The sequence below is a fragment of the Cavia porcellus genome, unplaced genomic scaffold (assembly GCF_034190915.1).
Source record: "Cavia porcellus strain 051 isolate PalLab524CR breed Dunkin Hartley unplaced genomic scaffold, mCavPor4.1 scaffold_13, whole genome shotgun sequence".
Lineage (NCBI taxonomy): Eukaryota > Metazoa > Chordata > Mammalia > Rodentia > Caviidae > Cavia > Cavia porcellus.
Window position 1 is genome coordinate 42,250,244 of NW_026947496.1, and position 245,534 is coordinate 42,495,777.

Below are 245,534 nucleotides of genomic sequence, written 5' to 3' on the forward strand. Positions count from 1 at the left end.
CATCTAAATTTCTAGCCTCTTTTCTCACTATCCTAATAATGGTTAGGTTCACATGTAAATTTGATCAGGATGTGGGATGACCATATTTTTTAAAATTTATTTTTATTTTTTGGGCTTTTTGAGACAGGGTTTCACTATGCAGTTCAGGATGGTGTTCAACTCACTGTGTAGCCCAGGCTGACCTCAAACTCACAGCAATCCTCGTGCCTTAGTCTCCTGAGTGCTGGGGTTCCAGGTGCTCACCACTACACCTAGCTGGGATGACCAGACATTTAGTCCAACACGCCATGAGGAATGCCTGTTCTCTCTATAACAATTTCTTTGATTCTGTTTCTCCATAGAAACCTAACTAATACAATCCCTTGCTGCTCTGATTTTCCCAGCAGTACAGGCCTTTTAGTTCCGTGTAGTCACTGAAGCTCTCTTGGGACCACTGCCCCTCCTTTCTGCCCAACTAAATCATCCCTCTGCCTCCAAGGTTCAGCTGGAGCACCATGTTTTTTAAGAAAATCTGACCCTACAGCCGGGCATGGTGGCTCACACCTGTAATCCCAGCACTCGGGAGGCTGAGGTGAGGGATCATTGATTGTTCGAGACCAGTCTGGGCTACAAAGTGAGCTCAAGGCTAGCCTGAACTGCATAGCGAGACTCTGTCTCAAAAAGACAAAAAAAAAAAAAAAAAAAAAAAGAAAGAAAGAAAGAAAGAAAATCTGACCCTACTGCACCACCATGCCCATGGCTCAGGCAAGTCCCTCTGAACTTTTTTCCTACACTTTCCAAAACTGGCCTTAAAAGGCTCATTTGTGAGATTACTCAGTCAGTGCCCACATCCCTCCCCAGACTCTGAGCTGTCTGAGCACACAGACCCCTCTCGCCTTGTTCACTTTGGTAGAGTCAGGACATGGCCGGAGGTGGTGATGGACAGATGTCTGAGTGAATGGGTGCCTGTGCTGTGGCTGCTTACATGACTGGACAATGTTCTGTAGAAAAACAGCAAAGTTGTTACCTGCCTGCCTCCTTCTCTGTCAAGAAATGCAAAGCCTGAAGAAAAAAAGCAGGGTTTTTTTTTTTCTTTCTTTTTCCAGTTAGAAAAGTCACTATTGCTCTCACATGGCCAAGATAAAATTTGATCCAATTAAGGCGACAAAGTGTTTCTGGTTAGGTAGTTTTGCTTGTCATGGTTTTTAAATTGTGTGCATAGCTGGATGATAATAAATGAGTGTAAGAATCAGGGCAGATGAAGTCCTAGTTTTTATTTCTCCACTTTTGTCTCGTGCTTCTCACAATGACTTCCATATGGTGATAAACATGATTTATGGCTGATGTTTTTAACTTAAAAGGTACAAATTGTGGTGCTCATCTATGTTTCATTATTTTCACATTGGAATGACTTCATGTTACACAGATTGCCTTGAACGTTCAGGGTCCCTGAGCAGTGGGCACTCAGCTGGACATTGTGGCTGGATTTCCCGTGGGTTCACTTCAGCATTGGTTCTGAGGGCCTTGCTGTGACCCCTTCCTTCCCTTCTGCCTCTTACCATCTGCCCTTCCGTCCCCCATATATACACCTGGCTGGTTTCCCTTAGAGGTTTTGAATGGGAATCACTTTTATTCCCCTCTAGTGCACTAAGTTCTGTTTACAATTCTCCAGAGGATACATTGTGAAGTGAAGGCTTTGCTCACGTAGACCACCAATTAGTTAACAAATGTGTCTTTTGTTTTTTTATTTGTGATGCTGAGATGGAGCCTCAGGTCTTACCCATACTAAGTATGTGTCCTAACACCAGGACCCAACAAATGTCTGGAGACTCACCCTTGAGATCTTCAGTACAGTAGTTGCTAGAGGGGTATGAAAGTACAGCCTTGCCTATTTGTTCCCTAGGTACTGGATACTTACTTACTCTGTGTGATAAAGGAGAGCGTTTTGTAAGCTGGCAAGCTAGGTCCATGGAAATGAGGAGTTTTAGGAAGAAAGGAAGGGAGAAGCCAGTTAGGACCCTTCCTGTCCTTTGCTAGGAGGCAGAAAGGGTCCACACTGAGATAGGCATCCGAGGGGAATGCGATAGCCTCCTGAGGCTCATTCCTGAGCAGCAGGTCCTTCTTTGTGGCTGCCTGGAATGTGGCTCTCCTGCATATCTTCATGGACAACTCCCTTCCCTTCTTCAAGGCTTTCTGGATGTCACCTGTGCAACAGTGCCCGCCTGAATGTGCTGTTTAAAACTGGAATCACCACCATGTGGAACAGGCCCGCCTTGCACTTTGAATGTTTTAACTTTTCTGTTTCTTCTTTTTGGAGATCTGTCATTTTCCAATATACAATATAATACATGTATTGACATATATGCGTATGAGTTGTATTTGCCATTGTTCTCCCCAAATAGGCAAATATGAATTCTATAAAATACATCTGTTTTATGCATTGATTCTTCCTAAGTACCTACGATAATGCCTGGCATATGGTAGATGCTCAATAAATATGAGTGGAATAGGTATGTAACATGGTCACATATCTGTTGTGAATTTAACTTTGCATACCTTCAGAAGTATTATCTTTTTGAAATTGATAAATAACTTGTCAACAGTAATGTGTTGGTGGTTGTTCCTTCTTTTTTCTTTTATTTTGGTTTTCTTCTTTTTCTCAGTACTGGGATTGAGTTCAGGGACTTTGCACTGAGCTACTCCCTCATCCCTTTTTTAACTGAAATATTTGTTTTGCAACAGAGTGTTGTTAAGTCCCTAAATTGTCCAGGCTGGCTAGGAAGTATAATCCTTTTGCCTCAGGCTCGAGAGTGCTGGGATTGTAGGTATATGTCACTTTCCTGGATTTGCCTGGTTCTTAAGTAGTTGAGAGAGAAACACTGAGGTGTGTTCATTGTTGTTTTGTTGTATTATTCCTGTTTACTAAGTAGATAATCTGTTTGTACCCAAGTAGCAGGAGGATACAATTGATTGTGGTTAGACTTCAGACATAAAGGACAAAAAATGAACGACAGAAGCAAGATTTAGTGTGTGCCTTGAATAGGCCCAGTTTAAACAACTGAAGGCCACAGAGAACACTCCTGGTCAGTTTCCCAGTGCAGAGGTGCAGAAGAGAAAACAAAATGTTGAGGAGAAGGCCAGCCCACCAGTCAATGGAGAACCAAGATGAAACAGGAGCGATGGGCTGGATTCTAAGAACAAGGGAAGCTGGACAGAGAGTCTGACTTTCCGTGAGGAAACATGACAAGGTATGGCAGGGGAGAGGGATAATGGGAACTTGACTGTAGAAGAGTCCAATGGCTCCTCTAGAGCCTGGGCTTCCCAGGGGAGTCAGGGAGCCTGCCGGGAATTGTCAGTCACAGCCAGTGAAGCTGAGCAAGAAGATAGTAGAGGATGCTCTGAAAGATTTTGAAGGAAGCATTTTCCTCAACATTTACTGTGAAAAATTTCAAACATACAGAAATATGTAATTATGTATGAGAGAGACAGAGAGAGAGAGAGAGAGAGAGAGAGAGAGAGAGAGAGAGAGAATTTTAATTGGGTTTTATCTAATCTACCAAGAACCTATAAATAGTAGGTCATAGTAGTTACATTACATATACAGAAACAAATTTCCTACTTGTGATGAGCCCTGGGATTCAACATCTGATCATATATGTTCTCATTATGGTTTCCTGAGAGCCAACACGATAATGCCACTTTCAGTGTACTTGGTGCTTGCGTATGATCCTCTGTATGCAGTCTCCATCCATCATCAAGTTAATGATGAAGAGAATGTGATGCCTGGTCCTGTGCATCTGCGGTGGTAACTTTTGCCAGCAAAATATTTTTAAAATGCTCATGTTAGCTGAATTGAGATGAAAAAATGTTTTGTTCCTCTCAAAAGAAAATAAAAGCTTCTGTGGTTAATATTTTATGTCAGACGTTCTCTGAGGATGAGGGCTCATTCATACTTCCCCCATTTAACTCCTCATCTGGAAAAACAAAAGGAGAAACAGTGAGCAGAGTGAATTTTCTGAGGAAATGACACTCAGCCTGATGTGTAATCCTTTCTTATTTCCAGATCACTTCCCCACTCATCTACTTTGCTTTTCTTTGTTCAACTTGACTCAGTGTTACTTTGTATCAGTTTTTAAGCCCTAGTGATGCTATGGTCTCATTATCCATGTTACTTACAAATTCTCTTTGACAATTTTTTTTAAAATGCTAATTCAGTAAATTCAAACTAGTCCAGGATCTCTATTTTGAAACTATAGATGCCATAGACTCAGGAATGTTAAACTATATAAAAATGAAGTGTTTTATGCTCTCAGTATAATCAAATCTCCCTAGAGCAAAACCAAGATCAATGATCTGACACTGAGTTGTTGACTACAGATGATCATGTTCCGCTGAGGTTCGTAGCTGCTCAGCTCCCAGAATAATTGTCCCTAGGCTTGTTACATTCCACATTCTGAGAGGGTAGCCATAGAGCTAGCGGGATACCACACTGTTTTGGACTAGATCTGGAGCCACACAGCTAACAGAAATGTATGGACCTAAGTGCCAAAAAATTCTTTTCACGCATGGAGTACATGAGGGAGAGTACTGTGCTCATTTTCCCTCCCAACACATAATTCTTCAATCAGTTCTATTGATTTATCTGTCTGTCTTGGGAAGACAAATATTCTTATTCATTTTTCCCATTCTTTTAAAATTCATTTTTAGTTGCATAAGTAACACATGGATACATTCTCATTATAAAAAATTCTGTACGAAGACAAAAATCCCTTTGATCCTTGCAATAGGCTGAATGTTTCTCCCAAAAATTACATGGTAAAACTTAGTCACCAGTGGAATAACATTAAGAGAAGGAGCCTGCTAGAGACGTTTGAATTACCAGGACAGGGCCTTATGGATAGGATTGGGATTCGTGTAAAGGGCTTGAGGGAATGGGTTTGTTGTCTTCTCCAAACTTTCTGCCATGTCACATACATTTTGGAGGACTTGGCATTCAAGGTGCCATCTTAAAGCAGAGAATCCCAGAGAGCCCCATCCCAGACACTGTACCTGTGAATAGCTCCATCTTGGCCTTCCCAGCCTCCAAAATGATGAGAAGTCATTTTCTGCAGTTTATAAATGACCCAGACTGTTTCAGCAGCACAAATAGATTAGGACACTCTTCTGATCATCACCTTCTTCCTTTTCCTGAGGCTTTGCTATTATCAGTTAGGTGTAAACTGTCCAGGTTTTCTTATTTGCATGATATCACTTAAGCAGAGAAATGTGAAGTTTTGTGTGTGCATTTATGACGCCTTTTTGTAGTGTTCTGCAGTGTTCTGAAACTTGTGGCTTTTAGTAACAATGTCTTTGAGGTCTTTCCATAAGAATATTCATATGGTTTTTCCCCTATAAATCTTTGTTGTTTTTTTTATTGCTACATTGGGGTCCACAGAAGTCATAGAATTTAACCAGGGTCCTTATGGCCATGTAAGTTGTTTCCATTGTTTTCTATTTTAAATTTTGTTGTGATAAAAATTCTTTGCTATTTTGTGTATACACATGAATAATTGGCTAAGACAGATGAAACAGGGACAGATATTTGGTAGTAAACTGCTGGCCAAAAGACATGGACTTTAGTACCATCAAATTGCCATCCAAACAACATCCAGAAAAGTGATTTCAGTGTATCCCTAATATATCACCTTGGAAAAGGACAATCTGTTTTGCAATAGCATAATATATCTTGTTATTATAATTTATAGTCCATGGGAATTTGCGGAGTTGAGCAACTATTTTCTGGTTCTGTGAATTATCTGTTAAAAAATCTTGTTTAAAATGTTGATCTTCAAAACTTTACCCCTGTCCTTTTAATTATTACTATGATTGCCTTAGATGTGATAAAAAACAAATACATATCCAACTGCGTCATATCTATTAATGAGACCTTCAAAGTCACTCATCATTTTTTTATAATGTTTTTGATTTCTAGCATTGTTTTAGATTTTTTCTTAGAATGTTCATTTTATGTTCTACTTGCTCATACATATTCTTGTTTACTTTTCCATTAGAGCCCTGAGCACATTAATCACAGTTGTTTTAAATTCTTTGTCAGATATTTCCTTCATTCTTGCCATATCTGACTCTAGTTCTGATGCTTGTCTGGTCTCTGTAAACTGTGTGTGTGTGTGTGTGTGTGTGTGTGTATACCTTCTAGTCCAGTCTGCTATACTGTTTTTCATTGAAAAATGAACATTAATTCTAAGAAGGTATTTGGTAAAATAAAATGTGTGGAGAGGGGAAGGATTCTATATTTCTATGTTTAGGTCTGCATCTTTTGGAAAGTCTGTGCCTCTGACCTTAGAGACAGGATGGGACAGCTGCAGTTGCTGGTCTTAATTATTTCCCTTCCTCCGGTTAGATTTGGCTGGACAAAACCTGAAAGGGAAAAAAAAAAAACCAACCCTGAGAGAGGTAGCTATGGTTATATAGTTTCTCCTGAGGGCATTCCTTCTTAAGAACAGGATGCTCAGGTGTATTTTTAAATGGTTCCTTTAGCTGTCCTCCTGCCAGAACACAAGCACAAGGGATTTTTCACTGACATTTATTTTTAAAACATTGTCAAGCACCAGGAAGTAAAAGATAGAAAAGCCTAGGGGATCCTGTGATTGGGTTCCCTGGAGATTTTCACTCTTAGCCTTGTGTACACTGAGCCCTCAGAAAGCATCAATCACAGCTTAGGTTTTCCAGCTTCTGTCAGTGGGTTTCCACATGAGTAAACTGTGATTCTCTCTATATGTGCCTGAATCTTCCAAATTCGGGACAGTGGTAAGCTCTGTGACCCGACTTCTCTTATAGATCTAAGAAGGGTGACTGCTTTTGTGATCCTTCCCAATAACAGAATTCTCTTTGACCGTGGAGGCTGGATGATAGTGTGTCAAATCTCTTTAGAGGCCTGATTAGAAAGGAAAAGCAGTGGACAGCTGGAGGTTCAGAGCCCGTGGATGCCCTCCAGTGAGGTTTCCATCACTCAGCAGAGTACCACATGCTCTATTGCAGGTTCTCCTCCAGTGCAGATCTAAGCACATGTTCTGTGTCCCCGTGGCCTCTTGCTGTCTGCCCTCACCACTTGTCTTGTGTTCCTTTGTTTCTAGATCCTGTTTCTCCACTGCCACCAACCACTCACCTTCCATATCTTCTAGGTCTCTGAGCAATGCAGAATGCTTGAGAGAGCCCTTGGAGCTGCCAGCCATAGCTGTACTCTGTCCTGGTCTCCTTTCAGAAGGGTCACCTCTGTTCTCTGTTAGCCATGCTTTGGCCACTTTCTCCCATCTCCTTCACTCCAGCCCAGCTTTACCCCCAAACCCTCACCCTTTCACCTGCCACCGAATCCCAGGTAGTCTTATGGTCTTCCCTGATTACCAGGAGATTGGCTTGGTATCTTCTGAGAGAGTAGGGAGTCTCTGTAATGAAGTCCAAGTGTCTTTGGGAAACCCAACAGCTACTCCTACCAAATATGCTCTCCCTGGCTACCCCACCCCGAGGACGCACTGACACTGACTTGGTGAACGTTTCAGTGTCTAATCAATGGGATGTATGAAGTTCCCATGCTCTTTATGTGTTCTGAACCTGTTTGTCCAGGTGAGTGATGTCTACCTTACATGGTAAGTTCATGAAAGGGAGGCTCAGACTAGTTCTATGCAATTCTCTTTGTGCAGTGATTAGCCCAGAGACCGCAAACTGATCCCTAATAAGTGCTCTCTGATGGTTTGTGTCTTGATGTCCTCCCAAAGCCTCATGTGGTCATAGGGTGTTTTCAGAGGTGGCTGAATCTAGACCATGTGATTGATTTGTAGTGCAATGCTGGAATTAAGGGTGTTGGGATTAAGAGTGGGTGATTGCTGGATCAGTCCACTGGATGGATTGGCATCACCCTAATCCCAGTACACTGGGTACATATAAGGGACAGAAAGGATTTTCTCTCTCTCTCCTATTCCTTTTGCTGTCTTCTGCTACCATGAACTGTTGCCCCTCTACCATGTGCCACCTGATCATGGACTGAAACTTCTACAAACTGTTAGCTAAATAAACCTTTGCCATTTAACTTTGGGTATTGGGTATTTTGTCTCAGCAATGAGAACAGTAAATACAGATGGTTTAATGCTAGGGGAGATTATTCCCTTAATTATGTGTTTCTTGTACTTATCTCTTGAACTTGGGTGGAGAGTAAGTGAGTAGGAGATGGGTGATGGTAATTGTTTTTTGAAACTTTTTTTAAGAGTTGAATTTCTAATTTCTGTGTGCCCAGTTCCTTAGATGGTCTGACTTGATGCAAAGTTCTGAAAATGCAAATTTTGCTTACTGAGCCAGGCTGCTGTTACTCCTCAGATGGGTTGCCTCACAGGTATCTAAGCCAGTATGAGTGAAGTCACTCCATTCTTCGCATTGAGTCACCACAGTACAGTTTGTGTAGCTTGTCATCCTACACCAAAGAAATGCTAAGAGAGCTGGAAAGGGTCCTCCCAGGTGAAGGCTTTATATGACAAAGGCATGTTGTTTCCTACCAAGTTTTTCCTTTTAAAGAGAAAATTTACATGATTTAAAGTATACCACCCACCTCATACTGGGGACTGAACCTAGGGCCTTTGCACTATGTCCCATATATATATATATATATATATATATATATATATATATATATATATATCTGTGTGTGTGTGTTTGGTTTTTTATTTTTTAAAGACAGTATCACTAAGTTACTCAGGCTGTTCTCAAATTTATGATCCTCCTGCTTCAGCCTCCACGACTGCTGAGATTAAAGGCATGTGCCATCATACATGATTTAAAGTTCTCTTTAAAAAAAAGCCTAAGTAGACAAATATATTACCTCTTGTACCCTTATGTTTTGCCTCATAGCCTGTTATAAGGTACTATCAGGGTCACTTGGACAGTTACCCTAGGTCTATTTGATGAAAGCTGCTTTGGGGAAGGAGACTTAAACCCTAAACCTGGGCTGACTCTGTGATTAACTCTGTGATTTGAAGACCTTGGAAAGAAAGACATATTTTGTAGTCTTTTGGGTTTCAGAGTTGTAAGATGGAAATCACAACAGTGTCAGTGACCCTAGGCAACCCAGAAGAAAAAGTTGCTGCATGAATGCAGAATAGGAAGTTGGTTTAAAGATATGCCCCAGGCCACATGTTGTAGCTAAAAAATAGCACTCAGACTTCCTGCCTCATGGTCGAGGGCCCTGACCACATACATGGCAGGGAGGAAGTCGAAGGAGCCGGATCCAGCACACTGCCTGCTCTGCATGCTGCTGAGTGGCCTACAAAATCGACTTTCCCCAGCAGCTTTGTACAGGTGGTTTCTTCCTGTTGCATCCATAAATCACCCTTGTCCAGCTTCTGTTGAGAACATGTACAGGCACAGACCCCCAGGAGCTGGTTGCTGGTGGAAGCTCCTGGGGCCATTGTTCATCTCCTGTGTGTGTTCCTGGGGCTGAACACCGAGAGCTGCTCATCTGTGCAGTACAGGCTCACCAGGAAGAAGGCTTGGTGGGTGGAAGGGCCACGACTTACACAGGGCTAGAATGGGGACTGGGGTGGGGGGGTAGGAAGAGAAGAGAGGAAAGGAAAGGGAAGGAATGGGCAGGAGGGGTGTGTGGTATGCAGCAAAAGAGAGGAGGCCAGAAGAAAGAAAGTGGGCTTCCTTTAGTTTTTATTTCAAAATATTTTCCTCTGGCTTTGTCCCTGCAGGCGACTCCACTTAGCTTCCTGGTGCTCTGACTGTTCACGTCAGTGTATTTGATCCCGTGGTTAGCTTTGCCCTTTGACAGTTTTCCACTTTTGCCGCATTGATCCAGCCTTTTTTTGTCCCTCCTGTTGGTTTCAGCAGTTTCCAGAACATATTTGAGACTGCGCTCTTCTTAGGAATTGGGTAATAAGCTCTATTTTTACAAAAGCATTTCTCCCCTTCTCTTAAAAAAGTCTCTTTCTCTGATTTCTCTAAATTTTATTATTTCCTCTTACCACCAACTTCTTTTTCCCCATTGCACCTTGCCCAAAGTTAGGATGTGTGTGTCTGCGTATGACAGAGAAAGAGAGCGCTTTATTGAAATATAAGTTATGCACCATGTAACTCATCCAACTAAAGTATGGAAGTCAGTGACTTTTACTATCTACCACATTGCATAACTATCACCATAATCAGTTTTGGAACATTTCATCATCCTCCAAAACATCCTGTGAGTACCAGCGATCACTTTCCAATCCTGCCTTCCCTACCAGCCCCTGGAAATGATTAATCCGTTTTCTTTCCCTATGGATCTGCTGATTGTGGACATTTCAAATAAATGGACTCATAAAATTTAGTCATTTGTTTCTGTTTTTATTTACTTAGACTGTTTTCAAGTTCTTCCTTGTTATGGCATGTATTAGTAATTCTTTCCTTTTTGTCACTGACACCAGAGATTTTTGTCATTTAGTGGCACAGATAAAGGTCAAGCCAAAAGCTGGATGGAATGCACATCACGTGGAAAAAAAGAATGAGAAGTACTAGATTATTGAAATGTAACATGGAACTTTTGACAAAAATAGTGCTGAAATCATGTTGAAGAACATTAGAGGAAATCTTAAGAATTCAGGAGCAACCTGGTCTAGAAAATTCCATGCAATCCCCAATGTCCTCTCCCACGTCCCTTTCTCCCTTCTTTACTCTAGTATTTTTTCTAAAGGAAAGATTGGCTTTTCCTGCATGGAAATCTATCCTTAGACACACAGACCATTAAGTCATTTCCAAGTTGGGGTGTTTTGCTTTGAGTCTTGGATAAGGAAGAGGTAAGAAAGATGGAAATGATTTTATTATTGGAAACTTGAATGAGACCAAATGAGGAAATAAGAGGAAAAAGTTAGACTGACTTGACTTTTAAAAATAAAAACAAAGTTATCAAGCAAGTAGATGAAAAAGGCCTGAGACACTGATAGGAGAGAAATTTTGAGACTAATTGATGTTGAATTCTGGTGTCTTAACAAGAAAAATAGAAAAGAAGCTAGGAATCAGTTTAGGATCTGTCATGAGAGAATCAAAGAAATGATACTGTGGACTGCTTCCATTATCCAGACAGTGGCCAGAAAACTTCCTGAGCACCTACTGTGCGGTGTTCATTTTGTAACCAAATTATGATCTTGGAGGAGAAAGAGCTGGCCGGGTTTAAGGTCAGGAACTATAAGCCACTGGCGTTGATATGAAGCATGAGCTAAGAACCAAGTATGTGAGCAGAATGGGAAAACTTTCCTCTTGTAAAAATATCTCAGGAAATATATTAATAGTTGAAAAATCCATTAAAATTAAATGCAGGTAATTTGATTAATGTAGCTCTAAAACATTAACATAGAAAAAGAGAGAAAGAGCATCTTAAAATTTGACGATGTCTGACTTTAGGATTAGAGAGGAGGATTGGAAGGACGGAAGAAAAATGAGAATATGGTTGACCCTGCTCCCTGACTGAGGAATTGTTGCTATGAATTCTGAAATCCTGAGATTCCAAAGCTCATGCTGACTAGCTCACATCTCCCCATTCCATTCTCTACATATTGTAAAGTGGTGTTGCTTGTGTCCCTGGAGTTTTAAGGAGCTCACACCAGTTATTTAATTTGGGTGTTCTGTAACCCTAATAGCTAGATATGCTTCCATGGGACTGGACAAAAATAGATTAAGCTGCCAAATACCATGCTATACTCAGAATTCATTTATTCATTCAAATATTGAGTGAGAATATATGCCTGTCAGGTGACTGAGCTGGGACAAAGTGATAAATCCAATAGTCACGGTTTTGCACTTGGCAGAAACAAGCATGTATGTATTGAAATTACCTAAGAGCTGTGGCAATGTCAAGGTGTTTGGATGTGAATTACCTGAGACCCTGTGTGAATGGAAGGTGGATCCCAGGTCAGGTTTATGGTGCCCAAATCTTTCTTTGCAATGAATTCTCAATCTTCTTTTTCATAAACTTCCTTCAGGCCACTCCACCTTTTCTCCAGATCTGCCTGGCTATATCCCATCACAGGATCTAATCATAGTCTCTACTCGAGCTAAGATCCTATGATGGTATGACACAGTTTCAATAGTCTTTCCTGTTTTCCTTTTTATTCTGGTAAAATATACTTAACATAAAATTTTGCCTCACTTTTTATTAAGTGTACAATTCAGTGGTACTAAGCACATACATATTGCTATGTGGTCAACACCACTGTTCATTTCCAAAGCTTTTTCATCTGAAAAACTGAAAATGTATCCATTAAATTAAACTCCATGTCCACCCCACTCCCAACTCCCTTCCATCCTGGGTAACTGCCATTCTTCTGTCTTGATGAATTTACTCTAGGTGTCTTCTGTACGTGGAATCATACAATGTTTGTCTTTTTGTGACTGGCCTATCACTTAGCATGATGTCCTCAAGAGTCATCCTTTTGAACCATATGTCAGAAGTGTTTTAAACAGTTGAAGTGTTTCCAAGGCTCCTGCTTCACACTGTTGTTAGAGACCCTACAGGAAATGTGTGGTCCTCTCTACGTAGACTTTGAGCAGAATTTAATGAAGGAGTGGACTATTTTCAAGTGCATGAAGTTTAAGGAAATCGTGTCTAAGGGCTTCAAAGCCCCAAGAGCTAGCAACAGTAGATAAATGTTGCTTTTTTAAAATCTCAGGGGCCAAAGGAGATGTCATGACTACTAGCACCTAAAGATAGGGCCTCCAGACAGAGATAAAGATTTCTGGGAGGGCACTATGGCCCAGCACAGGTAGGAAGTGTTGATGCCTCATCCTCTGCCAATCCCCAGGCTTTTGCCTAAACTTTGTACTGTTCAACCCAAGCAAGCACAGAGCGCAAGGCTAGCCCTCCACAGCATGGTGCTGGTGGGAGAAGCTGGAGATGAGGTCTGGAGGAGCAGAACAGGGCCTTCCCCTGCACACACTCCTTCTGTAGGGAGTTAAGTGTGGTGTGCATATGGATGCAAAGCTGAAGCTGAGAACAAGGGTTGGCGACTTGACATTTTCTGTGAGGAAAGCGGAGAAGAAACCTCAGGTAGATGTCTGAAGGGAATCCACTGCCTGGAGAAACAATGTTCCTTTTTCAATGTCCCCAAAGACCTTTATTAAAGATATACTGTAGCACTGAGTATAGTGGTACATCCTTGTAATCCTAGCACTGTGGGAGGCTGAGGCAGGAGAATTACAAGATTGAGACAAGCCTTGCAACTTGTGACTGAGTGATACCCTATCTCAAAATGTGTGTGTGTGTGTGTTCTAGCTATACTTTTGAACATACACTATGTTGCACATGGTCAGGAGTAATAAAGCCCAGTATTGACTGATGTGGTAGGCAAAATAATAGTTCTGTAAAGATGCCACATCCTAACCCTAGAATCTGTGATATTAGGTATCAGTGAGAATCAAGTTTGTAGACAGAATTAGAGTTGACAGTCATCTTGTTGAAATAAGATTATCCAGGGTTACCTATACCAGCCCTATGTCATCACAAGGATCTTAGAAGAGAGAGGCAGGAGACTCAGAGTCAGAGGGCTGTGGCGTGGAATTTGGCCCTGACCTGGAATATGGGCAAGAGCTGGGGAAGGCAGCAGTCTCTGGAAGCTGGAACAGGAGTATAATCTTTCCACCATCTTGATGTTAGCCCAGAGATGTTACCCTTAAGAGATTGATCGGATCAGTTGTATAACAGACAAGGAAGGAGTTCTCTAGTGGTTAACACGGGAGGAATTCCCATACCGTTAAGTGAAAAAAGCAAGTTGACAAAATGTAAAACATGCTATCACTGAGAGAAAGAGAGAGAGACAGAGAGGCAGAGAGACAGAGTGAGACAGAGAAGCTTCTTAGGAAGCACATGAAAAATAAACCAGGAAAATAAATGACTACCTGTTGGAGTTTGGTGTGAAAGAGTGGAAATAACGGGGGTGTTAGCAATGGGGAAACTTCTCTGAGTATGTTTTATACAGGTTTGATTTTTGAGTTGTTAAATATTTTATATATATATATATATATGAAATAAATGTTATATATATTTAAAATTAAATTAAATTTTAAAAGTTTGGGATTGAATCTAGTCCTTTTTTAGGACTCTAGTCCTTTTAAACAATTTTTATTTTGAGACAAAGTCTCCTTAAGTTGCTAATTGCCTGGGCTTTTGTCAAACTTGTGATCCTTCTGTCTTAGCCTCCCAGAGTACCAAGATTACAGGTGTGCAGTGCTCTGGCTGGTTTTTTCAAAGAGAGTTTTTAAAAAAATCCCATAAAGTGGAATGCAAATCTACTCTACCTACTAAAAGTGCCTGGAAGCAATGCTACTCCAGCAGCAATGGTCACATCTTGTACTTGGATCTTGGTTTCTAAGTACCATTTTCCTTGGAAAGGAACATATCTTCTTGGATTGATTGGCTACTTCCAAATCAAATGCAATGGAAATATTCTACAATGTATTAGGAGCAACTTGTGCCAGAAAGCAAGCAAGTACTTAAACACCAGTGGTTAGGCTGGGCGTGGTGGTGCACACCTATAATTACAGCACTTTGGGAGGCCAAAACAGGACTACTTGAGCAATATAGCAATTTAGGAAAGCTCTGTCTCAAAAAACAAAAAAACTGGAGATGTAGTTCAGCACGAAGGCATTAGGTACAAGCTCCACAACACACACGTGTACACACACACATACCCAAAACAGTGGGCAGGCTCAGCAATATAATTTACAGAGTCCAGTATAAAGTGAAATTGCAGGGTTCCTGTTGAAAAATGATGGAGAATATCAAGCTGATCTCAGCAGAGCACTAAGCTAAGCAGGAAGCTTTTATAAGCACAAGGTCTTGTGCATCTACATGAGTCTCTTGCCTACGAAGGTGGTCCTGATAAGGGAGAAGTGTTAAAGGTTCAGAGTAGCAACTGAAGGGGATAATTTAGGGATGATTTCAACACTAGAAAAGAATAATAAAGACAAAAGACTGTAAAAGAATTAGTAAAAAGGATCCATGAATGTACAGTGATACTGTATATGGTGATACTCTACCACTATAGACACTATAGAGTAATATTGTATAAAGATTTATAATGATAGGAGGGAAAATGTCTTTATAAATAACTCCTGCTAATAAATATAGATAGAATGATAGAATTAGAAAAATGACTATTATTGTAGTCACTTAGTAATAAAAGATGATAAAAACTATTGAGTCAGAGATTACTGGGGAACAGAAATTCACGTGATTTATAAAGTGATGATTTATTAATTACAAATAGGATGCTGGAGATAGAGCTCAGCAGTGCAATGCCAGCCTGGCAAGCATGAGGTCCTGAGTTCAATTCCTGGTACCAAAGAAAAAATTACAAATGTGTAAAGATTATAAGAGCAAGATCTGGCAGAAACCATCTTAAGCAAGCCTTGAACTTGGCGTGACCAATGACACAGTATGTCATCTTGTTCTACTTATTGTCACAAAATGGAAAGTACACTATGTAGGCATTTTGCCCACTTAATTCTACTTATTCAGAAATAATCAGACAATTATGCATTCTATATGGAAGGCAGGCATTCTGTAAAGCAATTGATCTAAACTTCGAAACTATCTGAAAGAAAACAAGAAAAACATTGATTCTTTTAGGTAAAAGAGTCTCATGAGACTTGAGAGCCACGTGAATTGTGTGACTCTTGTTTGGCCTTAGATTGTACAACAGCTCACTTCAGTAGCATTAACTCTCTGACCCTGACTATGGGCATAGCACAGCTGACAGCACGATGTGAGATTGGCTCCTGTCTCTGGTAAGGCCTAACAGGAAAGACTGAGGCCAGTGCTCATGGCTCATACAGACAGGAATGCAGATTTCTTCTTCCTGGAAGAAATCTCAGGCAGTTCAGCACTGGACAGGTTCTTTAGGTTTTATTTGAAAACAGGAAGATATACCCACTCTATTTATGCAACAGAGTAAAAACAAAATAATACAGGAGTTACTGGAGTTACTGTTTTAGGGTAAAATATCTTATGTCAAGCTTTGGGCCAAAACATTGTTATTTAACATGTGTATCTTATTTTATAGATTATCTTATATTTTATTTTATAGGTTAGTATTCTGAAAATTCAGGTAGTTTTTTTGTTGTTTTTTGTTTAGAGATAAACTGTTACTGATGCACTTGCTTCTTGTGATTATGCTACAGTTTGTGTCTGATAAACGTAGAATTCAAGATGATTCTGTTTCTCATGATTGTGAAAGAGAAAGAAAATAAAGAAGGAAAGGAAGGAAGGGAGGGAGGGAGGAAGGAAGAAAAGAAAAAGAAAGAAAGAAAGAAAGAAAGAAAGAAGAAAGAAAGAAAGAAAGAAAGAAAGAAAGAAAGAAAGAGAGAAGCAAAGTAGTGTAGCTGAAATGGCCTCTGCTACATTCTTGAGTGTTCCTAACAGAAGAAAGCTTCTCCTCCAGGGTTTCAGTGAGAACTGAATCATACCTCAAACTTGTTTTACTTCCCTCACTGCGTCCTCGCAGCTCTGGGTGAGCGGGACATGTTCTGGTCATGACACGCTTCCTGCAACTTAGTGTCACAGAGCAGGTGCATCAGCCCAGTGGGCAGCAGGGATATTTCTAGAAGTCAATCCTATACCAGGGTGGCTAGCAATCGCTAAACACAGCACTGACTGCAAACCACAGATACATCCCACCAAACCCAGTAAGATGCAACCCTCACTCAGGGTCCCCTTAGAGCACGTGCGAGAGAGAGAGAGAGAGAGAGAGAGAGAGAGAGAGAGACAGAGAGACAGAGAGACAGAGAGAGAAAGAGAGACAGAGACAGAGAGAGACAGAGACAGAGAGAGAGAGAGAAAGAGAGAGAGACAGAGAGAGAGACAGAGACAGAGAGAGAGAGAGAAAAAGAGAGAGAGCGAGAGACAGAGAGAGAGGAACAGACAGACAGACAGACGGACAGACAGGACAGATCCATAAACACAAAGCCAAGTTCCCTCTCAGGACTTTGTCAATGTCCGGTTTGGATGGGAAGGGGGATTCTGTCAGCATCAAGTGAAGTCTACCTCTGGCCACATGTTAAACGAGAAGGTGGAGATAATGATCAGCCAATCGGAAATGGGTTTTAGAGAATGGTGGTGTAGAGATTAGCGAGTCATTTCACAAGAATCATAGCGTGTAAATGAATGAAGTCTCCCAATGCTCAAAGGAAAAAGAGGTGTGAGGACAGGATCTTGAGTAATGCCTATATTTAGTTGTGAGGTATAGATTTAAAAAATGGCTGCAAAGTTTTGGGTCAAGAAACTGATTAGAGAGCCATCTGTGGTGGTGGATGTCTGTAATCCCCCTCAGCACTGGGGAGGCTGAGGTAGGAGAATTGCTGTGATTTCAAGGTCAGCCTGGGCTGCATAGTGAGTCCGAGGCTAGTCTCGACTAAGCAAGACTCTGTCTCAAAACAAAAAACAACAAAACAAAACAATGAAAAAAACAATAAAGCAACAAACAAAGCAAATAAACCTGATTAAAGCCAGAATAAGAGGGATGTAAAGGATGGAAATGATCAGTTTGGTTTTGGTTTTTGTCACTTAAAACTGAAAACTTTCTGATAATGCCTACATTTACATATTCAAATCCAATTATAAATTTATTCTTGTAGCTCTTATATAATTATAGAATCAAAACATATTAGGCATTAGCAAAATCTCAAAATTCATGAAGTTAGCATTCAGTGTGACAGATGGTATTGTTTTGCTAAAATTAAATCACTGCTTATTGATGTTAATAGAAAAAGCTATCTGATCTATGTGGTTAAGATTTCACTTGTTAATTTGGTTATTTTCATTTGAGGCATAATGTACATCATCATGCCCATTGTTGTTATGTTTTTCTTTTTGAACAAAGTTGATTTTATATTCTTTTGTGTTTAGGGCACACTAATAGATGCCCCAAATATACCTTTTAAAAATATCTTTTAAAAACTTTATTCATTGACTGTTAACTGTGTCACAATGATCAGCTGTAAACTGGTGTGTGATTCCACCATGGGACCCATATACTACATCTGTTCATGGTGTAAATATGAGATTGAATTCTGGGACAGGGCTTTCTGAGTTTTATATCCTTTTACCACCTTGTATATTTTATGATTCAGTTCTCTCACCATTTTTCTCCAAACTACTGCAAGTCTTTCATCTCTGTAGTAAGTTTTCTGTCTCTTTCTTTCTTTCTTTTCTTTCTTTCTTTCTTTCTTCCTTTCTTTTTCTTTTGTTTTAAATTGGGAATTGACCTCACCACCTCACAGTAAGTTTTCAAATAACCCACAAATTCTTTTTTTTTTTTTTTTTTTTTTTGTCTTTTTGAGACAGGGTTTCTCTATGCAGTTCAGGCTGGCCTTGAGCTCACTTTGTAGCCCAGGCTGGTCTCGAACGCACAAGGATCTTCCTGTCTCAGCCTCCTGAGTGCTGGGATTACAAGCATGAGCCACCATGCCCGGCTTGATCTGCAAATTCTTAAAGGATAATGGAAAGAATTAAAAATATATAAACAACTACAATTTGTGGTAGAGACTAAGAAGGGAGGAGAGGAGAGAAAAGAGAGATATATTAATTTGCTATTGCTCAAAATACGCTAATCTTGTTGTCTTAAAAATGAACTTTCTGGACTTTGTACAACTAACCCTGTTATAGGAGACAGGATGCTGTGGTACAAAGAACACGGGTTTTGAATTTAGATAGCTTGGAATTTGACTGATGCTCTTTCTTACTGCCTTTGACATTGGAGTGTAATTTGTTCACTTAGTTTCCTTGTCTATAGAGAAGTGTTAAAATGATGAAGTGAGGTCATGTAGTTAAAATGCCCAAAACTGCCAGAGGTGGCACATACCTAAAATCCCAGAACTTGGGAGGCTGAGACAGGAGGATAGCCTTGAGTTCTTCGATAATCTGGACTCCATAGTGAGACCCTACCTCAAAAAACCAACCAACCAACCAACCAACCAACCAACCAACCAACAAACAAACAAACAGCCCCCCCAAAAGCCTCCAACTGTGATTGGTAAACAATTAATGATCATCAGTAATAGTTATTGTCAGTTTTAGAAATTTAGGACTAACATAAATGTGGACACAAAATCCTGATAGAATAGGTGAGTAAGGCCTAACCATGTCAAGGTTAGGAGCAGAGGCTGAGTTCAGATGGATCTGGCTTTTGTCCTGGCTCTGTCACTTAACTATTACCTGTTCTGTCTTAGCACTTCCAGGTTTCCTCACCTGGAAGCTAAGGAATAATGATGTCCCACCTCCCTGGCTTGTCAGGGGGATTAAATAAAATAGTGACTATAAAGCCCTGAGACCATCATTATAGGAGAAGGTGAGTATTCTTTGTTCTAAGGGCTTAGAAATAAAAAGTATTTTAGATTTTTTTTTTTTACTTTGAGATAGTTGCATGAGTAAAATAAAAATATCTTAGGAATGGGCCCAAGTCTCAACTCAAAATTCATGTTTCATACATAGGTTATATATGAAGCCTAATGCTAGTTTTATACATATTTTTAATAATTTTATGCAGGAAACAAAATATCATGATGTAGGATCACTTGAAATGTCATGTCAACATTTAGGATTTGGGGACTTTTTGATTTTGGATTAAGGATTCTCAAACTCTATCAACAAAATTATTAGTATTTTTAACATCTTCCCAATTCCTCCCACCTCATATTAAGTAGACTTGTCTGAGATTAGCAGGTCTTTGGCATACAACAAATTAAGTAATTTTTAAAAAGTTAAATAAATGTTTGGAAAATATTAAAAGTTTAGCACTAGGCTGAGTCTTAAATATATTCATGAAAATTAGAGAAGAATTTTAAATTGTAGGCTTACTTTATTTAGTATGAGAAAATACTGACATTCTTAGACATGAACCAAAAAACCACCTACGGTTAATAGAGGAATTTTTGTCACTTCTTTTTTCCCAAAGAGCACAGATAAAGCACAAATGACTTCCTGAAGTTTGTTACTAGTGCATTCATGGCGGCAGCATGGCTTAGGAGTGCTGCTGTTAGGGACAGGTTTAACCTAAGCCTCTCTCTGCAATTCCATTCTCTTGCTCTAAGGCGGTTCATACTTGAGGAAGAGAGGGTCACTGGAAGGATGTGTAGGGTACTGTTGTCGCACAAATGTTGTGAGCGGATGGAAGCCAGCTTACAGGGTGACCCTAAGTGAGCCTCATCTGCAGATAGTTACATTTGTGCAGCTCCTCCCAGATATCTATGTGGTCAGTAAAATGCAGCAGAAATAAAAGTATAACCACTTCTGAGATGAGGTCCTAGCCAGCATCTCAGCTTCTGTCCTGGTCTCTTGGTCACTTATGTTGCTCGCTTGCTCTGTAGAAAGCCTTGTCACAAGTGAACCTTGAGAGGTCCATGTGGTGAAGAACTGCAGTTTCCCTTAAACCAGTAAATCAAGCGAGTGATCTGGGAAGCAGATCCTCTGAACCCAGTTAAGTCTCAGATGGCTGCAGGCCCTGTGGATACTTTGGGTGCATGCTTGTGAGTAACTCTGAACCTCACCCGGAACCCTAAGCTGCTCCCAGCTTCCTGAACACAGAAATTCTCAGATAATACATATTTCTTACTTAAGATGTTGAGTCTGGAATGATTTGTTATGCAGCAATAGATGACTAAAACAGGGTTGTGCTTGGTTTTAATAAGCAGAGTCCAAGATGTCAAATACTTTGCATCTCAGTGAAGATTTTGTTACTTCTTCAAGGATAAAAGACTCTCCTAACATTGTCATAAAACCTCCCAGTTTGAAATCTTTATGATTTTCTTCTGTGTCTTCAAATCAAAAGACAAAAAAGAAAAGGCAATCATTAATCAAAGTAAGTATATGTAGAAAATTTTGCAGCTCTTTAAAAAAATGAAGTAAATCTAATATGACACAAAATGAGCTCTGACATATACTATAAAATGAAAATCTAAATAATTAGTAATATGAATGGTGTTATAGTTTGAATCAAACTGTTCCACAAAGGCTCATGTGTACCAAGAGGGGGCTTTAGGAGGGTGCACAGACACGGAACACTAACCTCATCAGTGGATTAGTCCATGGGTTATAATGTTAAGGGGTAGGACCTGGTTGGAAGTAGGTCCCAGAGAATGGAGCCTGGAAGGATGCATTCTTCTCCCTGGCCCCTTCTACTTTCTCTGGCTCTTTTTGCACTGCCTGCTTCCTGATTTCCATAAGGTGAGTGGCTTTCCCTGCCACACAACTCTGCCATGATGTTTCTGTCTTGTAGTCGGTTGACCATATACTCAAACCTCTGGAACTGGGAATCAAAATAAACCTTTTCCTCTGTAAAGTTGGGATTGGTCAGGTATTTTGGTCATAGTAATGACAGCTTCCTAATGTGAATGGCAAACCAGATGAGTTTTTAAAAAGAATATATAAATGTACAGAAGTAGATATGGAATGACTCATCTCAAACTCTTACCAAGGGATTAAGTGGAAAGAAGCTGTACATAGCAGAATTTTGGCTTTTCATTCTCTGTATCATTGTCTGAATTTTATTTTTCCAATAAGCATTACTTTTATGATTACAAAGTATTCTAAGTAATTACATTTAAAGATATTGATAATGTTCTATGTCTTATTGGTATATTGAACTTTCTTTGATCTTACTTAACATGCAAAGGTGGGAATAAGTGGCACATGATTTCCATTTGTGGTTTGAGTAAAATAGGATTAAGTGAAGCCGGGACACTGTGTTGGTAAAGAACATGGCAGAAATGGGGAAATTAGTATGACTATGGATATGCCTAACTCTTAGGGTCTCAGGTCTGAATACACCTGAATCTTTGCTCCTTGGCCCAGTGAGCTCAGGTGTCAAAAACACCCACCAGCAACTGATCTGGTGCATACACAATTAGCTCCAACTTCAGAGAGGGAATCGGGGGCACCTGAGCCTACAAAGTCCTGGAGATGCTCAATTTACCTTTGGTTTTGTAAAATTGGATTTGTGCTTCTGTGTGCTGCACATCATCACTCTCAGCTTAAAAGTAGAGCCCAAGATTTCAAGAATAAAATTGATTTAACTGGAATACATCTATTCCCTACTCAGGACATAGCTTCCCGTACTTATGTGCTGCATTTTTACCTGAGGTCTTATCAGATAAAGCAAGAAAAGAGGCTTCATTCATTATTGACCAACAAAAGCTTGGAGTTAAGTATCCAAGCTCTAAAAACATACCAACAGTGGAGATGAAATTGAGAATAATAAATGTAACTAAGGAAAATTAAAGTTTCGATTTATGTGTGAAGGCATGCATTAAACAGTGTAGGCATCTTGGCAAACAATAAATAAGACCAAAGGTGGGTGGGAGGAGAGAATATTTTAAAGACTTAGTTGATTACTTGTTTGTCATATTTGTAAAAAATAAAATTTTATATATTTTGAGTATATAAAAACTCAAAGTATGCCCAGGATGCCTTTTTACTTTGCATTTGTACAAACAATACTTAAGATTATTAGAACTTAACACATTGCTTTCTCCTCTCGACCCACAAATATCTGATTTAGGACAGGAAATGTACATTCAGTGAGCATGTAGAACATACAATGCATAAAAGAATGGGAAAAAATCTTACTATTTTTCTTCTGTGCAGAATTAAATTACTAGAAGGAAGTCAAGGAAGTTATACATCTAAACTTGTTTCTGGCTAAACAATTCTTAAATCCTTGGTGGTTGTTGATGGAATTATTTTGGATCTTAAAGTCTATGGATTTACTTATTTCTCAGTCGATTAACTTTTAATGCTTTCAAATTCTGTCTTAGTTATTTTTCTCTTGCTTCTTAGACAAATATCCAACCTCCAGTGTTAAAAGAGGATAAGGCTTTTTTTTTAGCTCAGTTTGTAGAGGTTTCTGTCCATAATTGGCCGGTTCCTAGGCAGACTCGTATATGGCAGGAGAGCAACAGTTCATGGCAGCAGAAGACAGCAGAAGCAATAAGAGAGAGAGAGAAAGAGGGGCTGGGAAGCCTCTTTCTGCCCCTTTGATATTGTCCAGACTGCTGGGATTAGAGCAGTGCCAATCCAAGCAGTGGACTGATCCAGAAATCACCCAGCCTTAATCCCAGCATCATTAATCCCACCTTTGCACATTCTAGATTCAGCCACCTCCAAAAGCCCTCCCCACCAATGATTACATGAGGCTTTGGGGGGACATCTAGACACAAACTGTCATATATTTCTATGAAAAAATAGTATATAGTACCTTTATATAGATTTAAAATTTATCCTACATTTTCTTTTTGAGAAAAGATAGGGCATACTTCGTAGATTTGCATGTCATCCTTGCACAAGGGCTGTGCTGATCTTCTCTGTACCATTCCAATTTTAGTACATGTGCTGCCAAATGAGCACTATCCTACTGTTTATTAAAATTAGTGAAAAAATATGCTTTGTATCATCTATTTGAAACTTTGGCTCTATTAGGTACAGGTTTTAAAATTTTTATTTAGGAAATTTCTATCCAACTAAGTGAAGGCAGAGAATCAATCTTTTGTTTCTCTTATGTTTTTGACACGTCACTGAAATTTTACTTTACCTCAGTGAATTTTGCTTAGCTTTCTCATTTTAAAATAAAATAATTTACTACAGGAGTCACTTATGTACTATAAATATATTATTCTATACATACAGGTATGTCACTCTGTATATAAAGTGATAGAAAAGTACTAGCTGCTTTCCTAAGTCAGTTTATGAGGCTGAATTTTTTCATAAAAATGGAATGGGATTAGGTTTTACATATAATGACAGGAATCACAAAAGTGAGTATGTCAAACAACTCGTTGGATATATGCTTCTCAGACAATGAGTAGAGATGAGATACAAGGAATTTGGGAGTTATCAGCTTGTCCATGAGCTGTGAAACCAAAAATGTGGACTAAGTCACATTAGAACAGCATAGAAAACTAAATGGAAGAACACAACCTGGAACTCAACTCAAGGTAATTCTAACTAAGCAGAAAAAAAGTGGGGTAAAGTGCCCTGAGGGTGTTTGAAGACTCTCCACAGGATACACGAGTGTGGATGTTTTAAGCGAATCTATTTCCAGATCCTCTGCTTCTGCTTCAATTTTCCCTTCAGTTGCTCTGCCTGAGTACATGCCTGTGATGGACTAGGAACAGGAAATAGTATCTTTTCTTATCTTGTTCCAATTACTTCTCCTACAGCTTCCAAAAGAAGGGCACTCCCTTCACAGTGCGGTGTTGCTTTACCCCAGAGGGGGAACACCCTCTGGTATTTCAGAGGAGCAACTGCAACTACTGTCTGTTCGGAGACAGCCACTGACTCCGGGACTAGGTAACAGACCCTCTGCCAGCCAACTGGCCTTCATCCCTGTGGCCATCCAAATCAGCATAGGACCTCACTGGACCATCGGAAGTCTGTGGTTAAACAGTACTTTGTGATTTTTTGGCATAATTCAAAAAGAGTTCAAATAATTGAGAAACACTGCCATAAAAATAAAACAAGACAAAATAAGCAAAACAGCTTCTTTTCTCTTTCAACTATTTGTGTGAGTTTATAAGGTTTCTCCGAATTTATGTGTGTAAAAATGAAAAATTGGGATAGGGCTAATGCTCCATCCTGTCACATTCCAACAAGAAATAATTATCAACAGATAACTAAACTAGTGAGAAACGGTAAATATGGATAGGCATACAGATCTAATTACATTTGTATGTACCTCTAGCCATATAAATTAAAAGACACATTTCCAAAATGAGAGTCTTGCTAAATTCAGGCTGACCTTGAACTCCATGATCCTCCTGCTTCAGCCTCCTAAGTGCTACAATTAAAGGTATATCCCACCAGGCCTGGAAAAATGTTTTTCTTAATGGCACAATTGTAGTGACAGAAACAAATCAGTACTCCTCTGAGACTAGGTCTGTGGGCTGCCTGCAAAGAGGCAAGAGAAAACTTTTGGGGCCAAGGAAATGTTTTGTGTTGATCTTGAGTTGGTGTTGTTTGTATATAATGGCACACAATTATCCAAATGCACCAAAATGCACACTTAAAAATGGTTAAACTTTAGCATATAAAGTATAATAAAGTTGATGTAAAGCTTTGCTGTTCTATTTAACAAACATGTATCAAATTTAGAATTATAAATATATTTTATAAACTGCATACTAATAATTATTATAATAAAAATACAAACCTAAAGAAATCTTTAACATTTAGAGTCTTATAACTATGGGAAGCCAAGTAAATTTTAGTGACTTTTCCCAAAGAAGGTGGTGATTAATAAAAAACTGAAAACTACCAAACAAATACATAACAGTTAAATTCTGTGGGAAAGAAAATATATCAAAGGGGAAAATGAGCCTGATGAGATAACAACTGTCACAAAAAAGAGCTTGTTGAAATATTTTTAAGTACAGATATTAGTAGGATATAACAAACCACCATGTGTTTTTTAAAGATTCCATTAGATCTGTTTAAAAGAATGGTATAATGGTAATATTTTAAAATACTGATACTTTGAATATACTATAAAACCTACTTAAAATAAACTACTTAAAATAAAAAATTAGATATCCTCTTAAGCATATACAAAGAGAGTATATAGTTTTTCAAAATATTTCTAGGACTAAGGAGGAAAAGCATACCACTGATTGAGGGACAGGGAAAACAAAGAGAACGGAGCAATAACCAAGGGAATGAAAGGAAACTAATGCAGAATATTCATCAAATTCATCAAGGAGAGACTTGCAAGAAGGGGATATTGTAAGCCTCAGAAAGATACATGAAGATTATTTTTAAAAAGGGCCACATGCTCTCTGGTGAGGCTTTTATTTCTGGATAAATGTATTGGTGAGAGACGTTTTAACCTTTTCCCAGTTCAAGCACATATTTTGAATTTAGAGATCAAGGATGTTTAATTCCCTAGGGAGTGAAGAACTGAGTTTTTTGAGAGCAGAGGAAGAGCTTCAGGGGGACTACAAAACTGGGAGTGCAAGGAGAGAGCCCTAAAGGGCAGGGAAATAAGCTGAGCCTGGTGTATTATTCCTTTAACCCACAGCTAGGTGACAAGTGTGATATCTATCCAGCAAAGAAATCTAGCACAACAGTGTCAGGCTTAAAATGGAATCAGGGAAACTTGTAGCCTCCAAAGGATACATATGATGGACAAAAACACGTCATTACAGACTTTCGTAGACACTACCCCAGTGTTCTGTGCTGTTCTGTTCTGTTCTGTTCTGTGCTGTGCTGTCTAAAACCTTGAACTTTGTGAGACCAAGGACACCTTGAACTTTGTGAGACCAAGGACATGAGAAATGAACCCCAATAATGGTTGAATTAGACTTCTAACATGAGAAATGAACCCCAATAATGGTTGAATTTAGACTTCTATTTCTGCTAGGAAAGAGAACACAGAAACAGATGAGTTTGTGGAGAAAACTAAAAATGTAACATTTCTTAAAATGTATACTGTTGTATATTAAAAGCTGCTCCATAAGGACTGAAAAGTGTTTGGTTGGACTTGACAGCTGCAAGGTCATAGCTGGTTCTGGCAGAGTGTGAGAGTGTCTGAGATTGCACAGAAAGAAGAATGCCTTGCACAGGAGGTACTGCAGAAAATACATGTAAACTTCTATCTCAACACACTTGGCCGTGAATAGAAGGTGAACTGGATAGAGAAGGAAACATTCAGATGGGCCAACATACAGCAGCTGGCAGCACATGCCCTTAACGATGACTGCTTTCTGGTCTGATGTTTCTGAGCATCTCTGTAGTTTCCCCATAATTTAGAAGAGTAATTGTAAGGTAAAACAAGCTGCCACTGTAGATAAACCCTAAATCACTGTTACTTTACACCAAAGGCAAAAGCATTTTTCTCAGATGTAAAATTCCTAGGTATTCCTACTCAGTGGTCATGTTCCCCAGCAGAGATGCACAGACCCCAGATCCTTCTATCCATGCCATCTTCCAGGCTCAGCTTCCAAAGTTGTTCTGCAGAGTCAAAGAGAAGTGTTTTTGGGAGGTTGGTTTGGGCAAGGGCTGGAAATGGTGTGCATCACTTCTCATTTGGAGCCAACTCAGTCACGTGGCTACATACAACTGCAGAGGCTAGAAATGTAATGCAAATCTGTGCCCAAGGGAGACGGGAAATGCACTGATGAATGCATAGTGAGTTTCTAAAATTATTCTACCTACTCATTACTGTGACCCAATATGTGTCTTATATCTTAGTGCCTCAGTTTGCACTAGTATCTTGACTGTTTTACTACTCATTTCCCTATTCTTACCTATTTACTGCCTGATGCATTTCTTGTAGACTATAGAGAATCATTTCTGCTTAAAAAGTAAGTCATATGCCCCCTAAATTCTTAGCTATGGAGGCATCACAGTGAGGAGGGGGTCAGGGGCATGGCAGGCAGCATGACGAGTCTACCGTGAAATGATTTCCCTTGAGATTCTCCACTATGATGACCGTGGCTCTCAAGGCTTTCTCTGTTAGGAGTCTACACTCCATTAAACAAAACTCCTCTTCACATAGCCCAGAAAAAGTGGAATTTCCAAAGGACTTTCCTAAACTTTAAAGAAAGACGAATGGAAATTAACAGAGGTATTTTGTGTAAACCAGAGGCTACAGGATTATTCCCTGTTCACTGTCTGCTTTTCAAGTGTTGTTCTTTGTGACCAGCATGTGGACTATTAGGTTTGGCCTGACTTGAGACAGTCTCTGGACTTTGATATCTGACTCTCATCCTCAGTGCTGAATCAGTGTGGCTTACTGCTGAACTATCCTGTGGCTTTTGTGCTCTGAGTTCTGGAATGCACTTGGTGTGTTTCTGGGTGCATGTAGGGTTATAATGGTTTCAATCTGGACCACTAAGTCTGCAAAATAGCTGGGCTTCCCAGGTGCCTCAGTCTTCCTTGTCCTACTCCAGATCATTTGTCTGATGCATAACTAAAATACCACAGCACAAACTAAGCCCCAGTGCCCTCGCCTGTACTTTCCGTTGCTAACAGACCTAGTTCTTCTTTGGGTGATTAGTAGACCAGTGACTGACCTCAACCTTTAAATGAGCTTAGTCCTTCCGTAACATGAGTGTGGAATTATGAAACATTATTTGGCACACAAAATTTTTGCTTACCCTAGGATTTAGTAACCCCACAAGAGACCCAGAAAAGTCCAAGAAAAACTATCTTAATAAAAGCTTTCTTAATACATGGGTGTTCAAGAACAATGGTGATTATGGATGAATGTGTGTGTTTCTCTCCAGATTCATTTGTTAGGGCTGTAGCCCCAAGGTGATGTATTAGCAGACAAGGACTTCAGGAGGTCATTATATCATGAGGTACCCTCATGAGTGGAATTAATATCCTAATGAAAAGGACCCCAGAGAGTTCTTTCTGATTTAAAAAATTTTTTTTTGCATTGTGAAGACACGTCAAGAAATGCCTCTGTCTGCAACCTGGGAGAGGTCCTTCCCCAGAACCCAAGATGGCGCCCTGATCTTGCTCATAGTGTCCAATTTGTGAGAAATAAATCCCTCCTGTTCATATCATCCGGTCTGTGGTGATACAGTGGCCCAAACTGATGAAAACAGTCAGGGTGATTCTGAATGTAGATGAACAGTTGTTGGTCAAACTGCCTCTGGTTCAGTTCTCATGGATTCTTAATTGGGCCCTAGAAAAAGAGACTCTAACTTTAAAAACATCAGTAAAAGAAAGATTTTTACAAAATCCTAATGGCCCTTGAGAGTCCAGGTGATATTCCAGGGTCAGACATGACTATAGGGAGTTAGTTCAGGCGTGGGACCCCAGGAGGAAGATGGTGGCTGTCAGGCTATAGTTCAGAAGGAAGGGTGGGTATGAATCCGAGAAAGGATGGAATTTCTACAATGCTGAGAGATGCAGTTTGTGGAAATAAAGTTTGCACAAGTACTAGTACACAGCACACTTGCCATACATGCACATGGGAATTCTGTTTTTGAGAAATGAAGCAGCAGAACGCTATTCTAGATTTTTTTTCTCAGCATTACCCAAACCATAACAGAATTCTGATGCATCATCAGATTTTATCTTAGTTTAAACAAGATGACAATATTAAAAGTAACCAGATAACCAGAAACTTGAATTAGATTATAATCAAGGTGTGTAATTTTCTTGCAGAAAATACTTTTCTATTGTTTACAAACATTTAATAAGTAACCTAAATGCATATAGGCCTTGACTTGCGACAGGGAGGCAGGGGAGAGGGGAAAAGAGAGAGAGAGGGGAGAGAGAGAGAGAGAGAGAGAGAGAGAGAGAGAGAGAGAGAGAGAAGAGAGACAGACAGACAGAGAGAGAGAGAGAGAGAGAGAGAGAGGACAGAGACAGAGAGAGAGATTCATTAGTTGCCTGAGGTTGAGTGCTTGGTTAATGTGTGCAAGGCACTCAGTTCAGTCATCAGCACCCTAAAAAGGAAAATCTCCCAAGAAATATGAAAAAAATCAGATAATACCTGTATATATTTTCAAAAAATCATCTTCTTTGTAAGAACTCATAATGAAAAGCAAGTTTTCTGATCCTTTTCTCCTCTCCTGGCTTTTGTTCTCTGAAGATAAGCATCTTTGACTATTCCGATGTTTTTTTTCCCCTCTAACTCTAAATGGCTATTTCCTGGCTGATGAACTTTGAACTCGAGGCATTAACTTCCTTCTATAATTACCAAGCTAAGAGTAACATACTCTTTCATTCATCTTTCTAATACAAAGTTCTCAGTTTTCCCTTTAGTTTCCATTTCTAACTGAAAATGTATACTAAAAACTCCTTTTCATAGAAAGGATCTTTCAGTCTCACTGTGGCAGATGAAAATGTTGCCTCTTGTCTTTTTTCTTTTCTTTCTTTTTTTTGGAAGGGTTACCAGGAATCTAACTCATGACCTTGCACTTGTCAGGCAGGTGCTGGTGCCACTGAGCTGTATCCCGGCCCCTTTGTCCTTTTTCTAATCACTAACCCTATCTTCTTCCACTGTATATCAGCTGCATCTTTTTTTTTTTTTCCCATTTTGAATACTAATTTTTAAATTCTGGCAAAGTTAAATTTTTAATGATTTCTCTTCAGATTGTAAAAGTTGATAATATGCAGTTCATTTTTTGCTGCACAGAATTTGAAACTTTTTCTTATGTTATGACATTTTCCACCTAAATCCGAGCTTTTCTACTATTACTGAAAATGGAAAATGCAAATCCTTATCCTCCTAGTTTCCCTTTGCTAATATTGGGTAGGTATTTAATTTAGGACCTACTTAAGAGTGTTTCAAAATGGAAACAGCAAATGAAAAAGATAAAGGATAATGAGAATTTCTGGGGCACTTGTGGTAGTTGTAACAACTACCCCAGTTTAGGAACAGGAGCTCGTCGTGCCAGTAGCAGCTGCCAGTACCCAATGTCTGTGACTGAATAACACAAAGGACGTCATCCACTGCATAAAAATGGTAGCAACTGTAGTGTCCTCTTGGACAACCTCACTGTGGTTGTGATCCCCACTGGCTAAATTATGAACCTTCAGAAGTTCTTAAGTCACCCACATTTTTAAATAAATGCGTTTTCTGCTCAAACCAGTGAGGACTGATTTTTGTTATTTAAATTAAGAGTCTTGATCAATATATAATTAAGAATTATATGATTGTGTATATGATGCTCATTGTCATGTCATATTCTTGTCTTTGTGGATTTAATGTCATATAACTATGTCATTTTGCAAAATAAAGCTCTAAACACCAAATTCAAGTACATTTTTTTCTTGTCTAGAAATTATCTTTAAGATATATTCAAGTTTACCTATTTGTCCCACTATGTCCTCAATAATGTTTTATTTTGTTTTGTTTTGTTTTGTTTTGTACCAGGAAATAAACTCATGACCTCTCACTTGCCAGGCAGGTGCTTGTGCGGCTGAGCTAAGTCCCTACTCCTATCTTCGCTATTGTTAAGGACTCTTCCTCTGTGAACTCACTCTTTCCCTACTCAATTATGAGCTGTTTGCTTTCTGAGTCTTCTAAACATCTCCTATCCTACACATTCCTTTCATTGCTCTCCTGACTTGGATTCACTATTTCTAGCCCTTACATTTTTCTTTTTCTTCATATTTTTAAATTTTGCCTTCAATTAGCTTCCTAAGAAAAGGTGTATGGGAAAAAGTCTTTATTGTCAACCTATGTTTGATTGATAGTTTATGTATAGAAATCTAGAATAGGGTAGCTATTCACAAATCCATTTGCTTTTCTTCTTGAGCTTACAGTTAAAATATATTTCCCAATCTCCTGGACAGTGAAGGGTGGATCTCTGAGCGAACTTTTGCCAGTGAAATGTAGGAAGATCCATTTCTAGGCCTGGTCTACAGGTACTTCCCAGAAACAACTGTCTTTCTTTTCTTTATTGCAGTCAGGCTTGATTCAAAAGAGTATGGTAACTTTGGATTCTGAAGAGAACAGAGGAGCCACCAATGGATGCATCTATGTATTTTTCCAGCAGCCAATCAGTTTTCACTCTTAGATTCTGTTTACACAAGAAAAAAATCCAACATTTTTGAAGCAGGCAGTATTGTGTACTCACAGGTCATTTCAATCTATTGAGAAAAATAATGATTTCAGAGAATTTAAAAGTTGTTATGCTACTAACCAAGGGCTAATAAACTTTCTAGCCATGATTGAATGGAACTAGAACTTAATAACAGAGGGCAAGCTGGAAAATCCATGACTATGTGAAAATTAAACCATATACTCCTGAACAACCAGTGGGTAAAAGAAGAAATAAAAGAAATGAAAAAATATCTTGAGACAAATGAATAAGAAAATAACACAATAAAATTTAAGGGATGAGGTAAAAAGGTACTAAGAAGGAAATTTATATATGTGAATGCCTACATTAAAAAATAAGAAAGATCTCAGATCAACAACTTGACTTTATACCTTTAGAAACTAGAAAAGAAGAACAAACTAAGCTCAAGGCTAGCAGAAGAATGGAAATAATAAAGAGTAAAGTGGAGGTAATACAGAATAAAAATAATAGAGAATATCAACAAAACCATGAGTTGGTTCTTTGGTTTTTTTGTTTTTGTTTTTTGTTTATTTTTCACAATTTTGAATAATCTATTTTTTGTGAGGTGGGTGTTAACACATTTATGTAAGCTCAGGATCCCAACTAAAAGTGTTTCATTTGAAAGCCTTTGCAGCTTAGTTGTATGTCATGTAGCTGGGAGCAGCGCTGAATTTAGCATAAAACTTAATGACCTTATTTACAGCTTCCAAGAAACCCTTCTCAGTGGCGCACTTTCACCGTGCCCAGATTGCAAACATACCAGCTTCTGTGCAGACACTTCTAATTTTGGCACCAGTGTTATTTGGACACAGTCGTGCTAACAATTCAAATCGGATGTCTCTTTCAACACTCATTGAATGGGCATGAATCTTAAAGATGTGAATCTAAATCAGGCAAGCTGAATTCAAGCTTTCTATCCCATCTCCCCAGCCTCATCAGCACTGGATCCAAAGTTTCAGTATGTGGCTGTCAGCCCCTTCATGTTCTCACAAGGGTCAAAACCATCCATTTGATTGATCTCTTCCAACACTGTTCTCTGTACTCTGTTACCTCCAGCACCATCATCAAACCAGGAACCTCCAACGGCATCAATTTCATCAAAGAAAGTAAGGCAGCCTTTTTCTGTTCTGGTCATTTCAGAGAGCTCACGAACGATTCAAGTCCCTTCACCGACCTAGTTCTGTACAAGGTCCCATCCAATAACTCGGACAAAGCAAACATCTGTCCTGCTGGAGACTGCCCTGGCACAGAGGGGTTTGCCAGTTCCTGGGAGACTGAACAGCAGCATGCCCTTGGGAGGTTCAGTGGGATGAAGTACTGGGGTTTCTACCACTTTTCACAGTTTCTCAATCTGCTCCTAACACCCACCATCATCACTGTATGTGATGTCAGGTTTTTTTCTCGACCTGCATCTTGTCAATCTTCGGAGCAGGGGAATGTGTCCACATCAACTCTCATCCTTTCTTCAGTATCCCTTCACAATCAGCCACCTAATTGCTGAGGTCCACCACAAACTTGATAAACTAGATAATATATTTTGGGTCCTCCAAATCAGCATTGATTATCTTTGTATACCTTGCAACCTGCAAAGTCTGCCCACTCTGTGATTTGTAGCCAAGTCCCAGAGCACCTGAGCTAGGATGCCAAGCTAGTGTCAGACTCTTTTTTTGTTTGTTTGTTTGTTTTTGTTTTGGTACCAGGGATTGATTCATGACCTGGGGCTTGCCAGGCTGGTGCTTACACCACTGAGCTAAATGCCCAGTGTCAGTCTCTTTAATGCCAGTAAGTTCATTAGTTTCCTTGAGAAGTTGTTGAATGTTGTCTTCAACTTGCTTGATCTGCCCGGAGTACATGCTCTGACCATAAGTCTTCAACAAGGCAATACCCTTCTCATCCCAAGCAGATGGCCTCTTCATCTTTCTCATCTTCTGTGGTTTTCAGCTGCTCAGTGCAGAGGTAACCTGGCATTTTAGGAGGTAGACGCGCCTCAGCTCTTTGGTGATTACACAGCACCTTCCTTGCTTCCAGGGGTGCCTTCCAAGTTCATTCTTTGAACAGGCCAATATGTGATGTCCTGGTCCATCATGCCCAGGACTGCCCATCCTGCCTGGGCAGGATAGACTGTCCACAGGTCATCTATCCATTAATCATTTTGTAGCCATCTTGTTATCAGGTCAACTGTTAAGGAATTGTGGTGCTGGTACTCAAGTAAACCTGAGAAGGTGGCTATAGCTATGCTTTGTATCATTTATCTCATCACATGGGTATTGTATTATCTCATATCATCACAAGAAGTGTACTGTAAAATATTTCAAGAAAGACCACCTCCATATACCTTACATTACTGTCTATTGTTATAATTTTTCTCTTTTATTACCAGGTATTATTGTGATTTGTTTCTAATTTATAAATTAATATTATTTATGTACATATATAAAAAAATAACGTGTTTGGCTTGATACTATTTGTGGTTTCAAGCATCCACTGGGTTTTTACATTCCCTATGAAGAAGAGGGGAACTACTGTAACCAACAGAGGCTGAATCAGTAACCTAAACCCTCCTAATTAAGAAAAGCTCAGGACTGAATGGCTTTACTTGTGGATTCAACCAAAAGGTTAAAAAAAGAATGAAACCAATTTTTTTCAAATTCTTTGAAAAAATATTGAAGAAGTGGGAAACACTCTAGAATGATTTGATGAAAGCAGAATTACACTAATAACAAAAGCAGACAAAGATATTATTTAAAAAATACATATACAAACCAATATCATTGATAAATATTGATGCAAGGGTTCTAAGCAAAATACTAGTAAATGCAATTCAGCAATATGCTACAAAATGTTACTACTACCAAATGAAATCTTTTTGTTGGAATGCAAAGATAGTTCAACATATGAAAATTAATCAATATAATAATAATGGCAGAATAAAGAGAAAAAATAATATAATCATCCAAATTGACATTTAAAACATCATTTGACCTAACTGAAAACTGTCATGAAAAAATCTTAGCAAACTGGAACAGAACGACGATATCTCAGCATAATAAAGACCATGTATGGAAAGCCCACAGGCAAGGTCATACTCAATGGTGAAAAACTGAAATGTTTTTCTCTAAACTTAGTGCAAGAAAAGAATGCCTACTGCTATGGATGGAATTGTGACCTTGCAAATTCATATATTAAAACTCTAATCCAGATTTTGGCAAAAATGGTGGATAGGTAACAGGAGGCTACAGAGGCTCCCTGAGATAGTCAACTTAGAATTCAACATAATACAATGTGGGGAGTCCTGAACAGAGGGAGATGAATTCTCGCATCCCAAGAAGAAACTAAGGTGAGAAGAACCAATAAAACATACATTCACTGTGCTACTATTGGAACAGCTAAAGGTTCAGTGCTCCCACTGTAGTGCCTGAACTGGTGCGGCGGTGACTTACCGAGCAGTCCAAAATCCCACTGCTTCGACTCACTGGAAATGCAGTCACACTGAGGTCGGGGGTCTGTGAGCCGAATATAGAGCTGAGCTAGCGGGGAACCTGCATCTACCTGTGGTGAGTGACGGAAATAAAACCATTCCACAGAGAAAGGGGCTCCAACAGATGACATTCTAGGACTGGGCAGGACTGGCAAGAACAAGGGGCAGTAGTGACTTCAGTCCGTTGTTTCCTCCCCGAATGGGATTGGTCGAGTGAGCTTGGCCTGGATCGTGTGACCTGGGTGAGACCCAATAGGTTATCTGAAATCAATTCCCTATGGCGATGGCACACACTAATGCAGTGAAGGCCTCAGCAGGTTGACTGATCCAGAGCTGAGGTGGTATACACTAATAGAGTGAAGACCTCAGCAGGTTGACTGATCCGGAAGAGAGGGGCCAGCATATGTGGCCACTGTTTGCAACTCACTAGCACACTGCAGTGGGAAGGGTTACCTAGCCAGCATGCTTCAGAAGAATTGTAAGCAACAAAGAAAGAAACTGGTTCTCCTGGAAGAAACAAAAAAGATGAGAAGAGGAAGCAACAACAAAAAGTCCCCAGGTCACAACCCTGAGAACACTGACCCAGGACAGGTAAATACAAAAGAGAATGGGACCAGCAAACATGCAATATCCGACACAGTGTCAGTGGACATAAATAGATGTATTTGGGACCTCATAGACAAGTTCAAAAGTGAAATATTTAACCAAGTAAAGCAAGATATAAGAATATTAATAAAAAAGATGCTAAGCACCCCTCAAGAAGACAGAGATGGAAGAATGGAGGAACTCAAACAAAGGAGAGAAGCCTTTGTTGAAGAATATAAAGAAAATATAGAATACATGAAACAGATTCAAAGAGATTACAAGGAAATTAAAAGCTCCATGGAAAGATGGCAAAACTGCTTGAAAGAAACTAGGCATAGATTATCCAAACTGGAGGACAGGTTTGCAATGTAGGATTATGAAATAAAAACCTTTTTAAAAATAACAAGGAAACAAGCAGTAACAATACAAAGGCTAGAAGATGACAAGAGTATCTACAACTCGAGAATAAAGAATGTGAATGAAGAAGCTGGGTTACAAACAGGTACTACAAAGGCTATTCACAGAAATAATTAAGGAAAACTTCCCAAACATAGGAAAAGGAAATGATATTCAGATGTATGAGGTATACAGAACTCCAGCCACGTACAATGAAAAACAGAGCTACACCCAGGCATATAATAATAAAGATCCCAAAAATTCAATATAAAAACAGAATATTAAAAGCTGTTAGAGACAAGAAACAGATAAACTATCAACAAAGCCTCAACAGAATAATGGCAGACTTCTTGACAAACTATCAAGTCAAGAAGAGCCTGGAGTGAAATATTCCAAGCCTGAAAGAAAATAACCTCCAGCCCAGATTGATATACCCTGATAAACTGTCTCTACAAATTAATGGAGAAACAAGATGCTTCCAAGACAGAGAGGAACTTGGGAAATTCACAACCACCAATCCAACTCTACAGAGAATACTGCAAGGCATTCTAGAGAGAGAGAGAAAAGTACTAGGATTCCAGGAACAGTGGCAGAGAGGCCTCACTGAATGGAGCACAAAACAGAATGAAGAAGATAAGCAGACAACTGCTGACCAAAAAAAAGAGCATAATAGAAATTAGGTAGAGAAAGTTGGTTATAATCTCTAATATAGATTACCTTGATACACTAAATTAAAAAAAAGAACCATAGAGTAGATCAGGAGGTAGGGTCCACCAAGATGCTATTTATAGGAAATATAATTAACATGGAAAAGAGTACATGGACTGAAAATCAAATATGAGAAAACAATGCTCTATGTGACAGAGATCAGAGAATAGACTAGTATTTGTAGATAGGTTGGAAATACAGGCTTTAATAGGTAAAGGAATACAATTAGAGATCAAGTCCAGGAGAGAGAAAGTTTGGAGCCACTTAGGTAAATAGCAGGTTGCCCCCACCAATTTAAAACCAAGGGTCTTAATGAGAGCCAAAAATGCACAGTGTACCCTGGGGAAGTGAAAGGAGAGGGAGAGTGTTAAAAAAGATGGCAGAAGATATTGTTAATAGTGTATCAGGATTTAAAACCCACATTACTCGCACCACTCTGCTTAGATAGATTCTATTCTGTCCCAGTTTGTCTACTTGCATTAGATTTGAGGGCACAGACAGCTATCCCCAAAATATTAGGATATAGCACAGTAATCATCTTTAATTTCCTATTAACTTAATCTGGAGCCCTGTATGACTTATACTGGTTTATCATGACTTATCTTAGTTAAATATGGTTTGTTTGATTGTTGTTTGGTATCAACAGATTTTATTCCAAACTGATATGATTGATAGTATCAAGTCTGAGACTATAGGCAACTACACTGAAGACGACAAGACTCTATGATACACATTCTGGTTTGATTACTGCCTGTTTTTGAAGTTTTATACTATATACAAAGTTATGTTTTTATTAATACTGTTATGTACTGATATATTCAATTATACTATGTCCGATGATATAGCCAGTTCTATTGAAGATTACAAGAGACAACACAGGAACTATGGTAGAACTCCTTGTAAAATGGTCTTATATGTCTTTTTCATTTCATGTGTTTATAGGAATATTTTTTGTTTTGTTTTGCTTTGTTTTGTTTCTCCCTCTAATATAGAAAGGATAGAAATACATGTTAAGACTCAGGCATGTGTAGAACCTATAAACAGTTTATGAGAACTGATCTTATGACACATGATGAAATGAACAAATACTTTGAAGAAAAAGAGACACTAAAGTACCCAGTGCTGATCGTGGGGTGTCATAATGTAACACCCAGCAATACTATTACTCTTTGTTCAGAGTGATATTAGCCTGCTTGGGTTTGTTCAACCTAAACATAATTGAAAATATGGGTAAGTGCATGTATGTTCAAGTGGATAGGATTGATAATCATATTACTAAGTTTTTGTTGGATAGTTGAACAGAACTGGTGCAGTCTCACTGTTTGAATCCCCACTTTATATGCTCCACTTTAGTATCTTGAATAACTATTTGTAAGAGGACAATCTGTAATCATCAACTAGTTATTTCTTACAGTTTATTTTTTCTTTGAAAGTATGTATTATTTCTACCCATTTTCTGTTTTGTTTAGTGTTTCTTTAAATAAAATTTTTAAAAAAGACACTACAGTACCTGATGCTGATCCTGGAGTGTCATGATATGAAATCCAGCAATACTATTATTCTTTGTTCAGAATGATTTTAACCTGCTTTAGTTTGTTTAATCTAAACATAAATGAAGATTTGGATAACTGCATGCATGTTTAAGTGTATAGGATTGACAACCATGTTACTAAATTTTTGTTGGACAGTTGAAAAGAACGGTTTGCAGTCTCACTGTTTGAATTTCCACTTTACATGTTCCATTTTTGTATCTTGAACAACTATTTGTAAAATGACAATATGTAAACATCAACTAGTGATTTCTTACTGTTTATTTTTTTCTCTGAATGTATGTATTATTTCTACCTATTTTCTATTTTATTTAGTCTTTCTTTAAATAAAATTATTAAAAATGTGATGACTATGCATATTAGGGAAAAAGTATGTTTCTCACATCCTTGAATATAAATGAAGATATGGATAACTGTATGTATGTTTAAGAGTATAGGATTGACAACCATATTACTAAATTTTTGTTGGACAGTTGAACAGATCTGTTTGCAGTCTCGCTGTATGATTTCCCACTTTATATGTTCCACTTGTATATCTTGAACAACTATTTGTAAGAGAGCAGTATGTAAACATCAACTAATGATTTCTTACTGTTTGTTTTTTCTTTGAACCTATGTATTATTTCTATACATTTTCTGTTTTGTTTAGTCTTTCTTTAAATAAAATTTTAAAAAACCTCTAATCCACCATGTGACTGTATTTGGTTACATAGTACAAATAGAGATATTTTATGGAGGCACTTAAACCTAGAGGAAATCAAAATGGTGGGGACCTAAGGTGATAGGAATAGTGTCCATATAAAATGAGATGCCAGAGTATGCTGTCTCTCTTTCTACTCATGCAAGAAGAAAAGCCAAAAAAGAAGAGGAGGTGGAGGAGGAAGGTGAGGAGGACAAGGAGAAGGAGGAGAAAGAAAAAGAAGAAGATGGAGAAGGAGAAGGAGAAGGAGAAGAAGAAGAAGAAGAAGAAGAAGAAGAAGAAGAAGAAGAAGAAGAAGAAGAAGAAGAAGAAGAAGGCTAAGAAAAAGAAGAAGAAGAAGAAGAAGGATAAGAAGAAGAAGAAGAAGAAGAAGAAGAAGAAGAAGAAGAAGAAGAGGAAGAAGAAGAAAGATTTGTGAGAATACTGCAAGTAGTTTGGCTGTATTCTAGCCAGAAAGAGAGTCCCCAGCATATACTAACGTGCTGGCACTTTGATCTTGGATTACCACCTGCTTTCATGGCAATAAAAAAGTATCTGTTGATTAAGTCACCCAGTCTATGGTATCATGTTATGGCAGCTTGAACACCTGCTTTTGCCACTTCTGTTTACACACACACACACACACACACACACACACACACACACACACAGAGTCATAAACTGTTAGGAGTGACAAATTCAACACAGTACTGGATACAAAATCTATACACAAAATTCAGTTGTATTTCTATACACTAACATAGAAATTATGTTAGTGAAAAATAAATTAATTTGTAACTGAACCAAAGGGAATAAAATATTTGAGGATAAATTTATTCTAAGAGATAAAAGATGTATATACTAAAACTATAAAATATTGCTAACAGAAATTACAGAAGACCCAGATAAAAAGAAAGTCATCCTTGATCATTTTTTATGCCTGGATCTTATAACCTGAAGAACTGCTTCTAAGATAACAATATGCAATATATTAATTAGTGTTAATTTCTTACTATCTTTTTGAAATTCTGTATTGTGTCTATCTTTTTTTCTGTTTTGTTTTTTAAAATTTTAAAAAAAGAAACTCACCTTTTATTCAGGATTGGAAGAGCTAATGGCAGTAAGATGTTACTACTACAAAGTATCCACAGGTTCTGAAACAGTGTAGTACTAGTATAAGGACAGACACATAGACCAGTAGAATTGAATGAAAAGCTCAGAAATAAATCCTTACATTTATGGTGAATTAATTTTTGATAAAGGTGCCAAAACCATTCAACAGGAAAAAGACAATCTTTTTGACAAATAGTGCTAGGAAAACTGGATATCCATATGCAAAAAAGTGAAGTAGTATCATTATTTTTACTATAATTTAAAAATTATCTCAAAAGGGATCAGTGACCTACATGTAAGAATTAATATCATAAAACACAGAAGAGAAAACATCAGAAGAAATCTTTATATCATTAGGTTTAACAGTGATTTCTTGGGTATGACCCAACATCACATCTAATAAAATAAAAATTAGGTACATGAGTTACATTAAAATGAAAAACAACTTCTGTGCATCAAATTATAGCCAACAGTGAAAAGGTAATCCATAGAATAGGAAAAAAATTTACAAATTACATACTTCTTAAGCAATTAACATTTGGATTTATTTAAAAATATATACAAACCATTATCACTAAGAACTTCTACAACTCAAGCCAACAATTAAAGAACAAATAACATGATTTCCAGTTGAGCAAAGAACTTGAACAGACATTTCTCAAAAGAAGATATGCAAGTAGTTATCAAGCATATGAGAAGATACTCAGTACCAAAATTATTGCAGAAGCACACATCAAAACCACAAAGAGATATGACCTCAGATCCATCAACAGCACAGTAAGTGAGTTGGATGTCGAGAAACTGTGCATTGTGGGTACAAATGGAAAGTGGCACTGCTACTATAGAAAACAATATGGCAGTTCCTCATGAAATTAAAAATAGAATTACCATTAAATCTAGAAATACTATTTCTTGGTATATATTAAAAATATTTTAAATCAAACTCTTAAGGTAGATGCAAACCAAATATCCACGGGCAAATAAATAGATAAAGCATACACATAATGGAGTATTATTCAGTGTTCAAAAGGAAGGAAATTATTATTCATACTGCAATGGTGTGTCAACTTGAAGACATTATGCCAGGCGAAATAATTAAGAAAAATATATATTATGAGTTTATTTACATGAGGGTATCAAGAGAAGTAAAATTTATGGAAACAGTAAGTAAAATGATGGTTTCCAGGGACTAGGTGAGGAGAAATGAGAAATATAATCCTGGGTCCAGTGAACTGATCCCTTCCTTTTCTACTGTAAATTTGTACCTTAGCATGAGTGTAGCCAGCTGTGCATCTCAGTAACCTTTCCTCAGTAACCTTTCGTGAGGGATACAGGAAACAATCTATGTGTTTACCTACTTGGTATGACCAATAAACAATATGTGTGCAAGTGTACAAAAACAGGAAAGTGGGATTTCCCTCCAACTATTCTCTGGCTAACTGGTTTTGTGTATGTTTATCCAAGTATTGCAGAGGTTTCAATAGACCCACAGCACTCCAGGATTTGTAAAAAAAAAGAAAAGAAAAGAAAGAAAGAAAGAAAGATTTTTGGGGGGATTTTTTTCTGGGAGAAGTAGCCTGTCAATTCCATGGCTCATGAAAAACCAGATATGCAAGTTTTGGAGGAAGTCAAAAGTGAATCATCAGATTTCTCATGCATGGATGATGAAGATGACCCATTACAGTCAAATGATTGCTTTCATAAAAGAAGAGTAGTGTGTGTGTGTATGGTGACAATGATGACTTTGACAATGGCTATGTGAGCCACAGTTCCTGGTGACAGTGAAATGGAGCAAGAATTTACTGATATAGATACAAGGAATGCAGCCCTCCTTGATTCAGATGGTGAAGAAAACAGCAATGTGATTACATATTTGACCATTTAAAATATTTCAAAATGGCAACCAAATCTAAGGATTCCAATGTTAGAATTAGATCTGAAAATATAATGAGGGTCTCAATAGGAATGAAAGGTATTGGGCAGAAAGCCAGCATTGCCATTCAGTGTTGGAAACTGTAACAGATGAAATGCTGCAAGATTCTGTGAAATACACAGAGACTTAAATGCAAGTAAACTATTCTGTATGCACCAATAGCCATTGTAAAAAATGTGTTTATTATGACATCTCTCTAGCTGCACCAGAGCTGTACTTAGCACAGATTTCTCATTGTAATCATAGGAATGCAAATGACTTACAGGGATGTGATGGGTTAAAATATGGCATAAAAATTTATGCCCTTGTGAATTGCACAACAATATGGGTATCCCTAACACTCCCAAATTGTATACTTAAAAATGGTTATGTTGGTAAATTATGTTATATGTATTTTATTACATCTAAGAATTAGAGAAAAGAAAACAGGGCATACTTCTGTTAAAAACATATGTTCAATATATTTTACTGTCTAAATTCAAGATTTCATCTCTTAAAAGGCAAAAATTGTACAGTTTTTAAATGGTTGTTCTCCGGGAAAAGTCAAAGGACCATCCTCAGCTAGCATGTACTATTGCACAGGTATTTGCGCAGAGATATTGAATGATTTATATATTGTATTTTGAACCTTTACTAGTAGGTCTTGATTGTTACTGAAATGTTAATCATACATTAAAATGTAAAAGTCTATGTCAAAATACTAACAAATTAAGTTTAAATAACTATTTGAATAGAGGAATAAATTCTGAAGATACTTTTAAGCAAAATGCATGTACATAGTGATCAATTATTGAGTTAATTAATATTAACATCTACCCCTAGACTTATTATCTAAGAACGATGTGATCTTTTAATTTAAGATACTGTTAATGGGATAGTTTAAAGCTTTAGAAAGCCAAAACCTCTCGACTGATATAGAGCCAACTCATCTAATTAAATTCTTCTTGGGTATTGGAATCTAGTTTATAAACAACTTTTAAAATGACATATGACAGACTGAGGGTTGGTGAGTAGAAAATGGATCAATGAGGGAATACTGTATAGTGATAATGCAGTTCTATTAATTTAAAACACAATATAAAAATTTTAATTCTTTAAACTTTTGTTTTCTATTTAGAACACAGTTTTTGGTAAGCATTTACCTCAGAAGCCTAAAAGTAACCAGAAATTGTTTGGTGAAGAGAGTTTAAGAGTTTCTAGGCATGGTCTATTCAGGCTGTAATAGAATTCAGAGTATCATCTCTGTATAGTCAGGGATTGTAAGGAAAATAATTATGTATAGGAAACATAATTTATAGTATTGTTTATAATGGTCACCCAGGGAATCAAATATAAATAAAGTACAGGAAATCTGTTCACATACTAAAGGCCTAGAGAATCCAGCCAAGAGCCTGGACCCCATGGCAATAACTGCATGAGTCCAGCTGAAGACCATTGTTATGGGACAATGACTCCCATGAGTCTAACTGGAGGCCTGGAACCCACAACAATGACTCATGTAAGTCTATTTCATGAATCTGTGCTGGGAAGGCCCAAAGGTCAGCAGTAGAAGTTAGAAAGTCTTTGCCAGCAAGACAAAGGATCTATGCCAATAGGCTGAAGGATCTGCACTGGAGCCAGGAAGCGATGCTTAAAGTAGGACCAAAGCTCCCCCAACGTGAACTGCAGCCATTCTCAGTGACAATGTCCTGAGCTCCGTGGATGACAACAGCTGAGTTCTTATCAGGGAAGCCAGCCTGACAAGCTCCTCCAGGAGAACCAACAGCACCAAACACCACCACCACTTAGGAGAACTCTCAATGCTACACACTTCCTCTCCAGATATCTTTTTATGCTGGCAACAGTTCTCAGGTGTACCCTCTACACTCAACATCATGCTGATTCAGTTCAGCTAGTGTTTAAGTTGACCATCAGTTTTCAATCCACTTTAATCTTTATAGGATTATGTCACAGATCCTTTTCTTTAGATATATTCATGTCTCCCAGGTACAAGATGAGTTTTTAGGTTCATCAGCCTTGTAGCATGTACTCATACACCATTTCATTTTATTTCCTCTATATAGATGTATTACATTCTGTTTCTTGATCCACCATTTGATAGACATTTGGGTTGTTTCTAACTTTTAGCTATAATAAATAAAACTCATTCATGTACAAGTTCTTTTTCTTTATGGTCCATTTGGATCATAATTTCTAGCTTCATAACATATTTTAAAACTTTTAAAAAACTAGACACTTTGAGTAATTGATGTGGCATTTTGAAAATCATATTACCTTCTTAACCAGGATTTATTTGTGCTGCTTGTTGCTGTTGTTATTGTTAATCTGTTTGGTGAGTTTTCTATAAAGCCTGTGTTTTTTGTTGTGTATGGCCACTGAGGTCACCACTCAGTTAGCTTGGTAGTTAGATAATAATTGGAGATTTTCTTAAGTGCTTTAAAAATTTTTTTTAAAAATTTTATTTAAAGAGAAAAAAAAGCCAAACAGAAAAAAGGGTAGAAGTAATACAGAATTTCAAAAAAATAAACACTAAGAAATCACTAGTTGATAGATTACATATTGTCATCTTAGAAATAGTTGTTCAAGTTACAAAATTAAAGCATACAAAGTGGACATTCAAACAGTGAGACTGCAAACAGTTCTATTCAATGATCCAACAAAAACTTAGTAGTATTGTTAGCTAACTTATACACTTCAATATACATGAAGTTATATCCTTTAGAGCACTTTCTTTTCCTCTCTTTTTTACAATACCAATTACATATTTTGAGTTTTATTATTCCTACAGTTCTTATTACTTTTTTTTGAAGAGGGTAAAATCAAATGTGATGAAACAAAATAGAGTCAGTCAAAATGAAAGGATGGACATAGAATATGGCATAAAACAAAATATAAGGTGATCAACAATGGTTACCATAATGCCTCTTGCTATCTTCAGAAGAATTACCCATATCATCAGGTATAATAAAATTGAACAAAACAGTACAGAACAAAACCAATAAAAATGAAACACTGGAGACATTATAGGACTTCAAAAGAAGATAATAGTCAAACCAGAATGGGCATCATAGTGAATCTTATTGTCTTCAAAGTAGTTTCCTATACCCTCAGACTTGATACTATCAAACAAAACAGAATAGAGTAAAATCAGTCAAAACAAAACAATGCAAGCAATATAGGGCCTCAAATCAAATTAATAGGAAATCAAAAGTGGTTACCATAATATAGCCTGCTATCTTTGGAATAGCTGTCCTTGCCATCAAATCTAATACAAGAAGACAAACTGCAACAGAATAAAACCAAACTAAACAGAATGATGAAAACAATATGGGTTTCAAATCATGATAAAAGATTAACAATGGCCACTGCCTTCCCTATTTAGACAATTCCTCCCCTTTCACTTTCACAGGGTGCATTGTACATTTTGCATCCCACTAACTCCTTTAGTTTTTAGATTAGGGAGGCAGCCCATTACTCACCTAAGTGATTCTGAATCTTTTTACCCTTGAGCATGGTCTCAAGTTGTATCTGTTTACCTACAAGAGCCTCATGGTTTTCTTTCTTTATAGCTGAGTAGTTTTCCATTGTATAAAAGTGTTATGACTTTCTAGCTAATCTGCAGCTGATGGACAAGCTACCCCCACTTTTTTCTGGTTCCCTGTCACATAGAGCATTGTTTTCTCATTTTTGACTTTCAGTCTATAAATTCTCTTTCAGGTTAATTGTATTTCTTATATAGAGCATATTGATAGACCCTATCTTCTGATCCACTCTGCTTGTGTTTCTTTTTATTGGTGTATGGAGACCATCTATATTACTGATTATAGCCACCCTTCTCTGCCTCATCTCTGCCATGTTATTTTTCTACTGTTGGTTGTCTACTTTTCCCCTTCATTTGACTGTCTGCCCTGTTCAGTGAGCCCCACCCTGCCACTGTTCCTGAAACCATGATCTTTTTTCTCTCTCTAGAATGTCCTTCAGTATTTTTGTAGGGTTGGATTGGTGGTCATAAACTCCCCCAGTTCCTCTTTGTCATGGAATTATCTTGTTTCTCCATTAATTTTGAGAGATAGTTTTACAGGATACATCAATCTGGGTTGGAGGTTATTTTCTTTCAGGACTTGGAATACTTCACTCCAAGCTCTTCTTGATTTGATGGTTTGTGTCAAGAAGTCTGCCATGATTCTGATGGGTTTTCTTTTATAGGTAATCTGTTCTTTTCTCTGACAGCTTTTAATATTCTGTTCTTGTGGTGAATTTCTGGCATCTTGATTATTATATGTCTGGGTGTAGATCTATTTTGGTTATAGCTGGCTGGATGCCTCATATATCTGAATATCATTTCCTTTTTCTATGCTTGGAAAGTTCTCTTTAATTACTTCTGTAAATAGCCTTTGTATTTCATTTGTGTTTACCCTGCTTCTTTACTCATGTTTTTTATTCTTAAGTTATAGATCCTCTTGTCATTTTCTAGCCTTTGTATTGTTACTTCCTGGTTCCTTGTTATTTTTAAGAGATCTTTCCTGTTATGATCACAAGCTGCAAACCTGCCTTCAAGGTTTGATAATCTGTCTCGAGTTTCTTTCAAGCAGTTTTGCCAGCTTTCAATGGAGTTTTTAATTTCCTTGTAATGTCTTTGAATCTGTTTCATGTGTTCTAAATTTTTTTTATATTCTTCATTGAAGGTTTCCCTCCTTTTTCTATGCTCCTCTATTGTTTCATCCATGTCTTCTTTAGAGGTTCTTAGCAATTCTTTTATTATGTTTCTCATAGCTTCTTTGACCTGTAATAGTATTTCTGTTTTAAGTTCTTTTATACCTTCATGGAGTTGTTTCTTTATTTCAGTTGCTGTTGCTTCAAAAACTGCAGGTGTACAACTTCAGATCTCTTCTGTGTTTACATTTCCTGGACTAGTACTGCTTGGGTTGGAGGCCAGAGACTGCCTTTTGCTCCTTCCTCTTGCCATGTTGCTGATTTCTTCTGGACAAGTGGGTAGTGTGGTTCCCCAGACTTCCTGTATTGGTTATAATTACTCTGAAGTGTGTTGGATAGGGATTGCTGCTGTTTGCTGCTTTCCCCAGTGTGCTGGTGGCTACTGCCATGTAAGCAGGGGCAGGGCAGGCTGGCCCCTCCCTTTTGAGTTGGTTAACCACAGGGAGTCTTCACCACATTTAGTGTGCGCTGGACTGGTGGGATTGGTTAGGGATAGCTTTAGGGAAACCTTGCCAATAGCTATTGGACTGTGCAGAGGGGCAGGACTCAGTCCAAACAATTTCCAACAGTCTGCTCTGAGCTAGGAGTTGCTGAACAAAACCGACTGCAGTTCTATCTCCAGGCTTCTCCTGTCCAACCCCAAAATAGCACCCAGCCAATCTCCCACTCCCACAATGAGTCCCACACACTCACCGCCAGCCAGTGCAGTTCTCTGGTCTGCTGCTCCCCTCTACCACCATGTCTCCCCACCAAGGCCTTTGGGCTTGCTAGCCATCAGCTTCACTGTGCCCACGTGTCCCCGGGTTCCAGCAGCGCTTCTGGCACAGTGGCTCTGGCTCCAGTGAAAGCACTGCCAGCTACTACCTTTTTCTGTTTAAGTTTTTCTTTTTTTCTTTTTTTTTTTTAATTCTCTCAGTGGGCTTCAATTATCACTTTAGTTTCTTCCTGAGTTGAGGGGACCTACTTCTTTCTTCTTGTTTTCTCCAGAATGCTATATTCCAGCATCTGGACTGTTTCTCTCAGAGAAACTATTTACTTTGCTGCTTACTGTTCTGCCATCTTCCCAGCTCCAAAGTTAAGTGCTTTCTTAAGTGCATCTACCAGTCCTTGCCAAGAAGTACTGCTTGCTTATTAAGGCAGGTGGTCAAGTGGTTGATCAATGTCTATGGTATTCACGTTCTTCTGTATTAAGCCTCTAATTCAGCTAGAGGTGATTGCTTTGGAGCTTCCCAAGTCTTTCTTGAGCACACATGCAGCTGAATGTGTGACTATGAACTCCTGGTTTCCCAAGAATACATTGGAGCTTTTCAAGCTCCTGTGGACATCATTCCCTACCTTTTTCTTTTAAGCTTTTGGGTTATCCTGTTGTTTCTCTCTGACTTTGTCCTCAACCACAGACAGCAGTGAAGTTAAATAATTTTCTCTAAATTATTTTGACAAATGGCTTTCAGAGAAAAGGCTTTTCTCACTGGGTGATCTGGAATCAGGTCAAATAAAGACAGCTTTGCAAAAGGGATCTCCCAGGGAAACGACAGGTCAAATAACAATGATGCTGTTATGAGACTTTGAAAGAGGTTTATCCCGTTCCTTCCAGTGACTTTTAGGCTGCTGGTTTTCACTGTGGTTGGAGATTATTGGTTTTTAAAATGACCATGAAGCTTAAAAAAATTAAAACACTGCAAGACTATCTCTTCTTATCAAAATTCACCATTTTTTCTTTAATAAAAACTCCTAAGTCCAATATAAACCTTTTTTGTTGTTGTTTTTTCAGACAGTCTTGCTTTGTAGTGTAGAGTGACTTTAAATTTATTGCATTGCCCAGGTTGGCCTTGAACTTGCAGAGAACTTCCTGCCTCAGCCTCCTGAGTGTTGGGATTACAGGTGTGCACCACCACACCTGGCTTGATATAAACCTTGAACTTTCAGAGTTCTGAAAATTTTTATTCTGCCAGTTTTGGGCTGTTCCTCCTGGGGTTTTTAGAAAGGGAGAGTTTTCATTGGTCTTTATCATTTTTGCTATTAACCCGTATTTATTTTTATTTGATCCACTATCCTGAAATTAGCTGCTAACATTACTTAGAAAGCACTTATATAACACATAAGAATATCAATTTATTCATGTACTTACTTATCAATTAACAAAATGTTATCAGGTCCTGACACTGGTTCAGACTTTGCATTATTAGAGTTACACCAGTGAACAAGGCAACCACTAACTCTTCTCAATGGATTTTACATCCCAAAAGAGGCAAAAATGGGGTACAGCTATGATGGGGAGGGGGTGAGAAACATATAACAGAAAATAAGAATTCAGTATGCTATAACAAGAAAGTACACATGGTTCAAGACTTTTATTGGTTTGACTTATGGTTTATGATGCTGCCAAAGTTATTTACATCCAGTGGAAACTGTACTTTGAATTTAGACATTTTCCTAGATAGTAATACATGGGTATGATGCTATCTCATAATCCTGGGCAATGGTAGAGAGCTGTAACTTGCAGTTGGCCACACAGACATGAGAGTAAATAATGGATCCTGTATTCTACAGTGTAGTATATTCAATAATGTATCTGTGATATATAATACTTTCTTGTCAAGTAGGCTTTGCATTGGGTGATGTTCCCCAATTGTAGGCTAATATGTGTCTATGTATGTTTAAGGCTAAACCATGATATGTGGTAAGCTAGGTATATTAAATGCATTAGGCTTTATAATTTCAGCGTGTAATGGGTTTACCAGGACACAACCCCATCATAAGTTGAGGCATAACCGTAGTGGCTTTGTAGGGCACACAGGAAGGGAACCCAGTTTGAACTTGTCAGAAGAATCTGAGGAAGTAGAAGAGAGTCTTCATTTAAAAAATACTAAGCTCAAGAATAAGCTCAGTTTCGTCATGGGAAGGGGTAGATGTAGGGTGAGACTGTAAGGAGTATGGGAATTGAATTCCTACAGTTGTTTGATGTGGCTAAGATACCATGTGGGCAGGATGTAATTAGGATCTGGAGATATAACCAGATGCCAGTCACAGTAGGCCCTCACAACATAATCTGAAGACAGTGGAAATATCTCCTGGGAATATCACTGTGTTTTTCTGTCTAGTGCTCCTCCCTTCTTCATATAATAGCACCCTTCCTTTTGGGGAGCTGTTATCCTGCACTCTAACCTTGTGACCTAGTGAGGCTTCAAACCAACAGAACCTAAAATCTGACCCCAGATGTGAGAATGTAATGATGACCATATCTGATCACAGCAAATGACTGGAATTCTTTCAGAGGTTTTTAATTTTATTTTAATTAGAGCAATAGAAAAAAAGAGGTATTTTTCTTAGGTTGGATATTTGGGAAGAAAATATTTGGACTTAAGGATATGGTTCAATAGAGAAAGCTAATCTGAAAGAATTAAACCAACATATCAGGAAATGTAAAGAGAAAAAGAGTGAGAAAGACAAAAGAAAGGGGAATTAAAGGGAGAAGAGTGAGGGAATGAAAGAGGTTAAAAAGGGAAGAAAGAATTTTGAGGGAAGAAAGCGAATGGAGGAAGAGGGCCACCTGTGAAGGCCCTGCTGCATTCAGGTCCCCAGAGCTGCCATTCTCAGTATCTAGGATGCAGTCCTGAGAAACACAGCATTTTAAAATGTGGGTAGAGGATCTATAGGCTACCACAAAGATGGAGGGGAGGCTGAAGTAGAAAAATCAGGAAAATAATATATAGTTATCTTTAATAAGCCAATTTTTAAACTTTTTAATCATGGAAAACACAATATAAAACTTTGCTCTTGCCTAGTTCTAAGTGTACAGGGTTTTTTTTAGTATTAAAGGAATAAAACAAAAAGTAAAAAAGAAACAGAACAGTGATAGTATGGTGGGAAATCTGCAATTGTTACTATTTGCATATTGTTATCTTCTAAATAGTTGCCCAGACTATGAGCCCCACGCCTACAAAGTCAATCAAACAACATAAACGTCAGGTTACTTCCCTGCTTCAGTTACTCTCGTCTCAGTCTGTGTATGTCTGGATGCCAACAGGTGGGGAGGATGGGAGGCGGAGGTGGCCTCCTTGCTGGTTCTCCCCGGCTGACAGGGCCTCCACCATCCCCCAGGAGGCTGCATGGCTTCCTTGCTGCCTTTTCCCAGTTATTAGGTCTCTGCTGGTCCACTATGGGCGAAGGCTGCCTCGCTTTCTTGCTGTTTCTCACATTCAACAGGGCCATCGACCCTGGTTTTCTTATTTTCGCTGAGTTCTAAGCTCTCTCCATGAGTTTCAAGTCTCAGGTCTGAACCTTCCTGTGTCCACAGTACCCACCTCTGTCCTCCTTTCCTTCCTCATGTTGCCATATTCCAGGGTCTGAACACCAAAACTTGGAGAGGCTCTTTCTCTGCTGCTCTCCCTTCCGCCATTTTCCCAGACGCCCTCGGTATATATTATGTTAAATCTACTCGTGCTTTTCTTTTTACTAATTTTCATTTTTCATTAGTATGTTTGCAGTACATAATAATGTCGTTCCTCATGGGGAGTTGGCACATGTTCGTAACATATCTTGATTTCTTTTTATCCTCTTCTTCTCTCCTCCCTCTGCCCTCCCTCCATCTCTTGGTCTCCTCATTTGCAAAAATCTGTCTACTTCTTATTATCTATGCTTTATTTTGATCTTTATTTCTAATTTGGGTTTCTAGTATAAGAGAAATCATGTGATATTTGAATTAGTGAGTCTGATTTATTTCACTTAACATTATAGTTTCAGGGCACATCCATCTTCTTAAAAATGACTCGTTTACTCCTCTTTATGGCAAGGAAGTACTCTATTGTGTGTAAATACCACATTCTTTTTTTGTTCATCTGTTTTGGGATATATAGACCATTTCCAAGATTCAGTTATTATCAGTTGTGCTGCAGTAAATATGCATGTGTCACTGTAATGTGATGCCTTTAACTTTTTAGGGATATGCTTAGAGGGGAAATACGGGGTTGAGGTGAACTTTGTAGTTTTAGTTTTCTGAGGAATCTGCACACTGCTTTCCACGGTGTTTGTATCAAATTTACATTCCCACCAACAATGTAGAAGGATTTCTTTTTCCCATTAGCCTCACTAGATTTGTTGTTACCTGATTTCTTGAAAACTATTCTCTCCAGAGTCAGATAGAACCTCAGCATTTAATTTGCATTTCTCTAATAGACACAGATGTTAAACCCTTTTTCCCTGTGTTTATTGTACTTTTTCTGAGAAATATTTATTCATTTCACTTGCTCATATTTTGATATGGTGTTTTATTTTGAGATGTATAATTGTTTTGAGTTCTTTATGGTGATTTTTTTTTTCTTTTTTGGTACCAGAAATCAAACTCAGGTCAGGCACTGTGCTAGAGTTATATTCCCGGCCTTTTGTATTCTTTGTGTATTCTAGATGTTAGTTGTACTGCCTGTGGAATAGCTGTAAAATTTTTTGCTCATTCTGTATGTTGTTTGTTCACTCTGTTGATTATTTCTTTTGCTGTACAGAAGCTTTTTAATTTGATATGATTCTATTTGTTGATTCTTGGTACTATTTCTTGTGCCACTGAGATTCTATTCAGAAAGTCTTATCTGTGCATATATCTTCAATTGTTTTACCTATTTTGTCTACCAGCAGATTGTTTCTGTTTTAACACTTAGATCTTTCATCTATTTTTATTTTAGATTAGTACATGATGAGATACGAGTCTAAATTTAATCTGCATATGGATGGCTACTTTTCCCAGCATCATTTACTAGAAAGATTAGCTTTCCTCCAATGTACGTTTTTGGCCTCTTTGTCAAAGGACAGAGATCTGAATGTGCCTAGAGTTGTTTCTTTATCCTCTATTCTATTCCAATGATCCACATGTATATTTTTGTGCCAGTATCATGCTGTTTTTACACTGTAGCTTTGTAGTATAACTTGAAATCTAGGCTTGTGATATCTCCTGCTTTACTCTTGGGCCCAGGATTGCTTTTGCTATTCTGGTTCTCTTTTTGGTTCCATATGAATTTTAGGATTGTTTTTGCTGGTTCTATAAGGAATGATGTTGGATTTTGAATTGGTATTGTATTAAATCTGTGTGTCAGTTTTGGAAGTATAGCTATTTTGACTATGTTGATTCTGCCTATCCAGAAACAAGGGTCATCTTACCATTTTCTAATGATGTCTTTTGATCTCCTTTTTCAGATTTCTGTAGTTTTTGTTATAGAGGCCTTTCACTTCCTTGGTTAGGTTAATTCCTAAATGTTCAATTTTTCCTGATGTCATTATGAATGGTATTATTTTCCAAAATTTTTTCTGTAGGAATTCACTATTGGTGTACAGAAACACCATTGATTTTTGTGTGTTGATTTTACATCCTGCTATGCTGCTGAGTTGGGTTATGAATTCAGGGTTTCTTTTGGTAGGATTAGTCAGTAGTTCTTTTTTGGTTGGATCTCTTTCTAGTTTTGGAATACAGATGTGCTAGTTTTTAGGAATGACTTTGGGAGTTTTCCTTCTCTTTCAACTTCATCGAAGAGTTTAAATATGTTCATATTATGCAATCAATCTTTAGAACTTTTTCATGTTGCAAACTGCAACTCTGTACCAAGTAAACAAATTTTTTCTTTTCCTGCCCACCCCAAGTCTTTGGAAACCAGGATCCTATTTCCTATCAATTTGGAACTAGTAATCTAGTGAATACAAGTGGAATCACCTAATACTTGTCTTTTAATTGGTTTAGTTCTCTTAGCATACTGCCCTTACATTTCATCCATGATATAGGATGTATATTGTTTACATAATCAGGAAAATCAACAAATATTTTCAGTAATAAACAATTGTTTTTTAAAAAATTTTGGGAGTCTGTGAAAAACTTAAATCACTGAGGAAAAATATTTGTAGAAAGTAATTCTAATTATCATACAATAAAGCAACCAAACTATGTAGAGGATTAACATTACTCTTTTATTCTATTTTAAAGAGAATAAAATCAGACAAAAGAAAGCAGAATAATGCTAATCGGAACAGAACAATGAAGGTGATACAGGACTTCAAACGAAGATAATAGGAAATAAAAAATGGCTACCATAATGTCTCTTGTTTTCTTCAAAATGGCTATTCACCATCAGACATAATAAAATAAAAAAATTAAAACAAAATAAAATCAATCAAAACAATAGAATAAAAGTGTATTTTAAAGAGAATAAAGCCAAAAAAATAGAATAAAGTTTATCAAAACCAAACAGTGATAGTGATACAGGATTTCAAAACTGGATAATAGGAAATCAACAATGGCTACCATAAGACCTCTTGTTATCTGAAAAATTGCTCCCCCTACTATCAGACATAGTAAAATCAAACAAAACAGAACAGAATAAAACCAATTAAAACAGGACACTGAATAAAACAAAATAAAATGGAACAAAACAAACAGTGAGAACAATATTGAGTTTCAAAAATAAGACAAAGGAAATCCCCCATATTTGCTATATTGCATATTGTTATCCCCTTAATAGATGCTCAGTCGCCTTAGGCCCGCAAAGTCAATCAAACATTACAAGCATTAAGTTGTTTTTGTACCTCAGTTGCTATCAACACAGCCTATCCTCCACATCATCTGTTTGCTTGGGGGTGAGAGGCAGTGTTATCCTCCAGCCAGGGCACCGTCTGGCTTGGCTTATGGGAAGGGCAAATGGGCTTCTTGTCACTCTTCTCAGGCCCAGCATGGCTTCCACCAACTCACAGTTGGCTTGTTTCTCCTCTGGGCTCTGCATGGCTTGTGGTGGGTCACAGGAAGGGCAAACTGGCTTCTTGCTACGTCTCCCAGGCTCAGCATGGCTTTCCTTAAAATGCATTTTGATGACCTTAATTTCCTTCACATTTGGTTGGTTCCAAAATATGTTATTCCCTAGATGGCAAATATGACATAAACATTCAAATTCATGACAAACATGCATCAAACTGCTATACTCAGCAATTCTATTAGCTAATCTTAGGTTAGAAATCCAGTAACACTGGTTTAAGTAGGGCAAAATGTTATTTTCCCTGAAATATCACAGAGACAAAAGATAAGCAGTCCAGGTAAAGTGTAGTCCTGCATCATTTTAAATGTCCTACCATCTGCTCTTACATCCTGAGGGCTCCTTCTGCACTAAAAATGGTTTCTTTCGAGCTTATATTAATATCTCCCCTTCTGGTTCAAAGAAAGGCGAGACAAGTGCTTTCTGTTTGTGTGCCATTGACTCCTCTTGCAAGAAAGTTGGAGAATATATTGTTTTAACATGACATGGTGTTACCCACTGTAGAAAGGAAGAGGGGAAAATAAACAGAATGCAGACAACTCAGTCTTTGACACACATCAACAAGTTCTCAGCTAATGTCCGATAAAAACTTAATATGTTTTACCTATTTGAACAGTTGTTTGATGTTTCTCAGGTTAACGTGAAAAGAGTAGACTTCATCAATCAGTTTGGAGGTGAAATAGTATTCATAATACCTGGGAGGACATATGCACACTTACACATTTTAAAGCTTCTTAATTTTGATCATCCAGCTCTACAAAAAAAGCAATGATATCTTCCTATATATAATGATATCTTCCTGATATCTTCAACAAAAGCTGATTGAGTGCCTCATTAGGAACTTCTCTTTCCTTTGGAGCTAGGGGTTGTCATAAGAAACTGTCTTCTCAGTGCATAGACTGTGTGACTGCAAGTGTGTGGCCACATATGGTTCCCCTGGGACAGGATAGTCTAGGGAAAGAGCTCATCCTTGTGGGACTATTTGTGGGTCTTATCTCAAGAAGGAGAATGTCTCTCAGGCCTGCAAGCATTAAACCTCAGTCTTCAGTGAGCTATAGAGGTGGAATGTAGTTCTCAATTTTGCCACAAGAGTTGAAGTTGTTTAAACAGGAGTTCCTAGACAATGAAGAGTAATAAATGTGACCTTTTATGTGGAGTTAGATCAGGAGGCAGGAAGGAAGGAACTTGGTGCAGCCAGGAAGTCCCTTGGAGTGAGAGTTCAGACACTCTAAGAAAGGGAGTGAGAGAGTCTGGGAGTAGCTGCTTAGGAAATGATCAGAGCACTGTACTTAGGAAACCACCTTGTTTGACGCTAAGATTTTGTTCATGTATTCTTTGCCATATAAGTCTAACCATTATAGGACATCAAACAAATTTAAACTGAGGGACTTTCTACAAAATACCAAGCCTGCAGTCTTCTAAAAGTGTCAGTCATAAAAGAAAAGGAAAGACTAAGGAAATATTCCAGGTTAAAAAGACTAAGGAGGCATAACCAATTAATGCATTATGTGATCATGGATTGAAACCCAAGTCAGAAAGTTTTGCTATAAAGTGCATTATTGGGATAATTGACAACATTCAGATATGAACAGCCTGTTCAACTGCATGTTAAGTTTCTTGATTTTAACAATTGCTCCAAACTGATGTTCATATACGCAGATACATTTATGTATCTGAAAGTGAAGAGAGCGTGACGTTCACAGACTACTCTCAAAATGGTTCGGCAGAGATGGAGACAGGGAAAGCTGATGTGGCAAAATGTTAATAACAGTGAATTTGGCTAAAGTGTCTCTAGTCTTTGTACTTTTCTCTGCCAATTTTCTGTAAGCGGGAAATTATATCAAAATAAAATGTTAAAAGCCATCTTTAGAGAGGACTGACTTCTTCTGTGCCAGACATTTCTCTAAGCACTTGAGATAACACTAATGTCACAAATGCTGGTTGGAGGGGGGGGGTTCAGAATGAGCTAAGTAAAATATATCGCATGTTATATGATGGTGAATAGAATGGAAGGAAAAAGACATGGTAGGAGAATGAGAAATTTTCCGACTGAGGTACTTGAAGTTTTAAATAGGTGGTGGATCTGGTTTTTTGGAAGGATTTTTTTGTTGTTGTTTAACCACTTTAGATCTTTGTGGCTTCACCAGTCTCTTCTCCCAGACATAGGTAAGGAGAACGGTTTTGTGATATTCTTACTAGCTTGATGTAGGAGATATGACTGCCAGCCTCTTGTCTCCCATCTCAGGCTTCACTGTGGGTAACAAGTTGCAGGCCACACCCCGTTGTGCCCAGGCACTAACCTTTGACCAGTGTGGGACAGAAGCCGATGGGAACGTGCTTCCTCTTTTATATCCCCTCCCCCGTAAATGGAGAAATGTTTTTGAAAGACTTTAAGTTGGTCCTGTCGTTCTGTGTGACCAGTCACCCCACTTCATGTTTCATCCCTCACACACGCATTGGCTCCATGTTCCCTGTTTTCCTCCTTCTCCTCTTCTCTTAAGGGTCTCAGTAAAGTTCTCACACATCACATTTGTTTCAGTTCTGGGGAACTGAAGCTAAGAGAGTGAGCAAGTAAGGGCTCATGAAAATATATCTTTTTTCTTCTTTTAAATATGATAAAACAAAACAAAACAACAAAATGAAACAAAAAATAAGGGAATGTATTGGATTTCAAAACAAGACAGTCATAGTTACTGTAACGCACATTGTTATCCTCTAAATAGATGCTCAGAGCACCAGATGCAGGTATGCAAAGTCAATCAAACAGCACAAGCACTAAGTTGTCTCTACGTCAGTTGCTATCATTTCAGAAATATCAGGTGTGTGACTTCTAATTTATGTCTACGTCTTCTGTACTTGGGTTTGTTGTTGTGCTTTTTTGTTTGTTTGGTGTGTGTGAGTGTGTGTGTGTGTGTGTGTGTGTGTGTGTGTGTGTGTGTGTGTGTTTGAGACAAGGTCTTGCTCTGCAATTTAGGATGGCCTTGAGCTAACTTTGTAACCCAGGCTGGTCTTGAATTTGCAACAATCCTCTTGTCTCAGCCTCCCAAGTGCTGGGATTACAGGTGTATACCACCATGCCGGCTTGACTTGTGTACTTATTGCAGGAGCACTTTGCTCTTTGTCCTGACAATTTCCTGTTCCTCCAAATCAGCCAGTTGCCGAGTCCCAGGTGTTTCCTGTATTGGCTGCCCATCTTGCAGTGCAGTGCACTGGGCTAGGTACCTGGGTTCCTCTGACCTGAGGTTACCAGGGTGGCAGAGAGGTACAGGGTGGTTGCTCACTGATGTTCCCCCAAAGGTGGTAGAATCCCAGGGCCATAGCTTCCTTTCCTCCAGGCTGTGGCAGGGAAGAGTCTGAGGGAAGAGTCTTCTTCTCCTCCAGACCCACGGCAGTAGGCTTACTGGGGTGGGGGAGGGTGAGTTGTTTTTTCTAATTAATTGACTGTTTCATTTCTACAGTTCTGAAACAGCCAACAGACCATAGAAAGACAGAACTTCAGGCTCCTGCCTGAAACCACCAGCTTCAAAAAACTGTGGCCTTGATTCAGGGCTCTAGAAAATACATTTTATTCAAATGAGATGGTCTATTCTTATCATCCTTCTTTTAATTTTTGAGGAAATTGAGTCATGAGGAGATGATGGAATTGTCTACCTTCACTCTGAAGTAGCCAGGTGGTCTGACTCCTTGAGCCTTCTTCTCTGATTTTTCTCTCTCGGTGCATTTATTAATGTCATTTTAAAAAAATTCCAGTGTCTACCAGCTGTTTCAATAGGAACTGAACAGAGTCTTTTGGTCGGTGTTGGAATCTCAGTGTTAGCAAAGATAAATGATGAGGATTGTGGTGTTTGAGATAGTAAGAAGCTTACTATATCAGGTCGGAGAGGCCAGATTTTGCGGCATCCATAAACAACATCATGATTTCAGTGACTGAGAGAAGACTTAGTCCTTACTTATATTACATTTCAGGACATGTCATGCAGAGCAACAAGGAATTTCAGTTCTGCCATGTTTTATGATCAGAGCCAAAGGAGCGGCCACCATCTACTACGTGACTGGCTGCTGTGGCAGAGAAAAAGAAAGAGTACTCTGGAGAGTCTCACAGCACTGAGTCAGTGCTCTACGCGGAAGGTACAAAAGCCACATTCTGTTCACAACAGAACAGCCAGGTAGACCCCACCCAACTAGTTAGCCAATAACTAGTCTCACCATAAATCCAGAAGCAGAACACTCAAGTTGTTTGTTGACAAGCACTGATGACTATCACAAGTGAGAAAACCCAAAGGAGAAGTGAAACTCAGGTGTCAGATATGACTTCTCCATGGCCAGTACTTTGTCCTCATTTGGAACATCTCTTAGTAATGGAGGTGGTTAACCCTTAGGTTTGTGACTGTACACACAAATAGGACACAATTTTAATTTAATATCTGCTTATTTAAAAATTGTGGTCCAAGTGTTTTGATTAAAATATCTTTTCAGATTGTTTTAGGAAGAGTAGGAATAACTCTAATATTAAAAACACAGGCTTCTACCCCATTGAAACAAAATATTTACATCATTTTAAAACTCAATAGAGTTGTCTTACTAAAATCTTTTTTGTATAAAATTGAAAGATGCAATTTATAAATTATCTAAGTAAGAACATGATGTAAAGAAATATCATTAGCCTTTATAATGTTAAGGATAAAATATGTCCCACAGGGCCAATATTTTAGACCTTCAATATAAACAGAACTGAAAAGAGGGTTTTTGTACTGATACGCTTCTTTGTTCTAAATTTTATAGCATTGGAAAAGGTGGCTCTTAAACTTTGTGTGAAAGAGTATCTTAGCTATTCTTTGTGCAATGGCTTGATGCTGGTATCACATATATATCTGAAATTAGCTGCTTTTCAACAGGAGAGCATCTTCCCAGCTTATGGGTGGTAAGGTCACAATTGGGATCTTTGTTGAAAGAGTTGATTATTTTGATTGTTATTGATTTCTTCTTGTCAGCATAGCCTGCCACTTTCTCATAGAAGAAAATTAAATTGCTCTTGCATGACTTGCACAACACTGTATTAGTTGATGTTTGGTATTTTGTTTTTCTCCTCTTGTGATTTGGAAATAAATTGTTTCATAATGTATCTTCATAGCTCCCATATACCAAAGCTAAATAGGTGACATGTGATTACCACAGCTGTCTTTTTATTTTTCTTATTTAAAAAAAAATGTTTCTTCCCAGTCTTAGCCATTGAGTCTTCTATAAGTTTTACAAAATAATATCAGTAAGTGTAGAATACATACCAGTGGTTCTCTTGAATCTTGTCTTGCCAGACAGTGAAAAATATGAACATGTAATGTGTCACAAAATTTCAAGAACAGCACTAGTGGGCAAAAGATAACTGTTTTGAATCTTTGCTGGGGACCAACAGAGATTAGGTTGTTGTAATTAAGGATTATTAGCTCAAGTTATCCCAGAATAAGAATGAACCAGCAGTCTTGATCTATGTTTAACTGTTCATTTAGTTGGTCAGCCAATCATTTATTGTGTACTTAACATGAATTTTGTTTTGAAGGTCCAAATAGGCAGGTCTCATTTGAATGGAAAATCATGCTATTAACAGGAAAAAGTCCATCAGTGTATGACAGAACAAGGAACAGGCTGGAGAGAGGGGAAAGATTTGTAATAGTCCTAAAGCAAATCAATGAGAGAGAGAATCAAAAACAGTGGTGTAAGAAGGATGAAAAGGGATTCAAGAGTTATCTGGAGGGTGAACTAATGCATGCTGACTTGTTGTATATGGGGAGACACAAGGGAGAGACAGGAGAGAATGCCTGGGTAGTTAGCATGGGCAACCAGGTGGATGGCGGTGACATTACTGATAGAGTTAATACCTAAGAAAAAGTGTGTGTGTGTGTGTGTGTGTGTTAGGCATTAAGTTAGTATCAGAGATATTACTGAATGGGATACAATGAGTTAATGGTTTGAATCTGGAGATCAGTCAAAGCTTTCATTTATTTATCACATTTTGTTATTTCTGGGCTCTAGCTTTAAGTATGGCATTTGATGAATTCTCCACAAGTAGTCATGAAAACCACGGTGGGAGGAGATCAAATCAGGACCATGGGTGGTGTGAAAAGAGTTCCCTACACTTTGAGACTCTCTCTGGCCATTGGATGCTTCTATCAGCAGGGAAATCTGTTGTTTCCCATTTTGACAAGCCTTGCCCACCCCTGCCACCTTTCCCTACTCAGTCCTCTGCGACTTGGCTTGGCTTCTGCATCGATGGCTCTCACTAATGGACCAGTGTGTTCGTGTTGACATGAGTCAAGAACATTTCTGTTCTCTACCCTTGAGGGGCCAGAATGGGCAGAATTCCCCTAACTCCTCCTTTCTGCTGCTCTGACTTAAGAAGAACTCCTCTTTGCCCCTCTCTGTGTCACATGCAAAGCCCTCTCAAGGCACTGAGATAATGTTGCTTATGTCCCCCTCTGAGTTTCATTGTGTCCCCCAAGAAAATGTCTCTTTCGTATTTGTTTGCAGCCTACCTTGCCATTAGGTCCACAAACCCCCTCCCCCCATGAGCTATGCAAACTGCTTTATACACTGCTCCTCCACTACAAATTCTCATGCATGTCAGCATCACAGGTTGCCATGTTTATTGCTAAGAAGAGTTGTAAAGGGAAGTAGCATTTAAAATCATACTTAGCTTGGTGTGGTGCTATATATCTGTAATCTCAACACTCTGGGAGGCTGAGAGGCAGGAGATCTCAAGTTGAAGCCTAACCTGGGCAACTTAGAGAGAGCCTATCTCAAAATAAAAATTTAGAAAAGAGCTGGGGATATAGTTCAATGTAAAGGCTTTGGCTTCAATAACAAGTATTGCCAAAAAAAATGTAATGCACAATTACTATGTAAATTTTACGAATCATTTAGGAAATGTAAAAATTTTATATAGACAATAAAATGTCCAGCAATAATTACTCAGAGATTGTCACTGTTAACATTCTCAATAACTTTCTACTTTAGTCTATGAATCATACATATTTTATTTTAAAAAACATGATTATACATAGACATAGTTTTTAAAGTAAGTTATATTTCCATTGTTAATAAATATATGGTCTTTTTTTTGTGAAGCTAGGAATTAAATCTAGGATTTCGTGCACATGAAGCTCACTCTATACCCCTGAGCTACACCTCCAGCCCCAACATTGGCAAAATTTTTAATGGAAAAACCTCTCATTAGACAAATTAATCAATTCTTTTTAACAGTCAGGTTGCTTCCAGTTGTTTATATTGTAAACAAAGCTAAGACAAATAGATTTACCTATAGATCATTATGCTTTTTTCATATTATCTCTTTCAGAAATACTCCTAGAAATTAAACTGCTGAGTCCAATCACTTACATTATAAAATCTAATACAGATCCCTCCACCCCCACACAGCAGAGCTGGCTGGAAGATAGTGAGCTTGGACTTTGCGCCTCACCATTCCACCGGATGCGGAGGGGAGCTAGAGGACCGCAAGTTCTCTCTTCTGGCGTCTTCCGTTACCCTCCCAACAGGAGGGTCAGCTGGAAGAGTTTAAAAACCTATGGGAACTCCCTAGAAACAGGACAACAGCCTGGTGCACAGACACACACACACACACACACACACACACACACACACACACACACACGTTTGGAGGGCAAAGTAATCAGTGAGGCCAGGAATGTGGAAGTGCCTGAGGCAGCAGGGAGGAGATAGGAGTTGGATTCTGGAGAACTCCACCAACAGAACACCCAGAACACCGGTCCCAGCCTCCACATCTACAGGCCAAGACTGACTGCATGCTCAGCACATCTCTGGGATGGAATATGGACATTTTCACAGAACTGTAAACATCAGGAGAAGGTAGGTTCTTGGGATAGCTATAAAGAACCAAGTACATCTGGGGGACAACCTTGAGGAAAAGACATCTCCTTTCTTCCTTGATAGAGATCTCAATGCTAGTAGTAGAGCTATATGTCATAAGAGGTTGGCAGGCAACAACACAGAAGACAAAAGAAAAGCGAAAAGGTGGAGAATGGCAAGACGCAGAGGCAGGGTATGGCCTTCAAACTCCCAGCCCACCCAGGACAGGCCCGGAACTCGATGAAATGGATGAAGTTGGAAGTCAAACCCTGGAACTTTCTGAAATGATAACAACAGAAGTGAAAAAAGAAGTGGAAAAGATTATAGAGAAAATGATCTCTGAGGTACAAAAATCAAAGATATTAGAGAAGACACAAATGAAAGAATAGATGACCTTAGAAAAAGATGAAAACAAAAGTGCCAACATAGGAGACAAATGAAATCCATGAAACAGATACAAACAGAGATCCAGGAGATTAAAATCTTCATTGAAAATATATAAAACAGTCTGAATGAAGTGAAGGATAGAACTGGAGATCTTGAAGACAATTGCAGCAAGTGGTCATAAAAGAAAGGTATTTTAAAACAAGAGACAACATTGATAACCATTGTTAATAACCGTGTACTCTGTTCTACATCATGTGCTATGTCTATCCTTGGTTTTGACTGACAGCTTTGTTCTGCCATATTTGACTCTATTCTCCCCCCCCCCAAAAAGTAGTAAGAACTAAGGAGTAATAAAATCCAAAATGTGTAAATTTTGTTGTAAAAAGAGAGGAAGGGAAAAAAAAAAGAGCTCTAACGGATATAACAGCAAGTGTGTATAGGGGTGTTGAATAGCTGACTATATTAATGTTTTTGGATCATTGAACACAGCTGTTTGCAGTCTCTCTGTTTGAATGTCTACTTTGTATTCTTTGATACTGTGATTTGAGCTGTGATTTTGATACTGTGATTTCCAAGATGATAATATGTAATCTATTAACAGGTGATTTCTTACTGTTATGTTTTTTTTTTGTAGTTCTGTATTATATGTAACCTTACACCGCTTTGTTTTGTTTTGTGTTTTTCTCTTTTTCCTCTTAAATAAAAAAAAAGGTATTTTAAAAATAGTAAGAGACCATGAGAAATTGATCCAACAGCTATAAAATGAAGAAAAGAAAAATAACACAAAATTGATTGGGGTCAATGAGAAAGCTGGAGATAACACAAATGCCCTAACAATCATAAATATATGTGTATCTAATACAGGAGCACCCAACTATATAACACAGTTATATAGTTAGAAAATCAAATAAGCAATAACACAATTGTGAAAAGACACCTTAGTACCCCATTGTCATAAAGAGACAGATCAACTAGACTGATAATCAACAAAGAAATATCAGAGCTGAACCAAACCTGTGAACAAATGGATTTAACAGGCAGAAGCCAAGCCCCAAGGCCCACTGCCATCAGGGAAGCATGGATGAACCACTCCAGGAATTCTGGATTAGAGGAACCCAGGTACCTACTCCAATCCACAACACCAAGGGACTGGCAGCCAAAGTAGGAAGCACCTGGGAGGCAACAATGGGCAGATTCAGAAAAACACAGGAAAACGTCAAGGTGAAGGAACAAAATATAATCTCAGACTTCCAACCCCATACAGAACAAGTCCAGAAGACACAGGCGTAGCAGAAATTAGAAGTTGTATGCCTGAAACTTCTGAAAAGATAATGACTGAGATAAAGAAGCAACTTAGTTCTTGTATTATTTGGTTAATTTTACATGCCTACATCTAATGGTTTGGACAGCTATTTTGAAGATAACAACGGGCATTATGGTAGCCATTGTTACTTTCCTATTATCTTGTCTTGAAGTCCTGTATCATTTTCATTGTTTTGCTTGGTTTAGTTTTATTCTGTTTTGTTTTGTTTGACTTTATTATATCTGATAGTATGGACAGCTATTTTGATAATAAGAATATATATTATGGTAGCCATTTTTTATTTCCTATTATCTAGTTTTGAAGTTCTGTATCACTTTCATTGTTTTGTTTTGATTGGCTTTATTCTGTTTTATTTCATTTGATTGTATTCTCCTTAAAGTAAACAAATAAAGTAAAATCTAATACATAGTGCCAAAGTGCTCTTCAGTTCAACTCTACCAGTTTACTCTCCTGCCTGCAACACTTGGGAGTGTCTACATCATCATATTTTCAACACACTTGGTTAATTTTTTGTTAAAAAATAACTAATGGCCTTTGCTTTATTTTACTCATTTAGTTTTGTAATTTTATTGTGATAAGAACTTTAAACACAAGAGCTATCTTCTTAACAGATCTTTCAGTGCACCATATGTTGTTACCTACAGGCACAGTGGTTACCTGATTTTAGAAGCCTTTGAGAATATAAAAAGTGATTAAGTACATACTAGTGGCCTCAAAGTTTAGATTTATTCATGACTTATGAATCTGAATGGATGTTTGTGGAGGATCATTTATGTTGCTTTTTGTGTGTTTATAGGTGAACTTCCTCATCATGGATTTGTGGATTTGCTCAGTTTTCTTTTATACCATTTGTAACCATACTTAATATATTTAGACAGGATAACAATAATTACTACTGTCATTAGTTGGAAGAAATTGATCACTGAATGTCTGATTATCATACCTCCTGCATTAGTACCATCAGGATGCTTGACAAAATGTAGCATGAGAGACCTCCCGAGGTCTGTTAACTTAGAGTTTACACATTAAAGCAAGTAATATATTCTTTCAAGGCAGGACCCGTGAACTTGTTTATGACCAGTACTACAGTATGTACACATTAGAATCAATAAATTTTGGCTGAAATACGTAGGTCTTCCTCCTTTTATTGGTTTCTAGAAGTTCTGCCTAAGTGTTTAACTCCCCCCCTTATTGCCAGTTTAAACTGGGTGGTTTAGTGACTTAACCAATTCAAAGCTACATTTTCTGGGTTGAAGAAGAGAACTGTTTTAATTTAAAGTCTTTTGAACTCAAGTTACATAGGAAAGAAAGTAGTGACAGCTAACCAGAGTTGTCTGTAGATGTCCCACTGAAATCCTGTGTCTTGTATGTTGGAAAGTAGCTTGTTTAGAGTCACAGAGGGAAGGCAGAAGAAAAAAAAGAAGGAAACCTTAAGGTATATTATGGGTAACTTAATTTAGTGACCCATTATTTGCTTTCCTTTCATATGACAGTATTTTTTGTGTCTAAAACTGAGGTAAAGCAAAAACCATCCATTTGTATTTTTTTATTTTAAAGAGAAAAAATAAAATGAAATTTCAAAACTAGACAATTATAGGGTTACAATAGTTAACGCATTGTGTATTGTTATCTTTAACTAAATACTCAAAACTCAATACTCAGTACTCAATACTAAAAACTCAATACAAGATATCTGCATTTAACTGTCCAAACAGTATGAACACAAACCTCTCTTTTCAATGAAGGCATCCAATTTGAAAGTGACTGTGTGGAGCTTGGGGCAAATAAAACCTTTGGAGTAGCTCACTGAGTAGAATGCCTCTTCTGCGGAAGGTAAACATCACATGAACTCAGAACACTCAGAGTAGGAATGGAGTTCACACGACTCAGAGATTTTGAAGTTCTTGGTCTGTAAGGTGCCAGAGATCAGGTTTGTGGATGGTGGTATGATGAATGCTTTCCTAGCTGGCTTTCGACTGTGAGCAACTCAGCAGATGTACTGTCTTCCAGCCTGGAATTTTCAAAAGCATAAGAGACATCAGAATCTGATTAATATATTACAGCTCTTCACTGGTCTATAATATCTGTGAGGGTGACAACCTCACTGTCATCTTCACCACTGAGTCACTGGCTACTGCCCTGCATGTTGGGTACTCAGTAAATATTACTTGATTGAACCGATGAATGAATTTCTTCTTTTAAAAATATATTAACTTATGCATCATCATTTTTATGCCCTCCCTTCCCTCCTTTTTCCCCAGATCCCTTCCCATCTCTACAATGTCTATCCCCCTGTTTTCTACTATGTCTCTTTTATTTTGTTCTTAAATTTTTATTTTGTTCTTAAAATGATTTATATTTTGGATTTCTCATATGAGAGAAACCATGTGATATTATGTTAACAAAATTATATGACACTTAGGCTAACACCCAGCATGAAGTAAAATTTTAAAAAACTCATTGGTTTTCGAGAATTTTTTTTCTATGAGTAAAGTTGTGTTCTTTTTCTGTTTGCTGATAGAGAATTAAGTCTAAACTCCTTAGTCAGGCATAATATGCTCTCAAGTTACCCTCACAGAACTACTAATTTTTCACGTGACACTCGTGGTCTAGCTAATGTGGATGATTACTCCCTGTTTTTATAAAATAGACCTTTGCATTCTTCTGCTATTTGATTCTTTCTGACTAGGCCCTGTGGTGGTGAACCTTTTAGAGCTTTCAATGATAATAAACAGCTAGCTGCAGCATGTGTGTCATAGGTTTGTCACCACCAGACTAGGTCATCGGATTTCCTCTGTTAAGAGTTTTCTGAGATTACTTTAGTAAGCATTATCATGGCCCCCTCCTTCTTTGTCACTTCCTCAATTTTCCATTTGACAATCATTTCTCTCCTTTGAGGAAAGAAGGTCAACACCGTTACTGGCACTAAATGAGGAACAGGGCAATTAACCTAAACCTACCTATGGGCTATAAATATTGACTGGGGACAGGTATATGATTCAATTCATACCACAAATGGAGACAGAAGGTTGCCCATTTTCTCTGAGTGGGGTGGGAAGCACGTAGCCCTAGAAACTGTTGACAGCCATCATGGGTGGAGGGAGCCAGTGCAATGGGAAGCAGAGAAAGAAGCTGGTGTTCAGCAACATCAGAGTCCCACAAAGCTCTTCCTCAGCTAAGTGATGTTCACCAACAAATCCTCTCTTATTCTGACCAGTTTGAGGGCATTTCATTGTTATTTGCAAGGATCTGCCCCTCATCTCATAAACTGGCAGTTCATTTTCTATCTGCAGCATCTTCTTATAGCACTTACTGTATACTTCCTATTAGTACCTAGAAATAATATATGATACAATCTATAAATTGCTGTAGGATTTAGTGTGGTGATTTTTCTATAGTTTTGATTAAACACATTTATTAAAGAATCAAATCAGTCTTTCAAGAATAGGTAGATTTCAGCGATTAGAGTTAATTTGGGTCAGAGGTTATTTCTGTGGCAATTTTATAATGTAATTTAAAAACTTTATATAAAGGTAAGAATTAAAACATAAAACTTAGAAGAAAACATAGGGACAAATATTCATGGTCTTAGAAGTCAGACATGTTGGAACACACCTGGATCCCACACTCAGAAAGATGATCAACATTATTAGTTATTATGGAGCTGCAAATCAAAACCAAAAGATAATACTTTGTATTTAAAATGGCCATTATTTAAAAAAAAAAAAAACAGAAAGGAAAAATGCAAACCAGGGATGTGGAGAAACTGGAACCTTTATGCACTGTTTATGGGAATGGAAAATTATTCATCCACTGTGAAAACAGGTTGGAGCTTCCTTAAAAAGCCAAATACACAATTATCATATAACCCAGAAATTCCACTCCTAAGTATATATCTTAAATAACTGAAAAACAGGTAAGTACATGTGCATACATGTTCATAGTAGTATATACTATGCTCTGTAGCCCAAAGGCAGATAGACACAAACACTTATTAACACACAGATGGATAAATAAGTTGTGCTATATAAATAAATGAGTATTATTTAGCTATAAAAGGAATGAAGTACTGTTGTATTCTATAGTGTGTATGTACATTAGAAACATTGTGCTTGGTGAAAGACAGCAAACAAAAAATCAGAGATTAAGTGACTCCATGTATAAGAAATATTCAGGGTAAATCCATAGAGACAGCAGATTAGTGCTTGCCAGAGGCTGGGTGGGGAATGGGAAATGAGTAACTGCTTAAGTAGGTTGGTATGTGGTTTCCCTTCAAGGTGATGAAAATGTTTTGGAATGAGACAGAAAGGATGTTTGTACTAAATGCTACTGAATTGTTCACTTGAAAATGGTCCATTTTGTGTTATGTGAATTTCACCCCAGGGATAGCAATGAAACCTTATATGCATGAGTCAAAAGGAGCAAAACATACTGACATACATTTGATGTTCAGCTACTGAGTGGGTTTCAAAATCAACTTAATGAATACTCTAGTTCTTTGCTAAGCTTTCCAAATTTAAAAGGCAGAAAGCAGTGTTACCAACATATTGCATGTGCTTTGATAATGGTAGGGAAAATGGGCAAGGCTTTAATCATATTGTCTCACAGAGTGAGAAGTTTGATTTTGCAGAGATTTTAATCTCCTATTAGTCCTGGGGACTATGCCAGTGAGAGAGTTTCAGTTTAGCGCTTGAATGTTTGTGGTTGATATAAACAACATTTCTAACACATGGTAATCTCCCTTCTTAATACAAAGAGAGCAGGCTTCAAGTTTAAAGCCTTCGTTAACTGGTTTCAATATAGTTTTGTTTTCAGTGTGTTCATTTTTATTTTTATCTTCCATTTATGTTACATGACACCTGTGTTCTGCTTTTGCAATTTGCATTACACTTTGGGTAGCAATGCAAAATTTCCTCTTTAAATTTATTTACATAGGAATGTGAGTCAACATAAAGAGAAACTATAAATAAATGATAATATAAATAGAATAAGGATATTGGGGGCGGCGAATGAAACTCAGAATAGGACACATTGGCATAAAGAAACACAGTCCAGGTTTGGAAGATAAAGTCCTGAGCCTCCTGTTACCTACGTAAGGACACTAACAAGTTTCTCTGAACTGCAGGCCCTGCCTTCTTCACTGACCTTTTCCAAAGGGTCTGTACTAATGTGCATTATTCAAACACTACATGTGTTGGCTGCTGTATCACAGAGGCTTGGGGCCCTGGAGCTCTGTTTCTCTGAGTCTCTGAGCAGCACAATTCTAATAAAATTCGGGGTGGTGCCGGGAGGTGTGTTCACGGGTCAGGAGCGCACAGGAACATGTCATCCTTCCTGCAGCAGCGGTGGCTGACAAGTGGGGCTGGATGGACATAGATTTTTGCAGTGAAGCTAGAATGGCCCTGGTAGTCAGCAGCTGCTGAGCTGCAGGATGGCTGTGACAAGGACAGTGATTAACGTCCCTTACTGCAATTTCTGATCTCTGTGCACAACAGCTTCCCGACACTGAATCCTCAGCTGAAAGTGGTAGCGATCTCCTTTCAACCTTCACCCAGCCACATCTTGTAAAGACTTTATATGCACCTGATTCACTGTACTGACTTTCTTTCTGCTGGTAATAACTTCAACAGTTTTTTTTTTTTTTTGACTGAATCCTCACTGAAATATTATTGGCTTCCTTGAACTTAGAGAAGACTGGTATTTTAATAATAATAATAATATAATAGTTATTAAGGTTTGTTCAGTGTTTACTAGTTACTAGCCATTGGGCTAAGCACTGTATATGTATAATCTATTTTAGTTTCCTCCCACCTCTGGCTCTATATTGAGATCAAACCCAGGGGCATTCTACTACTGAGATAACTCACCTTTTAATATTTTTTTGGAGTCAGAGCATAATTAAATTGTCCTGGCTGGCTTCAAAGTTATGATTGCCTTGCCTCAGCCTCCTGAGTAGCTGCAATTACTACAAATATGTGAAACTGTGGTTGGCTCTATGTTGGCTCTTATAAAAAATTTATTAGAAACATCATTTTGCAGAAGAATAAACTGAGGCAGAAAGCTACAAATAATCTAAGTCCCAGAGCAAAGAAGTAGCAAATCTAGGATGTGAACTCAGATATTCTGACTCTAGAGCTACTTTTCCCCCCAAAATTTATGTCATTTGTGATAAAATCTGCTTTTGTTCTGAAAGCAGAATTCAAAAAGTGTTGATTTTTAGAAGGACAATGTAGAGAGTATACTGTGTATCATTACAGGCCCATATATGTGGGATGTGGGACAATATATTGTAGTTAAACACACTGAGAGCTCTGCAGCAAAACTGAGTCCTCATATTAAATAAGATAAAGACCATAAATAGGAAAGGAAAGACCATAAAGGAAAGTAAAATTGCCACCAAAGGAGTTTAGGTGCCACACTTACTTTAAAAATCTCTTAGTTTTCAAAGTTTTATGGATTTTTAAAAATGCTTATTAAGGCCTGTGGGCCTATAATTTTCATAAAGTATAACCAAATAGAAAAAAGCTGATAGATTAAAATATATATTTTATCTATTGTTTCATTGAGTCTTTAATCTGGCTGCCAGAGACCCTTACTTCTCTCCCTTTTTAGTCAAAATGTGTGGGAAGGACTTACTTCACATCTAGGTCAAATGTAATTACAAGCACTGTGTTTTCGATTGAGGTCATTATGTCTTTTCACAAAGCTTTATTTGTGAAAGGAAAGAACCAGACAAAATTAGAAACTAGGAAGTAAAATAAAAACACTCTTGAATATCTTAGGGTCTGCTACAGTTTACCTTGACCTTTGTACACAGCACTTCTGTTAATTTAGATGACATTATTTATTTATAATCATTTTGGCTAAAATATAGCTAAATATAGCTTAGCAGTTTATTTTCAATCAGCTTATCCAGTTATCTCAGGTGGGTTAACAAATGAGAAACTCATTGGCTTAAAACAACAATTTATTATTGCTGTCAAGGGCTCTTGGGTTGACTGGGCTCACCTGAGATGTTTACTAGGTTAAATAGTAGTCACCAGGAGGCCTGACTGCTTGTCCTTCTGGATGACTTGCCCACATGGCTAGGAGTCAATGGTGGCCCTTAGCTGGGGATCCGCTGAGGTTCTCCATCTATATACAGCCTCTGCATGTTGCGTGGTCTTCTTTCAGGATAGTGTTTAAATTCAGAGAGGTAGTACGCTAACAATTTCAGAGATCCAGATGAAAGCTTGCAAAGCTTATGTTGTAGCCTTTGAAATCATTCAGCAATATTTCCATCATAGTCTTTTTTGGATCAAAAATGAGTCACAGGGCCAGCCAGGATTTAAGAAGAGGATGACATAAAAGGGAGTGAGTAGTGGAAGGCTCAGTTCATTGGCAGGCCATCTGTGAAAACTAGCTACCACAGAACTTATGTAGGTTTATGTGCAAAGGATTGAAAGTTCAAAAAATCATTTATATGGAAGCAAATATTTTATCACTCTAGAATGGAAACAAAAATAGCACCTCAACTTTTCAATGTCTTACAATACTTTCTAAATACATCTCTGCTTAATGAGACAAAAAGGCATTAATCTCAGAGTAGCCAAAGGGATAGTTGAAGTACGGCAATGATAAGTTGAGCATGCAGAAGAAATTCTGTAAAACTGTAGATATCTCTGACATTGGAAACATTTCTCAAATGATACATGGCATCATTATAGATTTCTGGCAAACCATGATAACCATTTTGGTATATAATTGGGAACAGGGTGGCTTGTGAGCAAATAGCAGAGGAGATAATGAGAGGTAGTATTTGTAGTTGAAAACCAGCCATTCTTGATTTTTTTTTTCAGTCCTAGACACCTTTGAGCATACAAAAAAAGTTAGAAACTGATTTCCAGAAAAAAAAATGGTTATTTGTTCATCTCTGCATTTTTTTCTTTCTTTCAACCATTTCCCCATGGTCTTTTTCTTTCTTTTTTTCTTTTTAATCAGTATTGGGGATCAAACTCACAACTGTGTGCTTGTAAGGCAAGCACTTATGCTGCTGAGTTAAATCCCCATAAATATATCCTTTCACTGTTCCTCCTCCTTTTTTTCTTTTCATTCCTTCAATAATTATTTATTTAGAATAGATTCTGTCTGCCTAGAAGCCCATCTGGACTCAAGCATACAGTAAGAAAGGAGACAGACAAGTTTCCCAAATCTTATGGCATGTATATTCTTAAGATAGGCAGATAGAAAAAAATCTGAGAACACCAATAAATAAGACAACCTCACAACATTGTAAGTAACAAACTGTGTACATAAAACCTTACATGCAATTATATGGAGTTCACTTTTGGATTCTCCTTTCCTGTTCTACAATCACAATTTCACTTTGCAGTCAAAGACTTATACTCTAAAAAAATATGAGCTATGTGGATACGAGTCTTGATTATTCATTGCTTGGTCACCTATGCTGGGTACACATATGTTGAATGACATGGGTTTATTTTTTCCTTCACCCAAGAAGAAAAATTATATGCGCTGCTATTGGAACTGAGTTTCTTTTTTTTTTTTTTTTTTTTGTCTTTTTCCTTTTTATCGGTACCAGGGATCGAACTCACGACTGCCTGCTTCCAAGGCAGGCGCTTACGCCTCTGAGCTAAATCCCCAGCCCCCTAGAACTGAGTTTCTAATCAATAGAAGAATATTGGGTTCTTAGGAAATGTCAGAAATTACTGTGGCTGGTGAGTATGAATATGTTCACTGCAAGGCTTTCTGGACTTCTTTTTTGAAAAATTCCCCTTTTGGGGGGTCTATCTGGTTAACCCTGTTAAAAATTTAAAATGATTATATAGCTATGGATTCATATTGCAAAGTATCAACTTATAGGAGTCTTTCAAGAATTGATCCTTTTATCCAACTTTGAACATGATAGTCATGGATGGATAATTTGCTTTGGAAATTTTTTTTCTCTGTGTCTGTGTTTCTGTATTCTTACCACAAATTGTACTTTTCCCTTAGTTATTATGGTATCTTGTGGGGGGACATAAATATATCCTTTCACTGTTGGTAACATTTTAAGTATTTCCATTAACATAACATACTGTAGCTTTCACAAAAATGAAATGCAAGTGTTTCTCTTATTGCACTATGAGGTATGACAGGTAGTCCTAAACTTCTGGTATTTGTAAAATATTTAATTGGCAACACAAACCATTAATTCATATCTCTTTTTAGTTTTTATTATTTTGGTAAGTGACTATCCTTTCCTCAACTGAAGGGCTTTGTAGTGTATCGCATGTCATTTTCAAGTGAGTAAAACCATGGATTAAATTTAATTCAAGTATCAATATTACAGTGGGTGTTGATAAACTACCACTCCAAGTCCACCTATTTCTATACCTCTCCAGGGGATCCTAGTATATGGTCAGCTTTCCGCATTTTCTGATACAAACTAACACCTGCAAAAGAAAGGCGGGTAGATGAACTTTGGCTCATAGTTTCAGAGGTTTCAGTTCAAGGTTGTCTGGTTCGGAGGCAGAACCAACACGGCAGAAGGTCATTGTGGAGGAAAGTTGCCCATCTCATAGTAGCCAGAAAGCAGTGAACAGGGAAGAGCCAGAGAAAACAGGGCTAGGAACCAGATATAGTCCCCAAGATGGCAGCCTATGTCCCACCTACACATACTTAAGAAGTGTGCTTTACTAGTCTCCTAGGGATTTCTCATGCCAATTGAGCTGACAATCAAGATTGCCCATACCCCTTCATTGTGTAAATTGTATCTGCTTGTATTATCTTTCCTCTTTAAGAAAAAGTTTTTTAAATCATAGAGGAAAATGATTACATTTTTCTTTAATACTTATTGACACAGATTCTGTACTTCCTATGTTCCATAGAAAATATATTACAGCAACATATTACCAGTTTTAACCATATGGCTTAAGCATATTGGGTGCCAACCATGTGTTAATTACTATGCTTAGGTATAATAGTAAATAAGATTGGCAAAAATTGATGTTTATTCAATACCTTTAAGATGTTTAATAATAAAAATTATGGCAAGGCTCAAGTTATAAAACTACAAATTTTATAATGAGGTGACTGGCTGTTGACTTTCTTGACTTGGGGAGAAATGTCTGAATTTTAAAGATGATAAAATACTAGGATAAAATTGAGGCAATGATGGTCATAATTAAGTACAAAATAACATATTTTTAGAAATACTCATGTAACTTACAGCAAACTATCTGAAATTTCTATTTTATTTTGCCAAATAAGCATGTGGTATTGTTCATTTGAAATTCCATTAACTCATTAACTAGTAACTCAGGGTTCTTGTTTATAGTGATGCTCCTCCAGTGACATCTCATAAGCATCTCTGGGATTCCCAGCGTGTCCTCAAGTGACGGAATCTCAAACACAGGGCAGCAATTTAATTCAGTAAATCTTTTATTTCAGTGTATGAAACAATCTGCTGGGTCCAGTGGGGACCACAAAGGTGTATAAGTCTTGTCAGTCACAAATTGTGAATATTTCAGTCTGAAAAATTGTTAACCTAAGAATTCTATAACTTCTGGAGAAATACTAAATGTTGAAAAGATTTTCTTATCTTTTCTTTCTGGCCTGTTTTTCCACCAATTCATGTATCACTCACATACTAGTTAAAAATCAAGGTGGAAAGAAAAACCACAAAAAACCTAACAAGTCTTTGCAAATTTGGTTTAAATTAACACCCTACGGGAAGCGCAAACTTGTATTTTTTTATAAAGTGTGCAAGGTGGATAATGTAGCTCAGTAGAACAGTGTGCTTGAGTGCTTAGCATGCTCGAGGCCCTAGGTTCGCTCTCTGCCTTCTAATTTTAAGACCCAATCATATAGTTTTGAAAGTTTGTAAGTTAGGGAGGAGACTGACCCTGTGTCCACCTTCCCTCCCCACTGTGCATAACACCCAGTTTCTTGGTCAGTTTTGACCCTTGGCAAGAGACAGCACAACACAGAATTGCCTGTTTTAATAATTCCACTTTCTTGAAACAAGGATAGGAAGTCCTTTAGTCTATTTGCACACCCTAATTTTTGTAGTTTCTACTGAATAAGTCACTTAACTGTCATCTAATCACAGTGGTGGAAAGTTTACATCATTCATCTTTTTACGGCAGCCCTTAATGGAAGATTGTAGAGGTTAAAACTCTTGACAATTTCCATGATATAAAAAAGGAAAGCTGACCTAGAGAAAGATGGGACAAAGATGAACATCTGATAAGTTATTAGCAGCAATAGGATTGCACACAGCAGCCTACTTAAAGTGGTTGCTGATTTGAACCCTTGGCACGTTTCCGAATGACAGAAATGTGACTTGTGTCAAAAGCAGTGCCATTCTATTGACAGATGCTTATTTTGCACTTACTACTGGTCCCTTATTCGGCCTAACAACCGGGCGAAGCAAGTACTATAATCATTTCACTTTACAGATGCAGAATAAGAGGCAAAGAGTAAGTTAGGGTCCAAGGTCTAACACCTGAAAAGCAGCTGGTCTGGGTATGAACAATAAGCCAGCGTGGCTCTGCGTACCAAGTTGAGCTTCCTACCCTATGGACTGCCCCCAGATCCCCGCCATCCTCTTGATTAGTCTGTGGGATACACTATCGTCTGTCCTTTTCGAGCAGTGACTCGAAGCCTTGCTCTAGATCCCCACCCACCCACACTGCCTTCCTGCTAGGGGGCTTCCACCTGCAGCCATGGGTGCGCGGCCCCGTGGTTAGCAGGAGCGCGCGGCGCGCACGTGCCGCCGGGAATGGGCTGCCCGCGCCGCGCCAAGATGGCGGCGGCCGCGGCCGCAGCGGCAACGGTTGGCAGCAGCCGGTGAAGCGGGCGGGGCCGGCGGCGCGGAGGCGGGGTCCCGGGCAAGCCGCCCTGGGAGGCGGGGGCCGTTTCCATAGCGGCGGCAGGAGGTGTCGCGCCGGGGAACTTCCTGGTTCCCGGGCTCGGCTTCGCCGGGATCCTCTTGGAAGAGAAACAATGGGGCGGAGGGCACTGCAGTAGCCGCCGCCGCCGCGCCGGACCTGCTCGGCCGCCTGGGACTGCCCGCCCTGCCTGCTGCCCGCAGCCTCCGCCGACGGGACCGTCCTGAGGTAACTTCCTTCCCTGCTCCGCCGCCGCGAGGGGCCGGCAGCTTCGGGCTCCTGGGGTGCGCTCCCGGACCCTGGACTCGGAGTTGGCCCTGGGGAGCCGGACGCCGCCATTCCCGGACCCGGGAGGAGGGGACGCGGCCGTGGCGCCCGGCTCAGCCCTGGAGGGGCCGGCTCGGGGGCGCGCGCGGGTGCCCGCCTGCTGGTGGGGGGTCTGCGGCGTGATTGGCAGGTTGGCGGGCGCGAGCGGGGGGCGCACCGGGAGAGAGCCCGGGGAAACGGCCCAGGGCAGCGCAGCCCCGGGAGGCGGAACCCGCTGCACGCCTCCCCCTGGTGCAAGTTTCGGTCCCGGGGGAGACGTCTCCCTAGCAAGTTTCAGTTGCGTGCTCCAGAGTCTAAGTGGGCAGGACCAAGGAAAAGTTCGTTCTTTTAAAATTATTGCCTTGATGCGGAGGAACTTTGTTTCGACGGGCGACGGGGAGGATGGGCTGAGTGAGGGATTTGGAAAGCCTGGGAACGTGTGCGCCTTTGCAAAGTTTGCAAAACAGTTTGTAGCTCTCAACAGTGGAATGGTGCGACATTTCTAATGCGTGAGAACGAGTTACTCGCAGGTGTTTTAGTACTAGAAAAGGAGAGATGTCTGTAACTCGATGGGTGGACGTTTCTGTAATTTGAAGGTCGAGGCGTCCCCCTCTTATCTTTTCTTCCTTTAATTCGACGATGCTTTTCAGGTGGAAGGCTTTTGCGCGGACCGGAGGCTCAGTGAATTGGGGCAATTCCCAGTCTTGGGAAATAAGACGTAATGGGGCGCGCGGGGGGGAGGGGGCGTGGGACAATGTCTTAAATATTTTACTTGTTGGAAGAAAATGATTTGAATTCTTTATCGATCCTTTTATAAAAATAATACAATCTTTGGGATATTTAGTACTTCATAGATGAGAAAAGTTGCACAGGACTTTCAAGATCACCCTACTCAACGGCCTCCTTCCTATACATACTGAATCTGAGGGATGCTCTGTCAAGAAGTCAGGGTGCTTTTGTACTTTCTTGATGTCATCTTAATAAGAGAAATAATAAGGCAGTATCAAATGATCACTGGTTAATTTGCTTTTATTTTTTTCCGACCTAAAATTAACAAAAGTATTTTCAAGTGTGCCATTCTTTTGTAATAGAAGTTGTAAACATGGTGCAGTTCATCATTTAAGATTAGGACCAGGGTTAGAGCCACAAGAGAAAAACAAAATTGAACTAATAAAAGTATAAATCAACTTTTAAAGGAAAAAGACCCTGATTGCAAAGATTCTCAGTTAACAGAAATTCCTTTGCTGATTGTGTGTTTAAAGAATTAATGAGTTGTCACAAAGGCATTCAAAGAGCCATTTTTTTTTTTTTTTTTTTTGCCAAACATTGAGAATTTGGGCCCTGAGCCTTAGTATCAAGCCTACTGACTGTTTTTAGCTAGAGACTGTCAAACCTTGTTGTACCTGTTTCTGGTAAGGATAGTTCAGCACTAGCTTTATGCTTTGTGATGCAAATATCTTCCTATTGAGGACGACTGGCTTGGTTAAACAAGCCAGTGAGTAGAAATGTCAAACTTGGCACTGCGTATTGACAGATCATCTTTTAAGTATTATTGGGAACCAAGAGAGCTACCAGCCACAGCAAATCTAATCTGGGTCTACTGTGCTAACCAGAATTTGCATTGTTCTGGGTTTGCCATCTGTGTCAAATTACTGTTACATTTGTAACCAGTAAAGATGGGTGAAAAAAAGGCCAGTAGGTTCAAACTGAGAACAAACAAAAGTACTTTGTTTAAAAACTGAGGAATGTTCTGGCAGTTTGAAGCTGACAAGAATACAGAGGTTTTGAGAATTGCTACTTCAGGTAGAGACAGGTGATTACATTTTGGGGGGTTTATGTTTGCAGATTCACTTGAAATCATTTTTGTTTTGTAATTGCAATTCAGACCACTAATTACTAGAAAGTTACAGTTTGTCCTTTCAATGTGATATTTGGAAAGTAGATTTCAATTTCAGATGTGATTTAATTATATTCACCCCCTTTCTTTATAGTAGAAGTCAATACAAAAATAATAACTTGAAGTCTGACTTTTTAACACATTTCCTTGTGGCATGCCAGTGCAGGAGATTAGGATATGTGAATTAGAATCATAGACATGTCACTGCCAGGCTATATCATTTCATGTGAATTTCTGTACTTAAATTTTGGAAGCTTGTTTCTTTGTAAAATTGGAGGAAATTATAAGCTCAATTTTGTTTATTCATTGAATATTTGAGTGCTTTCTGTGTACTCCCAGAATTTGTGTTGGTTACCTTGTTTTCAACAAGTGGTTTGGCCTTTTGAAGTGAAGTACAGGGAACTATGCAAATAACCCAGGGATCATAACTTGATTTTGGAGGAATCAGGGCAAGTTTCCCTGAGGAAGTAGTTAAGGTCTTAAGAATGAGGGGAGACAGGAGGTGAAAAAGGAGTGTTGGGAGAAATGAGAAGTCTTGAAAGTGAGAAAATACCATATATTCAGTAGCAGAGCTAAGAAAATTATTTTAGGGGTTATATAAGAATGTGTATTAGTTCCCTGTGTTGCATACAAGCAGTCATTTTTTTGAGAGGCCATCTATTGGGGGTTGAACCCAGGGCTTTCACAGTGAGCTGGATCCCCCAAGTCTCTTTATTCTGAGTCTAAGTTGCTGTGTTGCCATCTTGCTCAGGCTGGGCTTGAGCTTGCACTCCTCCTGCCCCAGCCTCTCAGAGTGTGGGAATTACAGAATTGGACTTCATGCTTGGCTGTTGTCCATTATTCAGAGAGGGATGCCAGCACCATTTTCTAGTCACCTGAGTGAAGTGGCTTGCTTTTGTTCCATAGTAATTACAGAAAGGGAGTCATCTTGCTGGACCCTAATCACACTTAAACTGGAAATGACTGGAACACTTCGGTGTCTGCTTTTATACATGTTTATGTGTTAATTTATATGTTCTAAAACTGGGGTTAAATATTATGCATTTAATAATTAGAGACTTTAATTTCTTTACAAAGATTATGTCTGAATAGTATTTTGATTGCATTCTCTGTGGAATTTAGACTGCCTTATTTAAAATGCATATTCTTTGTAAAACTGCAAAACAAAAACATTTAGTAAGTGTGCAGCTATTTTCATTTACAATGGAAAGGTCAAGATTGGTTCTAGAGTTTATGTCTTGTTTTATTGTTTTTATTCTAAAAAGACTTTAGTTATTTTCTGATAAAGCTACACATTGTACCTGTTTTTTGCTGACATTAATAGTTTAGAAAAAGTTAAAATTTTATCCTGGAATTTCCTTTCACTGAATCAACAAGTGAACTAAAAACATTACAGTACTGTTTTCATGAAATAAGTGAAAGAATATCATTTTAAAACTTCTAAATATGTTAACTTTGCCGTTAGTAATGTTATATAACTCCATGATGGCAAATTAATATTGTGAAATTAATGGAGTAAAATAAGTCAGTTGGCTCTCTAACCTTTTCATTCTTATTTAATCTTGTTTGGATTTTGGACATTTTAATGCACAGTAGTGTATTCATAGTAAGATAATAAATAAAATTTTAAAAAGTCAATCACAGGGAAAAATCAAATAGCAGTGGAGGTTAAAATTTATAAAGATGAGATTGTGGTTAACTAGAATTGGCTACCCAATTATTTATTGCTATATAATTATGTTGGCACAAATGATTAAAAATTAGAAATCTGTCTTACCTCTTTTCTTTTTTAGTTTTGTACTGATTTTTAAAAATAATCATTTTCTCCTTTTTTTTTTTTGGATTGTTGTTTTTCCTTAAGACAAGTTCAGGTTTAGGTTGGGTTTGAATGCATTGTTTAGTCCATACTGGCCACAATTTTGTGATTCTGCTGCTTCAGCCCATAAGAGCTGGAATCACAGGCATGCATCACCATGCCTGGCTTCTTCTTTTCTTTCTTTTTTAAAAATTGGTTTTTATTTTTTATTAGTTTATTATATATTCTCTTACTATTCCTATAGTGTTCACATAAGAAATTTTAATATATACTTTGACTCATCAAAGTGTATTGTTAATTGAGACTTTACCCATTTGCTAGACAACTGACCTTTAAAAACATTGAGTTTTAGTTCAGCCAGGTATGGTGGTGCATACCTGTAAGACCAGCACTTGAGAGACTGAAGCAGGAGGATTGCCATGAGTTTGAGCCTAGCTTGAACCACACAGTGAAACTGTATTTTAAAAATAACAAAAATATACATTTAGTTCAATTTTCAGTCTTCCTTAATGACTAGTATGTTTTAAAATGCATATATTAAAAAAACTCTACAGACATACAGTATTTCTGTTTTTACTTACTGTCTTTTCTTTTCTTCTTTCCTGCCTGTGTTACTAATCTTCCTTCTACAATAATTTCTTTCTGCCTGAAGAACACTGTTTAGTATTTAGAGCAGATCTAATATTGACAGATTTTTTTTTTTTTTTTTTTGTTTTTGGTGGTATGGGGTGGAGGAGGATACTAGGAATCGAACTCACGACTTTGTGTTTGCTAGGCAGGCGCTGTATCCCCGGCCCCTCACCTATGTTCTTGAGCTATATTTTACTGTGTATAGAATATCAGCTTGGAGATCAATCCGTATATATCTAAGCTCCATATATGTTCTCTCTATATATGTTTTTTTGTTTTTTTTTTGTCTTTTTCGTTTTTATCGGTACTAGGGATCGAACTCACGACTGCCTGCTTACAAGGCAGGCGCTTATGCCGCTGAGCTAAATCCCCAGCCCCTCTATATATGTTTTTTGTATTCTGTGTTTCTATTAGATGTCATCTGCATTTTATTGCTTCTTTGTTGGTAATTTGTGCCTTTTTCAGGTATTTTTAAGACTTTTCTTTTGCTTTTGGATTTTAGATGGTTCTCTCCTTCTCCCTCTTTTTTCCCCTTTTTTCCTTTCCCTCCCTTTTTTCTCTTTCTGCATCCTTGCTTTCCTCTTATTCTGTTCTTGCTTAAGGTCTACATTTTGACACTGTAACTTGATGTCTTTCATCAGTTTTAGGAAGTTCTCAGCCATCATTATTTAAAATGCTGGATTTCCCTGTTGCTTATTAACTTTTCTTGGAGCTCAGTTATACAATGCTAGATCTTTTTACTGTGCTTCACCTCTTTTATTTTCTTCATCTTTATGTTCCTTTTTGTTCTGAATATTTTCTTCTGGCCTGTCTTCTAGCTTATTAAATTAACATCCAGCTTTATTGAATAAACTTTTAAAATATATTTCCTGGGATTTTAAATTTTAGTAATTATATTTTTCACTTTTAGAATTTTATTTTGGTTCTTTTTCAAGTACACTATGCTGCTTTTTAGTACTATCTGCTTCCATATCAAAAATTTTCAGCTTTGTACGTTTCTCCTTGGACAGAACAAGCATGGTAGCTCTACTCTGGATTAATACTCTTATTTATCAACAAGTTTCATGGTTTTAGAAATGTATGTTTAGGTAAGGAAATCAGGATTTTTCCTTTGCTTTGCCAGGCAGTTGGGATCCCTTTTATCAAAATTGAGATTTTTTTCTTTTGGAAGTCTATGCAAGAGTAGGCTTTATCTTCAGGTTTCCCCCACTCTTCATCTTCTTTTGGGATTCTTTTTTTTTTTTTTTGAGGTCTTCTGCCAAAGCCGAAGATGGCTTCCTTGATGGATTCTTTTATTCTGACATTTTATACTGCTAGCCTTCAAGGCTTCCCACATACAATTTAGTCTCAGGTGCCTGTTTTGATTAGATAAATGTTTCCTAGAATAAAGAAGCCCCGGGGTGCTATGCTTTCCATGGTAGATTCTTGTTCTCTCTTGGAGTTGTTATGGTTGGATATTCCTCATTGTTGGGTTAGTTCTTTGATACTGTTACCATATCCTCTCTCCTTTTTAAAAAAAAAATTATAATGTACATGCAATAATATGCATTAATCTTAAATGTACATCCTGAGAATCTTTGACTATGTAATCATACTCAAACATACAAAACAGTTTTGGAACCTCAGAAGGCTCTGTCATACTCTTTCTCAGTTGTTTCCATCTTCCTTTCTTGCTTCTGGTCACAGTGTCTTTCCAATCATTATAGAGTAGTTTTGCAGTTTCTAATTTTTCATAAAAAGTATATTTTTTATATACTCTTTTTTTTTTTTTTTTTGTATATGACATCTTTCAGTGTTGTAGCTTGTTGAATTTCAGGTAGTTGTGCACGTTTCTTTTATTGCCCGGTACTAGTTAGTATGGCTGTACAAAAATTGCCTCAGAACTCAAGTGACTTAAAACACTGACTTAGTTCACAAATCTACAATTTGCTCAGTGCTTGTCTCTGCTTCATTTAGTTTCAGCTAGGGTGATGAAAGGCTGCGCCTAGAGCTGTCTGTCTGAAGGCTTTCTCCTGGGTCTGGTGTTTGATGATGAGACATATGCATGTGGCCTTGAAGTAAGTATGGCCTGAGCTTGTACAGCGTAAGTCTTGTGGCTGATTCCAGGGAAAAAGGGAGAGGATTAATGAAGGAATCAGGGACAGAATGTGAGCCAGAAGTTGTGTTGGTTTTTATTACTTAGCTTCTGAGTTTATGTGTTATTATTTCCATTGCATATTCTTCTTTAAGGCAGTAGTGTAAGCCTACTCTTTAAAAGAGGAGATGGATTCTGCTTTTTGTCTGTTCGTTTTTTGGTTTTTTTGAGACAGGGTCCCACTAGGTAGTTCAGGCTGGTCTTGAACTCACTATGTAGCCCAGGTTGGCCTTGAACTCTTGGCAATCCTTCTGCCTCAGCCTCCCCAGTGCTGGGATTACGGGCTTGCGCCTCCAAGCCTGACTGGATTCTGCTTCTTGATTGGGAGAGACAAGATTCTTTTGGAAGAGTACGTAGGACCAGAGATATTGTAGTGACCATTACTGGAAAGTACTCTTTCACCTTTGTTGAAAATGCAGGTTCAGCACTTATGTAGCTTTCATTTTTTTTTTTTACTTGATGCTTAGTTATTAGAAAATAGTCTGATTTTAAAGCAGCATTTTAAGATATGTATTTAAATTAGTATTCCGTCTGTTGTAGTGGTAACCTACTAAATGAATATATCACAATTTATTTATTCATTCTACTTCTAATAAACTTTTGGGCTCTCAGTTTTCGGCTCCTGTGAGAAAGCTACTGTGAACCTTCTTACATATCTGTCGGAATAAAACTGTTGAAAATTAGACATGTGTTTAGCTTTAGTAGTTACTCAGCAAAACGTTTCCAAAATATTGGTGATATCTTTGATGTTTTTTAAATCATTTAAAACTATACTTAATGTGTGTCTTTTGCCCAACTCTTTGTCATCAAGCAAGAGTGTTGATCCATAACAGTTGGTTTACCTTTGTTGAAAATGCAGCTTGAGCACTTATGCAGCTTTCATTTTTTTTTTACTTCATGCTTAGTTATTAGAAAATAGTCTGAGTTTTTAAAGCATCATTTTAAGATATATATTTAAATTAGTATTCAGACTACATGCTAATTGCCGAAGAGAAATTTCTATAATTTTTTTTTTACAAATTATCTTTTGGAAACACTAAGTCCTACTTCTTATCAATTTATATCGCATTCTGTTTCCATGGCTTATCATCAGTTTGATTTCTAAGTTCATTTGGGAACTATTTGGGAAATATTTTTCTGACTATAACAAAAAAATTTCCTCTAGCATAATGATTGTCCTCACCACGGATTACCTGAAGAATGCCATCAAACACCTGATTACCTTTGACTACTTCTCTATTAGCCGTCACTTCGACTTTATGTTGTGTTCAATCTGCCCTCCCTCTTTAAAAAATACTTTACATCAGTTTTAGCTCATACTTGGTTTATTGTAATAATTTACTGGTTGATCTAGTTATGCCCAGTTAATTAAGTTAACTCATAAATAATACAGTGGAGAAGAGAACTATAAAATTGTTTTAACTCCTTTATTTTATGAAACCAAAAATGGATCATTACTAAAATGTGTATTAACTATATGAGATATTTAGTTTGCAAAACCATTTTTTTAAAGTGCATAGTCCATGAAAATTCCCGTGGTAGGCAGTTTGGGAATTTTAACTGACTTTAAAGTAAAACCTGAGTCTCGGAAATGAAATGACTGCTCTAAAAGGTTCGCCGTCACTGGTCTACCACTGGTCTTTCCAGTTCTCTTCAACTGTGTATTTATGTCCTTCATTTATAACTTTACCTCCATTCATGTAGGCTCTTTGAGCTGAAAGGTCCTAAACTGGCTTGACTTCAACTTGGTTCCAGTTTCCATTTGTCCTGAATATGTTTTATTATAGGATGGCTGGGACCAAGTTTGTCCTGATTATTTTATTGTAAACCATTTGAGTAATTTTTGCATCTTGTAGAACTGAATATTTATTAAATTGACAAATACGTTCTGGAGTTTAGAATCTAGATATACATTTTTTGAAGATGGGCCTTGGAATTGTTTGCTTTTTAAATAAATTCCCTTCTGTATCTACTACAGTTTTCATTGTTGTAATTGACAATCCTAAGTTTTTAACTAACTCTGTAAATGATGTTAAGGTCTTGAAAACTAGAGATACTGTATTCACTATTTTAACTCTTATCTGTAGAGGCATTCTTTACAGTCATGATATGATTTATCAAGTGCATAAGGCAAATATTAAAAGCTCTTTTTTGTTGTTAATGTTATTGTTCTGGGCCCATGGCTTTTACACTGGGCTACTTTCCGGATATTCATTCATTCTTTCGAGTATTTATTTTATTCAGGGTCTTGCATTGTAAGCCATTTTAAAGAAGCAGTGTCTATAACTGATGCAAACAAGAAAGACTTGGAAAGAACATTTGCTTTTCTAAGAACCGTACCTGCAAGTTGGCAGGTGGACCAGGGTAAAGCTATTTGAACTTGTTAAGTCCTTCTGGAAACCTAACTTAAATTCTACCTGTGTAAAGAGAAATTGGACCTCATTCTTATCTCATGCTTCATTAACATACATGTGTAAACAAAGCGCTGAAACTAAAGGACTTCTCATTTTGCTCTTCAGTCCATCTCATTCTTTGACCTTGTTATCAGGAAGTATTTTGTTGATTTAATGAATAGGATAAACAAATCTCCTTTCACTCTAGCAGTAACAGGTCTGCTGAACATCTCTTATGCTTGAAAATTCTTCAAGCTGTGGGGATTTAGTATTTTTTAGGGAGTATAAATTTTAGGAAGAGCATTGTGTAAAAAAAGCTAAGAATTGTGAAACTACAGTGGTAAGACCTTCTGTGTCAATTAATAGTGACTAATACTGGCTGTAGTTGTTTCTTTAGAATGAGAAGAGATCTGGGAATCTGACATACATAGGTGGATCTGAATTAAGTAAAGAAGGTACTACAGTTACTATAAATTCCCATAAGGTAGTGTCTTGTTCATTCATGGCTATGTCTGCTGTGCCTAGAATATTATTTGATCTGTGAGAGCTACCCAGTAAACGTTTGTTGAATTTACTCTAAGTTTGTATATTATTTGTCTGTTTTAAATTTAAAATCTGGACTATAACCATTTAAATATTGGTTTGTAAGCCTTCAGGGAAATAAATTTAACTTAGATGAGGAACTACTTCTGACACTTTCTTGATGACTCTGTGGTAACATTATGTAAAATGCATTGTAGAATTATCTTTATTAAATTTGTTTGCGATATTTTAAGTTGACACTGAAGAGTCCATTACATGTAAATGAACAATTCACTCAGTTTCTTATTATCAGAAATTGAATTTTCTTTTCTTGCTGCTGGGGATTAAACCCAGGGCCTTTGCACTGAGTTATATCCCTAGTGTACTCTACCCCCTTTCAGCACCTAACGATCACATTCCCTGTGGGGAATTGGTACAGGTACACAACACATCTCAATTTCCTTTTCACCCCTTGGCTTTTATCCTCTTCTTCTTATCCCTTCCTCTATCTCTTGGTCCCCTTCCAATTTGCAAAACTACTCCTATTTCCTACTATCTGTCTTTTATTTCTTCTTTTTTTTTTTTATATTTTGGGCTTCTCATCTGAGAGAAACCATATGATATTTAAGCCTGTTTATGTCTGGTTTTTTTTTTCATTTGATGTTATGGTCTCAAGGTGCATCGTTCCTATAAATAATTCAAGTGTATCCTTCTTTGTAGCAGAGTAGGACGCCCTTGTGTATACTATCACATTTTTTAAATTCACCTGTTAATGGACATACAGGCAGCTTCCAGGATTTAGCTATTGTGAGTTGTGTTGCTATAAACATGGGTACGCATGTGTCACTGTAATATGATGGCTTTAACTCTTTCAGGAAGATGCCTAGAAGGGGAAGAGCTGACATTACTCCTTTTAGTTTTTGAGGCATCTGCATACTGATTTCCATAGTGGTGATACTAGTTTATGTTCTCAGCAGCCATATAGAAGGGTTTCTCCACTCCCAGCCTCACCAGCATTCGTTATTATTTGATTTCTTTCTTTTTGGAGTAAGATGGAATCCCAGTGTTGTCTTAATTTGCATTTCTTTAGTGCCTAGCACTTCAAATTTTTTATTTTTATTTTTATTTTTATTTTTATTTTTATTTAGAGACGGACTCCCTGAGTTACTGAGTTGCCTAGACTAGGCTTAACTTGAATCCTCCTGCCTTTGCCTGCAAGTGCTGCGATTACAACCACCCATCACTATACTCAGCTCTGTAATTTTTTGCTTCTGTCTGTCTGTCTGTCTTCCCCTGCTTTCTCCCTTTAACTCTTCCCCATTTCCCACTCTCCTCCCTCCCCTCCGTCTCTCTCATCCTTTTTCCCTTGGCTTCCATTTTGGGGATAGGGTAGGGGAATGGCAGTTGAACAAATAGCAGTTTAGGAAAACAGGTTGTGGTACTTTATACTAGAAAATGAGCTAGGATTATAGAGCTGTAAAGATGAGATCAGAAGCCTCAGTGGTCAGACAGCTGAGATCAGACAGCACAAATGATACAGTTCTTAGAGTTGCTTCTAGGCACAGATAATGTTTAATCATAAATCGTTTCACATAAAAACTACCTTGCAATTTGTGCTAGATCTGGCCTATCACTTGTAATTGTCCTTTATTTTTAAGGAATAAATGAGTCACTACAACTGTTTCTGCTTCTTTAAGTATGGCTTAAAGATTGTAACTGCTTTTTTTTTGGTACTGGGGATTGAGGATCCTCATACTTGCCAGGCAGGTGCTTATGCTGCTGAGTTAAATCCCGTCATTTTTTGTTTTTTAGAGACGGGATCTTACTATGTCAGACTAGCCTTGAGCTCACTTTGTAGCCCAGGATAGTCTCAAACTTGCAAAGATCTTCTTGTCTCAGCCTCCCAAGTACAGTGATTACAGGTGTGCGCCACCACACTGGGCTAAAGGTTGTACCTGCATTTAACTCCTTTATACATGCAGTTGCGTACATTTATGTTACTTTTATTTATAACAATTTACTTGCTGCATTTTCTGGGAAAAATGTTTGCTTTCTCAGATACTATAAAATATAACATACAAAAAATTTTGTGTCATATATTTACATAAAGACTAACATAATAATGTCCATTCCATCCTCCCTATTAGCCTAAGTAATAGAACATTATTCTTCCCCTCTCAGATAACTCTCCCTACCCTTGTTCTACTGCTGGTTTGAGGAAACTATTAGCCTTAAGGTGTGGCCTAAGATTCCCTTGCTTCTTTGTAGAGTTCATTACTTATGTGGCTATCTCTGAACAATGCATTGTGTACTTTATTTTGTAATATTATATGAGGGATACCATTGCATCATTGGTATTGTGTCATTGAATATATGTATAAGTATAGTACATGTAGCTGTCAATGTTTGAAATTTATTTGTTGACATGCACACTTTTGGTTCATTTCACTGATTCATTATACTTGATCCTAATTATTTACTTTTCTGATGGAAATTTCAGTTTTTTGCTATTGCACACAGCATTGCTATGGACATTTTGAGTATATATCGTAGCACATGTGAATTTCTATTGCCACATCTCTTCCTTTTGGTATTCACCTAATACAAATTTTTAATGCTTTTATTCCCAGTCTCTGTGTATTCTACTGATTTAGATATGTTTGTGAATAGTATATAGCTAGACTTTTAAATACAGTCTTTTTATCTTGAAAATTTATTTTTATTCTCGTATTGATCATATGTGGCAGTAACAGTGCATGTAACAACTGCAGAATTGCAGTGGCATACCACAGATACTTGTTTTTAACTCATAGATCTTTAGTCTGCTGCGTTTGGTGAAGTTTGGTTATAAGTTGTGAATTGGTATATTTGTTATCTTTTTGTCATAGTGACAAAATACCTGACATAAGCAGTTTAAGGAAGAAAAGTTTTATTTTGGCTTACAGTTTGAGAAATTTCAGTCGATCGCTGGCCAACTACATTACTATTTAGATCTATGGCAAGGCAGAAACCTCATGATAGAAAAAACTGCTTCCATTCAGGGATGGGATACATCCTTTAAAGGCACACCTCTAATGACCCATTTCCTTTAACTCTGTCTCATCTAACAGCTCATCTGGTTATGAACTGTCAGTGGATTAATCTATTGATGGGTTAGTGCCCTCACAATCCAACTGTCCATCCAGGTACCTCTTAATTAATTCAAGTAAATTGAGAATCAGGATTAACCCTTATAGTTGGTTAGCAGCGGCCTGGGTTGTGCATTTGGCTTGGTGCAGTGCAGGAGAATGCAGGTCAACTTTGTGGTCTTAACAGTCTCTAGTTGGAATTAATGCAATCAGCCCACATTCCTATAAGGCATGTGGCCACACCTCCATTGCCGGTGTCTGAAAAATGAGGTCAGATTTTTTAGAAATATCCAGAACTGTATAACTCATCTGTGAAATTGTGGATTTAGCACCCATTTCATTTTCTCTCGAATGGGGTGCAAAAAAGAAAGTTTTTTTCCTTCTTTTGTCTAGTGGGAAAGGGTAGCATTTAGGGGAGGAGACAGGGCATTTGAACACAGTTTTTTTTTTTTTTAATATATATTTTACTTATGTACTACTGGAATGCCTTTTTGCTTAAATGAATTGGTAGACTACTTGAAAGTAGGTAGTGGAAATTTTTTTTTTTGGTACCGGGGATCGAACTCATGACAGCACTTGCGACAAGCGCTTATGCTGTTGAGCTAAATCCGCGGCCCTATAGTGGAAATTGTATTTTGAATCTGTGGTTAGCATAAAGAATCTTAAGTGACTTCACTTGTAAGTCATTTATAAATGCTTCTAAGAACCCCTGTTTTACATTAATTCTAACACGTTACGTATTTGTAAACTGTAAAACCCTGGTGCATTTGTTTAAAATCTGTGATGGCAGGATTATAAATCTTGTGTTTTTAAGTTTTATTATTCAGGTATTTTTGAAGGAAGTATTTTTAGTTTGAGAAAACTGTTTTTGTGGTACGAGAACTCAAAACTCAAGGGAGTTGTACCACTGAGTCGCCCCCCCCCCCCCAGTTCCCTTCCCCTTATTATACAGGCTCTCTCTAAGTTGCTTGGGCTAGTCTTGAACTTGTGATCTTAGTACCTCAGTTTCCTGAATTGCTGAGTTTACAGGTGTGCACCACCTCACCCACAGCAGTGCTGAGAAAACTCTTGATGTGTTAATATAAGTCATTTAATATTTATTCTGCTACTTATGGTTGTGGGGAGAAAGAGGGCATTGCATTCTACTTTGATGTTACCATTTGGGAATTTTATATTTAGAATAAAAAATGTTGATATGAATATGAACCAGGAGGAAAGTCCCTCAGCAAAGAAACTAGACTGAAAGTATAAATGTAAGTGGACCCCTGGGTCATCTGTAAACTTAATCTCCTTTTTATACTGGTAACAAGTACTGCCATTCTTCCTCAGCAAGTTCCACCTCAGAGATCCTCAGGAGGGGAAAGAAGCAAAGGTAATGGACTCAATCAGACTCCTCCAAAAAAGTTTATCATAAGATTCTTCCATTGTGTATTCTGAAACTAACGTGTGGATTATATCTTCTTTTAGATTTTCCATACAACTTCTAATTTGGAATAACTGGGTTTTCTGGAAATGGAAATCATATATGATAGGCCAGATAAAGATGAAAATACATGGGTTGGGTGATTACGTGGCAGAACCATGAATATATGTCACTGCTAATTACAGTGCTAATTATAGACCATACTGCGCATACAAGTACTAATGCAAGCTCTTCATTTTGTAAATGTGTACTTCTTAACGTACATTATGTGAAATGAGTGAAGTGTATAGATGAAGCTAGCGTTATTTCTTCAAGAACTGTTACCCTGTGATTCAAAAACAGCAAGCTTTAATATTGTTAATTTCTTAATGATGTAGAAAATAATGGTTACCATTTGTGATTGCAAGAAGTAGGTTTTAAAAATTTCTGTAAATAGTAGCTTATTGATTTATGAAGGATGCTTTACACAAAGTAGCACAAGTATAAATTTTATATCAAGTCTGATCTTTTTTGTGGAATTTAATACATTAGATTTAGGTAGGCATTCATGAATCTATTGTTTAAATATAGCAGTAGTACCGAATACCTCATTTAAAAACATGGTAATTGAGAGAGAAAGACATAAATCTTAGCAATAAGATTAATATTACTATTAAGTTTGTGTTAATAGTAATACAAGATGATGCTTTGTACTCTTAAATGAAAAGAACTAAACACAAAAATTTTAGTGTAGTATTTATCAAGTGTATTTTAGAAATAGAAAAAATTTCTTGAAAGGAAACATGCTTCACATGATTGGGTAAATGTAGGACTATTGAATTGTAGAGAATTTTTTCTTTGTAGTTTGTTATTTTTCTTGGTTTTCTTGTTTATTTTACAATGGACCAGTATTGTATTTATAATGAGGAAAATGTCCATAATTGGAGAATATCTGTAGAAATTACTTTTATGATTTACTTTATGTGTAGCTTATACAAATCATTTAGATTTAGCAGATGTGATGTGCTACATTACTGTAGAATGGAGTGCTTTCTCTCATTTACTTAGGAATTGGGAAGGAATAAGTTTTTAGTGCTGATTACAAAGCATACCCCTTAATACATTTCTTTTTTTTTTTTTTTTTTTTCCGGTCTTTTTCCTTTGTATCGGTACCAGGGATCGAACTCATGACTGCCTGCTTGCAAGGCAGGCGCTTATGCCGCTGAGCTAAATCCCCAGCCCCAATACATTTCTGAATAATTTTTAATACTGTTTGCTTTTGGGGCAACTTGTTTGAGAAAAAGGGAAATGTGAATTAAATTATGTTCTAGAGATTAATAATCTTTTATATTTAATTGATAATGATTGTGGGGGTTCTGAAAACAGAAAAATTTTTGAAATAAAAGTTTCTTTTAGAAAACTTTATTTTTAGTATAGATCTTTAGAAAATACTATTTCTTTCTTTTTTGTTTCCAGAAATAGGACATGTATTCCTCTGAGAAACCTTGGACAGCAGATTTTGGTTTAATAGCTGGTTGGAACAACATACAGAGACATTTCCAGTCATGAGTAAGTCTGTATCTTTTGTTTGAGTTATCTCAAGAGCATTTTCAATGTTGTACTTAAAAAAAAGAGCAAATGTGCTACTGGACAAATTGGAGTTATGTCACTTTTTCTAGAGATTGCATAATCTGATTCTTTCCAACACTGCATGCTTGTTTCTATTTAAACAAAGAGATGCTTTTTGACATTTGATTAATTCTAAGAAGTTACATGTGATAAAGAAATATGAATCACTAGTTTCTTGGCTGATTTAATTCTGTCATCTGAAAGTTTTTTATTAGCTAGCCATTGGAGAGTGACTCTTTAAAAATACAAAAGGTAATATTGAAGTTGACCATAATTAGGAAAAATTTTATTGTGTGAAATGTAATCATTGGGTAGCATGTATTAATATATTTAAGCAAAACAAAAATTTCCCTGGTAATTTCTTTCATGGAATAAGAAACCAATACCTTCTTGGATTTAACCAGATTTGGTACAGATTTTATATTCTCCAGTGTAAGCAGATAGTATATGTAACATCATCTGTCCATTTCGTTCACTTCAACTTGTAGATTTTACTATTTGTGTTGTTTACTTTTAGAGGGTAAGGAAAAAATAAGATTTTACCCTAACTGGAATCTTCTGGAAATTTTAAGTGCAGATTTTCTGATTACAGAAACTTAGGAACAGAATATTTTCTTGTTGGAATATAATTTTAGGGAATTTAAAGTTTTAGCACTTATTTATATTGGTTTTATGTAAATAATATGAATATATGAATATGAATATGAATAATATGAATTTTCTCATTAGTAAAATGAGGCACTTGGTAAATGAAAATGAAACTTGCTATTGTGAAATCTTGGAATCTTAGTAAAAATATTGTGAGACATGGATTTGACTTTGAAGACTTTCTAGTGATATGCTTTCTCAGTTGGTATATGTCAAATAAAGAAGTGCAGCTGCGGATTAGGAAAGAAGCATCTTTGTTATTTCAGTTCATTTATGAAACTTTATGAGACTGCCTGTCTAATAAAAGTGCCAACTCAATTGAAGATGGTGGAGTTCATGAAGATTATAATAGGAATGGAAAGAATTTTAACTTTAAAATGCATTTTTAGAATGTGAAAATTTGCTTTTGCTTTCTAAGGTTTTTTTTTTTTTTTAAAACTTAGATTGTATTTCATTTGCTGTATTTTTAATTGCTTCTTTTTTATGTCTACTAGTTCTTTTTCATGGCTGCTTATTTTGACACTTTTTGGTTCTATCATTCCTTTATCTCTTTTTGGATTTTTTTAATGTGTTAAGAGTTTTTTCAGATTATTGGATTATTTTGAAATGTTGTATGCAGTGAATTTATGTTGTGATTGTTGATATTGATGGTTTTATCGTGTTGTGTAATTTTTTAGGCACATTCTATTTGAAGATTTTATTTTTTCCTTTGTTGTGTGTCACCTTTTCTTTTTCTTTTTTTTTTTTTTTTTTGTGATTCCCTCTGCTAATGCAGCAGATGTAGTTGTCTCTGCCTTCCTTTGGAGTTCCCAGATCAGAATTCTGTGTGTGTTAGTTAGATTCTTGACTCCAATGGTGATGTTGGGGGCATCACAGATTAGTAAGTCAGCTAGCTGGCATTAGGTCAGTAACTTTCTGTAAACTGTACCCTCAGCACAGTTAGCAGAAGCCTTTTTCACTCCATTTCGTACTGGAGAAAGACTGCTATCTCAGTGCCTGGTTTTTAGCAAAGAGCCTGGCTATTGAGCCTGCTTAATAGGGAACACTATTATTTACAGTTATTCTAAGGGTGAAATGTCCTGCTGTGTTGCACATTTCACCCTTGAATAACTGTACATAATAGTGTTGGGGGTCCAAAGTGGTTTCAGCTTCACTTCATGTTCCTATTACATTTCTGATCCATAGAGATGTTTAACATATTTGAGGGCATAGATATGTCATTTTAGTGATTTGTTTTTAGATTTTAACTATAAAAGTATGTTTAATTCTGTGTGTTTGTTGTGAACAATGGGGTTACAGAGAATGAATAGTGCCATTGGAATCTAACTACTAGTATTATAATAAAGCCCAAACTCCTTATCTGATGTTTAAGATTTTTCTTTGTAAGTGAGCTTCTAGTTAGTTCCTACTTCTTTGGAAACCACCTCCCTTATCCTATATTCCTGTACCACTTCCCTTGTTAGGTGAGCTCTTTGGACTTCACTGTAGCATTCTGCTTGTATCAGTCTAGTATCTGCATTCAGTATTAATATCATCTGTTATTTGCACTTACTTCTCTCTAGTCTGTATGCTTCTTGAAGAAAAATACTGTTTTATTCCTACTGCTAAAGACCTAGTCCATGCAGTCAGGTGCTAAGTAAATATTGTACATCTTTGGGTGTTCTGAGTAATGTCCCTAGTATGTGGCAGCTATTATGTGCATTAATATTTTTAGATGAAATTTGAGCTGTTTTTATGAGAAGAGTAAGTGTAGAGAGTAGCACAGGATAAAATAAAGAATTCTGGGTAGATGAAGTCATATGAGAGAGGCATTTCTAAGTAGTTGATCATTCTCAATTATAGAGATGAAAAGGGAGATTGTAAAAGAGGAAATCAGGCTTCTAGTGATTTACAGTTTAGGGAGTTTGGGTTTCATCTTATAGGGCTTGTGACATTGTTAAAGGATTTCAGTTACATAAATGACTTAAGATTTCATTTTGAAAAAATTACTCTAAAAAGTCAATGTTTTTGTGAGCCATAAATTAAGAAGTCTGGGTTACATAGGCAGTATTTGCTGTCCTAATTTTGTTCTTAGATTTTAGTTCTTTTTAGACTCCCTTTTTAGACATTCTAATTACATTTATTTCTCTTGCCAATTTGATGATTTTCTATAGAAAGAGACACTACTTGAGTAGACTTCTGTAATGATAAATCACAGAGGTCTATTTTATGACACATTTCCTAGGTGGTTGTAAATATCTTAGAAAGTGGGAATCAAATCAAATATACTAGAAATCTTGTTTTTGGAAAAAAATTTGGGAGATTGATAAAGATTTTAAAAAAAAGAAGAATATATGCTGTTAAATTTAGGTAGAAATTCCAAACCTAGATTTGAGTAAGAATGATGGGTTAAGTATAACATGTTTTTTCTTCAGTATTTCCCTAGAGATAATTGTATATGCAGGTGAATTTGTCTGCGCAGGATCTCTCAACTCTTTGTCAGTCATAAAACATGTAGACCACAGTCATTGTTGTATAGGCATGAAATAAACACATGAAATGTGGAGACAACTGGGTCTGACATCTCAGGGCAGGCTGCTATGTATACTTAACTATCTTGAGAGCAGGGGAGATCACTTTCTTGACCTACCTGACAATCTTGGGACAGTAGTTAAGTGCCCCAACTGAAAGTGTAGAGAATTTGTTAAATGCTTTCTAGTGTTTTTTAGCTTCGTGCTAGCTGACGTATATTCTGTCAAATTCTGAGCCTAAATGTATTACGTGATAGTATTATGATATTGTAAGTTTCATTGTGGATTGTTAACTGTATTATAACCCAGAAAATGTCCTTTGATTTTCAGTGCTTATATTATTTTTTGATACTTGCATATTTTACAGCGTTTAACATTTATTTGATTTGTCCACTTTATCAAATGATACCAAAGATAAAACAAAGTTATTATCCTCAAAGTATGGCTATAATTTGAAATGGATATTTTAGATCTTTATGGATGCAATAACAAGGAAAATTCTGTAAAAAGCAGTGTCGTAACTTTATTTTAGTGGAAATGTACAAACTTACTCAAAGGGATTAGGGGAGCATAGTTTTATTTTTAAAGTTTTAAGTTGAACAAAACTTTATTTGCTCAATTAGATTTTAATCTTCATTTCTGTATTTCACTTTTTCCAGGGAAGTTTTACTCCATAATTAGTGACATATGTCCAAAGAGTCTTTTTGGATGTCATCTCTCTTCTGACTCCCAATCCAGGAAGGAATCTATTACTTTGGAGTGTTTGATTCTGCCCTTTGGCCTGTATATTGGAGTGAGTTTCTTTGGAGGTCACTATTATATAGGAAACATCTCTCATTCAGTTGAGGAAGAGGAATGACTGCAAATAATTTTTGTGTAGTATACAGTATTTATGGTTCTGTAATAGAAGTAAACATCCCCATCGACTGGGGCAGTGCACTAATTCATGTTGAAGTATGAAGAACAGTTTACTATTTATTAGAACAATTAATATTATAGGTAATTGAATAGACTGCTAAACCTTTCTCTGATAGCTTAAAGATTCTTTTAGTCTTGGTCAGTAGAAAAATTATCCTGCAAGTCATAGACTTTCCTAAGTAGCCTAATGGATATTGTTTTATGGAGTTGCTTTGTACTTCAGAAAAGTGTAGAGCTGCGTGTAGTGGCACACATCTATAATCACAGCACTTGGGAAGCCGAGGCAGGAGTATGAGTTTGAGGTTAGCGTGGACTACACAGAGAGTTCAGGACCAGCCTGAGCTACAAAGCAAGACCCTGACTCACCCCCACCCCCCATGTGAAGTCAGAAGTTAGGTAGAAATAAAAGAAAAGAAAATTTAAGTTGGATTGGATTTTAAATGCTTCTGTGACTGTCACTTAACAAAAGTTTGAAAGAAATCCCCTTGTAAGGTATAACAAGTATCTTTTTTGTATTAAGACTTACAATTAAGACTGAATTTGAGAAACTTAGAGCATGAAACATTTGGAACACGAAATTTTAGATCTTAAACATTCTCAAATTGAATGAGTAATCAATGAATTTTAATGGAGGAGAGAGGATTTTGGAAATGTTTGGAGACTTTGTGGTTGACAGTTTCCAGGGGAACCTACAGTTACTTACTGAGCAAAGCATAGAGTATACAACAGTACCTGTAGAAAAACTGTGAATAACCTATCTTAATATGTATGTAATCAGTTTCTTCACACAATGTAGTTATACTGTTAATAGTTTAAAGTGGAATATACTTTGCTTTTAGGTAATATTTTTTATTTTTAGCTAATTTAGCTATGGTTTGCCTGCTGTAGGAAAATACTTAGTTTGATACTGTATGAAACTGTGAATTTAAAGTGGTATTTGTATTTGATTACAGTACTTTAAAAAATTTTAAATGGTTTACAGTTTTGTGTCTTCTGATATTTTTCAAGCTTACAACAAGAAAAGTTTTAAAAATAGTGCCCTAAATGTCTATCTCTTTTGTCCAAATTTACTAATTACATTTTCTCTCTTTCTCCCCTTCCTTTCTTCCCTCTCCCTGTCACATGCAAGAGAACTGATTTGTAATTAACATGTTTTCTGTGAAAATTTCATCTTTTATTAAAAATAATTTAGATTTTAGCATAAATACAAATTATTGTAATAGTATAAGCTTGGTAGACGTCTAAAATTACTTTTTGTAGTTAAATCTTAAAATTTCACATTATTGATCCATCTTTGATTATAATATTATTGCTTGAAAGCTGTAATATACACCTGTTTTTCTGGCCTTATTAAAATTTTTCTTCTAGATCTACTTTATATAGCACAAACCATTGTGTATCAAGTGACTTCCTTATAACATTTTTAAGACATTCTGTCCTTAAGGGAATTTTTAAAATTCTGTCTGACATAAGTGAGTTTTCCAGTGCAGAGTCCCAAAGACCTGGGTTAGAATCCTGGCATTGCTGCTAGCTAGCCACACTGTGCAAGGGCAGATGACCTGGCATCTTCAACACCCCCGCCCCACAGCTTTACTCATGTACTGGTGTGAAAACTGGACTAAGATCATTTGGAAGCCTTCTAGCTCTAAAATTTGTGGTGAAATCAGTGAGAAAACTTTCAGTTTTGATTTTGCCTTAGAGGAACACATCTGTTAGATGAAACAAGCTATATCCTTTATAAGCTAAAGAAAACAATTTTCAGGTTTTAAGCCCTACTTGGGTTGCTCTGAGTTTGAATTTGTGCCCTTGGTCACTTTCAGGAGTACAGTTGTTCCAAATGCAGGTACATATTTGCCGGTTCCTTCTCTTGGCAACCAGAGATTAGAGGGAGTATATATTTCAAATTAATATTCTTAAATAGTCATCTCATTGTCTTGTTTCAATTAATTTGATAAAATATATTTCTTTTACAGCTCTTTCCTTCAATCTATGGTATTGAACTGATGTACTGGTTGGAAAAAACTGTTACTCCTTTACATTAACTTCTCTATAACTCAATTTTGATATGTAACCATTAGGCATATGACTTATCCTTTCTCATTTATCAAAAGACAGTCAAAGGCACAGCTTAGTAAGTGATAATTGTTACATGGCCTATAATAAATATATACTTAAAATCTAAGGTTTTAAAAAGTAATGTGAATAGTTTCATCTTACCACCTTTTTAATTAAACACAAAGAGACATTTTCTAAGAGAATCAGAATGTCATTGTATATGATGAATATTATTGTATATGTTTTCTCATTTTTCAGAAATACAAAGTTGATATTAAAATTTTTCAACTTCCTCCAAATGATCTAAAATGAGTATCTTGATGCAGATGTGTGTGTGCATGCATGCACACACACACGCACACGCACAGTGAACGTAATTCTCTCTAGTCTTTAAAGTTTAGATTGTAAAGTGTCAGGAATAATAGAGGAAACATGTTCCTAGTTCTCCCTTCACCTAATCTCTCACTTCCCACATTAAATATTAAGCTATACTTTTTTTAAAAAATGGAAGTGCAATTATATTTGTATCATTATGGTAGTACAGAAGGTAGGAGTTCATGTGGACATGAAAACTTTTGGTTATCTCTTATTCATGTTTAAGGATAGTAGTAGTGGAAGGCTGTCTTTCGCCCCTGAATTTGGAAACTGACTTCTGCTGGCATTACCTAGGTACCCTGGAGTTGCACCAGCTTAATTTCCTTTTCTCATGTTTGAAGCATTGAATTATTAAAACCTAAGCAGTGGATATAAAAGATAGACACATACTCATTAATATTTATATTAAGCTGTGGGTCATATGAAGTCACAATGTCTTTTTAAAACATCACCTCTTTGAGGTTTTAGAAAAATGAAATTTAAGTGGAATTGATAGTATGCATTAATTTGTATTTATGCAGTGAAGCAGTGGGTTTGAGTTCTTCAGTGATTAATCTTGTTATATTCTAGTAAATGCAAGAGGAAGGACTATTTGCTTAATTACAACTTGAAAAACATTTGTAAATCAAGTATGTATATATGTACTAAGTGATAGAACTGTGTGGGACTGACCGCGGCTGAAAAGGTAAGACGTATGATATATAAATGACCTTTATTTTGAGAATGCGGGGAGAGACACCCCCGATCCTCTGGGGCGCAGCATCTCCACCCAGGGTCAGCAATCTCCCCGTGGAACACGTGGAATGAGGTATATAAGTAGCCTCGGTTTGGGGTGGAACCTAAGGGGGCATTAGGGATGCACAGGTAGCCCATTGGTCTTTGTTTGGCGCCATAGGTAAATTCCTAGGGGTAGGGGAGATAGGAGCTCCTTGGCTTTATGGGCTATGGTGTCCTGCCTGGGCCAAAACCCTTTCACTGAGTTTTTGTGTAAATTTTAAATACTTATCTTGTCTATTTTCCTTAGATAATTTTTGTTGTTTTTCTGTGATGTGCATATATGTAGATGATATGGGAGGTATTCAGTATTAGGAAAGGAGGAACTAACTAGGTGTTACCAATATTGGAAGAACATTGCAAACTTCCCACAATTATCGTACAGCAGGGTCTGAGTTGAATTCTCAAACTTGTTTGAATTTGTGGTCTTTGACATTCTTTTTTTATGAGAAATACTGTATTTGGTGTGGAGGTACCCCAGAACCTAAATAAAAGAGGATTTCCTTACTGGTAAGGGAAAGTTTTCTTTCTTGTTACTAGAGTCTTTTCTTGGGATAAAAAAAAGTGCTTCTTTATTGCTGCACTGTAGGGCCAGAGTGCTTTTTTTTTTTTCTAAATCAACGTTAGACTTTTAATGGGAGCTTTGTACACATATATACTCTACTTAAGTGTTTAGGGAATTTTGGATAGGATAGGAAAATCTCCCATACCTCCTGGGTACCCAAACTGACTTTATTATAAGGAATTTAGTTCCCAAGTAATTCATGGTAGAAAACAGCAGAAGCTACTTAATAATGTGTCATTTGTATTACAAAAATGGAGTTCTCATTCTGTTTTCTCTTAAAATGTGATGTAAAAGTTGGTTAGCCATTAGAAAATAGTATTCTGACTGACAAGGTGTACTTTTTCAGCCCAGTGCTGAGACACATTCTGGAAAATTGTGTACTAACTTCTAAAGCCACAAAATTTGATGTTTTATTATTTTTCTTTCGTTAGTGTAGATTTGTTGTCAGCAAGTGAAATTCTACTATCTGCCTCTTTGCCAACTGGCCCAGTTTTATTTTTTGTTAGGCTCAAATTTGTTTATTTTAAAATTTTATTTCTTAAGAATGTATATCACTTTATTTTTGAACCATTTCAGAGTGTAGGTTACATATATCATGTTTCTTTATCCCATTTGTACTTTGATGTATACATTTTCTTGTATAACCACAGTAAAGTAATCACGTATGTAAAATTTATTGGACATATATTTTTATTTTAGTGTTGATAGTTTTCCAAATAATGTTTTTTACAGTCTTTTCCTCTTCAAGTATAGGATCTGGCCCAGGGTTATTTATAGTTGTCAAGTTTCTTCTCATCTGGAACATTATCTCATAATAATATTGAAGAGTAGAGATCGTTTCTTTCATAGACTATCCCCCAGATGAGTATTGCCTAACGGTTCCTCTGTGACAGGTTTGGGGGCATTCTGACAGCCTTGGAGAGGAACAAAAACTGCTTGGTGATCTCTAGATTTCCTTTTTGTTTAGCTCTTCAATAGAAAAAAATTTTCTTCCTTAATGGAAGTAAGGTTTAAATGTTGTGCATATCACTTGCAGAATTTTTGTTTTGCTTTACCATTTGTTTTTATTACAAAGATTTGAGAAAAATGGCAACAAAGTATTTCTGGAATATGAGATACCTTGAAAGGAAACATTTGGCTTTTATCGAGAGATTACTTTGGCAAAATTTCTATTGTGGGTTATATTGTCAAAAATCTTAGCATGCTGTTGAACAAATAATATGAAGCTAAAAAATATAGCAGTGTTGAATATAATTGTTTATAATGATAAAAATTGCAACTATTACTATATGAATGGAGATCGCCTCATTAAAGATTAGCCTTTCTCATAATCTACTGCTTTTTTTTGTCCTGGTAAGTTTTCTTCAACCAAAAATAGAAAAAATGAAGATATCAAGACTCCAATTCTCATTAGATTTTAGAAATTTATGGGTCATACTATAGTTTAATGTAAAATACCTGAATATCTACCATCTGTAGTCATGACTTAAAGGCTCAATAATTGTAAGGTATAATAAAAGCTAGAAAATTTACTTGGAAAATTGTGAAAGATAAATTCAAATTCAGTTAGGAAATTTTGAGACATGTAATTCTGTACTATAATTTTTATAATATCTTGAGGCATGATATTTGAATCTTTGAGTCTGGAACATTTTAAAGTAAAGAATTACGATTTTGAATAAATAACAGTCACGGTTGTTATATGTTAGCATAAATAGATATTTGAAGAGCCCCCTGCAGGTGTACTGCTGCAATAGTGGTCTTTGAGGATACGACTGAGAAGACAGATATACCCATAGCCTTGTAGAGCACCAGCTTAACAGAGAAGACAGATACTTGGTAACTAGCATGATATTATTAACACAAAAAGGAAAATTCACTAGTTTCCAGGAGCAAGGAAACCTACCTGTTTGGAGGCCAGGAAGACCAGTGGATCAGATCTTATTCTACCTGAGAACTGACCACATGCAGATAAGGACAGTGCTCTAAATAGAGGGAACCTTGAAGAACTGGTGTTTGGAATTTGAGATTAAGATTAGGAGATAAGGGAAAAGTTAATATTGGTAGGAGCAGGTGGATTGGAGCTTATGCTTCTAAATTTAGATAAATAAGTACTCTACTTACGCCTCCATTTGTACTTTGTGTATTTTGTTTTCTTCATCTTTCTCCATACCCTTTTGTTGTTTTAAGAAGTGTAAGCATAACTTTAAGACAAATACATTTGAAAAATGGAGAAAAAGGTCATTGACTCCTGTAATGTACTGGAGTTACCATTTTATTATTTCTGTTTGATCTTTCTTGGGGGGTAGGGGTTTAATGGGGGTCAAATTCATGATCTTGTGCTTGCCAGGCAGATTCCATGCCATTGAGCTATATTCTGGGCCCTGGATCTTTTGATATTGCCCGATAATATATATTTTTATATAATCACATAATGGATTCTTGTATTTGGATTTCTTACATTAATTGTATTTAATTATATTTCTGTAATTGTTTTTATAATTAGAATGTATAATTATCACATTATTTAAAGGTGTCATTAATGCATAATGTATTTAAAGTATTTCCTTATGTTCTGCTCATTTAGAATGATTCATTTAAAAATATTTATAGAATGAATTATCACTAATGAATTCATGGTTTTACCTTTAAATTGAAATTAATTCCTTATTTATGATTTATGCATTGACTCTTTTCACCTTTTGCCTTTTTCAAAAATGTTGCCACAGTTTATCATTATTCTGGTAATTAACATACAAGAATATCAGTTTCACCATGACTAGCCTATTAGGCTCAAAATGGCATTACACAGTTGCTTTCATTTGTTTTTTTTTTAGTCTTTTTGAGATAGGTCTCCCTATGCAGATCAGGCTGGTCTTAACTTACTTTGTAGCCCAGGCTGGTCTAGAATTTGCAATGATCCTCCTGCCTCAGTCTCCCCAGTTGCTGGAATTACAGGTGTGCGCCATCATGCCTGACTGAATTAATGATTTTTAGACAGGATAAATTTTTAAAATTTTGGTAAAATGTACATAGCATCCTCTTAACTATTCTTAAGTGTATGGTTTGCTAATATTAAGTATATATTAAGAGACAAAATACTTGATGCCTACAAGTTAAAAGAGGAGTGGTTTATTTTGGCTGATGGTTTGTAGAGGTTTCAGTCAATGCTTGACTGGGTTCCAAGGCAGGCAGGAAACAGAAAGGGATCAAGGGTATAGGAAGGATATATACTTCTAGGTCATGCCTCCGTGACCCATCTTATTCACTTTTCCTTTTATATATTTTATTTCTACCTCCCAACATCAGATGCAGCTTTTATAAACCCATCAGTGGGCTAATCCACTGATGAGTATCACACACTCATGATTCAGTCACCTAAAAGCCCCACTTATGAGTGCATGAGGCTTTGGGAGGACATTTAGATTTAAACCATTGCAAGTGGACAAGTATGTTATTGAGACTCTGCTTTCAATTCCTTGTGTCTGTTCCCAGAAGTAGAATCTGTGGATCATATGGTAGTTCAATTTTAAATTTTGTGAAGAATTGCCAGAAATTTTTTATAGTGGCAGCAACAATTTGCATTATATAATGGTTCCATTTTCTCCACATCCTTGCCAACACTTTTTCATTGTTATTAGCCATTTTAGTGAGGTGGCATCTCTTTGTTAAACAATATAACTCACTATTGCTCACTATTTATGTTTTCTTTTATAACACGTAGGTTTATGTTTTCTTTATAACACTTCTAGAGTGTGTTTCCTTCTAACGTTATTGAAAAATCAAAATTTAACTTTGGGTGCTGCTTTTATGTCTTCAAACTGTGTTATGAAGCATATATTTTATATATTTATTGAGAGTTTGTGTTTCTTTTGAGACCATGGGTGTTTGGTAATGATCAGAGGAGAGGTGATGGACTGTTCATGGAAAAGGCTGAGGTAGTAAAAGATTTTCAGAAGGCAAGGGGACAAGTGGAGACTTTACCAGATTAATTTTGCCTAGTGTACTGTTCTGTCAGGGACACTGTTGGAGGTCTGCTTTCCCTAGGGGAATTAATGTGTTAAGGTGATTACAGATTTCATACTGGATGAATTGCATGGATCTCTTTGAATGTTATAAGGATTTTTGTGTTTATATACACAAGCATTTTTATTGAAGTTTTCAGTATTACCTTTGTCTTTATAGTTACATGTTTATATGTATGTGTTTGTGAACATTTGACCTTAAGCTCTGTTTTAAAATCAATTATTATTCCAATTATCACAAATCAATTAGGTCTAAAACATAGACCTAAATGATTTTTGATATTTTTATAGTCATGAATTTTAAAAGGAATACTAATATTGATAGCTTTGTTTGAATTTAGTATGGGCTCAGATTGCCATGGATACTGTTTGGAGTTCTCGATTTAAAAAATACAGTCTTATTTAAAATTCCTTTTATTTTTTTTTTTTTTGTCTTTTTCCTTTTGATCAATACTGGGGATCGAACTCATGACTGCCTGCTTGCAAAGCAGGTGCTTATGCTGCTGAGCTAAATCCCCAGCCCCTTAAAATTCCTTATTACCAGAAAATTCACTTCTTTTTATATTTATGTGTTTATTTGCATGTGCCTTTGAGAAATCAAAAGAAAGGTCAGTTTTACATAAAGGGAAACTTCATTTAAAAATACAAAATGTATTAACTTGTAAATTAGAAGATACTCAGTTATAGTGTACTGTGTAGGGCCTGATTTAATTCATGCTATTTTTCCAATGCAGGATACATGCCGTGGCTATTTTGTGCACTTAAGTAGCTATCACAAGTGTAATTGAATAACTAATTTTGTATTTATTTAGTTAATGTTAATTTCTTTTGTAGAATAGCAGGTTGGTGACCCCTGTAATACAACAGTGGAATGGAATCTCTTACATACTAGGTGCTCAGGAAATCTTATGAACAAGATTTTATTTTGTTTAAAATGCACTTATGATATATAACTAGTACATTAGAAAATTTTTAATGTTATGAAGGTAAATTGGGATATTTTTATTTTCCATATTTGTAAGACTTATTCACATATTTATGACTATACTGATCTATAAAGTTGATGGAAAGTTTTTTCTCTGCTCTTTTTGTAAGCAAAGTGAGCTGCCCTTTGATATTACTTTTAAACACTAGTTTTAATTTTTTTTATTTTAAAGAGAATAAAAGAAAACAAAACAAATCACAACACAACAATTCAAGCAATACAGGACTTAAAACAACAGGATATCAATAGAGGCTATCATAATGTCTTTTGTTTTCTTTGAAATAGTTGACTAAAGACTAGTTTTCAAAGAACTACTATTTACGTTAATATAATTACTTTTGTTCATAAGCAACCACTGTCATCTAATCTGAGATTATGTGAGAGACATTTTGTCATTTATAAACACATTTTGTGGCTCTTTCCACATCCAGTAATTTCTGGATGTTTTACTGTCATATCTTTGTTTTATTTTACTTTTTTTTATGGGAAAAAAACCTATTTAATGAAAGAAAAATGTATGTTAATTGATTACCTTTTGACAGTAGTAGTTTTTAAATGAATTGCTACACTTGGCTATAAAAACATAATTGGTGTAAAAGTACCTCAACACTTTGGACAGAAAACATTATAGAAAAAAAGTCCACAAATTCTGTGTTTTACAGTCAGCATGATATATTTTACATTGTGTTTGTGGAGGTTTATTTTAGAAATTTTAGAACAAAATGATTATATCTTATCTCTGAGATTTTAGCGAAATAGCAGAGAAGTGAAAAATATTAATTGATTTATTAACTTGAAGGGAGAGACCAGTTAGAAATGGGTTTATAATTTAATGTTGACTAATCTTTTTCTGTTTGCTGGTCACTTGTTATATTGAATATTTACAGATTATTTTTGTCATAAAAATGTTGTATCTCATATTTTTATTTATCTACATTTTCTGCCAAAAAAGTAACAGTACTTTAATTCTAGGATGTATTTCCAGAAAAGCTAAAAAAGTTTTCTGAAAAGTAAGTTTAAAAAAATCTGAATTATTGCCAAGAATGAGAAGTTTGTTACTCAGGTGAGCAAAAAAATTTATAGATATAGCACAGTGCAAATATCTTTGCCTGTTTTCATTGCATAAAAAGATATCGATAAAATTTTTGGATTTATCCTTACAATATTTCCAATAAAGTGAAGTTATGGGTTTTGACAAATACACAGTGTTGTTTATCTACTATTACAGTATCGTACAGAATAGTTTCATTGCCCCCCAAAGTCTTCTGTGGTCATCTTATTCATCTCATTCCCTCTTCCTAAAACACTGGCAGCCTCTGATTGTCTTACTATCCCTCAAGATTTGACTTTTGTAAAATGTCATATAGTTGGATTTAAACACTCTGTACCCTTTTCTGATTTATTTCATTTCATAATATACATTTAAGACTCCGCCAAGGTTTTTGTGCCTTGAAAGCTAGCCCATATCCTTTTTATTGCTGAATAATACTCTTATTAAGTGACGTCTTTGGTTGCTTCTTCCATAGCTTTTGGAAATTTTAAATCTTCTGAATATTCATGTTCAGGTATTTTTATGGATATGTTTTCAGTTCATATGGGTGAATAACAAGGAGACTGCTGGATCAAATGGCAAGAGTATGATTAGTTTCATAAGAAATTGCCAAACTGCCTTCCAAAGTTGCTGTATCATTTTGCATTCTTATTAGCGAGAAATAAGTTTCTGATACTCCATATCCTTACTAGCATTTGGTATTATCATGATTTGGTTTTGATTATTTTAATAGTTATACAAAAACGTCTCATTGTTGTTTTAGTTTGCATTTTCCTGTTGGCATGTGATATAGAGTATCTTTTCATAATCTTATTTGCCATGCTTTTATATGCTTTTTAGTGAGGTAATACAGATTTTTAAAACAAGATAATTTGCTATTTTAAGGAATAATAGTAGAACAGCAAATAGTGTTTTGTGAAAAAAACATACTGAGAAGAATATGGTAAATATTGCTATGTAATTCCACTATTTGAAGGAAAAATCACTCCTGACATTTTACTATATTTCCTGTGTGCTTCTCCCATCCTAACCCATGTGTGTGGGGGGGAGGAGGCAATAGAGGAATCATAGCATTTTGTTTCTTTCCAGTTTGCTTATCCATAGATAATTTTTCCTATATAATCTTTCTTGAACATTGATTTTTTTTTTAATTTTAAAAAGAATAAAACCAAACAATAAAACTGAATAAAGCCAATCAAAACAAAACAATGAATGTGATACAGGACTTCAAAACCAGCTAGTACAAAATCAACAATGGCCACAATAATGTCTCTTGTTATCTTCAAAATAGCCGTGTTGATTTCCTATTGTTTTGTTTTGAAGTCCTGTGTTTTGCCTATACCATCAGGCATAATAAAATCAAACAAAACAACAGACTAAAACCAAACAAAACACAACAGACTAAAACCAATCAAAGCAAAACAATGGAAATGATACAGGGCTTCAAAATAAGATAATAGGCAATTGGCAATGACTACCATAACATATCTTGTTATCTTTCTCTCTGTAAATAGCTGCCCATGCCATCAGATATAATAAAACAAAACAAAATAAAGCAGAATAAGACCAAACCAAACAAAACAATGAAAACAATACAGCACATTAAAACAAGATAATGGGGAATTAACAATGGCTACCACCTTCAGAGGGAAATCCCCCATAGTTGCTATACTGCATATTGTTATGCTTCAAATGAATGCCCAGATCAGTTGCCTTAGGCCTGCAAAGTCAATTAAATACTAAACACTACAAACATTAGATTGTTTTTTTCTACCTCAGTAGCTGTCATCCCAGCAATGTTTCTCTAGATCAGCTAATTGCTTGCAGGAGGAGGGTGGTGGCAGGTGGAGAATCAGCTCTTATTTCCCAGCCCATGTGCCAGCTAGCTCAGAGGAAGGGGTTTGCTTCTTGTTCCTCCTCCCCATGGCGTGCAACTGCTGCTGACTCACTGGAAGGGCTGAAAGTTGATTCTTACATTGGCCAAAGGTTAGGATCATTTAGGGGTGCTTATACTATTTGGGATATGTCAATTCTGCACCCTAGGACAATGAATTCAGAATCCCTGTAGTAGTCCTATACATTTGTACTTTTTGACACTCTCCAGGTGATTTGGTTTCTTTCTTTTTTTGTCTTTTTTGGCACAGTCTTACTATGCAGCTCAGGCTGGCCTCGGGCTCACTTTGTAGCCCAGGCTGGTCTCAAACTTGCAATGATCCTCTTGCCTCAGCCTCCAGAGTACTGGGATTACAGGAGTGTACCACCATGCCCAGCTTTCCCCAGGTGATTCAATGTGCACTGATGGTCTAGAATAGAATGCTTTTAGTGGCATCTAGTATTCCATTATATTTGCTCACTGAAATTTTATTAACAAAACTTGTATTGTTGGATACTTAATTTATTTCTGCCATACTAGAGATACTTTTGATTTTTCCTGTTGGCAAGTTTAAAAATTCTATTGTTTAATTATTGATACACTAAATCATTTTTCATTAACAACTAATGAGCTAAGAGCTGCAAATGTTACTCAGGATAAGGTCATGTTTGAGAGGGACATGGTCTGTGGCAGAATTTCTTAGTTCAGCACAGTTGATTTTGAGTCAGATAATTTTTGTTGGGGCTAGGATGGCTGTACTGTGTGGAATGTAAGATGTTTAGCATTCTTCATTCTTACTAGGTATGTTTATAAATACTGACTTCGAAGTGAAACTGTTATAACACTCTTCTAAATTAGAAATAGAAAGAAATTTCCCTAACTCGATAAAATATCTATAAAAGACTTAGCAAATATAATCTTTGGATGATGTTGAAAGAAGCTATTAAAGATTAGAACATTATTCCTCTTAAAACATATTTAAACTTGTGTTGATGGTCCTTGTCAATAATAAAACAGACAGATTAGAGGCATAAGAATTAGAAAGAGGAAGTTAATTGTTCCTTAATTACTGATTATATAATCCTCTACATGTAGAGACAACAAAAATAATTTCTCAACACATTATTAGAAATAACCATGTAGTTACATATAAAACTAACATATAGAAGTCATTTGCATATTTATTTAGCTGAATGTGAAATCAGGTAAGGAGACTTTATTTTGAATTGTATCAAAAAATAGAAATCTAATGAGAAGTATTTAGAAATTCTGAAGAAACATAAAATTTTGAAGAGAAATATAAGGAAAACCTAAAAGTGAAGAAATATGTCAAGTTTTTAGAAAGAAAGAAAATATTGTATCATAAAAATATTTTCCCATGGTTGACTTACACAGTGAAGTTCAAATCATAATATCAGCAAGGCTTACCATGGAATTTATTGGATGATTCTAAATCTTATCAGGAGGATGGAAAGACAGAGGGCCAAAAATAGCTAGAACACTTCTGAATAGTATCAGAGAGGGAGAATTTTTTATATTAACTATTAGTGCTCAGATGTAGCCAAATTTTTCAAGAGGATGTAATATATATATATATAGTATTACAAAATACAAATTTAATGGAACTAGTCTTAAAATATTTATCTCATTCTTTAAGATTACCATTTTTGTATGATGCATGCATCAGTACTTCTATATATATATTCTTTGTAAATAAATCTGTAAGGAATCAGAATGTACTACTTGTTTTTGTATGTGGTGGGGTTGAGGCAGAGTCTCTGTAGCCCAGGCTCATTTTGAACTTACTATGTAGTAGCCTAGACTGAATTTGAATTTGCAGCAATTCTCCTGCCTCAGCCTCCTGAGTGCTGGGATTATAGGCCTGTGCCACCATTTCTTACCATGCCCTGCTCAAAATTTTAACTTTTAATTTTTAAATAATTTCAGACATAGGAAAATATTCCATGAATGGCATAGACACTTCTCATATACTGTTAAACCCAGATTAGCCACATAGTTACATTATTCCAAATTTTAATGGTTTTTCTCTTCTGACCATTTAGCGAGTAAATTGAAATATATACACCTAAACACTTTATGTATCCTAAAATTGAGAAAGTTTTATTACATAACTTTAGCACAATGGTGATAGGAAACTAACACTGATAATCTATATTGTAGTCACTTTTTACCAATTGTCCTCCAACCTCCTGTGTTTTCCCTTATTCCTTTCTCATCTACTAACTAATCTGGGGTTCTATGTTGCACATTATTGCATCCTGACCTGTCTCCCAAGTGAGTGTATGGCAAAAGCTTAAATAAATGAAACAAGTGGTATGATTTATGCCCAAGGAGGATTAAAACCCTTTTGCCAAGTTCAAGACTCTGAGGGCTAAGACAAAGAGCTCTGGGCCACCCATATTTATTCCATCCCCAAACAAAGAGCGGGTATATTGAAAAAGGCGCGGGAAATGAGCGGGACCTTGGGAGTCACTTAAAAGACTTCTCTAAGTAGTAAATTATGCCAATTTAGGAGAACTGTCTTACTTCCATGATGACATTTATGGTAGGAGTGAGACTGCAGGAGTGAGATGCCTGCAGCTGCAGTCTCTATCTACTTAATTGGGGTTAGAGACAGGTGTCCTCAGATGTGGCCTTATCTTGCCTTTTGGCATCACGGGCCACTACAGGCCTCAGCTAGGACCAGTGGTTCATAGAGGTTCACTTAGTATGAATCAGCTCCCATCGCCAGACAAGGGGCCTAGGGCTAGGACTCATAAACATAGAAAGCCAATTAGCTAATTTTAAGTCCTACTCAGAGCCGCTTCTTAAGTGGTCTCCAGTAGCATATAGTTTTCCCGACTCTTCGTTGTCCTGTAATCTGTGGCATTCCTTCAGTCTCTTTGCCTTTAATGGTCCTGACATTTTGAATAATAGTGTTTAAGCCATGCTTGGAGGCAAGCGGATGCAAGTTTTGAGTCCACTCTGGATACTTAATGACTTAGGGAGATCCTGTCTGAAAATTTAAAAGAGAAGGAAGGGAAAAGAAGAGAAAGAAGTGCCGAAAATGTAAATCCGTGTGAAGGCCCCGTGTTCAGTCCCTCCCCTCTCTCTCTCTGTGTACATGCATTTGTAGCTTACTTTGTGCAGTTTAGTTGTATGTGGCAAAATATTTTTAGTAATGCATTGTATAATAGAAAAATGCAAAGATATTGAGACAAACAAGAATAGGCTATAGTTGCTTACTAGAAACTAAGGTTTGATAGCAGTGAAGTAGTGTGTTTAGAGTGATTGCTGTGTCATTTTGCTTTCCAACGCCAATATTAATACCATGAGACAAGGATGATAGAGTATAACTGAAGTTTACAGAGATATGAATTTAGATATTAGATATTTCTTCTTCTCTGACCAGATGTAGTGGATAGGTTTGATTGAAGGATTATGTCCTGCATATTCATTTGTTTGCATGGAAAGAGAACAGAGAACACTGGTAGAAAACAAAGCTAACAGACAGTCACCTTTCAGGGTAGAGGTGTAGGTTAGAGGTAGGTAGAGTCCTTGATTAGGAAGCCCAAGGCCGTGGGTTTGCGTCTCACTCTCCTAGCTCCCCAAAGAAAGTTACCTTTCAAAAACAGTACTTCTTAAACATATTTTCCAGAAGAGAAGTAATTTTCCAGGAGCTGGAAAAATGACTAGAAGATAAAGGGCAATAGGTATTTAACACCTATTACAAATTCTAGAGCTGGGTGTGGTGGTACACATTTGTAATCCCAGGACTCAGGAGGCTGGGATCTCTGTGAGTTAGAGGCCAGCCTGGACTAACTACCAAGGGAGTATAGAGCTAGTCTGGCCTACAAAGTAAGCCCCCGTCTCAAAAAAGCAAAAACCGACAAGTTCTGAATTGCTTTAGTAAATGGGGTGAAGGCTGAAAAGATTGGGCAAACTTGGAATTGAGGCATTTGGTGTGTTCATCTATATCCAGTCTTCAGAGGCATTTGTTAAAGATCACAGCTTTGATTTGAGGTTTAAAATTTGGTCTTTGACCTATTTGAACTCTTAATTTCAAGTATAAAGCTGTTCGTTAAAGATAATAAGTGGTTGGTCTCTTGGCCAGATTTGTCCTTCTTTTACAAATATTTTCTTGACATCGTGAGTTTGTAGCACTGATCTCTTAAATTAACACCCATATGGTGAATACATTATGAGAGGATATATATGTTCATGTAGCACCTCTTCTCTGAAGAGCTGAAAACTTTACCCTGAATTTTAAAACTATATTTTTATAGAGGCATCTTGGTGACAGAGAAAACAGAGAAAACAGAACTTGGCTGATTTACTGTACATGAGCTGTCTTATTGAGAAATGGAAAACAACAAATAAGATTTGTCTGACGACAAAGGAATTGCCTTTAAATTGTTCTGGGGTTCATTATGTTTTGATATTTTAAAAATATAAACATAATAAGTGGGAATGAAAGAAGAATAGGGAAGTTGGTGACTCTGTAAAGGGGAATAAATCGTTGATGGAGAATGACTTGGGTAAAAAGAACATTTAACTTTGTTAACCTGAATATCACTTTCTCTAGTTAAGTGTAGGTTTTCTTTGATATGTGATATATAGAACATATATCAAAAATATTAAATATTTATTATTTGTTGTAATTCTACTGTGAAAATCATATGAAAAGCAATGGTTATAGTTGTTTTAAAATTTACCAGTTCACTACTTTGGCTTTAAGAACAATAGTTTTACAAACTCTTTTTGAAATTTCTGGTGAGCCTGTGGGCTTGAGATGTCAAGGGGTGCGTGTGAGGAGGACACGGAGTTCATAGGCTGTGTTTGAGGCACTATATCTTGACAATTTGTGTGTGTGTGTTTGTGTGGTACTGGATATTAAACTTGGGCTACGTGCATGCTAGGCAAGCGCTCTACCACTGAGCTACATCCCCACCCCCAAGGCACCATATCTTTATGCAAATTTGAGAGCTTGGAGTTAGCAAGATAGATTTTTATTTTTACCCACGTTTTCTGTTTCAAATATGAGGTTTTTGAGAATTAAGAAAAAAGTATTAAGGCTTTTGACAGTGCAGGGTATTTTGGTTTCTATTTAAAAATTTGCACATAGCATCTGTGATCCCCTATATGAGAATTTATAGCACAGCGCTTCATTTTTTCTGTTCTGTTGTAGCTTTTGTGAGACAGTGTTTTTACTGTGCTCAATAATTTACAGAAGATTACTCATATTCTGTTTTGTTTATTAGTAGTTAATGTTTTGTAAAGTAATACATTTTGTGCTTTGAGGATCAGGTTTTCAAATGTGCTGAAATCACTTTGAATCCATCATTTCAAGAAGATAGAGCCTATCGTTTCGTTGCCTCTTGTTAACTGCCTCTGAGCCTTCATGGATAGCTAAGCAAAGCATTTATTTCTCTGAAGTTGAACTGTGTTCGTGCTTGAGCTTTTAGAAAGCCAAAATGCAATAAGCGTTGATGATGAAACCTGTTGGATTTCTGGTGGAAGCAGCTGGAGTCTTTGGCTTGTTAACTAGCAATGATTCAAGTCTTTCAGATTGTAAAGGAGCTGGTGACACCATCAAGGCAAAAAGCCACAGCAAAGGAAGGTAGGGACATCAGCAGAATGAACAATTGAAATACGTGAAGGCACTAGGGATTTTGATAATTATTGATGTAAAGAACAGCCTTTTAAAAAAGCAATTTTGAGTTTTCATATATGCTTTTACATTTCTGATATATCTGAAAAAAATCAGGTAATAGCATAATTATTATCATGGCTCATTATTCTTGTTTTTAAACCAAAAATTAGAAGCATACTATTTTATTAAAAGGTACAGAGAGTAAGGGGAGGTTGTGGCATTGCTGCTGCAACAGTACTTTTTATATATTGTAAAAATTGTCTTATGTTGTGTATTTTGGTGGTAATGGAGTGATTTCTATCATTGTTTTTTTTTTTTTAATTTTAAGGTACAAATAATCATGACAGGAGTAAGAAAGGCACAAGCCAGGATTCTGCTTGTAGTAGGATATAAAAACTAAATGGTCATTATTTGTGTGTCTGTTAAAATAATAGTAATAAATAAAGAAATTTAGCCAATGAGTACTAGACTTTTTTTTGCCACTTTTTTTGGTGAATACTTTCTTCTGCTTACAGTTGTATGCCTAATCAATGCTGCTTGTATTAAGACATTTCTGTATTGGTGGTATGTATATAGGATATGCTAAAACATTTTAATTTTTTAAAAATTGTGTATCTAACATACTGATTGCAAAATGAGCTATTACTGATGGGTCTTGGAAGGGATGCTGTCATATTTTGCTTTTTAAACATTTGAAAGAGTAAAACTCTAAAGTGATCATTGGAAATTGCTATTGAAGAAATACAGGCTATCAGCTGAAGTGATAATTTCACTGATTTATTAATCTGTGATTTAAAATCAGTCTGTTGATAAATTTAGCAACCTTTTTATTTGTAAATACATAATCTTTCATATGCAAACATTCTGCATTAAAGCAGTCTGTCTTGAGAGACTATGAATAGTGAAAGTATACCTCAGATTTAAAATGTAATTTAAATTTTTAACATGACTTGATCAGTATTTTAAAGTGAAGCTTATGAAACTCCTTACAACATATATAAAGTGTTTTAGGGTGATGATTTGAAATAATAAGTGTAGTTGATCATAAATAGAATATTAGAACTGAAAGAAACCCTGCTTATTATTTTTGTTTTGTGTAGAACATGGTATTCAATTGATTGAACAAAAATACATCTCAAAAAGCAGAGAAACTATCATTTATCTTTGAAAATGTGATTTTGCAGGATGTTTTACAGTTACTAACCTCCTGTTTTTTATTTTATTTCTCCTACTCTTTTTTCTCATGCAGACTACATTCCTAATTCTGAACAGTACAATTGTAATAATTAGACACTTTTTAAAAGTTTACTACTTTTATTATTTCAGGAGAATTGAAATTAGTTACTGTATCCAAAACTGTCTGAAATTGTCATATTTGGACAGTTTGACCTATAAAGAGTCTTGAGTATTTTTATGAGAATGTCTCTTTTGGGTCTTACATTTTCAATCACAAACCGGTTATTTGGACTGTGCTCAGGGAAAAGAATAATATTTTTATTGTCTTAAAGTGTGTCTGTGTCTAATATGTATCTCATGTGACAGAAAACACTGTGGGAAAATACTGCCAAAGTAAGATGTATATTAAAGTAGCTTTTTATCTCAGATTTTTTTCCTAATTTATTCAGAGTTTTCTGTGACTGGAAAACAGAAGAAATCTGTACAAACATTTTTTTCTTAATATTTCTTTCAAATCTTTTTTAGTAATATTCTTAATCATTTGGTTAACATATTTATATTATCCTTTTGCAAAATATTGTTATATTTTACCAATTTTAATAAACATATCCTTATAAAAGCAAGAACATACAAATCTAAAAATATTGATCTGTAGTAAAAGAGTTAAATTTAGTTCTTTGCAGATAGTATGGATTTGGATGGATGCAGAGAATATATAGCATTTTCAAATATTGTGTTAATATTGGTAATACTGCGGCGGTATACCAATGGCACACATGTGCAACTGCAGTTTTTTTTCTTTTTTTAAATCATTGAAAGCTCTAAAAATTTGCCATTTCTGGAAAAATTGATTTTTGAAGAAGTTATCCTCGAATATCAAAGTTGGGAATGAAATAATTATAATAAACGATTTGAGTTGTTTTCATCAGTTAGTGTTCTTTGGCAAAAGATGCTGAACAAACTTATTTAAACCTAGGTGCACACACAAACCTGTCTCTTTTCTACAGTAAATTTGTACTTTAGCCATATAGAAGCCTGCTGTGTATCTCAGTACCTTTGCTTGAGGGATGCAAGAAGTAATCTGTGTGTTTATCCACTTTCTATGATGAAAGGCAAGGAGTGTGCACCTGTGTAAAAGTGTCAAAATGGGATTTGGGCCCAACTTTATGCTCCATGGAACACTTTTTGCATATGTTTACCCAAGCATCACAGAGGGTCCCATAGACCTACAGCACTTCAGGATTTGTTAGGAAAAAAAAAAAAAGATTTCTTTTGATTTTTCTAGTAGAAGTAGCCCAGTTCAGTACAATGCCAAATGAAAAGAAAAAAATCAGATTTGCAAGTTTTGGAGGAGGTCAAAAGTGAATCATCAGATTTCTCATGCTTGGATGATGAGAATGATCCATTGTGGTCAAGTACACGCTTTCATGAAAGAGAAGTGGTGTGTGTGGGTGATGATGATGATTACAATGACAACGATGGTGACTTTGATATTGGCCATGTGAACCACAGTTCCTATGACAGTGAAATGGAGCAAGAATCTACTGATACACAGGGAATGCAGACCTTCTTGATTTATATGACAAAGAAAACAGCAGTGCAAGTACATTTTTGACTAATCAATGTGTTGCAAAATTATTACTCAACCAAGTGGAATGATCCAGTGTTAGAACTGGGTTGGAAAATATAGTGAGGGTCTTTGCAAGGTTGGAAGGTATTAGACAGAATACCAGCACTGCCATTCAGTATTGGAAATTGTAAGAAGAAATATACAAGATGCTGTAACATACACAAAGGCTGAAATGCAAATAAAATGTTCTAATATGCACCAATAGTGACATTTAAAAATGTATTTATTATGATACATCACTGGCTGAACTGAAAGCACTCTTAGGCCTGCTTGTACTTAGCAAAGATTTCTCATGGTGATCGCAGGAATGTAAAAGACTTTTGGAAAAGCTATGGGTCAAAATATGGATAAAATGTATGCCCTTGTAGATGCAGAGACTTATGCTTTCAATTTAGACATTTATCCTGGAATTCATCCATCGGATCCATATTCATCTGGTAATAAACCAAATAATGTTCTTGATGATTTGTTGCTCCCATCTCCCAAACTAATCAGAATGTGACATTCGACAGTTGGTTTGCTGGTTTCCAATTGATGTTACTTTTGCTAACAGAGCACAAGTTGACCAGCACAGGAACTGTACATAGAAACAGCAGAAATTCCAAATGAAATATCGCCACTTCAAAACAGAATGGTATTGTATAGTGTTTGGATTTTAGAAAGATAAAACATTCGTCTCTTAAATGGCAATGAAAAATAAACTGGTACTGCTAATGTCAGTATTTTACCATGATGGAAACGTTGATAGGAAATCTTTGACAAAATAGAAGTTGAGATGGAAACTTTATATAACAAAACTAAAGGTGGGGTAGGTGTTGTTGATGAGTTATGCAGTAACTGCCATGTCACTTCAAACACAAAGCACTGGTCAGTGGTAGTGTTTACTCGACCCTAAATATGTGTGGCATAGTTTGATAGTTTACAAAGAAAATAAGGAATGCAGAATGTCAAGGAGAAATTTTCTTGGAGGATTAAGACTGGAGCTCATAAGGGATTACTTACAGCAGAGGAAAAATGAAACATTTCTGCCTAGGGAACTAGACCAGACATTGTGGAGCACACTAGTGAGCTGACAGATGAACAGATAGGTGCAGCATTGCAAAGACCTACTATGGCAATGGGAAAACAAAAAAGATGGCAATAGTACCTTATAAGAACGTACTGGAAAACAAAGCATATGTACTGTCAGCGTAAGTGATACTTGCATATGGAACATGCAGTTGTCATGTGTGAAGACTGCCTTGGGTGTGACAGTTGAAGCAAAGCTTATTTCTGTGGTAGAGTTCTTTAGTCTTTTCATTGCACTTCATTGTAGTTCATACAGGAATTTCTTTCTTTCTTTCTTTCTTTTTTTTTGTCTTTTTCATTTTTACTGGTACCAGGGATCGAACTCACGACCGCCTGCTTACAAGGCAGGTGCTTATGCCGCTGAGCTAAATCCCCAGCCCCCAGGAATTTATTTCTGATGTTATCTTTTAGGCTTTGTAAACAAGCACACAGCTGATGTGAAAATGTTGATGTAGAAATGTTGTGTTCTAAGCACTCTGTGTATTTGGTATTTTATTACATTGACATTTTATTTCCTTGCTAAGAGCATGTTGTACAGTATAGTAAGCTCCTGAAAAAACAGGAAGAGAGGAGATAAGACTGCCACATAAGAAAAGAAAGATAAGCACACGTGCTGTCAGTGTAAATGAGACATATGCATGGACCATGCTGCTGTCATGTGTGAAGAATGCCTCAGGTGTGACTTTTGAGCAGAGTTTATTTTTGTTGTATAGTTCTATATGCATTTTCATTTTAGTTCATACAGGAATTTATTTTGATGTTATCTTTTGGGTTTACAAGCAAGTGAACAACTCGTGAATATGTTATCTAAACGTATAATACATATTAACATTTAATACTTTATTTTATTGCTATTTTATGTTTCTGTTAACTACATACTGTATAATATAAGAAGATGGCCCTGAAAAAAACAGCAAAACCACTGAGATGTTAAATATGTTCTATAAAAAGGCCAGGAAAGCAAAGATGTGCTTAGTGTAAGTGATATGAGTGTATGGAACATGCTGTTGTCATGTGTGCAGACTGCATTAGGTATAAAATTAAAGTTCATTTTTAAAAAAGTGCTGTTGGTATTTTATTGTAGTTCATATGAGAATTTATTTTCAATGTTCTTTTCTTAGATTTTGTACAGCAAAGTTCAGTGTATGTTGAAAATATTGATGCTTTTTTTAAACACAAATATTAAAAAGTTAATGTTTTTGTGATTTTCCTATTACTCATCGTTTAATAAAATTCAAAATTAAAGTTAATTCATCAATAGAAATATTCTAAAGAATAAATGTGGATCTGGAAGTCCCATGTTTCTGCATCTTGATGATAAAATTTGCCTTATGCTCTGGGGGGACCCAAAGGTATTGCTTATAATTATCTTGGATCAGGAGGAAACTGTGGAATTAACAAATGAATGAATGAATTCATGCACGTGACATGTTTTTTTCTGACAGGTGCTTGTGTAGGTTGAACAGAAGAGTCTATTGCCTTTTTGTGTTTTAATATGATGCCATCATGGCAGAAAAAAAACAATTTAGCATTATAGACCAGGAAAAGGGGTGAGATGAGTGATAATATGGAAAATGGAAAAGAAAGTCTCACAGTTTTTCTGTTTGATGTCCATGTTAGCCTGGTCTCTGGGGCCAAGGTAGACTAGATTGGGAAGGTAGAATATTTACAGTGGAACAGTCTGAGAAGGAAAATCACTTAATCTCTTCCAGTGTACATGAGGCAACAATAACTTTGTTTCTAATGAGCCTCATGTTTACTTAGATACAAATATTTTGAAAATACTGCGTTTCTCTAGTTTGTCAAACAGAAGTATGGCAAGTATGATTGAATCTTAATGATTTCAGGTTATTTTGTATTCTTGATAATTTGGGAAACCTGATGATTAGATTTATTCGTCTTCCTAAATAAGACTTGATTTTGAATATGGCTCTGAAGGTCTCTCCTATTGGTAGAAAATGTAAACTTTGGTGTCTGTCCTGACTTTTTCATTCCTACTTTTATTCCTTTAAATTACTGTCTTTTTCATTTTATTTAATAAACATGTATTGGACATGTCACACATTGTTAGATGCAAGAGTTCAGAGGAAGGTCTTTAAGGAACTCAGGCAAGTGCAGACAAAAGTCAGTAGTTAGAATAATGTAGTAGTTTTATTAGACAGGGCTGTCTGGGAATGTCAAGGGGCATAGCTCTTAAATGACCTCAGTTTGATAATGAGGAACATGAAGGAATCAAACTCTTTTAATGAGTAGTGCTCTTACTTGAACTGATTTTGAAACAATGCATATAGTTTAGCTGGCACAGAAATTGAAAGGGTGTGGGGAGGATGAGAATCAGAATGGAGGAGGAGAAGATAGAGGAGATGGTGATGGTCAGCATCCCAAGCAAAACCAGTAGCCTATGTTTATAGTCATAAAGTTAAAGAGGGCAAAATGGGTTGGAAAAGTTAAGGATGGTAAGAAAGTACATGAAAACTGGGGAAATAGTGGTGGAGATGGAATTGGAGGACAATTCAAGTGCACATACATGAAGAGACCATGTAAAGAAGCCTGGAAATATTCCTGAGGTGATAATAGGAAGAGATAGAACAAGATTGGTCATTTGACCCAGTCCTGATCCTTCCATTGCTTCCTGAAATATTTTCTGAATCAATTTGCCATAAAACCTAGAATCTGGATATAACCTGTAGTTCTAGCTATAACTCTACATATCTCCTTGTACTTTTTACCAGCCACCTCAGAATGCTTGCTGTTCCCAGACTTGCTACCCCATCTGTATGGCAATTCTCTTTTTCCTTCTGTACTAGTTAGTATTATTTATCAGATCAACCTTTAAGGCTCCAATACCACTCCACCAAAAGGCTTACTGCCTGACTTTTTCTCCTGTTATGGTTCTAGGGCAGAATTAATCCTTCCTTTTGCTGTTGTATGTACATGACGAATATACTTACTAAATTGACCGATTTAATACATGCTAAATACATATTTTGTGTTTAATACATGCTAAATACATATTTTGCTTACTGAACATTTTTATTTCTATTTTATTTTTTAGCTATACTTCAGGTAGTTAAGGTTGTCATAACAGGATCTTAGATAAAGGAAATCTTATAGCTAATAACATGAACAGAAAGACAGTTACCCCTTTGGCAATCTTGTAATAGCCAAGTAGACAGTAATTTTCAGTTTGTTTAAACTGTATTCCTATTTTGCTTCACACATTTACTATTTAAACTTGAGAAACTGAAATCAGATTAGATGTTAATCTAATAGTCTTTAGGTAGGTATAGATTTATATTTCTTTATTACTTATAAAGAATTTTTTCTTGGTCAAGATACCATAATATTTAATGAGAATTTGAGGAATGGCTGGGTGTGGCAGACCCTATTCATTGTTCATGAAGCATCCATTATCTTTTAAATCTTTACAATAACAGAACTTGGATTTTATTTGGAGTGATCTTGTGCTCAATTAAAAAACATACCAGCAAACTGTACTTTATCAGCAAAGACTTGGGGGACTTGGGGGAAAGTTCAGCCTTCTGAGTTAGTTTCCATCTTTTCTTCCTTGTTAAACCCTTCTGTCTCTCGTGATGTGGGTAGATTTCCTGGAGTATACCAACAGTAATATGACTATGCTAACAAGCAATGCATTGTAGGAAAAATACAGAAAATCCGGTTTGCTGTGACACTGATACTATTAAAGAACATGTGTACCAACTCTGACTTCTAGACTTTTAGAGTTATCTGCACTCAAAGCTATCCTGAGTAGTATGGTAAGAATAAGACTAGAAATAAATAATTTAAATATAGTCTTTTCTTGTATAACATAATTACAAAGTACTTTATTCCATGCTGTGATTGGGCAGTGTTTAGACTGGGTTGTCAACCACTGAGTTACATCACCAGGCCTTTTTGAATTTTGAGACAAGTCTTGCTAAATTGCCTAGTGTGGTCTTTTAATTTGCCATTCTTACTGCCTCAGCTTCTAGATTAGCTGGAATTATAGGAAAATGTTGCCACACCTGATTTGGGCAGTTTTATTGAGGAATAGCACATATCCTAAAGTGATATGCAAATAGGAAGGACCATTAAAATATGGTGGTATGGATATTGATGATTTGGGAGGCAGAGAGCTTCTTACCTGCTTTTACCACCGGATGAGTGTTTCTGTGTCATGGTGTTTTCCATCTATTATAGGATTAGTTGTTCTCTAATCTTGTATGGCACTCACAGGCATACCCTTTGTTTCTTAAAGTCATACTTGCTTTTTAAAAAAAATTTTTTTTTAATTTTTAAAGAGAAAACAGAACAAAGCAGATCAGAACAAAACAAAGCAAGAAACCCAAGATTTCAAAACAAGACAACAGAAAATCAACAGTGCTTACCATAGTGCCTCTTGTTTTCTTTGAAATAGTTGTCCATATTTTCCATACAATGAATTCAAACAAGACAAAATAGTATGAAACATTCAAAACAAAAGAATGAAAGCATTACAGGCCTTCAAAACCAGACCGTAGGAAAATCATAATCTCTCTTGTTCTCTGCAAAATAGATGTCCATATCTTCAGACATACTGAAATTAATACAAAACAGACTAAAACCAATCAAAACAAAGAATAAAAGCATTAGTGGACCTCACAACAAGATAATAGGACATCAGCAATAGCTACCATAATGTCTCATTTTCTTCAAAATAGGTGTTCATACCATCACACGTAATAAAGATCAGTTCATGTAAACTCTTTAGGAAAAGTTCTAGACATGGATAAGCCTGTACATGTATATCCACCCTTTCTGTATTAGAGGGAAAAGCAACAAAAAATTACAAGAAAAACAAGAAACAAAAGAGACAAAATAAATAACAATAACAAAGAGCACCAACAATGACACAATACAGGCTTTCAAACAGGTGGTAGGAATATAACTAAGGTTGTTATTTTGCATAGTTAGCTTCAAGAGTTACTCAGATTACCAGATACAAACATGCAAAATTGATCTAGTTCTATCAATGTTAGCTGTTTTGTTCTAAGAAGTAATAGAATTAGTAGTACAATCATCTTAGCTATCTTAAGTGTATATACACAAATTTGTATCTATTTTCTTTTCCCTTCCTTATTTTTTGCCCTTTTAGCAGTTTCTTACACTTTCACAATATTTATTGAACATTTTGTACCTTTTTCAGTTTCTTACATGAGGGAGACAATATGGTATTTACACATGTGAGTTTGATTTGTTTCACTTAATGAGTATACTCTCAAGTCACAGCCATTTATGTTATAAAAACCTCAGTGTGATCCTTCTTTATAGCTGAGTAGTACTCCATTGTATAAAAATACCACATCTTTTTTTATTCCTTTCTCAGTTGATGGGATTTAGGATGTTTCCAATATTTGGCTATTACAAATTGTGCTGCTATAAACATAGATGCATATATATCACTGTGATATAATATTTTAGTTCTTCTGGGAATATGCCCCGAAGTGGAATAGCTGGGTCAAATGGGACTTCCAATCCCAGCTTTTAGAGGAACTTCAAGCCTGTTTTCCACAGTGGTTGCATCAGTCTGTACTCCTACCATCAGTGTAGAAGAGTTCATTTTCCCCCCAAGCCTCTCCAGCATTTGTTATTGGTGGTTTTCTTGATCCTGGCCATTTTTTTCTGGAATGAGATGAAATCACAGTGAGGTTTTAATTTGCATTTCTCTAATGATCAGTGATGCTGAACATTTTTTCATGTATTTATTTGCCATTTGTATTTCTGCAGCTGAGAAGTGTGTTCATCTCAGATGCCCATTTTTTCATTGGGTCTTTGAATTTTGGGCTCTAATATTTACAAATTCTCTGTGATCTAGATAGAAGTCCTTTGTCTGAGGGACAGTTGACTAAGATTTTTTTTTCCCAATTTGTGGGTTTTCTTTTCACTCTGTTGGATATTTCTTTTGACATACAAAAACTTTTTAATAAGATGAGATCCCAGTTGTTGATTTGGGGAAGTATTTCCCATGCACTTTGATTTTTGTTCATGAATTCTCTGCCCTATGTCTTCAAGATTTCTACCTACTTTGTCTTCCAGAAGATTTAGTGTTTCTGTTTTATATTTAGATCTTTGATCCATTTTGACTTTCGTTTAGTGCATGGTTATGATAGGCATGGATCCAGTTTTAGTTTTCAGCATATGGAAAGCCAGTTTTTTCCAGCACTACTTATTAAAGAGGCTATCTTTCTTCCAGTGAACACGTTTGGCCCGTTTGTCAAAGATAAGTTGGCTAAGTGTGATTGTATTTGTGTTTGTATCTTCTAATGTATTCCATTGATACTCAGATCTGCTTTTTGATAGTACCATGCTGATTTTATCACAGTAGCTTTGTGGTATAACTTCAAGTTAAGGATTGTGATGTCTCTTGCCTTGCTTTTGTTGCCCAGAATTGCCTTTGCTATTCTAGGTCTCTTCTGGTTCCAGATGAATTTTAGGAATGATTTCTCTAGATCTGCAAGGTATGCTAATGGCATTTGGATTGGAATTACATTAAATCTGTACCACAGTTTTGGAAGAATGGCCATTTTCACAATGTTTGTTCTTCCTATTCATTAACAAGGAACATCTTTCCATTTTCTGAGATCCTCTTTGATTTCATTTTTCAGAGTACTGTAATTTCCACTGACTAGATCTTTTACTTGCTTTGTTAGATTGATTTCTAAGTATTTCATATTTTTGGGTGGTATTGTGAAGGGTATGGCTTCTCTTATTTTTCTCTCAGTGAGTTTTTTGTTTGCATATAAGAATGCTATTGATTTTTGAGTGCTGACTTTCTTTTCAGATACATTATGAATTTGGTTATTATTCCTAAAAGTCTTTCAGTGGAGTCTTGGGGATCTTCTATGTAGACTATCATGTCATCTGCAAATAATGATAATTTAACTTTTTCTTTTCTTATCCTTATTCCTTTTCTCTCTCTTGTCTAATTGTTCTGGCTGATATTTCCAGCACTGTGTTGCAAAGGAGTAGTGATAATGGACATCCTTGTCTTGTTCCTAATTTTAGAGTGAAAGCTTTCAGTTTTTGACCATTTAATATGATGTTGGCTGTTGGTTTGTCATAGATGGCTTTTATCAGATTGAGGTAGTGACCCATCTATTTCGATTTTTGTAGGGTTCTTACCATGAATGAGTGTGGGACCTTATCAAAGCTTTTTCTGCATCTATTGAAATGATCATGTGATTCCTATCTGTGGCTCTATTGATATGGTGTATTACATTTATTGATTTGCATGTGTTGAACTATTCCTGCATTCTGGGATGAATTCCACTTGGCTGAGGTATATGATCTTTTTGATTTGCTACGTTCTGTTTGCCAGTATTTTATTGAGAATTTTTGCATCTGCGCTCATTAGGGAGATTGGCTTATAGTTCTCATTTTTGGCTGAGTCTTTCTCTGATTTTGGTATTAGAGTAATACAGGCTTCCAGGAATGAGTTAGGGATTATTGCTTCCCTTTCAATTTCATTGAAGAGTTTGAGGAGTGTTGGAATTAAGTGTTCCTTGAATTTCTTGTAGAATTCAACAGTGAATCCATCAGGACCTGGGCTTTTCTTTGTTGGTAAGGTTTTAATTACATTTTTAATTATGTTAATTGAAATTGGGTTGTTCAGCAGTTTTGACCTAGGTTTGGTAATTCATATGTTTCTAGGAATCTGTCCATTTCCTCTGTGTTATCAAACCTATGAGAATAAAGATTTTTGAGATATGAGAATAAAGATTTTTGAGATAGGTATTGATGATCTTCTGTATTTCCATAGGGTCTTGATTTCCACAGGGTAGTGATTTTGCCCTTTCATTCCTCATTGCTTGAATATGAGTTTTTTCTTTTCTTTTTTTAAGTAAGGTTGCTTAGGGACATATCAGTTTTATTTATTTCAAAAAAACAACCTTTGATTCATTAATTTTTTGTATTGTTTTCTTAGTCTCTATTGCATTAATTTCTATTCTGATGTTTATCATTTCCTCCCTTCTTTTGGCTTTGAGCTTGACTTGCTCTACTTTTTCTCGATTTTTGAGGTGTAGCATCAGCTTGTTTATTCATGTTTGTTGTGTTTTCCTGATGTGGGATCACTGCAAAAAAATTTCCCTCTGAAGATTGCTTTCATTGCATTCCACAGGTTCCAGTGTGTTGTATTTTCATTTGCTTATAGATATTGTTTGATTTCTTCTTTAATTTCTTCATGACTCATTGATTGTTCAGGAGTAGATTATTTAATTTCTGTTTATGGAATTTTTGCAATTTCTGTTGTCATGAATTCCTAGTTTAATGGCAGTATGATCAGATAATATGCTTGGGATAATTTTGATTCTTTTGCATTTACTTAAGCATGTTTTATGGGCTAGTATATGGTCTATTTTAGAGAAATGTCCCATGTGCAGCTGAGAAGCATATATTATGTTGGGTGGAACATTCTGTACAGGTCTACTAAATCCATTTATTCACAAGTTTGATTGAGTTGTGTTATTTCTTTGCTGATTTTATGTCTAGTTGATCTGTCTCTTTGTGTCAATAGGATGTTAAGTCTCCTGTTACAATTGTGCTATTACTTATTTGAGTTTTATGTAGCTGGATGCTCTTGTATTTGGTGTATTTATATTTAAGATTATTATCTCTTCCTCTTGACATTTTCTTTATTTCTTTTGATCATTCTTAGTTTGATCACATTGTCTGGAAACTAAATAGCTACCCCTGCTCTCTTTTAGGCCCTTCTTGCTTGAATATGGTTTTCCATCATTTGGGTTTCAGCCTATGCATTTCCTTTTGGGTTAGATGTGTTTCTTTTATACAGCATATGGTTGGATGTTGTTTCTTAATCCAATCTGTTTCTTTTAATTGGTGAATTGAGGCCATTTACATTAATGTTTACAAGTGATTATATATTGGCTTATTTTTGTCATGTTATCTTTCTGCTGTTGGTTCTTTACCTTTCTCCTCTGTTTAATTGTCTGCCTTGCTTAGTGGTTTTTCCTGTGGGTGACCTTGAAGTCGTGGTTATTTTTTATGTTTAGCTAGAAGTTTTTTTCAGTATTCTTTGCAGTGTTGGTGTGGTGATCATGAAATTCTTAAGTTGTTCTTTGTCGTGGAAGTATTTTACTTCTCAGTCAATGTTGAAGGACTGTTTTGCATGGTACATCAATCTGGGTTGGAAGTCATTTTCCTTTAGGATTTGAAATACTTCATTCCATGCTCTTCTTGACTTCATTGTTTGTGTGGCGAAGTCTGTTGGATTCTGATGGGCTTTACTTTATAGGTGATCTGTCTCTTCTAACAGCTTTTAATATTCTGTTCTTATGTTGAATTTCTGGAATGTTGATTATTATATGTCAGTATAGATTTATTTTGGTTATGGCTAATTGGAGTAATTTATGATTTATTTATCTGTAGATCACTTTCGTATGTTTGGGAAATTTTTGGCTATTTCTGTAAATAGCCTTTTTGATATCATTTATGTTGTCACCTTTTTCATTTATATGTATCAAGCTTAAATTTTTTTCTTTGCATCATCTTGCAAGTGTTGAATTGTTATTTCCTGATTCCTTGTTATTTTTAACAGGTTTCTCCTTTCCTGTTCACTAGCTGCAATCTTGTCTTTAAGATCTGAAAGTCTGTCTCCACTTTTGTTGAGGTGATTTTACTAGCTTTCAATGGAACTTTTGATTTCCTGAATCTCCTTGATACTCTATTTCATACATACTGGTTCTTATGTTGTTCATTCAAGGTTTCCATCTTTTTGCAATGTTTCTTAATTTTTTTTTTTTAAATTGGTACCAGGGATCAAACTCACAACTACCTGCTTGCAAGGCAGATGCTTATGCCACTGAGCTAAATCCCCAGCCCTTGTTTCTTAATTTTTTAACTATGTCTTCTTTAGATGTGTTCGGCATTTCTTTTATTACATTTATCATTTCTTCTTTTACCTGGGAGATAATTTCTGATCTGAGTTCCTTTACAGTTTCCTGGAGTTGTTTCTTTACTTAAGTTGCTATCATTTTAGATGTTTCAGGTATATGGCTTCATTTTCTTCTATGTCCATGTCTTCTAGGCTTGTTTCAGATGGGCTGGAAGTTTGACATTGCATTTTGTTCTTTTTTTTTTTTTTTTTTTTTTTTTTTTTGTCATTTTCCTATATTCTCCTAGAGAAGCTGTTACTTCCTGGAATGAGGATATCTGTACTGAAGGGAGTTTCCCCAGTCGATTGGAGGTGGTTAGTCAAGCCTTACCTGGTGTCTAGTGGTACTTGAAGGCTCCTCTAATGCGGGGAGAACGCTGGGCAGGCCTTCAATACATCCCACGTGGTTGTGAAGCTCCATGGCTGCTTGAGGTTGCTAGGTGGAACTCCGCCAGGTTCTGAGTGACATACCAAGGCTGAATAGCTAGGTAGAGTGTGCTGTGCAGGTTCAGGTCGTGCCATTTGGTGCACCAAAGGTCTGCAGCTGCTTGGGTTCACTGGGTGGGGTCTCACCAGGTTCCAAGCTAGGTGCTGAGGTTGCATGGCTGGATGGGGTTCGCTGTGCAGGCCTTTGGCTCAGGCTGCTGAGGGCAGGCCTGCTTTTTTTTGTTTGGTAGTCTCTTGGGTCACAGTATCAATTTATAATGCTCATTTAATTTGTCATTTTTATACACGCATTCACAAAATGATAGATTTCTTAAAACAGTCTTAGAAAGTGGTGTATTTGGTTTAATTATGAGTAGTTTTTGAAGACACACATTTTACTGTTAAGTTGATACACAATTATATGAGTGGTTTGAGGAAAAGGAAGGGCAGCACACAGGAGAGTGGTTTAGAGCATGGATTCTAATCAAATAAATAAGGGCACTATCCTGGATTTCTTCAACATTAGCTCTGTGGCCTTTGGCAACTTGTGTACCTTCCCTACTGTTGTAGTCAAGTATTTACAAGAAAAACAGTTACATACAGCACTCATAATTTATAGTGTTATTTATAATAGTCACCCAAAGAATCAAATACAAAAGAAAGAGTGCAGGAAATCTGTCTATGCAGTGAGACCCAAAGAATACAGCTGAGGCCTTGGATCCCATGGCAGTACCTTGCATGAGTCCAGCTAAAGATCTAGAGTCTAGTGTCCCATTCCCCCCCATGAGTCCAGCTGGAGTCCTAGAGCCAACAACAATGTCTCATGCTAGCCTGTTTCGTGGATCTGCATTGGGAAGGCCCAAAGATCTGCAGTGGACAGTAGAAAGTCTCTGTCAGTGGGGTGAAGAATCTGTGCCAGTAGGTTTAGGACTCTGCACTAGAGCCAGACAGTGATACACAAAGTAAGGACCAAGGCTCCTGCAAAAAGTACCACAGCCATTTCTTCTAGCTCCTTCAATGATAAGAATAGCCAAGTTCATATCCGTAAGCCAGCGTGACGAGCTTCTCCTAGAGATTAAACAGCACACATCTTCCCCTCTGGATGCTGGAAGTGGTAAAGACAAGACCAGGCTCCCCCAAAGTGAACTGCCACCTATCGCAGCAACACCAAGTCCCGAGCTCCTCTAATGATAACAGTCAAGTTCATATCAAGAAAAAACTTGACAGGCTCCACCAGGAGAACCAGTACTACCTCAGCGAACCAACAGCACCAAACTTTTCCTTTTCAGTTCTCTTTTTTTATCTTGGCAACAGTGCTCAGAGGGGGCATCCACACAGCACCATGCTGATTCAGTTCATCGGCTATTACAAGTTGACCACAAATTATCAGTCTATCACGCCTACACATTTTGCTTCACAAGAGTGTCATTGTGGAACTGAATGGGCTTATACCATATATTGCAGTGTTCACCAGGATGTAAGGACCATGTCTGAGTTCCTGTTAATATTTTTGTTATGTAAGGACTGCATCTAAATTCTTATTAATATTGTTGTTGTGTTTGTTATTGTTGTCACTGTTGATGTTGTATTCATAATTCTCGTGTTGGTCTCATAGTTGATTAATAAATAGGTATTTATGTGTAGGAGAAAACAGAGGACCATATGGATAATGACTCAATTCAATAGAGTGATATTATTCTTTGTAACAGTGTTTATTTGTAGTTGGAAACTCAAGGAGTAATTTATTCTTAAAATTTAATATTTGAATTAAAAACACCGCTTTTTAGGTGAAGTTAAGTGATAAAGTTTTACTAAGACTTCGTTTTACGAAAGTAGATTTAGTACGGATCATAATCAAGAACTATTTTTTAAATAATATTTCTAAAATAAAACATTTTATTTAGCTTATTGGCCTAGCATATCATTGTCTTAACTACAGTAGAAAGTTATTGAGAGAAGGCAGTTTTTATTATCAGTCATTGCCTGAAACTCTAAATTATTTAGAAGTTTTTTTGAATTGTTTAATAAAGATATGCCCAGTCAATGGCTGTATGTAATCTTGAAGACTGATTAATGCAGCCCTACAGATCATAAACTTCTAACATTATTATGTGATTTGTTTAGTGATATTTTTGATCAGTGCTGAAGTGCAGACTGAGCAGGCAGCAGTGGAACACTGTGTAGAGGGCACCATGCAGTGCTGGCTGCCTCCTTCACCCACCACACAACGGAATAGAATAGAAACCTGTGTATCAGATGGTGTGTGTGCTTGTGCAACTTGGCAAGTAAAATATAGCTGATTACCAGTGATAGTGTTTCAGCCTGCTGACATGTGTGAGGATGAGTTTATTGTTACTAAACAGATGTGTTAACTTAATCAGTTATTAATCTGGGGCTTCTTATACTATTTAATCAACTAATGAGTGAAAATATAAAAAAGGAAGTTTTGTTGCTTAAATACATTAACTTACCTAAAGAGACTCAGTTTCTTGGTTCATGATTAGACATACCATGAATGCTCAATAGCCATATCACATCAAGTTGTATTATATGGCATTAGATAGATTGTCTAGCCATGCTGCATCTCTTTAGTTCTTGAGTTTACTACTTACAAAGTCATGGGCCCTCTAGCAAGTTAGTCTCTTTTTGCTTCAATTTTCTAATGTGTAAAACTGGATTAATAGAGATGAAAATTCTTACATGGTTGTGAGTTGTGAATTAAATGAATGAATATTTGTAAGTGCTTAGAATAGAATCGAGCACATAGTTGATATGTTTATTAGTGTGCATAGTGTTCAGATTTATCATGCTTTATAATTTATTGTATATGATTATCATATTTTGTTCCTGTATCTGTTGTTGCCCTTTTGAGAAAAATTTGCATATATACTAACCTGCTTAGATAATTTTTTTATTGTTACATTTTTACCACAAGTTTTCTGTCATAGATAGTAGTTTAAAAATGTTTATGAGTACATACTGCTTTCAGGGTCCTTTGTGAGGAATTAGGGGAGCTCCAGCCTGTGACTGCCAACTCATTTCTCACTACCATCCACTTCTAGCCCACTGCTCCATTTGCCGGTTAATCGCTGCATTTGTTGTTAAAAAATATTAAGTGGTGGTTGGTTCATACCTTCAGATGTTATGTAAGCTTTTATGTAATCTGTAGAATTATTATTTGTGCATACAATAAATGTACAGTATGTGTTGAATAGAAGAACCTTTCAAGTTTTGAAATGCAGTCAAATTTCTATTAATATCAAAATTACATTTGTTCAAGTAATCTCTAGAGTAATGGGAGTCCAAAGCCTATTCTACCATCTGTGATGTCAGTCTCAGAAATGTGCTCCTTCTCAGAATCCTCTACTATCTGTGTGTCTCAGTGGTGAGGGGGCTGGTAATAATAGTTCTGGTCAGTACTCTTCGCTGCCCTGCCACATGGTGACATGCAAATCATCTTTATAAATACTTTTTGGATCATACAGTTTTAAAGGGTGCTGATTTTCTCATGGTTTCCCACTTCTTTAAATGATCTCCTTTGTTCTGTGGTCTGCTGTATATTGCTTCTATATTCTTCCTCATACTTAAATGCTGATCTCATGAAAACAAAGGAAGCATAGTCAATATTAAAAAGAAAAAAATAGCACTTATTTTAATAATAGTTTTTGTGTTTCTATAGTAATGCTTAGGTGTTAGGTTTACTTTAATCCATATCAGGAAAAAACCCAAAATTTTAGCTTAACTCTCATAAAATGTGTGTCTGTGGTATAATAAGACTGTACAGATTGTCCACTTATAAATGTCTACTATATAAATAATATTAGTGGTAAACTCACAATCTATTGATACATAATGTCACATGTGTGTGTTACCTTGTATGATATTGATGAAGAGTGGATGTTATAAACACTTAATCAAATTTATATGTGGTTTTCCTGTTGGTATTAAAGACAGACATCTTTTGAGACACTGATTTAGTGTCTTGTGCTTTCTCAGATTTTATAAAGGTGGCAGAAGGGAATAGCTAGTACCACTTGGAAGTAATTTTAAATAGCTTTTTGAATATATCCCCACTTATTACCCAGTAGCATAATTATTTATAGTCTTTTTTAAAGTGCTATGCCTTTTATTAAACTATGAGCTTCTTAAAGGCAGGTCCTGCAATTCCTGTATTATTTCAGTTAATTCTGAAAAGTGCAGTGATCCATGAGCTTGCTTGATATTTGTTTTTCTATAGTTTATCATCAAAGTGTTGAATGTACATATGAATAATAGATAATTGATAAATTGAATCAGTTGTCTAAAAACTGAGAAGATTCAGCTTTTATATTATTTTATCACTGAAACAGGCTGCCCAGTAGATATTACGAGTGTTCTCCAGAGAACCATTAGGTTTGCCTGCGTTATTTTACTTAGATTGGTTTTTGGAGTTAAATGTTTGTTGATACCACCATCCTAATAGAATTTAAATGCCATTTAAATGTGCTGAAGCATCATCATTTAGGTAACTTCTTACCCTTTAAAAATAGCCTGCTTGGGTGTTGCTTCTTTCCCATTTGGCAGACACCAGATGCAGCGATTAATAAAGGTCATTATGCTACTTAGTTGGAGAGCCTTTAATGACGATTACCTGAACATCTGCTAGTTTCATCACTGCGGTTTCCAGGAACAGCTAACAAAATCTAGATACTATGCTTTGAAAATCTGGCTTAGGCTACTATAATGCTATTTAAGAATGTTTGAGTATTCCCTTAAATTTTAAATAATTGTGAGAAAGCCCTTATTTTTCAGTAAAGTGAACAATCCAAACTGTCAATAAAATATCGCTTTGGGTTGGCTGTTCTTGATAATTCTGGCTTCCTACAGCTGAATTCTTAGTGGTTGGGAGTTGTCTCTGTGTGGAATTGGTGGAGGAAGCAGTGTTTTTCTTACGCATTCTGATTGTCTTGTGAAGCCTTGATTTGGAAATGTAGTTTGGAGTTGAGCTGAGAAGAAGAAAAATCTGCTGTCAGAAAGCTAAAAAGCAGATAGTGGATTAATTATAGAGCTTTGAAAACAGCACCAAAACATTTATTTAAAAATAATTTTTTTAGCTGGGCGTGGTGCCACACACCTGTAATCCCAGCACTTGGGAGGCTGAACAGGAGGATTGCTCTGAGTTCAAGGCCAGCCTGGGCTGCATAGACGAGTTCAGAGCAAGCCTGAATTGCAAAGTGAGATCCTGTCTCAAAAAAAAAAAAAAAATTAAAAATAACTTTTTATTTTGAAATAACTATAGGTTCATAAGAAAGTTCCATAGCATATATGGAGAGATCCTATATACCTTTTATACATTTCCCCCTAGTCGCAACATTTTTACGTAACTTTAAATTTCAAAACCAGAACAGTCTGACATTGGTGTAGTCCACAAACATTATTCAGATTTCATATTTGTGTGTGTACTTCTGTTTTGTATTATCATATGTAGATTTCTGTACCCACCATCAAAATCAAGAGCCTGGTGCTTTCTTTTTATAGTCATACCAATTTCCTTTACCTTCTGTGTTCCTTTTCTAACCTGTAATAATCTCTGATATTTTCTCCATCTCTATAATCTTGTTATTTTGAGGCTCTTATATAAATACTCATATTTTACCTTTGGGGAATTGGCTTTGTTTACTCAATACCTCTAGCAGGTTTTTTCATATGTCAGTAGTATTTATCTTTATCCATTCATCTGATGATGGCCATATAAGCTGCTGCCAAGATTTAGCTATTAAGAATTGTGTGCTACAAAACATGAGTATGCATGTGTCACTGTGATATGTCTTTTAATTCTTTCAGGACAATATCAGAAGAAAATGTGGTATTTACATGCAGTGGAGTATTACTCTGTCATAAAAAGGATAACCTGGAGTCAATTTTAGAAAAATGATTGCAGCCTGAAACCATAAAAGCAGACATGCAAGTTTAAATATCACGTTTTCTCTTATAGGATGTAGAGAGGTCTTTTGAAGATGGGGAGAGAATTAAGAGATGGAAAGAGCCAGGGAGAGAAGTAACTGAAATGAAGTTTTAAAAAAAGGAATTCAGATGTATTATGCACATATACTACTTTCACAGAAGAACAGTTGGATTATTTCAAGATTTTGGCTATTGTGAATAAAGGTGTTAACATTCATATCTAGAGTTTTTTTTTTTTTTTTTTTTTTTTTTTTTTTTTGTTCCAGGAATTGAACTCAAAACTGCCTGCTTGCAAGGCAGGTGCTTATGCCGCTGAGCTAAATCCCCAGCCCCAATATCTAGAGTTTTTTGAGGACATATATTTTAATTTCTGTGGAATAATGAGGAATGCGATTGATGGATTATATTGTAAATAGTTTTTAAAGAAACTGCCAAAAGACCATCATTGTTATTTTTCCAAAACATTTACTAATGTCTGGTAAAATTGGGACATTATGAAATGACAGTTCACACATTGTGCAGTACAGAATTGTATGTTTACAGATCAAGAGATAAGTTATAGAAGTACAGATGGCTAATAACACATGAAAAAATGTTGACTGTCATGAATAATCAGAAATCTGTTTACTGTTAGAATTATGTTCAGATGCAAGAAATTTAATATCTGGTCAGTGACTGACCAGTTCAGGTAGGTGGACGCAGTAGGACAGCTGCAATGGCTGTTTTCACTTGCCTGCAGTGCCGTACTCAGTCATTGTCTTCATGATCCTAAGATAGCTGCTACATCTACATCCTTAGTGCAAGTCTGGCCGGAAGAAAAAGAAAAAGGCGAAATCCAGAATAGGTGTCACCTGTGTAAGGAAAGCAAAAGCTTTTCTCTATCCAACCACTAACTGCAAGGGTACTGAGGAAACAAGTGTTTTTTAACTTAGAACATTTCTTGGAGAAAAGATTTTACTGTGGATACAGTAATGAACTATAGTTTATTGCTCTTTGAACACTCATGTTTTTACTATTTTGAGACATAATTTCTTCTTTGTTTAGCTTTGAGTCTGAGCTTTGTTTTAGTTATTTGAAATGGCTTGATAAGTGAAATGTTGCTTAACCTAGGAAACTTTAGAAAAAGTTAACCCAACAGTGTTACTTTCTCTTTAGAGTTTTGTACTAAGGAAAGGACAGTGTTTTATATAAAACAGAGTATATTATATAAAAAAGAAAAAGTCCCTAAGCCCTAAAGTATTTGTGTTTTCTATTTCTTAATGGTAAGATAATTCTTGTGTTTGTTGACAAAATGACAAGCCGGTGTATATCATGTTTGGAGCATACAAGTAGACTAAAGTTTTATTTTGAAATTGCTGTTTTACGCCACCCAAAATATGACCAGGTAGGCTATATACTTTTTATGGTATTTTTTGATATTTTAATTCTCTTGCTTCAAAGTGAAAAGTAGAAATTACTTGCATGAATAAATACTACCTTTAATTTCCATGTCCTAAGACATTTATACATTCATTTATAATCTTCAGAAATTCCCGAAGAAATTAGTTTGTATATTGTATATACTGTGTATACAGTATGCATATATAGGAGCATATGTAGTTCCCCTCCTCCATCGATTTTCTTAGAAGGAAATTGTTTGGACTTTTACCTTAGAGGATTTGGAAATCTTTTATTTTGTAAAATTGAGTTATTATGATTATGAGATTATTTAACCAAACTTACTTGGCTTATATTGTTTTTCTAGACTTTTCCAAAAGTTTTTTTAAGTCACTTTACAGTTCATCTAGGTAATTAGAAAACATACTAATACTAAGCAAAATAAGTTTTAAGCAAAATAAGCTTTGTTAATGTATTTTGGATTTGGTGTTCTCCAAAAACTTTAGGAAAAGAGTCCTTATGTTTGCTCCCAGTGTGTGGCACAGGAGGTCTTTAGATGTTTGGATTCCTTAGATATTTATGTATAACTTGGGTATCATATGACTTTCAATTTTATTAGTATTAAGTGGTATAGTTAGTATCAGGTTAATGAGATAAACAAATCTGATTATCTATGGAGACATGGAGTTGTTTGAGGTAGAAGTACAGTGTGGCTTGATTATGAGATCTATGAATGGGGAGGAGCAGGGATATATTTGGAATTTAGTAACTACAGACTGGACCAAATTGTTATCAGAATCTTCTGACTATGCCACAATGTTACCTGTTAGCGCCTTCTTTTAGAAGTCATTCTTGTGGCTTGCCACTTAGGCATTATTGGGTTGTAGGTTGCTCATCTTCCCTTGTGGATATAGGTTCCGTGTTCATGTCTTGAACAAGAATTGAATGAAATCAGCAAAAAGCAGTGATGGAAGTTTATTTGAAAAAAGTGATGACTGATGGAGAAACTGGCTCTGCAGAGTGAGCTAGGGGATAGTAAAAGAGGAGAAAGCAAGATAAAAGCACATCCTGCAGGAACCAGAGTAGGCTGTCTTGAGGAAAGCTACAATAGCAACCTCTTCTTAGTGTCTGTGTCCTTTTGTACTGTCCAGATCCTGAACAGACTTGTGAAAACTTCTACATACAGGTCCGAAGGATCCCACATTTCTGACTCATGCCAGGTCCAGGCCATCCTATTGAAAACCTGCTCAGGTTCTCATGAGTATTCTACATGCAGGGCTTTGGGAACCATCCTATGCTTGTGTTTTGGGATCTTGTAATTAACAGCTCATGCCTACTTCGCTAGCCGGCTTTGTCATCCCCTGATTTCCTAGTCAAGACTGTTGGGTGTTTTTACACACTGAGATATATCTTATAGATGTCTAGATATAAATAGTAAGAAAAACTGCAAAATATAAGTTTAGCTTTCAGAGAGTACCTTTACATTTTTGTGAGTTACCATTCCAAAGCTGGTTCTGGTCTTCCTTTTCTGGGATTCCACTCATATCTGTGTTCAGACTTTTTCATTTTATTTTAAATGTTTGTTTCATGAATTTTCTGTCACATTTTCTTGTTTCAATGTATATATTATCTAGTTTGTCTTCTAAATTATTCCTCGCTTCAAATGTATCTAATCTGCTGTTCAGCCTAACTGTTGAGTTTTTAATTTCAGTGATTATATTTTTCAGTTCTACAAAATCAGTTTTGTTCTTCTGTCTCCATCGGTCTTATCTTGTTGTATCTTATTGGATTTTATTATATGTGATAATACAAACAAAAATTTTTATAGACAAGGAAATAATATAGAAACCGTTGTTCGTTTTCTGTTAGCTGGTTCTAAATACCCTGTAATACTTTCATTCTCTTGAATGGTTTTACACTGTCTTGATATGTTTGATGCTATAGTATACGAAGTTATACTCAAATATTTCAAGGAAAGAGACACTATGGTAGCTACTGTTATATTGGGTTATCTTGTGGTGAAACACTATGTTGCTTAAATTGTTCTGTTCTGACCTGTGCTGTTGTGTTGTTATGTCCTCTTTTATCTCAATCTCCTATTTATTTATTTAAGAGGATAAAATAAATAAAAAAATAGCAGGATATATTATAGTAACCATTTTGATTTCCTATTGACTTGGTTTGAAGCCCTGTATTGTTTTCACCATCTTGTTTTGACTGATTTTACTCTGTTCTGTTTTGTTTGATAGTATCAAGTTTGAGGGTATAAGCAACTACTTTGAAGACAATAAGATATACTATGATGCCCATTCTGGTTTGACTATTATCTTCTTTTGAAGTCCTATAATGTCTCCAGTGTTTTGGTTTTATTGGTTTTGTTCTGTACTGTTTTGTTCAATTTATTATAACTGATGATATAGGCATTTCTTTTTAAGATAGCAAGAGGCATTATGGTAACCATTGTTGATCACCTTGTATTCTGTTTTTACATCATGTACTATGTCCATCCTTTTGATTTGACTGACTCTGTTGTGTTTTGTCACATTTGGTTTTATTCTCTTCAAAAAAAAGTAATAAGAACTGTCAGAGTAATACAACCCAAAATGTGTAATTGTCATTGTAAAAAAGAGAGGAAAAGAAAGTGCTCTAAAGGATATAACTGCATGTATATTTAAGTGTGTAAGATAGATAACCATATTACTAAGTTTTTGTTGGATTATTAAACAGAACTGTTTGCAGTCTCACTATTTGAATGTCCACTTTGTACGCTTTAATTTTGTAACTTGAACAACTATTTCTAAGATGACAATATGTAATCTATCAGCTAGTGATTTCTTACTGTTTATTTTTTTTGAAATTCTGTATTACTTGTACCCTTTTTCTGGTTTTTTTTTTTTTCTCTTTAAATTAAAAAAAAAAAAAAGAATTAGTTTTTTTGTACCAGGGATCAAACTCATGACCTTCCACTTTCCAGGCAGGGGCTTGTGCCACTGAGCTAAACTCCCAGCCTATTTTATCTGATTCTTTAAAAAAAAAAAAAAAAAAAAAAAAAAGCATCCTGGGTTTGTTTTTCCCCTCCCTTCGTTGAGTTGTTTGATCGAATGACAGGTAGTGTATGTGAAAACTTTGTGGAGGCTTCAGTAAGATTTTAGCTCATGCAGGCAGTAGAAAAACTTAGTCCAATCCTGTTTGACAAATTCTAAGTCTGAATTTCTGTATTTATATGACCTCATTTATTCTTAGATCTCCATTAATCCTAGGGTATAGTCATTTGAACTGTAATGGAAATTTGAGAGTTGTCTTGCTGCAGGTTCCTGTCTTCTTGTTGAATCTGGAACTCTTAATTTTTATCTTCTCTGTGCTGTGAAACTGCTAAAAACTGTGTTTTAGCTTTTTAACTTTTTGTTACTGCTCCGCGCCTAACTTCACTTACTGTATTCTCCTTCTCAATTTATGATATACATTCACTTGAGTAAATGGTCTTGTGAGTTAATGTTTTTCATATGCTTGCCCAAATGACATCCCTCTAATTCACAAACAGAAAATGTGGACATTTGTAATGAGAGGAATGTTGCTACAAAGACTTGAAATCAAGTATTATTATTGTCAAGTTTTTGTGACTTATCTCCCTAATGATCCCAACAGAATATACTTGGTAAACTGTCTGGACATAACTTTTTCTTTGCATTCAATGAATATTACAATGCTTTGTGGCCAGAATATGGTTTTGGGTTGATGTTTGAGTGGGGCAAATAGTAGTGAGATCCTTGAATCTTCTTGCAATTCTGGAAAATATTCTTTGAATGATTGAATGAGATGGTTGAAAAGAATCATGTTGCAGGTAAGAAATTAGAAATTATATGTAGAAGAGTGAAGGAAAAAGAAAATGTTAAAATGACAGTAAGCTTTTCAGTTTAGGAACTTAAACTTTCTTAGTAGTTTAACTGAATAAATGCTTTATTATTTAGTTTAATAAATTGATGCTATTGACAGAAATAGGCAAATGAGGAAGGAGTGCCTTGCAAAAAAAAAATAAATAAATGTTTCATCACCTAACATTAAGAATACAATGTTCGACATGTGTCTTACTGGTGTGTGTATGAATTTTTTGCATACATGAATTGTGTTAAATCAGTATAAAAGATTTTTTAAAAATTTTATTTCCATCCTAAAAAATATTACATCTAGGATTACACTTAGTTATTCTCTACTCCATAGCAACCCATATCACCACACAGTATTTCAAGGACGGACTTGAAACCACTTAATTGTTATGCAGGTGGCAAAACATACTGAAAGCAGAAATTCAGCATCACGCAGCAGCATTTCCTTACTCTAAAAAGGAGTAAAATTAATGTCAGAATTTATGGTAGTATCTATTCACATTTTAAACCATATTCTTAAGGATGACTCACTATTCTGACTCACTTAAATTCACTGTCAGTCAAAAGCTCTTTTATTCTGCATTTTTCTTCTTTTTTAAATTTCTCCCCGATGAATAGAATTATTGTAAAAAGTCTCACATTACTGAATATAAGCTTTGTTGTTTCTTCACTGGAATGTATGTGCTATGTATCTAAGCACATTCAAAGCTAATGATAGCTAGTACTTTGTTGTTTGGTGTTGGCAGGAAGTATAGTATAGTGAGAGTTAGTAGTGTGTAAGAGTAGTGAGACAGCAGACTCTTGTTAATGAATACACAACTACAGTATTTACTTTAGTGAAGACATTTATCTATTACATAAGGAATGTACTAAAAATTAAGTTATGGTCAATTAAAACCTATTCCAGGAAGTATCATCAGGACTTGTAAACGGTTTCACAGAACAATTGAGCTTGCCCAGTTATTTTTTTTAAAAAATTGCCCAAAGTTTGAGGGAATAATTTAATAGCTCTTAGAATTTATCATAGGACCTAAAATGGTGGATAAGCAAACTTACCTGATTGTAGAAGCTCAGTTCTGCTACACTGTGTATGGACATTGACAGAGTTGGAGGAGCAGTTAGAGGGGTCTTAGTTTGATTTGTGGAACCACAACTTGATAGCCATGTAATTTTTGACTATTAACCCCACTAGCCCAGTTTTCTGATCTTTACAGTAGTACCCGTGTCATCAGGATTGTGATCAGGATTAAATAGGACAAAGTGTCCATGGAAAGAACAAACAACTTTTTAGGAAGGGATGAGTCCAAGGGTCTAGGTCACCTATCAGGGTGCCTAATGTAGCTAGACTTTATTGGACCACGCCTTACCACTTATCTTACCCTTTGAGGAAGCTTGTAGGCCTGGTCATTTCATTTTTATCTTGAGGCCTGACCCATAACAATGCGCCTCCGGCCACAAGTTGTAGTGTATTTTTCATCTTTTGTATTGACTTACTTGAGGGCTTATTTTAGCCTAACTTAGCTGTGTATAGTAGTTGCAGTAATAAATAAAATAAAATGATGTACTGATCTGTGAATCTGGAGAAGACTAAAAAGCATGTAAACAATATATCACAAAGATTTGTATTTTTCTGCAAAGAAGGCCATCAGGGTGCTGTAAGACAAAACTCCCTAAAGAGATAGCTCTTAGGTTGAGATGGGAGGCTTATGGGAGTCAGCAATACAAAGGCTGGAGAGGGTTACAGAAGGACCAGAAGTTTTTCTGTAATAAAATAAAATTTACAGTTATTAGTGATTGTTAAAAATATGAAATGGTATAAATCTTCTTTTTTCAGATTTATTGAGATTGTGATTTATATGTATAAAATTCATCTGTCTGAAGCAGACTCTGATTAATTTTGGTAAATTGCAGTACATAGTCACATAATTGCCACATGCTGATATAGAAAAATTCCATAAAAAAATCCTAAAAATTCTTGTTTTCTTGTGTCAGTGTTCTGGCTGCTAGTTTTAGGCAAGCACTGATCTGCTTTGCTGTTCCTATAATTTTGTGGATTTTTAAATTTTATATAAATGGAACCACATAGTATACAGTCTTTGGTGCTTGAATTCTTTGTGTTGTTGCCTGTTAGCAATTTTTACCTTTTCATATATCCTATATTTAATGTCCTCCAAGAGTTTTATGTACTGGGAGGCAGGAGTTGTGGAAAGCAATTGAAATGTGGTAGGTTTTAGACCTGATTGTGTTAGAAGATAGGATCTGGTCAGAAGAGGAAGGTCACTGGAGGTCATGACCTGGGAAGGGCACGTTACCCTAGACTCTTCCTTTTTTACTCAGATTTCTGGCTCATGGGAGATCAGCAGTTTTCCTCTGCCAGGCCTTTCTACCATGCTGCTTAAGTGTGGAGCCCGCTGACCACGCAAGGATAGAAACTTTTAAAACATGAACCAAAATGAACTTCTCTTTGAAGTTGCAAGTGTCAGGTATTGTGTCCCAGCAATAAGAAAGAGACTATGACATGAACCATTCATATTTTCTTTTTTTAGATGTTTTTATTCATATTTTTTTGCCTATTTTTAATCCAGTGTACGGATAAACCATAATTTGCTTAGCTCTTCACCAATTGATGGATATTTGAGTTAGTTTTAGTTTTGAGCTAGATAAACATTCACATGAAAATTGCTACAGATGTGTTTTCATTTCTTTTGGGTAAATATGTGTGATTGGATAGTATGGTAAAGTTTGTTTAGCTTTATAAGATATATCCTTTCTTTTCTAATGTGACTATACCATTTTTTCTCCTCACTAGTAATGTGTGAGAGTTTTCTGTGCCCACATCCATATCAATACACGGTGTTGTCAGTCTTCTTTAAACTTTGTCCATAGTGGTATCTTAAGAAAATGGTGTGTCCCATTAGTGATTCATGATTGTCTTTAGGAAATTGACTTTGAAATATGTTACGGGCTTAATTACAGACTAAAAAGAAAACTAATCAACAGGAAAAACCTAGTTTCTGGTTTTTTTTTTTAATGGAAAAGATAAAATAATATACACAAATAAAGGTGGGAGGAAAGGCTATAACAAATGAATGAAAACTAGTGGGTGCTTTAAAAAGTACTGTCAGGAAAGCTCAGACACAAATGAACTGACATCTGCAACTGTGTAGAAAGTAATAAAAATACCTTAAAAGGTATGTTTTGGATCCAAAAGACTACTAATGACTGGATAGCTGCTACTCACAGATAACTGCTACTGTAAACATGGCAAAAAGTATGTAAACCCTAAATTCTTTTGTTTCCATCTGTTACAGTGATTGTTCTTTTCAAGGTAGAATTATCTTCAAACAGAAAATGGAATAGATAGAATAAGAATTGAAGCCCAAAGTAGATTAGGAAATAATATAACCTTTACGTTTAAGTCTTTAGAATTAGGTGAGTTATAGCTATTTTGGAATAAGTTTGAATATTTTTTTTTTAACTTTAAGATGATAGTAGGCATTTAGTAAATGTTAGCTAATCTAACAATTTTATATTATTTATTTATTGTCGTTTTGAGACAGGGTAGCACTATGCAGTTCAAGCTGGCCTTGAATTCACTTTGTAGTCCAGGCTGATGTCTAATTTGCAGTGATCTTCTGCCTTAGCCTCCCATGGGCTGGGATTACAGGTGTGTGCTGCCACACCTGGCACAGTATTCTTTTAATAATTAAGAGATGAAGTTTATAAATCATTGTGACTTGCCTGCATTTACATCAACAGTGATTGAGAATTTATTAAGAACTTTGTTGAATTGGACAAAAGCAAAGTCAGAAATGAGGTAAAATTACTGGTACATAGACTATTTTTGTGGAATGATATTGATATATTAAATGAATCAGATGGTTGTGAAACTCTTTACTATAGATTTTAGGAAAACTAAGTTTGTATGTGTTTGTAGATATACAGATGTTCCAGACGTAATGGAGAGGAGCATATTATAAATGAAGATCCATATTTTCCCAAAAATTTATAGTGTTAGATAGCATGTAGAAGGAGGTAAGCAATTAACTTTAGTTTCTGTTGTCATGCAAGTATATTTGCTAAGTGTCTTTAACTTTTGATTCTAGATTCGCTTAGAATTCTGGAAGAACATAAGCCAAAATGAAGTTATCTCGTGGAAGAAAAATCCAAATTGGCTCTTGTTTTTTAGAATACTGGAATATATATGATTTTGCTGAGATTCTGATTAGGTCATTAACTCTTCTATAGTTTTCTCTCCATATTAAAAACAATTTGCATTGTACAATAACATGTCTGGCCCTTGCATTTGTTCTATGCATTTGAGAGGACTTAATTCCTTTTGCTTCTTGATTATTGCTAGTAAGGTCCTGTGGCGAATATTCATTTGCAGGGTTATAAGCATGTTGAGGCCAGGTATTTTGATTGCATGTTTCTTAGTGCATCCTTGCAAATAGGGAGTTTGCAAAATTGTCAAGCATTAATGATTTTGTTGGAAACTAAAGGATACTAGATTGGCTGTATTTAAAAAATGGTCGGTTAAAGTAACTTGTCCTCAACAGTAATAATCATGTAATCTGTTTGTCAGAATATTTATAAAAGTCTTTTGTTTTTATGATTCCCTTGCCAACCTTGAAAGTTATGTTCTTGAAAAGGACTAATGTTTCCAGAACTATTATTGACAATACTGTGGTTGACAAGATAACTATTGTATGGAAAATAGAAGTTTAAAGGAAAAAGTTTCTCTTGAAGTTTCTAGGTATTAAACATAATAAATGAAAGTTCTAAACAGAGCCATTTCAAAACAACTCAAATTTGTTTTGCCTGGTAGGTGAATTAATCAGGAAATTTGTGTTGTGATCTGGTAAGGCAGATTCTCTTAAATTTTGTTACTTGGCTCGTACTTACTTTTGAAATGTTTGAACTAGTCCATAATAACAAAATGTAATAACGCCTTTGGCATTTATATTGCCCTTTAAATTTTGTGGTTTTGGCAAGGTATTGGTCCCTGATTGTGGTGATCAAGGATATGTGTCTCTGTGCCTTGTCTTCTCTTATATATATATTGAAGAGGTGGGACTTGGTTGTTTAATCTTTTTCTTTTCATCACAGCTCTATCTCTGCCTTTATTATAGTCAGCTAAATTAGGTAGGAATAATAGGCAGTCAAACAGGGCTAGGCCCTGGAAGGAGGCAGTGCTGAAGATAAGAACACATTACAACTGTGGCTGGAGGCTCATTGATAGAAGGCCAGGCCTCAAGATGAAGGTGGAGTGACCAGACTTACATACCTCCCCAAAGGGTAAACAGTATCTTATAATCGGTATGCTAAATAGGCAAGAGGGTGACCAAGACCTCCTGACTCATCTCTTTCAAAAAAGGTCCTTGTTCTTTCTATGTACATTAGTACCTTACTTTGTTTCCCCTTTGGATCAATGCTACCAAAGTGACTGTACTTGTAATCTTATTGGTTGATCATAGTTTTGTACTACATTGTATCCACCTTGTGATTTTGCTCTGTTAAGTCTCCTCTGTGAAGTGGAGACTGTGGCATCCCACTTTCTGGGTCTCTTGCTGTCTCTCTCCCAGTAAGATTTCTTACTTTTAACCATCATTGTCCCTCAGAATTCATTCTTCTTTTGGGGAACAACAAACTCAGCATATTCGGGATCTAGCAGGTTAAGAATTACATATATTTCCCCTGTATCATTTTGTGGCCCCATATCATCTTCATGGTCTACTGCTGAACTACTGATTGGTTTTCTTTCTGGCTGTTTTCTCTTTTAAGTTACATTTTCCCTTCTTTTGGATGGTTAAGGAAGCTGGTGTGTGGAGGAAGACACTAAACCCCCAAAAGTTCAGCTCCTCCTCTTTCTGAGTCCCCCTACTCCCGCACCCTCACCCCGAGTTCTCATCATTGGGGTTCAGTAAAGGAATAGGAGAGAAGGGAAGGTGCTCTGCTAGGAGCTGTATCAGAGTGGTGTTAAATCTTAATAATTTTTGCTAGGAGGAATTTTTATGCTAATGTTAACCTTTACTTTTGTGTTTTGACTAGGTGGTAAATGTATATGATAAACACTGCAAGGGCTGCTGAGGATGAGCAAGTGAAAAATAAATATTTTTTACATTTAACCACCTAGGTGACATCCTTACCCATCTAGGGGCTCCCCTCTCCCAGGACAGTCACTGATTACTGTGTGTGTGTGTATGTGTGTAAGCCCCAACAGTTCAAAACAGTGTTCAGAACCTGCCTTGAGGCCCCTCCGCCACTTACAATATACCTTGAGAATAAATCTCTACCGGTACTTATGGGTTTGCTTCATGACTTTTAATGACTGAATTGATAGACATTTGTATTGTTTCCAGTCTTTTGCTGCACTGTGAAGTTGGTCATGCTTATTTACTTATAAAAGAAGGCTTTAGATTACTGTTAGAAATGTATTCTGTATTTTAGGAAGTTTACTCAATGAATCAGAGACAGTGCTTTCTTAGAAATGTGTCCACAATGAGAAGCATGGTTGATCACTTTGCAAAATGTTTTATAGTCAATAAGTTTATAGTATACTGGTGTTTTGTGTGAAAATTAGCATAATTCATGTAGTCTAGCATTCTGAAGAGGCTTTAAAAAAAAGTTTTATTTATTTCCCACTAGGTAAAAATTTCATTTTGGATGTGATTGAACTTTGCATATAAGGCTTTGGCCATGTGAATTGAGGATGTGGCAGTAGATTAGGAAAGGAACATATAGATTACTATAAAGAAACCTGAATAGGTATTTTCAGAATCCCAGACAAGTTATTTCCTGGCATCCTGGCAACTTTTTCCCCTTCTCATATGGGTCAGTTATGTGTATGTGTGTATGTATGTATATGTGTTTATGTGTGTGTATATATATTTATTTTATGACCTCATGCTTTTACCAGGTAGTCTATTGTGCTGCTGAGCTAAATCCCTGGCCCTTGGGTCAGTTATATGAAAGATTATCATTTATTTTAAAATCCTGAATGTTAGAGTGCAAATTTCTTTGGGAGTTACATTCTATTGCTGTTTTTCCTTTTTTCAAATGTATTCACTTCTTTCAAATATATTCACTTTTGGGAAGGCAGTGTATGGTGGATTATATAGACATTTCTTAATATTGAAAGAAAAAATACTGGGATGTAATTAGACTTGTTTTTAGCATTTTCTTTTTGAGAAGAATTTGCATAACTTAAGGCTCATTTACCATTATTTATTCAATTCTTAATGACTCAGGTAATAATGAGTGAATACCTAGGTAATGATATGTTAATAGTATGAACACACAAGTTAAATTGTTACTGAAAATTTAACTTTTAAATTAGTTTTATTGATATACTTTTGATACGCATAATGATCATATTCATCATAGGGAAATTGTACCTGTGTGTAATATTTTTAAAATTTGTTCTTTACCCCCATTCTCCTCCCTTCTCTTTAGTTCTTCACCTCTCCCTTTGTAAATTTTGTTTCTATTGTTTATTTTCTTTTTTTTTTTATGCTTTATTAAGTTTCTTTGACTGACTCTATGGCATCAAACTAATTACTAATCACTATATTTCTTGCTTTATTTCCTCCTTTGTTTGGCTACTGGGGATGGAACCCAAGTACTCTCTATTATTGAGGGCTTCTTATTCTTATCCTAGCCTTCTTGTTTTCTTGTATGTGTATACTTCTGCTGTAGGGATAGATAGATAATCCAGTTGTGATGGGTAGACTATTGTGGTAACAGAAAGTGAAGGAGAAAGGATAAAAGTTTGAAGATGTACCCTTCCTGCCCAACTTTCCTGTTGAATAAGCTGTTGTTGAAGTAGATATACCAGTTGCAATGGAGTTAGTGTGTGTGTGCAAGCCGTGTGTGTGTGTGTATTTTGTGACAGGGTAGTTCATTGTAACTTTGTGGCTGGCTTTCTTTGTTCATGGAGTGTTTTTACCATTCCTTTAAGGGCTTTGTCAGATATTTCTTTGTAGATAAAACCTTTTTCTTTTGAAGCATATTAAAAACATGTACCAAGGGTATTATTTTCATGGAGTTTTGTGTGTTTGATTCAGGAGAATGTGAGCTTTTTAAGGGAATGTTTCGTTCATGTTTTATTCATGATTACTAGACATAGCAATAAATGGTGCTCAGTAATTTTTAAATTAATGAATAGTGTATTGGAAAGCTTAATCCATCTTGTTTTTCCACAGAATTATTTTGATTACTGTAGATGACTTTCTTTGTAAATTGTTTTATAACTTTCTGTAGAAAATCTCATAAAATCAGTGTAGCTTTCCAGTCAGCACAATGTTTATCTTTTTTTGATTATGTAATCAAACCCATGTAGATAAGACCTATTATATTTAATAGTGTGTTACCTCTGTACAAATGGGAAAAAAAATTAAGTTTAATGTTTGTAGACTAATATGCCTGCTAATTTTTGTACAGTGCCAGCTTAATGTGGTGAAAGTACAGTGTTTATTAAAAAGCTTTAAAAGTGTTTGGGATATTTTTTAAAATTCTAAATTATAGCATATGGCCTGTCTTTATGTTTCTGAAAATATTTTATAATAAAACAATTTATGCCTATTATTGATAATTGAGAAAAATAAAGTATAAAACAATTACATTTCTTTTCCTCAAAAGTATCTTGTTAACATTTAGCATTTAATACATTAACATTTGCTGAATTTTATTTTAGCTTTTCTTTTTGTTTTGTTTTGTTATTATTGTTTTTTTTCTTTCCCCCATAGTTGGTTGATGATTTATTGTTAGGTATTGGAGTAATTTTAGGCTTCTAGTGATACAGTTCTGATAAGATTCATCATTTAAGATCTCTGTAGATCAATCATATCTAGAGAGGTGATGTATTATTTAATCCCTCAATTCAAGAATGCTTCCAAGATACTACTATATTATTTTCTTTTGGAGGCTGTTACATTCTTTGGTTTGCTTCTTTTTGGTTTCAGCCCCTCTAAAGACTTTCATGCAGAGAGAAAACATAGCTGTTTTGTTAAAAAGTAGTTGGAGAGCTAGGTTCACTGACTAAATTTAGTGATTTCTTCCTTACACACAATGTAAAATTCACATTTATAACTTGAAAAAACCACTATTCTTATTTACTATAGACTCTGAGAACGTCATATTTAAAGTGTTGCAAGGGAAAGAATTACCAGAGAATATCAAAGAAAAAAACAACAGATGTAAAAGAAGTAAAGGAAAGCTTATAATTTAGGCAGTGAATTTCAAGACTAAACTAATATTTTACATTGTTAAAATAGGGCTGAGATACTAAAGAAAAGGCCAACTCTTGTCAGGTCTTTCCAGCTTCCTCAGCCAGTGTCAGTTTCTCTTTGTTATGGTCTCATGGAATGTTGCCTATACATTTCTTACAGCATCAATCACAGTCTGTCTGAGCTTTGTCCTTCCCTTGTTGGTCTGGAGCTATGATAGGCAGGTTTCCTAGTCTCAGTTTCTCTGTACTGCATGGTTATAATACCTGGTTAGCCTGCCACAGGTCCTACAGAACAAACATATGTTAGATCAGTTACAGCTACTTTTAGAAATATTTTTCAAGGAGACTTATTACCTACCTTTCTGGTAATCAGCAAAAATGGCAACAATGAAGATTTATTTCGTAGTCCTACATAGTTCTTTATTGAAGATGTATAAATACCAATATACTATTTTTGTTTTTTTAAATCGGTACCGGGGATTGAACTCACAACTGCCTGTTTGTAAGGCAGGTTCTTATGCCGCTGAGCTAAATCCCCAGCCCCAATACTAATATACTATTAGTACAGTGCTGGTTTTTCACTATTTCAGCTTAAAAATTCTTTTATTTATATTTTGATAGTCGAGTTAGCTAGCAGTTAAGAATTTAAGTGTCTATTCTTCCTTTAAATTATGCATAATGATATTAAAAAGATGTTAACATTGAATTAGCACTATAATTTTAGTAAGTAGATATTGTCTGAAGCAGCTGTGCCTCCAACTGAAGCAGTGATGTAATAAATTCACTCCCCACCCTTTAGCTTTGTGAACAGTATCTCTTGCTTTATGAAGATGTCTTTGTCAGGGAAGTAATAAAAGTATTTGCAATATTTATATACTGCAAATTTACAGTAGTGGATGTGTTGGGAACTTTTTAAAAGTTCAGTCTACTTTAGAGTTAACAAATGCTCGGAAGAATGTATGTATTACTTATTTTAAAAATATCAAAAAGTGAAAGACTGGATTTTACAAATAGTATAAATCAGAGATAAAACAAAAAACACTGCAAGAGGGCCTTTTGTGGAGAGCTCATGATTTCATTTCTTATCCAATGTCTGCATTTGATGAGTAGTAAAACATTAAAAAGAAAAGCCTTCATTGTATCTAGTGGAATTAAAAACAATATTGAGCTACCCAAGTTTAACACTAGGACATTTTTGCTTGCTTGTTTTACCAGGAAAACACATCTTATATCCTTAAAACTCCGTAGCAGTGGTATACTATCAGTAGAGTAAAATGCTTTGGAGACTTGAATATCTCATAGTATATAGGAATAAATAATTGTGATAATTCATTGTTTTCAGATATAGGAAGATTTTTATTTTTATTGAAGTAGGATAGTCACTTGCAAACACAACCAGAATGTGTTGGCTTGCACACCCTAAAATCATCTAGCTTGCTTCCTGGTTACTGTGTGCTGTTTTCTTTGTAGCTTATAATTTATTAATTTGGAAATACATAAACTCTTGCTTATTGTCCACCTCCATCACCAACTTTTGTGCCATTGTGAGCAAAAACATAGACTTTAGAACCTTCTAGATGTGTGTTGAGACTCTCATACCAGTGTTGACCTAGGTTGCTTTACTACTGTCTGCTTCTCTGTCATCTGTGAAATACACAGTTGATGGTATTTGTAAAATATAAAAGGCAATAGGGTTGACTGTTAAACAGGCTAATATATGTATCTAGCATAGTACCCACTGGATAGTAAAAGTTAACCATTTGTGAACTATTCCTAGGCAGCTGGTCTTCCTGTGTAGTCTTCCTTTTAGCTGCAGCATTTCTGGCCTTTTGTCTGTTCACAAACACCTCCTTTGGTGTCCTGTTGATTTCAGGGTATTTCCTTGTCTCTTGCCCATATTTAATTAACACTCCTTTAGGATCCTTGATCACAGATTTTCTTTACAAACCTTGGTTTCTTTGCTTGTCTTTCTGTTTAGTCAAAGATCATGCAGAGTGATTACAATGCCCTCAAGTCTTACTGCCTTTGTTGGAATACTACTTAAAAGATATATGATCTTTGTAGGTTAATTAACCTAGTAATTTTCTTGTTTGTTTAGTGAATAATAATAATATCCACCTCATACTTTTGATGTGAGATTAAATAATATATATAAAGAGTTTACATTATACAGAATAAATGCTGGCTCTTAGGAGCCATGCTCGTAGTTACTGCTTAATTTATTTGGTCTCCTGATGAATGACTAGTGTATTTGTTTAGTACTTTTGGTATTTTTTATATAAAATAAATCTTATACAACCATTATTAGCACACTAGTAACAGAATATAAGGAATACATATAGTAAATACATGCACACATATGAGATGCTTGTTTATGAAATGTTCCCTAGAATTTATTAGATGAGACATGTTGAAAGCAGCTGTATGTTATAAGAATTTTGGAGTTAATGAAACTGTTAAAAATGATGAATGACAGTTTCAGTGTAATATGAGCATTTTTGCTGTATTCCATTCAGTTGTTATCAGATGAATCCAAGGGCCATTCAGGGACCAAATAACACTTATGTAACTCAGAGCATGATGATACATTTCTTTTTATGTGCTTTTCTGTTGTACTAGGTAATATTTTGTTCTTATTTTTGAGTGTCATTTTAGGTACACTTTGACTTTAGGTTTTTTTTTTTTTGATTAAGATTTTTTTTTTTTAGAGAAAAGCAAAACAAAAAAGGGTAGAAATATTACAAAATTCCAAAAAAAAAAAAAAACCCCACTAAGAAATCACTAGTTGGTAAATTGTATATTGTCATCTTAGAAATAGTTGTTCAAAGGGTAGGAAAACTAACCTTAGGTTGAAAGTAGGGTTTGCCAAATTGGGGAATCAGTTAATTTGCTTTTGAGGTGGTGGTCTATGAATTCTCTTCTAATCTCTTTTTCTTATATTTGGCTGACAAGAATTTATTGTAATTGCATTCTTTCTTGTTAACATCTGCTGGACCAAATTCAACATGAACTTTTATTATAATGAATAAAACTTTACATGCTTATAGTTCTGAATGATATAGGAAAAGAATTATGAAAAGTAAGTAATCAGAATTCTTGCTATAATCATGGAAATTGACAAAGAGTATTTTAGTAATGTTAACATTAGTATCCATTTGGTAAGTAGTGGGTAAAAGTTTTGCAGGTTTTAATTATTTCCTGTCATTATCCAAATACAGAAATTTAAAACATCGCAGAGAGGTATACTTGGTTATGATCACAAAGAATATTGCATTAAATTGTCCTTAGATTCTTTAAAACATAAATTATCTCCAGTTTGCATAAATAATTGATAATTTCATGAGATTAGAAGACTACAGGAATCTAGTAAATACAGTGTTAAGAATTCAAAATTTGTTTCTGAAGAAAGAAATGTAAAAAGAAGTGGCAATAAGAAAAATTGTAGTAAGGTTCATTACTTGTACATGAAACTGGACAACCTGGATTGAAGTCCTGCTCTTCAGGTTACTTTCCATATGGCTGAAGTTACTGTACTTAATCTCTCCACACTTCCATCCTCCCATTGTAAATTGAGAAAGGATGTTAGTCATAAAATTATCACAGCAGGTTGTTGGGATTGAGATTATGCATGTTAAATGCCTATCCATCAAATAGTAAACTCTCAATAAACAATTTATAAAATATCCAGAACAAGGAGTTGTTACAGACCAATCCTGTGTCATCTGCGAAAATAATCATTCTACTGGAAATGCAGCTAACGCGTAATCTTGAGTTTGTCAGCAACTATAGGCCAGTTAAAATGAGTAAAATGAGTCATATGTTTGTCTCTGTTCTAAGTTAAGTGTTGTTGGCAATGTATCATCCCACTCTGCCCTCAAATGTGGGAATTACACTCTTATTCAAGTTGGTAATTATGTTTCTCACCAGTAGTAATGACATTTGAGTGTTGTTGCATCACTTTATATCCTTTTTCTTTGTGAGTCATCTTATACATAAATGTAGGCATTACTGGTCTGATTTGAGGGATTCCTGGAAGTCTGTAGTGATACTATTTCTTCATAAGAAGTAAGGTGATAAGACATCTTCTCTGTTGGCTGACTGGAGGTGAAAGGGACTGTCATCTTGCTTGACTTACCCCACTGGATGGCTACTAACACAGCCAGACTTCCCAAGTGTCCTGCTAAGGATGGGCGCCCTCCTATCTGGAGAGCAAAACTGAGAGAGAGTAGGATCAGTTATGTTCCGGCTGCTGCTTGCAGACCCTTGACCCTTTGCCTTTGGTACTCAAGATTGAACCCAGGGTCTTAGCACTTAGCTACATTCCCAGGCTCTCATTTATGTTTTGTTTTGAAACAGATAATTTTCCCAGGCTAGTCTTGAACTTGGATTCCCATGCCTCACCCTCCGGAGTGCTGGGATTTCAGGTTGGTTTCACCCCACACAGTTGCAGACTTTTGATTTGTAGAGTCCTTCTGCCCCTTTTGGAAGAAGGGGTGTGGGGAGTGTGGCAGAGACCAGTGAGTGTTGCAGTGGCTGCAGGCCACACACATGTGGGAGCACATAGCAAAGAAAACGGAACCTTTTGGTAAAGAAAATGAGGTTGGAGTTCTGTTTGTAGACTGGGAGCAAGATAAAGGAGAAGAGCTGGCACAAGGGTGCCAGAGAAGACTCTGATGTCCTGCATCTTCTAAGGGCCTCTGTGGCAGATAATCAGAAGTGCTGATGTAAAAACTAGATTGAAACTTCTCATTCCTTAGTTTTACTAGAGTCAAAATTTTAAATGCTACCTTGAAATAGAATAAAAAGTTGCATATGTAAGAGAAAGCTAAGAATTTTTAGCAGAAGTATACTTTTTCAGTAGCTGATTATAACTGATGAGTCTAACTTTTAAATCTACATGAATATATTATTTACTTTGTTGAATAATTAACTTTCATTAACTTTTTATCCTTATAAGAAATATTAACCAGGAGTGGTAGCGCATGCCTGTAATCCTAGTACTTGGGAGGCTGAGGCAGGAGGATCATTGTGAGTTTGAGACCAGCCTGGGATATAAGTGAATTCAAGACCAGCTTGAACTGCAGAGTGAGACCCTGTCTCAACAAACAAATATATATATATATATATATATATATATATATATGTGTGTGTGTGTGTGTGTATTTAACAAGCACTTAGCATGTGCTAGGCATTGTGATAGGTAGTGATAAGTACAGTAATAGAGAATACCAAGATGGATAAGTGATAATGTCTCTTGTGGAGATTATAGTTTAATGAAAAGACATGTAAATAAATATACTCACTAAAATATTCTAGGTACCAGGTGTGGAAATATAATGGATCAAAAGACACATTGGTGAGATGGAGCAGCATACAGTTCAAATTTTGATTAAATTTGAGAAATAACATTGCTTTTGTGTATTGTAATGAGTCTTTGTGAGCAGTTATTTCTTAGAATTTTAAAAACTATTTTGTTTCTAGAAATTGGGAAGCAAGTAATAGAAGCTTTCCCAGGAAATGTTAAAAATATAATTTAATCTTTTTAGTTATAGAAATGTAGGTACTTAACTTGATGCTTTGTGTTCTATGTATAAGGTATCGGTGATGCCTTGTTCTTATTGATCGTAAAAGTCATACTTACATATAAAACAAACAATGTACCGGTTATATATGCTTGATCTTTCTGCAGAAGGACACGTAGGACACTGGGAGTTGTGTAAACTGTGGTAGGATAACTGAGCTGGCAGCTGCAGTCTGATTAGAAAGAAAATTATTTGAGCAGTAGCACTGCAAATGCACTTAGAAAAGGAAGCCTGCAAATGCAGTGTGCTTTCTGCTCTTTGAGCCCTGGCAGTGATGCTGCACAGGGCTTAGGGTCACCATGACTGAAGGAGAAGGCCAGGCTAATAGAACTTTGTTTTAGCTCTTTCCAAAATCATTTTACTTGCTTAGCAGTTAGGCTTCTAATGAAACTTATCTGCAGAAATATATTCTGCAAAATTAAGGAAAATTTAAAGACTGTTCATTTAAAACAATGTAATGAAAATACTAATAATAATGCTAAATGTTATAAAATATTGTGACTAAAAAGTTACAAATCATTTGTATGCTGATAATTAAAAGTTAATATTGAAGAGCCTAGATTTGTTTGTTTTGAATGATTTTATTGTATCAGATGCTATATATTAAACTAGAAGATCTGAAAGTATATATAAAAACTTGTTTTGAAGAAGAAATATGTCACCTCTGAAGGATTTTAAGTTTATGGCACTCATTCTGTGTCCAGTATTCATTGGCCCTTCTTTTTGTTATCACAGTTATTTATACTATTCTTATAATTGTGGCTATGATTAGGCTTTTTTGGTGTTGTTTACCAAGAAAGAAGGGAAAAAGCCAAATGATTTTCAAGGATTAACATAGGAGGATTCTGAAGATGGCGGCTTGATAGGTAGCAGGGTAGAGAACCTCTCTGAGAAAAACGACTCAGACACTAGAATTTAACAACATGGAGAAGACCAGACGAAAGGAGAGGGATTCTCATGACACAGGAAGAAACTGAGGGAAAAAAAAAAAAAAAAGGAAGGAAGGAAAAACATGGATGAAAGGCTGGAACCAGATGTGCTCACTGGGACCTGTCCTGTGCTGTGCTGGGCACGCGGTGAAGTCAGATGATTTACAGTTGCACTGAAACTGTGGCTGCCGAAAACGGGAATTGCTGAGTCTGGGATCCTTGATGGGAGAACGTGGCACAGCATACAGTGTAGCCAAGGTGGAGAGCTGCATGGGTCCCGTCGTGGGAATGGCCGGCTGGAGGACATATTGGAGTTGGGCAGAGCAAGGCCTGAATCCGGAATAGCAGTGGCATCAGTCAGCCACCGCTGGCCCAGAGAAGACTGGTGGGATCTGCTTGGGCTGGGTCATGCCTCTGATCAGGACCCAATAGACAGGGATGAAACTGTCCCAAACCTGTGATGTTTGCATGGCACAAACTAACATGCTGAAGGCACTCATCGGTTGACTGGCTCAGAGAAGAGGGACCAGCCCACATCATCCCTGTGTGCACCTCAGATAACAGCAAACTGGAGAAGGTAACAAGCCCCCAGCCAACATGCTATAGAAAAACCGTAAGCAATACTGAGAGGGCCTGAGACCTCCACCATACACCTGTCCGAAAGAAACCAGAAACATGACAAGAGAAAGAAACAAGAAAAAGCCTCCAGCCGCTGACCCTGGGAAAATAAGTCCAGGAGAAGTAAATGCAGAAGAGATCCAGGGCAGCAATCATGCAATATTGGCCACAACATCAGCAGACATTAAAAAAAAAAACAAACCTTCGTGACCTCATAGATGAACTTAAAACTGAAATTCTAATCCAAGTGAAGCAAGATATAAAAAGATTAATGAAAGTAATGCTAAACTGGGGCTGGGGATTTAGCTCAGCGGCATAAGTGCCTGCCTTGCAAGCAAGCATTTGTGAGTTCGATCCCTGGTGCTAAAAAAAATAAAAAATAAAAATAAAAAAAGAAATGCTAAGCCCCTCTCAGGAAGACACAGATGGAAGAATGGAGGAACCCAGAAAAAAAAAGAGAAACCTTTGGTGAAGAATGTAAACAAAATCTAGAATACATGAAACAGATCCAAAGAGATTACCAGGAAATTAAAAACTCTGAAAGCTGGCAAAATGCCTTGATGGAAACTAAAGTTAGCCTTTCAAAATTTGAAGATAGATTTGCAATGTGTGATTGTGAAAGAAAAGACCTCTTAAAAATAACAAGGAACCAGGAAATAACAATACAAAGGCTGGAAGACAAGAGGATCTATACTTTAAGAATAAAAAATGTGAGCAAAGAAGTAGGAGTAAGCACAAATGAATTACAAAGGCTATTCACAGAAATAATTAAGGAAAACTTCCCAAGCATAGGAAAAAGAAATGATATCCAGATAAATGAGGCATACAGAACTTCAGCCAACTACAACCAAAACAGATCTATACCCAGACATATAATAATCAAGATCCCAGAAATTCACAAGAACAGAATATTAAAAGTGGTCAGAGGAAATAAACAGATTACCTATCAAAGGGTAATAAAGGAAGTAGGAAAGAAGACCCATCAAAATAACGACAGACTTCTCAACACAAGCTATCAAATCAAGAAGAGCTTGGAGTGAAGTAGCCCAAGCCCTGAAAGAAAATAACCTCCAACTCAGATTGATGTACCCTGAAAAACTCTCTCTCAAAATTAATGGACAAACAAGATGTTTCCATGGCAAAAAGGAACTGTGGGAGTTCGTGACCACCAATCCAACCTTACAAAAAATACTGAAGGACGTTCTAGAGAGAGAGAAAAAGATACCAGGATTCCAGCAACCGTGGCAGAGAGGCCTCAATGAATGGGGCAGACAGTGGAATGAAGGAGAAAAGTGGACAAATAATAGCAAAAAAATAGAATAGCAGAGATGAGACAGAGAAGGTGGGCTATAATCTCTAATATAGATGGCCTTGATACACTAAAAAGAAACACAGGCAGAGTAGATCAGGAGATAGGATCCATCGAGATGCTCTGAATAGGAAATATACTCAACCTGAAAGAGGGTTAATAAATCAAAAGTCAAAGATGAGAAAGTGACGCTCTATGTGACAGGGAACCATAGAGAAATAGGGAGAACTCGTCTAGCAGCTGCAGATAGGTTGGAAAATCATGACACTATTGTGCAGTGGAGAACTACTCAGCTATAAGGAAGGAAAACCTTGAGGCTTTAGTAGGTAAAGGAATACAGCTCACCAAGCTCAGGGATAAAAAGGTTCAGCACCACTTAGGTAGATAATGGGTTGCCCCTCTAATCTAAAAACTAAAGGAGTTAGTGGGACCCAAAATATACAAAACGCTCTGAGAAAGGGAAAGGAAAGAATTGTCTAAAAAAGCCACATTAGTCTTATCGCTGTTTAGTTTGATTTTATTTTGTTCCTGTTTGTGTACTCATACTAGATTTGAGGGCACAGATGTCTATCCCCAAAATAGCAGGATATACTATGGTAACTATCCTTAATTTCCTATTAACTTAAAATGAAGCCCTGTATACATTGTCTTACTATGATCTTACTGGAATCTGGTTTATTAGACCGCTGTTTTGTCTTGACTGATTTTATTTGAATTTGGTACACTTGATAGTATCAAGTCTAAGAGTAGACGCAACTACTCTGAAGATAACAAGATGCAATATGATACCCATTCCAGTTCGATTATCAACTGCTTTTGAAGTCCTACAATGTTGTGTTTTTATTAAAATTGCTATGTAATGCTATGTTCAATTATATTATGTCTGATGATATAGACAGTTCTATTGAAAACAACAAGAGACATCATATTAACTACTGTAGATCACCTAGTATTGTGGTTTTGTGTGTCTTTTTTGTTTCATGTTTTTCTAGGAATTTGTTTTATTGTCCTGTTTGATCTGTTTTTCCCTGTAATACAGAATGGATAGATATATATGTAGAGATTTACACATGTGTAGAATTTCTAAACAGTTTATTGGAACAGATTATATAATGCACGATGTAATGAACAGATACTCTGAAGAAGAGACACTAAGAAATGCAGTGCTAATTCTGTAGCATTATGATATAAAATCTAGCAATGTTATTATTCATTGTTCAGAGTGATATTAGTCTAGTCTCTTGTTTAATTTCAACATACATAAAGATGGACAAAGATCAAAGAGAATGAGAGACATTGTGGCAGCCATAGTTGATTTCCCTATTGTCTGGTCTTGAAGACCTAAAAAGCCTTCATCATCCTACTCTGATTAGTTTAGTACTATAATGTTCAGTATGTTTTCACTGTTTATGAAGATATAGACAACTATTTGGAAGAAAACAAGAGACAGTACGATAGACAGTGAAGATATCCGGTGGTCTTGCTTTGAAATCCATGTTTCTTCAAATTGTTTCCTTATGATCTGTTTGTTCTGTTTTGCTCTGTTTAATTTTACCCTCCTTAAAATAATAAAAAAAAGGATTAATACATGAGTTGGGAGAGAATAGAGGAATTAAATAGTTTTTGAGGTTTTCAGGTTTTTGAAAAGCCCCTTGTGTACATTGGAGTTGGTGCAGATATGAAAGATGGAAGTAGGACTGGGCTGCAGTCCACTGGATTATGGATGCCTTCCAGCTGGGGAGAGTAAAGGGGCAGGAAGATCTCCTAGATCAGTTCTTTTCAGATGATCACAGTTGGTGTCCCAACTTGAGAATCCCAGAATACTATTTTAAAACAAGTTATCGCAGGGGAGATATGTGTATGTTCTCTTTAGATTTCCTTCTTTCATCTTGCACCAAACCACTAATCAAAGGTTAGTGGTACTTCAGGTTCTGTTTTGCTGATAAGCCGTCCTTACTTGACTTGTCGTCTTTTAATGGTGTTTTGATGTAGATCTACTTACCTCTTGTTCACTTTCTGAGCAGTTGGCTTTAGATGTATAACATGGCCCAATAAATGCTAAAGGTTTAAGCCCTGGTACCTACTAAGACCTTAACATTTAAAAGAATCTTTATTCTTGGTATATTTTGATTTGTGGTAGGGTAAGAAAATATCACAAGTGACTAAAACCATTAGTGAATTAGAGCTGTCATTTATTTGAGTATAAAGTTAAGATGGAATTAAGGAACTCAGATAATTTATTTAAATTATTTCAGGTAAAATAAAGAAAATTTGCTATGTAAACCCATTGAACTAGAAATGAAAACTGTCAGGAACTGAACCACAAACCATCTTCAGGGATCAGCTGGTCTCTTTTTCTTATGCTAAATGGTCTCTGATGGTGACTACTTCAGGTATTAGATACTATTTTCCTTTCTGCAGTTGTTCTTTTTCTCTGCTTATTGTAGTTTCTGCCTCATTTCTTAACTTGCCTTTAATCAGTATTGCCTGTTAATCTCTTTACCCCATAATGCTTCATCTTTAATTTCCATTGCAAAAAATATGTGTAAGTATATGAAAACATGAAGATTCTTATATAGTACAGAGTATTTTTGGTAGGTAACAGTAGTTACTTCTAGAAGAGGGGTTTATGTTTGGAGTGGTTTATGTGCATATACAAATCAGGGTTCAGTTTTGGACACTATTTGATTGTAAATAATAATAGCCAACAAAATTCTTACATACTCATAATAATGCTAATGTCATTTACTTTAGTATGAAATATATAGAGAAGAAATTAATCCTAATGTTGAAGCCTAATGAATTCACTTTCTTTCATACCATCAAAGTCGCAGCTATACCCCTTTCTTTGTACTTTATTGTACTTGGATGTGGCCTTTCTCATTGTTTTTTATTGCTTGTTGTGAGAGTTCATCTTTTGGGAGCCCTTGGTAAGGTTTTACTGTATTTTCATAATTTCTGAGATCTGTATGTTGCTTTGAACTCACTTGCTTCATGAAGGTACTTTGTATTCTTTATTCTAGTGTACACTAGTGACTTTCTAAGCAACTATACATATGGCACCTGGAAATGTCTAAGTATGGTTTATCAGTCAGCTTTCTGTCACTGGGACTAAATCCTGGCATATAGAATTTAAAGGAAGAAGGTTTTATTTTGGCTTATAGTGTTCTCCCATAATGCAGTCATTTTTCTGGGTCCCACCCCTGCAAATTGCTGCATTGGGGATCAAGCTCTCAGTAAATGAGTTGAGGAGCACTTAATATTTAAACCGTAACATGTGACCTCTTGTGACTTAATGGATCTTATGTCTGCCTGTGTGCATTTGTTAGAATTATTCTGACACTTATTAAATGGGTAAGAAAGATTTTCATTTAAGACTAGGGAAATACTTGTTAAGACTATTACAATAGAAGAGAGATTGGCCCAATTCCAGACCCACAAGAATAAGAATTTGTGAGTAAGAGTAAAGGATGGTCAATGGATGAAAAATTACTAGGAGGAGACTGGTGCAACAAGATTCTTGCTGAGGCAGGCCAGGGAAGTCAGATACCAAGAGTGGGAGTTGAGGACCCTTACCAGCCATCAAGTTGATCAGATGTTGTGCATGAGGGTATTTTCATTAAAGTGATTTAGCAGGATTATTGCTACAATTGGGGTAGGTAGGATGAACACAAGATAGAGCCAACATTAAAGCCTTAAGGAAGAGAGGGCTTGAAGGAGCTTGACTTTGGTCAAGGAAAGTATCAGTTCTGTTTGTTGTTGATTTGCTTTTCTTTGAATATTCCCTTTTTTTTTTTCAAAGAAGCATTACATAGGGAACAAACTGAATCCTTATGTCTACATGCTGTGAAACAAATTACAATAAATTTAGTAGCTTAACCAATACAAATTTATTCTTCTGTAGTTCTAGAGGTCATATAGTCCAAAGCCAAGACATTGGCAGGACTGGTTCCTTCTAGAGCTGCACAGGGAGAATCAAGTTTTTTGCCTTTTCCCAAGATTAGGATGTGGAGATTTTTTGTTTTTTTAAGGGAAGAGTTAGTATTCAGCTGACTACACTTTTTAATAGCTAAAACTTTTTATTTTCCTCATATATGTTCATAATTTTTTCTTACAACTTTGCAAATAGTGCTTTATACTATTCTAGCCAATAAATTTAATGTCAAGTGGATTCTCATTCGTCAGTATGTGACTTGAAATGTTTCCCTTTCACTATGCTTCTGAGATCCTTTGCTTTTATTAAATAATACAACTAGCTTAAAAACTGAGCATAAATTTAACTGTCCAGTAGAGTGTAATTAATGTCCATAGGCATACCTCAAACAAAGGTACTACTTTTGCCAAGTGGTTTTCAAATTTATAGATCCCTGCTCACTTAAGGAAGATAGAACTGGAAGAAGGAAAGAAAATTTAACAATGCCATGCTATAGTATTTTTACATATTGTATCATGAAATACTTGTTTTGCTTTTAGGTGTGTGGTGTTTTAAAATGTTCAAAACCACTACTTACTATGTATTTTCTTTTTCTTTTCTTTCTTTTTTTTTTTTTTTTTTTTGGTCTTTTTCCTTTTTATCGGTACTGAGGATCAAACACACAACTGCCTGCTTGCAAAGCAGGCGCTTATGCTGCTGAGCTAAATCCCCAGCCCCTACTATGTATTTCTTTTTTTTTTTAAATTTAAGGAGAAAAAAAAAAAGCAGAGAAAGGGTACAAGTTATACAGATTTACAGAAAAAAATAAACAGTAGGAAATCACTAGTTAATGGATTACATATTGTCATCTTAGAAATAATTGTTCAAGTTACAAAATTAAAGCTTGTAAAGTGGACATTCCAACAGTGAGACTGCAAACAGTTCTGTTCAATGATCCAACAAAACTCAGTGATATCATTATCTATCTTATACACTTAAATATACATGCAGTTATATCTTTTAGAGCACTTTCTTGTCCTCTCTTTTGTACAATGACAATTACACATTTTGGGGTTTTGTTGCTCCCACAGTTCTTATTACTTTTTTGGAAGGGAGTAGAACCAAATGTGACATAACAGAACAGTCAGTCAAATCAAAAGGGTGGACCTAATAGATAATGTAAAAGCATAATACAAGGTGATCAACAATGGTTACCATAATGCCTCCCGCTATCTCTAATAGAATTGCCTATATCATCAGTTATAATAAAATTGAACAAAACAGTAAAGAACAAAACTGACAAAACCAAAACATTGGAGACATTATAGGTCTTCAAAAGTAGATAATAGTCAACCGGAATGGGCGTCATAATGAATCTCACTATCTTCACAGCTGTTGCCTATACTTTCGAACCTGGAACTATCAAGCAAAACAGAATAGGGGGATATCAGTCAAAAACAAGATGGTGAGAATAATACAGGGCTTTAAATCAAGATAATGGAAAGTCAAAGTGGGTTACTATAATATATCCTGCTATTTTTTATTTATTTTTCCCTTAATTAAAAGGATAAAAATAAAAAAAGTAAATAATGAAGTGGAGATTGAGATAAAAGAGGGCATAACAGCAAAACAGCACAGATCAAAACATAACCATTTAAGCAGAATAGTGTTTCACCACAAGGTAATCCTGACATAAAAGTAGTTACCATTTTGTCTCTTTTCTTGAAATCTTTGAGTATAACTTTGTATACTGTAGCATCAAATATATCAAAACAGTGTAAAACCATTTAAGAGAATGACAGCATTACAGGGTATTTAGAATCAACCAACAGAAAACGAACAATGGTTTCTGTATAATCTCCTTGTCTTTAAAAGTTTTTGTTTATACTATCATACATAATAAAATCCAATAAGATACAATCTGTTTAGACCAATGGAGACAGAAGAACCAAAGCTTGATGAGACTTCAAAACAAGATGATACTAAATCAGTATTACCTATTAAGATGTCATTTTCTCCAAAATAGCTGTTCTTATCATTCAATCTTCTCTGCCTCATTTCTGTTGAGCTCTTTTTCTGTCATTAGTTGTCAGTTTGTCTTCTTCATTTTGTTTTCTGCTCCATTCATTGTGGCCTCTCTGCCACTACTTCTGGATTCTTTGTATTTTTCTTTTTTAGAATATCCTGTAGTATTCTCTGTAGAGTTGAATTGGTGGTTGCATATTCCCCTAGTTCCTCTTTATCCTGGAAGCACCTTGTTTTTCCATCAATTTCCAGGGACAGTTGTGCAGGATATATCAATCGTGGCTGGAGATTATTATCTTTCAAAGCTTGAATTATTTCCCCCCACGCTCTTCGTGATTTGATGGTTTGTGCAGAGAAATCTGCTGTAATTCTGATAGGTGTTCCCTTGTAAGTAGTCTGTTTCTTGTCTCTGACAGCTTTTAATATTCTGTTCTTGTATTGAATTTCTGGAATTTTAATTATTATATGCCTGGGTGTTGCTCTGTTTGGGTTTGTAGGTGGCTGGGGTCCTGTATGTTTCATACAACTGAGTATCTTTACCTTTTGCTAAATTAGGAAAATTCTCCTGGATTATTTCTGTGAATAGCTTTTGTAGCTCATTTGTTTGTGTCCCTACTTCTTCTTTTATGTTCTTAATTCTTAAGTTATGGATCCTCTTATCATCTTCTAGTCTTTGTATTATTGCTGTTTGTTTCTTTGTTACTTTTAAGAAGTTTTTCATTTCATTCTCCCATATTACAAATCTGCCCTCCAGTTCAGATAGTCTGTTCTTAGTTTCTTTCAAGCTGTTATGCCAGTTTTCGATAGAGTTTTTAGTTTCCTGGTAGTCTCTTTGAACCTGCTTCATGTATTCTATGCTTTCTCTATTTTCTCCATCAAACAATTCTCCCTCTTTTTCTGTTCTTCCATTCTACCATCTGTTTTTTCTTGAGTGGTGCTTAGCATTTCTCTAACTATTCTGCTTATTTCTAGCTTCAGGTCATTAATAACTTCATTCCTGAACTCATCTATGAGGCTCTCGAGATGGCGCTTTATGTCTATTGGTGTGGTGTCCACTATTGCCTGTTTCTCAGGATTAGGGGCCGAAGGGCCTTTCTTGTTGCTCCCTCTTCCCATATTCTTTGTTCCTTATATATGCAAGCATATATAGGAGGCCCAGCTTCCTTCCCTGTCAGCCACAGTCTGATTGAATTGGGCGGCTAGGTGTTCCCGCCCACTGCAGCACACCAGGAAGTTGCAGACCAGGCAGCCTATGCGGGGCCCACCCCCAGGTCAATCTACCTTCAGGCACTGCGATCTGGGTTGTGCTAGCCTACTGGGTCTCAGCCAGCAGTGTCATGTAGGCTAGGCACTTCTCACCAATCCCACTTGAGAGGGGGATACGTGGCTGAAGTCACTGCAGCGCCCTGTTCCCGCAAGTCTGCCCAGTCCCAGAATGTCCTCTGTTGGAGTCTCCTAAACTGTTGAAGAGTGTCAGTTTCTCACACTCACCTCACGGCAAGTCAATGCACAGCTCCCTGCCCGTCCTGTTTTCAACTCCGTTCGCCGATTCCCGTTCTCAGAGCTTCCGCGCATCTCTCTCCCTGCCGAGCCGATGTAGACTCAGCCGCCGCACGGCGGGAAACCCAAATCACAGCTTCCAATGCCGCGGGCTCCAGCTTCCACACTGAGGCTTTTCTGTTCCTGTTATAGCTCCAGGATTGCATTCCCAGTTGGTTTCTCTCAGCCCAGTTCATTCTTGGGTCAGCAGGGCATATCTCCACTTGCTTATGATTCCTTACTCCGCACCATTCCTGAATTCTAAGCTGGGTCTTTCAGAGAGCCTCCGTAGCTGTTGCTATCTGTCCGCCATGTTCTCCCGGCTATCTACTATGTATTTTCTTACTGTCTGAATCAGTGATTGAAATTTTCACCTTAAAAATTATCATTAGCTAGGAATTCTGGCACATAACCTATAATCTCAGCATTGAAGGAGACTGAGGCAGGATTATAGTAAATTCAAGTCCCACTTGGGCAACTAAGAGAGATCCTTTCTCAAAAGAAAAAGGAGGAATGTCCTCAGTGGTAGAACACCCCTGGATTTAGTTCCTAGTATAAAAAATTTTATTATTGAAAATGTGGTAAGATATAAAGTCTACTTGAGAAGAATATTTCTGCTTACCTTTAATTTAGTGATCAAAGTAAAATTTTCTTTGTTGTTCCAAGTTTTATTAGAAGTACTGAGAACGTGTCTTAATTTCGAAGCACAAGATTCGGTCATATTATTAAGTTTCATGGTTAAAGCCCGTTTGTTATTAAATGGAATGCTGGGTGTGGGCTGGTGTGGCTCATAGTTGAGATCTACCCTGAAAGACATGTTTTCACCCTCAACAAATATCATCTTTGTTCTGATATCTGCAGTGCATGTAACTACAGCAGGGTTCTTTTTCATCCTTGGAAAAAAGACAGAATGCATCTCAGACTTTCTGAAGATTTCTTTGCTTGTTCACAATGAATTTAAAGTAGAACTAGTTGCCTTCCACTTTTTTGGTTCTAATTAGTTGGAGAATATCTGAGGTTCCACCTAAGAGCCGTGCTGTGCTCGAGAATTATAATAATGAAATCTTGGAATAGATGGTTTACTCTATGAGGACTGAAGCAGCTGTCATTTCCCAAGGCCAGACTGATTATCCAGCAAAAGGTAAAGTACTTTTAAAAATCGATACTGTTTTATATACTTAACAGGGATCTGTCAAAATGTACAATAGGTGGTGGTGCATGCCTGTAGTCCCAGCACTCAGACGCAGAGGCAGAAGGATCACTGCAAGTTTGAGGCTACCCTGGGCTACAGTGAGTTCGGGGCAAGCCTGGACTATATATTGAGACCCTGTCTCAAACAAAACAAAGCAACACTAGGAAAAATGATATATCAATTTTGTTTTGTTGGATTGAATTTGGTATTTAGCAATTTTGTATTAATTTGGTGTTATCATTAAAAAACCTTTAGAAAAAAGTTATTTTTTTCCATAAATTTGTGTCCAAATTTTTTTGGGTTTTTTGGTTACTTGATACAACTAATTTTTCTGTTTACATGATACAACTAATATCTTAGTGAAGGAAGAGGGCTGATATTTAAAGTAGTTGCTGCACATTTTTCCGTGTGGTTTTATTTTTAAGAACAGCAACTTTTATTTAGCTACAATTATGTAATAATCACACTGAGTTATACTTTTAACTACTATACTATTTTAGCAGTGTATACATTTGTACTTTAAGCCATGTTTTTACAAATAAATTATGGATTTGTCACACAAGATACAGTGTGACTTTATACCCTTATTAAATTGTTATTTGATAAAAATGTATGACATCCAGTGAAAGTATCCAACAATACAGCTATCATTGCTTTGTAAATGCCTGGGCATACTTTGGGCATACTTGTACACAGATACAGTATTGATACTGCTATTAGTGTTTTAGGGTAAAAGCTTGTTCTTTCAATGAAATTTGTAAAGAAGTAATCAGAAAACATCCAGAGAAATTAGTCTTGATTACTATAGTATACCTTCTCAACTACAGATCAGACAGTAAGAACCCAGCACAAAGATATTGCTTTGTCCACTATAGATGATTGCCTCACAGTGTGGATTAATAAGCAAAATTCATGTTGGGGAAGATTGGGATTTCTATTTTGTCTCTTAAAACAAGTACCCTGGGCCCCAGGATATAGCTCAACGACACAGTATCTGCGCAGCGTGTGCAAGATCCTGAGTTTGATTACTGGTACCAAAAAGAAAAGAAGCACATTTGGATATATTTCACAAAATTAGTTTGGCTTCAAATCCAGTCTCTTTTTAGAATACATTCATTAATATTAGAAAATTTCCTTCTCATGGGGAGATATAGGAGTACAAAATGTCCAAGAGAATTTAGAGATTAGGAGTTTGTTTATTATTGATTAGAATCAATTGTTTTGCTGAGGTTAATTTACCTGATCTTTTTCTCAGAAAATTAGGAAACCTAATTCCAGTAGGCCCTCTGTTACATGGTTAAGTTTTTCTTTGTGGAAATCTCTAGCCTGACAATGATTTGGGTAAAACTCTTGCAGTTTGCCATAGCTTTCTTTTGATGCTCAGCATCTTCAGTTCTTGCTTTTATACTTTTGAACTTCTCGTTGTCATGTTTGAAATACAGACGAGACTCCTAGGACTACTAGTAGGGAGGAATAAAGGACTGATATTTTAAAAATTCCATGAAAATATCCATCTACAGAATTTTGCCTAATCACAAAGAAATTTATATTTGACAGCTATAATAGTAGACATGGAATTTAATAAGAAGTCATGTTCCCTAGGTTGAAATAAAGTTTTATGCATTTGCTTTCCTTACCTGCAGTAGAAGCATGTGTATAATGTTTTAAAGCTGAGTAGCCAAAGGGGAAAAAGGAATTGAAAGAGGCTCGTAAGTCAGACAGGGTAATGAAAAATAAATATAGATATTTCAGATTTATGTTTGCATAGTTCATTGTAAAAGTCTGAGCAACTAATTAGTATATTTTTATTAACCCATTCTGTGTATTTACTATTTATACTTCTACCAGAGGGCAACATATTTACATTTTATACTCTAAAAAAACAGTAATATTTATTCACCTCAACCAAAAAGATACACTAGTTCCCATTTTGCTATTTTTCCTACTATAAACGATCTTGGCTTTTTGGGGGGAAGTGTGTTTAAGACAGGCTCACTGTGTGGTCCAGGCTAGCCTTGAACTCCCAGTAATCCTCCTACCTCAGCCTTCTCAGTGCTGGGATTACAGGCATGTACCTGGCTTATTTTGTGGTTGATTCTTTCATTGGCATAAATCTCTAGAGGTGGAATTGCTGAGTAAAAGATATGTCTGCTTTTTATTCTGATAACATATTTTTGACTTTGTACTTTCTAGAACTTGTGTATTTGTGTTTATTCGCAACATAAGGAACTGTAAATTTCCTCCATGCTGTGATAAGTGAATATTATTAGTACATTTTGTTTCGCTAGAGATAGATGCAAATTGATACTTTAAAACTTATGTTTTTGAGTTACTAATGAGGTTGATTTTTTTCCCAGTGTCTTGATTGTCTTTAATTTTTGTCAGAGCTATAATTGGCATACAGCTCCAGCAATCTGCAACAGACTTCTATAAGTAGCTGACTCCCAGGTAGAAGTTACCCCTCTCTACCTTATCCCTTTCCTTGACTGCCGATTGGCTTTGTGTTTAGGTCCAGCGGGATAGGTAATATACCGATATTGCCACTTCCTGATTCTTCAGTTTTTAGATGTTATCATTGGTTTCCTGCTTTAGAGAATGATGGTTTGATTCTCCACCCTGCACCTAGCTCTGCCACATGTACTTCTTCAACTCTTTAACGGAGTTATGAAAGAGAATCCTGTTAATGAACTCCCTTTTTTTTGATCCTATCATTATCTTTTCTTGAGAACTACCAATTCCTGGGCCTTTGGAAGCCTGGGCAAGTCTCATGAATTTCTAAATTGTTATTTTAGAAGACTGTTGGTAGAAATGAATGTAAAAGTATGTAATCCATCTGCTGTCTTTAACTGGAAGCTTTGTGTAATGAAAATCTTTGTGATGAAAGCTATGTGATGTGAAGTAAAGTAGAGGATACAAATCTACCTTTGCGTTTTACTACCTTTGAACAAATTGCTTAAAATCTCTGAACTTTACCACTGGTATGGGATTACTAAAGATACCTGCTTCTGAGTAATGTGAAAATTAAAAGTGATAAGATATGGTATAGTGCTAGGCCAGTTCTGCTGCCTGGTTTTATCTTATTTTTTGTCTCAGTAAGAACACAAATGTAGTTGTTGCTGGAATTGTGAGTTAATCTTGTGAATTTTTTGCTCATGATCTTTGCCCAGTTTTTCATTACAATGCTGTATCTTCCTGATTAGAGATGTGATTTATATAATCTGTCCTTGGTCTTTTTATTTATAGGACTTGGACTATATAATCGTATCTATACCATTTCATGTCATGGTCTCTGCTTTGGTTGTCAGTTTTGGTTTTGAAAGATATCTCTGTTAAAGAAGAAAGGTTTGGGGGCCAGAGATAGAGCTCAGCCACATAGTACCTATCTGGCACGTGCAAAGTCATGAGTTCGATTCCTGGTACCAAAAAAAGAAAAGAAAGGTTTGTGTGTGGGAATGTATGTGTGTAATGTGGCTGTGGTAAAACTAGAGACATAGAGATCAGCTAGGAGGTTATTCTAGCTGTTGAGGCAATTGATGAAAGGATATGAGAGCCTAAATGGGCAGTATTTTCATCAGGTAACACAAAATTTTTTTTTTTATGCCTACCGATATTTTTTTTTTAATTTTAAAAGGCATATAACAATATTAAAATAAATCAGTGAGAGCCTGATATTGGATTTCAAAGCTAAGACAGTAGGGAATCTATCATAGTTACTGTGTTGCATATTGCTATCCTCTAAATAGTTGCTCAGACCACTGGCTTTAGGTCTGCAAAGTCAATCAAACAATACAAACTTTGGGTTGTTCCTTTTTAAAATTTTATTTTAAAGACAATAAAACCAAGCCAAATAGAACAAAAATAATCAAAACAAACAGTGTAAGTGACACAGGACTTCAAAAAAATATGAAATCAACAGTGGTTACCATAATGCCTCTTTTCTTCAAAATAGCTGTGGATACCTTCAAACATAGTAAAAATCAAACAAAACAGAGCACAATAGAACCAATAAAAACAAAACAATGAATGCAATAAAGCAATGAATGCAATAAAATTTCAAAACAAGTCTATAGTAAAATGGCTATAATAATATATCTTGCTATCTTTGAAATAGCTGCCCATGATATCAGATATAGCAAAATCAGACAAAACAAAACAATAAAACCCAACCCAGCAAAACAATGAAAATGATACAGGACTTCAAAACAAGATAATAGAGAATTACCAATGGCTACCACCTTCAAAAGTAGATTCCACATAGTCAGTAGCATTGTTCTTTGAATAGATGATCAGACCACGGCCATCGACCTGCAAAGTCATTGAAACTACCAACACCAGACACCACACGCATCAAATTGCATTTCACCTCAATAGCCATGGTTTCTCCTGATCAGCCAGTTGTTTACTGTGGGGAGTGGAGGTAGGGTGGTGTTGGCTCTTCTTGTTTCCCAGCCCACACACACATGGGAAGGGGCTGGGATCTGGCTGTCTCCTGGTGGTGGTGGCCTGTGCATGGCACTGATTTGCAGGGAGGATTTGCTTCTTGGTGACTTCTTGTTGTCTTCTGCACCGCAGTCTGCAAATGGTGCAGACTTATTGAAAAGGTTAGATTCTGGCTCTAGCTTGTTTCTTTACTTCAGTTGCCATTTTCTCAGTCTATGTTCCTCTAAATCAGCTGGTTGTTTCTGGAGGGCAGGATCATTGCTTCCATTCTAGTTCTCCCCATGCTGCCAAGTCCTCTGCTGGCTCTGCTATGTATCTTATACTAGTTGATTTAGGAAAAATATCATGATTCTTAAAAGCCTTTTTCAATGATTTTCTTATCTTCTGTCCAGCTGGGTATCATGTGAAAACTTAAAGCTTTCTATTTTAGTTTCTATTTCAATTCCCATGTTCATAAAATTTTAGATTCATAAATAATTCTTGAGGGCTAAGATTTATTATCCTGAGTGTATGCTGTTAATAAATTTATTTTCTTTTGAATGTGCTATAATTAAAGTAATATTCCTTGATATTCCATGGTTGTAGTTACAGATTTTTAATTCATCCTTTTAAACTTATAGAATTTTGCTGATTTTTTACTTTAGCCAATATTTTTTTAAATTTTGCCTTGGTTTGTAATTACTTAACTTTATGGTTTTTTGAATAACAGCTCACCTAAATTTTATCTTTCCACAGATTCGGACCAGGATGTAGCACTCAAACTTGCCAAAGAACGAGCTGAAATCGTTGCTAAATATGACAGAGTAAGTATCCATATTTACTTGTTGAGTAAGTTTCATTAGAGAAATCATATAAATAGAAAGAGGTTTATTTTTTGTAGAGCTAAAATTACAGGAGCAATTTGTTTAGTTCATGGGAACATTAAGCTAATCTTATTTCCTCTTACTTCACCTTCAGATTCTCTCCTTTTAGCCACTCTAGTCTCTTCCTATTCAGCCCTGAGATTTGCTCCAGCCACGAGTCATTTACCCTATTACTCTGCTTTGTAGTCTGGGTATCCTGTTGTCTCACTGCCTTGGCCCATCAATTCTTTCCTCAGATACTGCCTTCTGAGGGAGCTCTTCTCTGACACCCATGCTGGTTAATCACCTTTCTTCACCCTGGCACTCTGTATCCCTTTTATTTTTCACTGTAATGCTTATCACCATTCTATATATTTTACTTATTGTTGTCTGCTCTCCTGAATTGGAACTCTGTCATGACAGGGATTTCTTTTATTTGGTTTACTGTTATATCCTAAGTACCTAGAACAGTTCCTGATTTATAGTAGGTATTTGTTAAGTTGTTAAGTGAGTATGGAGAATTTAATGTGCATAGTATGCATATTTTATGTGCATTGTTATAAAACACTACCATGATCTTAGATATTGTACTATGTATGTAATTTGTATTAGCATTTTATCCTTATATTAGTATGGGATCTATTTCTTGATGTCCTAGAAAAACAATTGTGATCTACATGTCTCCTTATATATTACCCTACCTCCTGAGATTTTATAATGAGTTATAGTAGTTATTTATAAATGTCATGTTTTACATTTGCATTACTTTATAATTATGTATTTTTAAAAATTTTTTGATTTGAGAATAGCAAGTACATAAAATTATAAGAAGTCATCTCATCTGTGTTTTGCTTCCATAGGTATTCAACTTAACAGCTGTATTTCCAGAGTATATTTTTAAGTTGGTTGTTTGAAACATCAAATGTGATTACAATTTATTGTTTTTAGGTTTTACTGTGGTCCATGAAAAGCTTAGTTAGGTTATTTCACTGCTTAATCGATAGCATCAGAATTATCATTCATTCATGCTTGCCTGCATCTGCCTCACCCCATGCAGTTACCACAGGCCAGGGTCTGGGCATTTTTTGTTTTATAATACAGAAATGAGTTCAGCAGTGCTTGCTTACAGTGTGCTCGGCATCAGGATCTACTCAGAGAACACAGGGGCAGACATTATAAAATATACTTAGATGGAGGCCTCTGCTAGACAGTTGGGTGTTTAAGTCTAAAATTTGAGTGATTGGTGTACTTTCATTTTAGGCTCCTACACTTACCAGCCTAAGAATAAGTAATACCTAACAGAGAAATGAACTGAGGACAGTACTCTGGTTATATCAAATGAAGCGTTATCCATGACAAAGTCACAGAAGAGTCAGAAAGCATTAGGAGACGTGCCAGAGGCAGTGTCATAGAAGTGGAAGAGGGGATGAGCAACACTGCCAAGTGTGCCTCATGGTTTCTCTGTATGGGGATTTTAGAGTGAAACAGTATGACCATGGATGGCCAATTTTTATTGGAAAGAATTGTTTCAAGGCCAATATAGCTGTGCAGTAAAGCAGTGGAGAGATGAGGCATATAGTCTATTCCTCTGAGAAACTGAAACAAAAGACAAGAAACATTTTTTCCCTGAGAAATACTCACTATGGACCTTTTAAAGTTTGGCAGTTCCTTCTTCAGCTGCTTTCTTAACCCTGTTGCTCCTTTTTATCGGAAGCTTCCCTCAAAAGCCTAGTCTAATGAAGGCTCAGCTACATATCAACTGTTACTAACATACAAGAAGCTTACCTAGTTTGTAATTAGGAATAGTGATTGCTTTTCCAAAAATAGTTGGGCTTAAAAAAATGTTGATTTTTGGTGTTTTTATTTAAAATGCCACTCAATTTTATAAACTTCAAATAATACCTTTTTGTTTGTTTATAATTTTAGGGACGAGAAGGTGCAGAGATTGAACCTTGGGAAGATGCTGATTATCTTGTTTACAAAGTCACAGATAGATTTGGCTTTTTGCAGTAAGTTCCATAAATTAAAATTAACGTTTTTTATTATAATGTTTATATTACATTGATTTTCTTTATTTTTAATAAAAATCCTGTGAATAAGATTCCAGGAATGACCCTAAAATGTGCTTTTTTGGTACTAGATTCCTGGCATTTTAAACCTCTGTGATTAGACTTGAACTATAGTTACGAATACAATCTTTAGAATTTTTTCAGTTTTGATAAGAACATTAAATGCAGTAAATTAGTTGTATTAATAATGTAACAGATTTAAATGCACATGCACAACAATTTGTACTTCTGAAATAATTATAAAATAATTTTTGTATATGCATTTAAAATATAATTAGCAATTAAAACCTTAGTGTTATACAGACTGAAAATGAACATTGTAAAGAAATACCATTGATCTCCCTTATAGCTGTAAATGCAGTAACAAGATTGCTTCTTAAAATTAGTTCCATTTATCCTGAGTTTGTTATATGAATAGGCCACTATAAGATAAAGCAGTTAAAGTAATTTTGACTCTTAAAACACCTCTATAAAATGAAGTGAACTTACTTATTTCGGTTCTGGCACTGTAAATCAGATTCCCACAGACCAAAGACTTCTGTTCATCTCAGTACTTTGTTTGCCTCCATACAATGTAAGATTAACTGAATTTTTATTCAAATTTATCCTTGTCCAGCTTTGTTTATTATAAGTATGAAAAGGTTAAGAATTTAAATTTTATAATGTATGATTTTTTTAAAAATCTTTTTGAGGCAGGGTCTTGCTATGCAGTTCAGGATGGCCTTGAACTCACTTAGTACTGCAGTCTGGCCTTGGTGCTGGGATTACAGGCGTGCACCACTACGTACAAGCTTTATAACATGTGATTAAATTTGAAGGAAAAACATTTCTTTTATAGTTCATAACAGGAGCTTATGATACTAACATCTTAATTTCTCCAGTGTAGCCTTTTCTTGTGTTTAGAAATCATTTTATTGCATATTTTCTGAGGGTAAAGCAAGCAAACAAACAGTTCTAAGAGTTAGAGGGTATGTACCCTTCTTGTGGTTTTGCTGGTTAGTTAACCATTTTTTGCTTCATTTGAAACAAGAATTAGTAACTTTTTTACTTAACTTTGAGGTTTGACAAAATAAATGTAAGAAACTTTATAAAGTTGTGGACCAATATAAGATATTATACCTAATCACATTAGTGTATCTGAAACTTTCTCCTAAATATATTGAGAAGACTTTGAACTTCATTGACCTAACAGAATATTTGATTACAATGTAAATACTGTTAAAATTTAAACCCTCATTTAAACAAAAAAGTCAGCTTTGACTATAAATGTGACAGGAAATAACAGCACACTTGTGTGGGTCAATAATGCAGATCTGAGATAATAAGTGACGTTTCAAAGGACAATTTGTGCAATAAGACTGTTAAGGTCAGTAGGTCTTCAGTTTTCCTGCATATTAGAGTCAACTGGGGAATTGAAAAGATGGGTTCCAGGCTAGATTTTGATTCAGAAGATACAACCCTGTTTATTTTGATCTTTCCAAATATTTCTGATGAGATTGAACTGGTAGAATGTAGTTTTAATCATAAAATAGTTCAAACAACTTTTAATATGTATGAAAATTTATATAGTCTGAAAAATATAGTATTGGAGTAAAATATAGTATGAAAATTTGTATAGTCTATGAATCACCTAGTGTTTTTTCTTTTCGCTTGAAATAATATGAGGTGAGCCTTAGAAACAGGAGCTTTTGATTTGAAAGCCTGCTCCATATTTGACAGTCCAAAAGTCGTAGCCAGTTGTTCTGTACTTCTTATTCTTTTCACTGAGTTCCATTTGGCTTAGCGTGAAAAAGTCAGTCAATCTCTTACTTTAATAATAATTTATATTAATGTTCATTGAACACTTATTTGTGCCTGGCCTTATTCTAAGCCCTATATAAGGTTAGACTCATATTGGAATAGGTGCTCTTTTTACCTCCTTTATTGTAGATGATGAAACTGTAGCACAAAGAGATCAAATAAATTACCCAGTTACATGGACAGTGAGTGTCAGTTCTGGGGTGTGGACTGTGACATTTTCAGTGGCGGACTCTAAACTAGTGTAGTGTACTGCAAGTTATGGTCTCTGGTATTAAATAGGAGAAATACAGAGTAAGTGCTTGAAAATGCCTAGAAAGAAAATGTGAGAAATGTGGAAAGAGTGTTCAAAGAGAATGCTTCTATTGCAATATATCTATTACAATATATTGATTACTTCTATTGCAATGTATTCTATTTGATGATCACTTAGATGATCATTTCTATTATGGTATTCTATGGTATTCTATGGTATTCTATTCTAAGATAGCTAAGCTCACCACTGTTTTGAAATTGAAGCAGATTAGTACCATTTCTTAATAGTGTTTACACTCGTTTTTTGTATTTACTTTGTGATGCAGTCTTAAAACAGGGAGCACAAATGAAAATAATGAACCATAGAAGTAGATTTTAATGTAATATTATACTTCGTTAAATTTAACCAAACCCATTGTTTTTGTTACAATGCTAATTTGTATTGTAGTAAAACACTTTCTCTGGAGATTGCTGTGGTGGGTTTTATTATGTGTTCCTGTAGACTGGAGTTGTTTGTACCACAGAGTAAAGTCACTTAACATAGGCATTTAAATATTACTCCCTGTCATACCTTGACCAAGAGACCATTTCTTTTTACTTTCTTATTTTTAATTTTGATTAGTTCTGTAATGAAACTGGTTTTAAGTTCAATGTCAATACATTAAAATGAAAAAAAAAATAGCCTTGTAACCTCTGAAGCCTTCTGGATTCATATCTAATTACAGTTTTAGAAACTTAAATTACTTGTTATTATATACGAAAGATGGATAGTAATTAACAAGTACAGTATATTATTAACTTGATTTTACTATAGATTTCATAATAAATATCAAAGCTGTTGCCTAACCAGCCTCAATATTGAAATAGCAACATCTTTATTTAGTTCTCAGTGGTGGGGTGTTACCCCAGGTTTTGTGACTGTGATGGAGTTACAGCTGGACAATAGAGAAATCAAGCTTGCTTAATCAAAAATAGCTACTGCTAGTCTGCTCAGCAAAAAATGCTTGGTATTTGGATAATGTTAAATATTGCTTTTAGGTTATGAGTTATTAGTAGCAAAATTGAAAGGAAATTGTACTAAAAATAGAGAAGATGAAATTTCAAAATTTGTGTATTTATAAAGCTGTCTCAGTTTACCTTGACTATACAAATATATGAGCACCAGAATTAAGGTGTTTTTGCCTTTAAAAGATTATCTATTTTGATTACAAAAGCTTGAGAACTCTTTCTACAATCCTATAAATTTTGGGTAGGTCATATCTAAACTTAGGTAAAATTTACTTTGAAAACAATGAAATTTAATCAGTATATTTTTCAACCTAAGATTTAAGTTTACAATCGCAAGTGTATCTTACATTCACAGAAGTCATCCACCCAAGCTGTTGAGAATAGAGGCAGCAAGCTCTAATTATCAATAATTTCAAGTTTAATGGTAGATAACAAATATATATCCAGCTAGTCTGTCTTTTCCCTGGAGAGCTCTGTTACTGTTTTACTTACTGTATTTCTAAAAGATGTAATTGTTTGCCAGCTTAGTGTTTTCTTTATACAACCTTTAGGAGCCAATAAGCTCTTATTCTCGAAAGCAGGGGTTAGCAAACATTTTGTGTAAAGATAGAGGCTGAATGGAATTGGCTTGTGGGCCACGTGATCTTTATCACAACTGTATCACTCTACCAGTGTAGCATGAAAAGCATAGACAGGGCCTGAATGAATGGCATGGCATTGTTCTCTTATACCTTTGTCCACAAAAATAGGCAGCAGGCCAGATTTGATACATGGGCCATACCTAAAGAAATACTCCACATTCATCCATATTATAGTTTCTCCATTCCTCTGCTTGAAGAATATGTGTAGGTTGCAAAGTAAAGATACATCTGTGCATTTTCACAGGAATGCATTTGACATTCCATCCCATCCATTCAGCATTTACTAAGCTTTTTCAGTGTGCCAGTGTACATTTGAGAACTCTTGTGGAGCCCTTGACAAGATACCATTCTTCTGCGTTCTCTTTGAAAAGCTGTTGACATTAACATTTACCAACATAGAGACTTGTGGGGGGAAAGTTCTATGGAGATCTGTGTCTGCCCATAGCATATTTTGTGTGAAAAGTTTTAGGGATAAGAAATAATAAAGGAAAATCTGTGTAGGAAAACTACACCACATTTTTATATTATCCTCAATCTCTGAGGTTCAAAATCTTTTTTTGTATTTAATTCTCAAAGTTTTTCTTCTTGCAAATTGGTTTCACAACCTCTGTTCCTTTACTTATATGTTCTAGCACTAGCTGAATATCTTAGTTTGAATCCACTGGATTACATAGTATTGAAACATTTCTATATTGGACTAAGTAACTAAGTGAAAACATTAGTTTTCTTAGCTGTGAAATGATGGATCTAAACTCCTAAAACCTCTTTTGGTGTTTACACTTTTTTTGTTAGTTGTGTTGCTGTGGATCAGTGGTTTTTCTAAGGACTCTGCACAGTAGCGGAAGAGTATGCTGAACATGCTGAACTCTTAGAGTATTAATGTGTTATACTCTTTAAAGTGGTACTGTTTGGTTGCAAGAAGAAGATAAAGAAAAATATATACATATTGTTGACAAAATATCAGTACTACTGAGAAGGGTACTGACTGAAAGCATTTTACTTTATGGGTAGCATTGTTTTTATACTATTGATAATTAATATGAGAGTTTCCAATTATTTATATTAGATGTTGTTTCATATATGTACCAGAGAAACGATGTTGTTTTGTTTTGTTGTCTTTTTGAGACAGGGTCTCACTATACCCAGTTCAGGCTAACCTTGAACTTAATGTGTAGCCCAGGTTGACCTCTTAACTTGCAACACTCCTCCTCTTCAGCCTTCTGAATGCTGGTTTTACAGGCATGCACCACTACACCTGATGATCTTCTCGTACATTTTTAAAATATAAGCATATAGCTCAGTGGCAAAGTGATTGCCTGACAAACACAAGGTCCTGAGTTCAGTTTTTAGTACCAAAAACAAAGCAAAACAAATCTCTTGATGTTTTGCCTTTTTTTTTTATTATACAAAACAGAAGTGGATTTTTGTTACATTCGTAAATTCATTGGAGAATGTTTTTAAACAGTCATTTATTATAGACCATAATTGGAGCCAAAAGTGGAGGGGGTGATCTAGGGTAGAGAAGTTGGCAGACTGACCTGAGGGGCCAAATTCAGCTCACCAGCCATTTTTGTAAAGGTTCTGTGGGCACAATGCCACACTTGGTTTACATATTATATGTGACTACTACTTCACTGGAACATCAGAGTTGAGTATTTGTAGAAAAGACTGTATGATACCTAAAACCTAAAATATTTACTGTTTAAATATTTGCTGTGACAAAAGAAGTATGCTGACAGTGCTCTAGAACTTTCTGCAGTGATGGAAATGTTCATTATGGCAATCTTTACCTACATGATTTTCATGCACTTGAACTGCATGAAGTATACTGAATGAGCCACGAGTGGCTGGTGGCTGCTGTACAGGACAATGAAGGTGTGAAAATTTGAAGACATAGCATTATTACAGAATAGAAACTGGAATGGAAACCTGTAACTCTTGTGATGTCCAGTAAATCTTGCACATCTTGTGTACCTATAGATATGTCAGTTTTAAAAGTTTGCTTTGATTTCAGCCATTTCACATGTATTATTATCTTCTGCAGTGAGGAGGAGCTCCCAAATCATAATGCAGCTGTGGAACGGGTAAGTCTAGTTCTTAATTTATTTGTAGTTACTGGTGAATTGCATTTGTTAGGGGGTAAAAATTTCCATTGTGTTTTTGAGTGCTATTTTACATGCAGCACTCATTCTTAGGATTTGACACTAATTATATCACTCTTAAAAAGGTAATTTAACTAATGATAAAATCATTTTAAGAGAGTTTATGAGATTCTGCTAGGTATTTGAAAGCAAGGAAACATACCAGTTACTAGAAAAGATCTGCCCTGTAGGATGTCCCTGATCTCACCCCAGCCCCACGTCAGTCTGTGAACTCTCCACTTTCGGGTAAGAACCTGGGCAGCCAGTTTTTAAAAGTTTCACAAGTGATTCTCATATGCTCTTGGCTGATAAGGTACCATTCTAGGCCAGTAACTGTTCAGGGAGATTTTAATGAATTTCCCCAAATAACAAAAAACATTTTGACTGCTTGTCAAATATCTGAGCATTTGAAGGATTTAGACAAGTGTTACATAGCAAACCTGTCTGCTTGTTTTTAGCTTTTCCTCTGCTTGGTAAGGAACTCTTTTCACATCTAGATGTGCATGAAAAGGCTCGGAATCTCCCTCTCCTTCCCATGTTTTCTCTGCCTCCCTGTAAATAAGTTGTAGAATAAAAGCGAGCATGTGAATGTGTATTGTCTTCTGTTGGTGTGTGTATATCTGATATGGGGCTGGGAGAAGGATCTGGGTTTCAGACAATGAAGATGAACTTGAAATTTTAAAAATATTTTAGAAAATTTAAGATCAAAATGGTCTGAAAGTCAAGATTGTAACAAAACCTTAATGTAGATAAAATTGCCATTTTATGTTTATAGATATCCCTATGGGTACTTCCCGTAGTTGAGACTACCCTGGACAGATGCTTTGGCTAAGGAGTTTCCTTTAGTAGCTACATTATTGAGTAACAGCTGTGTGTTCAGTGCTAGACTAGCTCCTGCATGCAGTTCTGGTATGGAATAAACTACGTTTTCTGCCTTTGAGAACCTAGTGTCACTAGAGGAAGGTCAAGTGAGACAATAGGAGATTTCTGGTGGCTTTCGGGACGTGTAGTTAGTGGAATGAAATGGTATTCTAGAGGCAAGGAAGACAGAATGCATGAGAAAGAAGTGACAGTGATACTGATCGTTGTGTTAATTCTGCCTGTGGTGAACTTTTATTAGCCTACTTTGAGTGGTAACAGGAAGATTTTCTCTGGCCCTGTAACTGTTGCCATCACCTTTTGTCTAGTCTTCAAGTTAGCTTATCCTCTGACACACTGATGATACACGTACTCCTTTCCCTGCTTGGATTCTGTTGTCCCTTTACAGGTGTTCTCCATCTTACTTGATTCCACTTATGATGGCATGATAGTGATAACCAATTTGAAAATATATTTCAAATTTTTTTTTTCTGAGTTCAATACTCAGATCTACCAGTTTTCTCATCTGAGTAACTCCACTCTCCCAGTTGTTCAATCTATAATCTTTTGACTTATCTTCGATTTCCTTTATTACCTGTCATCCCATCTGTCAACAAGTATTGTGAGCTCTGCCTTCACAATGTGTTCTGAATTTGATGACTCTTCTAGTATCCTGTCCACTCTAACCTCTGTCTTGGAGCTTCCTGTCTTCCTCCTCTTCCCACTGTTGCTTTTTTCCTCACGCTCCTACTTGTTCAGCTAAAAAAATCAGAATGATCCTGTGAAATTAAGTAAGATAATGTTGCATTCCGGTCAGAGAACCTTATGGTGGCTCCCCATCTGATGCACATTTAAGGGAAGTCCTGAGAATGACTCCAGAGGTCTGTAGAAACTTGTTTCTGTTGGTTCCCTGCTCCTATTGCCTGCTCTTTCTCACTTGCTGACTGCCTAGTGTCTCCTGAACGTATTGGCCAGATTCCCTCTTTCCGGTGTTTTGTGTTGGCTGCTTCCTCTTTGGAGTGCCCTTTCTGCTGAGCTCCAGGCTCCGTCCTTCATTTCCTTTAGGTATTGCTTAAATGTCACCTGCACAATAACACTGACTCTAGCAAGACTGGCAGAGGTTGTCCTTTAAAGTGTTACAATGTCCTTTATTTGAGAAATTAGGAAGAGAAGAATTGGAAGATTTTTTTTTAAACAAAAGATACTCATATTTAGTAGAATAAAAATTTAGCAACCCAGTATTGACTTTTTTTCTCCAACTGCCTCTCCCTCTTTTTGTCATTTCCTGATCCAGAAAGTGCCCAGTCCTCAAACCAGTGATTTAGACTCAAGAAATTGGACAAGGACAAAGATGAAGTGATATATGAGGCAGAGCTAGCAGAGAATTCATGCTTAAAAAAGGCTATTTTCTTACATTTTTATTTGCTTTTTAAGAGACTTACCTACATAATAATACCTCTTACATAATGAAATTAAGCTGATAACTGATTCTTTACCTGGGAGAGGTTAATATAATGGAGAATAACTAAAATGTGATCTATGTAATTTAACTTATTTAATGATTCACTTAAAACATTTTGTCCATCTTTTATTGGATCAAGGTCAGAATTCTGAATTCAACAATTGTGATTCCATAAGGCTTTTCAGATATCACCTGCATTCATTGAATTGCCATTTACAGTTTTGGCTTCTTTAAAGTAGAATGAGAGTTTAGCCCCATGCAAAACAGTTGAAGACTAGAAACTTCAGGTTAGCAAATTTCCCTCTGGTGTTTCTGCTTTAGATCATGGATTCTCTGATGACTGCCTAGTCCTAGTGGTCATGCTCTGACATTTCTAGGTCACTAATAAATTTACATTTTATAATTGAATGAAATCAGTGCAAATCATAGCCTTGCTGAAGTCTGTAGTCTTTACGGAGCATACACTTGAAACATGTACTTCTTGGTATTTGGGGAACTAATGTACTAATGTGTAATCAAGTAATCATGGCTTTAGTTCTGACTTTAGCTATGTACTATTTTATGTAACACTTCTTCATTTAAAATAGGAGTAGGGATCCTCCCTCATAAGAAGATTAATATTGGTGTTTACAACGTACTTTGGGTTCCCCCAAACAGGCACTTAAGCAAATAAACATACTTATTATATTTACTCTGAGAGAATAATATTAATAATAGATTATATTGTTTCTCTGAGCTTATTAATGTTTTTAATAAGGAGGAAAGATTATATAAAACCATAAATTTTCTTAGATTCATCTATTTCTTCATGTAGTACAATATTTTAGGTGATGTGTGAAATGTTGGAGCCTATCATTTCTTTAAACACTATACCTTAATCTTAGATGATTTGAAGTCTTGCTCATTAACAATAGAAGTTGCAAAATCAGAATGTGTGGAAATAGACCTGGCCCTCCTTGTACTTCTTGTCCTCTCCTGACCTCTGCTGGTGGGAGCTGGGCATGGGTGGTACCTTCACTCTTGGGTCTTGAGATGAAAAATAAACTGTAAGAGATAGGGAAAACTGAGTGACTTTTTATATTCTCATACTTTACATAGCACAGAACACTTCTGATCACCAAGAAGTATTTGGATTTTCCCCATATACCAAGCAATTCCCCAATGGAGACTGATTATTATATAATTTAGCTCAATTCTAACACTAACCAGAATTAATACAGATCCAGAATTAAGGGCAGTCTTACAAGACATCAAAGACAGATTGAAAGCCACAAGTTGTCACCATGGTTTTGGACTGACAGGATGTAAATCAGGGGTACCCCTCGACCCTCCCTTAGATTTGATTGTTAGCTAGAGTAGCTCACAGAATTCAAGTGTTTTATTTACTAACATTTATTACTCAGAGGAAACAGTTGAGGAACAGCCAAATGGAAGACACACAGGGCAAGGTACAGTGAGGTACCATGCCCTCTTTGGGTATGCCATGCCCCACAAGTTCACCACCTTCAGAGCTCTCCAAACCCATAGTGCAGGGACTTTTATGGAAGTTCTGTGATGTAGGCAAGGTTGGTTGTTACCTCAGTCTTTTTTTCTCGAAAGGTAGAGTGTAGAGCAGATCCAGGAGCCCACCAAGGTTTACCTGAAAGAGCCACAGATTCTCCTATAATTCCACGGAAATCCCAGGGGTTTTAGAAACCAGAAACCAGGACACAGACCAAATACATATTGATTATATCACAGTATCATGCTAATATTCAAATGGGGGATCCATAATAGCATATGAATAGTTAAAGTTTGAACAAGTTTAAAATTTCTTACTCTAGAAGAGAAGGCTGTTTAATCATTCATCCATTCATTTGTAGGGTGTTTAACTTTGTTTGAATTCTTAGCCATCTGACTAGTGACAGGGGTTTGGGGCAAGATAAAAGCCATGTGGGCAACCCAACAAATAGGTAATACTTACTGTTTAATACTTACTGTTCATTTGGTTCTGCACAGAGTTCAAAATAATGGTCTCAGATTCCTAAAGTAATCTGGAGTAACAAAAGAAGATAATGAGTTTACTTTTGATCCTTGTGTTCTCCTTGCCCTAATAGGAAAAATCTGTTGACTTGGAGGCAACATCAGTTTAAAACAATAGGTTATTGTTTCATAAACTTAACGCAGAAATTTAGTTCTTTCCCGAAAACAGCTCCTGGGGCATACCATGCTGTTTTTTCAACCAGTGAAGCAAAGGGAATAATGCAGAGATCAAGACCATTGTATTATTTGGAAATTTTGAGAGGAAGACGCTTTTCTTATGCTAAGGTCTTCTATGTATAGTTTATAAAAGAACAATAATGAGCACACTCAGTACCTAGGCCTTAGTTTTTAAACAGCACTTTCACTAAAAACAAACAAACAAATAATGTTATGGCTTGTGTCTAGATGTCCCTCCAAAGCATCATATAGTCATATATGAGGATTTTTCAGAGGTGACTGGATCTAGATTGTGTTACACTGGAATTGAGTGCAATGCTAGAATTAAGTGTGTGAGTGCTACCCACCCGAAGTGGCCTGGGTACGATATAAGGATAGTGCTGTGGTTAACCCTTATTGCTTTGTTATCTTTGTCTGGCACAAAATGTTTTTACTCTGCAGTGCCACTCTCTCTGCTGTGCCACTCTGCCTTGGAGCCATCCAGTTACGGACTAAAGCCTCTCCATGCTACCTAAACCTTTTCTTCTTAACTTTGGGTGTTGAGAAGTAAACTAAGTAACATAGTTTCTTAAAGTAGTGGTTGACTCCATTTCTACACAGAAAAGCACAAGGTCGACCAGAATCAGCCTGTGCCAGAAAACGAAGAAGTGGTGGAAGACTATCAAGACATTCAAAAAGTCTCATTTGAAGGAGAGAAAGCTTATCAGAGCATAGGCGGTCTGGCCAAACTTGGGAATATTAAAGCTTCAAAAAGTATGATGATGGAAATGGATCATAATACATCAAATTTTTAAGAATAATCTTTCCATTATGACATCAAAAAGGAAAAAGAGCTAAAAGGGGTAGTCTTTTAATCTTACTTAGTGATAGAGAAGGAATGTTAAAATTAGAGAAAAAAACACCATTCTGCATTTATCAGTGTCATAATTGTCCCAAACAGGTATTATCAATGGATGATGAAATCATTGAGTAGTGTAGATTAGGAACAGGATATGTACAGTATCTTAAAATACATTACACAGATTACTTATTAGTTATAAAAGGCAATGCCTTTTTAATGGAGAATTGGACACATAACCACTTTCATTAAGAAATCAAACTATGACATTGTTGATTATGATGCAGACTGGCATCATATACCCCTGATGTGATGTGGCAGGAACAGTAACAATGAGTAATAATCCTGCCTAAATCTAGAGGAACCAATCAGACAAAGGCAGCATGACCTCAACTTTTAAAACATGTCAGTGTCATAGTGACGTTTTAAATCCCTATAATCCAGCACCCTGGGAGGCTGAGGTAGGAGGATTGTAAATTGAAGCCCAGTCTGGGAAACTGAGCAACTTGGTGGGACCCTGTGTCAAAATTTTAAAAATTTAAAAGGGGTTAGGATTGTAATTCAGTCTGAGTTGAGTCCTTAATCTCTTACACACACACACACACACACACACACACACACACACGCGCGCGCGCGGAGAAAAAGCCAAAGGCATTGTTTTAGATGAAAGGAAGTTAAGACAGCTCAATAGGATCCTGAGTCTCTCTTCCCTGCAGAAAAAACTAGCTATAAAAAACATTTTGGGGACTGGATATATAACTCAGTGTTTGAATGCTTGCTTGCACATGTGACACTAAATTCAATCCCCAGTACTGTCAAAATTTAAAAAAATTGGGGATAGGTAAGGAATTTGGTATATGGATCATTAAGGAGTTAATAAGTCAATTTAAAATTTCTTGGGTATGATAATACCGAGATTAGGGTAGTACGTTTTCATTCTTAGGTGCTATGTGCTAGAGAATGTGTAGAGATGAAGTGTTAGCCTATGATTTTCTAGTGGCTTAGTCTCATGCAAACTCCCAAACAATATAAAAAAATGAAATCTTGCAAAGGGTTAGTAATTGATGGATCTTGGTGAAGCATATGTGAATACATGATATGCTATTCTCTCTTTCAACTTTGCTGTAGGCTTGGAATATTTAAAGTGAAAATAACCAATCATGGTGGCACACACCTATAACCCCAACAATCTGGAAGGCCGAGGCAAGAACATTCCAAATTGAGCGCAGCCTGGTGTCCTGGGGAACTTAGCAACTTAATGAGACCCTGCCTTAAAAAAAAAATGGCTGTAGGTGTAACTCAGTGTGTAGACCCTGGATTATTCAATTCCTAGTTATACCCCTCCTCAAAAGTGAAAACAGAGAAAAGTAACATGTTTGTATATAAAATCAACAGAATTGACTTTGTATAGGTTTCTAAAATAGGTAGTTGTGACTTTGCTAGTACCTTGAAAATGTTAGTGGAATAATACCATTTCTATTATGTAAGAGATACTATTATAATTTAGTTCCCATCATTTCAATATTTTAGTGATCAAACCACTGCCAAAATAACATTCTGATTGTGATCTGTTCATATTCATTCTCCTTCACAACCTGTCACCTTGGAACTACAGGATACTATTGATAGTTCATAATGATGTTTAATTGACTTTTTAAAATGTAAAATCCTTAATTTTAAAATGTTTACTTAAACTTTCTTATGTAACAACCCCAGTTTTAGGCAATGAAATTAGAAAATGAACATATGATATGGCTCCTATGGCCAAAGAGTTCATAAGCTAATAATAATGTGATTTGTGCAGTTAGGTAGCTAGAACACAAGAGTTGGGTGCTACAACAATAATCATGATAATTCTCAATTTTTAGATGAGACAGTAATGGCTCAGAAGAATTAAGTAATTTATCCCAAGTGAAACAAACAAGAAAGGGAAGAACTCAGATTTGGATCCAGCTGTATATGATAAGCTGGTTTCTTAGTCCGTGCCACTGAAAACTGAGTAAATAGTTTTGCTGGGAACTTGGTGCTATTTAAGAAAGGTTTTAGACCTTGAACACTTGATCTGTGTTTTGAAAACATGCATAGGATTTTATCAGATGATGGTGAAGAAAAGCATTACTGGTAGACAAATAGCAAACATTGGTAAAAGAGACATGAAAATACATTGTGTGTTAGTAATGCCAAATAGTTCAGGTTAGCCAGATTGTAAATGTAGCAACAAGTCAAACTGGTATGATAGATTAAGCAGTTTGAACTTTATTTGTAAAGAATGAATATTCACTGAAGGAAATTAAAGTGGGACATGTTTCAAAAGTATGGTAATAATGTTAGAGCTAGGTTAAAGATGAGGATGTCAGTAAGAGGTTGTTGCTTTCATCCAGAAACTGTGATTCTTGGGTGAGGGCAGAGGACAGGATGGAAACGAGACAAATGAGGTGAGATCAGCAGACTGTAGCCTGAGTGTGATAAGGGAGATTGATCAAAACTGCCATTTTGGGGGGGGGACCCAATCGCCATGGTTTCAGTTTGACTGATTGAGTGCATAGAGATGGTGTTAATTCATGACAGGGAACAGACAGAAAGATAACAGCAGCATGTTTGGGGAAATGAGTCGGATGTGTTGAGTTTTAGTCTGTTAACTTTTTCAGTAAAGATTGTTAATATGCTCTTGTATTCTAGTTTTATCTTGGTGGTGTCGGGTCTATGACAAGTTGATGTTCCTTAACCTGTTTTTCTAGGGCATTTAACTTTGCATTTGTCAAATATGTTTTCAGTTACTTCAAATAATTTTTAGAATAGTTAGCTTCAGCATATTTGGTAAGAAAATATATTTTAATCCATAAATTAGAGATTCAGGAATAGGGAAGAAAAAGCTTTCATGTGCATTCAAGTTGGGTATTGTTGAACTGATAGCATTATGGAGTTAACATTTAAATTTGATTGATCTACTGATAATTTAAAAATTCTGTAGCCTGGGAGTTTTTCCAAGCATAACTTTTTGTTTCTTTTAATGTAAGGGAAAGAAAAGCACAGTGCTTTTTAAAAAATTCTATTTATGTGTGTATTTTGCTTTGCAGTGTGAAAATGTATAGCATTTAAAATAATCATGTATATGATAAGCACAAATGCAAGAGTATATCTTTAAAAAAAAACGACTACTCCCTAAAGTGATTCTTTGATAATTCATAGTCATAAAAATGAAAGATAGCAAGAGACTTGCTAGATCTCAGCAGGGTTGTTCATGGCAAAGTATAAGTTATTATACTCTTGGGTTGGTTTGAATTATTTGGTGTTTTCCTGTTGGTGGGAAAAGGGAATATGCGTTGAAGGAGTTAGGTGGGGGAAGGAAGAACAAAAAAAAAAAATGCCAGTTTTGATCAATCTTAATTTTTCACAGCATGGCCTTCTCTAAAGTCACATTTAGTAGAAACATTAATTAGATTTCAGTGCCCCACTGAGTTTTAAAATTAAACATATTTCTGGAACTATCTGTAACATTTTATCACTAATAATATAATGAAGACTATGCTTAGCCTTTTGAAAAATGGAAATTATAACAGAATGTCTTTGGCTCATGAGTAATCATCTTTTATTATGAAAAACATAAAAATTTTAAATGGAGTTAAAAATCAGAGTTTTAATACTATAGCTAAAATGAAAATTTTTAAAAAACATTCTCATCAATGAGAATCTTTTCCTAAATTTGGGATTTTTTATGGGGGGATGTTACGTTTCTTTTAGACCTAAAAATATTCGTGATGGGTATATGCCAGCTGCCACCACAATGTCTATTTAAGGCTGGATTGAAGACAGTAAGCAGGAAACCATTGTTTTCATTCAGGAACTATGATTGCCTATACTAGGGTAGAGGATTGGATGGAAGCCAGAGACAGAAAATGCAGTGGCTAGGAGTGCAAATTCCAGAGTCAAACTGCCTTGCTCTGAGCTCCTCTTTTACCCTTACCCTTGTCCTATAAGCCTATTATACCTCTATTTCCTTAAAGTGGAGATGGCCATACATCCTCATGAAGCTGTAGAGAAATGTATGTGTATTCTTATATCCTCAGGACTATTTTCCTTTTGGTGTATTCTTCTGTCTCCACTGCTTTCTATTCATACATTTACTATAACCACAGGCCCAAATACTTAGCAAAAAATACTCTCTCCTCCTGAAAACCAAAGAATTGAAGAGCTGGCATTTTCTGTCTCACCCTCACTGCCACCCAGGTTGGCCCCAGATCTTAATTGCATGTCATATTCAAGACCCTTGCCCACTTTTTCAGCCTCATTCCTGACACTTCCTTTTTCAAAGCCCTGTGGAACTACCATCAGTCCCCAGCATGCTGAATGATCTCTGAAGCACAAACTTACACATCTGCCTGCAATGCCCTTTTCCATGTTGCACTGTATAAAAACCCTAAAGTCTTTTATTTTTCATTTGTAGCTTATGTTCTTGGACACCCTAGGTGGGAATTTGACTGTTCCTTTCACGTGACCTTGCTGTTACCCAACCTGTCTGTGTCAGAGCACCTGCCTTAGCACTGTCTTTCCATGTTGGCTACCCTGAGTGCCTAGTGAATCCCCTTAAGGCAACAACTATGCCTTACTCACTTTTGTATAATTTTTTCTTAGATGTAGGACTAATTATGTATTAGCTATACTGTAAAGAAATACGCAATTCTCCTTTAAAAAGCCAGCTTTCATTTAAAACATGATAGAAAACAAAGATAAAAAGAATTGAATTTTGAAAATGTTTCTCTTCCTTCATAAAAGATATTTCAGAGTATTTCCAAATTCATTTTTTTCTGTGTAGAATACTCAAAATTTTCAGTAATTAGCTTTAAAAGTTTTAGAAATTAGGAGCCACATCTTTCTGTATATTTTTACCTAAGTAGAGCATTCTTTAAGACTCTTAACTTTAGTTGTGGAATACTGTTGACACCATACCAATATTATTCAACATACAAAAGTATGGATATTTGATATCTAATATAGAAGAACTTTTTTTAGTAGTCCTTTTAAAGCAACATTTCCTTTGAAATTTTTTTGTAATTTATGAGTAAGGAATCCTCAAACAATAACAGTGAATTTCAATTTTATTTTAGCAAAAGCACCTGGAAATTGAAAGAACTACCAAATGGCTGAAGATGCTAAAAGGATGGGAAAAATACAAGAACACTGAGAAGGTAATTTAAAATAAATCTCTTTCTATATGAAACTACATAAATTCAATGTGGATTTTCACAGTACAGTTTTTTTTCAATTATAAGAATATTGCACTCATATTCATTTTGAAAAATTAATTTAGCAAAATTCCTTACCTTGAAAGTCCATATATTGTAAATAACAGATACTTAACCTAAGTTGGTCTCGGCAATTAAGAAGTTATAATAAATGGTCCAGTTCAGTCCAGGATTACCATAGTAAATGGTCCAGGATGAGTTTAGGAGTAATTTAATTCAGCTGCTCAGTTATATTGCCTGTGACTTAGTTTCTTATATCTATCTGTTCTGTGTCTTCTTCACTATCACTTTCATGGTGAAGTTGGCTACGTTTTGGGGTTAGAAATCATTGCAGTAATTTCAGACTTCATAGCCACATATCATACGGTTAGAAAGACAGACGAAGCTGGTCCCTGCTTGCTTTTTGTAAAGCAGGGCAATCTCCTATTCAAAATTGCTTCCAGAAACCCCGCTTTAGATCTTCTTAGCCTGCATTGAGTCTATGCTACGTTTTAACGTGGTTCCACCATTGGTACATGCATGGCTGTCCCATGCCCCCCGATGAGAGTGTCATGCGTGCACCACTGGTGATTCAAGTGGGCAGGAGCATGTTAAAGCAGTTAAACACATTCTTTAATTTTGCTCTCAGTCTTATTAGAAACGTCTTTAAATAGTGGAAAGGTGTCAAGTTCCTGGTGGTGTAAGTTTTCTTGAAAGGTCAAATGTTATCAGTGGCAACAGATACAATGTCAGTTATTTTTCTTCAAGTGACAGTCCACTTCATGTATTTGGAGAAGATATCTGCCAAGTACGACCCCAAATGTAAACAATCATGTGAATATGGTTAGCCACTTGTTCTTTTAAGAAATAATGGTGTTCTCTGAAGAGCATTTGGTTCCGATTATTACTCAGTTTCTGAGTGCCTGTTGCCTGTGGTGACCATCCTACTTCAGTATGCAGCAAGAGCCCCATATGTGCTCTTCATTTCACCACTCAGCACAGTAACAACTGTGTGCTTAGGAGTTGAGATATAATAAAATTAATGTTTTTTACTGCTTCATCCAGGGCATCCTTAGGTGAAACTGACCTTTTATGCAATTGTGAGTGAAGAACAGAATTATTTCTTATTCAGTACTGCTTTGATTTTTGTCAGGGTTTTATCACCATTGCTTTTCTGCCACCAGAGTAGGAGTCAGGACAGTGAAAATAGAAAGTAACATTTTGTCATATTATGAAAATGTTTTGGCATCATAGGCCATGGTTTGTGACTCACTGACAAATTTTCTGTGTGAAATGGAGATAATAGTGCTAATTTCAAAGGGATGAAGATTTAATGTGTTAACATGGGATGCAGTTAGCATTGTATCTTGCATATAGTAAATGTTAACTACCAATGTTAATTTTTTAAAGGAAGGCTGGATAGTTAAAAAAAAATATTAAAGTGAAAAAAATCACTGAAAGTGAAAAAATAGGTAGCAAAGTACAACTGAGATAACTGTTAAGGATTTTTCAAAACCATTAAAACACTTTTTTTCCATGTAATATTTTTTTCTTCCTTTTTTGTATAAAATATACATGTCAGGATTTGCTAACAAGGATTCCAGAGCGCGTCAGTTCCTTGGATTCTAATAAGTGTAACACAGAAGCATTGTCTAAGGGTTAAGAAAAGTCAGAACCAGACTATTCTGGGTTCAAATACCAGCCCTGTCACCTACTGACTGTATGACTTTGATATTTTACTTTTTCCTGCCATATTTGCTCAAGTGTAACATGAAAATGACTACCTTGTAGGGTTGTCAGTATTAAATAATTCGGTAAAACACACAGATTAGTGCTTGACAGTGTGTAGTCAGTGTTGCTTATCAGTAGATGAGGAAAAGGCTCTGATTTAAATAGAGTTGGGAAAACTAGAACTAAACAAAGTTAAGCAATGTGTACTTACTATAGTACTCCCAGTATGAATTTTTAAGTGGAATTTTTATGTGAAACTTACTTGATGATGGAAATCTGCATAAATTGCAGGGTTACAAAGTCATATTTGGTTATAGGGTATCTCATATGGCTAAGGTCATTTTCCTTTTTGAGAACCTAAAATATCCTTATTTTAAAGTCAGACTCTTTTGCATTACTCATTGCATATTGTTGATTTTAACCATCTTGTTTGAGCGTTGGGTTTAGAACTCAAGATGTTTTTAAGAGAGATCAGTTCAAAGTGAAAGATTAAGTACAGCACCCATGCTCTTGTTTAATAGTATGCTGCCTCTCAGGTTAGCCTGCAGCTGACAGCTACTTTACCTTAAATCTTTGTGGGAAGATTGCTCAAGTGGTAATTACAGGATAGGTTTCCATGTATTGTGCCTACAGTTTAATCTCACATTCAGTCTAATAAAATATTTGTAGAATTAAGGTTTATATTCTTCTATAGTGTACATCTATCTATGAAATTATATAAGTCTCTGTAAAATGAGCAATTCAGCTGGGCTATTATTCTGACAGCAACTCTGGCTAATGCAGTTCTCATTAAGGAAGATTTTAACAGAACTATTTCTTTGATGTGTAATTTTAAAGCACTCTCCCATAACTGTAATACTAGAATCATTTGGTGATATATATAGTCCAATTTTGTGTGAAACAGAATGAGCCTTCTAAAAAGAATTACTGCTTTCAGTGCACGCCTTGTTTTAAATTGCATTGAAGTAAAAAGTAGCGTGGAATTTTCTTTTTTCCAACAGTAGGAATGTTGTCTCATCACAGATTCTTTATTTATATAATAATAAAACAAATTCTAAGGATATCTTGAAATAAAAATCTAGCTCTGATAGAGAATATTTGAATTTTTAGAACCAAAACATTGAGAAAAAGTTTCATTAGGATTGTGTTGCCTGTGCATTCTCACATTGTCTGCCCCCATAGACAATAGTGTTGTATTTTTAAAATGTGATTTATTAAATTGTTATTTTCTGTTAAGTCAATACCATTATAATTTAATTGGTGATAATATCATTGTGTCTAAGGTCCGTGATAGCCTGTTACCTACTATAAATGGGTATATTTCTTTGTTGGTTAAATGACTAAGTGGATCTGTAAGTCTGTATTAGCCAATATTTTATTTTACTCATTGGAAAACTAAGACTCTTCATTTAAAATTAAATTTCTTAAGGTCACATAGCTTGTTACCAACAAGCAAGAGATTTCATATCTGGATTCTGGAACTCATTTAATTGTTCATATTTTATTAAGCTTTTCTGTTCAGTGTTTGTCATAAAGGCCAGAAAGCAATACAATATAGTTATGAAATGCAGTAGGGTTTCGTAGATGATTTAAAATGTTTTAAGGCCCAGATCTGGGAGACTCATGCTGTTTGAAGGTGGAAACAAAGGATCCGATGGAGCAGATATAGTTAAAGAAAATGGAGAAGCAGTCATTTGATGATGCATGCTTGCAGTTTGAACAGTGCCGCAAAACTGAGCCAGACTGGCTGGGCTGAAAAGTTTACTCATTGACAGGCAGAATGTTGCAAATATACTGCTATTTTGAGGTCACGTAGGCTGGAAAAAGGTATTAAAAGCAGCCACTTTTTAAACAATATCAAAAGCATTTACATTTACAATTAGTAGGCTAATTTTATTGGCAGATGCACAAAAATAATGACAGTGAAAGGCTAAGGTCAGGCAACCTTCCTTTTTCTTTAAGATTTTATATATTAAATCCATAAAATTAATTTGTAAAAGATTTTTTAAAGTGACTTTTTCAAATTTGAATATTAATTGTTAAAATCCAATATATAGAATTTTATATTGTAATTGTTAAGACTGAGTTCCAAAATAAGACTAATGAATTTGAATTCTTGGACAGTTTACTTTGAGCTACATGTTAGTCTACATCTTAGTTTTCTCATTTGTAAAATGGGCATGACAGTAGTAGTATTATTTACCTCTTTAGCAATACAGAAGTATTGTAAAGACTATATTGACTTAGAAACACATAGCATAATATTGGTTGGTCATAGATGATTAGAAAATGTTAGTGTATAGCAAATAGTAAAAATGTTAATAACTGTTGTTAATATCATTACTGTTTGATTTATCAGTATCCTTACTACTATTCCCACCATTCATTTTCTCTCCCTGGAACACGCATGTATATTCTTCAGTATTCAGTTTATTGTCATTTTCTCCATACGAAATCTTTCCCAACTCTCACAAAGACCTATTTCCTCCCTTCTTCTATTATTTCTAATACAGTCCTAGGATAAGAACCACTGTGTTAGATAAATAAGTGATACCAGAGCAGATTTACTGTCTCACCTCCAACATTTATCCCTGAATTGTTTATGGTTTCCCTTAAAACTGTATATTCATACAAAAGATAAACACCTCCATTAACACATGATGCAGATGCGAACAGTGTGATGCCTACCATCCTCCTTTTATCACTGTGGAGCGCTGGAGAGTAGTTCTCTACCCTGACTTTTCTCATCAGGTACAATGTCCAACTCTGGCTAGCAGTTCATTTGCTTATATTTTATTAGAAACAATTATCTGTTAAAATTAAGATTGCTTATGTTGTAGTCAGGGGTTGTGCAGAGAACAATTAGAATCAGAACATGGAGTTTATAATATTATTTTTATGATGGTCACCCAGAGTTAACACAAGAAAATGCAGAAAATCTATCCACAACACTAAAACATAGAATATTTAGCCAAGGGCCTGAATCCCACAGCAATGTCCCTCATGAGTCCAGATGAAGACCCAGAGCTCATGACAATGCCTCCCATGAGTCCAACCAGAGGTCTAGAGCCCACAAGAAGGACTCATGCCAGTCTCTTTTATGGATCCGTGCTGGGAAGGCCCAAAGCTCAGTGGTGGAAGCCAGTCTATGCCCGCAGGTTGAAGGAACGGTGCTGGTAGGTTGAGGATTCTCCACTGGAGCTGAGAAGTCACACTCACAGCAAAGACCAGGGCTTTCCTGAAAAGCACCACAGTCATCCTCAGTAACATAGAGGCCCGGAGCTCCTCTGATGATAAGCACAGTCAAGTACATGCCAGGAAGCCAGCACGATGAGTTCATCCTAGTGACCAAGCGCACACGTCTTCCCTTCTGGAGCCAGGAAGCAGTGCTCAGTGTGAGGACCAGAGCTTCTCCAGGAGAACGTTATGGCTCAAACAGCAACATGTAGGAGAACCCACAAGGAGAACCCACAATGCCTTAACGCCTCAACACATAGCTTCTCCTTCTCCACATCTCTATTTATGCTGGCAACTTTCCTCAGGTGGAACATCTACCCTTGGCTCCATGCTGATGTAATCCAGTTGGCATTAAGTTGACCACCAGTTTTTAATCCATAACAGTGTACATATTTGTTTCCTAAATACAGCATAAGCTCCATAGAACTTTTTCATGTTTGTAGATCTGGTACCTAGTAAATATGGCCCCAAAGCAGGTATTTACTAGAAAGTTCATTGTAGCATGAGTATATTTATTTGTGAGTCAGAGTCAGTCAGCTCAGCTGATGCTCAAGTCCCTATGTAAAATGGCATTGTGTTTACATATTACATATAAATATCCTCCAATATACCTTTCATTTCTGTATTACTTATAATACTTAGTATAATGTAAATTCTGTGTGATTAATTATAATTTTTATGCCGAGTTGTTTAAAGAGATGACACAGGAAAAAAAGTCCATACATTTGCAAAACACACATATCTCCTTTTCAAATAGTTTTGACTGGCAATTGGTTGAATCCAGATACGAAACCTATGGATATGAAGAGCTGACTGTATTTGAAAACCAATAAGTATAATTTAAGATTCTTATTTTAGAATCTTATCATTTAATTCTTTGAATGTGTTTTGTTTTCTACAGCTCAAATCTAGAGACATCTCTTTTATATTCCTTTTATATTTAGGTATAATTATATTATCATTGCTTTAATATTTTCTGCTTTGAATTTCTTAATATTTTCCTTTTATTATTCTATGTTTTAGTAAGTGCACTTGAGCAAACATGGTGTTTTAGTCATGGAATGATCCTTATTTTTTATGTACTGAAAAATCAGAAATCTTTTGCTACTTGGTAATATCTCATATGTGCCTTTGGGCCTTATTTAATCTCTAGGTTTCACCATCATCTGTAAAACTGAGATTTTGGTATAAAGAATTACAGAGTGGGTGACAATTAAATATCATCAAATGTCTTAAAATAGTTTTCTGCACATAGTAAATGATCAGTAAAAGTTGGAATAATTGTTACTGTGGGTGATAAGTACAATGTATCAGTATTTCTTTTTCAGTCCTTTCCCTGTGTACTTCATTTTAAAATTCTAACCCTTTGATAGCATGGGAACCATTAGTTTTTTATTTTACTTCTTAATCATGACAACTTGATGGATTTGTTTTTCTAAAACTAGATTTTTGGATAAGTGATGGACAGTAATTTGTATTATGATACTGTGCAGAATTGAGCAAAAGCAATAAAATGCACGTCAGAGCTCAGATTTTACTTATGGGAAATATTGGTTTATCAGAAATTCAGGTTCATTGATAGCAAACTCCTTAGCCATTATGTTCTGTTTTCCAATTAGAATTTTACCTTTATATTGCCATGTACACTTGTAATCTTAGCACTTGGGGAGGGGGTGCTGAGGTAGGGACAATTTGCCCTTACTGACTTAGCAAGACCCTATGCCAAAATAAAAAGGGATGGGAAAATAGATCAGTGCCAAAGCCCTGAGTTCAATCTCCAGTATCCAAAAAAAAATATTTTTAAACATTTCATATTCACAGTAGTTCCACATTTTTTGGCATTTATACCAGATATTTACAATACAGTATCATTACTCTAAAAATTTTATAAGATAATTTGAAATTACTTTTAATATATAATAGTACTTTAAAAAGCATAGTTTATTATAATCTTGAAGTGAATGTAGATTGTATACTTCTTTGGGAGAAATAAATGTTAAATTCATCTATTTTTACCACACTCAATTTACAGTTAATGGTAGTACATAAAAAGTTTGGTTTATTGACAACATAGTCATTCTGTATAAATTTCTTCAGTTAGAGCTATTGTGCAGGTTAAAGTTTCTATAATTCTAGATTCTCTTCTCTGAAATCTTAAATTTGAGGTTTATCATGTTTATACCAAAAGAACAAAACAAATCGTACGTGTACTTTTTTAAGTTTATTTTTTGAGAGACGGGGTCTCACTATTTAGTTCAGACTGATCTTAAACTCACTTATATAGTCCAGCTGCCCTTGAACTTGCAGCAATCCTCCTGCTTCAGCCTCCTGAGCTCTGGGATTACAGGTATGTGTCACAATGCCCAGCATGTGTATAATTATTGAACTGAATCAACTTCACAGTACTGAGGTTTCACAGAAAAGTTATACTACATTGTCACTCACTCACAATCACTATCAAAGGTTCTTAAAACTACATTATAGCATACTGAAAGGAAGGCCAGCTTATGCAGTTGGAAAGGGAATCTAGGGGTTGGGTGAAAGGAAAGGAAAAAGAATTAAAATATGCTGTGTATATGTGCCAACTCCTCACAATGAATGTATTATGTATCACAAATGTATGCTAATAAAAACAGGGAGAAGTTTTAATAAATAAAATGTTAGCATAATAGTATAAGCTCTGTGCCTTGTCATTTCAGTTAAAGCTTGCTTCTTATCTTAGCATGCATTGAAATATGTTACTTGAGTGTTCTGAAACATGAAGTATGCCAAAATTCACCACTTTTTGGTGTCACCATCATGCCACAAGTGGACAGTTCCACACTTAACTTCACTTGATAGATAGGTCACATTTGAAACAGAAATATGAAATAAAATTATCCTCAGACAAGGTATATATAAAACATGAAAGCATTTCATGTTTAGACTGGGTGTCATCTCCAGGATATCTCATTATATGTATGCAAATCTTCCGGAAGGTGAGAAAGATACAAAATCCAAAACAATTTTGGTTTCCAGCATTTAAAAAAGGAATACTCAGCTTGTATCTTGATCTTTAAGGTAATTATGTACTGTTTTTAACTTAATCCTTAAGGGTATTTTCCATAATTTGTTAATCATTTCCTTATTTGGGCATTCATTTTTAAATTTTAAAAGGTGTTGAATACTGTAATTGTACTTGAAAAAGTAATTACAGAGAAGATGGGGAAATATTTTGAACCTTAATTTCTTAGGGCAATGTAGTACACTTTTCAAGGATTCAAAAAGTTGATACTAATGATTTATGCTTAGTTTCATTGATGTTTCAATTTTATTCAAAAGTCATGTCTTTCCTTAATGATGATTTATCATTATTTTTGTTTGATCCTTTAAGAAAAGGACAAAGGGTTCCCTGAAGAAATAGTAAGAATTGAAAGGGAAGGATGGAGAGGAGGTAAATGAGAGACAGAGAGAGAGAGAGAGAGAGAGAGAGAGAGAGAGAGAGAGAGAGAGGAGATGAATACACAACATGAAGTAGAAATTGCCAGTGGTTCTGAGAGGTTTGAGATAGACAGGAAGAAGCTTGATTTGTCGAAGAAGGCGGTGAAAAATGGAAGGAAGGAGCTTAGGAGTTAGATAACTGTGTCTACACTCCAACAGGACATTTTGGGAGCACCTTCTGGGTGTGTGATGGGAAAGAAAGGGATTGTATGAATACAATATTGACGATTTAGCAAAGTGCATTGGCTGTATTTTCCTGCCTCTCAAGGGACACTTTTGTCTGGTAAGAGTATGAACTGTACATTCTTGACTTTCGTTTGTTCTTTCCATGTTTGTCTATATCTCCCTTGTAGGATATGAAAAGGTAACAGAGTCAATTTGTATCCACTAATTTTAAGACCAACAACTATTAATCAGCTCAATTGAAGAGATTAGTCTAAGCTTTTGTCAGTTGGTAACCTCCAGTTTCTTTTTTCTTTTGATAAGTTTCACAGAAGAATTTACAAAGGAATTCCCCTTCAACTCCGAGGTGAAGTCTGGGCTCTTCTTCTTGAGATCCCTAAAATGAAAGAAGAAACACGAGACCTTTATAGTGTGAGTGGCAAAATGAACAATTACTTTGAAATTGAAAGCTAAATTATGTTAGTATCTAAGATATTTATATCATCACTTAAAATTATACCAAAAGTATATTGGATTGGGTTTTAGAGGTATATTATTTGTTTTATTGATTCATAGTCTTTCAAACAAGTACTTTAGTAAAAATGTTATTATAATGTCTATATTAATGATTGTTGTTTTTAAAATGCATAAATGATTAATCATAGTCTTTAAAATGATCCATTAATATTGGAGGATATTTGCAGATAAAATTGACTACCTGATTGTAGTATCAATAAAGAGATTTGTAATGTTCTTTTTAGGATTTATGGGAAAATAGCAGAATTCACTTTATCCTACATCTGTTGGTATATGACTTTTTTTCTTCCTTTTTTTTTTTTTTTTTTTTTTGGTTTTTTTGAGTCAGGGTCTCACTATGTGGTTCAGGCTGGCCTAGAATTAAACGATTCTCCTGCTTCAGCCTCCCAAGTATTGGGGTTACAGATGTGTGTGACTGTGTCTGGTGATTCTTTTTCTTCTAGGGTTATACAAAAGAATTTGCCTCTAAAATTATTATATTATCTCTAAATTTTATTATTTATAGTAAAATGTCAGACATTTGACTGCATGATTGGTATACTTTTCCTAAATTAAGCAATGCATTAAATTTACCTTCTTGTCCTCTCAGCTCTATCCATTCTAAACCTTTTTTATGTTAACTTTGAAAGGGGTAAGAGGTTTACATCTAAGAATCTTAGATCTATAGATTTTGAAATATTCTCCTTAGAGAAAAAAATATATATAAAGAAAATAAATAGAATAGATTAAAAATATTTATAGTTTAAACCAACTGCCAAAGGCACTTTGGTGTTCTTTTGGTATTTCCCTTTTGTTTTTCATGTGTATTCAGGTGAAATTTCACCAAGGTGAAAGATGGTAAACTATTGTAGTATAGTAAACAGTTGTATTGTAAGTAGTTTTCTACATGAAAATAAAATTTTCCAGTGATTGGTTAATAGAAGAGAATCATTTAGTAAACACTGATAGCACCAACAAAAGTAACCTAACCACTGGTACTTCCCTTCTTTTTTTTCTTTTTTTCTTTCTTTTTCTTTTTTTTGGTTTATTTTTTGAGTCAGGGTCTCACTACACGATTCAGACTGGCTTTAAAGTCACTTTGTGGCCGAGGCCGGCCTTGAACTCATAATGCTCTTCCTACCTCAGCCTCCCAAGTACTTGGATTATAGACTTGCACCACCATACCTGGCAGCTACTGGTACTTTCAAGTGCATCATTTTCAACACAATCATAAACATTTTTATTGTGTATTAGAATTTCCTTAGCATCACTGAGTCTTCCTTTCCTGGCTACTCTTTCTCTTCTCTATGTCTTGGTTACTTTTCTCTTGTATTGAGACAAAATATATGATGCCCAAATTTAAGGAAGCAAAGGTTTATTTAGCTCACAGTTTATGGAGGTTTTAGTCCATAATCAGCTGGCTCTCTGGTAGAGGCAACAGTTCAAGACAAGAAAAGACAGTAAAAGCAGCAGGAGCAAAGGGAGGGAGGAGCAAGCCTCTTTTCCTCCCTTACATTGTATGCAGGCTACCCACCCTAGGGCAAGTGTGATCACTAATCCCAACCATAGAGTATGAACTAATCACACACTAGATTCAGCCATCTTCAAAAAGCTTGCCCTCCTTGACTGCATGAGGCTTTGGGAACCTCTAAACACAAACCATAATACTCTTTGAAAGTCATGTTATAGTATTAAGTATTCTCCACACATCCTCTATGAACTAGCTAGAACTTCAGTAGCAGTAAAGTTACCTTCTCTTAATCTACCAAGAATTTTCCCAGATGGGTAGAATTATTTGGAGCCTAGAATATTAGGAATATTTAGTGCTTCAAGTTTGTCTAATGGTGTGTACCCCATTCTTTGCAGCCTTGAATGAGTTGTTAAAGAGCACATAGAGTGAATGGATGTGGTCAAGAAGCTCTTCTTCTCTGTCAGAGGAGACACTAGTATAGAAATGTATAATGTACTCCTTAGTATGTGACAGACACTCCAAAAGTAACAAAGCAGAAAAATTTGGCTAAATTGAGAGGAAAAAAAGAAATCACCTTTGTGGTTCAGGAGATATTCATGGAATAGGTGTTTGAGGGGGTGTTATTTCCAGAAAGGAAAAAAGGAGGATGAATTTTCAAGGCACATTGTAAGCACTTTTCTTTCTGATTTACATCTGATTAGTTTTAATTTCATGCGTCATATTGCTGTGTATTTATTTATTTATTTATTTTTGTACCGGGGATCAAACTTTGTGCTTGTCAAGCAGGTGCCTAAGCCACTGAGTTAAATCCCTAGTCCATGTTGCTGTATTTTTAAAATACTTTACTTTGAGAAGATTTGACCTTAATCAAGTAATTTGATGTGTGGCTGTGTGAACTACTTCATTTAATTATAGCAATAACACTAAGAGGCAGACTTTACTATTATTATCATTGAGGTTAAGTAACTTTTTATTCCAAGGTTAACAAATGCAGAGGTAAGATTTAAAATCCAGACTGTTCTGGCTTCTGAGTCGCTGCTCTTATCTACTGCTTTTTCCTTTTATTTGTATCTCATTTGTATTCATCTCTCTTGTAACTAAGAGTGTATCTTCCAGAGAGAAATGGGTCAGTCCACAGCAACAAGTTTGTCTACAACCTTAGCCTGGCTCAGTAATCTAGTAGGCCAAAGCCACAGAGATCTGTCAATTTTTATCTAAATATCATTAATTATACCTTTTTTTTTTTTTTTTTTTTGTCTTTTTGAGACAGGGTATTGCAATGCAGTTCCGGCAGGCCTTGAGCTCACTTTATAGCCCAGGCTAGTCTCAAATTTACAACAGTCCTCTTGCCTCAGCCTCTCAAGTGCTGGGGTTACAGGAATGTGCCACCACATTTGACTCTCCATTATACTTTTGTCCTAGGTTTAAGGGTTCATAAATTCAATTGATTGATTTATTGATTGACAAGATCTTTCTAAGTTGCTCAGACTGGACTAAAACTTGTGATCCTTGCCCTCAGCCTCCCAAAATTCTGAGATTACAGGCATACAGTATCATGCATGAATCCCATTTCTTTAAAAAGAGCTTATTCTTATACTGTAGTGATATTCATGGTCACAATTCATGTAGTCTCAAGATAACTGTAGAAACTGTTTACCTCCTTTGAGGAGGTGAGAAATGTTCTTGATGGACTATATTCTGTGTATTACCTTGTAAACATTTTAGGAAAAAGTAACTCTTTTGACCTATTATTTTTTTTAGCTACTTAACAGAACGTTGCTTCTGTCATGAGACCTTTTGTGTAATATACATGTCTTAAAGAGAAGCCAATACTACGGAAGTATTTGGGTCTTTTTCTCTGCTTCCCACATGTTTTGTTTCATGGCACTTTTTTGTTACGTCAGACATTTCCTTCCTATGTTTCAGCATCTCACCTTGTACCAAACCTCTGTACCTACCTATTACCTTTAAAAAGAAAAGATAATAACCAAATATATAGAGACTGTTCTGTGTCTGTGAAGTGTCTGCTATACCAACTTTTATGAGAAATAGCATACAATAATATTTTATTGACAATATAATTGTAACACATTGCTATAAATGTTCTCCTTGTCTTCAGAGTGCTGGAATAACTGTAGTTATTCCTCATGTTTGTTTTGTTTGCTTTGCAGAACTGGGGATGGGATCTGTGGCCTCACAAATGCCAGGGCAGTGCCCTATCTACCACTGTGCCAGCCACACTGTCAGCCCACTTTTCATGTTTTAAAAAGCTTTAGAAGCAATCCACATACTCACAAAATAGTTAGTATGCACACACATACATGCCAGAATCATATACATTTCTACATACCCATATAGCCTTTATTCAACTTTTAGTTTATGTCAAGGATTAGCAGGTTTTATATATATTTACTAGATTAGTAGTATCAGGAATCTGTATGATCAGTACATGGTAAATATATCACTATAATGTGATTGTAGATGCTTATTTATACTTAGACATAATTATTACAGATTAATACAATTTTTATCTTCTCATCTGCTAAACATGGGCTTCCTTTAATTTAGCTTGATTCTCCCTGAAATGCCACTACATTGACAGCATAGTTATTTTTTTTAAAGGAAAACCTACGAGGTATAAAAAAAAATGAAATTTCTGGAATTTCCCAAAGTTCCAATTTTTCGAAATTAAAGTGTAGACAGGAATTTAGTATACTTTTAAACTCAAGAAAACTGAATTCTAGAATGACAGTGGGAAATTGGAGAAGCAACATGGTTTGTGTGTCAGATCTTCTGAAGCTTGATAATTGCCAGCTATTGGTGTCTTGAAAATGGAGATGAAGAGAAACATAAAAGTGGCTAAAAGCCTGTTTCAGAAGCAGTCAGAGTCCTCAAGTCTCCTTCTAGTCCTGGACCAAGACTAAAGGTTCAGTTTGTAGAGAGAACTTTTGGACTGGGACAGCCCAGACATGGCTGAGGTGAGCTGCTGTCATGAAACCAGAGGAATGGGATATCTCAAATGTTAGGCAACCTCGCCTTTTTTCCCAACTATGCTCCCAGAGCTTTGGCAGCTCAGTGTTGATTTTCCTGATGGAGATGGGAACAACCTTCTGGGGAATATGCCCACTTCTAAAAATAAACTGATTTCCAGGGACCCCATTGCAACTGCCCAGCCAGCACACAGCCTTTTTAGTGTTTTACCGTTTTTTGTTGTTGTTGCTATGGCTTTTTTGGTTGTTTGTTTTTGAGGCAAGGTCTCACTTTGTTGTATAGGCTAGCATTAAACTCACGATGATCCTTTTGCCTCAGCCTCCAGAGTACTAGGATTATAGGCATGTGCCACCATGTGTTTTGCTGTTAAATAAAAGCAAACATCAAAGTTTTGCATTTGAGGAAAGGGTTAAATGAAAACAAATAGAAAAATAAGAAACTTGTAAGAAACAGACTACAAAGCAAGAAGAAAATTTAAAAAGATTATTGTTGTTAATACCTTCAGAGAACTAAAGTAGATATTACATCCGTAAAACAAGTGTAGAGTGCTGTAAAAAGGAGCTTTTGAGAACAATAGAGAACTTATGACTATAGAAATGGAAAACTTAAGAAAAATGAAAAACTTAATTGATAAGTAATGATTGAAGAAGTTTCCCAAAAAATAAAATTTAAAGACACAGAGATAGGGAATAGAGAAAATATAAGAAAAATTGGTAACAGCCTAAGAGATTTTACATTGTAATAATCAGAGTTTCATAAAGACAAAAATGGGAACCCGGGAGGGGAGAATGAGTAAATTGACAAATGAATTATTAAAGACAGGTTTTCAGAGCTGAGTAGTTTATGAGTTTTTATAATTTCAAGGGTTTAATGGTTTGCATCTCTGTGGATAAATATAGATCTAAATTAAGTAGAGAAATGGGAAGCTTCAGAACATGGAGGAAACAGCACCTGTAAACTTCCAGAGAGGGAAAAAAGACATCATGTAATGACAAAAGATTTCACATGCACTGTGGAAGGCCAGAAGATAAACAGTGCCTTTTGAGCAAAGACATCTTCTAACTTACGGTTCAATAAACAGACAGTTTATTGAGAGGGTAGAGTCATTAGACATTAGAGGTTTTAGAAACTTTATCTTCCATACACCCTTTCACAGGAGCCACTATTGAGTGTATTGCCTAAACCAAGAACGCAAGATGTGAGACCCAGGTGTCATTGGAGCCAAGCCAAGAGCAGAGCAGAGAGAAGCCCAGCACGTGGCAGAGGCCAAACTGGGCAGCAGCCCAGAAGCCAGGGAGCCTAGGCAGGAGGTGGGGAGACTGCTGTGGGACAGCGGTCTCCCAGGTGAACTCACTGGAATATGTGTTCTTTCAGAACATTACAGAGATTTGTAGTTTACAGTGAGCTTGGCATTGATTTAGTTACAAGCACATAGAGAATGAAGCAAATCAAGAAGCAATGTAATGATTAAAAGAAAATAAAAATATTGTGCTAGAAAGACGAAAGAAGTCTTAACAGACCACATGACTCAGGAAGAGCTTTCACATAATCTTAGTGATTCAAACCCTGAAAAGTTTCCTGTCCTAAGTTAAAATCTAACTGTATTGACATGATAGAAAGAAAAGGAGATGAGGACAGAGGGAAGGGTTAAGGGCACAGAGGGGAAGGAAGGTTTTCTTAGTGTACCTTTTTCTAAGCCTTTGACTTGCAGGAGGGGATCTTTTAGAGACAGGGTCTCACTATGCAGTTCAGGCTGGCCTTGAATCCACTTTGTAGCCCAGGTTAGCTTTGAAGTCACAGCAGTCCTCCTGCCTCAGCCTCCTGCGTGCTGGGTAGCACATGCAGGCAGGTGCCACCATGCCCAGCTTGGTTTTGTTTTTTTTTCTTTAACCATGCAGTGACTTTCATAAACAACCACAACAACAGAGTTTTAAATGAGAAACAGTTTTTAATTAATCATAGGTTGTCAACAAGTAATCTCATAAAAATGTGCTTTTTTCCCTTTTTCTTTAGAAATTAAAACACAGAGCAAGAGGCTGCTCGCCTGATATCAGACAAATAGACCTTGATGTCAACCGTACATTTAGGGACCATATTATGTTTAGAGACAGATACGGTGTTAAGTAAGTAAAATTTAATATTATGCAATGTAAAAAGCACTTATAAAGTCTCTATTAGGTTAAAATGTGAGTGCTTAGAATATCTTATATAGACTGATTTTAAAAATTTTTTAGTATGTGTTTGCTATACATTGTGAATATATTCACTTGGTGTATTGGTACATATACATGACTCATCTTGATCCTTTTGATTTATGTCCTTTATGTGTACCAAATAACTTGAATCTTTGGTATGTGAGACAACATTTAGTAAATCATTTTATGATCTGAGAATTTAATAAAAGTGTAATGAATTCTTTTATTCAGAGCTGTAGAAAAAAAGAGAGTGGTTTGAAAATTGTCACTGATAAATGCATATGTATAACTTGATCTTACATATAGAGGAAACTAAAAGAAATGAAAATGAATGAAATGAAAAATTAATGAACTAAATATATGGTTGGGACATTGATATTACACATTAGCATGTCATGCATGCTGTGACATTTGTGAATGAAATGTATAGTTTTTCTGACCTGTGATCAGTCAGATCAACCAATGAAGCAGAAGCAGATATACACCAAGAATCTAGCTTATCCAGTTGTAAAGATGATAGGCAAATTCAAAATCCACAGCAGGACACCAAGATGGGTGGGCTAGAATTCCCAGGCATGCACCAAAGCTTCTGTCCCTAGGTAGAATTTCTTATTCAGGGAAGACAAATTTAATCAGGCCTATCTAGATTACACAGGGCAATCTCCCCTACTTAAATTGAGCAGATGATGTATTTTTATTACATCTACAAAATACCTTCACAGCAACAAATTGAAACAATGTTTAATAATGTACCTAGTCAAACTGATACAAACCGAATCATCATAATTCACTTCAACTTAATACTCATGTGTATCTCTTTAAACAATTATTAAGACATACTTCTGTCTAACGTGATACAACTATTCTGATTAAAACTGAAAATATGCAAACTCTTTCCTCACAAGTAGATGTTAAATTCTTGAGTGATGGTCACATTTCTGTTGTGATATCCTGTAACTTAAATACCATGATAAAAAGTTACTTATATATTATATGATAAGAGAAACAAAAATACATACACAAAATATACCATATAAAGGAAAGAGTAACTGCAACAATTATAGTCATTTCTACAAGCATCTATATAGTTATAGGTGATATTCATGACTACCCTCTTCTATTCTCCCTTCTATATAACCTTTGCCTTCAGCAGGTGCCTCAGCTCAAACTTGATTCATTCCTTAACATGTGGACCATTACAATCCTGCATGAATTCGGTTGTAGGTTTTGATTGACTTTACTGACAAGGCGTGGTAATACTAATAAATGCCTCAGAGGTCTCCTGTATTCACATATTACTCCTTTTGTTCTTTGGATAGTATTTCCTCATTCCCTTAGCAGTCACGATCAGTTATCTTCCTTTGCCTTTTGAGGCTCAGGGAGCCTAAAGTAGCACACAGAGCCCAGAGTTAGGTGGCTGTGTACTATCAGTTCAGTCACTATTACATCTCCTAACGAAACATTCTCCTTCTGGAACTAAGTAAGATCTCCAGATCAGTAGACCCTAAGTTTGTAGACACAGGAAGCAAAAATTTATTAGTGAATCCTTAGAGTTAAGAATGAAAGGAGCCACTCCACAGTTTGAATCTTGTATTCCTGAATCCTGGTTGTGGAAAAAACAGTACCTTTTATTTGAGAGCAATGTAAAACATAACCAGCTTCTCTTATAGGATATTGGCCCAGGCCTGCCAGGTATTGATCAGCTGGTGCTGTAACTGAGTCTTCCAAAGGCCATGCCCCTGTCCTGTTAAATCAGTAGCTAGGTCTGTTGAGATTATTTCAGAATAAGATAGATCAATGAAAGAAGGCAACAAATTTAAGAAATTTTGAAGCCATTTATGCTTTTGTTATACCTTCTATCTAGTTTCAAATTTAAAGTGCTTAAAGTACTATTGCAGCTTGGGAGAATTTTCGTTACTACAGTAGTAATTTTATCTGGATTATCTGTTGGTTTTTATGTTTACAATTTTAAAGGTATATGAAATAACTAAATTGTGTTTAATGTAAATTTTTATTTCTCTAGGCAACAGTCTTTATTCCATGTTCTTGCTGCATATTCTATTTATAATACGGTAAGTTGAAACATACCTGTCCAATTCTGTGAGCTGTATTCTGGCATTCTTTTTGCTGTACTCCTTCCTAGCAAGGTCCCTCTAGGTATAGTTCTTTAAGGATCAAATGGTTCTTTTGGCATCTGTGGCAATCCTGGGGCCCTAGAGCAGAGCCAACTTACAAGTGGAAAAACCTAGATAGGACCAGTGAAGCTGGTATGCCGGTGAACCACACTTTTTCACTCCACTTTATTTTTTGTGGATAGAATTTCTTTGTTGTTTTTATTTTAAGTGAGAAAGACTAGGAATGAACCTGGCAAGACACAAAGTTGAAAACTATATTAGTTTGTTTATTTGTTTGTTTTTGTTTTTGTTTTTTGTTTTTGAAGCAGGATTTCACTATTATGGTTCAGGCTGGCCTTGAACTCACTTTGTAGCCCGGGCTGGTCTTGAAACTACAGAGATCCTTGTGTGTCAGCCTTCTAAATGCTGGGATTATAGGTATGTGCCACCATGCCCAGCTAACTAGATTAGTTTTAACTTAACTTTAGATAACTCTTCATTATTCCTAGAATTTTGCCTTTCAGTATCACATTGTGTCTTATAGGTGAGGTCCAGTGGAGGTACGCCAAAATTAAAGTCTTTAGTAGTAGACATACTACCCTTAAGGAATTTATATTCTTTGGCAAGAAAATAATTTAGGCAGAGACCTAAAATGAGTGTTCAGTAAATATTTATAGACTTAGTTCCAGGGGCACAGTCTTTGGACCTTGAGATATATAGTAAGTTTTCTTGTATCTACAGCCTTTGTGTTATAAGAGCAGAAGTTTGCTCCCACCAGGAAAAGTGAAAAAGGGATTTCCCATAAAAATTAAGCAGTAGCAGAGCCTTATGAGAGTTGGAGCTGAAAAGTGATAAGCATTCTATAAAAAAGACCAGCTACACTTTTTCTCTCGTAGTCAAAAGCCATAAAGAATCTGATTATTATCCCAGTGTTTACGTAACTCTCCAGATGGTTTCCTTTACCTATTTGCTAGTTACCCATGGTTAAAATTTCACCCTCAGACTCATTGTGACCATACTGTTCAAGTAGAAATCTCCAGTGATTATAGTCTCTCTGGCTTTGTTCAAATTTCCTGGAGAGTAGGGTGTCTGATCAGTCAGTGCAGCCAAATAATTGTTCCCTTAGGGCCACGCATCCTCATCTGTTCCAGCAGCTGTAGTTCTTGTGACACAAACATGAGTCTCTAAGGTCACATCATAAACAGATCTACGAAGAGAGGGGACAGAAGTCAGATGGACACTTCAAGAAATATCTAGTTTCCTGTAGAGAAATAAAAGGAGAAGCAAATGGGGAGGGGTTGCCAGCATCTGAGCAAAAAAGGAACGGCGAGGTAAGAATTATATAAAACATAAAAGAAGTATTAGAAATCTTTACAGAAACTATAACATTATCAGACAGAAAACAGCTTTAAAAAGTGTAGATGAGACTTTTTTACACCTTTTATTCTTGAGTGCAGTTTTCTTTATAATATGTGGCAGAATATTATAAAGACTATGATAATTATCTCTAGAATTGTCCACTACGTAATGTATCTACCTGTTTTCTGACATTTAGTGTGTCAGTTTTTCATATGTGCATTCACATGTCGCTTGATTTTGTTACTATTTGCTCTTTAGGAAGTTGGGTACTGTCAGGGAATGAGCCAGATCACAGCTCTGTTGCTCATGTACATGAATGAGGAAGACGCTTTCTGGGCCCTCGTCAAACTTTTCTCAGGTCCCAAACATGCCATGCATGGTAAGAAAACCTCATGTTCATCATAAATAATAAACAACACAAAGAAAAAAGGTGAATTTAAAAGATGCTTGGTAGAATGAAGTGAACAATAAACTATTCCTCAGAGCTTGTTCAGTTAATATTTGTTACTACTTTGTTTTTCTTTTTTGAACTTTTTGGTTTACGTTGATTTTTCTTTGTCTTTTCCCTAAGTGTATTGACATTTTAAAATTCTTTTCTTTCTTGTCCTTGGTCAAAAGAAAGTAATTTAGGTTTGGAAGCATTTAGGAAAAGTCATACATAATTGGGAGAAAGAAAAAATACCTTTTGATTAAAACTTTACTGTCATACAGTTATCACTGAGTAAAATACTACTTTTGACAACATATTGTATGACTTCTTCTCAAAGAATATTAGTTGAGAAGTGACACCTAGCTATTTAAAGAAAAATTATTTTAAGTAGTTTTATATTTTAAATGTGGCTTTTAGTTCTTCCCACCACAACTTTTGTTCCATTAAATAAAAAGCTGATAAAATGTTTTGAACACTTTGTAGTATTTCAAAGCATGCTTACTGTTTTGTTTTTCAAATTAGGAGATTATTTTTAATAATATTTTCCTTATTTATCTAAGTATATACATTACACTTTGTTTCAGAAAATTTGGATTGCAACTTGGAAATGAAAATGACATTTGTCCATATAATGTAAAATTAGTGTTGTAGTACATCTGTGTGGTAATGTCAATTTTAGAACAGCTTTAACATTAGATACCCTAAGAGTGGATCATCTAAATTCATGTTGTGAATATTTATGCTTTAATGCGGTGGGAAAGTTGACACAGAAAATGCTCTGTAATAATTTTCTAAGTTATGGCTATCTTACCATGGGGCTTTTGTAAACTGTCTGTAGGGTGTGTGTGTGTGTGTGTGTGTGTGTGTGTGTGTGTGTGTGTATCTCAACTATTGCAACAAATACTGCCTTCATGATAACTGTGGCACTTTACATTCTATAAATGGACTGTAAAACACAGGCATATTATTACATTGAGTTGCTATCCTATAAACAGTATCATTTAAAAAGGCATTTTGAAGAAAAAGAACTCTTCCTTATTAGTCTTTATTTTGCTTTCCCATGCAGTGGTGCTGCTGATCTGTCTTGATATAATGGAATGTTACAATTAAATGATATATAATTATGTGGAAGACTGTCCAATTCAGAAATCACTCATTTCTTTTAAACCTTTCTGCTAGCTTAGTTACAGTGCAGCAGTGATTATTGTGATTCTAATCTATAAAGCAATATTCTAATATTCTAACATTTGCACTTAAAGTATAGGCTAGGTCATTATTATAGATAAATTTGAATGTGTGAAGATACTTGTTTGTAAATCTGCCTGCCTATTAAATACAGTTAAAGGTTCCCTCTGATCTAATTTTTCTGTATAAAGCAGGATCACTTATACATGTATGGGATCAAAACTAGGTCTGGAAAAGACGAGATTTAAAATATTAAGCCTGCAGTATCACTGAAAAGTGAAAAAGGTTAGGTATCTTAGCATCTTTGAGCTAGTTATTACTGATATTACTGAAATGCATTAATTTTTTTCAAAAATTGACCTTTTCTCTTGAAAATTTTCCAATTCCTATAAAATTGACCATAAAAATGGCATTGATAGAGATTTTTTTATGAAATAATTTCACTGGAAAATATTACTAACAAAGAAATAGAACGTGTACCTGTGGGAATTTTTACACCTTCAAAAATTGAGAACTAGTTAAGGAAAACTTCTGCCTAGTAGATTGTAAAGCAGTGTTTTCCCAGTACTGTACTCTTTGGGTTTTTGAAGGAGTGTGGCTTTTTTTTTTTTTTTTAAACAGATACTTTGTGGCGGGATAAATAGACAGATTTTTAAAAATCTGGAAGACTGAGTTAAAAAAAAAATAATGCAAAATATGGCAAGAGCAAGATCCTGAATTCAGTTTCCAGTACCAAAAAAAAAAAAAAAAAAAAAGTAGTAAAGCAGAATAGGTTTCATTAAAGCTAAAAGACATCTTAGAAACATAAATAAGCAATATGCATCATGAATATACAAAAGAATATATGTGACATGGGGGAGATCTGCCACCACCTCCATTTCTTTTTTCGTTTGTTTGTTTGAGATGAGATCTCGTTGTGTAGTGCACGCTGGCCTTGAACTTGCTAATGTATTCCAGGCTAGCCTGTAACTCACAGTGATCCTTCTGCCTCAGTCTCTCTAGTCCTGGGATTACAGACATGTGCCACCACTCCTTTCTCCCCCATTCCTTGAAAAAAAACAATGTCTATTAACATCTTTCAAAGTTAAATAGTAACTAAGTTGGAAAATTCTAATGTGGTGAAATAATATCTCTTGAGAATATGTTCTTTAAACAGATTATATAAATAGCTGAAAGGAAACGTGAATAAAAATAGATGTAAAGGTCAATAGGTTAAATACACAAATTAATACTTAACATTCATTACCTCTGAGAAATCTTATGTTGTATAAGTTGAGATAAAATACAATGTTGGTATACCATTGACAATATAGTACCTACATGTTTTAAGTGATGTGAAATACAGTTTTTATAGACAGGATTAAGAATTGATACAAACTTTGGAAACATGATATTAGTAAAATTGTAAGAGCAAACTTGAAAACTAATAAATACTTATGTAATTAATTTATAGTAGTGCAAAATGCTAAGTAGTTATCATTAGAACAACTTATAAAAGTTTAGTCTTTCTAGATATGACTGTCTTAAAAGAACAGATAAATCGCCTCAATTTCTATTTTTTTCTTAGCTTAATTTACTTTTTACTTCAGAAATACCTTTTTAAAAATGATATTATAGGGGCTGGAGATTTAGCTCAGCGGCATAAGTGCCTGCCTTGCAAGCAGGCAGTCGTGAGTTCGATCCCTGGTACTGATAAAAACGAAAAAGACAAATATATACATATGTATAAAAATAATATTACAAAGATATAGACAACCTTTAGCAAACAAATCCTAGCTGAAAGTTTTATTGCCCAAAGTTTAATATCTGTCTATTTAAACTTTCTTGGTGAGAAGGAAAGAATAGTTTGGTAACTATTGAAAGTTTCTTTTTATTTTTTATAGTTACAAATAAAAGAAATATGTGGCATTTTTAAATTGGGGGTTTTATTGGTATTGTTTTTAAAGTATTGTTTTTATGTTTATATTCCAGGATTTTTTGTCCAAGGTTTTCCTAAACTCTTGAGATTTCAAGAACATCATGAAAAAATACTGAATAAATTTCTGTCTAAGCTTAAGCAACATTTGGTAGGTAGATGTGTCACTGATTAACTCACAACAAGAATGAAGGTACAATAATTCTGTGTTTGGTCAGTTACCTTATTACTTTATAATGTCATCCGTTTCATTTATTATGTTTTTATAATTCCCATTTATTTGAAGAACAATAGATTTGTAAATTTTATTATTGCTGCTATATTATGTCCTAATTCACAGATACAAACTTCTTCTCTTAACGCAGATAAATACACTGACATTTTTAAAGATACATGGCTTCTTAGTGAATTTTGAGGTTTTTTTAAACATTCAAATTAATTTCTTGTGAGCTATACATAACATTGCCTATAAAGTATATGAACAAATATCTCATGTATTACAGTGCTCTCAGAAGGTACTTATTCTTAGGATAATTTTGAGAAGTAAAATTTTGGAAGAAAAAGTAAGAATAGAAAAGCATGGACAGGATTCATAACAAGATGGTTTTATATTTGACTTAAAACCTACCTCCAATAATTTCCTACCTTTTTTTAGTACTACATTATGTATTTTGTTTGCTGCAATCCAGAAATTGTGGGGTCTTTGTTTTTTCAGGATTCTCAAGAAATCTACACAAGTTTTTACACAATGAAGTGGTTTTTTCAGTGTTTTCTTGATCGTGTAAGTATTTATTTACAAAACTCAATTATAAGATTATAAGTACAAGGTGAGGGGAAGCTGCTAACCTTTCTTCTGTTTTGTTATAGACTCCCTTTACACTAAACCTCAGGATATGGGATATCTACATCTTTGAAGGAGAGCGTGTTCTTACTGCTATGTCTTACACAATCTTAAAATTACATAAAAGTAAGAAAATATTTTTAAAGATTTAATAAAATATCAAAGCTTATTTTAATTCTAATGAATCTCCAGTCTGTCAGATTCATTGTCTTTTAACAGTGGCTTAAAAAATTCTTGAAAATCAATGGAAAAATTATCTTTAGTTGCTAATTTACTTTCATTGGCTCTTTCTCATGACTAGAAGCTGAACAACATTGCAAAGGTCTTTTCCTCTTACATCATTTTCAGACTTAAGCATGAGAATGTAATTGTTAATTTCACTAATATTTTTTAAGTATAGGTTTCTACTAGGCCTTATTCTTTTTATTAGTCTGAAATTCAAAAATTTGTAATAGAAGAACAGAGAAAGGAAAGAACCTAAGGGGGATGGAGAGGACATTTCTGTTACTATTTGCTTCATGTAGGGGAAAAAGCATCCAGCTGTAAGCGATTAGTGAGGATCTTGCAGATCCATCCCTCTTTTGACTTGTCCCTGTGGGACAAGCCCAGACTTACATAGTGTCACAAAACTTTACTTTGGAAGGAACAAAAACCAACTAAATTAAGAGTTATAGTATGTCAGGGGCTCTATAAATTTGATTACCACGATTTACTTTAAAATACAAAAATGAGAGTTTTTCTCTAAATATGAAGACCCATGTTCTTCTAAACTATAAGCCAGTTGAGTCCATGCAGTCATGTTTGTGATTTTTCTGTTTCCTGTATTTGGTGTACGTGTTAAGTACTTTGATACAGGATTTTAGGGTTGCTTACTTAATAGAATGGACTTCAGGAGGGCCAGATTAATCATGCTTTACATTGGAATGAAAACTCCCAACACAGGATATCTCTGTATTGTTCATACTTTTCAAAAAAAGAATTCAGAAGCGTTATAATTCATTTCTCTTACTCCCGATCCTTGTTTCCCCAAGAAACAAAGTAAAGCACCAAACAGCATAGTTGACAGCAAATTGTCTGCTAAGACTCAGGGTTCTAACAACCAGATGAAATCCCTTTCTCTTCTTTTCCTTCACCTTTGCGTCACTTCCTTTCTTTCTGGATTATAAATAGACCAAATTATAGAACAAAACTATACTTTTTATTAAGATTTTATTAGTATTAATTTTTTCCTAGACAGTGAAAAAATAGAAATATAATACTACATTTCCTTGCAGCTTTTTCCTCTTACTTTCTTATTTTACTTACGTGGCCCTTGCTTGATCAGTTGTAACAAGTGAAAAATTTCTTCACCCTTTGTAAATAAACTCTAAACACAGAAATTACTTTATATTGCAGAATATCATTTGACTAAGCTGTAGAAAACCTATTTTCTCCTGTCTTTTTCGTAGGGAACCAAAACTGATGTACTTAAATACATGTCCTTCATTATCACCAAGTGTCAAAAACTGAGTAAGAGATGAGGGACAGGGGGAGTGGGAGATGTTTCTCATGGACACGAAGTTCAGCAGGAGGAATACCTTTTGTGGATCTGCTACATAACATAGTGGCTGTAATTAATAGTAATGGATAGTATACTTGAAAGTTACCCCAAAAGTAGATGTTCTTATCAGGAACATAAGTAAGTTTAGTGATGACCTTGTCATTTAGGTTGACTTAATCATTGTCCAGTGGTATTCATATGTCAACACATCACACTGTACTTCATAAAGATACGCAGTTTTTCATTTTCCAATATAAAAATAAAAATTTTCAACCTGGCAGTTGAAAACAGAAAAATCTCTTTTTGGGTACTTTAATCAATAGTTAGGTAACTGTTAGTTTTTTTTTTTTTTTTCTCTGTCTTTCTTCCTCCGTGATTACCTTAAAAATATTTAGAGACATTATTACTGGAGGTTTATCAAACAGTGATTTTAAATACAGTACTTTAACAATCTAAATGTCCATTTTTAAATGGCTAAGCAAATTATGATGCATACATTGTATCATGATGTCATCATTAATGGTGATATAAAATCATACTTATTGAAACGAGATAAACATTGATATTGTATGAGAACAGAAGCAGGAAGATGAGTAACTTGGAATGTATAATTTGGTTCTGTAAATTCATACACAGGAATATACACATCTATTTGTAGGGTATTGGTTTGTATGATCTTAGCGAATGTTTACTTTCTGCTTTGTACCTTGTTTGAAGTTTTTTTCCTACAAAATTCATTTTATAAGTAGATATAAAACTCACAAAATTAATAACCCATTTCTGGGAAAATTCTGAAACACTAATAAATATGGACTTAAAGTGGTTTTGCCTATGGTTGTTGGATCTTTGAACCAAGATGAGAGAAAGGCCTCGTGTCTTCCTGGGTGACTGTCTATGTCTGTGGTCTCTATGAAGCTCTTGCTCCAGCTTGTATCAGTGCCTCATTATGCCTACATATTATACTTAAGCCAGTAAGAAAATGTTTGCTATATTTATCCCTCTCCCTTTCCCCCCAGTACAGTTAACCTGCTTTTATGTGACTTTAATCACATATCAGTGTTTGTCTCCCTGGGTATCAGTGATATTCACAATGCTGTGTTTGAGATATATGTTCTTTTTAAAGCCAGTTTGAAAAAGAACTCAAAATATATTAGCTTTCCAAACTAAAGTAGTTTTTGACTCAACTTTTGTATTTCTCTCATCTTTTCTTAGAACATCTAATGAAATTGTCTATGGAAGAACTTGTAGAATTTCTTCAGGAGACTCTAGCAAAGGACTTTTTCTTTGAAGATGATTTTGTAATAGAGCAACTTCAAATTTCTATGGCAGAACTAAAGCGGGCAAAGTTAGACCTCCCAGAACCTGGTAAGAAATAGCCCTGTACTTTGGATTAAAATTCAGATTGGAAGACATGGTATAATTAGCATAGGTCTTTTTCAAAGTGTGAACATTACACTTGTGATATTACAATAGAAATCACTATCTCACTACTATTTAACACTCTTTTAACAAAAAGCAAGTAAACATTACATCTCCTTGATTCATAAATTATGCTGTCATTTAGAAGTAATCGTAGTGTTACTTCATGGTGTAACAATAAAGACTCTTTCATCATCTCTTTTTTTCTGAAATCATATATAATAGTACAGCAAGTAAAGCCCCTTTTATAGATTAGGAAACTGACACTTAAATATGAAGCTATAGAACCACCAAATAGCATTATCAACAGTAGAATTCAGGGTTTGTGTTGGTTTTGTTTTGTTTTGTTTTTTGAAACAAGGTCTCACTATGTAGTTCAAGCTGGCTTTAAACTAACTTTGTATCCCAGGCTGGCTTTAAATGCATGGTGATCCTTCTGCCTCAGCCTCCCAAGTGCTTGGCTTACAGGCATGCACCACCAAACCCAACACGTTTAGTTTTTCTAATGACCAATCTAGGACTCTGCGGTAGATTGCAGTGTAGACAATGTATTTTATTCACTTTACTTCAAAGCATTTTTCCATACCTGGTTAGTAGGATTTTTAATAAGTACTCTGAATAAGAAATGGATAAGAAACAGGGAAGAAGGCTGTGTTTCTTGTTCTCAGAATGCACACAGGGAACATGTACACAGATGATAACAAACACAATGGATCAGTAATAGAGCTTGACCCAAGAAGTTGGAGAGAAGACGGGTAGAAGAGGAGGAAAAGAATAGAAAAGAAATTACAGAAAGATCACAATAGAAATAACTTTTAAGAGTTTTGACCAGGTAGCTCCAGAAGTTTTATTTGCCTTAATTTACCTTTGTAGCAGTGGAGGGGATGGTGAGAGGCAAGAGAATGAGCAGATTGTAGGTGGGAATGGTAAAGAAACTCAGTTATTTATGCCCTGAGACAGAGGTTGCTTTGATACTTTCTGATCCACGTGTCATCTTGGATGTGCTTGTATGAAGGGAAAGCAGAATTATACTCAAGAGAAATACTTTTTCCCTTCAGTTAGAATCTAAATGCTCTGCTTCACATGTTTTACTGAGAGGAGTTTAATCGGCACTTCTCTGGAGTTTGGGGTCATCAGGATTGACTAGAAAACAACCCCTCATGGCACTAATTGAGTGTGAGCACAGACCTTGGCAAACCATTGCTTGTGCTAAGTGAGGTCAGCCCTTCCTTGCTCGATATAATAATGTCCATTTTCTGCTAATTCTTTTCTGTGCCAGAAAATGCATTTGGAACAGCAATTACTAAATTTTTGTTATTGTAACATTTATTTTAAAATGTCCTATGTTTTTAAAGGCAGTTAAGGCAATTTAGTAAAAGACACATGTAAAGAGAAATACATACATTGTAGAACTATTTGAACTTGAGATTAAAGTTTGAAACCTATTTAATGGAATAGGATAATGATAATAATTTAGCATCTAATTAGCAGTTGATAGGTTTTTTTAACGCTTTACTATGTAGCATGTGCTATAGGCCCTCTTCCATTTAATCTTCAAAAATAATTCTAAGAAAAATTGTTGGTCTACAATATGGTCTTTTCACTAGGAAGTGATAGAGTGGATATGGAAAGCAGGCATACGATCAAGGGAAAGGGATAGGTTAAGAAATACCATAACCTACTCTGGTAACTTCACCTACTTACCTACCGTTGTAGCCTTTACTTTTTGTGGAGGGGGACTTTTTGGCTTATATTAAGACAATTAAATGAATTTTATACAAAGAAATTTTAATATTCTGTCTGTCTTTCTAAAACTACATACAACAGGGCACTGAGGTATACACCTATGGTAGGAAAATAACCTGAGCTGGGAATTGGAAGGCACTAATGAGATTGTCTTAAAAAAAGAGAACCATGCACGAGTGTTTCTTGTTTTGGTTCTATACATACTGTATTTGTTTGTCCTTTCACCAACAATATATGACACCCACACAGATACATGATGTTGGATTAGAGTATTGCATGGTTTTGATTTGCTTTTCTTTAAGTGTAGTATATATATTTATTGGGCATTTTTATTTCTTTTTCTTTTAATTTCTGTGCTCATCTTTTGCCCATTTTCTATTGGTCTGTTCATATAAGTTCTTAGTAAAATAAGGAGATGGCTAGTTTATTATAAATGTTGCGAATACTTCCTATACAATGTATTCCACCACCACCACCCCACACACACACACACATACATACCCCAGTTTTTTGTCTTTGAGCCTTTTTTTTTTCCTTTAATAGTGCTGGACATCAAAGCCAGGACCTCATACACGTTAGGCAAGTGCTCTGTTTTAAAAATAAAGCCAGGTGTGTAGGTACACACCTGTAATGCCAGCACTCAGGAGGCTGGAGCAAGATGATCACCTTGAATTTGATACCAGGTTGGATTACATAAGCAAATTCAAGGTCAGCCCAAATGACATAGTGAGGCCCTGTCTCAAAACAAAAAAGTTGCTATTTTCAAATTTAAAACTTTTTTAATTAGCAAGAAATCTGTGGCATAACATCATGATACTGTACAGATAGTTTCCTTTAAACCATAACATCATAACCATAACATCATGATAATCTCCTATACATATATATGCACGCAAGATAGCTAAGATAGTTATACTACTGATTTCTTTTAGTTCGCTGAAGAGAATGGTTTGTTCTTATATTGTTTAATCAATTTTGCATGTCTATATCTTGTAATCTGAGCATCTACTTTGAAGATAACAATACACTATGTATTAACCATTGTTAATTTCCTAGTATATGGTTATGAAATTCCGTGCCATGTTTTTATTGATTTTCTCTCTTTAAAATTAAAAAAGTCCAAGCCTGACTGATTTAGGTATTTCAAATTGGCATGAAATACCAACCGTGGTCAGATTTTTTTGCCTGTAGAATGTAGAATACATAAAATTAGTAAGTATACACAGATTACTTAATGCAAAAAATGTGAAATTATTATACTTTATTTTTTCCATAATTAGTTCTAGATCTTCAGGATTAAAAACAAATTTTTTCAGTTAAAATTTTAGGGATAATGAGCTGATGTGCAAGCTAGAACTCCAGCCAAGTTTTTGACAGTGACCACAGCTGTCAAGCTGCAGTGCTTTCTCTCATCTTGAGGTTGGTGCCCATTAAATGATTGTGTCATGTTGTTCAGGTACCTTAGGTGATACTTGCACAGTAACTCAGTTCTTTCATCTCAAGGAACACTGCATCTTTCCACCGATGAGAGGTGGATTCATTTCTTCAATCTTTTATCTCTACACTTGACTTTTAGGATCTTTGAACTTGATGACATTCACTGCTCTTTTTCATTTGTTTCTTATTTAATAGGACTATAATTCTTGCATTAAGGGGCATTTATATTAATTTTGAATAATTTTAATTTCCATTCTGCCATCAATATTGTTCATTGCATAGAGATGGAGAAAAGTTGGCCTTTCAGGGTTAAGTACCTGTCCAAGATCTTACAGGTGATAAGTAATAGGCTTTCAGCTGATGCCAGGTCTGAATCCAAAACCAGTGATATGCATTGTACTGCTATTACCATGTTCAGGTCACAATTTAATAAGAGGTGTGTGAGGGGTTGTGTTGTGCCGTTGAGTATACTTCTCCAAGAATGCCCCTGACATTCACCTCTCTGTCCTCATCTACTTTGTTTAGTTTCCACTACATAGCTTAATTATTATCAGCTTCCTGAAGTCTTTCCCACCAGCCCCTAGTAGCTCCAAGCCATTTTCTGTTGGAAGTTTATTTAGGTTCCTTGATTTTGTGCCTGATCAGAACTCCTTGGGATGGTTCTGTCCTCATACTTCTGGCATTTGGCCCTTGTCTTAGTTTGTGTATCTCTGTGGATAAAATATATTTCTGGAGGCCAGCAACCATGTTTCAGCATTACTAACATTAATACAGCACTTGGCACCTAGAAGACAGTCAGTCTTTCATGGTGGTTGTATTGTTTTCTTTCATAGGGCTGGAACAAAACCCAGAACTTTGTACCTATTAGGCAAGTGTTCTACCATTGAGCTACATCCCCAGCCTGAATAATTAATGATTATTTTTTTAAACTGAATGAACTAATAATATCTTTTTAAATAATAAAATCTATCTATAAAAGGTTAGCACAAAGTATTTCTTGGGGTGTTGAACCATTCTGCATCATGTTTGCATATTCAAATAATAAGTCAATTTTGTTTAGTTTTTTAAAAATTCTACTTTTTGAGGGTTTGAATAAGTTTTAAATTTTATTTAAATAATATAAACTGATGTTCATGTACTCAATGATTTTTACATGTGTGAATTGGAACTCTAGTTAAACTTTTAAAAACTATCCCCCCCCCACCCAAATTACTTCCCAAAGATGTACTAAACATATATGTATGTGTGTGTGTGTGTGTGTATTTCTAGTGAGAAATGTGTTTGTCTCCTTTGTACTTCTTTATCTTTCTAGTAGTCAAGTCTATGAGGCTAACTATAGTAATTTTTTAAAATTATAGCTATAATTTAGAACACAAACTTTTAGTCAAGGTCATAATATTTGAATTATATGTTCTCTGGCTATATCAAACAGAAATAAAAATGTTTTTATTTTTTAGATACATACTTGAAATGAGTAATTTTGTAAAAATATTTTGAAACACAGTCGAACTTAATATTGGATCTGGAAGGAGGTAGGATAGCACTTTCCCAGAATACTAAAATATTTTTCCCAGCAGCATCCCTTTAACCATGTCTTACTGAAAATTGTTCAAACAGTCAAAGTACATATGATCTGTGGTTGCAATTTAAGAGTAGAATGTTGCTCCTAAGGGAAAGCACTCAGAGCACTTTGTGTAATTAGATGTCTCGTTGGGTGCGAATAGCTGCTAATTCCTCCAAGGCATTCCTCTACAAATCTTGTAGTTGAGTGTGCTGTCCACTGGGTGGTGACAGAGACCTGAGTAAGACCCAGAATAGAGCGGCCCCAAGAGACTAAAGAGGACCTTTATTTTCCAGTGGAGTTAGAATAGTTATCTTTTGGTCTTTTTTTTTTTTTAATATAAAAAAAAATGAATAGAAATTTTTGCCATTATTCTAAGGGCTTCCTTGGAGCAATAATTCTTCAACTCTTAAGAGGAGGAAAGAGAGGATGAAATTTTAGATATGGAGGGAGTAACATGATAATGTTTGTTGAAGGGAAGCCCATACTGAAATATGGATAATAAATATTAATACTGGTAGCCTACTTACAGTCGTCTGTTCTGACAGTCACTATGCTTACATCTTCAGTTCCAGTTAGTTGCTTATAGGTCAGAGAAAATAGTTATACCGAACAAAATGATAACTCTAAAAAGAGATTATACCAAATGATTAATGTAAAGGAAAAAAAACAGAGAATATTAATTAGCATAGGAACTATTTCTTCTTACAGGATCTACACAGTATTTCTGTAATTCAGTAAAAGTTGAGTAATATTCAAAAAGAAAACATCTTTATAAAGGAGTCAAGTAGACTTTTCCTCTTAATTTTTTTTTTTTTAGTACCGGGAATCGAACTCAGGACCTCATGCTTGCAAAGCAGGCACTTATGCCGCTGAGCTAAATCCCCAGCCCTTACCTCTTAATTTCATAATTGACAAGATTAGATTGCCCAGGACACAGAGTTCTCAAGTTTGGTACTGCATTTGGCATTGAGAGGCTTTTACCTTTTCCAGCTGTTGTGAATCTGAGTGAGTCTCCACTCAGACATGACAGGAGGGCGATGCCCTGCGCTTAACTTCCCCGTGGCCACCTCCATCTTTACCTTCACTATTCTTTCTGCCCTCTCCTCTCTTCTCTTTCTGGTCCTCTCTTGTGTTCAGCCTTTATGACTTACACTCCCCACCCCTGCCACACACACACACAGACACACACACATACAGAGTTTCCCTTCATTCTTCCCTCACCTCTTTCTCACTCTTTCTTTGCTGTCTCTTTCCATCCTTCTCACTCCAGTGTTTCCAGAGGGCCCTTAGACCCTTTTCTGAGGTGCAAGTAACATAGTTTGCACCTGTGTATGATCACTGTGGAGTTACTGAGAATATTACACTCCGTAGGTATTGGGCCAGTTATGAAAGCAACTAGTTTGTCATGCATTCCAGCAGAGTTAATAGTGAGTATTTCAGGAAGATGGAGTTTGGTGCTGGGTACCACGATGCTGGGTGTCTTATTTGCATGGATCAGTATTTAACAAGCTCCGTGGTCACAAATCTCTGTGGGAAGTAAGAGGAAGCTGACACTGAAACTAAGCAAACCGTAGCATTACGTCTGGCCATGGCACCTAATAAGGACCCATCACCACTATGCAACACCACTGTGCCTGACTTGTTTACTCTCTTTAACATTTGGTTTTTTAAAGCTCTTTGTATTTAGGAGGCTCTTTCTTAATCCCTGTCCATTACCTTCTTCTGTCCTTACTGAAAATCTTTACTGGGAGGAAGGGGACTAAAGAGGCTAAAGCTTCTACATGGCTTTATGCATTTGAGGTGTGGATACCCTTATACACAGGTCCCTAATGAGAGGCTGACATTTAGGAATTAAACTTAGTATCCTTTTATCAGTACCAGAACCCCCTCCCCCCCACACACATATACACACAAACCCTGCTACATCTAATTTCTTAGCTGTGTGGATCTTGGGTCTGTATAGCCGTTATATTTCTAACCTGTCAGTGTGAACAGTGTATCATTACTCTAACTCATAGAAATTAAATGTGAATGGATACTTTGTTAGTACCTTCTTTGTAATTCTTACACTGTGGTAAGGAATACAAGAGAAATAGAAGTCAGTGTTAAGGAGGCTATGTTCTACTGGGAGGAAAGGAAAATATAATTGAAAAGAGCTAAGATGCTACTTGGGGGATATTTTAGAACAGGCATTTCCATTTTTGTTTGCCACAACACAATTTAACCTTTTTGTTCATTCAATAAATGAAGCATGTTAAATTTTTCTTCTTAATTCTTATATGGTATATTGATGTCATATTAATACAGAGTAATAATAACTCTTCCTTAGAGAACAATTTGCATTTATTGGAATATAAAATATTATGTAAAGGAAAATACATTTTTACCCTTTACATTAATTAAGTCTCCCACATAACTTGCATTTTATTTTCACCTGAAATTATGTCAGTCTTTTCTATAATCTCGCTTTTTCCTATATAACTTGCTGCTTTTGTTGATGTGTGCCTTTCATAAAAGGTTTTGGAGCAAAAAGGCTCTGGGTGTTTTAATGTAGGGACAGCCTATGCCGTGGAAATGTCTCCCTAGAGGTGCTGTCTCTTCCCCACCTTCTTCTTTTGCCCCACTCTGAAGTTTTTTGTTTTGTATTTTTCTTTTTTCCACTTAAATTGCTTCCACTATATTGGATCTTTATTAGATCCTTCTTCTGCCTTCTTTACGTCTCCTCATCTTACTGTGTAACTTACAGCCACGTGATTGTGTTTAAATAAGATGAAGCAGCAGGAGGGTTGTAAGTCTTATCCCAGCTAGATGCTTCCATGTTTTCAGCGGGGAAAAAAGGAGGCTATAGAGTGGGAGAGAGGGTATATATATATTGCTAGGAAGAAATGTGAAGCTATCTGAGGCCACAGTGTGGCTAAGAGATGGCTACCTGACTGGATGAGCATGCTAGGTATTCTGGAACAGCCCATTTTACTACATGTCATTCCATTTGAAGTGGGAGCACTGTGATATCATCTCTGAAAAACTGTGCAGTTAAGTATTTAGAAGACATAGATGAAAGAAATGTAATTCCACTTTTTAAAAAGGTTCAATTATACAAACCCCAGACAGGTAGGTGTGATGTCTATTTAAGGCAAAAATCAACACATTGATTAATTGAAAAATGAATTTTGAGCTTTTAAAAAGCAAAGAATGTGATCACTAATGATGGCTCCATTAAGAATGCCATGCCTAATTAATCTGTTAAAATTGTTCATTTAGGGCTGGGGAGATAGCTCAGTGGCAGAGCACTTACCTTTCATGCTGAAGACCTTAGGTTCAATCCCCACCACCACAAAAAATAGAAAAATGATGGCTCGTTTAATGAATAAGATAAATGCTATTAGCCTAGCACATTTAGGTAAAAGTAGATCACATAACAGAGCCTTATGATACTTTGGGGAATAAGCTGAAAATATAGCTTACAATTTTTACCTCAAACTGCATACTAATATCATCTGTCTATTAAAATATATTCTGTACTTTTAAACTTTATTATGTAAATAATGTATATTTGTAGTAGAATATGTAGTAGTTAAGTAAAAATAATAATCAAACTAATAGGTTTTTGTATGTTAGCCACTACTAGTCTTTATTCCATAATTTATTTCACATATTTTTCTTTCATACTTAAATTTCATGAAACATACACTGAGCATATAATTTTCTAAAATAATATAATTTTGAAGATCTTTTTATTTTTAAATTTTTATTAGTACATTTGTAGTAATAATTACTGTTCATTATGGGGAGTTGGTATATATATGTAATGTGTCTTAATTCTTTGCTTTATATTTTGAGTTTTTCATATAAGTCATCCGATATTTAAGTTTGTATATCAGGTTTATTTCACTTAATGTTATGGTCTCAGGGTGCATCCACTTTCCTACAAATTACTCAAATTTCTCCCTCTTTGACAGAGTAGTACTCCACTGGGTATAAATACCACATTTGCAGTTGAATATCCTAATAGCAAATATTCCTTAATTATTAAATTCCCAGAGGTGAAGTTATTAGCTAAAAAAAGTCAATGTGCATTATCAAACTGGAAAAACCTGTTTCTTAAATCCCGATAGTGAGCTATATCAATTTTAGAAGTATTTTTGATTGTTTTTGATAATTTCTTTTATATTTGCCTGCTTTCACTCTTCTTTTGCTCACATCCTTTATTTAATTTTCTATTTGGGATATTTCATTTCCTTTTAAATTTTAAGAGTTTAATATATTCCAGGAAATGAAAGAGATCTATTTTTGATCCTGATTTTCAGTTTAGTATTTGTTATGAATCACTTAGATGAAAGATTTGATAGCATAGTGTTTATACGTAGGTGACATTACACAGGGAGGTTTAGTTAATAAATTCCAGGGAGATCTGTGATTGAAATGATGAATCAAAATAAGATAAACCAGAATAAGGATTAATAAGCACTTGCAACTTGATTGAAAATAACTGTACAGTTCAGGATGATGACTACTCGTTACTAGACCTTTTTTATATGTTAACTACAATCATCACAGCCAATCTACAAAATGTGTATTACTGTTTTCGTTTATAAAAAGGAAATCTGACAATGAGAAGGCTACATTAACTTGTACAAGTTCAAGTAGTAGAGTCTGGATCCAAATACAAGTCCTTTGTCCCTGTTGGCCCTTAGTCTCTGTATGCCTTGGAGCAATACAGTTTAACAACATTTCAGAAGTAATGTCTGAAAAGGTCAGCTAGACAACACCGAGTGCCAGAACAACCAATCCATTTTCCTCTCCAGTGACTCAGGTAAGGCACATAATTACCCATTCTGTCCTGTTTTAGTTAGTTCAAACCTAGAATATTGCTTAAATTCTGGTAAATTCTGAATTATTACTGAGATGTAGCTCAGGGGTAGAGCATTTGCCTAACATGCATTAGGCTCTAAATTAATCCCCAGCACTTCAAAAAAGGGGAAGTCACTGTCAATAAGTAGCTAGAGTTGAATGTCTGCGGAAAGCGCTTTGGAAGCCAATGTCAGGTTGACCATGCCCAGCAATAATTTGATGACCACAAGACCCAGAAACTGGCATACAGGAATCCGTGAAGTAAGAACTCTAGATACTGGTATGGAGTTGTTACTGCGTAGGTTTACTGTTCACATTTTCTTTTAGTTATCTTTTTGATGTGATTATATACAATAGATTTTAATTACTGTAGTTGATTTTATTTACATTGTTGGCATTAAAATTGTGCTAGATCCAATAAAAGCAAATGATCATAACTGATAAAACAGGTGACTTTTTGCTAACAGCAAATGTACTTGATATCTTGTTTTTTAGTAAACCAATTTTGAGATGTAGGATGTAGACCTAAGCATAGCTACCTATGCCCACTTTCAAGTGAACTGAGTTTTTATGCACTGAGCTGACACAAATGGAAACTTTGGAAACAGACTGAGCATCTGCAGGATGCTGAGAGAACTGTTCAGCACCCATGGGATGTGATTTCCAGGGAGCACACACGACAGTGGTTCAATTTTAGATCTGTTCTTTTGTTTTTGTTTAAATACTGTTACACAGGATTTTTAAAACTTTTAACTTAATTTCATATGAATTATAAGTTGGTAGCGCTCTCTGCAGGCTGCTGAAAGCCAGTGAGTGGAGAAGGGGAATTTTGTCCCTTTCACAGCACATTTTACAAGGAATTGGCCACTACTTACACCATTTCTCTGTTTTAAATGGTATGTTTTTTTCAGGTTCCTACTTGACAACCTGAAAAAAGTGTTTTGGTGATGAGCTGTTATTAATACCTGATGGAAATCAGCCAGTCAGATTACTGTAAGAGAAAGAGGACTAAAAGAAAGTTCATAGATTGTTTTTCTTTTTCACAGGTTCTTTCATTATTGTGTGGAGGATTAAACCCAGGGCCTCACACATTCTAGACCAGACCTCTTTCCTCTGAGCCAAACCTCTAACCCTTCTATTACATTTTTTTTTTAATCTTGATAATTTGTGTTTGTTGGGGTTATCTGCCAACAGGAAAGAATAAATTTACATATTTATCTGGACTAAATTGATAATTATTTGTAGGGATGATTAAAAAATCTTTTAGGGGTACTAGCTGAACTTTACTTTTACTGCTTACTGGTTTTTAACCTGATGAGCTAAATAACTATTTGTGAATATTCTCACAGGCCACATTCAAGTCAGCGTTCTTGGCTACATGTATTTCATGTTATGACTTGTCAGAAGCTGATAATGCTTTAGTCATTTCACGTGTAATTTCACGTGTAATGTTCAAAAAGCAAGGGAAATTTTCATGATAAGTACTTTTAGAGTTTGAGTTAAAACTTGAATTAACTTTTTTACTATGGTGTATTTATTACAGAAAGATGCAAGAACCTTGTTGACCATTTCCTCTCATTCACACAGTAACAATACATCTGATATGTTATATCCTATTTACTCATGTGTTTATTTTACTTATTAATTTGTCTCTCCCTTTAGGTAAAGAGGATGAATATCCAAAGAAACCTTTGGGGCAGCTTCCACCTGAATTTCTTTCTGGTGGTATTAATCTCATGAGCAATGGACAAAGAAGTGTTGGCAGGCCCAGTCCCCATATAAACAGCAGAAGAGAAAGTGGTTCATCACCTCACAAAAGACATGAGCACTCGCCCCATCATCAGAGTAGAACTGGTACACCAGAGCGAGTGAGGCAGCTGAGACGGAAATCAGTGGATGAAGACAGTAAAAATCTTAAAGATGAAGAGAATTTTCAAAGAAAACTTTCATCAGGTCCACAAGACAGTTCAAAGCCCTATAATCATGCAGCTGCTAACCAAAACAGCAATGCTACTTCAAATATCAGGAAGGAATTTATGCCCAAATGGAATAAACCGTCAGATATGTCAGCTGTTGAAAGAACTGCCAGATATGTCATTGAAGGCAAAAGCAGATCAGTGCACCCCACACTGGCAGCCACCATTCCAAATTCTGCTGATGCTCGGATAGCCAATGCAAGGCACAAGATGAAGGTTTTGGATGGTGATGATGGGAAGCGGGGCTCTAATGCATCACAGTATGATAATGTCCCTGGGAATGAAAATGAAAATGGAGCTTCTGTTGAAGAGGCACTAGAGAGGGCTTATTCTCAAAGTCCAAGGAATGTCATTTACTCTAACAGCCCAAGAAAGCATGCTGAGCCAGGTTCTAGTCCACCAAAAGTATCCAGCAAGTTTACTGTTAAAGTACAGCCTCCAGGCTATGGAAAATACCCATCTCAGTTAGAAGGGGAAGACCAAGGGACCATCCACCCTCCATCCTACAGCAATCCCCCTGTTTACCATGGAAGTTCTCCAAAACATATCCCTACCCCTAACAGCTTTGTGTCTCCACAGATTAGTCCTGGCACTCAGATGAATCCTTCCAGGAGACCTTATGGTTCTACTCTTTCAGTTGATATTTCTCCAGAGAAATCTTACAGCCGCCCAACCCCTCTTGTACTACCATCTAGTCGAATAGAAGTCCTTCCTGTTGATATTGGTGCTGGGGGATACTCAGGCAATTCAGGGTCACCAAAGAATGGTAAATTCATCATTCCTCCGGTAGATTATTTGCCAGATAACAGAAAATGGTCAGAAGTTGGTTATACATCCAGATCGGAGATGCATGGACAATCATGGACTCGAGATACTAACCGTAGCCACTTAAGCAATTTACCAAAATATTCAGCCTTTCAACACATACCCTTTCAGGACCATAACCTGCCAGCAGTTTCAGTTGATAGCCCAGTGCGGTATAAAACTTCATCAGCTATGGAAGATGCCAGTCCAGCTGGGTATCAGTATGCAGGGCCTTCGCCGCCAGCATATCACTATAGAAATCGGGAAGGGTTCTCTGTTCAAGAGTCAGTATTGCTGTGAGAATTTATCCTTACTAAAGATGAGAGAACAGAAACCATATGAAATCTACATTGCTATATTTTAATTGCCAAAGCAGTATTTTATATTGTAAACAACTTGCACAATTCTAATGTATATCAGTAATGAGAATATATGGAAATATTTTCATCCCCATGCAGATGCTGCTTAAGATGAGCATTTTAAATTGCATCATCACTGGACCTCTTAAAATTTTAACCTGGAAACAGCAATAGCATTTAGGAATGCACATGATGATTCTTTACTCAGTATCATTTATTTTTTAAAACCTGGACATTTTTACTATGTTGGCCCATTCCATTTTGACTAATGTTTTAAAGCACTGAAAAACTGTCAAACAGATATTTTTAAGGCTCTGTGTAGTGTATGTCTTTTAATAGATAGTATAATCTATGCATACACATTTGAGCACAAAATTGAAATGTTTTTTAAAAAAAACTATTTTCAACCTAGATCCATGAAATAATGTTACTTTTCTTTTCCTTATCTTTCAGTCCAGTTTTTCCCCTTCATATTTTTAACCCAAAACCTAACCTGATTAAAAATTTGCTCTGACTTCATTAATACATCTCACAAAATGCTCATCATTCTCCTTCAGCTGCTGCCATTTTCTTTCAATCTGAAAATTAAAGACATTGGAGAGAAAAGCTAACCGCTCAACGGTGCTTAAAAATTGGGGCAGTTAAGCCAAAGGTGCAGCACTGACTGTGTCTGTACACCAGACCAGTCTTAGTGCCTCCATGCTTTTTGCTGTCTTCTGAGCAGCCAGGGAAAGCTGCAGCACAGCTCTAGGGATTCTGCAGGAAAAGCTCCAGCTGACTCATGCAGCACTTGCAGAGCAGGGCTGGTAGAGGGGTCATCTCTCACTCTGCCCTTTTTTCAGCACCCTCCTCCATGGGTCCAGGATAGTTGTTACATGACCTGTCTCTGACACTCTTTCTTTGAAAATGTAGTCAACTTGATATTGCTGCTCATACCAGGCCCTTACATTATTTATCCATGTTAAAATTGTTTTTTAAAAAAATTCCCTAATTGTTAATAGGAGTCTAGAACTTTGATCCTTTTTTAAAAACAGTGTGACTTTTATACTTTTAAAAACCTTTTTATTTTTCCTTTTTCAATGAAAAAAATCAGGTTTATGGTAAAACAAAACAAAACAAAAATCATTGATGTCTTTAAAAGTATTCTATTACACTACACTTACCAAACACTGAGAAAGTTTTGGGTACTCCACTAAAGTAGGACATTGTGTTGAAGTGGAGTGCTTGTTTTCAACATTATTTTGCTCACATTTACATAACAGAGAGTAGATGGTCCATGATTCCTCCTGTAGCAAGTTGGGGCTGTAAGCTTTTGAGGTACAAAAGTTTATGATAAAATGAAAATAACATTTGTTTAGTGAATGTGAGAGTATTTTTATGTATATAGTCTATAATTTTAGTCAACTTCTTAATGATGTTATTAATGGCAAAACAAATGCAGTGTATTAAAGCTAAACACTACACTGAAACCCAAAATGCTGATAAAATAACTGGCTCTTGATTTAGATCATGTGGAAGCTGAAAAATAAATGTACATTAAAATGTAGCAGATTATATAAAGTCCGATTTTTAAAATGTGTTTCTGTGACATGTAATAAACCAAGCTGTACAATTTAGTTTATAATAGCAGCATCTGAGCTGCTGCAAAATATATATCAACAGTGGTAAATACTGTAGATTTATATATATATATATACACACACAAAATATATATATACACACACATACTATTTTCTTATGTCATCTATGACATTTTTTACTTGTATGCTTTTTTGATGTGATTTTTTAACATGCTAAAAGTAACATTTTGTTTTGTCTTTTGTGTGAATTTGTTTTTAATATGGCGAAAGTGCTGTATCTCTGATACTTCTAAGGCTAATTGTCTTTTAATTGAGTAAATGTTGCCTGGTCTTCACCTATCGCGCTTTTATGTGTTACAATTCTATGTTGTATGTTCTATTAATTTGTAGTAAGACTGTATTTAGAACTGCATCATCTTTTCTTTATTTAATGACATTATTAATGGCAATAAGATTTTATTTTCATTTTAAAATGTACCTGTTAGTAGGAAAATTTAATTTGAAATTTTGCCACCATACAGTTTTCATCTTTCAGATTTATTTTTTAATAAAAGATAAGTAATGGTAAAAGGTGAAATAATATTGGCAAAGTGGGTCAAAATATATTTATGTAAAACATTTTGTAAGGATGATTTTACTCTGTAACTACATTCACAAAATGTATTTTTACATTGATTCAGTCTTTTCTTCCTGACAGTTTTGCCCAACATAATAAGTATTTTAGAATGGTTTTTATTTTTATGATTTACTTGAGAAGTTAAACCAGATCCAATTCTCAGAAGCTTTTAAAACTGACTGTTGTAGGTGTTTATTTTTTAAAAGTGTATTTAAAAATGAATAATTTCTTAAACCTGAGAGATACATATAAAATCAGGTCTGAGTTTCAGTAATAGGTTTCTTGAAAGAATGAAAAGAGAGTCAGTAGGACATTTCTGGGGAAGAAAAATAATTTTTTAAAGGTTGTAATTTTTTTTTCATTTTAAGACAGTTTGAACTTGTGCCATACTCATTATAATGGTAAAGTATACTTTCATAGTTGTAGTCGGCTAAGACTGATTTCCAGTGTAATATGGCACAAAAACAGTACCCATTCACAGTTTTCATAATTGGAGTGGCACATGCTATGTCTCCAAATGTGGATTTACTTCAGAGGACTTGCAGCTTCTTCTTCTGAAAATAAGATTATTTTACTGTTAGTTCTTACGCTCACACTTCTATTTTAGTGTGTACTTGATGTGCATTTGCATATCAGTGTTACTCTGATTAGAATTCTGGAAATTTTAAATTCTGTTTTAAATTGTCCTTAAAGATTTTAAATATCTAAATCTATTGTAGGTATTAGTGCTTATTGACCAACTAGAAGGGGTCAAACTTTAAAAATGACCCAAGATAGAATGAAAAAAACCAGTTAACCTTTTCATGCATTTTACATTTAGATTTTCACTTTTATCTGTAAATCTAGGTATAATTGCCACTACCTTATAGATAAGAAGGTAAAGAAAGGAACTTTTTAGATTTCTTAAGAGTGAATCTTGGGGCTAAGGATGTAGCTTAGTGAAACAATGTCTTCCTGGCAAGCGCGAGATCCTGAGTTTGATTCTCATTGGAAAAAAAAAAAAAAAACAAACATGAATCTTGCTTGCCATTCATTCCTTTTTCTGGTAAATTTTAAAATTATTTTCTGCTTGTGTCCCACTCCAGAACACTTAAATCATAATATCGGTGTGGAACTTAAGTATCAGATAATTATATTTTCCTCCACAACTTTAAAGTTTAATTTTAAATTCTTTGTTTGCACCCCTCCCCAGTATTATAGTCCCATTATAGGATACATCAAAAGTCCTTAACAGATCAAGATGCAGGATCTAGAAATTAATGTCAGGAAAACTGGGAAATTTTTCATTGGGAAGATTTAACATTACTAGCATCTATGTGCATTTCACATATTGTGAATGGAAGATAGCATGATACTATAATTTTAGTTTATTTGTTGCTTCCTATAGTCCTTCAAAGATAGGTGGAGGATTTATGAAGATTTCCATTTTCTGTATAACCTCGGCCTCTCAGTTTTGGAAGACTAAGACCTAAGACTGGACTTGAGTGTTCTGGTCCAGTCATTTTATTGAGCAACTACAGTGTACAAAGGAGTGTACTAGGTTCACACTTAGGTCATGAAACAAGTTTGTAATTTGTGTGTCTGGATTCAGTGTTGAAAGTACAAAGAGGCTTTACTATAGGCAAAGAAAGAGGGAAAGTGAACCCAACTCCAGGCTCTGGGAAGGCTTATGAGGGAGTTGCCTCAGGTGAGCCTAAGAGTATTTGCAGTCATGGACAAAAGGTTGGGAGAAAGTGGCATTTCTGTGGAGGGAGGCAGGGAGTGTCATGGAGGGCCTTAGGAAAGCTGATCCTGCAGGAGGACTTTGCCATGTGTGTGTTCCTATTTCTTCACGGTCCCCGAGGCTGTGGTGTAAGGGGAAGAGCTGGAGGTGGTTAAGCAGACAGAGGCCATGGTGACTGCAGAACTTGAAGCCAGGGAGGAAGTCATGAAGACGTGATTTGAGAACTAATTACTAAATGAAATTGGCCAGACATGACAATGAAAATAATCCGAATAATCTTAATTAGAAAAAGATGTGACACTTACTGCCTACTGAGGCATCCATTGCTGTGCTAAGTGTTTTACTTGCATCAACTCTAATCCTCACAATAACCCTGAAATCTATACACGTTGTTCCCAATTTTCTATTGAGAAAACTAAGGCCCAAAGTTTAACTTACTCCTAGTTAAGTAATAATGCCAGCAGAATCCAAGCAGAATTCCTAGCCTGTTTCTCCCACCTTTCCCCTGACCTGATTGAAGAAAGTACAATTTATCTGTCATAAAACTCACCCATTTTAAGTTTCTACTTAATATTTTTTATAATAGTACAGTCATCACAACTAATACCAAAACACTACCATCATCCCAGAATAGATCCTGTTCCGGTTTGCACCTGTACCCATACTCACTTTAAGCCTCAGGCAACTACTGATCCACTTTCTGTCCTGATTTGCCTTTTCTGGACACTACACAAATGGAACCAGACAATGCGTCTTTTGCATTTGGCTTCTCAGCAGTGCTTTTGCATGTATCACTAATTATTTTCCATTTTATTACTGTCTAGTATTCTGTTGTATGGCTACATCACATTGTGTTATCCATCTACCCGTTGATACGTAAATTGTTTTCACAAGCTATTGTGTACAGGTTTTTATGTGGATGTATGTTTAGCCTTTTAAGAAACTTCCTGACTTTTCCAAAGCAGCTATACCATTCCCCACTTTCTACCCAGAGTAGAGGAGGTGTCTGATTTGTCCACATCCTTGTTTATACTTGTGATTATCTGAGTTTTTAAAATTGTAGCCATCCTAGTGGATGTGAAGTGGACCTCATTGTGACTTCAGTTTGTATTTCTCTGATAACTAATAATGTTGAGCACCTTTGCATATGCTGAGGGCCAGTTGTATTTCCTCTTTGGTGAAATGTCTGTTTACATTTTGTTCTTTTTTTATTGAGTTTTTAAATTTTTATTATCAAATAGGAAGAGTTGTTAATATATTCTGGTTGCAAGTCCTTCACAAGAAATGATTTGCAAATAATTTTTCCTACCCGTGACTTGTCTATAATTTAATGGTGTCTTTTGAAGTGCAAATATTTTTAATTTTAATGAAGTCTAATATATTAGTTTTTCTTGTATAGGTTATCTTTTTAGTATTATATTTCTCTGTCTAACTTGAGATCACAAAGACTTTTTCCTGTTTTATTCTGGAAGTTTTATACTTTAGGTTTTAAATTTGGGACTGTGAGCCATTTTGAATTAATTTTTATATAAAGGGTGAAGTAAGGTTATAAATTCCAGAGGGTAGCCAATGATCTTGGCACAGTGGCTAAAAGTAAGACTTGTCCCTCATTGCACCTCTGTCCAAAGTCAGTTGAGCATATATATAGGAGTTTAAGTTTTAAAATCTGTTAAATGTACATTCTCCAACTCCATAATTTTTCATATATGCAAAGATAGAAATGCTTATTTTTCATACTTTACTCTTTTTTACTTTGCATTTCTATATAGAGTTTAGGATCTGCTAATCAGTTTCTGCCAAAAAGACGACTGGGATTTTTGTAGGGATTATTCTGAGTCTACAGGTTCAGGAAGATTGTCATATTAGCAATACTGAATCTTCAACCTATAAACATAGAATGACTCTTCATTCAGTTTCACCTTTAATTTCTCCCAGAAATGTTTTATATGGTATGTGGCTTCCACTTCTTTTGCTTAAAGTCAGTTATATTTTATTCACTTTTGAATGGAACCATTCTCTTCTGAATTTGTGTCCCTACATATTCTCCTGCTGAAGGTGAGAAAGGGTCAGGATTGGTTTTTTAATTCCTGAGCTGGGTGGAAGAGTGGATGATGGGGTTACCATATGATAAAAAGAACTCAGGAGAAGGAGCTTTGGTGGGAAAACAACTTCTGTTTTGACATGTAGAATTTGAGGGTTGGAGATTGACAGATGGTGTTGTCTGACAGGAAGTTGGCTGCTTCAGAGTGTTCTGGGGCTCGCCAGCATGAGAGGTATGCAGTCGTAAGAGTGTACCCACCCTGAGAAAAGGCAGGCGAGCAAAGGGAAGAGAGTTGTAGGTAGTAACATTTAGCAGAATTAATTTTAACAAAGAACAATGTTCCTTTGGATTTATCAGTTCAGTAAAGTAGGCCCGAGGCTGTCAGATCTAAAGGGTAGTCAGAGGGACTACTGAGTGTGACCTTTAGGCAAATTATATTCCTTTTCTGGGCCTGTTTTCCTCATCTCTAAAGTATGGGCATTTAAGAGGGAAGAGAGAAGGGGGAAACAGTTATGAACCAATTCCACCATATTTGAGTGCCCAGAGACTGGAGTCTGCCTTGAATATGGACTTTGCATCCGTAACTGGCCAAGGTTTAAGGTCCTGATAAAATGAGGGTGGGACAAAATAAGTTCTTGTTCTTATGGAGCTTATATGTGGATCCGCTTCCTCATCTATAAAATGGGTATTTTCATAGTTCTGAGGACTGAGTGAGTTAAACTGCTTGGCACAGTATCCTTTCATTAATAGTTTATCATATTTGTAATCATAGCACATTGTGCTAGATTCTAGTGACCAATGGGGACCTGGCCTTGTTTCCATAGACCCAAGAATATAGGGGAGCACAGAAGTACAGGCATTTGCAAACAATACATGAGAGAGAAAGCATGTTTGGCACAATTTATGAAGATGGTGGCAGGGCTGAAGAAGTAGTGCGTCAGAGATGGGGAGGATGGGTGGGTTTGTGTGGAAGACTGCTAGTTGGAAATCAGTTTGACTTCAAAATTCTCAAGTACCGCTACAATAAAACCCTTTGGTTTAATTCCAATTTGTTATTTTATGTACTTGTAAGTATTAAAACAATTATTAAACTTTCTGTAATTCAGATTTGGTTTATTTGGAGGAAAATCAACATAATCTGAATGTAAAAGGCAGTTTGGAGAAAACTGCACTGCTTATGTCATTGACTGTAATTAAACATGACTGCCATGAATAGAAGGAGATGTGATTTAGAAATAACAGCGTACAAAGATGAAAGGATTACCTTCTCCAGAAACTAAACATCAGTCAGCCATTTGTCTTAGTTACTTTCTCATCCTGGGACGCAATACACAACACGCATAACTTGAAGGAGAGATTTATTTCAGGTCATGTTTTTAATTCACAGTTCGCTGGCACCAAGGCAGGAAGGGCAGTGTGAAAAAGTCCGTTGGAGGAAAACTGCTCACTTCACGACAGCCAAGAGTCAGAGAGAGAAGAGGAGCCAGAAAGGGTGACACACCTTTCCAGGTCACACCTCCAGTGACACTCCTGACCAGGCCCTACCTCCAGCACTCTAGACCTAAACCATAACAGCATTGAAGAGAAAAGCTAAATCCACCCTGAATTAATAAGCTGTGTCACAAGTCTATGGTGTAAGTCTAGGCATATCACTGAGCCCCTCTAGGATCTGGTGTTTTTTTTGTTTTGTTTTGTTTTTTGTTTTTTTTAATCGGTACCGGGGATCGAACTCACGACTGCCTGCTTACAAGGCAGGTGTTTATGCCGCTGAGCTAAATCCCCAGCCCCCTGGATCTGGTTTTTTGATGTGCGCATACAAGGTGGAGGTGGAAAACAGTTTGAGCAAGATTCTGCTCCAAGAATTGAATCCAAAAATTGTCTCGTCTGTACTGGGTAAATGTCACAGGCTAGCAAAGCAACAGCCTAGATGGTGGCTGCCCTTGCGGAACAGTGTGCTGGGGAAGGCAGACGTGGGTCACGTGGCTATCTCCTACTGTGGTAAGGACCAAGAAGGAAGGGCACCCAGAGCCATGAGTGCCTTTAGCAATCATCCTAAGCCTTGGAGGACATTTTGGGGGTATGGGAGTAGAGCAGACCGGCTGGAAGCCAGGAGACATGAGGCAACTTTTACTTTACAACCTGAGAGCAAAGAAAGCTTCATAGCCCATGTTGACACGCAGGGCTGGAGTCAGACATGAATGCACCGCGAATAACAGCATTATCAGAGTTATCTTTGAAAAAGAACAGTGAGAGTGGCCCTACGAATTTGTCAGTTTGGTAAAATGGACTAGGAGCTATCAAATTTACACAATAGTCTGAGTTTGCCCCTCAGTGTGACCTTGGATGTGCACATTCTCTTTAGGCCTGACTTTCCTCAGCTATAAAATGTGGTCAGAAGAGAAGAGATGGCAGAGAATATTGCAGACGGTGGACCTCCACCATGTCTGCAAGTAAGAACTGATTGGAGAGCTTCCAAAAGTACTGCATTCTGGACCCATCCCAGACCAGTTAAATCAGGACTGTGCAGTATCAGGCCCAAGAATTAGGTTAGTTTTTGTTTTTTAAGTTGAACACTGATATGGTTCAACATTTCATGATTCAGTAATCTAATCCTTAAAACCCAAACTGTTCCTTGTAATGCAATTTATAGAAATATACTGCAAGAAATTTGAGCCTTGGGCTTTAAACCCTTGATGAGGAACCATAAATGACCAGCCTCTGTTAGCAAGCAAAATGCACTGGCCCCCTAGCAAAAGGAGGAAGATGGCTCTCTGCACGTTTCTTTTTTCTTCTAGCTCCTGTGTCTATTATCAGGAAACCACCTTAAAATCATATTAGAGGATTTTTTACTTTGAGGTTTTGTGTGGTGCAGTGGAAAGAACATGAGCTTGAAAACAAGCTTGGAGGCAAATCTGCTCTCCGCAAAGCTGGATGGACGAAATTTCATGAACGCAATGGAGAAACCACACCTCACCTGCCACTGTTCTGATCACCCTGGAGCTGAAGAGCTCCATGCAGCTTAAGGGTGGAGTGTACATGTTACTGGGGGCCATGTTCTTATTTAAAGATTTTTTTCTCTGTAGAATTGTACCCCCAAATGAAATATAGGCCAAGAAAAAAAAGTTGTGCAAATGAGCACAAAGTTATTAAACATGTTCTATATTCCTATTAGAGAAATGAAACTGAAACAATGATTGGAAAAGATCATTGGCAAAAAGAATACTGTTCACACGCTGATAGGGAGAGTAAAATTGCACTCCAAAAATTATCAGTTTTCCAGTGTGAGAATTTATATGTTCTTTGATCTAGCAATACCGTTTCTATGAACGGAAACACATGAGAATAGATATATCTAAAGGGATGTTTGTAATAGAGAAGAAATGCCCATCAGTAGATAATAGGTTTGGTATATCCTTACAGAATACATAGGTATCTGTGTTCCTGTGGTCCTTAGCTGACTTTCAGCTTCTGGCTTTGCCTCAGATCAGCCTGGAAGCGTGCTGGTGTCAAAGGTCATGAGTTGGTTGGGGAAGAGAGTTGCTAACCATGAGTGTGAGAACCATGGGCCCTCAGAAGGCTCATGCAAAATTCTATTTACAAAAGATTTTGAGAATTTTTAGGGCAAATCATGAAGAACATTTTGGAACCGATAACTGTGCATCTGAGACATGAGAGTGAGCCACATCGAAACAAGGCAGGGAGGGAAGTGTGAGGGGCAAAGGTCCCTAACAAGGCATGGGGGGGGGGGAGAGGGAAGCAGGACATAACCGCCCCCCTAGTAACTATAAACAAGCATCACAGTGCCTTTGGTGTTCAGTGAAGGCTGGTCCTTGGAGGGGCTCTTGGGCTGCTCTCCCTCACTACACACTCCTCCTCGCTACTGTTTGTCAGTCTGAGGAGGGGCCGCCCTGAAAGCAGGTGGTCCCTGGAGGTCAAGGACCAAGAGAATTCACATTCTGATTGTCTCAAGGCAGACATGGCCCAAGGATGAAAGCATGCTGCATTTTACTATTGAAGCTGAGGTCAGAACGATGCCCAGTGACCGAAAGTTTGAAAAGCAGCTACAGTAAAAATATTTTAAAGGCAAATGTCTCAGAAATATGAAGACCTTGACATATAAAAAAAGTCAGATCAGATGTCTCGTATTCTCTTCATGCTGAATAAATCCATGTTGGATTTAAAGGCTTCTTTTTAAAAGCATGTCTAGGAAGCCAGTCCTTTCATCCCCTGGCCACCCCTGATCAGAAACCACAGGAAGGTGTTTATTGACTCTGAACAGGTGGAGGAGATTTTTAAACCTGGATTGTCCTGTCTCTTGAAAATCATTGGATAGTCCATTAGTACAGATTTTATGGGTCACCAAAATATTCTCTGATTTAGCCACTGTTACAGTTTTCTGATTTATTTTGTCAATATTCATAAAAATAAAAATACATAATATTACATGCACAAAAAGAATATAAACCAAAATAAGACAGTCCTTTTAAATTGAGCATATATAGCTTTTAAAAAAAATACTTTATGTTGATTTTTATTTTTAAATCTCTTTGCAAACCAGGAGAAAACTGTTTGGGTGAGCCCTGGTCCACATACAGCACTTATGTGCTCTGAATATTGTGTGTTTCAATACCAGGTGATATCAGTGGAACCAGGTGGTTGACAGAAAATTAGATTCTTTAGCCAAACCAGATGCTGAGCTTCTGCCCAGAATCAATATACTATTACAAGTCCTGGAGACTAATAAACATATCATAACTATTCATTTATGGATAGGTTCATGGAAGTAACTTCGGAAAAGGAATCCAAGCTTGATCCAGCCTTTGTCACACCAGATGCAGTGTGTGTTTAGTCAGAGTCCTTAAAAGGAAAGTGTATTTTTAAAATATCCACTGTAATCTACAAGTTAAGTTTAAGATAAACTGAAAGAAGTGAAGGAAATGGGAACCTAATTGAAGCTGATATAAGACATTATGAACAACAAAAAAATTATGAACAGTGTAGAGAAAGTTCTGTGAGAGAATGTGTGGTGGTAGGCATGAGGGGAAACATGGAAATCCAGTCACCAGACAACATCACATGTGGACAAGAGGCCACAGAGAGCTGCCTTCGCCCAGCGAGTGTCTGACATCTGGAAGGCTATGTTTGGGACCCCTCAGGAGGTCTCAGATCACCTCAGTGTCAAATTTATTTTTGTCTTTCAGTGGTCTCCTAGTTTGTGACTGGCATTTTACAGATGAAGAAGCAAGCCCAGAATCTCAAAGGACTTATGATCTCACACGTAGGCAGGGACTGTACCTTGTCTTTCTCAACCCGTGCTTTGTTCTGAAGCAGAGTGACAGTGACAAATTGGAAGCAGTAAAGAGGACACTCTATAATATACATACTTCCTGAAGCCAGCACACCCCAGCCTGACAACAGAGAGGTGAGGAAGGCAGATATATTTAAAACCAACCAACAAACACAGTCACAAATAGTCGAAAGATGATATTTGAATCCAGTTAATAGAAGTAAAAGCCTGACAAAACTCACTTCATGGTGTTGCTGTGTAAGTTGGTACATGTAATACAGTCCGTAAGTGACTCTCATTCATTCTACATAATGTTATTGACTTAGCTACTTTGTGCCAGTAAGGACCCATCAGAATAAAGTTAAATTTGTTTACGGCACTCCTAATTTAACAACACCCCAGAGACAGAAGTGAGGTGGCCCACAGCTGTAATCTCAGGACTAGTGAGGCTGACGCAGAAGGATCACCACGAGTTCCAGGGCAGTCTCAGCTACCTTGGGAGTTCAAGGCTGGACTGGCCTACATGGAAAGAGCCTGTCTGAAAAAGCAGAACAATACAAACTCCAGACAGCTCTCCTTGAAGTCTTCAGTAGTACTTCCTTGGATTATTATAAAAATGAAAGTGTTCACTTGAACTGGAAGTTAAGATTATGCTCCCAATTATCTGGGTCACTAATTCTAAAACTTTAATGTGCATACACATGACCTGAGGGTCTTGCTTAGATGCAGCTTGTGATTTTGCAGGTCTGCCATTTGCTCTGAGATTCTGCATATCTTATAAGCTCCTAGGTGCAGTTGGTGCTACTGCTGTAGGGACCATGCTGAGAAAAAGCGTTCAAGGCCGGGGTCCTGAGGAAGAGTCAGGGGTGAGGTCCTTCCTCACCTGCTGTGCGCGTCACAGCCTGAGGCAGCTGTCCATCACAACAGCTTCCTCCCCTGAGCCATGGTGATGAATGAAGGAGCCGTTTGCCTTCTTCCTGCATGTCTCCACAGACTCCATTCACTTCTGAGGCTCAGGACCTCTGAGGGGTCTGTTCTGGCTGTTGGAGATGGTGCTTTTCCTTCTCCAGAGGCAGCTCAGCAAGCCCTTGAGCGGTAAATGGTTGCCTTTGGGGGTTCTTTGGGGCAGCTTCCAGCGAGTGGAAGAAGTGCCTGTTGACATTTTCTCCTTAACACACCATTTCCCTTCCTATCTTGCATGCAGATGGGCCAAACTATTTTAGCAATGGTTCTTTGGTGGACAGCTCCCTTTCCCTGTTTACTTCTGTATGTGTGTTCCACGGGCAAGAGAGATAATGAAATTTAGCTTAACCAAGCTGTGGGTTGGAAGTTATAACCTACCTAATTCTTTAATTAAGCTATCAATTAAGGCTGTATCTATGCCACCTGCTTTGCCTGGGCCTTGTGCCATGTGGAAGTGCCAGCACTGCCAAACTTGTCCCTACAGAACCCAGGGCTTTAGTCAATCTTTAGTCATTGCTCTCTTGCCTTCCTTCTGGCTTTCTAAAGGATTTTTTAAAAAGTTCACTTGTGCATGAGTTGCCCAACTCATTTGTCAGTATGTGGGACTATAGAATGTTCAAGTCAACTAGCAGACTTCAGCCGGGCCTTCCAAGGGCTCTTGTTCCCCAAGGAGAATGCTGTTCTTGACTACCTGTGCATAGGGGTGGTCAACTTTCATTCTGTAAAAGCCCTGAGAAAAAGAAAAAAATAAGAATTAAGGGAAAGGAAGAAGGTAAGATCTATTACAAATTTATCTTTGTGACCTGGATGAGTGGCCAGCAGCAATTGCTGAATAAATACATGAATGAAAACAAAAGGAAAAGGCTTTGGACATAAAGTATGTGTATCAACCCAAATGTCTTAGTGGTCCAAGGCTCTTGTCTTATGCATGCTGAGAATCTACTGACACACCTTTGCTGTTTCCTCCTAAAAGAGGAAGTCCAGTCACTTTGTGGGATCACAGACAGCTCCTCAACTGTACAGTGGCCTCTTTCAGGCTGTAGAACTCAAAACTCTAATATCAAACATAGCCTGGACTAAAACCTCTGTCTTAGCTCCATATGTGTCTGAAGTATCAAGCTGTGGACTGTCCATGACATGTGCGTGGCCCACCTTAGCCCGCCATGAGTCAGGGTGCTATTGAGTTATGTGGGAGGCCTGCCACTACCCACGGTAAATAATTTCCTGAAGAACTGGTATTTTAGAGAAAGACTTAGCCTCCAAACATGCCGTGCTCTTCACTTTGAGCACCTTGGGTCTTCATCCCAAGATGTTAACTATATCCCTGTTTACCAAGGAAAGTGACGCCTAAGTTTACGAGGAGTAGAACTTCTCAGTGTTCATTCCCTAAGTGTAAGGCAAAGGGAAGGACACTCAGGGAACCAGAATACCTCACTTTCCCTGATGAGGAAGCGCCCAGGGTATCTCTGGTTTAGTTAGAAACTGAACAAGGGTCCATGTACCTTATCAGCCTGGATATTTTTCTAGGTCATTCAAAGTGAAGAATAACTGTCTTATGTTCCCTTGTTCCCTCCCTCCCTTCCTTTAGGAATATACAGAGAGCATCTTCTTGTGTTATGCAGTTGTGCTGGGCCCTGGGAACACAGCAGTGACAAAACAGATAAGCCCTACAGTCTCAGGGTTTCTGTCCCACTAAGGGAAGTAGATATAGCAAGGTTGGGCACAATGCATCAGAGAGCTACAGTGAGGTGTTCTACAGAGTGCTGCAGAACAGGCAAAGTCTGGAGGAGGAGGGATTGAGAGCATGTGCTGTGATCATGCAAGGATCTCTCTGAGACATTGCCTCTGGGAATCCACTGGAAGGAGCTGAGGAGCAAGCTATCTGGGTACTTGGAGGAGACTCACATGGGCAGCAGGGATGGCATGTGTACCTGCTGTCAGGCAGGAGTGCTCTGGTGTGCAGGAAGGGCCGGAAATGGAGAAGAATGGAGATTCTACAACAGAGGCCAGTCCAGACCGTGAAGTCACCAGGACCTGGCTTTAATCTGAGAAAGACGAGTGAATTTTCAGGAAGACACAGGTGTGGCTTCTATCACAATTCTCTGGGCTGCTGGTTGAACAGGTGGGTGGGTGTGGAAGGCGGGTAGCAGCAGGGGGAGGTGAGAGCAAATCTCAGCTGTCAACAGAGGAGAACCACTGGTGGTTTGGACAGGGCCTGCGCACTGATGGGTACAAGGGTCCAAATCTGAACATGATTTGAAGATAAATCTTTTCCATTGGGTTGGATGTAGAGTGTGAGACAGGTGACAGGGATGATACCATAGGATTTTGGGGGAAGGTTTGAATTATTTGAAGGGTAATGTGACACAAACTGGAAGGGAAAGACAGAGGTGCCAAGGAACGAGGAAGCTTGGTATGGGCCATGGAACAGCATACCAGTGAAGTCCTTCCCCCATAACAGACTCAGTGTGAAGCATTTAATGGACACAACAGCACTAGTCTCTTCTCCATTGAGAGATAGTTTGCCCACAGATAACCATAGCCGACCTCTGCTGCAAAATAGATCCTGTTTCATTTATCTCTCTCAACTGTACAGTTTCCGGGTTGGCACTGGCTCCTCACACGGCTAATGAAGATATGAGTTTTCTCCTTTTTCCTTTTCAGTAGTGGGAGATTAGCAGCTTTGTTCTGCTACTAGAGCTTCCAGATGCTATAAAGGAATCTGGTAAGTTGGGGAGTAGACACAAGAGCCTGTGGGTGTTTCAGGGCCTGAACAGACAGTGCTTCTGGCCTTTGAGGGTAGAAGCCAAAGAACAGGTCTCTAACCTGGGATGGCCGAGGAAAAAAGAGGAATCTGAGCAATGAAGTAAGCAGTCATCACTGAAGTATGAAGACTGAATGCCACCTGCTGAGAGGTGAGCCATGTGAAGTCAGGAGTGAGGGACAGCCACCCCAGGGTAGAGTCTGGGAGACCAGGTGGCTTCTGGCTCCTTCTTGTCTGAAGGATGCTAACTGGGAAAGTCTTAGAGGCCATAGTGTATACTGAGAAGAGAACCAGGGAGGAGTTCTCATCCCATCCTGATTAAGAAATATATTAGTTACCTGTGACCAAATAACAAATCATGCTAAAAATGTGTGTGTGTGTGTGTGTGTGTGTGTGTGTGTGTGTGTGTAATTTCTACTCATGCTCTTTCTAGCATGGTGTCTTCAGACTGGTGACGCTTCTTACCTAATCACTTAGAGTTCCAAGCTGTGTGTCCCTAGAGGAAAGCTGTGTCCCCTTTTCTAACCTGCCCTTGGTTCTTTCTTCTTCTGCTATCTGCTTGTAAGAAGTAGGTTCCTGGAGCTTGCCCTTATTTGTAGGTAGGACACTCAGATTCTGCCTGTTGCTGGGGGTATATCAAATATTGTTGTACATTTTACATCCCATAGAGGCCTGTGACAGTCTGGAAACCTTTGAATTATGCCCCGTGTCAACAGAAATTCTCTTGATGCCCTCCATGGCTGGCAATCCATGTGGATGTGCAGAGGGACAGTGTGACATGCACACAAGTGGCTACATTTTCTGAATCTAAACGGTATACCAGGGAAACCCTCATTTTCTTCTGTGACTCAGGATGGCATCCACCAGGAGTCTGAGCAGTAAACAAGAAAATGACCTCGACTTTAGTTTCAGTTTGGAATAATAACTGCAGAAAACATGTCTTTGGGAGGCAGTGGCCTGTGGCCTGACTTGTTGTCAGTTGCCTCCATGAATATTGGAACAGTGGCTTCAGCTTGACGTATCCAGCCCTTTCATTCCGCTGCTGTAAGTGTGAATGGCACTGAACTTGGGGTTCCTTGTGCAGAAATTGGGCTACAGATAATTGTGTTTCTGTGAGGCAAGTCAGGAGGCTTAGTGAATTCAAATGAACTTCTAAGCAGTATTTGAAAACCTCCTATAAGGAAACCGACTACACCATGGGATGTTTGCCCAGTACCTACTAATTGGGGAACCCATTCTGGGCCCTAGCTTGAGTGATCTGAAGAAGGTCCAGGAGTGTCACTCTAGCTGGTATGCTGGAGCACCCTCATAAGTCTTGTATATTTGATGGGGGTTTATTTAGCACCCAATCTTTTGCTAAAGGCCCGGATAACCCAATGAGCTAGGGAAGTGATGAAATACAGAGCATTCTTGGCAATTCTTATTCACTGAAGCTACAGCCTGAAAGCGGCAGCTACACCCTTCACTTCCTGGTTCCAGTTCCCTGCAGTGTCCAGTGTAGTTACACTAGGTGTAGCCATTTCGGGGTGACCCCAGCTGACAAACCCCACTGACACTGGGGGTTTTTCTGCAGCAAGTCCCAGCATTACTGACCTTCTGCTAGGCTGGGAACATTCCCACAAGGCCAAGCCCAGGCCAGCATTTCTGAGCATGGTGATACATAGCTGGGCAAATGTTGCAGGAGTTCTTTAAAAGTAAATGACTGTTGGGGATATAGCCTGGTGACAGAGCACTTGCCTAGCAGTTGTGAGGCCTTGGGTTTAATCTTCAGCACTAAAAAAAAAAAAAAAAAATTAAAAAGGGAGAGAAAGGAAGTGACGAATAAGTTTGGAAAACTGGGCTCAATAAAAATAAGAAAGTGGTTCTCTTTTTAAACACAGGATTTATTGGAACATATAATATGGTACCATGCATTGTGAATGTCCAAAACTCTATATAGCATTTTTCACACATTATTTGACTATCAGACCCATTTTCCCATGATCCTCTTGGGATAATGAAGAGTATCCTAGTAACAACTTTGTGATACACTAACATAGATTAGAGCTACTCAAAGCTGAACTGTCAGAACCGGGCATTCAAAGGATGACAAACTACTCAAGGGCAGTGAGCTAAGAACAGAAATAGCACAAAGTTTTTAGAAACTTTTATAGCAACTTGATAACTTCTGTGTCTTTTGGAACTAATCATAAAGTATTGAGGCTTATGTTTCTTTATTAACTTCATCTCCCTAGAAATTTTTAAGGTGCTTTATTTTTTTTAATCCACCAATTGCACATTGAAAGCTTTAAAAACTGGTCCATCCACTCACAATTAAAGAATGTCTTTATTAACAGGAAATTACCAACCAGACCTTGCTAGCATCAAGACAGGAACACAAAGGTTATCCCAAAGTTCTGACTACTTGGCATGGCAGCCATTTTAGCCTTTGATTGCCTCTTCCT

The 245,534-nt window shown here is 36.3% G+C and overlaps 1 protein-coding gene, 2 non-coding genes and 1 pseudogene across 6 annotated transcripts; 1 reads left to right on the top strand and 3 right to left on the bottom strand.

The window, feature by feature from the left end:
• Nucleotides 1-23,283: 23,283 nt before the first annotated feature.
• LOC111757909 (U6 spliceosomal RNA) lies at nt 23,284-23,389 on the bottom strand. The gene has a single exon (XR_002792160.1). It is a non-coding gene; the product is annotated as a U6 spliceosomal RNA (small nuclear RNA).
• An 8,809-nt stretch (nt 23,390-32,198) lies between these two features.
• On the bottom strand, nt 32,199-33,594 carry LOC100735760 (26S proteasome regulatory subunit 7-like; annotated as a pseudogene).
• A 24,323-nt stretch (nt 33,595-57,917) lies between these two features.
• On the bottom strand, nt 57,918-58,052 carry LOC111757885 (small nucleolar RNA SNORA2/SNORA34 family). The gene has a single exon (XR_002792142.1). It is a non-coding gene; the product is annotated as a small nucleolar RNA SNORA2/SNORA34 family (small nucleolar RNA).
• Nucleotides 58,053-76,050: 17,998 nt separating this feature from the next.
• Usp6nl (USP6 N-terminal like) lies at nt 76,051-235,177 on the top strand. Of its 4 annotated transcripts, none has more exons than XM_013156505.3 (15): nt 76,051-76,189; nt 91,666-91,758; nt 170,197-170,264; nt 172,230-172,312; nt 178,118-178,157; nt 188,677-188,757; nt 197,728-197,835; nt 204,395-204,504; nt 206,600-206,648; nt 208,308-208,428; nt 211,636-211,730; nt 212,295-212,360; nt 212,447-212,546; nt 215,173-215,325; nt 226,640-235,177. In XM_013156505.3, the coding sequence occupies exons 2-15, from the start codon at nt 91,755-91,757 to the stop codon at nt 228,055-228,057; spliced, it is 2,496 nt and encodes an 831-aa protein (XP_013011959.2). In that variant the 5' UTR covers nt 76,051-76,189; nt 91,666-91,754; the 3' UTR covers nt 228,058-235,177. The 4 variants fall into 4 exon arrangements, with proteins under 4 accessions (XP_013011959.2, XP_063116222.1, XP_063116220.1 ...); XM_063260152.1 differs by lacking the exon at nt 76,051-76,189 and adding an exon at nt 81,456-82,667; XM_063260150.1 differs by lacking the exon at nt 76,051-76,189 and adding an exon at nt 89,773-90,159.
• The last annotated feature ends 10,357 nt before the right edge of the window (nt 235,178-245,534 follow it).

Bases quoted from the DNA above. Each gene is read 5' to 3' on its own strand.
- Usp6nl (XM_063260153.1), top strand. From the start codon at position 164,904: ATGGTTTACTCTATGAGGACTGAAGCAGCTGTCATTTCCCAAGGCCAG. The intron at 178,158-188,676 runs GTAAGTCTAGTT...ATTTTATTTTAG, and splicing joins ATAATGCAGCTGTGGAACGG to CAAAAGCACCTGGAAATTGA. The intron at 212,361-212,446 runs GTAAGTATTTAT...GTTTTGTTATAG, and splicing joins TTCAGTGTTTTCTTGATCGT to ACTCCCTTTACACTAAACCT.